Below are 251,457 nucleotides of genomic sequence, written 5' to 3' on the forward strand. Positions count from 1 at the left end.
TCATGTTGCCAGCCATAAAGTATGCTGTGGTGGGGTAGCTTTCAGGTGTTGGCCATTAGTGTTGGTCTGCTTCTGGGCAATTAACATGGACAGGGAAAAATGTAATGTTACCAATGTATGTGTGTTACAGGTTCCCCATTACTATTCATTGTACACACACAAATTACCTGTGAAATGCTGCCGGATCATCCGTGTACGAACCACATCCCCCCTCCGTGTACCTCGCACTACAACATCAGTAGTTTTAGCTTCCTGAACGACTGCTGCAGGGGCAACATCAACATAATTTGGTTGACCCAAAGCTATGTTATGCAGCATGCAGCAAGCCTGGACAACCAAAACCACTTTGGCAGGGTGGTATAGCAGTGTACCTGCTGACGTGTCCAAACACCGAAATCGGCTTTTCAGCACCCCAAAGGTGCGTTCCACTACATTGCGGGTAGCAATATGTGCAGCATTGTAGCGGTGCTGTGCAGGGCTTTGTGGGTTCCGCAGAGGTGTCATGAGCCACGATTAACACCCATATCCTGAGTCACCTAACATGTAAAGGGATTTGTGTGGTCACATATCATGTGGGTAATTGGTACATAATAGTAGCAGCCTATACTACATTGTTTGGGCTGGTATAAACAATTACAACAGAAATGACTCTTGATTAGAAGGTTCCACACATGGATGTTAAAGGTAAAGACATACGTAAGCAAACATCATGTAAACAGTGGTAAGTGACTTACCAAGTAGCCAGCCCTCTGGAATGGTGTTGTTGTGGAAACGGTCCCAGAGAGCTGAGTGCCGCAGGATATAGGCATCATGGCAGTTCCCGGGGTAGCCTGCAACCACACTGAGAATTCTGAGGTTGGCATCGCAGACCACCTGCACATTGAGGGAATGTCTGCCCCTGCGATTAACATAGACATGCTCCCTCACGTGCGGGGCCCGAATCCCAATGTGGGTGCAGTCTATGGCTCCCAGCACATTTGGAAATGCTGAGAGCCGATAGAATGCCACCTTCAGGTCCTGCCACTCGGACTCACAACGTGGGAATGTGATATATGTGCGCCACAGCTTCTTTAATGCATTTAACACTTGAGAAAAATGTTTAGAGAAAGTGGCTTGTGACACCCCCAAGGCCCATGAGCTCACAGACTGAGTGGGGCCTGTGGCAAACAAGTGGAGGGCGCACATTAATTTCTGCAGCCCAGACACTGCATAGTTGCCCCCCCCCCCCCACAAGGGTCCAAATCATCTCTCACCTGCTCATATAAGTTCAACAAGTTCTGTCGGTTCAACCTAAACATGTCCACCACCTGTTGATCAGAGGGAGTCCAGGTACACCCTAGCACGGTATCGACGAGAAGCACGGAGTGGTCGGGGTACCTGGATCTGGTGGGCAGCAGCAGCATCCCTCCTGCATAGCTCCTCCAAACGGCCCAGCTCACACACTAGCACCTCCAGTCCACTGTGCAAAATGTCCATCTCAAACAGCCTCACAGGTGTCCATAATCATGTGGGAGTATATGTAGGGGAGTTAGTAAGTGGTATGTGGGTCACCTGTGAGAGATTAAACCATTTCTACACTCAAACGGTGGCGATTTTTTGCAAACCGCCACGCTGGACTTGGTCTATTTTTTTTGGGCCAAAAATTGCACTTTGCTGTCGATTTCCAAATGCGGCAGACATTAAATTAGCGATTTGTATCTTTTTCAATGGGAAAACATCTGGATGCGATGTTGTAAATCGGCACTTCAGAAAGTGCGAATTAGCGGCAAAAAGTGTGATTTATGCCGCAAATCGCCACCCATTAAGTAGTCGATTTGGGGGAAAAAAACAAAAAACGGCCATTTTTGCGATATAAATCGCCAAAAACCCAACAACGATCTCTAATAAATGTCACCCAAAATCTCTTTTAATGCACCAGGAAGCGCCCTCTTCCTTCCCTCTGTTCCACATTATATATATATATATGGGGAACAGACTCTCGTTTCGCGCCACTGGTTTTTATGGTAACTGTGCTAGGGCTGCCGGACCCACACGGACCCCTGTTGGATGAAGACAAGAGGAATGTGAATGGCAGTCGTGGGTTGGCGCCCCTTGGTGAGATCTTCAATAATTAGATCTGTGTAGCCTTAAGTTGGAATTCCATACACATAAAAGTAAAGTCCAAAATTCATATAAATTTATTAAAATGTCTCTGGTTCCACACTACAATAGTGGTTAGATCAGATCATAAAAAGTTCAGTGGTACAGTTCATATCAGCACTATAGACGATCCCAACGCGTTTCGTCCCCACACGGGACTTCATCAGGGGTTCGCTATGAACATAAACATATATAAATTCATAATTTTACATCTTGTATAGTCATTTGTATATCATACAGTTTTTAATAACAATTTCTAAAAAATAGAAGGACTTTACTTTAAAAATCATTTTTACAGTTTTGTATGCAAACATTATCGACATGTGACATGTGATAATTATCATTTGACAAGAAAAATGAATGAATGAATGAATGAATGAGAAAAAAAGGCAGGTGATGAGAAGAAAAAACAAAGAGAGGAATGAGGAAAATAAAAATAATGGTTCCCAAGAAGTTTAGAGATAACTTGAAAAAAGATTTGGAGTATATTTATGGCTTTGACATACCAAAAGGCATAGGGACATTTCCACAGTATTTCTTGCTACGGATATCTCCGACTGTTTTTTTGTATAATTGGACCTTAAGAGTTCAAAGGTACCTAATAAAAAGACATTTCATTTTTTAGAGAATATTCTGATATTTGGAATACACTATGGGTAGAGGATTAAAGGAGGAAAGGATTCCTACTGTGTTGTCAATTACCTTGGGGATTTATTACCATAAAAATTCTATTAATCCAAAAGGTGCACTCTCTTTCTTAATTATGGGTTTGGTTTCCCGATATTTGACTCGGCACAATCAGGTCATAAATATGTGGATGATTGTATGGCTGTGGGTATATGCACAAAAAATAAAAATACATGATATTATTATGATTGCACCCTATACTCGGGATAAGATTCACTACTGAAATGAAGCTTTTACCTTGGGGTTTTGGGGTTCTAGGGTATTCAAACCGCTATACCGTCACAGACTCTGTTCACTTTTTTGGAGATGGTTCTGCTTTATAATGATTCAAAAGTAATTTCATTATAAAAAAGGTATGGGAACATGATAAATCACATTTTGCATGGGTTTGTATGGACATATACCTACAGGTATGGGATCCTTTTTAATCAACACTCGATAGATGGATTCAGACTGTGCCAATTAACCTTGTTAGGTAGACACTCTTACTCGGGGACCGTCCTGGATCTATGGGGAAATGAAATGCTCTGGATAAGCTGGTATTCAATATCATAGTGTCAGGATTTCAGAAATAGGTCCCTAGTGAACTTAAAGTGTTGCGTCTTAACCCTTTTAATTTGCTAACCCTTTCCTCTAATAGGTATGGTATTCAGATCACTGTTATTCTATTATACTTTACCCCCATGGGTGGCTTCCTGGAGGAACGTTTCCCATAATATTAGTTTTACTATAACGAGACAAATAGAAAAACAACAATGGGTTTGGCATACATACCAAGATATGTTCGAGAATAAGGTGTAGCCAATGTATAGTCAGAAACTGATCGGAAATAGGGTTATCACTGTCTGGTGAGAAAATATATATACATTCTTAGACCATTGTTGCATATACATATTCCATTTAGGCTGATCAGGTTACAAGATGTTACCACTTTAATAATTTTACTTTACTCCCATATAACTTTTTTTTTTTTTTTAAACATTATAAACATACAATATTGAAGTCAAAGTTCCTGCAAAGCATGGTTTAACAAATGCAAAATTTAGCACAAAATAAACTGGGAGTAGATGACTTACCCTTTTGGAGAAGTGTGCCAGTGTAAAGGTTCAGTGGGAATGAGAGGCTCTATCTCATAGCCCAGGTATATATAGTGACTGGACATGACATCACTTCCTGTTAGGGTTAATGGGAACTATTGTAATAATTTACAAACTACAAATGTTCCTATCTAATCTATATTACTGATCCAGTGACTATATGATGATTTAGAATATAAGTTAGTATTGAGGGTTTTGATTCTACTATGTAGAAGTGAAATTGTGGACTGGTCTACCCAGCCTGCATAGCGGCTGTCATGGCCTATATTATGGTCATAAATGACCTTTATATTGTTAGGCAAATGTTTATTAGCATTGGTGGTGCAGTGGGGGGATAGGAGATCCATCTCCGCTTGATGGATCATCCCCCTGTGTCTACCAAAACTGCGGCATTACAATCGCCGTCTTTTCGAATAGCACTTCCGGATTGCGTTCCACCGCAACCGGAAGTGCGTTCCAGATGGCTGGAAGTGCCAATGTATGGCGCTTCTGGTCTCTGCTCACTGTTATGGAGCCGCTAGGAACCTTTTTAAAGGTTCAGTGGGAATGAAAGGAGGAAAGGATTCCTACTGTGTTGTCAATTACCTTGGGGATTTATTACCATCAAAATTCTATTAATCCAAAAGGTGCAATATTAATTGTTTATTTATTCTAATTACTTTATTTACCTTATTATGTGAGTGACCCTATATTATTTCTAAGTGGCTCATATTTTAAAAAATTCAATAAATTCATCGATTAGGTGGAATTTGATTCCTATGTTTTAAATTAGGTGCTCATATTATATATATTTATATTTATTTATGTTTTAAATTTTAAATTAGGTGCTCATATTTGTTAGATCATCTTTTTATAATAATGAAGTGCTCATCTTTACTTATATGGTAGTGTTAAGTCATTCTAGGTCAAATAGGTGTAATTTCCTCCTTAACGGAGTTGGTGCATTGGCTCCTGGGAATTATTATTTATAACATATTATGGGATTCAAGCTGTTAACCGTTTAAAACTTTAGGAATTTTTAAGGGTTAGTTCAGGGGTGCTTATTGTATGGGGAATATTATAATGTAATTTAAATTCTTGTTGTCTACTAATAACATGAAGCGCTTTTTAGATAGGGATAATGAAATGTATATTGATGTTTCTGCCTGGTGTTGCCCACCTTATGGTGGCTATGGGGGAAATAAAGGTATTTGGAGGTGGACTCACTAGTATTATGGTGTGGACCTACTTATTGATTTATTGGGGTACGCCTATACAAGTCTGAACCCCAGTTTACATTCTTTCAGGTCAATTTACATCCGTCAAAGTCCCAAATTTTGCAGTTCTTATTATATATCCATGCTCGCACATATAATAGACAGCTTACAATATTAGCTTCAGGGTCGCCAGCCCAGTAATAAAGGTGAGGGACAGAGGATCCCTATTTAATCTGTCCCTAACTTTTTATGGAGGTGTTTTTTTAGAGAAACGAGACAATATCTATATTCTCGTTTAGGCCTATTGTGTATACACACACACAATAATCAATTATGCGCAAAGTCCTCACGAGGATAAAACTGTCCAATCCCAAATTTCTTGAAATTTCAAAGTATGTCCAGGTGCAGCTCGACTCCAAATGGGGTATGCCCGACCCCCACCAATTTCATGCAGGAAAGAACAAAAAAGAAGGAGCGCACAGATGAGCAGGTAATATAACAAAACTTTTACTAAAAGAAATAAGGCTCACATACAATTAAATTAGCACTTATCGGCGTGGGACACTTCACACAGCAACTGCAGCATGACCGGTCATCATACGTCAGCCAGATGGAATCAAGGCAGCAGCAGCGTCTCCACTATAGAAGCGATGGGATTCAGACACAGCACGTCAGAAAGAACACTCCAACGCGTTTCGTCATCTAGGACTTCGATGACGAAACGCATTGGGGTGTGTTCTTTCTGACGTGCTGTGTCTGAATCCCATCGCTTCTATCGTGGAGACGCTGCCGCTGCCTTGATTCCATCTGGCTGACGTATGATGACCGGTCATGCTGCAGTTGCTGTGTGAAGTGTCCCACGCCGATAAGTGCTAATTTAATTGTATGTGAGCCTTATTTCATGTAGTAAAAGTTTTGATATATTACCTGCTCATCTGTGCGCTCCTTCTTTTTTGTTCTTTCATATATATATATATATATATATATATATATATATATATATGTGTGTGTGTGTGTGTATATTTATATATATATATATATATGTATATATATAAATAAATATATATATATATATATATATATATATATATATATATATATATATATATATATATAGGGAAGACGGTCCGGCAGTCCCAGTAACAGTACCTCTCAGCGATCGGTGCCTTCACTGCAGGGACTTGCTGTGATATACAAACGAAGGTGCGGCACTCACGATCAGTCAAACAATAAATGATATGCTGCCACAGAGGTTCGATCAACGTTTCAAAACTTTATTGTTTTGTCATCAGGATAAAGATAACATGTAACACTGACCTTAATATAGCAGAGTATACACACCATGTGGAAAATGCTGTTTCCTGTGGGCGGGGCTGGGTACCCGCCCCTCAGTCCAGCCTGAATGACATCACTCACTAGGGACGCACTCAGATGACATCACCATCACCATAACAACATGAATACAAAACAAAACACGCGGGGAATGATCCAGCACTGTAAAGAACAAGAGATATATAATCAATAAGCAGCAAAAATGAACAAAAAATGCACAGAACATGATGACCAAACATGTTTAACGAAATATTCCAAGAGGTAGCATTTCATTTAACCCCCGAGGGGACATTGTGTCTAACTGGTGAATCCACCAGGACTCTTTGCGCAACAGTGCTCTCGCACGGTCGCCCTCCTCTTTTGGAAGCTGGAACACAATCTATGGCTCTATATTTGAGGCTGGACAGGGGATGTTTTTTAACAGCGAAATGCCTCGCAACCGGCTGATCGCTTTTCCTACTTGTCAGGGCACTGCGTATAGAGTGCCTGTGCATCGCCATGCGTTCTTTCAGTTTGCGTTCTGTTTTCCCCACATAATACATACTGCAGGGCAGGTGATAAGATACACAATGTGTGTAGAATTGCAGGTAAAGTGGTGTTTGATGACATATGTTTTACCCGAATATGGGTGATTAAAGGTGTCACCTGTCTGTAAAACTGGCAGGTGACACATGGGCATCTGAAATTACCTGTGCGGACGTTGTCAAGCCAGTTACTACTGGTGGCATCAGGTTTAAAATGTATGTCAGTTTTGACCAGGAGTTGTTTGAGATTTTTGCCCTTGGTGTAACAGGGCATAACTCTCAATTTGTCAAAAGGAAGGCTTTTATCGCTGGCCAAAATAGGCCAGTTCTTTTTTACGGTGGACACAATCAGAGGTGCTGCGGTGTTGAAGCGGGTGACCATGGGAAGAATCCCCTCCATATTTTTATTATCTACGGCTCTTTTTCTAGGAGTGACTTCCTGTCAAGATCAAGAACCTTGGCCCTTATTCTGATCGGTGCGTACTTTTCCGAATTCTTTCAGATGGCGTTTTTAGCCGCCTGCGCATGCGTGGAGAACGCGACGCGCATGTGCCACGCATGGTCTCCGTACTTGTTCTCACTAATACCGTACAGAAATGTGCACCGCAATCACTCGGGCAATATGGGTGTGTTATGGGCGTCATGCGGAATGACACAGGGGCGTAGTTTCAAAGTGGGCTAAACTGGGCGGAAACATGGGCGGACACGGGGAGTACACATATTTTGGTAGGCGTGCATTCGGACAGCACGCCGAATGCACGCAAACAAAAAGGGAAGAAATGTGCGGTGTCCAAAAGGTTACTCTTGCTTTGCGGACACCACTCGGTCATGCGCTAGGCAATCGGAACGCCTAATCAGGACGGACGCACCTCAACCAATGTCACCTGAACCCAATACAATCACATACTTTACCCATTACTTGTTAATTACACGCTTCTCACTGCTACAATTGGAAGCATTCCAGCTTAAAGGGAACATTACATGCTGCACTTGTCACACACTTTTACACTGCAAATAATGCACACAACTTAATATTAATAATACTAATACACATGCCACTTCTGCATGTATCAATTAATACAGACATTTGGGGGGCCAAAATAACATTTATTAAAGAAAGTTTGGCAAAAAATTTAAAAACATCACAAAACAAATGGTACCATAACAGGACAAAAAAGAAATAATAAGAATAAATAGCCACAGCAGAATCATTGGGAACACATCAGGTGGCTTTACAACAAAAGTACAGCACCAACACTTCAAGTACAGCACACAGTAATGGTAGCCGAAACAGGGCAACAGGGGAACCAAACATGACATTTGAACCGCGGGCAAAAGTGCTGACCCCTGGGCACGGATTTGGACAGAGGATGCTGACACACACAGCTCAATGGAAGATTTGGGAAGACATAACGGTGGAGATTAATGGGGACACAAGTTAATTTGCGGGCACGTTTGCCCCTGGCAGGCTCCTTGCCACGTGCAGCAGCTCTTCGGCCTCGTCAACGGCCAGAGTCAGATGGTGGCTCATGTGGAGCACATGCTGGTGAGGGGATGGATGTTCTTCCCCCTCTGGCAGCAGGGAGTGATGGTGTTGGTAATGCACCCGAAGCGGGTGACATTAGGGCCCTATTGCTGGTAACTAGCTCCACCATAAGTTCATTATGGCGGAGGAGGAGGTCATTTGCCGCAGGGCTTGATCAGCCAGCACCTGCAGGCTAGCAGCAATAGCTTGATGGCTGGTACTCATAGCTTGCTGGCTGGCACTCATAGCCTGCAGGCTCTCAGCAATACTCTGCTGGCTGGTGGTCAAACCCTGCAGCACCTCCTCGGCCCTACGCACCCGCTCGAATGCCGACTCTCCCTGCTACACAATACTATCCAGCACACGGCCCCACATGGACAATTCAGCCGCGGACAATCCCGGTGGCTGCTGCACGGGCCTGCTACTGGGGCCAGGTGGCACAGACTCCACAGCCTCCTCAAGAGAATCTGGACCAAGCGGTGGGGATGCTGTTGAACGAGAAATTACCAATTACCACACATTCCATGCCAAATGTTAAACATCTACTTATGGCCTGGCAAATAATTACCTTCAAGCGTAGAAGCCATCACTTCCGCTGGGGACTCGCTGTCTATAGTGCTCACCCCCCGGACCTCCTCCACTGCAATACAGCACTGGGCCATCTCTTCCAGGGGGGTGAGCTCCAGCTTGGATGGCATGGGGCCAGCCCCAGAGGTGTGGCTGTGTTCCCACCGCTGGGTCAATTTCTTCTTGAGGTTGCCTTTGAAGTCGTGCCACCTGCAATCAAAGTGTACATATTAATACATGTAACTCCTCATGTTTGCTGTAGCACCCATTGCAATCTGAAACATAATACAACATGTGCCTACTGACACCAAACTTACATTATATTCATTTTTCAAACCAACCCTTAGAAGATACAAAAACAGTCACCCTCCAATAACTATCAATTCAATGTCATGGCCAACATGTCTGTGCCTCCAAGCAACGTGAACAACCATTGCCCAACTCCATCTAATATTGAATGTAAACATTACTGGACTTGTACTACTCAAATGTAACACACATGTACTTGCCTCTTCTTAACATGCTCCGTCTGACGAACTTGTGGAGCCACTGCATTAATCTCCGCCGTTATCTCCTCCCAGATCTTCCATCTCCTTGTGTGTGTCAACTTCACCGCTGGGCACTCAATTAAATCACATCCCCGGGTCACCAGGATGTCAAGCTCCCGCGGTTCATATGCCATGTTTCTTGTTGTTGGTTCCTCTGTTGCCCCACTGCGGCCACGGGCACGGGCACTGCCACTGCCACGGCCACGGCCACCGGTTGCTGTACCTGAAGTGCTGGGCTGGCTACTCTGTTGGGAAGCCACCTGCTGTGTTCCCAATGATTCTGCTGATGCTGAGGATGGCCCAGCTGCTGATTGGCCTGATGTTGATGGGCCATCTGGGTGCTCTGGGTTGAGGGGGACATAGGTGGTGTTGGCCTCCATGCGGGACAAGAGATTCTGCACCACCTGGTCTTCCTCTGACTCTGAGCCTGGCATGTTTGCAACAAGTGTTTGCCTTTCTAGGACAACTTTAAATACTATTTCTGTAATTGGCGTTAATCAGCTGCAACCTGCGTTCCGTACGGCCGCGTCCCGTACGCCAGCGTCAACTGTGCGGCGCATACGGCCCGCCCCTTGGTGTAGAAAACTATTTCCAAAAAACCTGGCAAACTGAGTAAGTCTGATTTATTAGCTAAATGCAGATTCCCACACCAATGACCAAATAAAACTGAGGTCAGACATGAAATGTATATTTGAATGTACTTCTGTACTGTGCACTTGTTTGCTATGTAGTACAACTGACACTACCCATTCCATATGTCAATCCAGTCCACCACTTAGCCACAAGTAATCAGTGCTAGCATCCAAATCACATGTGAAAGCACTCCAAATTCAGCCAGGATTCTAGCTACTTTTCATTCCACCTCTGTAGTATGGGCCAGTAGAAGGTAAGTGTACACATGGCAGCATGGCCTAATTTTGGGAAAAGGTCTGCCACTATTTGCTATGTTTCTGTTGCATAGCTTTCATTATAAAATAGCTGTTTAGTGCCTTGTTGAGTTAGGTGTAAGTGTCTAGTGATGCAGACTATTTCACCTGGTGCTTATACCCATGTTTGGTGAATGTTATAGATTATATATAATGTGTTAACATCTTAGTTTAGACTGTGTGTTTAGGATGGGGGTGCGATGCAATGGGTTAGCCGTATGTTCGGGCGCATACACGCTGTTAGTGTAAAAATGAACAATAAAGTTAATACCAAATATCACTCTGACCAACCAATGACAGCACATGATTGTTTGATTTGTGCCATTCCTAAAATGGCTGCCTACCAGCGAGCACAACCATTCTCCACTGCGGAGCTGATGTCGCTGGTGGCAGTGATGGAACGGAGACTAGGGCAGGCAGGCCCCTTCATCTCTAATAGGGACAAGCGCCGGGCATATGTTGCGGCCCAGCGCCGCATATTCGCCCGCACTCATGTGCGGAGGACCATCGCCCAACTGGAGAGGCGATGGTCTGACCTGCGGAGGCGGGAGCCGGAGCGTCTGCAGGCTCTGAGGCAGCGTCTGCAACGCTGTAAGTATTTTGGGCAAATACATATAAATGACAGTGGCCAGGATTCGTTCTGCTTCAAAAGTGTTAAAATGGAGAGTAACAAACAGGCAGCCAATCAGCTCCTACCTGGCATTTTACAACTATAGTCTGTGACATGACAGGAAGGATCTGATTGGCTGCGTGTTTATCACTCTACATTGTATCACTTTTGAATGCTAGTGCATCTAGGCCAGTGAGTGTTTGCATTTTAACATTATTTAATATTAATATTACATGAGGTCAATTGGGTGTTTATGACATAGAAAAGCCATATACTATATGTGTGATATATAACACATATATAACGTGGTTATGAGATGTACTTGTTAGAGTAATTTCAATGTCAAATGACACTTACCCATTTTGTTTGTTTAACCCACAGCGCGGGAGAGAGCCAGACAGGCACGTCAGGAGGCCCAGGAGGTGGGCATTGAGGAGGCCAGACAGGAGGTGGCCAGTGAGGAGGCCTCCCAGGAGGTGGGCATTGAGGAGGCCAGACAGGAGGTGGCCATTGAGGAGGCCACACAGGCCCAGGATGTTGTGACAGAGGAGGACACAGAGGAGGCACAGGAGGTCGGCCAGGAGGTCGAAGTGGAGGAGGAGGAGGTGCCCCTACCCCTCCACGATGTGCCACCACCTCCCAATGTGGAGGATGACGACCTGGTGGAGCTGCCTGGCAGGGGTAAGTAGACATAATGCTTCATTACTGAGTTAGGTACAGTTTGTTATGTTGCACAGCTGATTACATTTTCCTATAATATAGTAAAGAGTAGTCCCAAAAAATGGGAAACAACAGACACACTTTGGTCTTATAGGGCCATGCTGCAAACGTGCAATCTGGATGCTCATGTAGGTGATGAGTGTTTATTTATGGAGGCTCTTTGTATAGAAGCAACAATAAAACATCAATGGAATATGGGCAGGCCTGATTTATACTGGAGTCCCAAGTGGGCAGTTTGCATGGGAACCCCTCTAGCCAGTGTGCCCGTGTTGTTGTCATGTATTTTTGTAAGGTATTATGTATGATGGATTGACCTTAGAAATTGTTTGGTGTATGGAAGCGGATTAGTGCTGCACTTTCACCTATCTGGCAAATGTGACAAGGAATCATGAAGTAATGGGAAGAGGGAGTAGCCTAGCATTTTCCTGTGGTATCTATTCTATCTATTCTATCTATTCTATCTATTCTATCTATCTATCATGCAGTTTAGCTATTAAGCAGTAACATGCAGGTATATATGTATGGGTCAATGTGGCATGTTGTAGTGGGTGTATGTTTTGAGTTGAGTGAGCAGTCTTTGGCCAGGACAACTGTGAGTGATCCTCAAGTGTGGTTGTGTTTTTGATATATAGATTGTGAAATGTATATGTCACACAAGTGTGTGTGTGTGGTGGCAGAATCATGATCATATATTTGATGACATTACATACAAGAGTGGATAAGGCTTTTTATGTATGTATGATTTCTCATGGTGTAGGTACTTAGGATTGACTGTACAAGGTGTACGTGAGTAGCATAATTAATGTTGTGCCCCCTTTCTCATGCACACAGATTACCAGGAGCATCCCCAGGGAGGGGCTCTCATGAGCTTAAGGGAGGACCTGAGGCGGATGACCGCTCATGTGGAGGACCTCTGTGTCCTGCTGCTGGACTGATGTTGGTCCATTTTTTTTTTTTTGTAATAAAAGTTTGCCGTTGTTTAAGAAGTTGTCTGTGTGTTATTTTAGTATTTAACATTAAAAGTATAAAAAGCATTTAAAACACAAACATGTGGATGTTTAGATATGTACACAGCAAAAGGGTAGATGACATTTTTATCGACATAGGGAATGTTAGGGTTAATGTATAGTGCTTGTAAGTGTTTAAGGATCAATTAGCTAAATAACAGATGACCAGGAGCAACAATCTGTTCTCAAAGTGGTTTGATAATTGCATAAGTGTGTCATGTGATCTATTTGGGAACTCAGATAACAGTAGTCTTGTTTTTTGCGGAAGTACACCGCATCTGTGCATAGTGGCCGGTTCGCGTCCGTTCTGATGCGGGAAGGCCGTGCATACGCGTGGTGTGTTACGACACCGCATGAGTGTTTCCCCCGCACACGCATGGTTTGTATGTCGTCCGTAAACACGCCCTGTTCTTAAAGAGTGAGTCCGTCCGAATGCGGAGGACACGTGGGCGTTTCTACGGACGAAGGCCGCACGCCGCCGAACAGCGTGGCGTGCGGACCGCACCGTAAGAATTCGGGAATATCCGCACCGATCAGAATAAGGGCCCTTGTCTTGACACTTTTTCAACCTCTGTCTGTTATAACCCCTTTGTTCGAGTTTTTCACAAAACTCGCTGATTTGTGTCTTGCAGGTTTCATGGTTGCTGTTAATGCGCTTATAACGCAACATCTGCGAATAAGGCAGACTTTCTACAAGTTTTCTCGGATGGCAACTTTGGGGTTGCAACATGGTGTTGCGGTCCGTACTTTTGACAAAAACTTTGGTCTCAAATGTCTCAGTGTTATACGTGATATCTAAATCCAGGAAATGTACCCTGGTGCAGTTTATATCAAACGTAAATTTTATAGGGCAGGAAGTATTATTGTGGCCATTAATGAGATCTGAGAGGGAAAGAGATGTACCCTTCCACAAAATAAACAGGTCATCAATAAAACGTTTAAACAAAAGACAATTGGATGAAAAAACGACATTTGAAAAAAAATACATCTGTTTCAATGGAAAACATAAAAATGTTTGCGAAAGAAGGGGCTACTGAGGACCCCATAGAAACACCACATAGCTGCAAATAAAACACATCATTGTACAGAAAAAAATTGTTTTTCAATAAAAATTCCATGGCACCCACAATAAATTCAATTTTGGTCCCATCAAAGTCACTCTGTGCGACCAGGAACCTATGTAGGGCCGTGAGTCCCATCTCATGTGGTATGGCCGTATACAATCGTTGCTAGGCAACCAATATCCTTGGATTTATAAAACGGTTCCAGGGACAGCAAAAAGTCTGTGGTATCCAGAATAAATGAGGGTTGCTTTTTGATGAGGGGTTGCAACCAATCATCAATTAGAGTTGCCAGCGGTTGTAGAAGAGACCCTTTCGCGGCCACAATGGGGCGCCCAGGTGGAGGGTCCAACCCCTTATGCACTTTGGGCAAAGTATAAAATATAGGCACCGTAGGGTGCACCGGTAACAAGATGTCTTTAATGTTATTAGTCAAAATGCCCTGTGTGACCCCCATTTCTAGAAGAGAAGCCAGTTGACTCCTACATATCTGGGTCGGATTGCTGGTCAGTCTTCGATAGGTGGCGGTGTCGACTTCTTTGTCGTAATCTGCGATGTCTTGCAGCACGATTGCGCCGCCTTTGTCCGCCGGGCGGATTATTAAGGCATCGTTGGATCGAAGTCTCTGCAATGCTTCTCTTTCTTGTGCTGATAAGTTGGGGTGAATAGGGGGTAGATGCGGGATGGAATCCTCAGTTTGCTGTTGGATGATTTGGGCAAATGTCCTGATGGAGGGATTAGTGGTATACGGCTCAAATGTCGATGGTGGTCGGTATTTCTTAATGGAATCAGGAATGATGTTAGGTGGGTCAGGGATATACCCGGGATTATTTTGAAAATGTTCTTTCAGTTTAATTTTCCGGAGGAGATCATGTTGTTCAATTCTCCATTGTAGGTCGTTGTAAGGGACAGTCGGGACATATGAAAGGCCATGATTTAGTAATTTGTACTCACTAGGAGAAAGTTCGTATGATGAGAGATTAAATATCAGGTTCTTGTCGATGGACGACCCATCCTTCTGCCGCCTCTCGTGTTGATTTCCCCTCCGGGTGTAGCGCCTCTTCCGCGTTCACCTCTTATCGGGGGTTGCCGGGGTCGTGGCCCTAAAGGGCCGGCATTGGCATTGCGTCTGTCATTGTCGCTATTAGAACTCTGTAGCTCCTGTGAGGAATCAGTCTCGAACTGGCTGTAGGTAGGTTTTCCACGTTGTCTGCGGCGGAAGAAGGGACGTTTTGGTCCCTCACCGGGATTCCCGGAGAGCCATTTGTAGACCGTGTGGCGTTCATAATCGCCTTGTACCTTAAACAATTTTTCTTGCTTGTACTGGATTAAGTCTCTTTTATATGAGGCAAGTTGGATTTTCAATCTGTCCAGCCAGTCTGTATCAAGGTCGGTCGACAACGTGGCCAGATGTTCATCCTCAAATTTAGTTATTTTTTCTTTAATGATTACCAGTTCTTTAGAGGACTGTTCCACAACTAGGACCATTAAGTCCAAAGAACAGCGGTTAAGGATGCCGACCCACCGCTTGCAAAACGATGGATCAAACCGGCCTATGGTGGGACAGTTCCTCACCCTGAAACCTCTAGGGATCATCTTTGCCTTAAAATAGTCACTTAGGGACACTGCATGCAGGTGGTAGTCCACCTCCTTCTTTTTGAGGCGCAAGAGGTCCCGGTATACAATGTCTGCCGACATGGTGCCCGCTTCTTCGGCCATACCGGATTTCAAAATGATGGACCCGATTTCCACATCCGAAAACGTATATGTATTATCCCTGGGGAAGTCAAACAGGTCTGGTACTTCATCTTCTGCCATTTTAGTGCTAAAGGAAGCACACTAGCTTTATGGCTGGTCGACACGCTGTGTAGACACCTCCGTGCAATCACCAAAAACAGAGAATTAAAATGGAGATTTGGATTAACCTCCGGGATGGTAGCCTGTGGTGTGACAAATTCTGTCAAATCGAATGCTGGGTGCCAAATAGGACTGGTGAGTCACATGGGGCGCATGAGACTCCCAAACATAGGGAAGACGGTCCGGCACTCCCAGTAACAGTACCTCTCAGCGATCGGTGCCTTCACTGCAGGGACTTGCTGTGATATACAAACGATGGTGCGGCACTCACGATCAGTCAAACAATAAACGATATGCTGCCACAGAGGTTCGTTCAACGTTTCAAAACTTTATTGTTTTGTCATCAGGATAAAGATAACATGTAACACTGACCTTAATATAGCAGAGTATACACACCATGTGGAAAATGCTGTTTCCTGTGGGCGGGGCTGGGTACCTGCCCCTCAGTCCAGCCTGAATGACATCACTCACTAGGGACGCACTCAGATGACATCACCATCACCATAACAACATGAATACAAAACAAACACGCGGGGAATGATCCAGCACTGTAAAGAACAAGAGATATAGGGGGACATTTACCAAAATGGATTCGTAGAAAAAAGGTGTATTCGTAGGGAGAAATACACCTTTTTTTTACGAATTTGTATTTTCGGGATTTACAATCCCAAAAATACAAAAATTCGTAGTCCTAAAGATGGAACATTCGTATTTGTATTTACAAATACGAATGTCTACACCATCGATAGAATACGACAGAAATCACCATTCAAAAGAATGGTGGTTTCTGATTTACTAAGCAGCCGTACTGATAATACGGCTGCTTAGTGGTGTAAAACACCCACGCAAATACGACAGGAAAATAGAACACCATTTTCATGTCGTATTTGCGTTTTAGCCTGCACGGATCAGTCAGATCCGTGCAGGCTTCAGTGTAAAAAAATAGAAAAAATAAATAAATAAAAAAAAAACCGGCGTGGGGTCCCCCCCACAGCCGAAACCAGCACCAGGCTGACAGAGCCTGGAGCCGGTAATTAAAAATCAGGGAACCCGACAAATAGGGGTTCCCCGATTTTTAACAACCAGCCCCAGGCTCCTGCTCTGGGGCTGGTTCCCAAAATACGGGGGACAAAATGACTAGGGGTCCCCCGTATTTTAAGAACCAGCCCCAGGCAAAACCAGCCAGCAGGCTAATGCCACAGCCGGGGGGAGACTTTTTATGCAAGTCCCCCCGGCCAAAGCATTAACACTACCGACCAGTCAGCCTGGCCAGGGGCCCTGGGGGAGTGGGGACCCCCCCAATAAAGGGGTCCCCCCCCTCCAGGACTTACCTGACCAGGCTGAAGCCTGGTGCTGTCCTCGATGCCCCTGGGCGGTGGGCATCGAGCTGATAGTTGTGTAAAAAATAGAAGAAACCATTGTTTTTTACTGTGGCACTACAAGTGCCAGCAAGCCTCCCCAGCAAGCTGGGACTTGGAGAACCACAAGTCCCAGCCTGCTGGGCATTAAAGGGCCCGCTGGGTCTTGTAGTGCCACAGTAAAAAAAATAGTTAAATAAAACACACTGACACACATTTTAAATAAAAGTTTAATACATACAAAACACACATACTGATACTTACCTAGCTTGATCTCGTTGGTAGGTCGCTGGCTCCGGTGTCGGCGGCTCCGTGTCGGCGGCTCCGTTGTCGGCGGCTCCGTGTCGGCGGCTCCGGGGTCGTCGGCGTCCTGTCCGAAGATAATCCATGTTGGACCTGTGGAAGGAAATCCTACTCACCCAGGTCCTGCATGGATGGTCTTCGTTCTTCATCCGTCGACATCCCGGTCTTCTGACAGCTGCTGGCGACTTCCAGCAGCTGTCGGCATCTTCCGCGACGCTCCCCGGCTTTCAGAGCCGGAGAGAGAACCTTCCTGGTCGGCGTCTGGGCTCAGAATGAATTCTGGCCAATCAGGAGCCGCCTAGCCGCCTAGCGGCCAATCAGGAAAGACCTTTCCTGATTGGCCGCTAGGCGGCTAGGCGGCTCCTGATTGGCCAGAATTCATTCTGAGCCCAGACGCCGACCAGGAAGGTTCTCTCTCCGGCTCTGAAAGCCGGGGAGCGTCGCGGAAGATGCCGACAGCTGCTGGAAGTCGCCAGCAGCTGTCAGAAGACCGGGATGTCGACGGATGAAGAACGAAGACCATCCATGCAGGACCTGGGTGAGTAGGATTTCCTTCCACAGGTCCAACATGGATTATCTTCGGACAGGACGCCGACGACCCCGGAGCCGCCGACACGGAGCCGCCGACAACGGAGCCGCCGACACGGAGCCGCCGACACCGGAGCCAGCGACCTACCAACGAGATCAAGCTAGGTAAGTATCAGTATGTGTGTTTTGTATGTATTAAACTTTTATTTAAAATGTGTGTCAGTGTGTTTTATTTAACTATTTTTTTTACTGTGGCACTACAAGACCCAGCGGGCCCTTTAATGCCCAGCAGGCTGGGACTTGTGGTTCTCCAAGTCCCAGCTTGCTGGGGAGGCTTGCTGGCACTTGTAGTGCCACAGTAAAAAACAATGGTTTCTTCTATTTTTTACACAACTATCAGCTCGATGCCCACCGCCCAGGGGCATCGAGGACAGCACCAGGCTTCAGCCTGGTCAGGTAAGTCCTGGAGGGGGGGGACCCCTTTATTGGGGGGGTCCCCACTCCCCCAGGGCCCCTGGCCAGGCTGACTGGTCGGTAGTGTTAATGCTTTGGCCGGGGGGACTTGCATAAAAAGTCTCCCCCCGGCTGTGGCATTAGCCTGCTGGCTGGTTTTGCCTGGGGCTGGTTCTTAAAATACGGGGGACCCCTAGTCATTTTGTCCCCCGTATTTTGGGAACCAGCCCCAGAGCAGGAGCCTGGGGCTGGTTGTTAAAAATCGGGGAACCCCTATTTGTCGGGTTCCCTGATTTTTAATTACCGGCTCCAGGCTCTGTCAGCCTGGTGCTGGTTTCGGCTGTGGGGGGGACCCCACGCCGTTTTTTTTTTTATTTATTTATTTTTCTATTTTTTTTTACACATTGCAGCCTGCACGGATCTAACTGATCCGTGCAGACTGCTAGAAATAATTCGTATTAGCGGCCGTATATACGGCCGCTAATACGAATTCCTACGACATCGGTGGGTTACAAAGCAGTCGTATATGACTGCTTTGTAAATCCCCCTCCGGAACACGACTTTGCATACGACTTAAACAGTCGTATGCAGTCGTAGGGAAAATACCAATACGAAAAACTAGGTTTTTCATATTGGTAAATTTCCCCCATATAATCAATAAGCAGCAAAAAATGAACAAAAAATGCACAGAACATGATGACCAAACATGTTTAACGAAATATTCCAAGAGGTAGCATTTCATTTAACCCCCGAGGGGACATCGTGTCTAACTGGTGAATCCACCAGGACTCTTTGCGCAACAGTGCTCTCGCACGGTCGCCTCCTCTTTTGGAAGCTGGAACACAATCTATGGCTCTATATTTGAGGCTGGACAGGGGATGTTTTTTAACAGTGAAATGCCTCGCAACCGGCTGATCGCTTTTCCCACTTGTCAGGGCACTGCGTATAGAGTGCCTGTGCATCGCCATGCGTTCTTTCAGTTTGCGTTCTGTTTTCCCCACATAATACATACTGCAGGGGCAGGTGATAAGATGCACAATGTGTGTAGAATTGCAGGTAAAGTGGTGTTTGATGACATATGTTTTACCCGAATATGGGTGATTAAAGGTGTCACCTGTCTGTAAAAACTGGCAAGTGACACATGGGCATCTGAAATTACCTGTGCGGACGTTGTCAAGCCAGTTACTACTGGTGGCATCAGGTTTAAAATGTATGTCAGTTTTGACCAGGAGTTGTTTGAGATTTTTGCCCTTGGTGTAACAGGGCATAACTCTCAATTTGTCAAAAGGAAGGCTTTTATCGCTGGCCAAAATAGGCTTCAACACCCGCTTCAACACCGCAGCACCTCTGATTGTGTCCACCGTAAAAAAGAACTGGCCTATTTTGGCCAGCGATAAAAGCCTTCCTTTTGACAAATTGAGAGTTATGCCCTGTTACACCAAGGGCAAAAATCTCAAACAACTCCTGGTCAAAACTGACATACATTTTAAACCTGATGCCACCAGTAGTAACTGGCTTGACAACGTCCGCACAGGTAATTTCAGATGCCCATGTGTCACCTGCCAGTTTTTACAGACAGGTGACACCTTTAATCACCCATATTCGGGTAAAACATATGTCATCAAACACCACTTTACCTGCAATTCTACACACATTGTGTATCTTATCACCTGCCCCTGCAGTATGTATTATGTGGGGAAAACAGAACGCAAACTGAAAGAACGCATGGCGATGCACAGGCACTCTATACGCAGTGCCCTGACAAGTAGGAAAAGCGATCAGCCGGTTGCGAGGCATTTCGCTGTTAAAAAACATCCCCTGTCCAGCCTCAAATATAGAGCCATAGATTGTGTTCCAGCTTCCAAAAGAGGAGGCGACCGTGCGAGAGCACTGTTGCGCAAAGAGTCCTGGTGGATTCACCAGTTAGACACAATGTCCCCTCGGGGGTTAAATGAAATGCTACCTCTTGGAATATTTCGTTAAACATGTTTGGTCATCATGTTCTGTGCATTTTTTGTTCATTTTTTGCTGCTTATTGATTATATATCTCTTGTTCTTTACAGTGCTGGATCATTCCCCGCGTGTTTGTTTTGTATTCATGTTGTTATGGTGATGGTGATGTCATCTGAGTGCGTCCCTAGTGAGTGATGTCATTCAGGCTGGACTGAGGGGCGGGTACCCAGCCCCGCCCACAGGAAACAGCATTTTCCACATGGTGTGTATACTCTGCTATATTAAGGTCAGTGTTACATGTTATCTTTATCCTGATGACAAAACAATAAAGTTTTGAAATGTTGATCGAACCTCTGTGGCAGCATATCGTTTATTGTTTGACTGATCGTGAGTGCCGCACCTTCGTTTGTATATATATATATATATATATATATATATATATGTGTGTGTCGATAAACTGGCACTCCCCCCTTGGCCTTGTGTTAATCCTTGCCCAGGTGCCTTTCAAGGATCTTGTCCACAGGCAATTCCCATATAGCATATATGGAGAGAAGTTGGCACTCTGAGACGTTATAAGAGACCTATATACACGGCAAAGCAGCGCGGCACAGGACCTGTGATGTCAGACGCTCAGTGAGAGCGGGTGGCGATGGAGCGGGGGGACGCTGGCAGCACGCCAGGTGTGCTGTGGAGGGGGGAAGCAGGAGGCGCAGTAAGTAGGTAAGATATTTAAACATTTGTTTTTGCACCTTTGTTCACTTGTTGTGGCTTGAGAAAGGGTCGCAGCCCCGAAATGTTGCCCATCTAATAAATCCATGAGTTCTGTTACCCACTTATAACGTCTCAGAGTGCCGGTTTATCGACTTTGTATGGCTGCTTGAGTTCCTGAATCTCCTGCATCAAACAAGGCACCCAAAGCCAACAGCTGCTGCCCGTCTTCTCACAGGGGCACAACAAGGATTGCACTTGCACATAGAGCACGAGCACTGTTTTCTGGCACGCTATATACTTTTCTCTGGCTGGCACAACCGTACCCATTGGAACACACAAGTGATGGTAACAAATCAACCGTCTGATAGCATTGGGCAGGGTTAATCATGGCGGAACATGAGGCAAATGACCCCCTGTCCTATATCCTCCAGTGCAACAATAGCGACACTTTCAGCTATTCGGACCTGGAGGCAGAAAGCAGAACCAGCGTTTGATAGTATTCTTTACAGCTCAAATGAGGAACTGTTTCATGAACTGTTAAAATTGAGCAAAGAGAGGTAAACTTTCTCTACCATAGTAGGACACTTTCTGATTATTATCGGGCTCGCCAAATCCCAAGGGGGTTCCACATTAACAATCTGCCTACAATTGGTTGTTATAATGCGGCTATTTGCAAAACCTGGATATCCATCCTTAATAAATGCTCCACAGACTTAATGCTCCTGGTGATTCAGGAAGCCAAACAGGAGCTAAAAATCACCAAGGAGAAGCTGAATAAATTCTCCACAGAATATGTGACAAAATTGGAGACTGACACCAGCGCTAAATGGCTTGAACAATTGAAAGAGCAGATTGAGAGTTACACAGCTAAACTCATCAAATTTAAAAAACAAAAGCTGTTAAAAGTTCAACAGGATTATGATACCCACAGGGTATATCCATGGCTGGGTACCGCAAAAAACCAAACCCACCCAAGGAGGATGTACACCAAGCACCAACCAAGGACCCCCAAGGATGAACAAGCCAGTACGTCAGCAAGTGAAACGGAGGAAAGACCGCATGGCTCTAAAAGGCAAAAGGAGTTTATCCCTTTAAGAACAGAGACTGGGACCCTGGTGGTAAGAAAACTATCCGCCGTGGCGGGCAAAACCAACGGCAGAAAAACAAAGGGTCGGAAGTAAACAGTGCGATATTTAACATCTTGTCCTGTCCCTTTAACAACTGCAAGAAACAGCCCTATTAAGCCGTGGGTTATTTTCCATCCCCACAAATTCCTATAAACAATTTCAGCACAAAATCGACAATTTCAAGTTACAGCGACAGCTAAAACTCAAAGAGCATTTTAACACAGCTGAACAGTCAGCGGACCAGTTACCACATCGCCTTCTAAAATTAGGCACACGCTCCACGTTTGAACCTACCGCTGTAAATGCATCTATAAAAACGTTCTATCGGGCACTGGAAGAGCAGCCCGCAGTGTCCAAGAATAAGCAACTAAAAAACTTACCACAAGAAGAATTCCAGGCTCTTCAAGCCCTCAGCAAACGTTCGTATATAATTATCCAAAACGCGGATAAAGGCGGTTCAATCGTGGTCATGGACACCATGCAATATAAACAGGAGTGTGAAAGGCTCCTACATGACCATGACACATACAAAGTGCTCCCAGGAGACCCCACAGCGCATTATAAGCGCAAACTGGACTCTCTACTAAAAAAAGCTTGCGAGGAGGGCATCATCTCCAATAACATACTGAGGAAATTATCCATGGAATTCCCAGTGGTTCCACTTTTTTAAATTATCCCCAAGGTGCACAAGAGCATTACCCAGCCATCGGGCAGACCCATAGTTTCTGCCAGGGGTTTACTGTGCGAACCTATTGCGATTTACATCAATCACTTTTTGCAACCGTGCATTCAGAACACGTTCACACACCTCAAAGATTCTTCCACGTTGCTCAGGAAATTACAAGAGATGGAGGGCATTCCTGCTAACACCACACTGGCAACGGCAGACATTGCCAGTTTATATACATGCATCCCGCATGAAGCAGGGGTCATGGCAGTACAACAGCTGTTAACAGGAAACGTCAACTACACGGGCCCAGACATCCAGTTTTTCCTAGACATTCTGATGTTCACGCTGCAGCACAACTATTTTTATTATGATGGAAGATACTACAGACAAAGAGTCGGCTGTGCGATGGGGTCGGCGGCCGCCCCGTCACTAGCAAACACATATATGTGGGGTGTGGAGAAGCAGTTGTTCTTTGAAAATGAGAGCATCGCATCCAGGCTACATCTTTATAACCGTTATATTGATGATCTCCTGTTTTTCCGGTCAGGGGACATCAAAGACCTCGTGGACATCATTGAGCAGCAGAACAGGTCTGTTAGCCCGATTAAATTAACAGTGGTCCATCATGAGAATGAAATACATTTCCTGGACATTAATATACAAATCCAGGAGGGGAAGATAAAGACGTTGCTTTTTACCAAAGAAACGGACAGAAACACAATGCTCCATCACCTTAGTTTCCACCCAAGTGTCACAGTACACGGGTTGCCATACTCACAATTCGTGAGAAAGGGATCCAGCAGAAAGGGAGTCACAATTGGACCTCATGACTGAAAAATTCAGGGATAGAAGTTACCCCATACAAGAATTGCAGGCAGCAAGACAAAAAGCCAGCAAGCACTCAAGGTAAAAGCTGTTGGAAGAACGCAAGAGAACAAGAACAACCAAAGTGATTCCATGGGTACAGTAGCACCATGAACACAATGAGAATCTGGTGCGCACAGGAAAAAGATACTGGCCAATGGTCACTTTGGATCCTGATCTAAAATCGCTGAAGAATCATCGGTTGATGCCCAGTTACAAAAGGGGCCGTAACCTGAAGAACTGGTTATTTAAAACAGATGTAACGGGTTTGCACACAGGCGGCACCAAAACACACTTTCTATCTAAAAAGAACTGGTGCCATAAATGCCTGGGCTGCACCACGTGTGGCTTTATGCTCACAGGGAATTATGTAGTCCACCCACCCACAGGCAACAAGATCCCTATTAATAAGATTCTCACATGCACGTCCAAATTTGATTGTATGCTCTGTATTGCCCATGTGGCTTATGTTACGTGGGCAAGACGGAGCATCAATTCAGAGAAAGAATGGCACAGCACCGGACAGCTATCCGGGCGGCCATCACAAGTGGCAATAGTGAACAGCCAGTGGCCCGCCACTTTGCCCTAAAACAACATGGGGTGGCATCCATGTGCCATAAAATTATTGATCAGGTGCCCATATCGCTACTGGGAGGCAACAGGGGCAAAGCCCTGTTTTAACTGGAAGCCAAATGAATCCACAGAATGGACACTGTACAGCCAAGGGATTGAATGAATCCCTGTGGCTAGGCTGTTTCCTTTAAATACTCCACTACACCACCCATATACCCCCAGGAATCCAATAGAGGGCTCATGACATACAGTTTACTCTCAGCGAGAGCAGTTAGGTTCCACGCTTAACAGCAATAGCGGTAACGCCAGCGTTCAGATTTAATCATTTAGCATTATATAATAGCACATGATGTCATGTATATAATAGGCTAGCACCACAGATTATAAATTTACACCAACCCAATGAGACAAACTTTAGTCCAGAGGGGCCAGTTTAACAGTGCACATTTTTTAAACTGTCACAAGGCAGAAGTATTATATTTTAGCACAGTCCCCAATATATAGAGGGGTCCGATTGTTTTAGCACATTTATATGTACTGTATTGTTGTATTTTAATCCATAATATATGTATTGTGTTAAGTGATTGTGTTCTTCTGTTGTAAAGCACTGGTCAGTGAGAGCAGGCGGTGATGGAGCAGGGGGACGCCAGCAGCACGCTGGGCGTGCCGTGGAGGGGGGGAGGAGGAGGCGCAGTAAGTAGGTAAGATATTTAAACATTTGTTTTTGCACCTTTGTTCACTTGTTGTGGCTTGAGAAAGGGGCGCAGCCCCGAAACGTTGCCCATCTAATAAATCCACGAGTTCTGTTACTCACTTATAACATCTCAGAGTGCGACCTTCTCTCCATATATGATATATATACATATCCAAAAGAAGGTTATTATCCAAAAAAGCGCAGATTAACAAGATACAGCAGCTTATGATAAACACCAAGTGTCCTGTCAAAGTAGACACTCAAAGGTTGTGACAATACGTGCAAAGAAAAAAACGGTGAGACCATAAAGCGCTACCCTTGTATGTTAAATAAAATCACATAACTTAGGTTGAAGTGATGATCCAAAGAATTTTTCACGGTTTCTCTGGGCACCTGAAATGATAGTAATGATATCCCCTGATCCCAATTGAATGGGATTTTTTTGGAGGTTTTGGGGTATATCACCAAAAACAGCTCATTGTGCAGTATCCAAAATAAACATAAATTTTTTATTTCTATACAGGAAACTCACAAGAATAATTGAAAAAAAGGCATATAATCACATCTTTATGGCACGGCTGCAGAAATATCCATCCAATCAGATCCAGGACTTAAGTTGTTCTGATCGAGGGTCCAGGCACCGGTATCCCCAGTCCTCAATAAGCCCAGAATCAATGGAGGGTCGCAGCTCTGCTACAGGATAATTTCAGCATGTATCACACTTAATGCATTTCGGACTCCTTTGTCCTTCGTCAGAAGTGTGAAGCATGCTGGTATAGGAAGTCCTTATATCCCCTGGCCAATTACAAAGGCACTCACCCCATTGGTGGTTCAGAATGGTTGCCATGTGTCCACAATCATCCAAAACAAACATAGTTCTTGCGGCGTCCTGGCCGCGATATCCGGAAGTAGCGGTACGCGTCACTTCCGCCCGCACCTCCGTGACTGTTATGATGACGCTGCCAGGTCCCGGCTTCTCCTTCAGCCGGAGGTGACGACAATGTTTGGCAGTCGTCATGGTGACCAGGGCTCTGTGCAACCACCTGGAAGCCAAGTCCCGGCTTCTACTTTCATTCTGCCGGAGGTGACACCAGCGTTTGTTGGTCACCATGGCGATCGGAATTCAGTGATGCTGCAAAGAGGCCATTCTTCCCTATTATATCCACCATTTTATTGGTGCCTCAATAGGTTATATTGAACTGTCCATGTCCATAATAAATATCTATAAATAATTTTGCAAAAAAAGTGCAATAATCAGGTATATGGGGATATAGAACAATAATATATTAATAAATACACTAATAAAAAACATGTTAAAAATTAATTAAGATCTGCAATGAGTGACAATTTATTCTAAAAAGCATTTGAGTTCAAACTCAGTATTAAGACCAGAAGGGGCTAAAGTTTTAAGTTTAAAAATCCATTCCATCTCAGTTTTGGAGAGTCTCTTTTCGATATCTCTGGTTCTAGACTTTGGAAGGATTTGTACAATGCCCCAAAAATTTTATAGATATTTATTATGGACATGGACAGTTCAATATAACCTATTGAGGCGCCAATAAAATGGTGGAAAAACCACATTTACACATTTACAATATCAGAAAAGGAGTTGAAACACATTCTGTTTCCTCCCATTTTAAACATACCCACAACAAGAATGAATGTTTTATTAAAAAATTTTGGGGCATTGTACAAATCCTTCCAAAGTCTAGAACCAGAGATATCGAAAAGAGACTCTCCAAAACTGAGATGGAATGGATTTTTAAACTTAAAACTTTAGCCCCTTCTGGTCTTAATACTGAGTTTGAACTCAAATGCTTTTTAGAATAAATTGTCACTCATTGCAGATCTTAATTAATTTTTAACATGTTTTTTATTAGTGTATTTATTGATATATTATTGTTCTATATCCCCATATACCTGATTATTGCACTTTTTTTGCAAAATTATTTATAGATATTTATTATGGACATGGACAGTTCAATATAACCTATTGAGGCGCCAATAAAATGGTGGATATAATAGGGAAGAATGGCCTCTTTGCAGCATCACTGAATTCCGGTCGCCATGGTGACCAACAAACGCTGGTGTCACCTCCGGCAGAATGAAAGTAGAAGCCGGGACTTGGCTTCCGGGTGGTTGCACAGAGCCCTGGTCACCATGACGACTGCCAAACATTGTCGTCACCTCCGGCTGAAGGAGAAGCCGGGACCTGGCAGCGTCATCATAACAGTCACGGAGGTGCGGGCGGAAGTGACGCGTACCGCTACTTCCGGATATCGCGGCCAGGACGCCGCAAGAACTATGTTTGTTTTGGATGATTGTGGACACATGGCAACCATTCTGAACCACCAATGGGGTGAGTGCCTTTGTAATTGGCCAGGGGATATAAGGACTTCCTATACCAGCATGCTTCACACTTCTGACGAAGGACAAAGGAGTCCGAAATGCATTAAGTGTGATACATGCTGAAATTATCCTGTAGCAGAGCTGCGACCCTCCATTGATTCTGGGCTTATTGAGGACTGGGGATACCGGTGCCTGGACCCTCGATCAGAACAACTTAAGTCCTGGATCTGATTGGATGGATGTTTCTGCAGCCGTGCCATAAAGATGTGATTATATGCCTTTTTTTCAATTATTCTTGTGAGTTTCCTGTATAGAAATAAAAAAATTATGTTTATTTTGGATACTGCACAATGAGCTGTTTTTGGTGATATACCCCAAAACCTCCAAAAAAATCCCATTCAATTGGGATCAGGGGATATCATTACTATCATTTCAGGTGCCCAGAGAAACCGTGAAAAATTCTTTGGATCATCACTTCAACCTAAGTTATGTGATTTTATTTAACATACAAGGGTAGCGCTTTATGGTCTCACCGTTTTTTTCTTTGCATGATATATATACAGGTCGAGTATCCCGTATCCGAATATCCGTTATCCGAATTATTCCGAAATACGGACATTCCAGAAAGTGAAAAAAAATTATTTTTTTTGCTAAAAACTCACTGGGGACATTTGTAACAGCATCACTGGGGACATGATATGTAACTGGCACTATATATGTGCAAGAAAATGATTGCTTGGCATTCAAATTCAGTGCTGAGATAGTACACACATTTTGTTTCACATTTTGAAACCTTGTTTTTTGAACAATTAAAATATATTTGTGTGTATTTTATGTGGTGATAAAATATATTTGTGTGTATATTATGTGTTTATACAGCATAAATGCAAGATACTTCAAAATACATAATTGAAATATTAAAATATTCCGAAATACGGAATAATCCGTTATCCAAAATCCTCCTGGTCCCGAGCATTTTGGATAAGGGACACTCAACCTGTATATGTATATATATATATATATATATATATATATATATATATATATATATATATATATATATATATATATATATGTACTGTAGATCCCTTTAGCCCTTGAATTTGAGCATAAGGAAATAAGGCGGCACTCCAAGGGTTTTGGTAAAACTTGAAAAAACTTTTATAAGAACATGGTGAAGAAATAGGACATCTACAACGACGTTTCAAGGCCTACCGGCCTTTTCATCAGGATGTCGTCCAAAGTGCAGTCTGTGCTGTGCAAAAACAAGTAACTGAGCTGCAGCTCTCTTATCTGCATATATGGCTTGTGCGTGTCCGTCTGCTTCCCCGGCGTCTGACGGAGCCGTGCTTCCGGGTGCATCAGCTACTCCCCCTTCGTGCGGTTGTTGCTTAGCAACCCTGGACGCTGCTGGTTCCGTTGCGCTTGAGGGAGATGGACAGAGCTCGTTAGTGTGTACGTGAATTGCTAAATCGGACCAACATAGAAAAAAGTTGGACATGTGAAAAAACAAATATAAAATGTGATTTAAACATAGTGCTAGCTGAGCCATATGTGAATAAAGTTACATGTGTGAAGAACGCACATTAGATACATGTTAGAGTGGAAAAAAAATGGGAATGTAGTATCTTATTTTTTCAGCAACATCTACCGCACTTTGTACTCCACATTACATATATCGCATATCACATATTATTGTAAGCAAATAACTGGAGAATCCGGTATTCCACATATAGAATGAAAAAGGTTAATAAAGATAAGAAGATGAAGAAATAAATGAAAACATGGAAAGCTGAAACAAGGTATATGGCCCTGACCCGTAGCCAAGGATAATCCAAGGGGTTTTGTCCACCTCTAATTGGATGAAACAGTTTTGTTTGTGCTGTAGTCCCTTAGATGAATGCGTTCCAGGCTATCATTTCATTGAGTCCCGCTGGTGCCATTGTCTTAAGCCTGTATATCCACTGAGCCTCTTTCTTTGTAAGTATTTTCTGTCTGTTACCGCCTCTGCTGAGTGTGGGGACGTGATCAATGATTTTGCATTTGAGATCTGCCAGAGTGTGTCCTTTTTCTTTAAAATGTCGGGCAACTGGTTATTGATGGTTTTGCCCTGGAGGCTTGCTGAGATGGCTGATCTATGTAATGCCATTCTGGATCTCAAATGCACTATAGTTTGCCCTACGTAGTATTTGTTACATGGGCATACTATAATGTAAATAATGAACGGAGTTTTGCAGGTCAAAATGTGTCGAATCTTATAGATCTTATCTTCATGTGGATGTTTGAATGTTGTTCCCGTTTCTAGATAGCTACAGGCTGTACAGGAAGGACATCTGTAACAGCCTGGTTTTTTCTCTTGGATATTGAAAAGAGTAGTTTTGGGTTTGCTTTCTATATTTGTTTTGACAAGCATGTCGCGTAGATTTTTTCCCCTGCGGTAACTGGGCATAATGTGTTTTTGGCTAAAAACTGGCAATTGTTTGTCACATTTTACAATAGGCCAAATGCCTTTGAGGGCTCTGGGTAGTACTCTAGTGGCAGGATTGTACGTGGTCACAAATGGGATTTTGTCGAATTTTTTATTCTCTTTAGTTGTAGATAACAGCTGTTGTCTGGGGATGATCTCAATTTGTTCCTTTTGTTTTCTCAATTCTGTCGGTTTGTATCCTCTTGCAACAAATTTGTTGGTCATAATGTTCAAGTCCTTTTTGCACTGTGTGGTGTCACTGTCGATTCTAGCCACTCGCAGTAGTTGAGACTTGGGAAGACTGCGTTTAAGTGCTTTGGGATGGTTGCTACTGTGTTGCAGGAGTGTGTTCCGATCTGTGTCTTTGTAGAAAACAGCTGTAGTGATTTGTTTGTTAATGATGCTGATGGTGACATCCAGATAGTTGACCTTTTCTGTATCCATATTAAACGTGAATTTAATTGGATTATTGTATGTATTGATGTTGTTTATCAGGTTGGTGAGCTCCTCTCCATGTCCTGACCAAATGAGAAACAGGTCGTCTATGTAGCGCGTATACATGACGATGTTCTGACTGATGTTGGTGTCTGAGAAGAAGAACTCATTCTCCTGTTCGAACATGTATACGTTGGCTAGGGACGGTGACACGTTCGACCCCATAGAACAACCTGTTAGTTGTAAAAAGTATTTCCCATTATGGATAAAGTAATTTTTGGTGAGGGTCAACTCTAACAGCGTCAGAAACAGTGTGATGTCGAGGGCATTGAACTTCACTCTGTGTAAGAACCTTTGCATAGCAGCTAATGCTCCGGGGTGTGGTATGACCGTGTAAAGGTTTTTTACGTCAAGTGTGCATAGTATGCAATTTTCAGGAAGAGCTTGTATTTGTTGTAATTTAAGAAGTAATTGGGTGGTATCCTTAAGGAATGTCCTTTGTGTAACCAGGTAAGGTTGGATGAGTGAATCCAAAAATTGGGAGACAGGTTGAAAAAGTGACCCCCGGGCAGAGATGATGGGTCTGCCCGGAGGATTTACAGGATCCTTATGTATTTTTGGTATACTGTAGATTACCGGGCTGATGGGAAAGTCTTGAGTTAGTGTTTTATATACCTTTTTGCTTATATGACCTGCTTGGTGCGCCTCTGTTAGGACCAAGTCTAGTTCTTTCTTAAACACTTTTGTTGGGTCCCCCGGTAATTTTATATAGGTGGCAGTATCCGCTAATATACCATCTAGGTCCTGGATATATTTGTCAGTGTCCTGCACCACTATACCCCCACCTTTGTCAGCGGGGCGTATAGTGATGCTGGCATTCTGTGACAAGTTTTTCAGAGCTTTGACCTCCTGTTGATCCATGTTCGTCCATTTTTTGGGGGCGTTGCTGTCAAATTTCTGTACTGATTCATCGATTATTTTGAGAAAAGTTTTTATTGACGGATTTTGTGAGGGGGGATCAAAGGAGGAATGTGCATGTTTCATGAGAAACGTATTGTGCCTGTCTTCTTGTGGTTTTGGAGCTTGTTGGAAAAACTCCTTTACCCTTAAGGATCTCCCAAATCGGTGCAAGTCCACCTGCCAATCGAACTCTTGGTGTGTATTAGAAGGAACGTAAGTGAGACCCCGATTAAGTACTTTTTCTTCTGCAGTGGATAAAACGTGTGAAGATAAGTTAAACACTACGGTTTCTTTTTGTTTGAAGGCGGCTTTCCGGATGCGGTTCGTCTGCCCACCTCGTCTGGTGTGTCGGGTAGTTTGCCTCCGGTTTTGGCCCGGGTTAGTCTGCCTAAAGGGAGCCCAGAATGAGGTGTTTGTTCATCAGAGTCCTCTAATGCAAAATCACTATCGCTAGTGTATCTGGGGTTATCTTTATATTTGCGATCTCTCCAGGATGTTCTATTGTTTGGGCGTCCCTTTTGCCTGGCTGGTTCTGAGCCATTGAGCCACCTGTAAACTCTTCCATCTTCATAGTCGACCTGGACCGCATCCCATTTTCTTTTTTTGAATTTTTCAAGATCTTTTTTATACTGGTTTAATTGAACTTCCAATTTTTCCCAGAGGGGATTATTTTTCTTGTCCAGGATTATTGGTTTATTATCCTCTCGTACTTGAGCTAGTTTGGCTTGGGTGGTTAGTAAAGTGCTACTGGACTCCTCAATCACCAGGATCATAAGATCCTGGCTACATTTATTGAGGATCGAAATCCAACGTAGGCAGAACTGGGGATTGTTTCTGCCTATTGTGGGTGTATTATTGATGCGAAATCCCCGCGGTATCCTTTGTGCTCGGTAATAATCCGAGAGTGTGGATCCATGTAATTGGAAGTCTATTTCCTTCTTTTGCAACTTGTATAATATATTGTATACATCTTCAGGGGATTGGGATGACTGTAGGGGGTTATGGTCTTCTTTGAAGAGGACAGATTGTACGTATTCTTGTGTGTAGGAGAAAGTTTCATGTAGATGCTGCTGGATTTCAACAAAAGTAAGTCCATCTTTAAGTTGGTTATCCATAGTGGCAAAACAATAAAGTTGCGTTCGTGCTGGTGGTGCAAGTGCTGGTGCTGTGCTGGTGAGAGTGCAGTTCCGATACTTGTCTAGCACTGAGGTAGAAACTTGGAAATAGATTTGTATCCAATGGGTATGGAGAAATGAAGAAGTTGATTCTGGTGCCTTAACACGTAGGGAGACTGGCAAGTATCCCAAATTTGTAGTAGGTTGGTGCGTTCGGCACTCCGGACGATATGGCAATTACCTTGGTGCCTTCCCTAGAAATTGTAGATAGGTACTGTAGATCCCTTTAGCCCTTGAATTTGAGCATAAGGAAATAAGGCGGCACTCCAAGGGTTTTGGTAAAACTTGAAAAAACTTTTATAAGAACATGGTGAAGAAATAGGACATCTACAACGACGTTTCAAGGCCTACCGGCCTTTTCATCAGGATGTCGTCCACGTGAATTGCTAAATCGGACCAACATAGAAAAAAGTTGGACATGTGAAAAAACAAATATAAAATGTGATTAAAACATAGTGCTAGCTGAGCCATATGTGAATAAAGTTACGTGTGTGAAGAACGCACATTAGATACATATGTATCTGTTTTACAAAACCACAAGAAGACAGGCACAATACGTTTCTCATGAAACATGCACATTCCTCCTTTGATCCCCCCTCACAAAATCCGTCAATAAAAACTTTTCTCAAAATAATCGATGAATCGGTACAGAAATTTAACAGCAACGCCCCCAAAAAATGGACAAACATGGATCAACAGGAGGTCAAAGCTCTGAAAAACTTGTCACAGAATGCCAGCATCACTATACGCCCCGCTGACAAAGGTGGGGGTATAGTGGTGCAGGACACTGACAAATATATCCAGGACCTAGATGGTATATTAGCGGATACTGCCACCTATAGAAAATTACCGGGGGACCCAACAAAAGTGTTTAAGAAAGAACTAGACTTGGTCCTAACAGAGGTGCACCAAGCAGGTCATATAAGCAAAAAGGTATATAAAACACTCAAGACTTTCCCATCAGCCCGGTAATCTACAGTATACCAAAAATACATAAGGATCCTGTAAATCCTCCGGGCAGACCCATCATCTCTGCCCGGGGGTCACTTTTTCAACCTGTCTCCCAATTTTTGGATTCACTCATCCAACCTTACCTGGCTACACAAAGGACATTCCTTAAGGATACCACCCAATTACTTCTTAAATTACAACAAATACAAGCTCTTCCTGAAAATTGCATACTATGCACACTTGACGTAAAAAACCTTTACACGGTCATACCACACCCCGGAGCATTAGCTGCTATGCAAAGGTTCTTACACAGAGTGAAGTTCAATGCCCTCGACATCACACTGTTTCTGACGCTGTTAGAGTTGACCCTCACCAAAAATTACTTTATCCATAATGGGAAATACTTTTTACAACTAACAGGTTGTTCTATGGGGTCGAACGTGTCACCGTCCCTAGCCAACGTATACATGTTCGAACAGGAGAATGAGTTCTTCTTCTCAGACACCAACATCAGTCAGAACATCGTCATGTATACGCGCTACATAGACGACCTGTTTCTCATTTGGTCAGGACATGGAGAGGAGCTCACCAACCTGATAAACAACATCAATACATACAATAATCCAATTAAATTCACGTTTAATATGGATACAGAAAAGGTCAACTATCTGGATGTCACCATCAGCATCATTAACAAACAAATCACTACAGCTGTTTTCTACAAAGACACAGATCGGAACACACTCCTGCAACACAGTAGCAACCATCCCAAAGCACTTAAACGCAGTCTTCCCAAGTCTCAACTACTGCGAGTGGCTAGAATCGACAGTGACACCACACAGTGCAAAAAGGACTTGAACATTATGACCAACAAATTTGTTGCAAGAGGATACAAACCGACAGAATTGAGAAAACAAAAGGAACAAATTGAGATCATCCCCAGACAACAGCTGTTATCTACAACTAAAGAGAATAAAAAATTCGACAAAATCCCGTCAAACAGACACAATTGCCATCACCTAAAGACTTACCACACTGTTTAGGCCCAATTCCAACTGCTTTTGGCAGCTAAACAGTGTTGAGCCTCTTTAGTAGTTTAATTTAAGACCCCCTTCTAATATCATGTCCTGTAGGTCTTTTTACATTACCAAAACATGATTTTTTTCAGTAAGCCAATACAGTTAGGAAACTTTTTTATTAGCTTACCTGGTGATAGAAGTAGAAGAGGGCAAAAAAGTGCCTGTATCTCACCTACAGCCATACCACATTGGATAGGCCCTATCTCGTCTGATGTTGGAAGCTAAGCAGTGTTGGGCCTGGTTAGTACTTGGGTGGGAGACCAAATGGGAACACCAGGTGCTGTAGGTTTTTTCACATAACTGGCAAATTGTTTTTATTCTCTAGCTATTTAAATTGGAAACGTTTTCTTTTTATTGCCAGTACAGACATTTGGAAGAGGTCAAACAGACACAATAGCCATCACCTAAAGACTTACCACACTGTTTAGGCCCAATTCCAACTGCTTTTGGCAGCTAAACAGTGTTGAGCCTCTTTAGTAGTTTAATATAAGACCCCCTGCTAATATCATGTCCTGTAGGTCTTTTTACATTACCAACACATGATTTTTTTCAGTAAGCCAATACAGTTAGGAAACTTTTGTATTAGCTTACCTGGTGATAGAAGTAGAAGAGGGCAAAAAATTGCCTGTATCTCACCTACAGCCATACCATATTGGATAGGCCCAATCTCGTCTGATCTTGGAAGCTAAGCAGTGTTGGGCTTGGTTAGTACTTGGGTGGGAGACCACATGGGAACACCAGGTGCTGTAGGTTTTTCCACATTACTGGCAAATTGTTTTTATTCTCTAGCTATTTAAATTGGAAACTTTTTATTTTTATTGCCAGTACAGACATTTGGAAGAGGTCAAACAGACACAATAGCCATCACCTAAAGACTTACCAGACTGTTTAGGCCCAATTCCAACTGCTTTTGGCAGCTAAACAGTGTTGAGCCTCTTTAGTAGTTTAATTTAAGACCCCCTTCTAATATCATGTCCTGTAGGTCTTTTTACATTACCAACACATGATTTTTTTCAGTAAGCCAATACAGTTAGGAAACTTTTGTATTAGCTTACCTGGTGATAGAAGTAGAAGAGGGCAAAAAAGTGCCTGTATCTCACCTACAACCATACCACATTGGATAGGCCCAATCTTGTCTGATTTTGGAAGCTAAGCAGTGTTGGACCTGGTTAGTACTTGGGTGGGAGACCACATGGGAACACCTGGTGCTGTAGGTTTTTTCACATTACTGGCAAATTGTTTTTATTCTCTAGCTATTTAAATTGGAAATTTTTTCTTTTTATTGCCAGTACAGACATTTGGAAGAGGTCAAACAGACACAATAGCCATCACCTAAAGACTTACCACACTGTTTAGGCCCAATTCCAACTGCTTTTGGCAGCTAAACAGTGTTGAGCCTCTTTAGTAGTTTAATTTAAGACCCCCTGCTAATATCATGTCCTGTAGGTCTTTTTACATTACCAACATATGATTTTTTTCAGTATGCCAATACAGTTAGGAAACTTTTTTATTAGCTTACCTGGTGATAGAAGTAGAAGAGGGCAAAAAAGTGCCTGTACCACCTACAGCCATACCACATTGGATAGGCCCAATCTCGTCTGAACTTGGAAGCTAAGCAGTGTTGGGCCTGGTTAGTAATTGGGTGGGAGTCCACATGGGAACATCAGGTGATGTAGGTTTTTTCACATTACTGGCAAATTGTTTTTATTCTCTAGCTATTTAAATTGGAAACTTTTTCTTTTTATTGCCAGTACAGACATTTGGAAGAGGTCAAACAGACACAATAGCCATCACCTAAAGACTTACCACACTGTTTAGGCCCAATTCCAACTGCTTTTGGCAGCTAAACAGTGTTGAGCCTCTTTAGTAGTTTAATTTAAGACCCCCTGCTAATATCATGTCCTGTAGGTCTTTTTACATTACCAACACATGACTTTTTTCAGTATGCCAATACAGTTAGGAAACTTTTTTATTAGCTTACCTGGTGATAGAAGTAGAAGAGGGCAAAAAAGTGCCTGTATCTCACCTACAGCCATACCACATTGGATAGGCCCAATCTCGTCTGATCTTGGAAGCTAAGCAGTGTTGGGCCTGGTTAGTACTTGGGTGGGAGACCACATGGGAACACCAGGTGCTGTAGGTTTTTTCACATAACTGGCAAATTGTTTTTATTCTCTAGCTATTTAAATTGGAAACTTTTTCTTTTTATTGCCAGTACAGACATTTGGAAGAGGTCAAACAGACACAATAACCATCACCTAAAGACTTACCACACTGTTTAGGCCCAATTCCAACTGCTTTTGGCAGCTAAACAGTGTTGAGCCTCTTTAGTAGTTTAATATAAGACCCCCTGCTAATATCATGTCCTGTAGGTCTTTTTACATTACCAACACATGATTTTTTTCAGTAAGCCAATACAGTTAGGAAACTTTTTTATTAGCTTACCTGGTGATAGAAGTAGAAGAGGGCAAAAAAGTTCCTGTATCTCACCTGCAGCCATACCACATTGGATAGGCCCAATCTCGTCTGATCTTGGAAGCTAAGCAGTGTTGGGCCTGGTTAGTACTTGGGTGGGAGACCACATTGAAACACCAGGTGCTGTAGGTTTTTCCACATTACTGGCAAATTGTTTTTATTCTCTAGCTATTTAAATTGGAAACTTTTTCTTTTTATTGCCAGTACAGACATTTGGAAGAGGAAAAACAGACACAATAGCCATCACCTAAAGACTTACCACACTGTTTAGGCCCAATTCCAACTGCTTTTGGCAGCTAAACAGTGTTGAGCCTCTTTAGTAGTTTAATTTAAGACCCCCTGCTAATATCATGTCCTGTAGGTCTTTTTACATTACCAACACATGATTTTTTTCAGTATGCCAATACAGTTAGGAAACTTTTTTATTAGCTTACCTGGTGATAGAAGTAGAAGAGGGCAAAAAAGTGCGTGTATCTCACCTGCAGCCATACCACATTGGATAGGCCCAATCTCGTCCGATCTTGGAAGCTAAGCAGTGTTGGGCCTGGTTAGTACTTGGGTGGGAGACCACATGGGAACACCAGGTGCTGTAGGTTTTTTCACATAACTGGCAAATTGTTTTTATTCTCTAGCTATTTAAATTGGAAACGTTTTCTTTTTATTGCCAGTACAGACATTTGGAAGAGGTCAAACAGACACAATAGCCATCACCTAAAGACTTACCACACTGTTTAGGCCCAATTCCAACTGCTTTTGGCAGCTAAACAGTGTTGAGCCTCTTTAGTAGTTTAATATAAGACCCCCTGCTAATATCATGTCCTGTAGGTCTTTTTACATTACCAACACATGATTTTTTTCAGTAAGCCAATACAGTTAGGAAACTTTTTTATTAGCTTACCTGGTGATAGAAGTAGAAGAGGGCAAAAAAGTGCCTGTATCTCACCTACAGTCATACCATATTGGATAGGCCCAATCTCGTCTGATCTTCGAAGCTAAGCAGTGTTGGGCCTGGTTAGTACTTGGGTGGGAGACCACATGGGAACACCAGGTGCTGTAGGTTTTTCCACATTACTGGCAAATTGTTTTTATTCTCTAGCTATTTAAATTGGAAACTTTTTCTTTTTATTGCCAGTACAGACATTTGGAAGAGGTCAAACAGACACAATAGCCATCACCTAAAGACTTACCACACTGTTTAGGCCCAATTCCAACTGCTTTTGGCAGCTCAACAGTGTTGAGCCTCTTTAGTAGTTTAATTTAAGACCCCCTGCTAATATCATGTCCTGTAGGTCTTTTTACATTACCAACACATGATTTTTTTCAGTATGCCAATACAGTTAGGAAACTTTTTTATTAGCTTACCTGGTGATAGAAGTAGAAGAGGGCAAAAAAGTGCCTGTATCTCACCTGCAGCCATACCACATTGGATAGGCCCAATCTCGTCTGATCTTAGAAGCTAAGCAGTGTTGGGCCTGGTTAGTACTTGGGTGGGAGACCACATTGGAACACCAGGTGCTGTAGGTTTTTTCACATTACTGGCAAATTGTTTTTATTCTCTAGCTATTTAAATTGGAAACTTTTTCTTTTTATTGCCAGTACAGACATTTGGAAGAGGTCAAACAGACACAATAGCCATCACCTAAAGACTTACCACACTGTTTAGGCCCAATTCCAACTGCTTTTGGCAGCTAAACAGTGTTGAGCCTCTTTAGTAGTTTAATTTAAGACCCCCTGCTAATATCATGTCCTGTAGGTCTTTTTACATTACCAACACATGATTTTTTTCAGTAAGCCAATACAGTTAGGAAACTTTTTTATTAGCTTACCTGGTGATAGAAGTAGAAGAGGGCAAAAAAGTGCCTGTATCTCACCTACAGCCATACCACATTGGATAGGCCCAATCTCGTCTGATGTTGGAAGCTAAGCAGTGTTGGGCCTGGTTAGTACTTGGGTGGGAGACCACATGGGAACACCAGGTGCCGTAGGTTTTTTTCACATTACTGGCAAATTGTTTTTATTCTCTAGCTATTTAAATTGGAAACGTTTTCTTTATATTGCCAGTACAGACGTTTGGAAGAGGTCAAACAGACACAATAGCCATCACCTAAAGACTTACCACACTGTTTAGGCCCAATTCCAACTGCTTTTGGCAGCTAAACAGTGTTGAGCCTCTTTAGTAGTTTAATATAAGACCCCCTGCTAATATCATGTCCTGTAGGTCTTTTTACATTACCAACACATGATTTTTTTCAGTAAGCCAATACAGTTAGGAAACTTTTTTATTAGCTTACCTGGTGATAGAAGTAGAAGAGGGCAAAAAAGTGCCTGTATCTCACCTACAGCCATACCGTATTGGAAAAGCCCAATCTCGTCTGATCTTGGAAGCTAAGCAGTGTTGGGCCTGGTTAGTACTTGGGTGGGAGACCACATGGGAACATCAGGTGATGTAGGTTTTTTCGCATTACTGGCAAATTGTTTTTTTTCTCTAGCTATTTAAATTGAAAACTTTTTCTTTTTATTGCCAGTACAGACATTTGGAAGAGGTCAAACAGACACAATAGCCATCACCTAAAGACTTACCACACTGTTTAGGCCCAATTCCAACTGCTTTTGGCAGCTAAACAGTGTTGAGCCTCTTTAGTAGTTTAATTTAAGACCCCCTGCTAATATCATGTCCTGTAGGTCTTTTTACATTACCAACACATGATTTTTTTCAGTAAGCCAATACAGTTAGGAAACTTTTGTATTAGCTTACCTGGTGATAGAAGTAGAAGAGGGCAAAAAAGTGCCTGTATCTCACCTACAACCATACCACATTGGATAGGCCTGATCTTGGAAGCTAAGCAGTGTTGGACTTGGTTAGTACTTGGGTGGGAGACCACATGGGAACACCAGGTGCTGTAGGTTTTTTCACATTACTGGCAAATTGTTTTTATTCTCTAGCTATTTAAATTGGAAACTTTTTCTTTTTATTGCCAGTACAGACATTTGGAAGAGGTCAAACAGACACAATAGCCATCACCTAAAGACTTACCACACTGTTTAGGCCCAATTCCAACTGCTTTTGGCAGCTAAACAGTGTTGAGCCTCTTTAGTAGTTTAATTTAAGACCCCCTGCTAATATCATGTCCTGTAGGTCTTTTTACATTACCAACACATGATTTTTTTCAGTATGCCAATACAGTTAGGAAACTTTTTTATTAGCTTACCTGGTGATAGAAGTAGAAGAGGGCAAAAAAGTGCCTGTATTTCACCTACAGCCATACCACATTGGATAGGCCCAATCTCGTCTGATATTTGAAGCTAAGCAGTGTTGGGCCTGGTTAGTACTTGGGTGGGAGACCACATGGGAACATCAGGTGATGTAGGTTTTTTCACATTACTGGCAAATTGTTTTTATTCTCTAGCTATTTAAATTGGAAACTTTTTCTTTTTATTGCCAGTACAGACATTTGGAAGAGGTCAAACAGACACAATAGCCATCACCTAAAGACTTACCACACTGTTTAGGCCCAATTCCAACTGATTTTGGCATCTAAACAGTGTTGAGCCTCTTTAGTAGTTTAATTTAAGACCCCCTGCTAATATCATGTCCTGTAGGTCTTTTTACATTACCAACACATGATTTTTTTCAGTATGCCAATACAGTTAGGAAACTTTTTTATTAGCTTACCTGGTGATAGAAGTAGAAGAGGGCAAAAAAGTGCCTGTGTCTCACCTACAGCTATACCACATTGGATAGGCCCAATCTCGTCTGATCTTGGAAGCTAAGCAGTGTTGGGCCTGGTTAGTACTTGGGTGGGAGACCACATGGGAACATCAGGTGATGTAGGTTTTTTCACATTACTGGCAAATTGTTTTTATTCTCTAGCTATTTAAATTGGAAACTTTTTCTTTTTATTGCCAGTACAGACATTTGGAAGAGGTCAAACAGACACAATAGCCATCACCTAAAGACTTACCACACTGTTTAGGCCCTATTCCAACTGCTTTTGTCAGCTAAACAGTGTTGAGCCTCTTTAGTAGTTTAATTTAAGACTCACTGCTAACATAATTTCCTGTAGGTCTTTTTACATTACCAACACATGATTTTTTTCAGTAAGCCAATACAGTTAGGAAACTTTTGTATTAGCTTACCTGGTGATAGAAGTAGAAGAGGGCAAAAAAGTGCTTGTATCTCACCTACAGCCATACCACATTGGATAGGCCCAATCTCGTCTGACCTTAGAAGCTACGCAGTGTTGGGCCCGTTTAGTACTTGGGTTGGAGTCCACATGGGAACACCAGGTGCTGTAGGTTTTTTCACATTACTGGCAAATTGTTTTTATTCTCTAGCTATTTAAATTGGAAACTTTTTCTTTTTATTGCCAGTACAGACATTTGGAAGAGGTCAAACAGACACAATAGCCATCACCTAAAGACTTACCACACTGTTTAGGCCCAATTCCAACTGCTTTTGGCAGCTAAACAGTGTTGAGCCTCTTTAGTAGTTTAATTTAAGACCCTCTGCTAATATCATGTCCTTTAGGTCTTTTTACATTACCAACACATGATTTTTTTCAGTAAGCCAATACAGTCAGGAAACTTTTTTATTAGCTTACCTGGTGATAGAAGTAGAAGAGGGAAAAAAAGTGCCGGTATCTCACCTACAGCCATACCACATTGGATAGGCCCAATCTCGTCTGATCTTGGAAGCTAAGCAGTGTTGGGCCTGGCTAGTACTTGGGTGGGAGACCACATTGGAACACCAGGTGCTGTAGGTTTTTTCACATTACTGGCAAATTGTTTTTATTCTCTAGCTATTTAAATTGGAAACTTTTTCTTTTTATTGCCAGTACAGACATTTGGAAGAGGTCAAACAGACACAATAGCCATCACCTAAAGACTTACCACACTGTTTAGGCCCAATTCCAACTGCTTTTGGCAGCTAAACAGTGTTGAGCCTCTTTAGTAGTTTAATTTAAGACCCCCTGCTAATATCATGTCCTGTAGGTCTTTTTACATTACCAACACATGATTTTTTTTCAGTAAGCCAATACAGTTAGGAAACTTTTTTATTAGCTTACATGGTGATAGAAGTAGAAGAGAGCAAAAAAGTGCCTGTATCTCACCTACAGCCATACCACATTGGATAGGTCCAATCTCATCTGATCTTGGAAGCTAAGCTGTGTTGGGCCTGGTTAGTACTTGGGTGGGAGACCACATGGGAACATCAGGTGCTGTAGGTTTTTCACATTACTGGCAAATTGTTTTTATTCTCTAGCTATTTAAATTGGAAACTTTATCTTTTTATTTCCAGCACAGACATTTGGAAGAGGTCAAACAGACACAATAGCCATCACCTAAAGACTTACCATACTGTTAAGGCCCAATTCCAACTGCTTTTGGCAGCTAAACAGTGTTGAGCCTCTTTAGTAGTTTAATTTAAGACCCCCTGCTAATAACATGTCCTGTAGGTCTTTTTACATTATCAACTCATGATTTATTTTTTGTAAGCCAATACAGTTAGGAAACTTTTTTATTAGCTTACCTGGTGACAGAAGTAGAAGAGGGCAAAAAAGTGCCTGTATCTCACCTACAGCCATACCACGTTGGATAGGCCCAATCTCGTCTGATCTTGGAAGCTAAGCAGTGTTGGGCCTGGTTAGTACTTGGGTGGGAGACCACATGGGAACACCATTTGCTGTAGGTTTTTTCACATTACTGGCAAATTGTTTTTATTCTCTAGCTATTTAAATTGGAAACTTTTTCTTTTTATTGCCAGCACTGACATTTGGAAGAGGTCAAACAGACACAATAGCCATCACCTAAAGACTTACCACACTGTTTAGGCCCAATTCCAACTGCTTTTGGCAGCTAAACAGTGTTGAGCCTCTTTAGTACTTTAATTTAAGACCCCCTGCTAATATCATGTCCTGTAGGTCTTTTTACATTACCAACACATGATTTTTTTCAGTAAGCCAATACAGTTAGGAAACTTTTGTATTAGCTTACCTGGTGATAGAAGTAGAAGAGGGCAAAAAAGTGCCTGTTTCTCACCTACAGCCATACCACATTGGATAGGCCCAATCTCGTCTGATCTTAGAAGCTAAGCAGTGTTGGGCCTGGTTAGTACTTGGGTGGGAGACCACATGGGAACATCAGGTGATGTAGGTTTTTTCACATTACTGGCAAATTGTTTTTATTCTCTAGCTATTTAAATTGGAAACTTTTTCTTTTTATTGCCAGTACAGACATTTGGAAGAGGTCAAACAGACACAATAGCCATCACCTAAAGACTTACCACACTGTTTAGGCCCAATGCCAACTGCTTTTGTCAGCTAAACAGTGTTGAGCCTCTTTAGTAGTTTAATTTAAGACCCCCTGCTAATAACATGTCCTGTAGGTCTTTTTACATTATCAACTCATGATTTTTTTTTTGTAAGCCAATACAGTTAGGAAACTTTTTTATTAGCTTACCTGGTGATAGAAGTAGAAGACGGCAAAAAAGTGCCTGTATCTCACCTACAGCTATACCACATTGGATAGGCCCAATCTCGTCTGATCTTGGAAGCTAAGCAGTGTTGGGCCTGGTTAGTACTTGGGTGGGAGACCACATGGGAACATCAGGTGATGTAGGTTTTTTCACATTACTGGCAAATTGTTTTTATTCTCTAGCTATTTAAATTGGAAACTTTTTCTTTTTATTGCCAGTACAGACATTTGGAAGAGGTCAAACAGACACAATAGCCATCACCTAAAGACTTACCACACTGTTTAGGCCCTATTCCAACTGCTTTTGTCAGCTAAACAGTGTTGAGCCTCTTTAGTAGTTTAATTTAAGACTCCCTGCTAATATAATTTCCTGTAGGTCTTTTTACATTACCAACACATGATTTTTTTCAGTAAGCCAATACAGTTAGGAAACTTTTGTATTAGCTTACCTGGTGATAGAAGTAGAAGAGGGCAAAAAAGTGCTTGTATCTCACCTACAGCCATACCACATTGGATAGGCCCAATCTCGTCTGACCTTAGAAGCTAAGCAGTGTTGGGCCCGTTTAGTACATGGGTTGGAGTCCACATGGGAACACCAGGTGCTGTAGGTTTTTTCACATTACTGGCAAATTGTTTTTATTCTCTAGCTATTTAAATTGGAAACTTTTTCTTTTTATTGCCAGTACAGACATTTGGAAGAGGTCAAACAGACACAATAGCCATCACCTAAAGACTTACCACACTGTTTAGGTCCAATTCCAACTGCTTTTGGCAGCTAAACAGTGTTGAGCCTCTTTAGTAGTTTAATTTAAGACCCCCTGCTAATATCATGTCCTTTAGGTCTTTTTACATTACCAACACATGATTTTTTTCAGTAAGCCAATACAGTCAGGAAACTTTTTTATTAGCTTACCTGGTGATAGAAGTAGAAGAGGGAAAAAAAGTGCCGGTATCTCACCTACAGCCATACCACATTGGATAGGCCCAATCTCGTCTGATCTTGGAAGCTAAGCAGTGTTGGGCCTCGTTAGTACTTGGGTGGGAGACCACATTGGAACACCAGGTGCTGTAGGTTTTTTCACATTACTGGCAAATTGTTTTTATTCTCTAGCTATTTAAATTGGAAACTTTTTCTTTTTATTGCCAGTACAGACATTTGGAAGAGGTCAAACAGACACAATAGCCATCACCTAAAGACTTACCACACTGTTTAGGCCCAATTCCAACTGCTTTTGGCAGCTAAACAGTGTTGAGCCTCTTTAGTAGTTTAATTTAAGACCCCCTGCTAATATCATGTCCTGTAGGTCTTTTTACATTACCAACACATGATTTTTTTTCAGTAAGCCAATACAGTTAGGAAACTTTTTTATTAGCTTACATGGTGATAGAAGTAGAAGAGAGCAAAAAAGTGCCTGTATCTCACCTACAGCCATACCACATTGGATAGGTCCAATCTCATCTGATCTTGGAAGCTAAGCTGTGTTGGGCCTGGTTAGTACTTGGGTGGGAGACCACATGGGAACATCAGGTGCTGTAGGTTTTTCACATTACTGGCAAATTGTTTTTATTCTCTAGCTATTTAAATTGGAAACTTTATCTTTTTATTGCCAGCACAGACATTTGGAAGAGGTCAAACAGACACAATAGCCATCACCTAAAGACTTACCATACTGTTAAGGCCCAATTCCAACTGCTTTTGGCAGCTAAACAGTGTTGAGCCTCTTTAGTAGTTTAATTTAAGACCCCCTGCTAATAACATGTCCTGTAGGTCTTTTTACATTATCAACTCATGATTTTTTTTTTGTAAGCCAATACAGTTAGGAAACTTTTTTATTAGCTTACCTGGTGACAGAAGTAGAAGAGGGCAAAAAAGTGCCTGTATCTCACCTACAGCCATACCACGTTGGATAGGCCCAATCTCGTCTGATCTTGGAAGCTAAGCAGTGTTGGGCCTGGTTAGTACTTGGGTGGGAGACCACATGGGAACACCATTTGCTGTAGGTTTTTTCACATTACTGGCAAATTGTTTTTATTCTCTAGCTATTTAAATTGGAAACTTTTTCTTTTTATTGCCAGCACTGACATTTGGAAGAGGTCAAACAGACACAATAGCCATCACCTAAAGACTTACCACACTGTTTAGGCCCAATTCCAACTGCTTTTGGCAGCTAAACAGTGTTGAGCCTCTTTAGTACTTTAATTTAAGACCCCCTGCTAATATCATGTCCTGTAGGTCTTTTTACATTACCAACACATGATTTTTTTCAGTAAGCCAATACAGTTAGGAAACTTTTGTATTAGCTTACCTGGTGATAGAAGTAGAAGAGGGCAAAAAAGTGCCTGTTTCTCACCTACAGCCATACCACATTGGATAGGCCCAATCTCGTCTGATCTTGGAAGCTAAGCAGTGTTGGGCCTGGTTAGTACTTGGGTGGGAGACCACATGGGAACATCAGGTGATGTAGGTTTTTTCACATTATTGGCAAATTGTTTTTATTCTCTAGCTATTTAAATTGGAAACTTTTTCTTTTTATTGCCAGTACAGACATTTGGAAGAGGTCAAACAGACACAATAGCCATCACCTAAAGACTTACCACACTGTTTAGGCCCAATTCCAACTGCTTTTGGCAGCTAAACAGTGTTGAGCCTCTTTAGTAGTTTAATTTAAGACCCCCTGCTAATATCATGTCCTGTAGGTCTTTTTACATTACCAACACATGATTTTTTTCAGTAAGCCAATACAGTTAGGAAACTTTTGTATTAGCTTACCTGGTGATAGAAGTAGAAGAGGGCAAAAAAGTGCCTGTATCTCACCTACAACCATACCACATTGGATAGGCCCAATCTCGTCTGATCTTGGAAGCTAAGCAGTGTTGGACCTGGTTAGTACTTGGGTGGGAGACCACATGGGAACACCAGGTGCTGTAGGTTTTTTCACATTACTGGCAAATTGTTTTTATTCTCTAGCTATTTAAATTGGAAACTTTTTCTTTTTATTGCCAGTACAGACATTTGGAAGAGGTCAAACAGACACAATAGCCATCACCTAAAGACTTACCACACTGTTTAGGCCCAATTCCAACTGCTTTTGGCAGCTAAACAGTGTTGAGCCTCTTTAGTAGTTTAATTTAAGACCCCCTGCTAATATCATGTCCTGTAGGTCTTTTTACATTACCAACACATGATTTTTTTTAGTAAGCCAATACAGTTAGGAAACTTTTTTATTAGCTTACATGGTGATAGAAGTAGAAGAGAGCAAAAAAGTGCCTGTATCTCACCTACAGCCATACCACATTGGATAGGTCCAATCTCATCTGATCTTGGAAGCTAAGCTGTGTTGGGCCTGGTTAGTACTTGGGTGGGAGACCACATGGGAACATCAGGTGCTGTAGGTTTTTCACATTACTGGCAAATTGTTTTTATTCTCTAGCTATTTAAATTGGAAACTTTATCTTTTTATTGCCAGCACAGACATTTGGAAGAGGTCAAACAGACACAATAGCCATCACCTAAAGACTTACCATACTGTTAAGGCCCAATTCCAACTGCTTTTGGCAGCTAAACAGTGTTGAGCCTCTTTAGTAGTTTAATTTAAGACCCCCTGCTAATAACATGTCCTGTAGGTCTTTTTACATTATCAACTCATGATTTTTTTTTTGTAAGCCAATACAGTTAGGAAACTTTTTTATTAGCTTACCTGGTGACAGAAGTAGAAGAGGGCAAAAAAGTGCCTGTATCTCACCTACAGCCATACCACGTTGGATAGGCCCAATCTCGTCTGATCTTGGAAGCTAAGCAGTGTTGGGCCTGGTTAGTACTTGGGTGGGAGACCACATGGGAACACCATTTGCTGTAGGTTTTTTCACATTACTGGCAAATTGTTTTTATTCTCTAGCTATTTAAATTGGAAACTTTTTCTTTTTATTGCCAGCACTGACATTTGGAAGAGGTCAAACAGACACAATAGCCATCACCTAAAGACTTACCACACTGTTTAGGCCCAATTCCAACTGCTTTTGGCAGCTAAACAGTGTTGAGCCTCTTTAGTACTTTAATTTAAGACCCCCTGCTAATATCATGTCCTGTAGGTCTTTTTACATTACCAACACATGATTTTTTTCAGTAAGCCAATACAGTTAGGAAACTTTTGTATTAGCTTACCTGGTGATAGAAGTAGAAGAGGGCAAAAAAGTGCCTGTTTCTCACCTACAGCCATACCACATTGGATAGGCCCAATCTCGTCTGATCTTGGAAGCTAAGCAGTGTTGGGCCTGGTTAGTACTTGGGTGGGAGACCACATGGGAACATCAGGTGATGTAGGTTTTTTCACATTATTGGCAAATTGTTTTTATTCTCTAGCTATTTAAATTGGAAACTTTTTCTTTTTATTGCCAGTACAGACATTTGGAAGAGGTCAAACAGACACAATAGCCATCACCTAAAGACTTACCACACTGTTTAGGCCCAATTCCAACTGCTTTTGGCAGCTAAACAGTGTTGAGCCTCTTTAGTAGTTTAATTTAAGACCCCCTGCTAATATCATGTCCTGTAGGTCTTTTTACATTACCAACACATGATTTTTTTCAGTAAGCCAATACAGTTAGGAAACTTTTGTATTAGCTTACCTGGTGATAGAAGTAGAAGAGGGCAAAAAAGTGCCTGTATCTCACCTACAACCATACCACATTGGATAGGCCCAATCTCGTCTGATCTTGGAAGCTAAGCAGTGTTGGACCTGGTTAGTACTTGGGTGGGAGACCACATGGGAACACCAGGTGCTGTAGGTTTTTTCACATTACTGGCAAATTGTTTTTATTCTCTAGCTATTTAAATTGGAAACTTTTTCTTTTTATTGCCAGTACAGACATTTGGAAGAGGTCAAACAGACACAATAGCCATCACCTAAAGACTTACCACACTGTTTAGGCCCAATTCCAACTGCTTTTGGCAGCTAAACAGTGTTGAGCCTCTTTAGTGGTTTAATTTAAGACCCCCTGCTAATATCATGTCCTGTAGGTCTTTTTACATTACCAACACATGATTTTTTTTAGTATGCCAATACACTTAGGAAACTTTTTTATTAGCTTACCTGGTGATAGAAGTAGAAGAGGGCAAAAAAGTGCCTGTATCTCACCTACAGCCATACCACATTGGATAGGCTCAATCTCGTCTGATCTTGGAAGCTAAGCAGTGTTGGGCCTGGTTAGTACTTGGGTGGGAGACCACATGGGAACATCAGGTGATGTAGGTTTTTTCACATTACTGGCAAATTGTTTTTATTCTCTAGCTATTTAAATTGGAAACTTTTTCTTTTTATTGCCAGTACAGACATTTGGAAGAGGTCAAACAGACACAATAGCCATCACCTAAAGACTTACCACACTGTTTAGGCCCAATTCCAACTGCTTTTGGCAGCTAAACAGTGTTGAGCCTCTTTAGTAGTTTAATTTAAGACCCCCTGCTAATATCATGTCCTGTAGGTCTTTTTACATTACCAACACATGATTTTTTTCAGCAAGCCAATACAGTTAGGAAACTTTTGTATTAGCTTACCTGGTGATAGAAGTAGAAGAGGGCAAAAAAGTGCCTGTATCTCACCTACAACCATACCACATTGGATAGGCCCAATCTTGTCTGATCTTGGAAGCTAAGCAGTGTTGGGCCTGGTTAGTACTTGGGTGGGAGACCACATGGGAACATCAGGTGATGTAGGTTTTTTCACATTACTGGCAAATTGTTTTTTTCTCTAGCTATTTAAATTGGAAACCTTTTCTTTTTATTGCCAGTACAGACATTTGGAAGAGGTCAAACAGACACAATAGCCATCACCTAAACACTTACCACACTGTTTAGGCCCAATTCCAACTGCTTTTGGCAGCTAAACAGTGTTGAGCCTCTTTAGTAGTTTAATTTAAGACCCCCTGCTAATATCATGTCCTGTAGGTCTTTTTACATTACCAACACATGATTTTTTTCAGTAAGCCAATACAGTTAGGAAACTTTTTTATTAGCTTACCTGGTGATAGAAGTAGAAGAGGGCAAAAAAGTGCCTGCATCTCACCTGCAGCCATACCACATTGGATAGGCCCAATCTCGTCTGATCTTGGAAGCTAAGCAGTGTTGGGCCTGGTTAGTACTTGGGTGGGAGACCACATGGGAACACCAGGTGCTGTAGGTTTTTTCACATTACTGGCAAATTGTTTTTATTCTCTAGCTATTTAAATTGGAAAATTTTTCTTTTTATTGCCAGTACAGACATTTGGAAGAGGTCAAACAGACTCAATAGCCATCACCTAAAGACTTACCACACTGTTTAGGCCCAATTCCAACTGCTTTTGGCAGCTAAACAGTGTTGAGCCTCTTTAGTAGTTTAATTTAAGACCCCCTGCTAATATCATGTCCTGTAGGTCTTTTTACATTACCAACACATGATTTTTTTCAGTATGCCAATACAGTTAGGAAACTTTTTTATTAGCTTACCTGGTGATAGAAGTAGAAGAGGGCAAAAAAGTGCCTGTATATCACCAACAGCCATACCACATTGGATAGGCCCAATCTCGTCTGATCTTGGAAGCTAAGCAGTGTTGGGCCTGGTTAGTACTTGGGTGGGAGACCACATGGGAACATCAGGTGATGTAGGTTTTTTCACATTACTGGCAAATTGTTTTTTTTCTCTAGCTATTTAAATTGGAAACTTTTTCTTTTTATTGCCAGTACAGACATTTGGAAGAGGTCAAACAGACACAATAGCCATCACCTAAAGACTTACCACACTGTTTAGGCCCAATTCCAACTGCTTTTGGCAGCTAAACAGTGTTGAGCCTCTTTAGTAGTTTAATTTAAGACCCCCTGCTAATATCATGTCCTGTAGGTCTTTTTACATTACCAACACATGATTTTTTTCAGTATGCCAATACAGTTAGGAAACTTTTTTATTAGCTTACCTGGTGATAGAAGTAGAAGAGGGTAAAAAAGTGCCTGTATCTCACATACAGCCATACCACATTGGATAGGCCCAATCTCGTCTGATCTTGGAAGCTAAGCAGTGTTGGGCCTGGTTAGTACTTGGGTGGGAGACCACATGGGAACATCAGGTGATGTAGGTTTTTTCACATTACTGGCAAATTGTTTTTATTCTCTAGCTATTTAAATTGGAAACTTTTTCTTTTTATTGCCAGTACAGACATTTGGAAGAGGTCAAACAGACACAATAGCCATCACCTAAAGACTTACCACACTGTTTAGGCCCAATTCCAACTGCTTTTGGCAGCTAAACAGTGTTGAGCCTCTTTAGTAGTTTAATTTAAGACCCCCTGCTAATATCATGTCCTGTAGGTCTTTTTACATTACCAACACATGATTTTTTTTCAGTATGCCAATACAGTTAGGAAACTTTTTTATTAGCTTACCTGGTGATAGAAGTAGAAGAGGGCAAAAAAGTGCCTGTATCTCACCTGCAGCCATACCACATTGGATAGGCCCAATCTCGTCTGATCTTGGAAGCTAAGCAGTGTTGGGCCTGGTTAGTACTTGGGTGGGAGACCACATGGGAACACCAGGTGCTGTAGGTTTTTTCACATTACTGGCAAATTGTTTTTATTCTCTAGCTATTTAAATTGGAAACTTTTTCTTTTTATTGCCAGTACAGACATTTGGAAGAGGTCAAACAGACACAATAGCCATCACCTAAAGACTTACCACACTGTTTAGGCCCAATTCCAACTGCTTTTGGCAGCTAAACAGTGTTGAGCCTCTTTAGTAGTTTAATTTAAGACCCCCTGCTAATATCATGTCCTGTAGGTCTTTTTACATTACCAACACATGATTTTTTTCAGTATGCCAATACAGTTAGGAAACTTTTTTATTAGCTTACCTGGTGATAGAAGTAGAAGAGGGCAAAAAAGTGCCTGTATCTCACCTACAGCCATACCACATTGGATAGGCCCAATCTCGTCTGATCTTGGAAGCTAAGCAGTGTTGGGCCTGGTTAGTACTTGGGTGGGAGACCACATGGGAACATCAGGTGATGTAGGTTTTTTCACATTACTGGCAAATTGTTTTTTTTCTCTAGCTATTTAAATTGGAAACTTTTTCTTTTTATTGCCAGTACAGACATTTGGAAGAGGTCAAACAGACACAATAGCCATCACCTAAAGACTTACCACACTGTTTAGGCCCAATTCCAACTGCTTTTGGCAGCTAAACAGTGTTGAGCCTCTTTAGTAGTTTAATTTAAGACCCCCTGCTAATATCATGTCCTGTAGGTCTTTTTACATTACCAACACATGATTTTTTTCAGTATGCCAATACAGTTAGGAAACTTTTTTATTAGCTTACCTGGTGATAGAAGTAGAAGAGGGCAAAAAAGTGCCTGTATCTCACCTACAGCCATACCACATTGGATAGGCCAAATCTCGTCTGATCTTGGAAGCTAAGCAGTGTTGGGCCTGGTTAGTACTTGGGTGGGAGACCACATGGGAACATCAGGTGATGTAGGTTTTTTCACATTACTGGCAAATTGTTTTTTTCTCTAGCTATTTAAATTGGAAACCTTTTCTTTTTATTGCCAGTACAGACATTTGGAAGAGGTCAAACAGACACAATAGCCATCACCTAAAGACTTACCACACTGTTTAGGCCCAATTCCAACTGCTTTTGGCATCTAAACAGTGTTGAGCCTCTTTAGTAGTTTAATTTAAGACCCCCTGCTAATATCATGTCCTGTAGGTCTTTTTACATTACCAACACATGATTTTTTTCAGTATGCCAATACAGTTAGGAAACTTTTTTATTAGCTTACCTGGTGATATAAGTAGAAGAGGGCAAAAAAGTGCCTGTATCTCACCTACAGCTATACCACATTGGATAGGCCCAATCTCGTCTGACCTTGGAAGCTAAGCAGTGTTGGGCCCGTTTAGTACTTGGGTTGGAGTCCACATGGGAACACCAGGTGCTGTAGGTTTTTTCACATTACTGGCAAATTGTTTTTATTCTCTAGCTATTTAAATTGGAAACTTTTTCTTTTTATTGCCAGTACAGACATTTGGAAGAGGTCAAACAGACACAATAGCCATCACCTAAAGACTGACCACACTGTTTAGGCCCAATTCCAACTGCTTTTGGCAGCTAAACAGTGTTGAGCCTCTTTAGTAGTTTAATTTAAGACCCCCTGCTAATATCATGTCCTTTAGGTCTTTTTACATTACCAACACATGATTTTTTTCAGTAAGCCAATACAGTCAGGAAACTTTTTTATTAGCTTACCTGGTGATAGAAGTAGAAGAGGGAAAAAAAGTGCTGGTATCTCACCTACAGCCATACCACATTGGATAGGCCCAATCTTGTCTGATCTTGGAAGCTAAGCAGTGTTGGGCCTGGTTAGTACTTGGGTGGGAGACCACATTGGAACACCAGGTGCTGTAGGTTTTTTCACATTACTGGCAAATTGTTTTTATTCTCTAGCTATTTAAATTGGAAACTTTTTCTTTTTATTGCCAGTACAGACATTTGGAAGAGGTCAAACAGACACAATAGCCATCACCTAAAGACTTACCACACTGTTTAGGCCCAATTCCAACTGCTTTTGGCAGCTAAACAGTGTTGAGCCTCTGTAGTAGTTTAATTTAAGACCCCCTGCTAATATCATGTCCTTTAGGTCTTTTTACATTACCAACACATGATTTTTTTCAGTAAGCCAATACAGTCAGGAAACTTTTTTATTAGCTTACCTGGTGATAGAAGTAGAAGAGGGAAAAAAAGTGCCGGTATCTCACCTACAGCCATACCACATTGGATAGGCCCAATCTTGTCTGATCTTGGAAGCTAAGCAGTGTTGGGCCTGGTTAGTACTTGGGTGGGAGACCACATTGGAACACCAGGTGCTGTAGGTTTTTTCACATTACTGGCAAATTGTTTTTATTCTCTAGCTATTTAAATTGGAAACTTTTTCTTTTTATTGCCAGTACAGACATTTGGAAGAGGTCAAACAGACACAATAGCCATCACCTAAAGACTTACCACACTGTTTAGGCCCAATTCCAACTGCTTTTGGCAGCTAAACAGTGTTGAGCCTCTGTAGTAGTTTAATTTAAGACCCCCTGCTAATATCATGTCCTGTAGGTCTTTTTACATTACCAACACATGATTTTTTTTCAGTAAGCCAATACAGTTAGGAAACTTTTTTATTAGCTTACATGGTGATAGAAGTAGAAGAGAGCAAAAAAGTGCATGTATCTCACCTACAGCCATACCACATTGGATAGGCCCAATCTCATCTGATCTTGGAAGCTAAGCTGTGTTGGGCCTGGTTAGTACTTGGGTGGGAGACCACATGGGAACATCAGGTGCTGTAGGTTTTTCACATTACTGGCAAATTGTTTTTATTCTCTAGCTATTTAAATTGGAAACGTTATCTTTTTATTGCCAGCACAGACATTTGGAAGAGGTCAAACAGACACAATAGCCATCACCTAAAGACTTACCATACTGTTAAGGCCCAATTCCAACTGCTTTTGGCAGCTAAACAGTGTTGAGCCTCTTTAGTAGTTTAATTTAAGACCCCCTGCTAATATCATGTCCTGTAGGTCTTTTTAAATTATCAACTCATGATTTTTTTTTAGTAAGCCAATACAGTTAGGAAACTTTTTTATTAGCTTACCTGGTGATAGAAGTAGAAGAGGGCAAAAAAGTGCCTGTATCTCACCTACAACCATACCACATTGGATAGGCCCAATCTCGTCTGATCTTGGAAGCTAAGCAGTGTTGGGCCTGGTTAGTACTTGGGTGGGAGACCACATGGGAACACCAGGTGCTGTAGGTTTTTTCACATTACTGGCAAATTGTTTTTATTCTCTAGCTATTTAAATTGGAAACTTTTTCTTTTTATTGCCAGTACAGACATTTGGAAGAGGTCAAACAGACACAATAGCCATCACCTAAAGACTTACCACACTGTTTAGGCCCTATTCCAACTGCTTTTGTCAGCTAAACAGTGTTGAGCCTCTTTAGTAGTTTAATTTAAGACTCCCTGCTAATATAATTTCCTGTAGGTCTTTTTACATTACCAACACATGATTTTTTTCAGTAAGCCAATACAGTTAGGAAACTTTTGTATTAGCTTACCTGGTGATAGAAGTAGAAGAGGGCAAAAAAGTGCTTGTATCTCACCTACAGCCATACCACATTGGATAGGCCCAATCTCGTCTGACCTTAGAAGCTAAGCAGTGTTGGGCCCGTTTAGTACTTGGGTTGGAGTCCACATGGGAACACCAGGTGCTGTAGGTTTTTTCACATTACTGGCAAATTGTTTTTATTCTCTAGCTATTTAAATTGGAAACTTTTTCTTTTTATTGCCAGTACAGACATTTGGAAGAGGTCAAACAGACACAATAGCCATCACCTAAAGACTTACCACACTGTTTAGGCCCAATTCCAACTGCTTTTGGCAGCTAAACAGTGTTGAGCCTCTTTAGTAGTTTAATTTAAGACCCCCTGCTAATATCATGTCCTTTAGGTCTTTTTACATTACCAACACATGATTTTTTTCAGTAAGCCAATACAGTCAGGAAACTTTTTTATTAGCTTACCTGGTGATAGAAGTAGAAGAGGGAAAAAAAGTGCCGGTATCTCACCTACAGCCATACCACATTGGATAGGCCCAATCTCGTCTGATCTTGGAAGCTAAGCAGTGTTGGGCCTGGTTAGTACTTGGGTGGGAGACCACATTGGAACACCAGGTGCTGTAGGTTTTTTCACATTACTGGCAAATTGTTTTTATTCTCTAGCTATTTAAATTGGAAACTTTTTCTTTTTATTGCCAGTACAGACATTTGGAAGAGGTCAAACAGACACAATAGCCATCACCTAAAGACTTACCACACTGTTTAGGCCCAATTCCAACTGCTTTTGGCAGCTAAACAGTGTTGAGCCTCTTTAGTAGTTTAATTTAAGACCCCCTGCTAATATCATGTCCTGTAGGTCTTTTTACATTACCAACACATGATTTTTTTCAGTAAGCCAATACAGTTAGGAAACTTTTTTATTAGCTTACCTGGTGATAGAAGTAGAAGAGGGCAAAAAAGTGTGTGTATCTCAACTACAGCTATACCAAATTGGATAGGCCCAATCTTGTCTGATCTTGGAAGCTAAGCTGTGTTGGGCCTGGTTAGTACTTGGGTGGGAGACCACATGGGAACATCAGGTGCTGTAGGTTTTTCACATTACTGGCAAATTGTTTTTATTCTCTAGCTATTTAAATTGGAAACGTTATCTTTTTATTGCCAGCACAGACATTTGGAAGAGGTCAAACAGACACAATAGCCATCACCTAAAGACTTACCATACTGTTAAGGCCCAATTCCAACTGCTTTTGGCAGCTAAACAGTGTTGAGCCTCTTTAGTAGTTTAATTTAAGACCCCCTGCTAATATCATGTCCTGTAGGTCTTTTTACATTATCAACTCATGATTTTTTTTTAGTAAGCCAATACAGTTAGGAAACTTTTTTATTAGCTTACCTGGTGATAGAAGTAGAAGAGGGCAAAAAAGTGCCTGTATCTCACCTACAACCATACCACATTGGATAGGCCCAATCTCGTCTGATCTTGGAAGCTAAGCAGTGTTGGGCCTGGTTAGTACTTGGGTGGGAGACCACATGGGAACACCAGGTGCTGTAGGTTTTTCCACATTACTGGCAAATTGTTTTTATTCTCTAGCTATTTAAATTGGAAACTTTTTCTTTTTATTGCCAGTACAGACATTTGGAAGAGGTCAAACAGACACAATAGCCATCACCTAAAGACTTACCACACTGTTTAGGCCCAATTCCAACTGCTTTTGGCAGCTAAACAGTGTTGAGCCTCTTTAGTAGTTTAATTTAAGACCCCCTGCTAATATCATGTCCTGTAGGTCTTTTTACATTACCAACACATGATTTTTTTCAGTATGCCAATACAGTAAGGAAACTTTTTTATTAGCTTACCTGGTGATAGAAGTAGAAGAGGGCAAAAAAGTGCCTGTATCTCACTTGCAGCCATACCACATTGGATAGGCCCAATCTCGTCTGATCTTGGAAGCTAAGCAGTGTTGGGTCTGGTTAGTACTTGGGTGGGAGACCACATTGGAACACCAGGTAATGTAGGTTTTTTCACATTACTGGCAAATTGTTTTTATTCTCTAGCTATTTAAATTGGAAACTTTTTCTTTTTATTGCCAGTACAGACATTTGGAAGAGGTCAAACAGACACAATAGCCATCACCTAAAGACTTACCACACTGTTTAGGCCCAATTCCAACTGCTTTTGGCAGCTAAACAGTGTTGAGCCTCTTTAGTAGTTTAATTTAAGACCCCCTGCTAATATCATGTCCTGTAGGTCTTTTTACATTACCAACACATGATATTTTTCAGTAAGCCAATACAGTTAGGAAACTTTTTTATTACCTTACCTGGTTATAGAAGTAGAAGAGGGCAAAAAAGTGCCTGTATCTCACCTACAGCCATACCACATTGGATAGGCCCAATCTCGTCTGATGTTGGAAGCTAAGCAGTGTTGGGCCTGGTTAGTACTTGGGTGGAAGACCACATGGGAACACCAGGTGCTGTAGGTTTTTTTACATAACTGGCAAATTGTTTTTATTCTCTAGCTATTTAAATTGGAAACGTTTTCTTTTTATTGCCAGTACAGACATTTGGAAGAGGTCAAACAGACACAATAGCCATCACCTAAAGACTTACCACACTGTTTAGGCTCAATTCCAACTGCTTTTGGCAGCTAAACAGTGTTGAGCCTCTTTAGTAGTTTAATATAAGACCCCCTGCTAATATCATGTCCTGTAGGTCTTTTTACATTACCAACACATGATTTTTTTCAGTAAGCCAATACAGTTAGGAAACTTTTTTATTAGCTTACCTGGTGATAGAAGTAGAAGAGGGCAAAAAAGTGCCTGTATCTCACCTACAGCCATACCACATTGGATAGGCCCAATCTCGCCTGATGTTGGAAGCTAAGCAGTGTTGGGCCTGGTTAGTACTTGGGTGGGAAACCACATGGGAACACCAGGTGCTGTAGGTTTTTTTCACATTACTGGCAAATTGTTTTTATTCTCTAGCTATTTAAATTGGAAACGTTTTCTTTTTATTGCCAGTACAGACATTTGGAAGAGGTCAAACAGACACAATAGCCATCACCTAAAGACTTACCACACTGTTTAGGCCCAATTCCAACTGCTTTTGGCAGCTAAACAGTGTTGAGCCTCTTTAGTAGTTTAATATAAGACCCCCTGCTAATATCATGTCCTGTAGGTCTTTTTACATTACCAACACATGTTTTTTTTCAGTAAGCCAATACAGTTAGGAAACTTTTTTATTAGCTTACCTGGTGATAGAAGTAGAAGAGGGCAAAAAAGTGCCTGTATCTCACCTACAGCCATACCGTATTGGATAGGCCCAATCTCGTCTGATCTTGGAAGCTAAGCAGTGTTGGGCCTGGTTAGTACTTGGGTGGGAGACCACATTGGAACATCAGGTGATGTAGGTTTTTTCACATTACTGGCAAATTGTTTTTATTCTCTAGCTATTTAAATTGGAAACTTTTTCTTTTTATTGCCAGTACAGACATTTGGAAGAGGTCAAACAGACACAATAGCCATCACCTAAAGACTTACCACACTGTTTAGGCCCAATTCCAACTGCTTTTGGCAGCTAAACAGTGTTGAGCCTCTTTAGTAGTTTAATTTAAGACCCCCTGCTAATAACATGTCCTGTAGGTCTTTTTACATTATCAACACATGATTTTTTTTTTGTAAGCCAATACAGTTAGGAAACTTTTTTATTAGCTTACCTGGTGATAGAAGTAGAAGACGGCAAAAAAGTGCCTGTATCTCACCTACAGCTATACCACATTGGATAGGCCCAATCTCGTCTGATCTTGGAAGCTAAGCAGTGTTGGGCCTGGTTAGTACTTGGGTGGGAGACCACATGGGAACATCAGGTGATGTAGGTTTTTTCACATTACTGGCAAATTGTTTTTATTCTCTAGCTATTTAAATTGGAAACTTTTTCTTTTTATTGCCAGTACAGACATTTGGAAGAGGTCAAACAGACACAATAGCCATCACCTAAAGACTTACCACACTGTTTAGGCCCTATTCCAACTGCTTTTGTCAGCTAAACAGTGTTGAGCCTCTTTAGTAGTTTAATTTAAGACTCCCTGCTAATATAATTTCCTGTAGGTCTTTTTACATTACCAACACATGATTTTTTTCAGTAAGCCAATACAGTTAGGAAACTTTTGTATTAGCTTACCTGGTGATAGAAGTAGAAGAGGGCAAAAAAGTGCTTGTATCTCACCTACAGCCATACCACATTGGATAGGCCCAATCTCGTCTGACCTTAGAAGCTAAGCAGTGTTGGGCCCGTTTAGTACTTGGGTTGGAGTCCACATGGGAACACCAGGTGCTGTAGGTTTTTTCACATTACTGGCAAATTGTTTTTATTCTCTAGCTATTTAAATTGGAAACTTTTTCTTTTTATTGCCAGTACAGACATTTGGAAGAGGTCAAACAGACACAATAGCCATCACCTAAAGACTTACCACACTGTTTAGGCCCAATTCCAACTGCTTTTGGCAGCTAAACAGTGTTGAGCCTCTTTAGTAGTTTAATTTAGGACCCCCTGCTAATATCATGTCCTTTAGGTCTTTTTACATTACCAACACATGATTTTTTTCAGTAAGCCAATACAGTCAGGAAACTTTTTTATTAGCTTACCTGGTGATAGAAGTAGAAGAGGGAAAAAAAGTGCCGGTATCTCACCTACAGCCATACCACATTGGATAGGCCCAATCTCGTCTGATCTTGGAAGCTAAGCAGTGTTGGGCCTGGTTAGTACTTGGGTGGGAGACCACATTGGAACACCAGGTGCTGTAGGTTTTTTCACATTACTGGCAAATTGTTTTTATTCTCTAGCTATTTAAATTGGAAACTTTTTCTTTTTATTGCCAGTACAGACATTTGGAAGAGGTCAAACAGACACAATAGCCATCACCTAAAGACTTACCACACTGTTTAGGCCCAATTCCAACTGCTTTTGGCAGCTAAACAGTGTTGAGCCTCTTTAGTAGTTTAATTTAAGACCCCCTGCTAATATCATGTCCTGTAGGTCTTTTTACATTACCAACACATGATTTTTTTTTCAGTAAGCCAATACAGTTAGGAAACTTTTTTATTAGCTTACATGGTGATAGAAGTAGAAGAGAGCAAAAAAGTGCCTGTATCTCACCTACAGCCATACCACATTGGATAGGTCCAATCTCATCTGATCTTGGAAGCTAAGCTGTGTTGGGCCTGGTTAGTACTTGGGTGGGAGACCACATGGGAACATCAGGTGCTGTAGGTTTTTCACATTACTGGCAAATTGTTTTTATTCTCTAGCTATTTAAATTGGAAACTTTATCTTTTTATTGCCAGCACAGACATTTGGAAGAGGTCAAACAGACACAATAGCCATCACCTAAAGACTTACCATACTGTTAAGGCCCAATTCCAACTGCTTTTGGCAGCTAAACAGTGTTGAGCCTCTTTAGTAGTTTAATTTAAGAACCCCTGCTAATAACATGTCCTGTAGGTCTTTTTACATTATCAACTCATGATTTTTTTTTTGTAAGCCAATACAGTTAGGAATCTTTTTTATTAGCTTACCTGGTGACAGAAGTAGAAGAGGGCAAAAAAGTGCCTGTAACTCACCTACAGCCATACCACGTTGGATAGGCCCAATCTCGTCTGATCTTGGAAGCTAAGCAGTGTTGGGTCTGGTTAGTACTTGGGTGGGAGACCACATGGGAACACCATTTGCTGTAGTTTTTTCACATTACTGGCAAATTGTTTTTATTCTCTAGCTATTTAAATTGGAAACTTTTTCTTTTTATTGCCAGCACTGACATTTGGAAGAGGTCAAACAGACACAATAGCCATCACCTAAAGACTTACCACACTGTTTAGGCCCAATTCCAACTGCTTTTGGCAGCTAAACAGTGTTGAGCCTCTTTAGTACTTTAATTTAAGACCCCCTGCTAATATCATGTCCTGTAGGTCTTTTTACATTACCAACACATGATTTTTTTCAGTAAGCCAATACAGTTAGGAAACTTTTGTATTAGCTTACCTGGTGATAGAAGTAGAAGAGGGCAAAAAAGTGCCTCTTTCTCACCTACAGCCATACCACATTGTATAGGCCCAATCTCGTCTGATCTTGGAAGCTAAGCAGTGTTGGGCCTGGTTAGTACTTGGGTGGGAGACCACATGGGAACATCAGGTGATGTAGGTTTTTTCACATTACTGGCAAATTGTTTTTATTCTCTAGCTATTTAAATTGGAAACTTTTTCTTTTTATTGCCAGTACAGACATTTGGAAGAGGTCAAACAGACACAATAGCCATCACCTAAAGACTTACCACACTGTTTAGGCCCAATTCCAACTGCTTTTGGCAGCTAAACAGTGTTGAGCCTCTTTAGTAGTTTAATTTAAGACCCCATGCTAATAACATGTCCTGTAGGTCTTTTTACATTATCAACTCATGATTTTTTTTTTGTAAGCCAATACAGTTAGGAAACTTTTTTATTAGCTTACCTGGTGACAGAAGTAGAAGAGGGCAAAAAAGTGCTTGTATCTCACCTACAGCCATACCACGTTGGATAGGCCCAATCTCGTCTGATCTTGGAAGCTAAGCAGTGTTGGGCCTGGTTAGTACTTGGGTGGGAGACCACATGGGAACACCATTTGCTGTAGGTTTTTTCACATTACTGGCAAATTGTTTTTATTCTCTAGCTATTTAAATTGGAAACTTTTTCTTTTTATTGCCAGCACTGACATTTGGAAGAGGTCAAACAGACACAATAGCCATCACCTAAAGACTTACCACACTGTTTAGGCCCAATTCCAACTGCTTTTGGCAGCTAAACAGTGTTGAGCCTCTTTAGTACTTTAATTTAAGACCCCCTGCTAATATCATGTCCTGTAGGTCTTTTTACATTACCAACACATGATTTTTTTCAGTAAGCCAATACAGTTAGGAAACTTTTGTATTAGCTTACCTGGTGATAGAAGTAGAAGAGGGCAAAAAAGTGCCTGTTTCTCACCTACAGCCATACCACATTGGATAGGCCCAATCTCGTCTGATCTTGGAAGCTAAGCAGTGTTGGGCCTGGTTAGTACTTGGGTGGGAGACCACATGGGAACATCAGGTGATGTAGGTTTTTTCACATTACTGGCAAATTGTTTTTATTCTCTAGCTATTTAAATTGGAAACTTTTTCTTTTTATTGCCAGTACAGACATTTGGAAGAGGTCAAACAGACACAATAGCCATCACCTAAAGACTTACCACACTGTTTAGGCCCAATTCCAACTGCTTTTGGCAGCTAAACAGTGTTGAGCCTCTTTAGTAGTTTAATTTAAGACCCCCTGCTAATATCATGTCCTGTAGGTCTTTTTACATTACCAACACATGATTTTTTTCAGTAAGCCAATACAGTTAGGAAACTTTTGTATTAGCTTACCTGGTGATAGAAGTAGAAGAGGGCAAAAAAGTGCCTGTATCTCACCTACAACCATACCACATTGGATAGGCCCAATCTCGTCTGATCTTGGAAGCTAAGCAGTGTTGGACCTGGTTAGTACTTGGGTGGGAGACCACATGGGAACACCAGGTGCTGTAGGTTTTTTCATATTACTGGCAAATTGTTTTTATTCTCTAGCTATTTAAATTGGAAACTTTTTCTTTTTATTGCCAGTACAGACATTTGGAAGAGGTCAAACAGACACAATAGCCATCACCTAAAGACTTACCACACTGTTTAGGCCCAATTCCAACTGCTTTTGGCAGCTAAACAGTGTTGAGCCTCTTTAGTAGTTTAATTTAAGACCCCCTGCTAATATCATGTCCTGTAGGTCTTTTTACATTACCAACACATGATTTTTTTTAGTATGCCAATACAGTTAGGAAACTTTTTTATTAGCTTACCTGGTGATAGAAGTAGAAGAGGGCAAAAAAGTGCCTGTATCTCACCTACAGCCATACCACATTGGATAGGCTCAATCTCGTCTGATCTTGGAAGCTAAGCAGTGTTGGGCCTGGTTAGTACTTGGGTGGGAGACCACATGGGAACATCAGGTGATGTAGGTTTTTTCACATTACTGGCAAATTGTTTTTATTCTCTAGCTATTTAAATTGGAAACTTTTTCTTTTTATTGCCAGTACAGACATTTGGAAGAGGTCAAACAGACACAATAGCCATCACCTAAAGACTTACCACACTGTTTAGGCCCAATTCCAACTGCTTTTGGCAGCTAAACAGTGTTGAGCCTCTTTAGTAGTTTAATTTAAGACCCCCTGCTAATATCATGTCCTGTAGGTCTTTTTACATTACCAACACATGATTTTTTTCAGCAAGCCAATACAGTTAGGAAACTTTTGTATTAGCTTACCTGGTGATAGAAGTAGAAGAGGGCAAAAAAGTGCCTGTATCTCACCTACAACCATACCACATTGGATAGGCCCAATCTTGTCTGATCTTGGAAGCTAAGCAGTGTTGGGCCTGGTTAGTACTTGGGTGGGAGACCACATGGGAACATCAGGTGATGTAGGTTTTTTCACATTACTGGCAAATTGTTTTTTTCTCTAGCTATTTAAATTGGAAACCTTTTCTTTTTATTGCCAGTACAGACATTTGGAAGAGGTCAAACAGACACAATAGCCATCACCTAAAGACTTACCACACTGTTTAGGCCCAATTCCAACTGCTTTTGGCATCTAAACAGTGTTGAGCCTCTTTAGTAGTTTAATTTAAGACCCCCTGCTAATATCATGTCCTGTAGGTCTTTTTACATTACCAACACATGATTTTTTTCAGTAAGCCAATACAGTTAGGAAACTTTTTTATTAGCTTACCTGGTGATAGAAGTAGAAGAGGGCAAAAAAGTGCCTGCATCTCACCTGCAGCCATACCACATTGGATAGGCCCAATCTCGTCTGATCTTGGAAGCTAAGCAGTGTTGGGCCTGGTTAGTACTTGGGTGGGAGACCACATGGGAACACCAGGTGCTGTAGGTTTTTTCACATTACTGGCAAATTGTTTTTATTCTCTAGCTATTTAAATTGGAAACTTTTTCTTTTTATTGCCAGTACAGACATTTGGAAGAGGTCAAACAGACTCAATAGCCATCACCTAAAGACTTACCACACTGTTTAGGCCCAATTCCAACTGCTTTTGGCAGCTAAACAGTGTTGAGCCTCTTTAGTAGTTTAATTTAAGACCCCCTGCTAATATCATGTCCTGTAGGTCTTTTTACATTACCAACACATGATTTTTTTCAGTATGCCAATACAGTTAGGAAACTTTTTTATTAGCTTACCTGGTGATAGAAGTAGAAGAGGGCAAAAAAGTGCCTGTATATCACCAACAGCCATACCACATTGGATAGGCCCAATCTCGTCTGATCTTGGAAGCTAAGCAGTGTTGGGCCTGGTTAGTACTTGGGTGGGAGACCACATAGGAACATCCGGTGATGTAGGTTTTTTCACATTACTGGCAAATTGTTTTTTTTCTCTAGCTATTTAAATTGGAAACTTTTTCTTTTTATTGCCAGTACAGACATTTGGAAGAGGTCAAACAGACACAATAGCCATCACCTAAAGACTTACCACACTGTTTAGGCCCAATTCCAACTGCTTTTGGCAGCTAAACAGTGTTGAGCCTCTTTAGTAGTTTAATTTAAGACCCCATGCTAATATCATGTCCTGTAGGTCTTTTTACATTACCAACACATGATTTTTTTCAGTATGCCAATACAGTTAGGAAACTTTTTTATTAGCTTACCTGGTGATAGAAGTAGAAGAGGGTAAAAAAGTGCCTGTATCTCACCTACAGCCATACCACATTGGATAGGCCCAATCTCGTCTGATCTTGGAAGCTAAGCAGTGTTGGGCCTGGTTAGTACTTGGGTGGGAGACCACATGGGAACATCAGGTGATGTAGGTTTTTTCACATTACTGGCAAATTGTTTTTATTCTCTAGCTATTTAAATTGGAAACTTTTTCTTTTTATTGCCAGTACAGACATTTGGAAGAGGTCAAACAGACACAATAGCCATCACCTAAAGACTTACCACACTGTTTAGGCCCAATTCCAACTGCTTTTGGCAGCTAAACAGTGCTGAGCCTCTGTAGTAGTTTAATTTAAGACCCCCTGCTAATATCATGTCCTTTAGGTCTTTTTACATTACCAACACATGATTTTTTTCAGTAAGCCAATACAGTCAGGAAACTTTTTTATTAGCTTACCTGGTGATAGAAGTAGAAGAGGGAAAAAAGTGCCGGTATCTCACCTACAGCCATACCACATTGGATAGGCCCAATCTTGTCTGATCTTGGAAGCTAAGCAGTGTTGGGCCTGGTTAGTACTTGGGTGGGAGACCACATTGGAACACCAGGTGCTGTAGGTTTTTTCACATTACTGGCAAATTGTTTTTATTCTCTAGCTATTTAAATTGGAAACTTTTTCTTTTTATTGCCAGTACAGACATTTGGAAGAGGTCAAACAGACACAATAGCCATCACCTAAAGACTTACCACACTGTTTAGGCCCAATTCCAACTGCTTTTGGCAGCTAAACAGTGTTGAGCCTCTGTAGTAGTTTAATTTAAGACCCCCTGCTAATATCATGTCCTGTAGGTCTTTTTACATTACCAACACATGATTTTTTTTCAGTAAGCCAATACAGTTAGGAAACTTTTTTATTAGCTTACATGGTGATAGAAGTAGAAGAGAGCAAAAAAGGGCATGTATCTCACCTACAGCCATACCACATTGGATAGGCCCAATCTCATCTGATCTTGGAAGCTAAGCTGTGTTGGGGCTGGTTAGTACTTGGGTGGGAGACCACATGGGAACATCAGGTGCTGTAGGTTTTTCACATTACTGGCAAATTGTTTTTATTCTCTAGCTATTTAAATTGGAAACGTTATTTTTTTATTGCCAGCACAGACATTTGGAAGAGGTCAAACAGACACAATAGCCATCACCTAAAGACTTACCATACTGTTAAGGCCCAATTCCAACTGCTTTTGGCAGCTAAACAGTGTTGAGCCTCTTTAGTAGTTTAATTTAAGACCCCCTGCTAATAACATGTCCTGTAGGTCTTTTTACATTATCAACTCATGATTTTTTTTTAGTAAGCCAATACAGTTAGGAAACTTTTTTATTAGCTTACCTGGTGACAGAAGTAGAAGAGGGCAAAAAAGTGCCTGTATCTCACCTACAGCCATACCACGTTGGATAGGCCCAATCTCGTCTGATCTTGGAAGCTAAGCAGTGTTGGTCCTGGTTAGTACTTGGGTGGGAGACCACATGGGAACACCAGGTGCTGTAGGTTTTTTCACATTACTGGCAAATTGTTTTTATTCTCTAGCTATTTAAATTGGAAACTTTTTCTTTTTATTGCCAGCACTGACATTTGGAAGAGGTCAAACAGACACAATAGCCATCACCTAAAGACTTACCACACTGTTTAGGCCCAATTCCAACTGCTTTTGGCAGCTAAACAGTGTTGAGCCTCTTTAGTAGTTTAATTTAAGACCCCCTGCTAATATCATGTCCTGTAGGTCTTTTTACATTACCAACACATGATTTTTTTCAGTAAGCCAATACAGTTAGGAAACTTTTGTATTAGCTTACCTGGTGATAGAAGTAGAAGAGGGCAAAAAAGTGCCTGTATCTCACCTACAACCATACCACATTGGATAGGCCCAATCTCGTCTGATCTTGAAAGCTAAGCAGTGTTGGGCCTGGTTAGTACTTGGGTGGGAGACCACATGGGAACACCAGGTGCTGTAGGTTTTTCCACATTACTGGCAAATTGTTTTTATTCTCTAGCTATTTAAATTGGAAACTTTTTCTTTTTATTGCCAGTACAGACATTTGGAAGAGGTCAAACAGACACAATAGCCATCACCTAAAGACTTACCACACTGTTTAGGCCCAATTCCAACTGCTTTTGGCAGCTAAACAGTGTTGAGCCTCTTTAGTAGTTTAATTTAAGACCCCCTGCTAATATCATGTCCTGTAGGTCTTTTTACATTACCAACACATGATTTTTTTCAGTATGCCAATACAGTAAGGAAACTTTTTTATTAGCTTACCTGGTGATAGAAGTAGAAGAGGGCAAAAAAGTGCCTGTATCTCACTTGCAGCCATACCACATTGGATAGGCCCAATCTCGTCCGATCTTGGAAGCTAAGCAGTGTTGGGCCTGGTTAGTACTTGGGTGGGAGACCACATGGGAACATCAGGTGATGTAGGTTTTTTCACATTACTGGCAAATTGTTTTTATTCTCTAGCTATTTAAATTGGAAACTTTTTCTTTTTATTGCCAGTACAGACATTTGGAAGAGGTCAAACAGACACAATAGCCATCACCTAAAGACTTACCACACTGTTTAGGCCCTATTCCAACTGCTTTTGTCAGCTAAACAGTGTTGAGCCTCTTTAGTAGTTTAATTTAAGACTCCCTGCTAATATAATTTCCTGTAGGTCTTTTTACATTACCAACACATGATTTTTTTCAGTAAGCCAATACAGTTAGGAAACTTTTGTATTAGCTTACCTGGTGATAGAAGTAGAAGAGGGCAAAAAAGTGCTTGTATCTCACCTACAGCCATACCACATTGGATAGGCCCAATCTCGTCTGACCTTAGAAGCTAAGCAGTGTTGGGCCCGTTTAGTACTTGGGTTGGAGTCCACATGGGAACACCAGGTGCTGTAGGTTTTTTCACATTACTGGCAAATTGTTTTTATTCTCTAGCTATTTAAATTGGAAACTTTTTCTTTTTATTGCCAGTACAGACATTTGGAAGAGGTCAAACAGACACAATAGCCATCACCTAAAGACTTACCACACTGTTTAGGCCCAATTCCAACTGCTTTTGGCAGCTAAACAGTGTTGAGCCTCTTTAGTAGTTTAATTTAAGACCCCCTGCTAATATCATGTCCTTTAGGTCTTTTTACATTACCAACACATGATTTTTTTCAGTAAGCCAATACAGTCAGGAAACTTTTTTATTAGCTTACCTGGTGATAGAAGTAGAAGAGGGAAAAAAAGTGCCGGTATCTCACCTACAGCCATACCACATTGGATAGGCCCAATCTCGTCTGATCTTGGAAGCTAAGCAGTGTTGGGCCTGGTTAGTACTTGGGTGGGAGACCACATTGGAACACCAGGTGCTGTAGGTTTTTTCACATTACTGGCAAATTGTTTTTATTCTCTAGCTATTTAAATTGGAAACTTTTTCTTTTTATTGCCAGTACAGACATTTGGAAGAGGTCAAACAGACACAATAGCCATCACCTAAAGACTTACCACACTGTTTAGGCCCAATTCCAACTGCTTTTGGCAGCTAAACAGTGTTGAGCCTCTTTAGTAGTTTAATTTAAGACCCCCTGCTAATATCATGTCCTGTAGGTCTTTTTACATTACCAACACATGATTTTTTTTCAGTAAGCCAATACAGTTAGGAAACTTTTTTATTAGCTTACATGGTGATAGAAGTAGAAGAGAGCAAAAAAGTGCCTGTATCTCACCTACAGCCATACCACATTGGATAGGTCCAATCTCATCTGATCTTGGAAGCTAAGCTGTGTTGGGCCTGGTTAGTACTTGGGTGGGAGACCACATGGGAAATTCAGGTGCTGTAGGTTTTTCACATTACTGGCAAATTGTTTTTATTCTCTAGCTATTTAAATTGGAAACTTTATCTTTTTATTGCCAGCACAGACATTTGGAAGAGGTCAAACAGACACAATAGCCATCACCTAAAGACTTACCATACTGTTAAGGCCCAATTCCAACTGCTTTTGGCAGCTAAACAGTGTTGAGCCTCTTTAGTAGTTTAATTTAAGACCCCCTGCTAATAACATGTCCTGTAGGTCTTTTTACATTATCAACTCATGATTTTTTTTTTGTAAGCCAATACAGTTAGGAAACTTTTTTATTAGCTTACCTGGTGACAGAAGTAGAAGAGGGCAAAAAAGTGCATGTATCTCACCTACAGCCATACCACGTTGGATAGGCCCAATCTCGTCTGATCTTGGAAGCTAAGCAGTGTTGGGCCTGGTTAGTACTTGGGTGGGAGACCACATGGGAACACCATTTGCTGTAGTTTTTTCACATTACTGGCAAATTGTTTTTATTCTCTAGCTATTTAAATTGGAAACTTTTTCTTTTTATTGCCAGCACTGACATTTGGAAGAGGTCAAACAGACACAATAGCCATCACCTAAAGACTTACCACACTGTTTAGGCCCAATTCCAACTGCTTTTGGCAGCTAAACAGTGTTGAGCCTCTTTAGTACTTTAATTTAAGACCCCCTGCTAATATCATGTCCTGTAGGTCTTTTTACATTACCAACACATGATTTTTTTCAGTATGCCAATACAGTTAGGAAACTTTTTTATTAGCTTACCTGGTGATAGAAGTAGAAGAGGGTAAAAAAGTGCCTGTATCTCACCTACAGCCATACCACATTGGATAGGCCCAATCTCGTCTGATCTTGGAAGCTAAGCAGTGTTGGGCCTGGTTAGTACTTGGGTGGGAGACCACATGGGAACATCAGGTGATGTAGGTTTTTTCACATTACTGGCAAATTGTTTTTATTCTCTAGCTATTTAAATTGGAAACTTTTTCTTTTTATTGCCAGTACAGACATTTGGAAGAGGTCAAACAGACACAATAGCCATCACCTAAAGACTTACCACACTGTTTAGGCCCAATTCCAACTGCTTTTGGCAGCTAAACAGTGCTGAGCCTCTGTAGTAGTTTAATTTAAGACCCCCTGCTAATATCATGTCCTTTAGGTCTTTTTACATTACCAACACATGATTTTTTTCAGTAAGCCAATACAGTCAGGAAACTTTTTTATTAGCTTACCTGGTGATAGAAGTAGAAGAGGGAAAAAAAGTGCCGGTATCTCACCTACAGCCATACCACATTGGATAGGCCCAATCTTGTCTGATCTTGGAAGCTAAGCAGTGTTGGGCCTGGTTAGTACTTGGGTGGGAGACCACATTGGAACACCAGGTGCTGTAGGTTTTTTCACATTACTGGCAAATTGTTTTTATTCTCTAGCTATTTAAATTGGAAACTTTTTCTTTTTATTGCCAGTACAGACATTTGGAAGAGGTCAAACAGACACAATAGCCATCACCTAAAGACTTACCACACTGTTTAGGCCCAATTCCAACTGCTTTTGGCAGCTAAACAGTGTTGAGCCTCTGTAGTAGTTTAATTTAAGACCCCCTGCTAATATCATGTCCTGTAGGTCTTTTTACATTACCAACACATGATTTTTTTTCAGTAAGCCAATACAGTTAGGAAACTTTTTTATTAGCTTACATGGTGATAGAAGTAGAAGAGAGCAAAAAAGTGCATGTATCTCACCTACAGCCATACCACATTGGATAGGCCCAATCTCATCTGATCTTGGAAGCTAAGCTGTGTTGGGCCTGGTTAGTACTTGGGTGGGAGACCACATGGGAACATCAGGTGCTGTAGGTTTTTCACATTACTGGCAAATTGTTTTTATTCTCTAGCTATTTAAATTGGAAACGTTATCTTTTTATTGCCAGCACAGACATTTGGAAGAGGTCAAACAGACACAATAGCCATCACCTAAAGACTTACCACACTGTTTAGGCCCAATTCCAACTGCTTTTGGCAGCTAAACAGTGTTGAGCCTCTTTAGTAGTTTAATTTAAGACCCCCTGCTAATATCATGTCCTGTAGGTCTTTTTACATTACCAACACATGATTTTTTTCAGTAAGCCAATACAGTTAGGAAACTTTTGTATTAGCTTACCTGGTGATAGAAGTAGAAGAGGGCAAAAAAGTGCCTGTATCTCACCTACAACCATACCACATTGGATAGGCCCAATCTCGTCTGATCTTGGAAGCTAAGCAGTGTTGGGCCTGGTTAGTACTTGGGTGGGAGACCACATGGGAACACCAGGTGCTGTAGGTTTTTCCACATTACTGGCAAATTGTTTTTATTCTCTAGCTATTTAAATTGGAAACTTTTTCTTTTTATTGCCAGTACAGACATTTGGAAGAGGTCAAACAGACACAATAGCCATCACCTAAAGACTTACCACACTGTTTAGGCCCAATTCCAACTGCTTTTGGCAGCTAAACAGTGTTGAGCCTCTTTAGTAGTTTAATTTAAGACCCCCTGCTAATATCATGTCCTGTAGGTCTTTTTACATTACCAACACATGATTTTTTTCAGTATGCCAATACAGTAAGGAAACTTTTTTATTAGCTTACCTGGTGATAGAAGTAGAAGAGGGCAAAAAAGTGCCTGTATCTCACTTGCAGCCATACCACATTAGATAGGCCCAATCTCGTCTGATCTTGGAAGCTAAGCAGTGTTGGGTCTGGTTAGTACTTGGGTGGGAGACCACATTGGAACACCAGGTGCTGTAGGTTTTTTCACATTACTGGCAAATTGTTTTTATTCTCTAGCTATTTAAATTGGAAACTTTTTCTTTTTATTGCCAGTACAGACATTTGGAAGAGGTCAAACAGACACAATAGCCATCACCTAAAGACTTACCACACTGTTTAGGCCCAATTCCAACTGCTTTTGGCAGCTAAACAGTGTTGAGCCTCTTTAGTAGTTTAATTTAAGACCCCCTGCTAATATCATGTCCTGTAGGTCTTTTTACATTACCAACACATGATATTTTTCAGTAAGCCAATACAGTTAGGAAACTTTTTTATTACCTTACCTGGTTATAGAAGTAGAAGAGGGCAAAAAAGTGCCTGTATCTCACCTACAGCCGTACCACATTGGATAGGCCCAATCTCGTCTGATGTTGGAAGCTAAGCAGTGTTGGGCCTGGTTAGTACTTGGGTGGAAGACCACATGGGAACACCAGGTACTGTAGGTTTTTTTACATAACTGGCAAATTGTTTTTATTCTCTAGCTATTTAAATTGGAAACGTTTTCTTTTTATTGCCAGTACAGACATTTGGAAGAGGTCAAACAGACACAATAGCCATCACCTAAAGACTTACCACACTGTTTAGGCTCAATTCCAACTGCTTTTGGCAGCTAAACAGTGTTGAGCCTCTTTAGTAGTTTAATATAAGACCCCCTGCTAATATCATGTCCTGTAGGTCTTTTTACATTACCAACACATGATTTTTTTCAGTAAGCCAATACAGTTAGGAAACTTTTTTATTAGCTTACCTGGTGATAGAAGTAGAAGAGGGCAAAAAAGTGCCTGTATCTCACCTACAGCCATACCACATTGGATAGGCCCAATCTCGCCTGATGTTGGAAGCTAAGCAGTGTTGGGCCTGGTTAGTACTTGGGTGGGAGACCACATGGGAACACCAGGTGCTGTAGGTTTTTTTCACATTACTGGCAAATTGTTTTTATTCTCTAGCTATTTAAATTGGAAACGTTTTCTTTTTATTGCCAGTACAGACATTTGGAAGAGGTCAAACAGACTCAATAGCCATCACCTAAAGACTTACCACACTGTTTAGGCCCAATTCCAACTGCTTTTGGCAGCTAAACAGTGTTGAGCCTCTTTAGTAGTTTAATTTAAGACCCCCTGCTAATATCATGTCCTGTAGGTCTTTTTACATTACCAACACATGATTTTTTTCAGTAAGCCAATACAGTTAGGAAACTTTTGTATTAGCTTACCTGGTGATAGAAGTAGAAGAGGGCAAAAAAGTGCCTGTATCTCACCTACAACCATACCACATTGGATAGGCCCAATCTCATCTGATCTTGGAAGCTAAGCAGTGTTGGACCTGGTTAGTACTTGGGTGGGAGACCACATGGGAACACCAGGTGCTGTAGGTTTTTTCACATTACTGGCAAATTGTTTTTATTCTCTAGCTATTTAAATTGGAAACTTTTTCTTTTTATTGCCAGTACAGACATTTGGAAGAGGTCAAACAGACACAATAGCCATCACCTAAAGACTTACCACACTGTTTAGGCCCAATTCCAACTGCTTTTGGCAGCTAAACAGTGTTGAGCCTCTTTAGTAGTTTAATTTAAGACCCCCTGCTAATATCATGTCCTGTAGGTCTTTTTACATTACCAACACATGATTTTTTTTAGTATGCCAATACAGTTAGGAAACTTTTTTATTAGCTTACCTGGTGATAGAAGTAGAAGAGGGCAAAAAAGTGCCTGTATCTCACCTACAGCCATACCACATTGGATAGGCTCAATCTCGTCTGATCTTGGAAGCTAAGCAGTGTTGGGCCTGGTTAGTACTTGGGTGGGAGACCACATGGGAACATCAGGTGATGTAGGTTTTTTCACATTACTGGCAAATTGTTTTTATTCTCTAGCTATTTAAATTGGAAACTTTTTCTTTTTATTGCCAGTACAGACATTTGGAAGAGGTCAAACAGACACAATAGCCATCACCTAAAGACTTACCACACTGTTTAGGCCCAATTCCAACTGCTTTTGGCAGCTAAACAGTGTTGAGCCTCTTTAGTAGTTTAATTTAAGACCCCCTGCTAATATCATGTCCTGTAGGTCTTTTTACATTACCAACACATGATTTTTTTCAGCAAGCCAATACAGTTAGGAAACTTTTGTATTAGCTTACCTGGTGATAGAAGTAGAAGAGGGCAAAAAAGTGCCTGTATCTCACCTACAACCATACCACATTGGATAGGCCCAATCTTGTCTGATCTTGGAAGCTAAGCAGTGTTGGGCCTGGTTAGTACTTGGGTGGGAGACCACATGGGAACATCAGGTGATGTAGGTTTTTTCACATTACTGGCAAATTGTTTTTTTCTCTAGCTATTTAAATTGGAAACCTTTTCTTTTTATTGCCAGTACAGACATTTGGAAGAGGTCAAACAGACACAATAGCCATCACCTAAAGACTTACCACACTGTTTAGGCCCAATTCCAACTGCTTTTGGCATCTAAACAGTGTTGAGCCTCTTTAGTAGTTTAATTTAAGACCCCCTGCTAATATCATGTCCTGTAGGTCTTTTTACATTACCAACACATGATTTTTTTCAGTATGCCAATACAGTTAGGAAACTTTTTTATTAGCTTACCTGGTGATAGAAGTAGAAGAGGGCAAAAAAGTGCCTGTATATCACCAACAGCCATACCACATTGGATAGGCCCAATCTCGTCTGATCTTGGAAGCTAAGCAGTGTTGGGCCTGGTTAGTCCTTGGGTGGGAGACCACATGGGAACATCAGGTGATGTAGGTTTTTTCACATTACTGGCAAATTGTTTTTTTTCTCTAGCTATTTAAATTGGAAACTTTTTCTTTTTATTGCCAGTACAGACATTTGGAAGAGGTCAAACAGACACAATAGCCATCACCTAAAGACTTACCACACTGTTTAGGCCCAATTCCAACTGCTTTTGGCAGCTAAACAGTGTTGAGCCTCTTTAGTAGTTTAATTTAAGACCCCCTGCTAATATCATGTCCTGTAGGTCTTTTTACATTACCAAAACATGATTTTTTTCAGTATGCCAATACAGTTAGGAAACTTTTTTATTAGCTTACCTGGTGATAGAAGTAGAAGAGGGTAAAAAAGTGCCTGTATCTCACCTACAGCCATACCACATTGGATAGGCCCAATCTCGTCTGATCTTGGAAGCTAAGCAGTGTTGGGCCTGGTTAGTACTTGGGTGGGAGACCACATGGGAACATCAGGTGATGTAGGTTTTTTCACATTACTGGCAAATTGTTTTTATTCTCTAGCTATTTAAATTGGAAACTTTTTCTTTTTATTGCCAGTACAGACATTTGGAAGAGGTCAAACAGACACAATAGCCATCACCTAAAGACTTACCACACTGTTTAGGCCCAATTCCAACTGCTTTTGGCAGCTAAACAGTGCTGAGCCTCTGTAGTAGTTTAATTTAAGACCCCCTGCTAATATCATGTCCTTTAGGTCTTTTTACATTACCAACACATGATTTTTTTCAGTAAGCCAATACAGTCAGGAAACTTTTTTATTAGCTTACCTGGTGATAGAAGTAGAAGAGGGAAAAAAAGTGCCGGTATCTCACCTACAGCCATACCACATTGGATAGGCCCAATCTTGTCTGATCTTGGAAGCTAAGCAGTGTTGGGCCTGGTTAGTACTTGGGTGGGAGACCACATTGGAACACCAGGTGCTGTAGGTTTTTTCACATTACTGGCAAATTGTTTTTATTCTCTAGCTATTTAAATTGGAAACTTTTTCTTTTTATTGCCAGTACAGACATTTGGAAGAGGTCAAACAGACACAATAGCCATCACCTAAAGACTTACCACACTGTTTAGGCCCAATTCCAACTGCTTTTGGCATCTAAACAGTGTTGAGCCTCTTTAGTAGTTTAATTTAAGACCCCCTGCTAATATCATGTCCTGTAGGTCTTTTTACATTACCAACACATGATTTTTTTCAGTATGCCAATACAGTTAGGAAACTTTTTTATTAGCTTACCTGGTGATAGAAGTAGAAGAGGGCAAAAAAGTGCCTGTATATCACCAACAGCCATACCACATTGGATAGGCCCAATCTCGTCTGATCTTGGAAGCTAAGCAGTGTTGGGCCTGGTTAGTCCTTGGGTGGGAGACCACATGGGAACATCAGGTGATGTAGGTTTTTTCACATTACTGGCAAATTGTTTTTTTTCTCTAGCTATTTAAATTGGAAACTTTTTCTTTTTATTGCCAGTACAGACATTTGGAAGAGGTCAAACAGACACAATAGCCATCACCTAAAGACTTACCACACTGTTTAGGCCCAATTCCAACTGCTTTTGGCAGCTAAACAGTGTTGAGCCTCTTTAGTAGTTTAATTTAAGACCCCCTGCTAATATCATGTCCTGTAGGTCTTTTTACATTACCAACACATGATTTTTTTCAGTATGCCAATACAGTTAGGAAACTTTTTTATTAGCTTACCTGGTGATAGAAGTAGAAGAGGGTAAAAAAGTGCCTGTATCTCACCTACAGCCATACCACATTGGATAGGCCCAATCTCGTCTGATCTTGGAAGCTAAGCAGTGTTGGGCCTGGTTAGTACTTGGGTGGGAGACCACATGGGAACATCAGGTGATGTAGGTTTTTTCACATTACTGGCAAATTGTTTTTATTCTCTAGCTATTTAAATTGGAAACTTTTTCTTTTTATTGCCAGTACAGACATTTGGAAGAGGTCAAACAGACACAATAGCCATCACCTAAAGACTTACCACACTGTTTAGGCCCAATTCCAACTGCTTTTGGCAGCTAAACAGTGCTGAGCCTCTGTAGTAGTTTAATTTAAGACCCCCTGCTAATATCATGTCCTTTAGGTCTTTTTACATTACCAACACATGATTTTTTTCAGTAAGCCAATACAGTCAGGAAACTTTTTTATTAGCTTACCTGGTGATAGAAGTAGAAGAGGGAAAAAAAGTGCCGGTATCTCACCTACAGCCATACCACATTGGATAGGCCCAATCTTGTCTGATCTTGGAAGCTAAGCAGTGTTGGGCCTGGTTAGTACTTGGGTGGGAGACCACATTGGAACACCAGGTGCTGTAGGTTTTTTCACATTACTGGCAAATTGTTTTTATTCTCTAGCTATTTAAATTGGAAACTTTTTCTTTTTATTGCCAGTACAGACATTTGGAAGAGGTCAAACAGACACAATAGCCATCACCTAAAGACTTACCACACTGTTTAGGCCCAATTCCAACTGCTTTTGGCAGCTAAACAGTGTTGAGCCTCTGTAGTAGTTTAATTTAAGACCCCCTGCTAATATCATGTCCTGTAGGTCTTTTTACATTACCAACACATGATTTTTTTTCAGTAAGCCAATACAGTTAGGAAACTTTTTTATTAGCTTACATGGTGATAGAAGTAGAAGAGAGCAAAAAAGTGCCTGTATCTCACCTACAGCCATACCACATTGGATAGGCCCAATCTCATCTGATCTTGGAAGCTAAGCTGTGTTGGGCCTGGTTAGTACTTGGGTGGGAGACCACATGGGAACATCAGGTGCTGTAGGTTTTTCACATTACTGGCAAATTGTTTTTATTCTCTAGCTATTTAAATTGGAAACGTTATCTTTTTATTGCCAGCACAGACATTTGGAAGAGGTCAAACAGACACAATAGCCATCACCTAAAGACTTACCATACTGTTAAGGCCCAATTCCAACTGCTTTTGGCAGCTAAACAGTGTTGAGCCTCTTTAGTAGTTTAATTTAAGACCCCCTGCTAATAACATGTCCTGTAGGTCTTTTTACATTATCAACTCATGATTTTTTTTTAGTAAGCCAATACAGTTAGGAAACTTTTTTATTAGCTTACCTGGTGACAGAAGTAGAAGAGGGCAAAAAAGTGCCTGTATCTCACCTACAGCCATACCACGTTAGATAGGCCCAATCTCGTCTGATCTTGGAAGCTAAGCAGTGTTGGTCCTGGTTAGTACTTGGGTGGGAGACCACATGGGAACACCAGGTGCTGTAGGTTTTTTCACATTACTGGCAAATTGTTTTTATTCTCTAGCTATTTAAATTGGAAACTTTTTCTTTTTATTGCCAGCACTGACATTTGGAAGAGGTCAAACAGACACAATAGCCATCACCTAAAGGCTTACCACACTGTTTAGGCCCAATTCCAACTGCTTTTGGCAGCTAAACAGTGTTGAGCCTCTTTAGTAGTTTAATTTAAGACCCCCTGCTAATATCATGTCCTGTAGGTCTTTTTACATTACCAACACATGATTTTTTTCAGTAAGCCAATACAGTTAGGAAACTTTTGTATTAGCTTACCTGGTGATAGAAGTAGAAGAGGGCAAAAAAGTGCCTGTATCTCACCTACAACCATACCACATTGGATAGGCCCAATCTCGTCTGATCTTGGAAGCTAAGCAGTGTTGGGCCTGGTTAGTACTTGGGTGGGAGACCACATGGGAACACCAGGTGCTGTAGGTTTTTCCACATTACTGGCAAATTGTTTTTATTCTCTAGCTATTTAAATTGGAAACTTTTTCTTTTTATTGCCAGTACAGACATTTGGAAGAGGTCAAACAGACACAATAGCCATCACCTAAAGACTTACCACACTGTTTAGGCCCAATTCCAACTGCTTTTGGCAGCTAAACAGTGTTGAGCCTCTTTAGTAGTTTAATTTAAGACCCCCTGCTAATATCATGTCCTGTAGGTCTTTTTACATTACCAACACATGATTTTTTTCAGTATGCCAATACAGTAAGGAAACTTTTTTATTAGCTTACCTGGTGATAGAAGTAGAAGAGGGCAAAAAAGTGCCTGTATCTCATTTGCAGCCATACCACATTGGATAGGCCCAATCTCGTCTGATCTTGGAAGCTAAGCAGTGTTGGGTCTGGTTAGTACTTGGGTGGGAGACCACATTGGAACACCAGGTGCTGTAGGTTTTTTCACATTACTGGCAAATTGTTTTTATTCTCTAGCTATTTAAATTGGAAACTTTTTCTTTTTATTGCCAGTACAGACATTTGGAAGAGGTCAAACAGACACAATAGCCATCACCTAAAGACTTACCACACTGTTTAGGCCCAATTCCAACTGCTTTTGGCAGCTAAACAGTGTTGAGCCTCTTTAGTAGTTTAATTTAAGACCCCCTGCTAATATCATGTCCTGTAGGTCTTTTTACATTACCAACACATGATATTTTTCAGTAAGCCAATACAGTTAGGAAACTTTTTTATTACCTTACCTGGTTATAGAAGTAGAAGAGGGCAAAAAAGTGCCTGTATCTCACCTACAGCCATACCACATTGGATAGGCCCAATCTCGTCTGATGTTGGAAGCTAAGCAGTGTTGGGCCTGGTTAGTACTTGGGTGGAAGACCACATGGGAACACCAGGTGCTGTAGGTTTTTTTACATAACTGGCCAATTGTTTTTATTCTCTAGCTATTTAAATTGGAAACGTTTTCTTTTTATTGCCAGTACAGACATTTGGAAGAGGTCAAACAGACACAATAGCCATCACCTAAAGACTTACCACACTGTTTAGGCCCAATTCCAACTGCTTTTGGCAGCTAAACAGTGTTGAGCCTCTTTAGTAGTTTAATATAAGACCCCCTGCTAATATCATGTCCTGTAGGTCTTTTTACATTACCAACACATGATTTTTTTCAGTAAGCCAATACAGTTAGGAAACTTTTTTATTAGCTTACCTGGTGATAGAAGTAGAAGAGGGCAAAAAAGTGCCTGTATCTCACCTACAGCCATACCACATTGGATAGGCCCAATCTCGCCTGATGTTGGAAGCTAAGCAGTGTTGGGCCTGGTTAGTACTTGGGTGGGAGACCACATGGGAACACCAGGTGCTGTAGGTTTTTTTCACATTACTGGCAAATTGTTTTTATTCTCTAGCTATTTAAATTGGAAACGTTTTCTTTTTATTGCCAGTACAGACATTTGGAAGAGGTCAAACAGACACAATAGCCATCACCTAAAGACTTACCACACTGTTTAGGCCCAATTCCAACTGCTTTTGGCAGCTAAACAGTGTTGAGCCTCTTTAGTAGTTTAATTTAAGACCCCCTGCTAATAACATGTCCTGTAGGTCTTTTTACATTACCAACACATGTTTTTTTTCAGTAAGCCAATACAGTTAGGAAACTTTTTTATTAGCTTACCTGGTGATAGAAGTAGAAGAGGGCAAAAAAGTGCCTGTATCTCACCTACAGCCATACCGTATTGGATAGGCCCAATCTCGTCTGATCTTGGAAGCTAAGCAGTGTTGGGCCTGGTTAGTACTTGGGTGGGAGACCACATTGGAACACCAGGTGCTGTAGGTTTTTTCACATTACTGGCAAATTGTTTTTATTCTCTAGCTATTTAAATTGGAAACTTTTTCTTTTTATTGCCAGTACAGACATTTGGAAGAGGTCAAACAGACACAATAGCCATCACCTAAAGACTTACCACACTGTTTAGGCCCAATTCCAACTGCTTTTGGCAGCTAAACAGTGTTGAGCCTCTTTAGTAGTTTAATTTAAGACCCCCTGCTAATATCATGTCCTGTAGGTCTTTTTACATTACCAACACATGATTTTTTTCAGTATGCCAATACAGTTAGGAAACTTTTTTATTAGCTTACCTGGTGATAGAAGTAAAAGAGGGCAAAAAAGTGCCTGTATCTCACCTACAGCAATACCTCATTGGATAGGCCCAATCTCGTCTGATCTTGGAAGCTAAGCAGTGTTGGGCCTTGTTAGTACTTAGGTGGGAGACCACATGGGAACATCACGTGATGTAGGTTTTTTCGCATTAATGGCAAATTGTTTTTATTCTCTAGCTATTTAAATTGGAAACTTTTTCTTTTTATTGCCAGTACAGACATTTGGAAGAGGTCAAACAGACACAATAGCCATCACCTAAAGACTAACCACACTGTTTAGGCCCTATTCCAACTGCTTTTGTCAGCTAAACAGTGTTGAGCCTCTTTAGTAGTTTAATTTAAGACTCCCTGCTAATATCATGTCCTATAGGTCTTTTTACATTACCAACACATGATTTTTTTCAGTAAGCCAATACAGTTAGGAAACTTTTGTATTAGCTTACCTGGTGATAGAAGTAGAAGAGGGCAAAAAAGTGTCTGTATCTCACCTACAACCATACCACATTGGATAGGCCTGATCTTGGAAGCTAAGCAGTGTTGGACCTGGTTAGTACTTGGGTGGGAGACCACATGGGAACACCAGGTGCTGTAGGTTTTTTCACATTACTGGCAAATTGTTTTTATTCTCTAGCTATTTAAATTGGAAACTTTTTCTTTTTATTGCCAGTACAGACATTTGGAAGAGGTCAAACAGACACAATAGCCATCACCTAAAGACTTACCACACTGTTTAGGCCCAATTCCAACTGCTTTTGGCAGCTAAACAGTGTTGAGCCTCTTTAGTAGTTTAATTTAAGACCCCCTGCTAATATCATGTCCTGTAGGTCTTTTTACATTACCAACACATGATTTTTTTCAGTATGCCAATACAGTTAGGAAACTTTTTTATTAGCTTACCTGGTGATAGAAGTAGAAGAGGGCAAAAAAGTGCCTGTATCTCACCTACAGCCATACCACATTGGATAGGCCCAATCTTGTCTGATCTTTGAAGCTAAGCAGTGTTGGGCCTGGTTAGTACTTGGGTGGGAGACCACATGGGAACATCAGGTGATGTAGGTTTTTTCACATTACTGGCAAATTGTTTTTATTCTCTACCTATTTAAATTGGAAACTTTTTCTTTTTATTGCCAGTACAGACATTTGGAAGAGGTCAAACAGACACAATAGCCATCACCTAAAGACTTACCACACTGTTTAGGCCCAATTCCAACTGCTTTTGGCATCTAAACAGTGTTGAGCCTCTTTAGTAGTTTAATTTAAGACCCCCTGCTAATATCATGTCCTGTAGGTCTTTTTACATTACCAACACATGATTTTTTTCAGTATGCCAATACAGTTAGGAAACTTTTTTATTAGCTTACCTGGTGATAGAAGTAGAAGAGGGCAAAAAAGTGCCTGTATCTCACCTACAGCTATACCACATTGGATAGGCCCAATCTCGTCTGATCTTGGAAGCTAAGCAGTGTTGGGCCTGGTTAGTACTTAGGTGGGAGACCACATGGGAACATCAGGTGATGTAGGTTTTTTCACATTACTGGCAAATTGTTTTTATTCTCTAGCTATTTAAATTGGAAACTTTTTCTTTTTATTGCCAGTACAGACATTTGGAAGAGGTCAAACAGACACAATAGCCATCACCTAAAGACTTACCACACTGTTTAGGCCCTATTCCAACTGCTTTTGTCAGCTAAACAGTGTTGAGCCTCTTTAGTAGTTTAATTTAAGACTCCCTGCTAATATAATTTCCTGTAGGTCTTTTTACATTACCAACACATGATTTTTTTCAGTAAGCCAATACAGTTAGGAAACTTTTGTATTAGCTTACCTGGTGATAGAAGTAGAAGAGGGCAAAAAAGTGCTTGTATCTCACCTACAGCCATACCACATTGGATAGGCCCAATCTCGTCTGACCTTAGAAGCTAAGCAGTGTTGGGACCGTTTAGTACTTGGGTTGGAGTCCACCTGGGAACACCAGGTGCTGTAGGTTTTTTCACATTACTGGCAAATTGTTTTTATTCTCTAGCTATTTAAATTGGAAACTTTTTCTTTTTATTGCCAGTACAGACATTTGGAAGAGGTCAAACAGACACAATAGCCATCACCTAAAGACTTACCACACTGTTTAGGCCCAATTCCAACTGCTTTTGGCAGCTAAACAGTGTTGAGCCTCTTTAGTAGTTTAATTTAAGACCCCCTGCTAATATCATGTCCTTTAGGTCTTTTTACATTACCAACACATGATTTTTTTCAGTAAGCCAATACAGTCAGGAAACTTTTTTATTAGCTTACCTGGTGATAGAAGTAGAAGAGGGAAAAAAAGTGCCGGTATCTCACCTACAGCCATACCACATTGGATAGGCCCAATCTCGTCTGATCTTGGAAGCTAAGCAGTGTTGGGCCTGGTTAGTACTTGGGTGGGAGACCACATTGGAACACCAGGTGCTGTAGGTTTTTTCACATTACTGGCAAATTGTTTTTATTCTCTAGCTATTTAAATTGGAAACTTTTTCTTTTTATTGCCAGTACAGACATTTGGAAGAGGTCAAACAGACACAATAGCCATCACCTAAAGACTTACCACACTGTTTAGGCCCAATTCCAACTGCTTTTGGCAGCTAAACAGTGTTGAGCCTCTTTAGTAGTTTAATTTAAGACCCCCTGCTAATATCATGTCCTGTAGGTCTTTTTACATTACCAACAAATGATTTTTTTTCAGTAAGCCAATACAGTTAGGAAACTTTTTTATTAGCTTACATGGTGATAGAAGTAGAAGAGAGCAAAAAAGTGCCTGTATCTCACCTACAGCCATACCTCATTGGATAGGTCCAATCTCATCTGATCTTGGAAGCTAAGCTGTGTTGGGCCTGGTTAGTACTTGGGTGGGAGACCACATGGGAACACCAGGTGCTGTAGGTTTTTTCACATTACTGGCAAATTGTTTTTATTCTCTAGCTATTTAAATTGGAAACTTTTTCTTTTTATTGCCAGTACAGACATTTGGAAGAGGTCAAACAGACACAATAGCCATCACCTAAAGACTTACCACACTGTTTAGGCCCAATTCCAACTGCTTTTGGCAGCTAAACAGTGTTGAGCCTCTTTAGTAGTTTAATTTAAGACCCCCTGCTAATAACATGTCCTGTAGGTCTTTTTACATTACCAACACAAGATTTTTTTCAGTAAGCCAATACAGTTAGGAAACTTTTGTATTAGCTTCCCTGTTGATAGAAGTAGAAGAGGGCAAAAAAGTGCCTGTATCTCACCTACAGCCATACCACATTGGATAGGCCCAATCTCGTCTGATCTTGGAAGCTAAGCAGTGTTGGGCCTGGTTAGTACTTGGGTGGGAGACCACATGGGAACACCAGGTGCTGTAGGTTTTTTCACATTACTGGCAAATTGTTTTTATTCTCTAGCTATTTAAATTGGAAAAAAAATCTTTTTATTGCCAGCACTGACATTTGGAAGAGGTCAAACAGACACAATAGCCATCACCTAAAGACTTACCATACTGTTTAGGCCCAATTCCAACTGCATTTGGCAGCTAAACAGTGTTGAGCCTCTTTAGTAGTTTAATTTAAGACCCCCTGCTAATAACATGTCCTGTAGGTCTTTTTACATTACCAACACAAGATTTTTTTCAGTAAGCCAATACAGTTAGGAAACTTTTGTATTAGCTTCCCTGTTGATAGAAGTAGAAGAGGGCAAAAAAGTGCCTGTATCTCACCTACAGCCATACCACATTGGATAGGCCCAATCTCGTCTGATCTTGGAAGCTAAGCAGTGTTGGGCCTGGTTAGTACTTGGGTGGGAGACCACATGGGAACACCAGGTGCTGTAGGTTTTTTCACATTACTGGCAAATTGTTTTTATTCTCTAGCTATTTAAATTGGAAAAAAAATCTTTTTATTGCCAGCACTGACATTTGGAAGAGGTCAAACAGACACAATAGCCATCACCTAAAGACTTACCATACTGTTTAGGCCCAATTCCAACTGCATTTGGCAGCTAAACAGTGTTGAGCCTCTTTAGTAGTTTAATTTAAGACCCCCTGCTAATAACATGTCCTGTAGGTCTTTTTACATTACCAACACATGATTTTTTTCAGTAAGCCAATACAGTTAGGAAACTTTTTTATTAGCTTACCTGGTGATAGAAGTAGAAGAGGGCAAAAAAGTGCCTGTATCTCACCTACAGCCATACCACATTGGATAGGCCCAATCTCGTCTGATCTTGAAAGCTAAGCAGTGTTGGGCCTGGTTAGTACTTGGGTGGGAGACCACATGGGAACACCAGGTGCTGTAGGTTTTTTCACATTACTGGCCAATTGTTTTTATTCTCTAGCTATTTAAATTGGAAACTTTTTCTTTTTATTGCCAGTACAGACATTTGGAAGAGGTCAAACAGACACAATAGCCATCACCTAAAGACTTACCACACTGTTTATGCCCAATTCCAACTGCTTTTGGCAGCTAAACAGTGTTGAGCCTCTTTAGTAGTTTAATTTAAGACCCCCTGCTAATATCATGTCCTGTAGGTCTTTTTACATTACCAACACATGATTTTTTTCAGTAAGCCAATACAGTTAGGAAACTTTTGTATTAGCTTACCTGGTGATAGAAGTAGAAGAGGGCAAAAAAGTGCCTGTATCTCACCTACAGCCATACCACATTGGATAGGCCCAATCTCGTCTGATCTTGGAAGCTAAGCAGTGTTGGGCCTGGTTAGTACTTGGGTGGGAGACCACATGGGAACACCAGGTGCTGTAGGTTTTTTCACATTACTGGCAAATTGTTTTTATTCTCTAGCTATTTAAATTGGAAACTTTTTCTTTTTATTGCTAGCACTGACATTTGGAAGAGGTCAAACAGACACAATAGCAATCACCTAAAGACTTACCACACTGTTTAGGCCCAATTCCAACTGCTTTTGGCAGCTAAACAGTGTAGAGCCTCTTTAGTAGTTTAATTTAAGACCCCCTGCTAATATCATGTCCTGTAGGTCTTTTTACATTACCAACACATGATTTTTTGCAGTAAGCCAATACAGTTAGGAAACTTTTTTATTAGCTTACCTGGTGATAGAAGTAGAAGAGAGCAAAAAAGTGCCTGTATCTAACCTACAGCCATACCACATTGGATAGGCCCAATCTCGTCTGATCTTGGAAGCTAAGCAGTGTTGGGCCTGGTTAGTACTTGGGTGGGAGACCACATGGGAACACCAGGTGCTGTAGGTTTTTTCACATTACTGGCAAATTGTTTTTATTCTCTAGCTATTTAAATTGGAAACTTTTTCTTTTTATTGCCAGTACAGACATTTGGAAGAGGTCAAACAGACACAATAGCCATCACCTAATGACTTACCACACTGTTTAGGCCCAATTCCAACTGCTTTTGGCAGCTAAACAGTGTTGAGCCTCTTTAGTAGTTTAATTTAAGACCCCCTGCTAATATCATGTCCTGTAGGTCTTTTTACATTACCAACACATGATTTTTTTCAGTAAGCCAATACAGTTAGGAAACTTTTGTATTAGCTTACCTGGTGATAGAAGTAGAAGAGGGCAAAAAAGTGCCTGTATCTCACCTACAGCCATACCACATTGGATAGGCCCAATCTCGTCTGATCTTGGAAGCTAAGCAGTGTTGGGCCTGGTTAGTACTTGGGTGGGAGACCACATGGGAACACCAGGTGCTGTAGGTTTTTTCACATTACTGGCAAATTGTTTTTATTCTCTAGCTATTTAAATTGGAAACTTTTTCTTTTTATTGCCAGTACAGACATTTGGAAGAGGTCAAACAGACACAATAGCCATCACCTAAAGACTTACCACACTGTTTAGGCCCAATTCCAACTGCTTTTGGCAGCTAAACAGTGTTGAGCCTCTTTAGTAGTTTAATTTAAGACCCCCTGCTAATATCATGTCCTGTAGGTCTTTTTACATTACCAACACATGATTTTTTGCAGTAAGTCAATACAGTTAGGAAACTTTTTTATTAGCTTACCTGGTGATAGAAGTAGAAGAGGGCAAAAAAGTGCCTGTATCTCACCTACAGCCATACCACACTGGATAGGCCCAATCTCATCTGATCTTGGAAGCTAAGCAGTGTTGGGACTGTTTAGTACTTGGGTGGGAGACCACATGGGAACACCAGGTGCTGTAGGTTTTTTCACATTACTGGCAAATTGTTTTTATTCTCTAGCTATTTAAATTGGAAAAAATGTCTTTTTATTGCCAGCACTGACATTTGGAAGAGGTCAAACAGACACAATAGCCATCACCTAAAGACTTACCATACTGTTTAGGTCCAATTCCAACTGCATTTGGCAGCTAAACAGTGTTGAGCCTCTTTAGTAGTTTAATTTAAGACCCCCTGCTAATATCATGTCCTGTAGGTCTTTTTACATTACCAACACATGATTTTTTTCAGTAAGCCAATACAGTTAGGAAACTTTTGTATTAGCTTACCTGGTGATAGAAGTAGAAGAGGGCAAAAAAGTGCCTGTATCGCACCTACAGCCATACCACATTGGATAGGCCCAATCTCGTCTGATCTTGGAAGCTAAGCAATGTTGGGCCTGGTTAGTACTTGGGTGGGAGACCACATGGGAACACCAGGTGCTGTAGGTTTTTTCACATTACTGGCAAATTGTTTTTATTCTCTAGCTATTTAAATTGGAAACTTTTTCTTTTTATTGCCAGTACAGACATTTGGAAGAGGTCAAACAGACACAATAGCCATCACCTAAAGACTTACCACACTGTTTAGGCCCAATTCCAACTGCTTTTGGCAGCTAAACAGTGTTGAGCCTCTTTAGTAGTTTAATTTAAGACCCCCTGCTAATATCATGTCCTGTAGGTCTTTTTACATTACCAACACATGATTTTTTTCAGTAAGCCAATACAGTTAGGAAACTTTTGTATTAGCTTACCTGGTGATAGAAGTAGAAGAGGGCAAAAAAGTGCCTGTATCTCACCTACAGCCATACCACATTTGATAGGCCCAATCTCGTCTGATCTTGGAAGCTAAGCAGTGTTGGGCCTGGTTAGTACTTGGGTGGGAGACCACATGGGAACACCAGGTGCTGTAGGTTTTTTCACATTACTGGCAAATTGTTTTTATTCTCTAGCTATTTAAATTGGAAAAAATTTATTTTTATTGCCAGCACTGACATTTGGAAGAGGTCAAACAGACACAATAGCCATCACCTAAAGACTTACCATACTGTTTAGGCCCAATTCCAACTGCATTTGGCAGCTAAACAGTGTTGAGCCTCTTTAGTAGTTTAATTTAAGACCCCCTGCTAATAACATGTCCTGTAGGTCTTTTTACATTACCAACACATGATTTTTTTCAGTAAGCCAATACAGTTAGGAAACTTTTTTATTAGCTTACCTGGTGATAGAAGTAGAAGAGGGCAAAAAAGTGCCTGTATCTCACCTACAGCCATACTACATTGGATAGGCCCAATCTCGTCTGATCTTGGAAGCTAAGCAGTGTTGGGCCTGGTTAGTACTTGGGTGGGAGATCACATGGGAACACCAGGTGCTGTAGGTTTTTTCACATTACTGGCCAATTGTTTTTATTCTCTAGCTATTTAAATTGGAAACTTTTTCTTTTTATTGCCAGTACAGACATTTGGAAGAGGTCAAACAGACACAATAGCCATCACCTAAAGACTTACCACACTGTTTATGCCCAATTCCAACTGCTTTTGGCAGCTAAACAGTGTTGAGCCTCTTTAGTAGTTTAATTTAAGACCCCCTGCTAATATCATGTCCTGTAGGTCTTTTTACATTACCAACACATGATTTTTTTCAGTAAGCCAATACAGTTAGGAAACTTTTGTATTAGCTTACCTGGTGATAGAAGTAGAAGAGGGCAAAAAAGTGCCTGTATCTCACCTACAGCCATACCACATTGGATAGGCCCAATCTCATCTGATCTTGGAAGCTAAGCAGTGTTGGGCCTGGTTAGTACTTGGGTGGGAGACCACATGGGAACACCAGGTGCTGTAGGTTTTTTCACATTACTGGCAAATTGTTTTTATTCTCTAGCTATTTAAATTGGAAACTTTTTCTTTTTATTGCTAGCACTGACATTTGGAAGAGGTCAAACAGACACAATAGCAATCACCTAAAGACTTACCACACTGTTTATGCCCAATTCCAACTGCTTTTGGCAGCTAAACAGTGTAGAGCCTCTTTAGTAGTTTAATTTAAGACCCCCTGCTAATATCATGTCCTGTAGGTCTTTTTACATTACCAACACATGATTTTTTGCAGTAAGCCAATACAGTTAGGAAACTTTTTTATTAGCTTACATGGTGATAGAAGTAGAAGAGAGCAAAAAAGTGCCTGTATCTAACCTACAGCCATACCACATTGGATAGGCCCAATCTCGTCTGATCTTGGAAGCAAAACAGTGTTGGGCCTGGTTAGTACTTGGGTGGGAGACCACATGGGAATACCAGGTGCTGTAGGTTTTTTCATATTACTGGCAAATTGTTTTTATTCTCTAGCTATTTAAATTGGAAACTTTTTCTTTTTATTGCCAGTACAGACATTTGGAAGAGGTCAAACAGACACAATAGCCATCACCTAATGACTTACCACACTGTTTAGGCCCAATTCCAACTGCTTTTGGCAGCTAAACAGTGTTGAGCCTCTTTAGTAGTTTAATTTAAGACCCCCTGCTAATATCATGTCCTGTAGGTCTTTTTACATTACCAACACATGATTTTTTTCAGTAAGCCAATACAGTTAGGAAACTTTTGTATTAGCTTACCTGGTGATAGAAGTAGAAGAGGGCAAAAAAGTGCCTGTATCTCACCTACAGCCATACCACATTGGATAGGCCCAATCTCGTCTGATCTTGGAAGCTAAGCAGTGTTGGGCCTGGTTAGTACTTGGGTGGGAGACCACATGGGAACACCAGGTGCTGTAGGTTTTTTCACATTACTGGCAAATTGTTTTTATTCTCTAGCTATTTAAATTGGAAAAAATTTATTTTTATTGCCAGCACTGACATTTGGAAGAGGTGAAACAGACACAATAGCCATCACCTAAAGACTTACCATACTGTTTAGGCCCAATTCCAACTGCATTTGGCAGCTAAACAGTGTTGAGCCTCTTTAGTAGTTTAATTTAAGACCCCCTGCTAATAACATGTCCTGTAGGTCTTTTTACATTACCAACACATGATTTTTTTCAGTAAGCCAATACAGTTAGGAAACTTTTTTATTAGCTTACCTGGTGATAGAAGTAGAAGAGGGCAAAAAAGTGCCTGTATCTCACCTACAGCCATACCACATTGGATAGGCCCAATCTCGTCTGATCTTGGAAGCTAAGCAGTGTTGGGCCTGGTTAGTACTTGGGTGGGAGACCACATGGGAACACCAGGTGCTGTAGGTTTTTTCACATTACTGGCCAATTGTTTTTATTCTCTAGCTATTTAAATTGGAAACTTTTTTCTTTTTATTGCCAGTACAGACATTTGGAAGAGGTCAAACAGACACAATAGCCATCACCTAAAGACTTACCACACTGTTTATGCCCAATTCCAACTGCTTTTGGCAGCTAAACAGTGTTGAGCCTCTTTAGTAGTTTAATTTAAGACCCCCCTGCTAATATCATGTCCTGTAGGTCTTTTTACATTACCAACACATGATTTTTTTCAGTAAGCCAATACAGTTAGGAAACTTTTGTATTAGCTTACCTGGTGATAGAAGTAGAAGAGGGCAAAAAAGTGCCTGTATCTCACCTACAGCCATACCACATTGGATAGGCCCAATCTCGTCTGATCTTGGAAGCTAAGCAGTGTTGGGCCTGGTTAGTACTTGGGTGGGAGACCACATGGGAACACCAGGTGCTGTAGGTTTTTTCACATTACTGGCAAATTGTTTTTATTCTCTAGCTATTTAAATTGGAAACTTTTTCTTTTTATTGCTAGCACTGACATTTGGAAGAGGTCAAACAGACACAATAGCAATCACCTAAAGACTTACCACACTGTTTAGGCCCAATTCCAACTGCTTTTGGCAGCTAAACAGTGTAGAGCCTCTTTAGTAGTTTAATTTAAGACCCCCTGCTAATATCATGTCCTGTAGGTCTTTTTACATTACCAACACATGATTTTTTGCAGTAAGCCAATACAGTTAGGAAACTTTTTTATTAGCTTACATGGTGATAGAAGTAGAAGAGAGCAAAAAAGTGCCTGTATCTAACCTACAGCCATACCACATTGGATAGGCCCAATCTCGTCTGATCTTGGAAGCTAAGCAGTGTTGGGCCTGGTTAGTACTTGGGTGGGAGACCACATGGGAACACCAGGTGCTGTAGTTTTTTCACATTACTGGCAAATTGTTTTTATTCTCTAGCTATTTAAATTGGAAACTTTTTCTTTTTATTGCCAGTACAGACATTTGGAAGAGGTCAAACAGACACAATAGCCATCACCTAATGACTTACCACACTGTTTAGGCCCAATTCCAACTGCTTTTGGCAGCTAAACAGTGTTGAGCCTCTTTAGTAGTTTAATTTAAGACCCCCTGCTAATATCATGTCCTGTAGGTCTTTTTACATTACCAACACATGATTTTTTTCAGTAAGCCAATATAGTTAGGAAACTTTTGTATTAGCCTACCTGGTGATAGAAGTAGAAGAGGGCAAAAAAGTGCCTGTATCTCACCTACAGCCATACCACTTTGGATAGGCCCAATCTCGTCTGATCTTGGAAGCTAAGCAGTGTTGAGCCTGGTTAGTACTTGGGTGGGAGACCACATGGGAACACCAGGTGCTGTAGGTTTTTTCACATTACTGGCAAATTGTTTTTATTCTCTAGCTATTTAAATTGGAAACTTTTTCTTTTTATTGCCAGTACAGACATTTGGAAGAGGTCAAACAGACACAATAGCCATCACCTAAAGACTTACCACACTGTTTAGGCCCAATTCCAACTGCTTTTGGCAGCTAAACAGTGTTGAGCCTCTTTAGTAGTTTAATTTAAGACCCCCTGCTAATAACATGTCCTGTAGGTCTTTTTACATTACCAACACATGATTTTTTTCAGTAAGCCAATACAGTTAGGAAACTTTTTTATTAGCTTACCTGGTGATAGAAGTAGAAGAGGGCAAAAAAGTGCCTGTATCTCACCTACAGCCATACCACATTGGATAGGCCCAATCTCATCTGATCTTGGAAGCTAAGCAGTGTTGGGCCTGTTTAGTACTTGGGTGGGAGACCACATGGGAACACCAGGTGCTGTAGGTTTTTTCACATTACTGGCAAATTGTTTTTATTCTCTAGCTATTTAAATTGGAAACTTTTTCTTTTTATTGCCATTACAGACATTTGGAAGAGGTCAAACAGACACAATAGCCATCACCTAAAGACTTACCACACTGTTTAGGCCCAATTCCAACTGCTTTTGGCAGCTAAACAGTGTTGAGCCTCTTTAGTAGTTTAATTTAAGACCCCCTGCTAATATCATGTCCTGTAGGTCTTTTTACATTACCAACACATGATTTTTTTCAGTAAGCCAATACAGTTAGGAAACTTTTGTATTAGCTGACCTGGTGATAGAAGTAGAAGAGGGCAAAAAAGTGCCTGTATCTCACCTACAGCCATACCACATTGGACAGGCCCAATCTCGTCTGATCTTGGAAGCTAAGCAGTGTTGGGCCTGGTTAGTACTTGGGTGGGAGACCACATGGGAACACCAGGTGCTGTAGGTTTTTTTCACATTACTGGCAAATTGTTTTTATTCTCTAGCTATTTAAATTGGAAAAAAATTCTTTTTATTGCCAGCACTGACATTTGGAAGAGGTCAAACAGACACAATAGCCATCACCTAAAGACTTACCATACTGTTTAGGCCCAATTCCAACTGCACTTGGCAGCTAAACAGTGTTGAGCCTCTTTAGAAGTTTAATTTAAGACCCCCTGCTAATAACATGTCCTGTAGGTCTTTTTACATTACCAACACATGATTTTTTTCAGTAAGCCAATACAGTTAGGAAACTTTTTTATTAGCTTACCTGGTGATAGAAGTAGAAGAGGGCAAAAAAGTGCCTGTATCTCACCTACAGCCATACCACATTGGATAGGCCCAATCTCGTCTGATCTTGGAAGCTAAGCAGTGTTGGGCCTGGTTAGTACTTGGGTGGGAGACCACATGGGAACACCAGGTGCTGTAGGTTTTTTCACATTACTGGCAAATTGTTTTTATTCTCTAGCTATTTAAATTGGAAACTTTTTCTTTTTATTGCCAGTACAGACATTTGGAAGAGGTCAAACAGACACAATAGCCATCACCTAAAGACTTACCACACTGTTTATGCCCAATTCCAACTGCTTTTGGCAGCTAAACAGTGTTGAGCCTCTTTAGTAGTTTAATTTAAGACCCCCTGCTAATATCATGTCCTGTAGGTCTTTTTACATTACCAACACATGATTTTTTTCAGTAAGCCAATACAGTTAGGAAACTTTTGTATTAGCTTACCTGGTGATAGAAGTAGAAGAGGGCAAAAAAGTGCCTGTATCTCACCTACAGCCATACCACATTGGATAGGCCCAATCTCGTCTGATCTTGGAAGCTAAGCAGTGTTGGGCCTGGTTAGTACTTGGGTGGGAGACCACATGGGAACACCAGGTGCTGTAGGTTTTTTCACATTACTGGCAAATTGTTTTTATTCTCTAGCTATTTAAATTGGAAACTTTTTCTTTTTATTGCTAGCACTGACATTTGGAAGAGGTCAAACAGACACAATAGCAATCACCTAAAGACTTACCACACTGTTTAGGCCCAATTCCAACTGCTTTTGGCAGCTAAACAGTGTTGAGCCTCTTTAGTAGTTTAATTTAAGACCCCCTGCTAATATCATGTCCTGTAGGTCTTTTTACATTACCAACACATGATTTTTTTCAGTAAGCCAATACAGTTAGGAAACTTTTGTATTAGCATACCTGGTGATAGAAGTAGAAGAGGGCAAAAAAGTGCCTGTATCTCACCTACAGCCATACCACATTGGATAGGCCCAATCTCGTCTGATCTTGGAAGCTAAGCAGTGTTGGGCCTGGTTAGTACTTGGGTGGGAGACCACATGGGAACACCAGGTGCTGTAGGTTTTTTCACATTACTGGCAAATTGTTTTTATTCTCTAGCTATTTAAATTGGAAAAAAATTCTTTTTATTGCCAGCACTGACATTTGGAAGAGGTCAAACAGACACAATAGCCATCACCTAAAGACTTACCATACTGTTTAGGCCCAATTCCAACTGCATTTGGCAGCTAAACAGTGTTGAGCCTCTTTAGTAGTTTAATTTAAGACCCCCTGCTAATAACATGTCCTGTAGGTCTTTTTACATTACCAACACATGATTTTTTTTCAGTAAGCCAATACAGTTAGGAAACTTTTGTATTAGCTTACCTGGTGATAGAAGTAGAAGAGGGCAAAAAAGTGCCTGTATCTCACCTACAGCCATACCACATTGGATAGGCCCAATCTCGTCTGATCTTGGAAGCTAAGCAGTGTTGGGCCTGGTTAGTACTTGGGTGGGAGACCACATGGGAACACCAGGTGCTGTAGGTTTTTTCACATTACTGGCCAATTGTTTTTATTCTCTAGCTATTTAAATTGGAAACTTTTTCTTTTTATTGCCAGTACAGACATTTGGAAGAGGTCAAACAGACACAATAGCCATCACCTAAAGACTTACCACACTGTTTATGCCCAATTCCAACTGCTTTTGGCAGCTAAACAGTGTTGAGCCTCTTTAGTAGTTTAATTAAAGACCCCCTGATAATATCATGTCCTGTAGGTCTTTTTACATTACCAACACATGATTTTTTTCAGTAAGCCAATACAGTTAGGAAACTTTTGTATTAGCTTACCTGGTGATAGAAGTAGAAGAGGGCAAAAAAGTGCCTGTATCTAACCTACAGCCATACCACATTGGATAGGCCCAATCTCGTCTGACCTTGGAAGCTAAGCAGTGTTTGTCCTGGTTAGTACTTGGGTGATAGACCACATGGGAACACCAGGTGCTGTAGGTTTTTTCACATTACTGGCAAATTGTTTTTATTCTCTAGCTATTTAAATTGGAAACTTTTTCTTTTTATTGCTAGCACTGACATTTGGAAGAGGTCAAACAGACACAATAGCAATCACCTAAAGACTTACCACACTGTTTAGGCCCAATTCCAACTGCTTTTGGCAGCTAAACAGTGTTGAGCCTCTTTAGTAGTTTAATTTAAGACCCCCTGATAATATTATGTCCTGTAGGTCTTTTTACATTACCAACACATGATTTTTTTCAGTAAGCCAATACAGTTAGGAAACTTTTGTATTAGCATACCTGGTGATAGAAGTAGAAGAGGGCAAAAAAGTGCCTGTATCTCACCTACAGCCATACCACATTGGATAGGCCCAATCTCGTCTGATCTTGGAAGCTAAGCAGTGTTGGGCCTGGTTAGTACTTGGGTGGGAGACCACATGGGAACACCAGGTGCTGTAGGTTTTTTCACATTACTGGCAAATTGTTTTTATTCTCTAGCTATTTAAATTGGAAAAAAATTATTTTTATTGCCAGCACTGACATTTGGAAGAGGTCAAACAGACACAATAGCCATCACCTAAAGACTTACCATACTGTTTAGGCCCAATTCCAACTGCATTTGGCAGCTAAACAGTGTTGAGCCTCTTTAGTAGTTTAATTTAAGACCCCTTGCTAATAACATGTCCTGTAGGTCTTTTTACATTACCAACACATGATTTTTTTTCAGTAAGCCAATACAGTTAGGAAACTTTTTTATTAGCTTACATGGTGATAGAAGTAGAAGTTGGCAAAAAAGTGCCTGTATCTCACCTACAGCCATACCACATTGGATAGGCCCAATCTCGTCTGATCTTGGAAGCTAAGCAGTGTTGGGCCTGGTTAGTACTTGGGTGGGAGACCACATGGGAACACCAGGTGCTGTAGGTTTTTTCACATTACTGGCCAATTGTTTTTATTCTCTAGCTATTTAAATTGGAAACTTTTTCTTTTTATTGCCAGTACAGACATTTGGAAGAGGTCAAACAGACACAATAGCCATCACCTAAAGACTTACCACACTGTTTAGGCCCAATTCCAACTGCTTTTGGCAGCTAAACAGTGTTGAGCCTCTTTAGTAGTTTAATTAAAGACCCCCTGATAATATCATGTCCTGTAGGTCTTTTTACATTACCAACACATGATTTTTTTCAGTAAGCCAATACAGTTAGGAAACTTTTGTATTAGCTTACCTGGTGATAGAAGTAGAAGAGGGCAAAAAAGTGCCTGTATCTAACCTACAGCCATACCACATTGGATAGGCCCAATCTCGTCTGACCTTGGAAGCTAAGCAGTGTTTGTCCTGGTTAGTACTTGGGTGATAGACCACATGGGAACACCAGGTGCTGTAGGTTTTTTCACATTACTGGCAAATTGTTTTTATTCTCTAGCTATTTAAATTGGAAACTTTTTCTTTTTATTGCTAGCACTGACATTTGGAAGAGGTCAAACAGACACAATAGCAATCACCTAAAGACTTACCACACTGTTTAGGCCCAATTCCAACTGCTTTTGGCAGCTAAACAGTGTAGAGCCTCTTTAGTAGTTTAATTTAAGACCCCCTGCTAATATCATGTCCTGTAGGTCTTTTTACATTACCAACACATGATTTTTTGCAGTAAGCCAATACAGTTAGGAAACTTTTTTATTAGCTTACACGGTGATAGAAGTAGAAGAGAGCAAAAAAGTGCCTGTATCTAACCTACAGCCATACCACATTGGATAGGCCCAATCTCGTCTGATCTTGGAAGCTAAGCAGTGTTGGGCCTGGTTAGTTCTTTGGTGGGAGACCACATGGGAACACCAGGTGCTGTAGGTTTTTTCACATTACTGGCAAATTGTTTTTATTCTCTAGCTATTTAAATTGGAAACTTTTTATTTTTATTGCCAGTACAGACATTTGGAAGAGGTCAAACAGACACAATAGCCATCACCTAATGACTTACCACACTGTTTAGGCCCAATTCCAACTGCTTTTGGCAGCTAAACAGTGTTGAGCCTCTTTAGTAGTTTAATTTAAGACCCCCTGCTAATATCATGTCCTGTAGGTCTTTTTACATTACCAACACATGATTTTTTTCAGTAAGCCAATACAGTTAGGAAACTTTTGTATTAGCTTACCTGGTGATAGAAGTAGAAGAGGGCAAAAAAGTGCCTGTATCTCACCTACAGCCATACCACATTGGATAGGCCCAATCTCGTCTGATCTTGGAAGCTAAGCAGTGTTGGGCCTGGTTAGTACTTGGGTGGGAGACCACATGGGAACACCAGGTGCTGTAGGTTTTTTCACATTACTGGCAAATTGTTTTTATTCTCTAGCTATTTAAATTGGAAAAAATTTCTTTTTATTGCCAGCACTGACATTTGGAAGAGGTCAAACAGACACAATAGCCATCACCTAAAGACTTACCATACTGTTTAGGCCCAATTCCAACTGCATTTGGCAGCTAAACAGTGTTGAGCCTCTTTAGTAGTTTAATTTAAGACCCCCTGCTAATAACATGTCCTGTAGGTCTTTTTACATTACCAACACATGATTTTTTTCAGTAAGCCAATACAGTTAGGAAACTTTTTTATTAGCTTACCTGGTGATAGAAGTAGAAGAGGGCAAAAAAGTGCCTGTATCTCACCTACAGCCATACCACATTGGATAGGCCCAATCTCGTCTGATCTTGGAAGCTAAGCAGTGTTGGGCCCGGTTAGTACTTGGGTGGGAGACCACATGGGAACACCAGGTGCTGTAGGTTTTTTCACATTACTGGCCAATTGTTTTTATTCTCTAGCTATTTAAATTGAAAACTTTTTTCTTTTTATTGCCAGTACAGACATTTGGAAGAGGTCAACAGACACAATAGCCATCACCTAAAGACTTACCACACTGTTTATGCCCAATTCCAACTGCTTTTGGCAGCTAAACAGTGTTGAGCCTCTTTAGTAGTTTAATTTAAGACCCCCTGCTAATATCATGTCCTGTAGGTCTTTTTACATTACCAACACATGATTTTTTTCAGTAAGCCAATACAGTTAGGAAACTTTTGTATTAGCTTACCTGGTGATAGAAGTAGAAGAGGGCAAAAAAGTGCCTGTATCTCACCTACAGCCATACCACATTGGATAGGCCCAATCTCGTCTGATCTTGGAAGCTAAGCAGTGTTGGGCCTGGTTAGTACTTGGGTGGGAGACCACATGGGAACACCAGGTGCTGTAGGTTTTTTCACATTACTGGCCAATTGTTTTTATTCTCTAGCTATTTAAATTGAAAACTTTTTTCTTTTTATTGCCAGTACAGACATTTGGAAGAGGTCAACAGACACAATAGCCATCACCTAAAGACTTACCACACTGTTTATGCCCAATTCCAACTGCTTTTGGCAGCTAAACAGTGTTGAGCCTCTTTAGTAGTTTAATTTAAGACCCCCTGCTAATATCATGTCCTGTAGGTCTTTTTACATTACCAACACATGATTTTTTTCAGTAAGCCAATACAGTTAGGAAACTTTTGTATTAGCTTACCTGGTGATAGAAGTAGAAGAGGGCAAAAAAGTGCCTGTATCTCACCTAGAACCATACCACATTGGATAGGCCCAATCTCGTCTGATCTTGGAAGCTAAGCAGTGTTGGGCCTGGTTAGTACTTGGGTGGGAGACCACATGGGAACACCAGGTGCTGTAGGTTTTTTCACATTACTGGCAAATTGTTTTTATTCTCTAGCTATTTAAATTGGAAACTTTTTCTTTTTATTGCTAGCACTGACATTTGGAAGAGGTCAAACAGACACAATAGCAATCACCTAAAGACTTACCACACTGTTTAGGCCCAATTCCAACTGCTTTTGGCAGCTAAACAGTGTAGAGCCTCTTTAGTAGTTTAATTTAAGACCCCCTGCTAATATCATGTCCTGTAGGTCTTTTTACATTACCAACACATGATTTTTTGCAGTAAGCCAATACAGTTAGGAAACTTTTTTATTAGCTTACACGGTGATAGAAGTAGAAGAGAGCAAAAAAGTGCCTGTATCTAACCTACAGCCATACCACATTGGATAGGCCCAATCTCGTCTGATCTTGGAAGCTAAGCAGTGTTGCGCCTGGTTAGTACTTTGGTGGGAGACCACATGGGAACACCAGGTGCTGTAGGTTTTTTCACATTACTGGCAAATTGTTTTTATTCTCTAGCTATTTAAATTGGAAACTTTTTCTTTTTATTGCCAGTACAGACATTTGGAAGAGGTCAAACAGACACAATAGCCATCACCTAATGACTTACCACACTGTTTAGGCCCAATTCCAACTGCTTTTGGCAGCTAAACAGTGTTGAGCCTCTTTAGTAGTTTAATTTAAGACCCCCTGCTAATATCATGTCCTGTAGGTCTTTTTACATTACCAACACATGATTTTTTTCAGTAAGCCAATACAGTTAGGAAACTTTTGTATTAGCCTACCTGGTGATAGAAGTAGAAGAGGGCAAAAAAGTGCCTGTATTTCACCTACAGCCATACCACATTGGATAGGCCCAATCTCGTCTGATCTTGGAAGCTAAGCAGTGTTGGGCCTGGTTAGTACTTGGGTGGGAGACCACATGGGAACACCAGGTGCTGTAGGTTTTTTCACATTACTGGCAAATTGTTTTTATTCTCTAGCTATTTAAATTGGAAACTTTTTCTTTTTATTGCCAGTACAGACATTTGGAAGAGGTCAAACAGACACAATAGCCATCACCTAAAGACTTACCACACTGTTTAGGCCCAATTCCAACTGCTTTTGGCAGCTAAACAGTGTTGAGCCTCTTTAGTAGTTTAATTTAAGACCCCCTGCTAATATCATGTCCTGTAGGTCTTTTTACATTACCAACACATGATTTTTTTCAGTAAGCCAATACAGTTAGGAAACTTTTGTATTAGCTTACCTGGTGATAGAAGTAGAAGAGGGCAAAAAAGTGCCTGTATCTCACCTACAGCCATACCACATTGGATAGGCCCAATCTCGTCTGATCTTGGAAGCTAAGCAGTGTTGGGCCTGGTTAGTACTTGGGTGGGAGACCACATGGGAACACCAGGTGCTGTAGGTTTTTTCACATTACTGGCAAATTGTTTTTATTCTCTAGCTATTTAAATTGGAAAAAATTTCTTTTTATTGCCAGCACTGACATTTGGAAGAGGTCAAACAGACACAATAGCCATCACCTAAAGACTTACCATACTGTTTAGGCCCAATTCCAACTGCATTTGGCAGCTAAACAGTGTTGAGCCTCTTTAGTAGTTTAATTTAAGACCCCCTGCTAATATCATGTCCTGTAGGTCTTTTTACATTACCAACACATGATTTTTTGCAGTAAGCCAATACAGTTAGGAATCTTTTTTATTAGCTTACATGGTGATAGAAGTAGAAGAGAGCAAAAAAGTGCCTGTATCTAACCTACAGCCATACCACATTGGATAGGCCTAATCTCGTCTGATCTTGGAAGTTAAGCAGTGTTGGGCCTGGTTAGTACTTGGGTGGGAGACCACATGGGAACACCAGGTGTTGTAGATTTTATCACATTACTGGCAAATTGTTTTTATTCTCTAGCTATTTAAATTGGAAACTTTTTCTTTTTATTGCCAGTACAGACATTTGGAAGAGGTCAAACAGACACAATAGCCATCACCTAATGACTTACCACACTGTTTAGGCCCAATTCCAACTGCTTTTGGCAGCTAAACAGTGTTGAGCCTCTTTAGTAGTTTAATTTAAGACCCCCTGCTAATATCATGTCCTGTAGGTCTTTTTACATTACCAACACATGATTTTTTTCAGTAAGCCAATACACTTAGGAAACTTTTGTATTAGCTTACCTGGTGATAGAAGTAGAAGAGGGCAAAAAAGTGCCTGTATCTCACCTACAGCCATACCACATTGGATAGGCCCAATCTCGTCTGATCTTGGAAGCTAAGCAGTGTTGGGCCTGGTTAGTACTTGGGTGGGAGACCACATGGGAACACCAGGTGCTGTAGGTTTTTTCACATTACTGGCAAATTGTTTTTATTCTCTAGCTATTTAAATTGGAAACTTTTTCTTTTTATTGCCAGTACAAACATTTGGAAGAGGTCAAACAGACACAATAGCCATCACCTAAAGACTAACCACACTGTTTAGGCCCAATTCCAACTGCTTTTGGCAGCTAAACAGTGTTGAGCCTCTTTAGTAGTTTAATTTAAGACCCCCTGCTAATATCATGTCCTGTAGGTCTTTTTACATTACCAACACATGATTTTTTTCAGTAAGCCAATACAGTTAGGAAACTTTTGTATTAGCTTACCTGGTGATAGAAGTAGAAGAGGGCAAAAAAGTGCCTGTATCTCACCTACAGCCATACCACATTGGATAGGCCCAATCTCGTCTGATCTTGGAAGCTAAGCAGTGTTGGGCCTGGTTAGTACTTGGGTGGGAGACACATGGGAACACCAGGTGCTGTAGGTTTTTTCACATTACTGGCAAATTGTTTTTATTCTCTAGCTATTTAAATTGGAAAAAAAATATTTTTATTGCCAGCACTGCCATTTGAAAGAGGTCAAACAGACACAATAGCCATCACCTAAAGACTTACCATACTGTTTAGGCCCAATTCCAACTGCATTTGGCAGCTAAACAGTGTTGAGCCTCTTTAGTAGTTTAATTTAAGACCCCCTGCTAATAACATGTCCTGTAGGTCTTTTTACATTACCAACACATGATTTTTTTTCAGTAAGCCAATACAGTTAGGAAACTTTTTTATTAGCTTACCTGGTGATAGAAGTAGAAGAGGGCAAAAAAGTGCCTGTATCTCACCTACAGCCATACCACATTGGATAGGCCCAATCTCGTCTGATCTTGGAAGCTAAGCAGTGTTGGGCCTGGTTAGTACTTGGGTGGGAGACCACATGGGAACACCAGGTGCTGTAGGTTTTTTCACATTACTGGCCAATTGTTTTTATTCTCTAGCTATTTAAATTGGAAACTTTTTCTTTTTATTGCCAGTACAGACATTTGGAAGAGGTCAAACAGACACAATAGCCATCACCTAAAGACTTACCACACTGTTTATGCCCAATTCCAACTGCTTTTGGCAGCTAAACAGTGTTGAGCCTCTTTAGTAGTTTAATTTAAGACCCCCTGCTAATATCATGTCCTGTAGGTCTTTTTACATTACCAACACATGATTTTTTTCAGTAAGCCAATACAGTTAGGAAACTTTTGTATTAGCTTACCTGGTGATAGAAGTAGAAGAGGGCAAAAAAGTGCCTGTATCTCACCTACAGCCATACCACATTGGATAGGCCCAATCTCGTCTGATCTTGGAAGCTAAGCAGTGTTTGGCCTGGTTAGTACTTGGGTGGGAGACCACATGGGAACACCAGGTGCTGTAGGTTTTTTCACATTACTGGCAAATTGTTTTTATTCTCTAGCTATTTAAATTGGAAACTTTTTCTTTTTATTGCCAGTACAGACATTTGGAAGAGGTCAAACAGACACAATAGCCATCACCTAATGACTTACCACACTGTTTAGGCCCAATTCCAACTGCTTTTGGCAGCTAAACAGTGTTGAGCCTCTTTAGTAGTTTAATTTAAGACCCCCTGCTAATATCATGTCCTGTAGGTCTTTTTACATTACCAACACATGATTTTTTTCAGTAAGCCAATACAGTTAGGAAACTTTTGTATTAGCCTACCTGGTGATAGAAGTAGAAGAGGGCAAAAAAGTGCCTGTATCTCACCTACAGCCATACCACTTTGAATAGGCCCAATCTCGTCTGATCTTGGAAGCTAAGCAGTGTTGAGCCTGGTAAGTACTTGGGTGGAAGACCACATGGGAACATCAGGTGCTGTAGGTTTTTTCACATTACTGGCAAATTGTTTTTATTCTCTAGCTATTAAAATTGGAAACTTTTTCTTTTTATTGCCAGTACAGACATTTGGAAGAGGTCAAACAGACACAATAGCCATCACCTAAAGACTTACCACACTGTTTAGGCCCAATTCCAACTGCTTTTGGCAGCTAAACAGTGTTGAGCCTCTTTAGTAGTTTAATTTAAGACCCCCTGCTAATAACATGTCCTGTAGGTCTTTTTACATTACCAACACATGATTTTTTTCAGTAAGCCAATACAGTTAGGAAACTTTTTTATTAGCTTACCTGGTGATAGAAGTAGAAGAGGGCAAAAAAGGGCCTATATCTCACCTACAGCCATACCACATTGGATAGGCCCAATCTTGTCTGATCTTGGAAGCTAAGCAGTGTTGGGCCTGTTTAGTACTTGGGTGGGAGACCACATGGGAACACCAGGTGCTGTAGGGTTTTTCACATTACTGGCAAATTGTTTTTATTCTCTAGCTATTTAAATTGGAAACTTTTTCTTTTTATTGCTAGTACAGACATTTGGAAGAGGTCAAACAGACACAATAGCCATCACCTAAAGACTTACCACACTGTTTAGGCCCAATTCCAACTGCTTTTGGCAGCTAAACAGTGTTGAGCCTCTTTAGTAGTTTAATTTAAGACCCCCTGCTAATATCATGTCCTGTAGGTCTTTTTACATTACCAACACATGATTTTTTTCAGTAAGCCAATACAGTTAGGAAACTTTTGTATTAGCTTACCTGGTGATAGAAGTAGAAGAGGGCAAAAAAGTGCCTGTATCTCACCTACAGCCATACCACATTGGACAGGCCCAATCTCGTCTGATCTTGGAAGCTAAGCAGTGTTGGGCCTGGTTAGTACTTGGGTGGGAGACCACATGGGAACACCAGGTGCTGTAGGTTTTTTCACATTACTGGCAAATTGTTTTTATTCTCTAGCTATTTAAATTGGAAAAAAATTCTTTTTATTGCCAGCACTGACATTTGGAAGAGGTCAAACAGACACAATAGCCATCACCTAAAGACTTACCATACTGTTTAGGCCCAATTCCAACTGCATTTGGCAGCTAAACAGTGTTGAGCCTCTTTAGTAGTTTAATTTAAGACCCCCTGCTAATAACATGTCCTGTAGGTCTTTTTACATTACCAACACATGATTTTTTTCAGTAAGCCAATACAGTTAGGAAACTTTTTTATTAGCTTACCTGGTGATAGAAGTAGAAGAGGGCAAAAAAGTGCCTGTATCTCACCTACAGCCATACCACATTGGATAGGCCCAATCTCGTCTGATCTTGGAAGCTAAGCAGTGTTGGGCCTGGTTAGTACTTGGGTGGGAGACCACATGGGAACACCAGGTGCTGTAGGTTTTTTCACATTACTGGCAAATTGTTTTTATTCTCTAGCTATTTAAATTGAAAACTTTTTCTTTTTATTGCCAGTACAGACATTTGGAAGAGGTCAAACAGACACAATAGCCATCACCTAAAGACTTACCACACTGTTTATGCCCAATTCCAACTGCTTTTGGCAGCTAAACAGTGTTGAGCCTCTTTAGTAGTTTAATTTAAGACCCCCTGCTAATATCATGTCCTGTAGGTCTTTTTACATTACCAACACATGATTTTTTTCAGTAAGCCAATACAGTTAGGAAACTTTTGTATTAGCTTACCTGGTGATAGAAGTAGAAGAGGGCAAAAAAGTGCCTGTATCTCACCTACAGCCATACCACATTGGATAGGCCCAATCTCGTCTGATCTTGGAAGCTAAGCAGTGTTGGGCCTGGTTAGTACTTGGGTGGGAGACCACATGGGAACACCAGGTGCTGTAGGTTTTTTCACATTACTGGCAAATTGTTTTTATTCTCTAGCTATTTAAATTGGAAACTTTTTCTTTTTATTGCTAGCACTGACATTTGGAAGAGGTCAAACAGACACAATAGCAATCACCTAAAGACTTACCACACTGTTTAGGCCCAATTCCAACTGCTTTTGGCAGCTAAACAGTGTAGAGCCTCTTTAGTAGTTTAATTTAAGACCCCCTGCTAATATCATGTCCTGTAGGTCTTTTTACATTACCAACACATGATTTTTTGCAGTAAGCCAATACAGTTAGGAATCTTTTTTATTAGCTTACATGGTGATAGAAGTAGAAGAGAGCAAAAAAGTGCCTGTATCTAACCTACAGCCATACCACATTGGATAGGCCTAATCTCGTCTGATCTTGGAAGCTAAGCAGTGTTGGGCCTGGTTAGTACTTGGGTGGGAGACCACATGGGAACACCAGGTGCTGTAGGTTTTTTCACATTACTGGCAAATTGTTTTTATTCTCTAGCTATTTAAATTGGAAACTTTTTCTTTTTATTGCCAGTACAGACATTTGGAAGAGGTCAAACAGACACAATAGCCATCACCTAATGACTTACCACACTGTTTAGGCCCAATTCCAACTGCTTTTGGCAGCTAAACAGTGTTGAGCCTCTTTAGTAGTTTAATTTAAGACCCCCTGCTAATATCATGTCCTGTAGGTCTTTTTACATTACCAACACATGATTTTTTTCAGTAAGCCAATACACTTAGGAAACTTTTGTATTAGCTTACCTGGTGATAGAAGTAGAAGAGGGCAAAAAAGTGCCCGTATCTCACCTACAGCCATACCACATTGGATAGGCCCAATCTCGTCTGATCTTGGAAGCTAAGCAGTGTTGGGCCTGGTTAGTACTTGGGTGGGAGACCACATGGGAACACCAGGTGCTGTAGGTTTTTTCACATTACTGGCAAATTGTTTTTATTCTCTAGCTATTTAAATTGGAAACTTTTTCTTTTTATTGCCAGTACAGACATTTGGAAGAGGTCAAACAGACACAATAGCCATCACCTAAAGACTTACCACACTGTTTAGGCCCAATTCCAACTGCTTTTGGCAGCTAAACAGTGTTGAGCCTCTTTAGTAGTTTAATTTAAGACCCCCTGCTAATATCATGTCCTGTAGGTCTTTTTACATTACCAACACATGATTTTTTTCAGTAAGCCAATACAGTTAGGAAACTTTTGTATTAGCTTACCTGGTGATAGAAGTAGAAGAGGGCAAAAAAGTGCCTGTATCTCCCCTACAGCCATACCACATTGGATAGGCCCAATCTCGTCTGATCTTGGAAGCTAAGCAGTGTTGGGCCTGGTTAGTACTTGGGTGGGAGACCACATGGGAACACCAGGTGCTGTAGGTTTTTTCACATTACTGGCAAATTGTTTTTATTCTCTAGCTATTTAAATTGGAAAAAAATTCTTTTTATTGACAGCACTGACATTTGGAAGAGGTCAAACAGACACAATAGCCATCACCTAAAGACTTACCATACTGTTTAGGCCCAATTCCAACTGCATTTGGCAGCTAAACAGTGTTGAGCCTCTTTAGTAGTTTAATTTAAGACCCCCTGCTAATATCATGTCCTGTAGGTCTTTTTACATTACCAACACATGATTTTTTTTCAGTAAGCCAATACAGTTAGGAAACTTTTTTATTAGCTTACATGGTGATAGAAGTAGAAGAGGGCAAAAAAGTGCCTGTATCTCACCTACAGCCATACCACATTGGATAGGCCCAATCTCGTCTGATCTTGGAAGCTAAGCAGTGTTGGGCCTGGTTAGTACTTGGGTGGGAGACCACATGGGAACACCAGGTGCTGTAGGTTTTTTCACATTACTGGCCAATTGTTTTTATTCTCTAGCTATTTAAATTGGAAACTTTTTCTTTTTATTGCCAGTACAGACATTTGGAAGAGGTCAAACAGACACAATAGCCATCACCTAAAGACTTACCACACTGTTTATGCCCAATTCCAACTGCTTTTGGCAGCTAAACAGTGTTGAGCCTCTTTAGTAGTTTAATTAAAGACCCCCTGATAATATCATGTCCTGTAGGTCTTTTTACATTACCAACACATGATTTTTTTCAGTAAGCCAATACAGTTAGGAAACTTTTGTATTAGCTTACCTGGTGATAGAAGTAGAAGAGGGCAAAAAAGTGCCTGTATCTCACCTACAGCCATACCACATTGGATAGGCCCAATCTCGTCTGACCTTGGAAGCTAAGCAGTGTTTGGCCTGGTTAGTACTTGGGTGATAGACCACATGGGAACACCAGGTGCTGTAGGTTTTTTCACATTACTGGCAAATTGTTTTTATTCTCTAGCTATTTAAATTGGAAACTTTTTCTTTTTATTGCTAGCACTGACATTTGGAAGAGGTCAAACAGACACAATAGCAATCACCTAAAGACTTACCACACTGTTTAGGCCCAATTCCGACTGCTTTTGGCAGCTAAACAGTGTAGAGCCTCTTTAGTAGTTTAATTTAAGACCCCCTGCTAATATCATGTCCTGTAGGTCTTTTCACATTACCAACACATGATTTTTTGCAGTAAGCCAATACAGTTAGGAAACTTTTTTATTAGCTTACACGGTGATAGAAGTAGAAGAGAGCAAAAAAGTGCCTGTATCTAACCTACAGCCATACCACATTGGATAGGCCCAATCTCGTCTGATCTTGGAAGCTAAGCAGTGTTGGGCCTGGTTAGTACTTTGGTGGGAGACCACATGGGAACACCAGGTGCTGTAGGTTTTTTCACATTACTGGCAAATTGTTTTTATTCTCTAGCTATTTAAATTGGAAACTTTTTCTTTTTATTGCCAGTACAGACATTTGGAAGAGGTCAAACAGACACAATAGCCATCACCTAATGACTTACCACACTGTTTAGGCCCAATTCCAACTGCTTTTGGCAGCTAAACAGTGTTGAGCCTCTTTAGTAGTTTAATTTAAGACCCCCTGCTAATATCATGTCCTGTAGGTCTTTTTACATTACCAACACATGATTTTTTTCAGTAAGCCAGTACAGTTAGGAAACTTTTGTATTAGCCTACCTGGTGATAGAAGTAGAAGAGGGCAAAAAAGTTCCTGTATTTCACCTACAGCCATACCACATTGGATAGGCCCAATCTCGTCTGATCTTGGAAGCTAAGCAGTGTTGGGCCTGGTTAGTACTTGGGTGGGAGACCACATGGGAACACCAGGTGCTGTAGGTTTTTTCACATTACTGGCAAATTGTTTTTATTCTCTAGCTATTTAAATTGGAAACTTTTTCTTTTTATTGCCAGTACAGACATTTGGAAGAGGTCAAACAGACACAATAGCCATCACCTAAAGACTTACCACACTGTTTAGGCCCAATTCCAACTGCTTTTGGCAGCTAAACAGTGTTGAGCCTCTTTAGTAGTTTAATTTAAGACCCCCTGCTAATATCATGTCCTGTAGGTCTTTTTACATTACCAACACATGATTTTTTTCAGTAAGCCAATACAGTTAGGAAACTTTTGTATTAGCTTACATGGTGATAGAAGTAGAAGAGGGCAAAAAAGTGCCTGTATCTCACCTACAGCCATACCACATTGGATAGGCCCAATCTCGTCTGATCTTGGAAGCTAAGCAGTGTTGGGCCTGGTTAGTACTTGGGTGGGAGACCACATGGGAACACCAGGTGCTGTAGGTTTTTTCACATTACTGGCAAATTGTTTTTATTCTCTAGCTATTTAAATTGGAAAAAATTTCTTTTTATTGCCAGCACTGACATTTGGAAGAGGTCAAACAGACACAATAGCCATCACCTAAAGACTTACCATACTGTTTAGGCCCAATTCCAACTGCATTTGGCAGCTAAACAGTGTTGAGCCTCTTTAGTAGTTTAATTTAAGACCCCCTGCTAATAACATGTCCTGTAGGTCTTTTTACATTACCAACACATGATTTTTTTCAGTAAGCCAATACAGTTAGGAAACTTTTTTATTAGCTTACCTGGTGATAGAAGTAGAAGAGGGCAAAAAAGTGCCTGTATCTCACCTACAGCCATACCACATTGGATAGGCCCAATCTCGTCTGATCTTGGAAGCTAAGCAGTGTTGGGCCCGGTTAGTACTTGGGTGGGAGACCACATGGGAACACCAGGTGCTGTAGGTTTTTTCACATTACTGGCCAATTGTTTTTATTCTCTAGCTATTTAAATTGAAAACTTTTTTCTTTTTATTGCCAGTACAGACATTTGGAAGAGGTCAAACAGACACAATAGCCATCACCTAAAGACTTACCACACTGTTTATGCCCAATTCCAACTGCTTTTGGCAGCTAAACAGTGTTGAGCCTCTTTAGTAGTTTAATTTAAGACCCCCTGCTAATATCATGTCCTGTAGGTCTTTTTACATTACCAACACATGATTTTTTTCAGTAAGCCAATACAGTTAGGAAACTTTTGTATTAGCTTACCTGGTGATAGAAGTAGAAGAGGGCAAAAAAGTGCCTGTATCTCACCTACAGCCATACCACATTGGATAGGCCCAATCTCGTCTGATCTTGGAAGCTAAGCAGTGTTGGGCCTGGTTAGTACTTGGGTGGGAGACCACATGGGAACACCAGGTGCTGTAGGTTTTTTCACATTACTGGCAAATTGTTTTTATTCTCTAGCTATTTAAATTGGAAACTTTTTCTTTTTATTGCTAGCACTGACATTTGGAAGAGGTCAAACAGACACAATAGCAATCACCTAAAGACTTACCACACTGTTTAGGCCCAATTCCAACTGCTTTTGGCAGCTAAACAGTGTAGAGCCTCTTTAGTAGTTTAATTTAAGACCCCCTGCTAATATCATGTCCTGTAGGTCTTTTTACATTACCAACACATGATTTTTTGCAGTAAGCCAATACAGTTAGGAAACTTTTTTATTAGCTTACACGGTGATAGAAGTAGAAGAGAGCAAAAAAGTGCCTGTATCTAACCTACAGCCATACCACATTGGATAGGCCCAATCTCGTCTGATCTTGGAAGCTAAGCAGTGTTGGGCCTGGTTAGTACTTTGGTGGGAGACCACATGGGAACACCAGGTGCTGTAGGTTTTTTCACATTACTGGCAAATTGTTTTTATTCTCTAGCTATTTAAATTGGAAACTTTTTCTTTTTATTGCCAGTACAGACATTTGGAAGAGGTCAAACAGACATAATAGCCATCACCTAATGACTTACCACACTGTTTAGGCCCAATTCCAACTGCTTTTGGCAGCTAAACAGTGTTGAGCCTCTTTAGTAGTTTAATTTAAGACCCCCTGCTAATATCATGTCCTGTAGGTCTTTTTACATTACCAACACATGATTTTTTTCAGTAAGCCAATACAGTTAGGAAACTTTTGTATTAGCCTACCTGGTGATAGAAGTAGAAGAGGGCAAAAAAGTGCCTGTATTTCACCTACAGCCATACCACATTGGATAGGCCCAATCTCGTCTGATCTTGGAAGCTAAGCAGTGTTGGGCCTGGTTAGTACTTGGGTGGGAGACCACATGGGAACACCAGGTGCTGTAGGTTTTTTCACATTACTGGCAAATTGTTTTTATTCTCTAGCTATTTAAATTGGAAACTTTTTCTTTTTATTGCCAGTACAGACATTTGGAAGAGGTCAAACAGACACAATAGCCATCACCTAAAGACTTACCACACTGTTTAGGCCCAATTCCAACTGCTTTTGGCAGCTAAACAGTGTTGAGCCTCTTTAGTAGTTTAATTTAAGACCCCCTGCTAATATCATGTCCTGTAGGTCTTTTTACATTACCAACACATGATTTTTTTCAGTAAGCCAATACAGTTAGGAAACTTTTGTATTAGCTTACCTGGTGATAGAAGTAGAAGAGGGCAAAAAAGTGCCTGTATCTCACCTACAGCCATACCACATTGGATAGGCCCAATCTCGTCTGATCTTGGAAGCTAAGCAGTGTTGGGCCTGGTTAGTACTTGGGTGGGAGACCACATGGGAACACCAGGTGCTGTAGGTTTTTTCACATTACTGGCAAATTGTTTTTATTCTCTAGCTATTTAAATTGGAAAAAAATTATTTTTATTGCCAGCACTGACATTTGGAAGAGGTCAAACAGACACAATAGCCATCACCTAAAGACTTACCATACTGTTTAGGCCCAATTCCAACTGCATTTGGCAGCTAAACAGTGTTGAGCCTCTTTAGTAGTTTAATTTAAGACCCCCTGCTAATAACTTGTCCTGTAGGTCTTTTTACATTACCAACACATGATTTTTTTCAGTAAGCCAATACAGTTAGGAAACTTTTTTATTAGCTTACCTGGTGATAGAAGTAGAAGAGGGCAAAAAAGTGCCTGTATCTCACCTACAGCCATACCACATTGGATAGGCCCAATCTCGTCTGATCTTGGAAGCTAAGCAGTGTTGGGCCCGGTTAGTACTTGGGTGGGAGACCACATGGGAACACCAGGTGCTGTAGGTTTTTTCACATTACTGGCCAATTGTTTTTATTCTCTAGCTATTTAAATTGAAAACTTTTTTCTTTTTATTGCCAGTACAGACATTTGGAAGAGGTCAAACAGACACAATAGCCATCACCTAAAGACTTACCACACTGTTTATGCCCAATTCCAACTGCTTTTGGCAGCTAAACAGTGTTGAGCCTCTTTAGTAGTTTAATTTAAGACCCCCTGCTAATATCATGTCCTGTAGGTCTTTTTACATTACCAACACATGATTTTTTTCAGTAAGCCAATACAGTTAGGAAACTTTTGTATTAGCTTACCTGGTGATAGAAGTAGAAGAGGGCAAAAAAGTGCCTGTATCTCACCTACAGCCATACCACATTGGATAGGCCCAATCTCGTCTGATCTTGGAAGCTAAGCAGTGTTGGGCCTGGTTAGTACTTGGGTGGGAGACCACATGGGAACACCAGGTGCTGTAGGTTTTTTCACATTACTGGCAAATTGTTTTTATTCTCTAGCTATTTAAATTGGAAACTTTTTCTTTTTATTGCTAGCACTGACATTTGGAAGAGGTCAAACAGACACAATAGCAATCACCTAAAGACTTACCACACTGTTTAGGCCCAATTCCAACTGCTTTTGGCAGCTAAACAGTGTAGAGCCTCTTTAGTAGTTTAATTTAAGACCCCCTGCTAATATCATGTCCTGTAGGTCTTTTTACATTACCAACACATGATTTTTTGCAGTAAGCCAATACAGTTAGGAATCTTTTTTATTAGCTTACATGGTGATAGAAGTAGAAGAGAGCAAAAAAGTGCCTGTATCTAACCTACAGCCATACCACATTGGATAGGCCTAATCTCGTCTGATCTTGGAAGCTAAGCAGTGTTGGGCCTGGTTAGTACTTGGGTGGGAGACCACATGGGAACACCAGGTGCTGTAGATTTTTTCACATTACTGGCAAATTGTTTTTATTCTCTAGCTATTTAAATTGGAAACTTTTTCTTTTTATTGCCAGTACAGACATTTGGAAGAGGTCAAACAGACACAATAGCCATCACCTAATGACTTACCACACTGTTTAGGCCCAATTCCAACTGCTTTTGGCAGCTAAACAGTGTTGAGCCTCTTTAGTAGTTTAATTTAAGACCCCCTGCTAATATCATGTCCTGTAGGTCTTTTTACATTACCAACACATGATTTTTTTCAGTAAGCCAATACACTTAGGAAACTTTTGTATTAGCTTACCTGGTGATAGAAGTAGAAGAGGGCAAAAAAGTGCCTGTATCTCACCTACAGCCATACCACATTGGATAGGCCCAATCTCGTCTGATCTTGGAAGCTAAGCAGTGTTGGGCCTGGTTAGTACTTGGGTGGGAGACCACATGGGAACACCAGGTGCTGTAGGTTTTTTCACATTACTGGCAAATTGTTTTTATTCTCTAGCTATTTAAATTGGAAAAAAATTCTTTTTATTGCCAGCACTGACATTTGGAAGAGGTCAAACAGACACAATAGCCATCACCTAAAGACTTACCATACTGTTTAGGCCCAATTCCAACTGCATTTGGCAGCTAAACAGTGTTGAGCCTCTTTAGTAGTTTAATTTAAGACCCCCTGCTAATAACATGTCCTGTAGGTCTTTTTACATTACCAACACATGATTTTTTTCAGTAAGCCAATACAGTTAGGAAACTTTTTTATTAGCTTACCTGGTGATAGAAGTAGAAGAGGGCAAAAAAGTGCCTGTATCTCACCTACAGCCATACCACATTGGATAGGCCCAATCTCGTCTGATCTTGGAAGCTAAGCAGTGTTGGGCCTGGTTAGTACTTGGGTGGGAGACCACATGGGAACACCAGGTGCTGTAGGTTTTTTCACATTACTGGCAAATTGTTTTTATTCTCTAGCTATTTAAATTGGAAACGTTTACTTTTTATTGCCAGTACAGACATTTGGAAGAAGTCAAACAGACACAATAGCCATCACCTAAAGACTTACCACACTGTTTAGGACCAATTCCAACTGCTTTTGGCAGCTAAACAGTGTTGAGCCTCTTTAGTAGTTTAATTTAAGACCCCCTGCTAATATCATGTCCTGTAGGTCTTTTTACATTACCAACACAGAATTTTTTTCAGTAAGCCAATACAGATAGGAAACTTTTTTATTAGCTTACCTGGTGATAGAAGTAGAAGAGGGCAAAAAAGTGCCTGTATCTCACCTACAGCCATACCACATTGGATAGGCCCAATCTTGTCTGATCTTGGAAGCTAAGCAGTGTTGGGCCTGGTTAGTACTTGGGTGTGAGACCACATGGGAACACCAGGTGCTGTAGGTTTTTTCACATTACTGGCAAATTGTTTTTATTCTCTAGCTATTTAAATTGGAAACTTTTTCTTTTTATTGCCAGTACAGACATTTGGAAGAGGTCAAACAGACACAATAGCCATCAACTAATGACTTACCACACTGTTTAGGCCCAATTCCAACTGCTTTTGGCAGCTAAACAGTGTTGAGCCTCTTTAGTAGTTTAATTTAAGACCCCCTGCTAATATCATGTCCTGTAGGTCTTTTTACATTACCAACACATGATTTTTTTCAGTAAGCCAATACAGTTAGGAAACTTTTGTATTAGCCTACCTGGTGATAGAAGTAGAAGAGGGCAAAAAAGTGCCTGTATTTCACCTACAGCCATACCACATTGGATAGGCCCAATCTCGTCTGATCTTGGAAACTAAGCAGTGTTGGGCCTGGTTAGTACTTGGGTGGGAGACCACATGGGAACACCAGGTGCTGTAGGTTTTTTCACATTACTGGCAAATTGTTTTTATTCTCTAGCTATTTAAATTGGAAACTTTTTCTTTTTATTGCCAGTACAGACATTTGGAAGAGGTCAAACAGACACAATAGCCATCACCTAAAGACTTACCACACTGTTTAGGCCCAATTCCAACTGCTTTTGGCAGCTAAACAGTGTTGAGCCTCTTTAGTAGTTTAATTTAAGACCCCCTGCTAATATCATGTCCTGTAGGTCTTTTTACATTACCAACACATGATTTTTTTCAGTAAGCCAATACAGTTAGGAAACTTTTGTATTAGCTTACCTGGTGATAGAAGTAGAAGAGGGCAAAAAAGTGCCTGTATCTCACCTACAGCCATACCACATTGGATAGGCCCAATCTCGTCTGATCTTGGAAGCTAAGCAGTGTTGGGCCTGGTTAGTACTTGGGTGGGAGACCACATGGGAACACCAGGTGCTGTAGGTTTTTTCACATTACTGGCAAATTGTTTTTATTCTCTAGCTATTTAAATTGGAAAAAATTTATTTTTATTGCCAGCACTGACATTTGGAAGAGGTCAAACAGACACAATAGCCATCACCTAAAGACTTACCATACTGTTTAGGCCCAATTCCAACTGCATTTGGCAGCTAAACAGTGTTGAGCCTCTTTAGTAGTTTAATTTAAGACCCCCTGCTAATAACTTGTCCTGTAGGTCTTTTTACATTACCAACACATGATTTTTTTCAGTAAGCCAATACAGTTAGGAAACTTTTTTATTAGCTTACCTGGTGATAGAAGTAGAAGAGGGCAAAAAAGTGCCTGTATCTCACCTACAGCCATACCACATTGGATAGGCCCAATCTCGTCTGATCTTGGAAGCTAAGCAGTGTTGGGCCCGGTTAGTACTTGGGTGGGAGACCACATGGGAACACCAGGTGCTGTAGGTTTTTTCACATTACTGGCCAATTGTTTTTATTCTCTAGCTATTTAAATTGAAAACTTTTTTCTTTTTATTGCCAGTACAGACATTTGGAAGAGGTCAAACAGACACAATAGCCATCACCTAAAGACTTACCACACTGTTTATGCCCAATTCCAACTGCTTTTGGCAGCTAAACAGTGTTGAGCCTCTTTAGTAGTTTAATTTAAGACCCCCTGCTAATATCATGTCCTGTAGGTCTTTTTACATTACCAACACATGATTTTTTTCAGTAAGCCAATACAGTTAGGAAACTTTTGTATTAGCTTACCTGGTGATAGAAGTAGAAGAGGGCAAAAAAGTGCCTGTATCTCACCTACAGCCATACCACATTGGATAGGCCCAATCTCGTCTGATCTTGGAAGCTAAGCAGTGTTGGGCCTGGTTAGTACTTGGGTGGGAGACCACATGGGAACACCAGGTGCTGTAGGTTTTTTCACATTACTGGCAAATTGTTTTTATTCTCTAGCTATTTAAATTGGAAACTTTTTCTTTTTATTGCTAGCACTGACATTTGGAAGAGGTCAAACAGACACAATAGCAATCACCTAAAGACTTACCACACTGTTTAGGCCCAATTCCAACTGCTTTTGGCAGCTAAACAGTGTAGAGCCTCTTTAGTAGTTTAATTTAAGACCCCCTGCTAATATCATGTCCTGTAGGTCTTTTTACATTACCAACACATGATTTTTTGCAGTAAGCCAATACAGTTAGGAATCTTTTTTATTAGCTTACATGGTGATAGAAGTAGAAGAGAGCAAAAAAGTGCCTGTATCTAACCTACAGCCATACCACATTGGATAGGCCTAATCTCGTCTGATCTTGGAAGCTAAGCAGTGTTGGGCCTGGTTAGTACTTGGGTGGGAGACCACATGGGAACACCAGGTGCTGTAGATTTTTTCACATTACTGGCAAATTGTTTTTATTCTCTAGCTATTTAAATTGGAAACTTTTTCTTTTTATTGCCAGCACTGACATTTGGAAGAGGTCAAACAGACACAATAGCCATCACCTAAAGACTTACCATACTGTTTAGGCCCAATTCCAACTGCATTTGGCAGCTAAACAGTGTTGAGCCTCTTTAGTAGTTTCATTTAAGACCCCCTGCTAATAACATGTCCTGTAGGTCTTTTTACATTACCAACACATGATTTTTTTCAGTAAGCCAATACAGTTAGGAAACTTTTTTATTAGCTTACCTGGTGATAGAAGTAGAAGAGGGCAAAAAAGTGCCTGTATCTCACCTACAGCCATACCACATTGGATAGGCCCAATCTCGTCTGATCTTGGAAGCTAAGCAGTGTTGGGCCTGGTTAGTACTTGGGTGGGAGACCACATGGGAACACCAGGTGCTGTAGGTTTTTTCACATTACTGGCAAATTGTTTTTATTCTCTAGCTATTTAAATTGGAAACGTTTACTTTTTATTGCCAGTACAGACATTTGGAAGAAGTCAAACAGACACAATAGCCATCACCTAAAGACTTACCACACTGTTTAGGACCAATTCCAACTGCTTTTGGCAGCTAAACAGTGTTGAGCCTCTTTAGTAGTTTAATTTAAGACCCCCTGCTAATATCATGTCCTGTAGGTCTTTTTACATTACCAACACAGAATTTTTTTCAGTAAGCCAATACAGTTAGGAAACTTTTTTATTAGCTTACCTGGTGATAGAAGTAGAAGAGGGCAAAAAAGTGCCTGTATCTCACCTACAGCCATACCACATTGGATAGGCCCAATCTTGTCTGATCTTGGAAGCTAAGCAGTGTTGGGCCTGGTTAGTACTTGGGTGGGAGACCACATGGGAACACCAGGTGCTGTAGGTTTTTTCACATTACTGGCAAATTGTTTTTATTCTCTAGCTATTTAAATTGGAAACTTTTTCTTTTTATTGCCAGTACAGACATTTGGAAGAGGTCAAAAAGACACAATTGCCATCACCTAAAGACTTACCACACTGTTTAGGCCCAATTCCAACTGCTTTTGGCAGCTAAACAGTCTTGAGCCTCTTTAGTAGTTTAATTTAAGACCCCCTGCTAATATCATGTCCTGTAGGTCTTTTTACATTACCAACACATGATTTTTTGCAGTAAGCCAATACAGTTAGGAAACTTTTTTATTAGCTTACATGGTGATAGAAGTAGAAGAGAGCAAAAAAGTGCCTGTATGTAACCTACAGCCATACCACATTGGATAGGCCCAATCTCGTCTGATCTTGGAAGCTAAGCAGTGTTGGGCCTGGTTAGTACTTGTGTGGGAGACCACATGGGAACACCAGGTGCTGTAGGTTTTTTCACATTACTGGCAAATTGTTTTTATTCTCTAGCTATTTAAATTGGAAACTTTTTCTTTTTATTGCCAGCACTGACATTTGGAAGAGGTCAAACAGACACAATAGCCATCACCTAAAGACTTACCACACTGTTTAGGCCCAATTCCAACTGCTTTTGGCAGCTAAACAGTGTTGAGCCTCTTTAGTAGTTTAATTTAAGACCCCCTGCTAATATCATGTCCTGTAGGTCTTTTTACATTACCAACACATGATTTTTTGCAGTAAGCCAATACAGTTAGGAAACTTTTTTATTAGCTTACATGGTGATAGAAGTAGAAGAGAGCAAAAAAGTGCCTGTATGTAACCTACAGCCATACCACATTGGATAGGCCCAATCTCGTCTGATCTTGGAAGCTAAGCAGTGTTGGGCCTGGTTAGTACTTGGGTGGGAGACCACATGGGAACACCAGGTGCTGTAGGTTTTTTCACATTACTGGCAAATTGTTTTTATTCTCTAGCTATTTAAATTGGAAACTTTTTCTTTTTATTGCTAGCACTGACATTTGGAAGAGGTCAAACAGACACAATAGCAATCACCTAAAGACTTACCACACTGTTTAGGCCCAATTCCAACTGCTTTTGGCAGCTAAACAGTGTAGAGCCTCTTTAGTAGTTTAATTTAAGACCCCCTGCTAATATCATGTCCTGTAGGTCTTTTTACATTACCAACACATGATTTTTTGCAGTAAGCCAATACAGTTAGGAATCTTTTTTATTAGCTTACATGGTGATAGAAGTAGAAGAGAGCAAAAAAGTGCCTGTATCTAACCTACAGCCATACCACATTGGATAGGCCTAATCTCGTCTGATCTTGGAAGCTAAGCAGTGTTGGGCCTGGTTAGTACTTGGGTGGGAGACCACATGGGAACACCAGGTGCTGTAGATTTTTTCACATTACTGGCAAATTGTTTTTATTCTCTAGCTATTTAAATTGGAAACTTTTTCTTTTTATTGCCAGCACTGACATTTGGAAGAGGTCAAACAGACACAATAGCCATCACCTAAAGACTTACCATACTGTTTAGGCCCAATTCCAACTGCATTTGGCAGCTAAACAGTGTTGAGCCTCTTTAGTAGTTTCATTTAAGACCCCCTGCTAATAACATGTCCTGTAGGTCTTTTTACATTACCAACACATGATTTTTTTCAGTAAGCCAATACAGTTAGGAAACTTTTTTATTAGCTTACCTGGTGATAGAAGTAGAAGAGGGCAAAAAAGTGCCTGTATCTCACCTACAGCCATACCACATTGGATAGGCCCAATCTCGTCTGATCTTGGAAGCTAAGCAGTGTTGGGCCTGGTTAGTACTTGGGTGGGAGACCACATGGGAACACCAGGTGCTGTAGGTTTTTTCACATTACTGGCAAATTGTTTTTATTCTCTAGCTATTTAAATTGGAAACGTTTACTTTTTATTGCCAGTACAGACATTTGGAAGAAGTCAAACAGACACAATAGCCATCACCTAAAGACTTACCACACTGTTTAGGACCAATTCCAACTGCTTTTGGCAGCTAAACAGTGTTGAGCCTCTTTAGTAGTTTAATTTAAGACCCCCTGCTAATATCATGTCCTGTAGGTCTTTTTACATTACCAACACAGAATTTTTTTCAGTAAGCCAATACAGTTAGGAAACTTTTTTATTAGCTTACCTGGTGATAGAAGTAGAAGAGGGCAAAAAAGTGCCTGTATCTCACCTACAGCCATACCACATTGGATAGGCCCAATCTTGTCTGATCTTGGAAGCTAAGCAGTGTTGGGCCTGGTTAGTACTTGGGTGGGAGACCACATGGGAACACCAGGTGCTGTAGGTTTTTTCACATTACTGGCAAATTGTTTTTATTCTCTAGCTATTTAAATTGGAAACTTTTTCTTTTTATTGCCAGTACAGACATTTGGAAGAGGTCAAAAAGACACAATTGCCATCACCTAAAGACTTACCACACTGTTTAGGCCCAATTCCAACTGCTTTTGGCAGCTAAACAGTCTTGAGCCTCTTTAGTAGTTTAATTTAAGACCCCCTGCTAATATCATGTCCTGTAGGTCTTTTTACATTACCAACACATGATTTTTTGCAGTAAGCCAATACAGTTAGGAAACTTTTTTATTAGCTTACATGGTGATAGAAGTAGAAGAGAGCAAAAAAGTGCCTGTATGTAACCTACAGCCATACCACATTGGATAGGCCCAATCTCGTCTGATCTTGGAAGCTAAGCAGTGTTGGGCCTGGTTAGTACTTGTGTGGGAGACCACATGGGAACACCAGGTGCTGTAGGTTTTTTCACATTACTGGCAAATTGTTTTTATTCTCTAGCTATTTAAATTGGAAACTTTTTCTTTTTATTGCCAGCACTGACATTTGGAAGAGGTCAAACAGACACAATAGCCATCACCTAAAGACTTACCACACTGTTTAGGCCCAATTCCAACTGCTTTTGGCAGCTAAACAGTGTTGAGCCTCTTTAGTAGTTTAATTTAAGACCCCCTGCTAATATCATGTCCTGTAGGTCTTTTTACATTACCAACACATGATTTTTTGCAGTAAGCCAATACAGTTAGGAAACTTTTTTATTAGCTTACATGGTGATAGAAGTAGAAGAGAGCAAAAAAGTGCCTGTATGTAACCTACAGCCATACCACATTGGATAGGCCCAATCTCGTCTGATCTTGGAAGCTAAGCAGTGTTGGGCCTGGTTAGTACTTGGGTGGGAGACCACATGGGAACACCAGGTGCTGTAGGTTTTTTCACATTACTGGCAAATTGTTTTTATTCTCTAGCTATTTAAATTGGAAACTTTTTCTTTTTATTGCCAGCACTGACATTTGGAAGAGGTCAAACAGACACAATAGCCATCACCTAAAGACTTACCACACTGTTTAGGCCCAATTCCAACTGCTTTTGGCAGCTAAACAGTGTTGAGCCTCTTTAGTAGTTTAATTTAAGACCTCCTGCTAATATCATGTCCTGTAGGTCTTTTTACATTACCAACACATGATTTTTTGCAGTAAGCCAATACAGTTAGGAAACTTTTTTATTAGCTTACATGGTGATAGAAGTAGAAGAGAGCAAAAAAGTGCCTGTATCTAACCTACAGCCATACCACATTGGATAGGCCCAATCTCGTCTGATCTTGGAATCTAAGCAGTGTTGGGCCTGGTTAGTACTTGGGTGGGAGACCACATGGGAACACCAGGTGCTGTAGGTTTTTTCACATTACTGGCAAATTGTTTTTATTCTCTAGCTATTTAAATTGGAAACGTTTACTTTTTATTGCCAGTACAGACATTTGGAAGAAGTCAAACAGACACAATAGCCATCACCTAAAGACTTACCACACTGTTTAGGCCCAATTCCAACTGCTTTTGGCAGCTAAACAGTGTTGATCCTCTTTAGTAGTTTAATTTAAGACCCCCTGCTAATATCATGTCCTGTAGGTCTTTTTACATTACCAACACATGATTTTTTTCAGTAAGCCAATACAGTTAGGAAACTTTTGTATTAGCTTACCTGGTGATAGAAGTAGAAGAGGGCAAAAAAGTGCCTGTATCTCACCTACAGCCATACCACATTGGATAGGCCCGATCTCGTCTGATCTTGGAAGCTAAGCAGTGTTGGGCCTGGTTAGTACTTGGGTGGGAGACCACATGGGAACACCAGGTGCTGTAGGTTTTTTCACATTACTGGCAAATTGTTTTTATTCTCTAGCTATTTAAATTGGAAAAAAATTCTTTTTATTGCCAGCACTGACATTTGGAAGAGGTCAAACAGACACAATAGCCATCACCTAAAGACTTACCATACTGTTTAGGCCCAATTCCAACTGCATTTGGCAGCTAAACAGTGTAGAGCCTCTTTAGTAGTTTAATTTAAGACCCCCTGCTAATATCATGTCCTGTAGGTCTTTTTACATTACCAACACATGATTTTTTTCAGTAAGCCAATACAGTTAGGAAACTTTTTTATTAGCTTACATGGTGATAGAAGTAGAAGAGAGCAAAAAAGTGCCTGTATGTAACCTACAGCCATACCACATTGGATAGGCCCAATCTCGTCTGATCTTGGAAGCTAAGCAGTGTTGGGCCTGGTTAGTACTTGGGTGGGAGACCACATGGGAACACCAGGTGCTGTAGGTTTTTTCACATTACTGGCAAATTGTTTTTATTCTCTAGCTATTTAAATTGGAAACTTTTTCTTTTTATTGCCAGCACTGACATTTGGAAGAGGTCAAACAGACACAATAGCCATCACCTAAAGACTTACCACACTGTTTAGGCCCAATTCCAACTGTTTTTATCAGCTAAACAGTGTTGAGCCTCTTTAGTAGTTTAATTTAAGACCTCCTGCTAATATCATGTCCTGTAGGTCTTTTTACATTACCAACACATGATTTTTTGCAGTAAGCCAATACAGTTAGGAAACTTTTTTATTAGCTTACATGGTGATAGAAGTAGAAGAGAGCAAAAAAGTGCCTGTATCTAACCTACAGCCATACCACATTGGATAGGCCCAATCTCGTCTGATCTTGGAAGCTAAGCAGTGTTGGGCCTGGTTAGTACTTGGGTGGGAGACCACATGGGAACACCAGGTGCTGTAGGTTTTTTCACATTACTGGCAAATTGTTTTTATTCTCTAGCTATTTAAATTGGAAACTTTTTCTTTTTATTGCTAGCACTGACATTTGGAAGAGGTCAAACAGACACAATAGCAATCACCTAAAGACTTACCACACTGTTTAGGCCCAATTCCAACTGCTTTTGGCAGCTAAACAGTGTAGAGCCTCTTTAGTAGTTTAATTTAAGACCCCCTGCTCATATCATGTCCTGTAGGTCTTTTTACATTACCAACACATGATTTTTTGCAGTAAGCCAATACAGTTAGGAATCTTTTTTATTAGCTTACATGGTGATAGAAGTAGAAGAGAGCAAAAAAGTGCCTGTATCTAACCTACAGCCATACCACATTGGATAGGCCTAATCTCGTCTGATCTTGGAAGCTAAGCAGTGTTGGGCCTGGTTAGTACTTGGGTGGGAGACCACATGGGAACACCAGGTGCTGTAGATTTTTTCACATTACTGGCAAATTGTTTTTATTCTCTAGCTATTTAAATTGGAAACTTTTTCTTTTTATTGCCAGTACAGACATTTGGAAGAGGTCAAACAGACACAATAGCCATCACCTAATGACTTACCACACTGTTTAGGCCCAATTCCAACTGCTTTTGGCAGCTAAACAGTGTTGAGCCTCTTTAGTAGTTTAATTTAAGACCCCCTGCTAATATCATGTCCTGTAGGTCTTTTTACATTACCAACACATGATTTTTTTCAGTAAGCCAATACACTTAGGAAACTTTTGTATTAGCTTACCTGGTGATAGAAGTAGAAGAGGGCAAAAAAGTGCCTGTATCTCACCTACAGCCATACCACATTGGATAGGCCCAATCTCGTCTGATCTTGGAAGCTAAGCAGTGTTGGGCCTGGTTAGTACTTGGGTGGGAGACCACATGGGAACACCAGGTGCTGTAGGTTTTTTCACATTACTGGCAAATTGTTTTTATTCTCTAGCTATTTAAATTGGAAAAAAATTCTTTTTATTGCCAGCACTGACATTTGGAAGAGGTCAAACAGACACAATAGCCATCACCTAAAGACTTACCATACTGTTTAGGCCCAATTCCAACTGCATTTGGCAGCTAAACAGTGTTGAGCCTCTTTAGTAGTTTAATTTAAGACCCCCTGCTAATAACATGTCCTGTAGGTCTTTTTACATTACCAACACATGATTTTTTTCAGTAAGCCAATACAGTTAGGAAACTTTTTTATTAGCTTACCTGGTGATAGAAGTAGAAGAGGGCAAAAAAGTGCCTGTATCTCACCTACAGCCATACCACATTGGATAGGCCCAATCTCGTCTGATCTTGGAAGCTAAGCAGTGTTGGGCCTGGTTAGTACTTGGGTGGGAGACCACATGGGAACACCAGGTGCTGTAGGTTTTTTCACATTACTGGCAAATTGTTTTTATTCTCTAGCTATTTAAATTGGAAACGTTTACTTTTTATTGCCAGTACAGACATTTGGAAGAAGTCAAACAGACACAATAGCCATCACCTAAAGACTTACCACACTGTTTAGGACCAATTCCAACTGCTTTTGGCAGCTAAACAGTGTTGAGCCTCTTTAGTAGTTTAATTTAAGACCCCCTGCTAATATCATGTCCTGTAGGTCTTTTTACATTACCAACACAGAATTTTTTTCAGTAAGCCAATACAGTTAGGAAACTTTTTTATTAGCTTACCTGGTGATAGAAGTAGAAGAGGGCAAAAAAGTGCCTGTATCTCACCTACAGCCATACCACATTGGATAGGCCCAATCTTGTCTGATCTTGGAAGCTAAGCAGTGTTGGGCCTGGTTAGTACTTGGGTGGGAGACCACATGGGAACACCAGGTGCTGTAGGTTTTTTCACATTACTGGCAAATTGTTTTTATTCTCTAGCTATTTAAATTGGAAACTTTTTCTTTTTATTGCCAGTACAGACATTTGGAAGAGGTCAAAAAGACACAATTGCCATCACCTAAAGACTTACCACACTGTTTAGGCCCAATTCCAACTGCTTTTGGCAGCTAAACAGTGTTGAGCCTCTTTAGTAGTTTAATTTAAGACCCCCTGCTAATATCATGTCCTGTAGGTCTTTTTACATTACCAACACATGATTTTTTGCAGTAAGCCAATACAGTTAGGAAACTTTTTTATTAGCTTACATGGTGATAGAAGTAGAAGAGAGCAAAAAAGTGCCTGTATGTAACCTACAGCCATACCACATTGGATAGGCCCAATCTCGTCTGATCTTGGAAGCTAAGCAGTGTTGGGCCTGGTTAGTACTTGTGTGGGAGACCACATGGGAACACCAGGTGCTGTAGGTTTTTTCACATTACTGGCAAATTGTTTTTATTCTCTAGCTATTTAAATTGGAAACTTTTTCTTTTTATTGCCAGCACTGACATTTGGAAGAGGTCAAACAGACACAATAGCCATCACCTAAAGACTTACCACACTGTTTAGGCCCAATTCCAACTGCTTTTGGCAGCTAAACAGTGTTGAGCCTCTTTAGTAGTTTAATTTAAGACCCCCTGCTAATATCATGTCCTGTAGGTCTTTTTACATTACCAACACATGATTTTTTGCAGTAAGCCAATACAGTTAGGAAACTTTTTTATTAGCTTACATGGTGATAGAAGTAGAAGAGAGCAAAAAAGTGCCTGTATGTAACCTACAGCCATACCACATTGGATAGGCCCAATCTCGTCTGATCTTGGAAGCTAAGCAGTGTTGGGCCTGGTTAGTACTTGGGTGGGAGACCACATGGGAACACCAGGTGCTGTAGGTTTTTTCACATTACTGGCAAATTGTTTTTATTCTCTAGCTATTTAAATTGGAAACTTTTTCTTTTTATTGCCAGCACTGACATTTGGAAGAGGTCAAACAGAAACAATAGCCATCACCTAAAGACTTACCACACTGTTTAGGCCCAATTCCAACTGCTTTTGGCAGCTAAACAGTGTTGAGCCTCTTTAGTAGTTTAATTTAAGACCTCCTGCTAATATCATGTCCTGTAGGTCTTTTTACATTACCAACACATGATTTTTTGCAGTAAGCCAATACAGTTAGGAAACTTTTTTATTAGCTTACATGGTGATAGAAGTAGAAGAGAGCAAAAAAGTGCCTGTATCTAACCTACAGCCATACCACATTGGATAGGCCCAATCTCGTCTGATCTTGGAATCTAAGCAGTGTTGGGCCTGGTTAGTACTTGGGTGGGAGACCACATGGGAACACCAGGTGCTGTAGGGTTTTTTCACATTACTGGCAAATTGTTTTTATTCTCTAGCTATTTAAATTGGAAACGTTTACTTTTTATTGCCAGTACAGACATTTGGAAGAAGTCAAACAGACACAATAGCCATCACCTAAAGACTTACCACACTGTTTAGGCCCAATTCCAACTGCTTTTGGCAGCTAAACAGTGTTGATCCTCTTTAGTAGTTTAATTTAAGACCCCCTGCTAATATCATGTCCTGTAGGTCTTTTTACATTACCAACACATGATTTTTTTCAGTAAGCCAATACAGTTAGGAAACTTTTGTATTAGCTTACCTGGTGATAGAAGTAGAAGAGGGCAAAAAAGTGCCTGTATCTCACCTACAGCCATACCACATTGGATAGGCCCGATCTCGTCTGATCTTGGAAGCTAAGCAGTGTTGGGCCTGGTTAGTACTTGGGTGGGAGACCACATGGGAACACCAGGTGCTGTAGGTTTTTTCACATTACTGGCAAATTGTTTTTATTCTCTAGCTATTTAAATTGGAAAAAAATTCTTTTTATTGCCAGCACTGACATTTGGAAGAGGTCAAACAGACACAATAGCCATCACCTAAAGACTTACCATACTGTTTAGGCCCAATTCCAACTGCATTTGGCAGCTAAACAGTGTAGAGCCTCTTTAGTAGTTTAATTTAAGACCCCCTGCTAATATCATGTCCTGTAGGTCTTTTTACATTACCAACACATGATTTTTTTCAGTAAGCCAATACAGTTAGGAAACTTTTTTATTAGCTTACATGGTGATAGAAGTAGAAGAGAGCAAAAAAGTGCCTGTATGTAACCTACAGCCATACCACATTGGATAGGCCCAATCTCGTCTGATCTTGGAAGCTAAGCAGTGTTGGGCCTGGTTAGTACTTGGGTGGGAGACCACATGGGAACACCAGGTGCTGTAGGTTTTTTCACATTACTGGCAAATTGTTTTTATTCTCTAGCTATTTAAATTGGAAACTTTTTCTTTTTATTGCCAGCACTGACATTTGGAAGAGGTCAAACAGACACAATAGCCATCACCTAAAGACTTACCACACTGTTTAGGCCCAATTCCAACTGTTTTTATCAGCTAAACAGTGTTGAGCCTCTTTAGTAGTTTAATTTAAGACCTCCTGCTAATATCATGTCCTGTAGGTCTTTTTACATTACCAACACATGATTTTTTGCAGTAAGCCAATACAGTTAGGAAACTTTTTTATTAGCTTACATGGTGATAGAAGTAGAAGAGAGCAAAAAAGTGCCTGTATCTAACCTACAGCCATACCACATTGGATAGGCCCAATCTCGTCTGATCTTGGAAGCTAAGCAGTGTTGGGCCTGGTTAGTACTTGGGTGGGAGACCACATGGGAACACCAGGTGCTGTAGGTTTTTTCACATTACTGGCAAATTGTTTTTATTCTCTAGCTATTTAAATTGGAAACTTTTTCTTTTTATTGCCAGCACTGACATTTGGAAGAGGTCAAACAGACACAATAGCCATCACCTAAAGACTTACCACACTGTTTAGGCCCAATTCCAACTGCTTTTGGCAGCTAAACAGTGTAGAGCCTCTTTAGTAGTTTAATTTAAGACCCCCTGCTAATATCATGTCCTGTAGGTCTTTTTACATTACCAACACATGATTTTTTGCAGTAAGCCAATACAGTTAGGAAACTTTTTTATTAGCTTACATGGTGATAGAAGTAGAAGAGAGCAAAAAAGTGCCTGTATCTAGCCTACAGCAATACCACATTGGATAGGCCCAATCTCGTCTGATCTTGGAAGCTAAGCAGTGTTGGGCCTGGTTAGTACTTGGGTGGGAGACCACATGGGAACACCAGGTGCTGTAGGTTTTTTCACATTACTGGCAAATTGTTTTTATTCTCTAGCTATTTAAATTGGAAACGTTTACTTTTTATTGCCAGTACAGACATTTGGAAGAAGTCAAACAGACAGAATAGCCATCACCTAAAGACTTACCACACTGTTTAGGCCCAATTCCAACTGCTTTTGGCAGCTAAACAGTGTTGATCCTCTTTAGTAGTTTAATTTAAGACCCCCTGCTAATATCATGTCCTGTAGGTCTTTTTACATTACCAACACATGATTTTTTTCAGTAAGCCAATACAGTTAGGAAACTTTTGTATTAGCTTACCTGGTGATAGAAGTAGAAGAGGGCAAAAAAGTGCCTGTATCTCACCTACAGCCATACCATATTGGATAGGCCCAATCTCGTCTGATCTTGGAAGCTAAGCAGTGTTGGGCCTGGTTAGTACTTGGGTGGGAGACCACATGGGAACACCAGGTGCTGTAGGTTTTTTCACATTACTGGCAAATTGTTTTTATTCTCTAGCTATTTAAATTGGAAACTTTTTCTTTTTATTGCCAGCACTGACATTTGGAAGAGGTCAAACAGACACAATAGCCATCACCTAAAGACTTACCACACTGTTTAGGCCCAATTCCAACTGCTTTTGGCAGCTAAACAGTGTAGAGCCTCTTTAGTAGTTTAATTTAAGACCCCCTGCTAATATCATGTCCTGTAGGTCTTTTTACATTACCAACACATGATTTTTTGCAGTAAGCCAATACAGTTAGGAAACTTTTTTATTAGCTTACATGGTGATAGAAGTAGAAGAGAGCAAAAAAGTGCCTGTATCTAACCTACAGCCATACCACATTGGATAGGCCCAATCTCGTCTGATTTTGGAAGCTAAGCAGTGTTGGGCCTGGTTAGTACTTGGGTGGGAGACCACATGGGAACACCAGGTGCTGTAGGTTTTTTCACATTACTGGCAAATTGTTTTTATTCTCTAGCTATTTAAATTGGAAACTTTTTCTTTTTATTGCCAGCACTGACATTTGGAAGAGGTCAAACAGACACAATAGCCATCACCTAAAGACTTACCACACTGTTTAGGCCCAATTCCAACTGCTTTTGGCAGCTAAACAGTGTAGAGCCTCTTTAGTAGTTTAATTTAAGACCCCCTGCTAATATCATGTCCTGTAGGTCTTTTTACATTACCAACACATGATTTTTTGCAGTAAGCCAATACAGTTAGGAAACTTTTTTATTAGCTTACATGGTGATAGAAGTAGAAGAGAGCAAAAAAGTGCCTGTATCTAACCTACAGCCATACCACATTGGATAGGCCCAATCTCGTCTGATTTTGGAAGCTAAGCAGTGTTGGGCCTGGTTAGTACTTGGGTGGGAGACCACATGGGAACACCAGGTGCTGTAGGTTTTTTCACATTACTGGCAAATTGTTTTTATTCTCTAGCTATTTAAATTGGAAACTTTTTCTTTTTATTGCCAGTACAGACATTTGGAAGAGGTCAAACAGACACAATAGCCATCACCTAATGACTTACCACACTGTTTAGGCCCAATTCCAACTGCTTTTGGCAGCTAAACAATGTTGAGCCTCTTTAGTAGTTTAATTTAAGACGCCCTGCTAATATCATGTCCTGTAGGTCTTTTTACATTACCAACACATGATTTTTTTCAGTAAGCCAATACAGTTAGGAAACTTTTTTATTAGCTTACCTGGTGATAGAAGTAGAAGAGGGCAAAAAAGTGCCTGCATCTTACTACAGCCATACCACATTGGATAGTCCCAATCTCGTCTGATCTTGGAAGCTAAGCAGTGTTGGGCCTGGTTAGTACTTGGGTGGGAGACCACATGGGAACACCAGGTGCTGTAGGTTTTTTCACATTACTGGCAAATTGTTTTTATTCTCTAGCTATTTAAATTGGAAACGTTTACTTTTTATTGCCAGTACAGACATTTGGAAGAAGTCAAACAGACACAATAGCCATCAACTAAAGACTTAACACACTGTTTAGGCCCAATTCCAACTGCTTTTGGCAGCTAAACAGTGTTGAGCCTCTTTAGTAGTTTAATTTAAGACCCCCTGCTAATATCATGTCCTGTAGGTCTTTTTACATTACCAACACATAATTTTTTTCAGTAAGCCAATACAGTTAGGAAACTTTTTTATTAGCTTACCTGGTGATAGAAGTAGAAGAGGGCAAAAAAGTGCCTGTATCTCACCTACAGCCATACCACATTGGATAGGCCCGATTTCGTCTGATCTTGGAAGCTAAGCAGCGTTGGACCTGTTTAGTACTTGGGTGGGAGACCACATGTGAACACCAGGTGTTGTAGGTTTTTTCACATTACTGGCAAATTGTTTTTATTCTCTAGCTATTTAAATTGGAAACTTTTTCTTTTTATTGCCTTTACAGACATTTGGAAGAGGTCAAACAGACACAATAGCCATCACCTAAAGACTTACCACACTGTTTAGGCCCAATTCCAACTGCTTTTGGCAGCTAAACAGTGTTGAGCCTCTTTAGTAGTTTAATTTAAGACCCCCTGCTAATATCATGTCCTGTAGGTCTTTTTACATTACCAACACATAATTTTTTTTAGTAAGCAAATACAGTTAGGAAACTTTTTTATTAGCTTACCTGGTGATAGAAGTAGAAGAGGGCAAAAGAGTGCCTGTATCTCACCTACAGCCATACCACATTGGATAGGCCCAATCTCGTCTGATCTTGGAAGCTAAGCAGTGTTGGGCCTGTTTAGTACTTGGGTGGGAGACCACATGGGAACACCAGATGCTGTAGGTTTTTTCACATTACTGGCAAATTGTTTTTATTCTCTAGCTATTTAAATTGGAAACTTTTTCTTTTTATTGCCAGTACAGACATTTGGAAGAGGTCAAACAGACACTATAGCCATCACCTAAAGACTTACCACACTGTTTAGGCCCAATTCCAACTGCTTTTGGCAGCTAAACAGTGTTGATCCTCTTTAGTAGTTTAATTTAAGACCCCCTGCTAATATCATGTCCTGTAGGTCTTTTTACATTACCAACACATGATTTTTTTTCAGTAAGCCAATACAGTTAGGAAACTTTTGTATTAGCTTACCTGGTGATAGAAGTAGAAGAGGGCAAAAAAGTGCCTGTATCTCACCTACAGCCATACCACATTGGATAGGCCCAATCTCGTCTGGTCTTGGAAGCTAAGCAGTGTTGGGCCTGGTTAATACTTGGGTGGGAGACCACATGGGAACACCAGGTGCTGTAGGTTTTTTCACATTACTGGCAAATTGTTTTTATTCTCTAGCTATTTAAATTGGAAAAAAATTCTTTTTATTGCCAGCACTGACATTTGGAAGAGGTCAAACAGACACAATAGCCATCACCTAAAGACTTACCATACTGTTTAGGCCCAATTCTAGCTGCATTTGGCAGCTAAACAGTGTAGAGCCTCTTTAGTAGTTTAATTTAAGACCCCCTGCTAATATCATGTCCTGTAGGTCTTTTTACATTACCAACACATGATTTTTTTCAGTAAGCCAATACAGTTAGGAAACTTTTGTATTAGCTTACCTGGTGATAGAAGTAGAAGAGGGCAAAAAAGTGCCTGTATCTCACCTACAGCCATACCACATTGGATAGGCCCAATCTCGTCTGATCTTGGAAGCTAAGCAGTGTTGGGCCTGGTTAGTACTTGGGTGGGAGACCACATGGGAACACCAGGTGCTGTAGGTTTTTTCACATTACTGGCAAATTGTTTTTATTCTCTAGCTATTTAAATTGGAAAAAAAATATTTTTATTGCCAGCACTGCCATTTGAAAGAGGTCAAACAGACACAATAGCCATCACCTAAAGACTTACCATACTGTTTAGGCCCAATTCCAACTGCATTTGGCAGCTAAACAGTGTTGAGCCTCTTTAGTAGTTTAATTTAAGACCCCCTGCTAATAACATGTCCTGTAGGTCTTTTTACATTACCAACACATGATTTTTTTTCAGTAAGCCAATACAGTTAGGAAACTTTTTTATTAGCTTACCTGGTGATAGAAGTAGAAGAGGGCAAAAAAGTGCCTGTATCTCACCTACAGCCATACCACATTGGATAGGCCCAATCTCGTCTGATCTTGGAAGCTAAGCAGTGTTGGGCCTGGTTAGTACTTGGGTGGGAGACCACATGGGAACACCAGGTGCTGTAGGTTTTTTCACATTACTAGCCAATTGTTTTTATTCTCTAGCTATTTAAATTGGAAACTTTTTCTTTTTATTGCCAGTACAGACATTTGGAAGAGGTCAAACAGACACAATAGCCATCACCTAAAGACTTACCACACTGTTTATGCCCAATTCCAACTGCTTTTGGCAGCTAAACAGTGTTGAGCCTCTTTAGTAGTTTAATTTAAGACCCCCTGATAATATCATGTCCTGTAGGTCTTTTTACATTACCAACACATGATTTTTTTCAGTAAGCCAATACAGTTAGGAAACTTTTGTATTAGCTTACCTGGTGATAGAAGTAGAAGAGGGCAAAAAAGTGCCTGTATCTCACCTACAGCCATACCACATTGGATAGGCCCAATCTCGTCTGATCTTGGAAGCTAAGCAGTGTTTGGCCTGGTTAGTACTTGGGTGGGAGACCACATGGGAACACCAGGTGCTGTAGGTTTTTTCACATTACTGGCAAATTGTTTTTATTCTCTAGCTATTTAAATTGGAAACTTTTTCTTTTTATTGCCAGTACAGACATTTGGAAGAGGTCAAACAGACACAATAGCCATCACCTAATGACTTACCACACTGTTTAGGCCCAATTCCAACTGCTTTTGGCAGCTAAACAGTGTTGAGCCTCTTTAGTAGTTTAATTTAAGACCCCCTGCTAATATCATGTCCTGTAGGTCTTTTTACATTACCAACACATGATTTTTTTCAGTAAGCCAATACAGTTAGGAAACTTTTGTATTAGCCTACCTGGTGATAGAAGTAGAAGAGGGCAAAAAAGTGCCTGTATCTCACCTACAGCCATACCACTTTGAATAGGCCCAATCTCGTCTGATCTTGGAAGCAAAGCAGTGTTGAGCCTGGTTAGTACTTGGGTGGAAGACCACATGGGAACATCAGGTGCTGTAGGTTTTTTCACATTACTGGCAAATTGTTTTTATTCTCTAGCTTTTAAAATTGGAAACTTTTTCTTTTTATTGCCAGTACAGACATTTGGAAGAGGTCAAACAGACACAATAGCCATCACCTAAAGACTTACCACACTGTTTAGGCCCAATTCCAACTGCTTTTGGCAGCTAAACAGTGTTGAGCCTCTTTAGTAGTTTAATTTAAGACCCCCTGCTAATAACATGTCCTGTAGGTCTTTTTACATTACCAACACATGATTTTTTTCAGTAAGCCAATACAGTTAGGAAACTTTTTTATTAGCTTACCTGGTGATAGAAGTAGAAGAGGGCAAAAAAGTGCCTATATCTCACCTACAGCCATACCACATTGGATAGGCCCAATCTCGTCTGATCTTGGAAGCTAAGCAGTGTTGGGCCTGTTTAGTACTTGGGTGGGAGACCACATGGGCACACCAGGTGCTGTAGGGTTTTTCACATTACTGGCAAATTGTTTTTATTCTCTAGCTATTTAAATTGGAAACTTTTTCTTTTTATTGCCAGTACAGACATTTGGAAGAGGTCAAACAGACACAATAGCCATCACCTAAAGACTTACCACACTGTTTAGGCCCAATTCCAACTGCTTTTGGCAGCTAAACAGTGTTGAGCCTCTTTAGTAGTTTAATTTAAGACCCCCTGCTAATATCATGTCCTGTAGGTCTTTTTACATTACCAACACATAATTTTTTTCAGTAAGCCAATACAGTTAGGAAACTTTTGTATTAGCTTACCTGGTGATAGAAGTAGAAGAGGGCAAAAAAGTGCCTGTATCTCACCTACAGCCATACCACATTGGACAGGCCCAATCTCGTCTGATCTTGGAAGCTAAGCAGTGTTGGGCCTGGTTAGTACTTGGGTGGGAGACCACATGGGAACACCAGGTGCTGTAGGTTTTTTCACATTACTGGCAAATTGTTTTTATTCTCTAGCTATTTAAATTGGAAAAAAATTCTTTTTATTGCCAGCACTGACATTTGGAAGAGGTCAAACAGACACAATAGCCATCACCTAAAGACTTACCATACTGTTTAGGCCCAATTCCAACTGCATTTGGCAGCTAAACAGTGTTGAGCCTCTTTAGTAGTTTAATTTAAGACCCCCTGCTAATAACATGTCCTGTAGGTCTTTTTACATTACCAACACATGATTTTTTTCAGTAAGCCAATACAGTTAGGAAACTTTTTTATTAGCTTACCTGGTGATAGAAGTAGAAGAGGGCAAAAAAGTGCCTGTATCTCGCCTACAGCCATACCACATTGGATAGGCCCAATCTTGTCTGATCTTGGAAGCTAAGCAGTGTTGGGCCTGGTTAGTACTTGGGTGGGAGACCACATGGGAACACCAGGTGCTGTAGGTTTTTTCACATTACTGGCAAATTGTTTTTATTCTCTAGCTATTTAAATTGGAAACGTTTACTTTTTATTGCCAGTACAGACATTTGGAAGAAGTCAAACAGACACAATAGCCATCACCTAAAGACTTACCACACTGTTTAGGACCAATTCCAACTGCTTTTGGCAGCTAAACAGTGTTGAGCCTCTTTAGTAGTTTAATTTAAGACCCCCTGCTAATATCATGTCCTGTAGGTCTTTTTACATTACCAACACAGAATTTTTTTCAGTAAGCCAATACAGTTAGGAAACTTTTTTATTAGCTTACCTGGTGATAGAAGTAGAAGAGGGCAAAAAAGTGCCTGTATCTCACCTACAGCCATACCACATTGGATAGGCCCAATCTTGTCTGATCTTGGAAGCTAAGCAGTGTTGGGCCTGGTTAGTACTTGGGTGGGAGACCACATGGGAACACCAGGTGCTGTAGGTTTTTTCACATTACTGGCAAATTGTTTTTATTCTCTAGCTATTTAAATTGGAAACTTTTTCTTTTTATTGCCAGTACAGACATTTGGAAGAGGTCAAAAAGACACAATTGCCATCACCTAAAGACTTACCACACTGTTTAGGCCCAATTCCAACTGCTTTTGGCAGCTAAACAGTGTTGAGCCTCTTTAGTAGTTTAATTTAAGACCCCCTGCTAATATCATGTCCTGTAGGTCTTTTTACATTACCAACACATGATTTTTTGCAGTAAGCCAATACAGTTAGGAAACTTTTTTATTAGCTTACATGGTGATAGAAGTAGAAGAGAGCAAAAAAGTGCCTGTATGTAACCTACAGCCATACCACATTGGATAGGCCCAATCTCGTCTGATCTTGGAAGCTAAGCAGTGTTGGGCCTGGTTAGTACTTGTGTGGGAGACCACATGGGAACACCAGGTGCTGTAGGTTTTTTCACATTACTGGCAAATTGTTTTTATTCTCTAGCTATTTAAATTGCAAACTTTTTCTTTTTATTGCCAGCACTGACATTTGGAAGAGGTCAAACAGACACAATAGCCATCACCTAAAGACTTACCACACTGTTTAGGCCCAATTCCAACTGCTTTTTGCAGCTAAACAGTGTTGAGCCTCTTTAGTAGTTTAATTTAAGACCTCCTGCTAATATCATGTCCTGTAGGTCTTTTTACATTACCAACACATGATTTTTTGCAGTAAGCCAATACAGTTAGGAAACTTTTTTATTAGCTTACATGGTGATAGAAGTAGAAGAGAGCAAAAAAGTGCCTGTATCTAACCTACAGCCATACCACATTGGATAGGCCCAATCTCGTCTGATCTTGGAATCTAAGCAGTGTTGGGCCTGGTTAGTACTTGGGTGGGAGACCACATGGGAACACCAGGTGCTGTAGGTTTTTTCACATTACTGGCAAATTGTTTTTATTCTCTAGCTATTTAAATTGGAAACGTTTACTTTTTATTGCCAGTACAGACATTTGGAAGAAGTCAAACAGACACAATAGCCATCACCTAAAGACTTACCACACTGTTTAGGCCCAATTCCAACTGCTTTTGGCAGCTAAACAGTGTTGATCCTCTTTAGTAGTTTAATTTAAGACCCCCTGCTAATATCATGTCCTGTAGGTCTTTTTACATTACCAACACATGATTTTTTTCAGTAAGCCAATACAGTTAGGAAACTTTTGTATTAGCTTACCTGGTGATAGAAGTAGAAGAGGGCAAAAAAGTGCCTGTATCTCACCTACAGCCATACCACATTGGATAGGCCCGATCTCGTCTGATCTTGGAAGCTAAGCAGTGTTGGGCCTGGTTAGTACTTGGGTGGGAGACCACATGGGAACACCAGGTGCTGTAGGTTTTTTCACATTACTGGCAAATTGTTTTTATTCTCTAGCTATTTAAATTGGAAAAAAATTATTTTTATTGCCAGCACTGACATTTGGAAGAGGTCAAACAGACACAATAGCCATCACCTAAAGACTTACCATACTGTTTAGGCCCAATTCCAACTGCATTTGGCAGCTAAACAGTGTAGAGCCTCTTTAGTAGTTTAATTTAAGACCCCCTGCTAATATCATGTCCTGTAGGTCTTTTTACATTACCAACACATGATTTTTTTCAGTAAGCCAATACAGTTAGGAAACTTTTTTATTAGCTTACATGGTGATAGAAGTAGAAGAGAGCAAAAAAGTGCCTGTATGTAACCTACAGCCATACCACATTGGATAGGCCCAATCTCGTCTGATCTTGGAAGCTAAACAGTGTTGGGCCTGGTTAGTACTTGGGTGGGAGACCACATGGGAACACCAGGTGCTGTAGGTTTTTTCACATTACTGGCAAATTGTTTTTATTCTCTAGCTATTTAAATTGGAAACTTTTTCTTTTTATTGCCAGCACTGACATTTGGAAGAGGTCAAACAGACACAATAGCCATCACCTAAAGACTTACCACACTGTTTAGGCCCAATTCCAACTGTTTTTATCAGCTAAACAGTGTTGAGCCTCTTTAGTAGTTTAATTTAAGACCTCCTGCTAATATCATGTCCTGTAGGTCTTTTTACATTACCAACACATGATTTTTTGCAGTAAGCCAATACAGTTAGGAAACTTTTTTATTAGCTTACATGGTGATAGAAGTAGAAGAGAGCAAAAAAGTGCCTGTATCTAACCTACAGCCATACCACATTGGATAGGCCCAATCTCGTCTGATCTTGGAAGCTAAGCAGTGTTGGGCCTGGTTAGTACTTGGGTGGGAGACCACATGGGAACACCAGGTGCTGTAGGTTTTTTCACATTACTGGCAAATTGTTTTTATTCTCTAGCTATTTAAATTGGAAACTTTTTCTTTTTATTGCCAGCACTGACATTTGGAAGAGGTCAAACAGACACAATAGCCATCACCTAAAGACTTACCACACTGTTTAGGCCCAATTCCAACTGCTTTTGGCAGCTAAACAGTGTAGAGCCTCTTTAGTAGTTTAATTTAAGACCCCCTGCTAATATCATGTCCTGTAGGTCTTTTTACATTACCAACACATGATTTTTTGCAGTAAGCCAATACAGTTAGGAAACTTTTTTATTAGCTTACATGGTGATAGAAGTAGAAGAGAGCAAAAAAGTGCCTGTATCTAACCTACAGCAATACCACATTGGATAGGCCCAATCTCGTCTGATCTTGGAAGCTAAGCAGTGTTGGGCCTGGTTAGTACTTGGGTGGGAGACCACATGGGAACACCAGGTGCTGTAGGTTTTTTCACATTACTGGCAAATTGTTTTTATTCTCTAGCTATTTAAATTGGAAACTTTTTCTTTTTATTGCCAGCACTGACATTTGGAAGAGGTCAAACAGACACAATAGCCATCACCTAAAGACTTACCACACTGTTTAGGCCCAATTCCAACTGCTTTTGGCAGCTAAACAGTGTTGAGCCTCTTTAGTAGTTTAATTTAAGACCCCCTGCTAATATCATGTCATGTAGGTCTTTTTACATTACCAACACATGATTTTTTGCAGTAAGCCAATACAGTTAGGAAACTTTTTTATTAGCTTACATGGTGATAGAAGTAGAAGAGAGCAAAAAAGTGCCTGTAGCTAACCTACAGCCGTACCACATTGGATAGGCCCAATCTCGTCTGATCTTGGAAGCTAAGCAGTGTTGGGCCTGTTTAGTACTTGGGTGGGAGACCACATGGGAACACCAGGTGCTGTAGGTTTTTTCACATTACTGGCAAATTGTTTTTATTCTCTAGCTATTTAAATTGGAAACGTTTACTTTTTATTGCCAGTACAGACATTTGGAAGAAGTCAAACAGACACAATAGCCATCAACTAAAGACTTAACACACTGTTTAGGCCCAATTCCAACTGCTTTTGGCAGCTAAACAGTGTTGAGCCTCTTTAGTAGTTTAATTTAAGACCCCCTGCTAATATCATGTCCTGTAGGTCTTTTTACATTACCAACACATAATTTTTTTCAGTAAGCCAATACAGTTAGGAAACTTTTTTATTAGCTTACCTGGTGATAGAAGTAGAAGAGGGCAAAAAAGTGCCTGTATCTCACCTACAGCCATACCACATTGGATAGGCCCAATCTCGTCTGATCTTGGAAGCTAAGCAGTGTTGGGCCTGTTTAGTACTTGGGTGGGAGACCACATGTGAACACCAGGTGCTGTAGGTTTTTTCACATTACTGGCAAATTGTTTTTATTCTCTAGCTATTTAAATTGGAAACTTTTTCTTTTTATTGCCAGTACAGACATTTGGAAGAGGTCAAACAGACACAATAGCCATCACCTAATGACTTACCACACTGTTTAGGCCCAATTCCAACTGCTTTTGGCAGCTAAACAATGTTGAGCCTCTTTAGTAGTTTAATTTAAGACGCCCTGCTAATATCATGTCCTGTAGGTCTTTTTACATTACCAACACATGATTTTTTTCAGTAAGCCAATACAGTTAGGAAACTTTTTTATTAGCTTACCTGGTGATAGAAGTAGAAGAGGGCAAAAAAGTGCCTGCATCTTACTACAGCCATACCACATTGGATAGTCCCAATCTCGTCTGATCTTGGAAGCTAAGCAGTGTTGGGACTGGTTAGTACTTGGGTGGGAGACCACATGGGAACACCAGGTGCTGTAGGTTTTTTCACATTACTGGCAAATTGTTTTTATTCTCTAGCTATTTAAATTGGAAACGTTTACTTTTTATTGCCAGTACAGACATTTGGAAGAAGTCAAACAGACACAATAGCCATCAACTAAAGACTTAACACACTGTTTAGGCCCAATTCCAACTGCTTTTGGCAGCTAAACAGTGTTGAGCCTCTTTAGTAGTTTAATTTAAGACCCCCTGCTAATATCATGTCCTGTAGGTCTTTTTACATTACCAACACATAATTTTTTTCAGTAAGCCAATACAGTTAGGAAACTTTTTTATTAGCTTACCTGGTGATAGAAGTAGAAGAGGGCAAAAAAGTGCCTGTATCTCACCTACAGCCATACCACATTGGATAGGCCCAATCTCGTCTGATCTTGGAAGCTAAGCAGCGTTGGACCTGTTTAGTACTTGGGTGGGAGACCACATGGGAACACCAGGTGTTGTAGGTTTTTTCACATTACTGGCAAATTGTTTTTATTCTCTAGCTATTTAAATTGGAAACTTTTTCTTTTTATTGCCAGTACAGACATTTGGAAGAGGTCAAACAGACACAATAGCCATCACCTAAAGACTTACCACACTGTTTAGGCCCAATTCCAACTGCTTTTGGCAGCTAAACAGTGTTGAGCCTCTTTAGTAGTTTAATTTAAGACCCCCTGCTAATATCATGTCCTGTAGGTCTTTTTACATTACCAACACATGATTTTTTTTCAGTAAGCCAATACAGTTAGGAAACTATCCTGGTGATAGAAGTAGAAGATGGCAAAAAAGTGCCTGTATCTCACCTACAGCCATAACACATTGGATAGGCCCAATCTCGTCTGATCTTGGAAGCTAAGCAGTGTTGGGCCTGGTTAGTACTTGGGTGGGAGACCACATGGGAACACCAGGTGCTGTAGGTTTTTTCACATTACTGGCAAATTGTTTTTATTCTCTAGCTATTTAAATTGGAAACGTTTACTTTTTATTGCCAGTACAGACATTTGGAAGAAGTCAAACAGACACAATAGCCATCACCTAAAGACTTACCACACTGTTTAGGCCCAATTCCAACTGCTTTTGGCAGCTAAACAGTCTTGAGCCTCTTTAGTAGTTTAATTTAAGACCCCCTGCTAATATCATGTCCTGTAGGTCTTTTTACATTACCAACACATAATTTTTTTTAGTAAGCAAATACAGTTAGGAAACTTTTTTATTAGCTTACCTGGTGATAGAAGTAGAAGAGGGCAAAAGAGTGCCTGTATCTCACCTACAGCCATACCACATTGGATAGGCCCAATCTTGTCTGATCTTGGAAGCTAAGCAGTGTTGGGCCTGTTTAGTACTTGGGTGGGAGACCACATGGGAACACCAGGTGCTGTAGGTTTTTTCACATTACTGGCAAATTGTTTTTATTCTCTAGCTATTTAAATTGGAAACTTTTTCTTTTTATTGCCAGTACAGACATTTGGAAGAGGTCAAACAGACACTATAGCCATCACCTAAAGACTTACCACACTGTTTAGGCCCAATTCCAACTGCTTTTGGCAGCTAAACAGTGTTGATCCTCTTTAGTAGTTTAATTTAAGACCCCCTGCTAATATCATGTCCTGTAGGTCTTTTTACATTACCAACACATGATTTTTTTCAGTAAGCCAATACAGTTAGGAAACTTTTGTATTAGCTTACCTGGTGATAGAAGTAGAAGAGGGCAAAAAAGTGCCTGTATCTCACCTACAGCCATACCACATTGGATAGGCCCAATCTCGTTTGATCTTGGAAGCTAAGCAGTGTTGGGCCTGGTTAGTACTTGGGTGGGAGACCACATGGGAACACCAGGTGCTGTAGGTTTTTTCACATTACTGGCAAATTGTTTTTATTCTCTAGCTATTTAAATTGGAAAATAATTCTTTTTATTGCCAGCACTGACATTTGGAAGAGGTCAAACAGACACAATAGCCATCACCTAAAGACTTACCATACTGTTTAGGCCCAATTCCAACTGCATTTGGCAGCTAAACAGTGTAGAGCCTCTTTAGTAGTTTAATTTAAGACCCCCTGCTAATATCATGTCCTGTAGGTCTTTTTACATTACCAACACATGATTTTTTTCAGTAAGCCAATACAGTTAGGAAACTTTTTTATTAGCTTACATGGTGATAGAAGTAGAAGAGAGCAAAAAAGTGCCTGTATCTAACCTACAGCCATACCACATTGGATAGGCCCAATCTCGTCTGATCTTGGAAGCTAAGCAGTGTTGGGCCTGGTTAGTACTTGGGTGGGAGACCACATGGGAACACCAGGTGCTGTAGGTTTTTTCACATTACTGGCAAATTGTTTTTATTCTCTAGCTATTTAAATTGGAAACTTTTTCTTTTTATTGCCAGCACTGACATTTGGAAGAGGTCAAACAGACACAATAGCCATCACCTAAAGACTTACCACACTGTTTAGGCCCAATTCCAACTGCTTTTGGCAGCTAAACAGTGTTGAGCCTCTTTAGTAGTTTAATTTAAGACCCCCTGCTAATATCATGTCCTGTAGGTCTTTTTACATTACCAACACATGATTTTTTGCAGTAAGCCAATACAGTTAGGAAACTTTTTTATTAGCTTACATGGTGATAGAAGTAGAAGAGAGCAAAAAAGTGCCTGTATCTAACCTACAGCCATACCACATTGGATAGGCCCAATCTCGTCTGATCTTGGAAGCTAAGCAGTGTTGGGCCTGGTTAGTACTTGGGTGGGAGTCCACATGGGAACACCAGGTGCTGTAGGTTTTTTCACATTACTGGCAAATTGTTTTTATTCTCTAGCTATTTAAATTGGAAACTTTTTCTTTTTATTGCCAGTACAGACATTTGGAAGAGGTCAAACAGACAAAATAGCCATCACCTAATGACTTACCACACTGTTTAGGCCCAATTCCAACTGCTTTTGGCAGCTAAACAATGTTGAGCCTCTTTAGTAGTTTAATTTAAGACGCCCTGCTAATATCATGTCCTGTAGGTCTTTTTACATTACCAACACATGATTTTTTTCAGTAAGCCAATACAGTTAGGAAACTTTTTTATTAGCTTACCTGGTGATAGAAGTAGAAGAGGGCAAAAAAGTGCCTGCATCTTACTACAGCCATACCACATTGGATAGTCCCAATCTCGTCTGATCTTGGAAGCTAAGCAGTGTTGGGCCTGGTTAGTACTTGGGTGGGAGACCACATGGGAACACCAGGTGCTGTAGGTTTTTTCACATTACTGGCAAATTGTTTTTATTCTCTAGCTATTTAAATTGGAAATGTTTACTTTTTATTGCCAGTACAGACATTTGGAAGAAGTCAAACAGACACAATAGCCATCAACTAAAGACTTAACACACTGTTTAGGCCCAATTCCAACTGCTTTTGGCAGCTAAACAGTGTTGATCCTCTTTAGTAGTTTAATTTAAGACCCCCTGCTAATATCATGTCCTGTAGGTCTTTTTACATTACCAACACATAATTTTTTTCAGTAAGCCAATACAGTTAGGAAACTTTTTTATTAGCTTACCTGGTGATAGAAGTAGAAGAGGGCAAAAAAGTGCCTGTATCTCACCTACAGCCATACCACATTGGATAGGCCCAATCTCGTCTGATCTTGGAAGCTAAGCAGCGTTGGACCTGTTTAGTACTTGGGTGGGAGACCACATGGGAACACCAGGTGTTGTAGGTTCTTTCACATTACTGGCAAATTGTTTTTATTCTCTAGCTATTTAAATTGGAAACTTTTTCTTTTTATTGCCAGTACAGACATTTGGAAGAGGTCAAACAGACACAATAGCCATCACCTAAAGACTTACCACACTGTTTAGGCCCAATTCCAACTGCTTTTGGCAGCTAAACAGTGTTGAGCCTCTTTAGTAGTTTAATTTAAGACCCCCTGCTAATATCATGTCCTGTAGGTCTTTTTACATTACCAACACATGATTTTTTTTCAGTAAGCCAATACAGTTAGGAAACTATCCTGGTGATAGAAGTAGAAGATGGCAAAAAAGTGCCTGTATCTCACCTACAGCCATACCACATTGGATAGGCCCAATCTCGTCTGATCTTGGAAGCTAAGCAGTGTTGGGCCTGGTTAGTACTTGGGTGGGAGACCACATGGGAACACCAGGTGCTGTAGGTTTTTTCACATTACTGGCAAATTGTTTTTATTCTCTAGCTATTTAAATTGGAAACGTTTACTTTTTATTGCCAGTACAGACATTTGGAAGAAGTCAAACAGACACAATAGCCATCACCTAAAGACTTACCACACTGTTTAGGCCCAATTCCAACTGCTTTTGGCAGCTAAACAGTGTTGAGCCTCTTTAGTAGTTTAATTTAAGACCCCCTGCTAATATCATGTCCTGTAGGTCTTTTTACATTACCAACACATAATTTTTTTTAGTAAGCAAATACAGTTAGGAAACTTTTTTATTAGCTTACCTGGTGATAGAAGTAGAAGAGGGCAAAAGAGTGCCTGTATCTCACCTACAGCCATACCATATTGGATAGGCCCAATCTCGTCTGATCTTGGAAGCTAAGCAGTGTTGGGCCTGTTTAGTACTTGGGTGGGAGACCACATGGGAACACCAGGTGCTGTAGGTTTTTTCACATTACTGGCAAATTGTTTTTATTCTCTAGCTATTTAAATTGGAAACTTTTTCTTTTTATTGCCAGTACAGACATTTGGAAGAGGTCAAACAGACACTATAGCCATCACCTAAAGACTTACCACACTGTTTAGGCCCAATTCCAACTGCTTTTGGCAGCTAAACAGTGTTGATCCTCTTTAGTAGTTTAATTTAAGACCCCCTGCTAATATCATGTCCTGTAGGTCTTTTTACATTAGCAACACATGATTTTTTTCAGTAAGCCAATACAGTTAGGAAACTTTTGTATTAGCTTACCTGGTGATAGAAGTAGAAGAGGGCAAAAAAGTGCATGTATCTCACCTACAGCCATACCACATTGGATAGGCCCAATCTCGTCTGATCTTGGAAGCTAAGCAGTGTTGGGCCTGGTTAGTACTTGGGTGGGAGACCACATGGGAACACCAGGTGCTGTAGGTTTTTTCACATTACTGGCAAATTGTTTTTATTCTCTAGCTATTTAAATTGGAAAAAAATTCTTTTTATTGCCAGCACTGACATTTGGAAGAGGTCAAACAGACACAATAGCCATCACCTAAAGACTTACCATACTGTTTAGGCCCAATTCCAACTGCATTTGGCAGCTAAACAGTGTAGAGCCTCTTTAGTAGTTTAATTTAAGACCCCCTGCTAATATCATGTCCTGTAGGTCTTTTTACATTACCAACACATGATTTTTTTCAGTAAGCCAATACAGTTAGGAAACTTTTTTATTAGCTTACATGGTGATAGAAGTAGAAGAGAGCAAAAAAGTGCCTGTATCTAACCTACAGCCATACCACATTGGATAGGCCCAATCTCGTCTGATCTTGGAAGCTAAGCAGTGTTGGGCCTGGTTAGTACTTGGGTGGGAGACCACATGGGAACACCAGGTGCTGTAGGTTTTTTCACATTACTGGCAAATTGTTTTTATTCTCTAGCTATTTAAATTGGAAACTTTTTCTTTTTATTGCCAGCACTGACATTTGGAAGAGGTCAAACAGACACAATAGCCATCACCTAAAGACTTACCACACTGTTTAGGCCCAATTCCAACTGCTTTTGGCAGCTAAACAGTGTAGAGCCTCTTTAGTAGTTTAATTTAAGACCCCCTGCTAATATCATGTCCTGTAGGTCTTTTTACATTACCAACACATGATTTTTTGCAGTAAGCCAATACAGTTAGGAAACTTTTTTATTAGCTTACATGGTGATAGAAGTAGAAGAGAGCAAAAAAGTGCCTGTATCTAACCTACAGCCATACCACATTGGATAGGCCCAATATCGTCTGATCTTGGAAGCTAAGCAGTGTTGGGCCTGGTTAGTACTTGGGTGGGAGACCACATGGGAACACCAGGTGCTGTAGGTTTTTTCACATTACTGGCAAATTGTTTTTATTCTCTAGCTATTTAAATTGGAAACTTTTTCTTTTTATTGCCAGCACTGACATTTGGAAGAGGTCAAACAGACACAATAGCCATCACCTAATGACTTACCACACTGTTTAGGCCCAATTCCAACTGCTTTTGGCAGCTAAACAATGTTGAGCCTCTTTAGTAGTTTAATTTAAGACGCCCTGCTAATATCATGTCCTGTAGGTCTTTTTACATTACCAACACATGATTTTTTTCAGTAAGCCAATACAGTTAGGAAACTTTTTTATTAGCTTACCTGGTGATAGAAGTAGAAGAGGGCAAAAAAGTGCCTGCATCTTATTACAGCCATACCACATTGGATAGTCCCAATCTTGTCTGATCTTGGAAGCTAAGCAGTGTTGGGCCTGGTTAGTACTTGGGTGGGAGACCACATGGGAACACCAGGTGCTGTAGGTTTTTTCACATTACTGGCAAATTGTTTTTATTCTCTAGCTATTTAAATTGGAAACGTTTACTTTTTATTGCCAGTACAGACATTTGGAAGAAGTCAAACAGACACAATAGCCATCAACTAAAGACTTAACACACTGTTTAGGCCCAATTCCAACTGCTTTTGGCAGCTAAACAGTGTTGAGCCTCTTTAGTAGTTTAATTTAAGACCCCCTGCTAATATAATGTCCTGTAGGTCTTTTTACATTACCAACACATGATTTTTTGCAGTAAGCCAATACAGTTAGGAAACATTTTTATTAGCTTACATGGTGATAGAAGTAGAAGAGAGCAAAAAAGTGCCTGTATCTAACCTACAGCCATACCACATTGGATAGGCCCAATCTCGTCTGATCTTGGAAGCTAAGCAGTGTTGGGCCTGGTTAGTACTTGGGTGGGAGTCCACATGGGAACACCAGGTGCTGTAGGTTTTTTCACATTACTGGCAAATTGTTTTTATTCTCTAGCTATTTAAATTGGAAACTTTTTCTTTTTATTGCCAGTACAGACATTTGGAAGAGGTCAAACAGACACAATAGCCATCACCTAATGACTTACCACACTGTTTAGGCCCAATTCCAACTGCTTTTGGCAGCTAAACAATGTTGAGCCTCTTTAGTAGTTTAATTTAAGACGCCCTGCTAATATCATGTCCTGTAGGTCTTTTTACATTACCAACACATGATTTTTTTCAGTAAGCCAATACAGTTAGGAAACTTTTTTATTAGCTTACCTGGTGATAGAAGTAGAAGAGGGCAAAAAAGTGCTTGTATCTTACTACAGCCATACCACATTGGATAGTCCCAATCTCGTCTGATCTTGGAAGCTAAGCAGTGTTGGGCCTGGTTAGTACTTGGGTGGGAGACCACATGGGAACACCAGGTGCTGTAGGTTTTTTCACATTACTGGCAAATTGTTTTTATTTTCTAGCTATTTAAATTGGAAACGTTTACTTTTTATTGCCAGTACAGACATTTGGAAGAAGTCAAACAGACACAATAGCCATCAACTAAAGACTTAACACACTGTTTAGGCCCAATTCCAACTGCTTTTGGCAGCTAAACAGTGTTGAGCCTCTTTAGTAGTTTAATTTAAGACCCCCTGCTAATATCATGTCCTGTAGGTCTTTTTACATTACCAACACATAATTTTTTTCAGTAAGCCAATACAGTTAGGAAACTTTTTTATTAGCTTACCTGGTGATAGAAGTAGAAGAGGGCAAAAAAGTGCCTGGATCTCACCTACAGCCATACCACATTGGATAGGCCCAATCTCGTCTGATCTTGGAAGCTAAGCAGCGTTGGACCTGTTTAGTACTTGGGTGGGAGACCACATGGGAACACCAGGTGTTGTAGGTTTTTTCACATTACTGGCAAATTGTTTTTATTCTCTAGCTATTTAAATTGGAAACTTTTTCTTTTTATTGCCAGTACAGACATTTGGAAGAGGTCAAACAGACACAATAGCCATCACCTAAAGACTTACCACACTGTTTAGGCCCAATTCCAACTGCTTTTGGCAGCTAAACAGTGTTGAGCCTCTTTAGTAGTTTAATTTAAGACCCCCTGCTAATATCATGTCCTGTAGGTCTTTTTACATTACCAACACATGATTTTTTTTCAGTAAGCCAATACAGTTAGGAAACTTTTTTATTAGCTTACCTGGTGATAGAAGTAGAAGAGGGCAAAAAAGTGCCTGCATCTTACTACAGCCATACCACATTGGATAGTCCCAATCTCGTCTGATGTTGGAAGCTAAGCAGTGTTGGGCCTGGTTAGTACTTGGTTGGGAGACCACATGGGAACACCAGGTGCTGTAGGTTTTTTCACATTACTGGCAAATTGTTTTTATTCTCTAGCTATTTAAATTGGAAACGTTTACTTTTTATTGCCAGTACAGACATTTGGAAGAAGTCAAACAGACACAATAGCCATCAACTAAAGACTTAACACACTGTTTAGGCCCAATTCCAACTGCTTTTGGCAGCTAAACAGTGTTGAGCCTCTTTAGTAGTTTAATTTAAGACCTCCTGCTAATATCATGTCCTGTAGGTCTTTTTACATTACCAACACATAATTTTTTTCAGTAAGCCAATACAGTTAGGAAACTTTTTTATTAGCTTACCTGGTGATAGAAGTAGAAGAGGGCAAAAAAGTGCCTGTATCTCACCTACGGCCATACCACATTGGATAGGCCCAATCTCGTCTGATCTTGGAAGCTAAGCAGCGGTGGACCTTTTTAGTACTTGGGTGGGAGACCACATGGGAACACCAGGTGTTGTAGGTTTTTTCACATTACTGGCAAATTGTTTTTATTCTCTAGCTATTTAAATTGGAAACTTTTTCTTTTTATTGCCAGTACAGACATTTGGAAGAGGTCAAACAGACACAATAGCCATCACCTAAAGACTTACCACACTGTTTAGGCCCAATTCCTACTGCTTTTGGCAGCTAAACAGTGTTGAGCCTCTTTAGTAGTTTAATTTAAGACCCCCTGCTAATATCATGTCCTGTAGGTCTTTTTACATTACCAACACATGATTTTTTTTCAGTAAGCCAATACAGTTAGGAAACTATCCTGGTGATAGAAGTAGAAGATGGCAAAAAAGTGCCTGTATCTCACCTACAGCCATACCACATTGGATAGGCCCAATCTCGTCTGATCTTGGAAGCTAAGCAGTGTTGGGCCTGGTTAGTACTTGGGTGGGAGACCACATGGGAACACCAGGTGCTGTAGGTTTTTTCACATTACTGGCAAATTGTTTTTATTCTCTAGCTATTTAAATTGGAAACTTTTTCTTTTTATTGCCAGTACAGACATTTGGAAGAGGTCAAACAGACACTATAGCCATCACCTAAAGACTTACCACACTGTTTAGGCCCGATTCCAACTGCTTTTGGCAGCTAAACAGTGTTGATCCTCTTTAGTAGTTTAATTTAAGACCCCCTGCTAATATCATGTCCTGTAGGTCTTTTTACATTACCAACACATGATTTTTTTCAGTAAGCCGATACAGTTAGGAAACTTTTGTATTAGCTTACCTGGTGATAGAAGTAGAGGAGGGCAAAAAAGTGCCTGTATCTCACCTACAGCCATACCACATTGGATAGGCCCAATCTCGTCTGATCTTGGAAGCTAAGCAGTGTTGGGCCTGGTTAGTACTTGGGTGGGAGACCACATGGGAACACAAGGTGCTGTAGGTTTTTTCACATTACTGGCAAATTGTTTTTATTCTCTAGCTATTTAAATTGGAAAAAATTTCTTTTTATTGCCAGCACTGACATTTGGAAGAGGTCAAACAGACACAATAGCCATCACCTAAAGACTTACCATACTGTTTAGGCCCAATTCCAACTGCATTTGGCAGCTAAACAGTGTAGAGCCTCTTTAGTAGTTTAATTTAAGACCCCCTGCTAATATCATGTCCTGTAGGTCTTTTTACATTACCAACACATGATTTTTTGCAGTAAGCCAATACAGTTAGGAAACTTTTTTATTAGCTTACATGGTGATAGAAGTAGAAGAGAGCAAAAAAGTGCCTGTATCTAACCTACAGCCATACCACATTGGATAGGCCCAATCTCGTCTGATCTTGGAAGCTAAGCAGTGTTGGGCCTGGTTAGTACTTGGGTGGGAGACCACATGGAAACACCAGGTGCTGTAGGTTTTTTCACATTACTGGCAAATTCTTTTTATTCTCTAGCTATTTAAATTGGAAACGTTTACTTTTTATTGCCAGTACAGACATTTGGAAGAAGTCAAACAGACACAATAGCCATCACCTAAAGACTTACCACACTGTTTAGGCCCAATTCCAACTGCTTTTGGCAGCTAAACAGTGTTGAGCCTCTTTAGTAGTTTAATTTAAGACCCCCTGCTAATATCATGTCCTGTAGGTCTTTTTACATTACCAACACATAATTTTTTTCAGTAAGCAAATACAGTTAGGAAACTTTTTTATTAGCTTACCTGGTGATAGAAGTAGAAGAGGGCAAAAAAGTGCCTGTATCTCACCTACAGCCATACCACATTGGATAGGCCCAATCTTGTCTGATCTTGGAAGCTAAGCAGTGTTGGGCCTGTTTAGTACTTGGGTGGGAGACCACTTGGGAACACCAGGTGCTGTAGGTTTTTTCACATTACTGGCAAATTGTTTTTATTCTCTAGCTATTTAAATTGGAAACTTTTTCTTTTTATTGCCAGTACAGACATTTGGAAGAGGTCAAACAGACACAATAGCCATCACCTAAAGACTTACCACACTGTTTAGGCCCAATTCCAACTGCTTTTGGCAGCTAAACAGTGTTGAGCCTCTTTAGTAGTTTAATTTAAGACCCCCTGCTAATATCATGTCCTGTAGGTCTTTTTACATTACCAACACATGATTTTTTTCAGTAAGCCAATACAGTTAGGAAACTTTTGTATTAGCTTACCTGGTGATAGAAGTAGAAGAGGGCAAAAAAGTGCCTGTATCTCACCTACAGCCATACCACATTGGATAGGCCCAATCTCGTCTGATCTTGGAAGCTAAGCAGTGTTGGGCCTGGTTAGTACTTGGGTGGGAGACCACATGGGAACACCAGGTGGTGTAGGTTTTTTCACATTACTGGCAAATTGTTTTTATTCTCTAGCTATTTAAATTGGAAAAAAATTCTTTTTATTGCCAGCACTGACATTTGGAAGAGGTCAAACAGACACAATAGCCATCACCTAAAGACTTACCATACTGTTTAGGCCCAATTCCAACTGCATTTGGCAGCTAAACAGTGTTGAGCCTCTTTAGTAGTTTAATTTAAGACCCCCTGCTAATAACATGTCCTGTAGGTCTTTTTACATTACCAACACATGATTTTTTTCAGTAAGCCAATACAGTTAGGAAACTTTTTTATCAGCTTACCTGGTGATAGAAGTAGAAGAGGGCAAAAAAGTGCCTGTATCTCACCTACAGCCATACCACATTGGATAGGCCCAATCTCGTCTGATCTTGGAAGCTAAGCAGTGTTGGGCCTGGTTAGTACTTGGGTGGGAGACCACATGGGAACACCAGGTGCTGTAGGTTTTTTCACATTACTGGCAAATTGTTTTTATTCTCTAGCTATTTAAATTGGAAACGTTTACTTTTTATTGCCAGTACAGACATTTGGAAGAAGTCAAACAGACACAATAGCCATCACCTAAAGACTTACCACACTGTTTAGGCCCAATTCCAACTGCTTTTGGCGGCTAAACAGTGTTGAGCCTCTTTAGTAGTTTAATTTAAGACCCCCTGCTAATATCATGTCCTGTAGGTCTTTTTACATTACCAACACATGATTTTTTTCAGTAAGCCAATACAGTTAGGAAACTTTTGTATTAGCTTACCTGGTGATAGAAGTAGAAGAGGGCAAAAAAGTGCCTGTATTTCACCTACAGCCATACCACATTGTATAGGCCCAATCTCGTCTGATCTTGGAAGCTAAGCAGTGTTGGGCCTGGTTAGTACTTGGGTGGGAGACCACATGGGAACACCAGGTGCTGTAGGTTTTTTCACATTACTGGCAAATTGTTTTTATTCTCTAGCTATTTAAATTGGAAACGTTTACTTTTTATTGCCAGTACAGACATTTGGAAGAAGTCAAACAGACACAATAGCCATCACCTAAAGACGTACCACACTGATTAGGCCCAATTCCAACTGCTTTTGGCAGCTAAACAGTGTTGAGCCTCTTTAGTAGTTTAATTTAAGACCCCCTGCTAATATCATGTCCTGTAGGTCTTTTTACATTACCAACACATGATTTTTTTCAGGAAGCCAATACAGTTAGGAAACTTTTGTATTAGCTTACCTGGTGATAGAAGTAGAAGAGGGCAAAAAAGTGCGTGTATCTCACCTACAGCCATACCACATTGGATAGGCCTGATCTCGTCTGATCTTGGAAGCTAAGCAGCGGTGGACCTGTTTAGTACTTGGGTGGAAGACCACATGGGAACACCAGGTGTTGTAGGTTTTTTCACATTACTGGCAAATTGTTTTTATTCTCTAGCTATTTAAATTGGAAACTTTTTCTTTTTATTGCCAGTACAGACATTTGGAAGAGGTCAAACAGACACAATAGCCATCACCTAAAGACTTACCACACTGTTTAGGCCCAATTCCTACTGCTTTTGGCAGCTAAACAGTGTTGAGCCTCTTTAGTAGTTTAATTTAAGACCCCCTGCTAATATCATGTCCTGTAGGTCTTTTTACATTACCAACACATGATTTTTTTTCAGTAAGCCAATACAGTTAGGAAACTATCCTGGTGATAGAAGTAGAAGATGGCAAAAAAGTGCCTGTATCTCACCTACAGCCATACCACATTGGATAGGTCCAATCTCGTCTGATCTTGGAAGCTAAGCAGTGTTGGGCCTGGTTAGTACTTGGGTGGGAGACCACATGGGAACACCAGGTGCTGTAGGTTTTTTCACATTACTGGCAAATTGTTTTTATTCTCTAGCTATTTAAATTGGAAACTTTTTCTTTTTATTGCCAGTACAGACATTTGGAAGAGGTCAAACAGACACTATAGCCATCACCTAAAGACTTACCACACTGTTTAGGCCCAATTCCAACTGCATTTGGCAGCTAAACAGTGTTGAGCCTCTTTAGTAGTTTAATTTTAGACCCCCTGCTAATATCATGTCCTGTAGATCTTTTTACATTACCAACACATGATTTTTTTCAGTAAGCCAATACAGTTAGGAAACTTTTGTATTAGCCTACCTGGTGATAGAAGTAGAAGAGGGCAAAAAAGTGCCTGTATCTCACCTACAGCCATACCACATTGGATAGGCCCAATCTCGTCTGATCTTGGAAGCTAAGCAGTGTTGGGCCTGGTTAGTACTTGGGTGGGAAACCACATGGGAACACCAGGTGCTGTAGGTTTTTTCACATTACTGGCAAATTGTTTTTATTCTCTAGCTATCTTAATTGGAAACGTTTACTTTTTATTGCCAGTACAGACATTTGGAAGAAGTAAAACAGACACAATAGCCATCACCTAAAGACTTACCACACTGTTTAGGCCCAATTCCAACTGCTTTTGGCAGCTAAACAGTGTTGAGCCTCTTTAGTAGTTTAATTTAAGACCCCCTGCTAATATCATGTCCTGTAGGTCTTTTTACATTACCAACACATAATTTTTTTCAGTAAGCAAATACAGTTAGGAAACTTTTTTATTAGCTTACATGGTGATAGAAGTAGAAGAGGGCAAAAAAGTGCCTGTATCTCACCTACAGCCATACCACATTGGATAGGCCCAATCTCGTCTGATCTTGGAAGCTAAGCAGTGTTGGGCCTGTTTAGTACTTGGGTGGGAGACCACATGGGAACGCCAGGTGCTGTAGGTTTTTTCACATTACTGGCAAATTGTTTTTATTCTCTAGCTATTTAAATTGGAAACTTTTTCTTTTTATTGCCAGTACAGACATTTGGAAGAGGTCAAACAGACACAATAGCCATCACCTAAAGACTTACCACACTGTTTAGGCCCAATTCCAACTGCTTTTGGCAGCTAAACAGTGTTGAGCCTCTTTAGTAGTTTAATTTAAGACCCCCTGCTAATATCATGTCCTGTAGGTCTTTTTACATTACCAACACATGATTTTTTTCAGTAAGCCAATACAGTTAGGAAACTTTTGTATTAGCTTACCTGGTGATAGAAGTAGAAGAGGGCAAAAAAGTGCCTGTATCTCACCTACAGCCATACCACATTGGATAGGCCCAATCTCGTCTGATCTTGGAAGCTAAGCAGTGTTGGGCCTGGTTAGTACTTGGGTGGGAGACCACATGGGAACACCAGGTGGTGTAGGTTTTTTCACATTACTGGCAAATTGTTTTTATTCTCTAGCTATTTAAATTGGAAAAAAAATCTTTTTATTGCCAGCACTGACATTTGGAAGTGGTCAAACAGACACAATAGCCATCACCTAAAGACTTACCATACTGTTTAGGCCCAATTCCAACTGCATTTGGCAGCTAAACAGTGTTGAGCCTCTTTAGTAGTTTAATTTAAGACCCCCTGCTAATAACATGTCCTGTAGGTCTTTTTACATTACCAACACATGATTTTTTTCAGTAAGCCAATACAGTTAGGAAACTTTTTTATCAGCTTACCTGGTGATAGAAGTAGAAGAGGGCAAAAAAGTGCCTGCATCTCACCTACAGCCATACCACATTGGATAGGCCCAATCTCGTCTGATCTTGGAAGCTAAGCAGTGTTGGGCCTGGTTAGTACTTGGGTGGGAGACCACATGGGAACACCAGGTGCTGTAGGTTTTTTCACATTACTGGCAAATTGTTTTTATTCTCTAGCTATTTAAATTGGAAACGTTTACTTTTTATTGCCAGTACAGACATTTGGAAGAAGTCAAACAGACACAATAGCCATCACCTAAAGACTTACCACACTGTTTAGGCCCAATTCCAACTGCTTTTGGCAGCTAAACAGTGTTGAGCCTCTTTAGTAGTTTAATTTAAGACCCCCTGCTAATATCATGTCCTGTAGGTCTTTTTACATTACCAACACATGATTTTTTTCAGTAAGCCAATACAGTTAGGAAACTTTTGTATTAGCTTACCTGGTGATAGAAGTAGAAGAGGGCAAAAAAGTGCCTGTATCTCACCTACAGCCATACCACATTGGATAGGCCCAATCTCGTCTGATCTTGGAAGCTAAGCAGTGTTGGGCCTGGTTAGTACTTGGGTGGGAGACCACATGGGAACACCAGGTGGTGTAGGTTTTTTCACATTACTGGCAAATTGTTTTTATTCTCTAGCTATTTAAATTGGAAAAAAAATCTTTTTATTGCCAGCACTGACATTTGGAAGTGGTCAAACAGACACAATAGCCATCACCTAAAGACTTACCATACTGTTTAGGCCCAATTCCAACTGCATTTGGCAGCTAAACAGTGTTGAGCCTCTTTAGTAGTTTAATTTAAGACCCCCTGCTAATAACATGTCCTGTAGGTCTTTTTACATTACCAACACATGATTTTTTTCAGTAAGCCAATACAGTTAGGAAACTTTTTTATCAGCTTACCTGGTGATAGAAGTAGAAGAGGGCAAAAAAGTGCCTGTATCTCACCTACAGCCATACCACATTGGATAGGCCCAATCTCGTCTGATCTTGGAAGCTAAGCAGTGTTGGGCCTGGTTAGTACTTGGGTGGGAGACCACATGGGAACACCAGGTGCTGTAGGTTTTTTCACATTACTGGCAAATTGTTTTTATTCTCTAGCTATTTAAATTGGAAACGTTTACTTTTTATTGCCAGTACAGACATTTGGAAGAAGTCAAACAGACACAATAGCCATCACCTAAAGACTTACCACACTGTTTAGGCCCAATTCCAACTGCTTTTGGCAGCTAAACAGTGTTGAGCCTCTTTAGTAGTTTAATTTAAGACCCCCTGCTAATATCATGTCCTGTAGGTCTTTTTACATTACCAACACATGATTTTTTTCAGTAAGCCAATACAGTTAGGAAACTTTTGTATTAGCTTACCTGGTGATAGAAGTAGAAGAGGGCAAAAAAGTGCGTGTATCTCACCTACAGCTATACCACATTGGATAGGCCTGATCTTGGGAGCTAAGCAGTGTTGGGCCTGGTTAGTACTTGGGTGGGAGACCACATGGGAACACCAGGTGCTGTAGGTTTTTTCACATTACTGGCAAATTGTTTTTATTCTCTAGCTATTTAAATTGGAAACGTTTACTTTTTATTGCCAGTACAGACATTTGGAAGAAGTCAAACAGACACAATAGCCATCACCTAAAGACTTACCACACTGATTAGGCCCAATTCCAACTGCTTTTGGCAGCTAAACAGTGTTGAGCCTCTTTAGTAGTTTAATTTAAGACCCCCTGCTAATATAATGTCCTGTAGGTCTTTTTACATTATCAACACATGATTTTTTTCAGTAAGCCAATACAGTTAGGAAACTTTTTTATTAGCTTACCTGGTGATAGAAGTAGAAGAGGGCAAAAAAGTGCCTGCATCTCACCTACAGCCATACCACATTGGATAGGCCCAATCTCGTCTGATCTTGGAAGCTTAGCAGTGTTGGGCCTGGTTAGTACTTGGGTGGGAGACCACATGGGAACACCAGGTGCTGTAAGTTTTTTCACATTAATGGCAATTTTTTTTTATTCTCTAGCTATTTAAATTGGAAACTTTTTCTTTTTATTGCCAGTACAGACATTTGGAAGAGGTCAAACAGACACAATAGCCATCACCTAATGACTTACCACACTGTTTAGGCCCAATTCCAACTGCTTTTGGCAGCTAAACAATCTTGAGCCTCTTTAGTAGTTTAATTTAAGACCCCCTGCTAATATCATGTCCTGTAGGTCTTTTTACATTACCAACACATGATTTTTTTCAGTAAGCCAATACAGTTAGGAAAATTTTTTATTAGCTTACCTGGTGATAGAAGTAGAAGAGGGCAAAAAAGTGCTTGTATCTTACTACAGCCATACCACATTGGATAGTCCCAATCTCGTCTGATCTTGGAAGCTAAGCAGTGTTGGGCCTGGTTAGTACTTGGGTGGGAGACCACATGGGAACACCAGGTGCTGTAGGTTTTTTCACATTACTGGCAAATTGTTTTTATTCTCTAGCTATTTAAATTGGAAACTTTTTCTTTTTATTGCCAGTACAGACATTTGGAAGAGGTCAAACAGACACAATAGCCATCACCTAAAGACTTACCACACTGTTTAGGCCCAATTCCAACTGCTTTTGGCAGCTAAACAGTGTTGAGCCTCTTTAGTAGTTTAATTTTAGACCCCCTGCTAATATCATGTCCTGTAGGTCTTTTTACATTACCAACACATGATTTTTTTCAGTAAGCCAATACAGTTAGGAAACTTTTGTATTAGCCTACCTGGTGATAGAAGTAGAAGAGGGCAAAAAAGTGCCTGTATCTCACCTACAGCCATACCACATTGGATAGGCCCAATCTCATCTGATCTTGGAAGCTAAGCAGTGTTGGGCCTGGTTAGTACTTGGGTGGGAGACCACATGGGAACACCAGGTGCTGTAGGTTTTTTCACATTACTGGCAAATTGTTTTTATTCTCTAGCTATTTAAATTGGAAACGTTTACTTTTTGTTGCCAGTACAGACATTTGGAAGAAGTCAAACAGACACAATAGCCATCACCTAAAGACTTACCACACTGTTTAGGCCCAATTCCAACTGCTTTTGGCAGCTAAACAGTGTTGAGCCTCTTTAGTAGTTTAATTTAAGACCCCCTGCTAATATCATGTCCTGTAGGTCTTTTTACATTACCAACACATAATTTTTTTCAGTAAGCAAATACAGTTAGGAAACTTTTTTATTAGCTTACCTGGTGATAGAAGTAGAAGAGGGCAAAAAAGTGCCTGTATCTCACCTACAGCCATACCACATTGGATAGGCCCAATCTCGTCTGATCTTGGAAGCTTAGCAGTATTGGGCCTGGTTAGTACTTGGGTGGGAGACCACATGGGAACACCAGGTGCTGTAAGTTTTTTCACATTAATGGCAAATTGTTTTTATTCTCTAGCTATTTAAATTGGAAACTTTTTCTTTTTATTGCCAGTACAGACATTTGGAAGAGGTCAAACAGACACAATAGCCATCACCTAATGACTTACCACACTGTTTAGGCCCAATTCCAACTGCTTTTGGCAGCTAAACAATCTTGAGCCTCTTTAGTAGTTTAATAAAAGACCCCCTGCTAATATCATGTCCTGTAGGTCTTTTTACATTACCAACACATGATTTTTTTCAGTAAGCCAATATAGTTAGGAAACTTTTTTATTAGCTTACCTGGTGATAGAAGTAGAAGAGGGCAAAAAAGTGCCTGTATCTTACTACAGCCATACCGCATTGGATAGTCCCAATCTCGTCTGATCTTGGAAGCTAAGCAGTGTTGGGCCTGGTTAGTACTTGGGTGGGAGACCACATGGGAACACCAGGTGCTGTAGGTTTTTTCACATTACTGGCAAATTATTTTTATTCTCTAGCTATTTAAATTGGAAACTTTTTCTTTTTATTGCCAGTACAGACATTTGGAAGAGGTCAAACAGACACAATAGCCATCACCTAATGACTTACCACACTGTTTAGGCCCAATTCCAACTGCTTTTGGCAGCTAAACAATCTTGAGCCTCTTTAGTAGTTTAATTTAAGACCCCCTGCTAATATCATGTCCTGTAGGTCTTTTTACATTACCAACACATGATTTTTTTTCAGTAAGCCAATATAGTTAGGAAACTTTTTTATTAGCTTACCTGGTGATAGAAGTAGAAGAGGGCAAAAAAGTGCCTGTATCTTACTACAGCCATACCACATTGGATAGTCCCAATCTCGTCTGATCTTGGAAGCTAAGCAGTGTTGGGCCTGGTTAGTACTTGGGTGGGAGACCACATGGGAACACCAGGTGCTGTAGGTTTTTTCACATTACTGGCAAATTGTTTTTATTCTCTAGCTATTTAAATTGGAAACGTTTACTTTTTATTGCCAGTACAGACATTTGGAAGAAGTCAAACAGACACAATAGCCATCACCTAAAGACTTACCACACTGTTTAGGCCCAATTCCAACTGCTTTTGGCAGCTAAACAGTGTTGAGCCTCTTTAGTAGTTTAATTTAAGACCCCCTGCTAATATCATGTCCTGTAGGTCTTTTTACATTACCAACACATAATTTTTTTCAGTAAGCCAATACAGTTAGGAAACTTTTTTATTAGCTTACCTGGTGATAGAAGTAGAAGAGGGCAAAAAAGTGCCTGTATCTCACCTACAGCCATACCACATTGGATAGGCCCAATCTCGTCTGATCTTGGAAGCTAAGCAGTGTTGGGCCTGTTTAGTACTTGGGTGGGAGACCACATGGGAACACCAGGTGCTGTAGGTTTTTTCACATTACTGGCAAATTGTTTTTAATCTCTAGCTATTTAAATTGGAAACTTTTTCTTTTTATTGCCAGTACAGACATTTGGAAGAGGTCAAACAGACACAATAGCCATCACCTAAAGACTTACCACACTGTTTAGGCCCAATTCCAACTGCTTTTGGCAGCTAAACAGTGTTGAGCCTCTTTAGTAGTTTAATTTAAGACCCCCTGCTAATATCATGTCCTGTAGGTCTTTTTACATTACCAACACATGATTTTTTTCAGTAAGCCAATACAGTTAGGAAACTTTTGTATTAGCTTACCTGGTGATAGAAGTAGAAGAGGGCAAAAAAGTGCCTGTATCTCACCTACAGCCATACCACATTGGATAGGCCCAATCTTGTCTGATCTTGGAAGCTAAGCAGTGTTGGGCCTGGTTAGTACTTGAATGGGAGACCACATGGGAACACCAGGTGCTGTAGGTTTTTTCACATTACTGGCAAATTGTTTTTATTCTCTAGCTATTTAAATTGGAAAAAAAATTATTTTTATTGCCAGCACTGACATTTGGAAGAGGTCAAACAGACACAATAGCCATCACCTAAAGACTTACCATACTGTTTAGGCCCAATTCCAACTGCATTTGGCAGCTAAACAGTGTTGAGCCTCTTTAGTAGTTTAATTTAAGACCCCCTGCTAATAACATGTCCTGTAGGTCTTTTTACATTACCAACACATGATTTTTTTCAGTAAGCCAATACAGTTAGGAAACTTTTTTATTAGCTTACCTGGTGATAGAAGTAGAAGAGGGCAAAAAAGTGCCTGTATCTCACCTACAGCCATACCACATTGGATAGGCTCAATCTCGTCTGATCTTGGAAGCTAAGCAGTGTTGGGCCTGGTTAGTACTTGGGTGGGAGACCACATGGGAACACCAGGTGCTGTAGGTTTTTTCACATTACTGGCAAATTGTTTTTATTCTCTAGCTATTTAAATTGGAAACGTTTACTTTTTATTGCCAGTACAGACATTTGGAAGAAGTCAAACCGACACAATAGCCATCACCTAAAGACTTACCACACTGTTTAGGCCCAATTCTAACTGCTTTGGCAGCTAAACAGTGTTGAGCCTCTTTAGTAGTTTAATTTAAGACCCCCTGCTAATATCATGTCCTGTAGGTCTTTTTACATTACCAACACATGATTTTTTTCAGTAAGCCAATACAGTTAGGAAACTTTTGTATTAGCTTACCTGGTGATAGAAGTAGAAGAGGGCAAAAAAGTGTGTGTGTCTCACCTACAGCCATACCACATTGGATAGGCCCAATCTTGTCTGATCTTGGGAGCTATGCAGTGTTGGGCCTGGTTAGTACTTGGGTGGGAGACCACATGGGAACACCAGGTGCTGTAGGTTTTTTCACATTACTGGCAAATTGTTTTTATTTTCTAGCTATTTAAATTGGAAACGTTTACTTTTTATTGCCAGTACAGACATTTGGAAGAAGTCAAACAGACACAATAGCCATCACCTAAAGACGTACCACACTGATTAGGCCCAATTCCAACTGCTTTTGGCAGCTAAACAGTGTTGAGCCTCTTTAGTAGTTTAATTTAAGACCCCCTGCTAATATAATGTCCTGTAGGTCTTTTTACATTACCAACACATGATTTTTTTCAGTAAGCCAATACAGTTAGGAAACTTTTTAATTAGCTTACCTGGTGATAGAAGTAGAAGAGGGCAAAAAAGTGCCTGCATCTCACCTACAGCCATACCACATTGGATAGGCCCAATCTCGTCTGATCTTGGAAGCTTAGCAGTGTTGGGCCTGGTTAGTACTTGGGTGGGAGACCACATGGGAACACCAGGTGCTGTAAGTTTTTTCACATTAATGGCAAATTGTTTTTATTCTCTAGCTATTTAAATTGGAAACTTTTTCTTTTTATTGCCAGTACAGACATTTGGAAGAGGTCAAACAGACACAATAGCCATCACCTAAAGACATACCACACTGTTTAGGCCCAATTCCAACTGCTTTTGGCAGCTAAACAATCTTGAGCCTCTTTAGTAGTTTAATTTAAGACCCCCTGCTAATATCATGTCCTGTAGGTCTTTTTACATTACCAACACATGATTTTTTTCAGTAAGCCAATACAGTTAGGAAACTTTTTTATTAGCTTACCTGGTGATAGAAGTAGAAGAGGGCAAAAAAGTGCCTGTATCTTACTACAGCCATACCACATTGGATAGTCCCAATCTCGTTTGATCTTGGAAGCTAAGCAGTGTTGGACCTGGTTAGTACTTGGGTGGGAGACCACATGGGAACACCAGGTGCTGTAGGTTTTTTCACATTACTGGCAAATTGTTTTTATTCTCTAGCAATTTAAATTGGAAACGTTTACTTTTTATTGCCAGTACAGACATTTGGAAGAAGTCAAACAGACACAATAGCCATCACCTAAAGACTTACCACACTGTTTAGGCCCAATTCCAACTGCTTTTGGCAGCTAAACAGTGTTGAGCCTCTTTAGTAGTTTAATTTAAGACCCCCTGCTAATATCATGTCCTGTAGGTCTTTTTACATTACCAACACATGATTTTTTTCAGTAAGCCAATACAGTTAGGAAACTTTTGTATTAGCCTACCTGGTGATAGAAGTAGAAGAGGGCAAAAAAGTGCCTGTATCTCACCTACAGCCATACCACATTGGATAGGCCCAATCTCGTCTGATCTTGGAAGCTAAGCAGTGTTGGGCCTGGTTAGTACTTGGGTGGGAGACCACATGGGAACACCAGGTGCTGTAGGTTTTTTCACATTACTGGCAAATTGTTTTTATTCTCTAGCTATTTAAATTGGAAACGTTTACTTTTTATTGCCAGTACAGACATTTGGAAGAAGTCAAACAGACACAATATCCATCACCTAAAGACTTACCACACTGTTTAGGCCCAATTCCAACTGCTTTTGGCAGCTAAACAGTGTTGAGCCTCTTTAGTAGTTTAATTTAAGACCCCCTGCTAATATCATGTCCTGTAGGTCTTTTTACATTACCAACACATAATTTTTTTCAGTAAGCAAATACAGTTAGGAAACTTTTTTATTAGCTTACCTGGTGATAGAAGTAGAAGAGGGCAAAAAAGTGCCTGTATCTCACCTACAGCCATACCACATTGGATAGGCCCAATCTCGTCTGATCTTGGAAGCTAAGCAGTGTTGGGCCTGTTTAGTACTTGGGTGGGAGACCACATGGGAACACCAGGTGCTGTATGTTTTTTCACATTACTGGCAAATTGTTTTTATTCTCTAGCTATTTAAATTGGAAACTTTTTCTTTTTATTGCCAGTACAGACATTTGGAAGAGGTCAAACAGACACAATAGCCATCACCTAAAGACTTACCACACTGTTTAGGCCCAATTCCAACTGCTTTTGGCAGCTAAACAGTGTTGAGCCTCTTTAGTAGTTTAATTTAAGACCCCCTGCTAATATCATGTCCTGTAGGTCTTTTTACATTACCAACACATGATTTTTTTCAGTAAGCCAATACAGTTAGGAAACTTTTGTTTTAGCTTACCTGGTGATAGAAGTAGAAGAGGGCAAAAAAGTGCCTGTATCTCACCTACAGCCATACCACTTTGGATAGTCCCAATCTCGTCTGATCTTGGAAGCTAAGCAGTGTTGGGCCTGGTTAGTACTTGGGTGGGAGACCACATGGGAACACCAGGTGCTGTAGGTTTTTTCACATTACTGGCAAATTGTTTTTATTCTCTAGCTATTTAAATTGGAAAAAAAAATTTTTTATTGCCAGCACTGACATTTGGAAGAGGTCAAACAGACACAATAGCCATCACCTAAAGACTTACCATACTGTTTAGGCCCAATTCCAACTGCATTTGGCAGCTAAAGAGTGTTGAGCCTCTTTAGTAGTTTAATTTAAGACCCCCTGCTAATAACATGTCCTGTAGGTCTTTTTACATTACCAACACATGATTTTTTTCAGTAAGCCAATACAGTTAGGAAACTTTTTTATTAGCTTACCTGGTGATAGAAGTAGAAGAGGGCAAAAAAGTGCCTGTATCTCACCTACAGCCATACCACATTGGATAGGCCCAATCTCGTCTGATCTTGGAAGCTAAGCAATGTTGGGCCTGGTTAGTACTTGGGTGGGAGACCACATGGGAACACCAGGTGCTGTAGGTTTTTTCACATTACTGGCAAATTGTTTTTATTCTCTAGCTATTTAAATTGGAAACGTTTACTTTTTATTGCCAGTACAGACATTTGGAAGAAGTCGAACAGACACAATAGCCATCACCTACAGACTTACTACACTGTTTAGGACCAATTCCAACTGCTTTTGGCAGCTAAACAGTTTTGAGCCTCTTTAGTAGTTTAATTTAAGACCCCCTGCTAATATCATGTCCTGTAGGTCTTTTTACATTACCAACACATAATTTTTTTCAGTAAGCCAATACAGTTAGGAAACTTTTGTATTAGCTTACCTGGTGATAGAAGTAGAAGAGGGCAAAAAAGTGCCTGTATCTCACCTACAGCCATACCACATTGGATAGGCCCAATCTCGTCTGATCTTGGAAGCTAAGCAGTGTTGGGCCTGGTTAGTACTTGGGTGGGAGACCACATGGGAACACCAGGTGGTGTAGGTTTTTTCACATTACTGGCAAATTGTTTTTATTCTCTAGCTATTTAAATTGGAAAAAAAATCTTTTTATTGCCAGCACTGACATTTGGAAGTGGTCAAACAGACACAATAGCCATCACCTAAAGACTTACCATACTGTTTAGGCCCAATTCCAACTGCATTTGGCAGCTAAACAGTGTTGAGCCTCTTTAGTAGTTTAATTTAAGACCCCCTGCTAATAACATGTCCTGTAGGTCTTTTTACATTACCAACACATGATTTTTTTCAGTAAGCCAATACAGTTAGGAAACTTTTTTATCAGCTTACCTGGTGATAGAAGTAGAAGAGGGCAAAAAAGTGCCTGTATCTCACCTACAGCCATACCACATTGGATAGGCCCAATCTCGTCTGATCTTGGAAGCTAAGCAGTGTTGGGCCTGGTTAGTACTTGGGTGGGAGACCACATGGGAACACCAGGTGCTGTAGGTTTTTTCACATTACTGGCAAATTGTTTTTATTCTCTAGCTATTTAAATTGGAAACGTTTACTTTTTATTGCCAGTACAGACATTTGGAAGAAGTCAAACAGACACAATAGCCATCACCTAAAGACTTACCACACTGTTTAGGCCCAATTCCAACTGCTTTTGGCAGCTAAACAGTGTTGAGCCTCTTTAGTAGTTTAATTTAAGACCCCCTGCTAATATCATGTCCTGTAGGTCTTTTTACATTACCAACACATGATTTTTTTCAGTAAGCCAATACAGTTAGGAAACTTTTGTATTAGCTTACCTGGTGATAGAAGTAGAAGAGGGCAAAAAAGTGCGTGTATCTCACCTACAGCCATACCACATTGGATAGGCCTGATCTTGGGAGCTAAGCAGTGTTGGGCCTGGTTAGTACTTGGGTGGGAGACCACATGGGAACACCAGGTGCTGTAGGTTTTTTCACATTACTGGCAAATTGTTTTTATTCTCTAGCTATTTAAATTGGAAACGTTTACTTTTTATTGCCAGTACAGACATTTGGAAGAAGTCAAACAGACACAATAGCCATCACCTAAAGACTTACCACACTGATTAGGCCCAATTCCAACTGCTTTTGGCAGCTAAACAGTGTTGAGCCTCTTTAGTAGTTTAATTTAAGACCCCCTGCTAATATAATGTCCTGTAGGTCTTTTTACATTACCAACACATGATTTTTTTCAGTAAGCCAATACAGTTAGGAAACTTTTTTATTAGCTTACCTGGTGATAGAAGTAGAAGAGGGCAAAAAAGTGCCTGCATCTCACCTACAGCCATACCACATTGGATAGGCCCAATCTCGTCTGATCTTGGAAGCTTAGCAGTGTTGGGCCTGGTTAGTACTTGGGTGGGAGACCACATGGGAACACCAGGTGCTGTAAGTTTTTTAACATTAATGGCAATTTTTTTTTATTCTCTAGCTATTTAAATTGGAAACTTTTTCTTTTTATTGCCAGTACAGACATTTGGAAGAGGTCAAACAGACACAAAAGCCATCACCTAATGACTTACCACACTGTTTAGGCCCAATTCCAACTGCTTTTGGCAGCTAAACAATCTTGAGCCTCTTTAGTAGTTTAATTTAAGACCCCCTGCTAATATCATGTCCTGTAGGTCTTTTTACATTACCAACACATGATTTTTTTCAGTAAGCCAATACAGTTAGGAAAAATTTTTATTAGCTTACCTGGTGATAGAAGTAGAAGAGGGCAAAAAAGTGCCTGTATCTTACTACAGCCATACCACATTGGATAGTCCCAATCTCGTCTGATCTTGGAAGCTAAGCAGTGTTGGGCCTGGTTAGTACTTGGGTGGGAGACCACATGGGAACACCAGGTGCTGTAGGTTTTTTCACATTACTGGCAAATTGTTTTTATTCTCTAGCTATTTAAATTGGAAACTTTTTCTTTTTATTGCCAGTACAGACATTTGGAAGAGGTCAAACAGACACAATAGCCATCACCTAAAGACTTACCACACTGTTTAGGCCCAATTCCAACTGCTTTTGGCAGCTAAACAGTGTTGAGCCTCTTTAGTAGTTTAATTTTAGACCCCCTGCTAATATCATGTCCTGTAGGTCTTTTTACATTACCAACACATGATTTTTTTCAGTAAGCCAATACAGTTAGGAAACTTTTGTATTAGCCTACCTGGTGATAGAAGTAGAAGAGGGCAAAAAAGTGCCTGTATCTCACCTACAGCCATACCACATTGGATAGGCCCAATCTCGTCTGATCTTGGAAGCTAAGCAGTGTTGGGCCTGGTTAGTACTTGGGTGGGAGACCACATGGGAACACCAGGTGCTGTAGGTTTTTTCACATTACTGGCAAATTGTTTTTATTCTCTAGCTATTTAAATTGGAAACTTTTTCTTTTTATTGCCAGTACAGACATTTGGAAGAGGTCAAACAGACACAATAGCCATCACCTAAAGACTTACCACACTGTTTAGGCCCAATTCCAACTGCTTTTGGCAGCTAAACAGTGTTGAGCCTCTTTAGTAGTTTAATTTTAGACCCCCTGCTAATATCATGTCCTGTAGGTCTTTTTACATTACCAACACATGATTTTTTTCAGTAAGCCAATACAGTTAGGAAACTTTTGTATTAGCCTACCTGGTGATAGAAGTAGAAGAGGGCAAAAAAGTGCCTGTATCTCACCTACAGCCATACCACATTGGATAGGCCCAATCTCGTCTGATCTTGGAAGCTAAGCAGTGTTGGGCCTGGTTAGTACTTGGGTGGGAGACCACATGGGAACACCAGGTGCTGTAGGTTTTTTCACATTACTGGCAAATTGTTTTTATTCTCTAGCTATTTAAATTGGAAACGTTTACTTTTTATTGCCAGTACAGACATTTGGAAGAAGTCAAACAGACACAATAGCCATCACCTAAAGACTTACCACACTGTTTAGGCCCAATTCCAACTGCTTTTGGCAGCTAAACAGTGTTGAGCCTCTTTAGTAGTTTAATTTAAGACCCCCTGCTAATATCATGTCCTGTAGGTCTTTTTACATTACCAACACATGATTTTTTTCAGTAAGCCAATATAGTTAGGAAACTTTTTTATTAGCTTACCTGGTGATAGAAGTAGAAGAGGGCAAAAAAGTGCCTGTATCTCACCTACAGCCATACCACATTGGATAGTCCCAATCTCATCTGATCTTGGAAGCTAAGCAGTGTTGGGCCTGGTTAGTACTTGGGTGGGAGACCACATGGGAACACCAGGTGCTGTAGGTTTTTTCACATTACTGGCAAATTATTTTTATTCTCTAGCTATTTAAATTGGAAACTTTTTCTTTTTATTGCCAGTACAGACATTTGGAAGAGGTCAAACAGACACAATAGCCATCACCTAATGACTTACCACACTGTTTAGGCCCAATTCCAACTGCTTTTGGCAGCTAAACAATCTTGAGCCTCTTTAGTAGTTTAATTTAAGACCCCCTGCTAATATCATGTCCTGTAGGTCTTTTTACATTACCAACACATGATTTTTTTCAGTAAGCCAATATAGTTAGGAAACTTTTTTATTAGCTTACCTGGTGATAGAAGTAGAAGAGGGCAAAAAAGTGCCTGTATCTTACTACAGCCATACCACATTGGATAGTCCCAATCTCGTCTGATCTTGGAAGCTAAGCAGTGTTGGGCCTGGTTAGTACTTGGGTGGGAGACCACATGGGAACACCAGGTGCTGTAGGTTTTTTCACATTACTGGCAAATTGTTTTTATTCTCTAGCTATTTAAATTGGAAACGTTTACTTTTTATTGCCAGTACAGACATTTGGAAGAAGTCAAACAGACACAATAGCCATCACCTAAAGACTTACCACACTGTTTAGGCCCAATTCCAACTGCTTTTGGCAGCTAAACAGTGTTGAGCCTCTTTAGTAGTTTAATTTAAGACCCCCTGCTAATATCATGTCCTGTAGGTCTTTTTACATTACCAACACATAATTTTTTTCAGTAAGCCAATACAGTTAGGAAACTTTTTTATTAGCTTACCTGGTGATAGAAGTAGAAGAGGGCAAAAAAGTGCCTGTATCTCACTTACAGCCATACCACATTGGATAGGCCCAATCTCGTCTGATCTTGGAAGCTAAGCAGTGTTGGGCCTGTTTAGTACTTGGGTGGGAGACCACATGGGAACACCAGGTGCTGTAGGTTTTTTCACATTACTGGCAAATTGTTTTTAATCTCTAGCTATTTAAATTGGAAACTTTTTCTTTTTATTGCCAGTACAGACATTTGGAAGAGGTCAAACAGACACAATAGCCATCACCTAAAGACTTACCACACTGTTTAGGCCCAATTCCAACTGCTTTTGGCAGCTAAACAGTGTTGAGCCTCTTTAGTAGTTTAATTTAAGACCCCCTGCTAATATCATGTCCTGTAGGTCTTTTTACATTACCAACACATGATTTTTTTCAGTAAGCCAATACAGTTAGGAAACTTTTGTATTAGCTTACCTGGTGATAGAAGTAGAAGAGGGCAAAAAAGTGCCTGTATCTCACCTACAGCCATACCACATTGGATAGGCCCAATCTTGTCTGATCTTGGAAGCTAAGCAGTGTTGGGCCTGGTTAGTACTTGAATGGGAGACCACATGGGAACACCAGGTGCTGTAGGTTTTTTCACATTACTGGCAAATTGTTTTTATTCTCTAGCTATTTAAATTGGAAAAAAAAATTATTTTTATTGCCAGCACTGACATTTGGAAGAGGTCAAACAGACACAATAGCCATCACCTAAAGACTTACCATACTGTTTAGGCCCAATTCCAACTGCATTTGGCAGCTAAACAGTGTTGAGCCTCTTTAGTAGTTTAATTTAAGACCCCCTGCTAATAACATGTCCTGTAGGTCTTTTTACATTACCAACACATGATTTTTTTCAGTAAGCCAATACAGTTAGGAAACTTTTTTATTAGCTTACCTGGTGATAGAAGTAGAAGAGGGCAAAAAAGTGCCTGTATCTCACCTACAGCCATACCACATTGGATAGGCTCAATCTCGTCTGATCTTGGAAGCTAAGCAGTGTTGGGCCTGGTTAGTACTTGGGTGGGAGACCACATGGGAACACCAGGTGCTGTAGGTTTTTTCACATTACTGGCAAATTGTTTTTATTCTCTAGCTATTTAAATTGGAAACGTTTACTTTTTATTGCCAGTACAGACATTTGGAAGAAGTCAAACAGACACAATAGCCATCACCTAAAGACTTACCACACTGTTTAGGCCCAATTCCAACTGCTTTTGGCAGCTAAACAGTGTTGAGCCTCTTTAGTAGTTTAATTTAAGACCCCCTGCTAATATCATGTCCTGTAGGTCTTTTTACATTACCAACACATGATTTTTTTCAGTAAGCCAATACAGTTAGGAAACTTTTGTATTAGCTTACCTGGTGATAGAAGTAGAAGAGGGCAAAAAAGTGTGTGTGTCTCACCTACAGCCATACCACATTGGATAGGCCCAATCTTGTCTGATCTTGGGAGCTAAGCAGTGTTGGGCCTGGTTAGTACTTGGGTGGGAGACCACATGGGAACACCAGGTGCTGTAGGTTTTTTCACATTACTGGCAAAATGTTTTTATTTTCTAGCTATTTAAATTGGAAACGTTTACTTTTTATTGCCAGTACAGACATTTGGAAGAAGTCAAACAGACACAATAGCCATCACCTAAAGACGTACCACACTGATTAGGCCCAATTCCAACTGCTTTTGGCAGCTAAACAGTGTTGAGCCTCTTTAGTAGTTTAATTTAAGACCCCCTGCTAATATAATGTCCTGTAGGTCTTTTTACATTACCAACACATGATTTTTTTCAGTAAGCCAATACAGTTAGGAAACTTTTTAATTAGCTTACCTGGTGATAGAAGTAGAAGAGGGCAAAAAAGTGCCTGCATCTCACCTACAGCCATACCACATTGGATAGGCCCAATCTCGTCTGATCTTGGAAGCTTAGCAGTGTTGGGCCTGGTTAGTACTTGGGTGGGAGACCACATGGGAACACCAGGTGCTGTAAGTTTTTTCACATTAATGGCAAATTGTTTTTATTCTCTAGCTATTTAAATTGGAAACTTTTTCTTTTTATTGCCAGTACAGACATTTGGAAGAGGTCAAACAGACACAATAGCCATCACCTAAAGACATACCACACTGTTTAGGCCCAATTCCAACTGCTTTTGGCAGCTAAACAATCTTGAGCCTCTTTAGTAGTTTAATTTAAGACCCCCTGCTAATATCATGTCCTGTAGGTCTTTTTACATTACCAACACATGATTTTTTTCAGTAAGCCAATACAGTTAGGAAACTTTTTTATTAGCTTACCTGGTGATAGAAGTAGAAGAGGGCAAAAAAGTGCCTGTATCTTACTACAGCCATACCACATTGGATAGTCCCAATCTCGTTTGATCTTGGAAGCTAAGCAGTGTTGGACCTGGTTAGTACTTGGGTGGGAGACCACATGGGAACACCAGGTGCTGTAGGTTTTTTCACATTACTGGCAAATTGTTTTTATTCTCTAGCAATTTAAATTGGAAACGTTTACTTTTTATTGCCAGTACAGACATTTGGAAGAAGTCAAACAGACACAATAGCCATCACCTAAAGACTTACCACACTGTTTAGGCCCAATTCCAACTGCTTTTGGCAGCTAAACAGTGTTGAGCCTCTTTAGTAGTTTAATTTAAGACCCCCTGCTAATATCATGTCCTGTAGGTCTTTTTACATTACCAACACATGATTTTTTTCAGTAAGCCAATACAGTTAGGAAACTTTTGTATTAGCCTACCTGGTGATAGAAGTAGAAGAGGGCAAAAAAGTGCCTGTATCTCACCTACAGCCATACCACATTGGATAGGCCCAATCTCGTCTGATCTTGGAAGCTAAGCAGTGTTGGGCCTGGTTAGTACTTGGGTGGGAGACCACATGGGAACACCAGGTGCTTTAGGTTTTTTCACATTACTGGCAAATTGTTTTTATTCTCTAGCTATTTAAATTGGAAACGTTTACTTTTTATTGCCAGTACAGACATTTGGAAGAAGTCAAACAGACACAATATCCATCACCTAAAGACTTACCACACTGTTTAGGCCCAATTCCAACTGCTTTTGGCAGCTAAACAGTGTTGAGCCTCTTTAGTAGTTTAATTTAAGACCCCCTGCTAATATCATGTCCTGTAGGTCTTTTTACATTACCAACACATAATTTTTTTCAGTAAGCAAATACAGTTAGGAAACTTTTTTATTAGCTTACCTGGTGATAGAAGTAGAAGAGGGCAAAAAAGTGCCTGTATCTCACCTACAGCCATACCACATTGGATAGGCCCAATCTCGTCTGATCTTGGAAGCTAAGCAGTGTTGGGCCTGTTTAGTACTTGGGTGGGAGACCACATGGGAACACCAGGTGCTGTATGTTTTTTCACATTACTGGCAAATTGTTTTTATTCTCTAGCTATTTAAATTGGAAACTTTTTCTTTTTATTGCCAGTACAGACATTTGGAAGAGGTCAAACAGACACAATAGCCATCACCTAAAGACTTACCACACTGTTTAGGCCCAATTCCAACTGCTTTTGGCAGCTAAACAGTGTTGAGCCTCTTTAGTAGTTTAATTTAAGACCCCCTGCTAATATCATGTCCTGTAGGTCTTTTTACATTACCAACACATGATTTTTTTCAGTAAGCCAATACAGTTAGGAAACTTTTGTTTTAGCTTACCTGGTGATAGAAGTAGAAGAGGGCAAAAAAGTGCCTGTATCTCACCTACAGCCATACCACTTTGGATAGGCCCAATCTCGTCTGATCTTGGAAGCTAAGCAGTGTTGGGCCTGGTTAGTACTTGGGTGGGAGACCACATGGGAACACCAGGTGCTGTAGGTTTTTTCACATTACTGGCAAATTGTTTTTATTCTCTAGCTATTTAAATTGGAAAAAAATTTTTTTTATTGCCAGCACTGACATTTGGAAGAGGTCAAACAGACACAATAGCCATCACCTAAAGACTTACCATACTGTTTAGGCCCAATTCCAACTGCATTTGGCAGCTAAAGAGTGTTGAGCCTCTTTAGTAGTTTAATTTAAGACCCCCTGCTAATAACATGTCCTGTAGGTCTTTTTACATTACCAACACATGATTTTTTTCAGTAAGCCAATACAGTTAGGAAACTTTTTTATTAGCTTACCTGGTGATAGAAGTAGAAGAGGGCAAAAAAGTGCCTGTATCTCACCTACAGCCATACCACATTGGATAGGCCCAATCTCGTCTGATCTTGGAAGCTAAGCAATGTTGGGCCTGGTTAGTACTTGGGTGGGAGACCACATGGGAACACCAGGTGCTGTAGGTTTTTTCACATTACTGGCAAATTGTTTTTATTCTCTAGCTATTTAAATTGGAAACGTTTACTTTTTATTGCCAGTACAGACATTTGGAAGAAGTCGAACAGACACAATAGCCATCACCTACAGACTTACTACACTGTTTAGGACCAATTCCAACTGCTTTTGGCAGCTAAACAGTGTTGAGCCTCTTTAGTAGTTTAATTTAAGACCCCCTGCTAATATCATGTCCTGTAGGTCTTTTTACATTACCAACACATAATTTTTTTCAGTAAGCCAATACAGTTAGGAAACTTTTTTATTAGCCTACCTGGTGATAGAAGTAGAAGAGGGCAAAAAAGTGCCTGTATCTCACCTACAGCCATACCACATTGGATAGGCCCAATCTCGTCTGATCTTGGAAGCTAAGCAGTGTTGGGCCTGGTTAGTACTTGGGTGGGAGACCACATGGGAACACCAGGTGCTGTAGGTTTTTTCACATTACTGGCAAATTGTTTTTATTCTCTAGCTATTTAAATTGGAAACGTTTACTTTTTATTGCCAGTACAGACATTTGGAAGAAGTCAAACAGACACAATATCCATCACCTAAAGACTTACCACACTGTTTAGGCCCAATTCCAACTGCTTTTGGCAGCTAAACAGTGTTGAGCCTCTTTAGTAGTTTAATTTAAGACCCCCTGCTAATATCATGTCCTGTAGGTCTTTTTACATTACCAACACATAATTTTTTTCAGTAAGCAAATACAGTTAGGAAACTTTTTTATTAGCTTACCTGGTGATAGAAGTAGAAGAGGGCAAAAAAGTGCCTGTATCTCACCTACAGCCATACCACATTGGATAGGCCCAATCTCGTCTGATCTTGGAAGCTAAGCAGTGTTGGGCCTGTTTAGTACTTGGGTGGGAGACCACATGGGAACACCAGGTGCTGTATGTTTTTTCACATTACTGGCAAATTGTTTTTATTCTCTAGCTATTTAAATTGGAAACTTTTTCTTTTTATTGCCAGTACAGACATTTGGAAGAGGTCAAACAGACACAATAGCCATCACCTAAAGACTTACCACACTGTTTAGGCCCAATTCCAACTGCTTTTGGCAGCTAAACAGTGTTGAGCCTCTTTAGTAGTTTAATTTAAGACCCCCTGCTAATATCATGTCCTGTAGGTCTTTTTACATTACCAACACATGATTTTTTTCAGTAAGCCAATACAGTTAGGAAACTTTTGTTTTAGCTTACCTGGTGATAGAAGTAGAAGAGGGCAAAAAAGTGCCTGTATCTCACCTACAGCCATACCACTTTGGATAGGCCCAATCTCGTCTGATCTTGGAAGCTAAGCAGTGTTGGGCCTGGTTAGTACTTGGGTGGGAGACCACATGGGAACACCAGGTGCTGTAGGTTTTTTCACATTACTGGCAAATTGTTTTTATTCTCTAGCTATTTAAATTGGAAACGTTTACTTTTTATTGCCAGTACAGACATTTGGAAGAAGTCAAACAGACACAATATCCATCACCTAAAGACTTACCACACTGTTTAGGCCCAATTCCAACTGCTTTTGGCAGCTAAACAGTGTTGAGCCTCTTTAGTAGTTTAATTTAAGACCCCCTGCTAATATCATGTCCTGTAGGTCTTTTTACATTACCAACACATAATTTTTTTCAGTAAGCAAATACAGTTAGGAAACTTTTTTATTAGCTTACCTGGTGATAGAAGTAGAAGAGGGCAAAAAAGTGCCTGTATCTCACCTACAGCCATACCACATTGGATAGGCCCAATCTCGTCTGATCTTGGAAGCTAAGCAGTGTTGGGCCTGTTTAGTACTTGGGTGGGAGACCACATGGGAACACCAGGTGCTGTATGTTTTTTCACATTACTGGCAAATTGTTTTTATTCTCTAGCTATTTAAATTGGAAACTTTTTCTTTTTATTGCCAGTACAGACATTTGGAAGAGGTCAAACAGACACAATAGCCATCACCTAAAGACTTACCACACTGTTTAGGCCCAATTCCAACTGCTTTTGGCAGCTAAACAGTGTTGAGCCTCTTTAGTAGTTTAATTTAAGACCCCCTGCTAATATCATGTCCTGTAGGTCTTTTTACATTACCAACACATGATTTTTTTCAGTAAGCCAATACAGTTAGGAAACTTTTGTTTTAGCTTACCTGGTGATAGAAGTAGAAGAGGGCAAAAAAGTGCCTGTATCTCACCTACAGCCATACCACTTTGGATAGGCCCAATCTCGTCTGATCTTGGAAGCTAAGCAGTGTTGGGCCTGGTTAGTACTTGGGTGGGAGACCACATGAGAACACCAGGTGCTGTAGGTTTTTTCACATTACTGGCAAATTGTTTTTATTCTCTAGCTATTTAAATTGGAAAAAAATTTTTTTTATTGCCAGCACTGACATTTGGAAGAGGTCAAACAGACACAATAGCCATCACCTAAAGACTTACCATACTGTTTAGGCCCAATTCCAACTGCATTTGGCAGCTAAAGAGTGTTGAGCCTCTTTAGTAGTTTAATTTAAGACCCCCTGCTAATAACATGTCCTGTAGGTCTTTTTACATTACCAACACATGATTTTTTTCAGTAAGCCAATACAGTTAGGAAACTTTTTTATTAGCTTACCTGGTGATAGAAGTAGAAGAGGGCAAAAAAGTGCCTGTATCTCACCTACAGCCATACCACATTGGATAGGCCCAATCTCGTCTGATCTTGGAAGCTAAGCAATGTTGGGCCTGGTTAGTACTTGGGTGGGAGACCACATGGGAACACCAGGTGCTGTAGGTTTTTTCACATTACTGGCAAATTGTTTTTATTCTCTAGCTATTTAAATTGGAAACGTTTACTTTTTATTGCCAGTACAGACATTTGGAAGAAGTCGAACAGACACAATAGCCATCACCTACAGACTTACTACACTGTTTAGGACCAATTCCAACTGCTTTTGGCAGCTAAACAGTGTTGAGCCTCTTTAGTAGTTTAATTTAAGACCCCCTGCTAATATCATGTCCTGTAGGTCTTTTTACATTACCAACACATAATTTTTTTCAGTAAGCCAATACAGTTAGGAAACTTTTTTATTAGCTTACCTGGTGATAGAAGTAGAAGAGGGCAAAAAAGTGCCTGTATCTCACCTACAGCCATACCACATTGGATAGGCCCAATCTTGTCTGATCTTGGAAGCTAAGCAGTGTTGGGCCTGTTTAGTACTTTGGTGGGAGACCACATGGGAACACCAGGTGCTGTAGGTTTTTTCACATTACTGGCAAATTGTTTTTATTCTCTAGTAGGTTAAATTGGAAACTTTTTCTTTTTATTGCCAGTACAGACATTTGGAAGAGGTCAAACAGACACAATAGCCATCACCTAAAGACTTACCACACTGTTTAGGCCCAATTCCAACTGCTTTTGGCAGCTAAACAGTGTTGAGCCTCTTTAGTAGTTTAATTTAAGACCCCCTGCTAATATCATGTCCTGTAGGTCTTTTTACATTACCAACACATGATTTTTTTCAGTAAGCCAATACAGTTAGGAAACTTTTGTATTAGCTTACCTGGTGATAGAAGTAGAAGAGGGCAAAAAAGTGCCTGTATCTGACCTACAGCCATAAAACATTGTATAGGCCCAATCTCGTCTGATCTTGGAAGCTAAGCAGTGTTGGGCCTGGTTAGTACTTGGGTGGGAGACCACATGGGAACACCAGGTGCTGTAGGTTTTTTCACATTACTGGCAAATTGTTTTTATTCTCTAGCTATTTAAATTGGAAACGTTTACTTTTTATTGCCAGTACAGACATTTGGAAGAAGTCAAACAGACACAATAGCACTCACCTAAAGTCGTACCACACTGATTAGGCCCAATTCCAACTGCTTTTGGCAGCTAAACAGTGTTGAGCCTCTTTAGTAGTTTAATTTAAGACCCCCTGCTAATATCATGTCCTGTAGGTCTTTTTACATTACCAACACATAATTTTTTTCAGTAAGCCAATACAGTTAGGAAACTTTTTTATTAGCTTACCTGGTGATAGAAGTAGAAGAGGGCAAAAAAGTGCCTGTATCTCACCTACAGCCATACCACATTGGATAGGCCCAATCTTGTCTGATCTTGGAAGCTAAGCAGTGTTGGGCCTGTTTAGTACTTTGGTGGGAGATCACATGGGAACACCAGGTGCTGTAGGTTTTTTCACATTACTGGCAAATTGTTTTTATTCTCTAGTAGGTTAAATTGGAAACTTTTTCTTTTTATTGCCAGTACAGACATTTGGAAGAGGTCAAACAGACACAATAGCCATCACCTAAAGACTTACCACACTGTTTAGGCCCAATTCTAACTGCTTTTGGCAGCTAAACAGTGTTGAGCCTCTTTAGTAGTTTAATTTAAGACCCCCTGCTAATATCATGTCCTGTAGGTCTTTTTACATTACCAACACATGATTTTTTTCAGTAAGCCAATACAGTTAGGAAACTTTTGTATTAGCTTACCTGGTGATAGAAGTAGAAGAGGGCAAAAAAGTGCCTGTATCTCACCTACAGCCATACCACATTGTATAGGCCTAATCTCGTCTGATCTTGGAAGCTAAGCAGTGTTGGGCCTGGTTAGTACTTGGGTGGGAGACCACATGGGAACACCAGGTGCTGTAGGTTTTTTCACATTACTGGCAAATTGTTTTTATTCTCTAGCTATTTAAATTGGAAACGTTTACTTTTTATTGCCAGTACAGACATTTGGAAGAAGTCAAACAGACACAATAGCCATCACCTAAAGTCGTACCACACTGATTAGGCCCAATTCCAACTGCTTTTGGCAGCTAAACAGTGTTGAGCCTCTTTAGTAGTTTAATTTAAGACCCCCTGCTAATATCATGTCCTGTAGGTCTTTTTACATTACCAACACATAATTTTTTTCAGTAAGCCAATACAGTTAGGAAACTTTTTTATTAGCTTACCTGGTGATAGAAGTAGAAGAGGGCAAAAAAGTGCCTGTATCTCACCTAAAGCCATACCACATTGGATAGACCCAATCTCGTCTGATCTTGGAAGCTAAGCAGTGTTGGGCTTGTTTAGTACTTGGGTGGGAGACCACATGGGAAAACCAGGTGCTGTAGGTTTTTTAACATTACTGGCAAATTGTTTTTATTCTCTAGCTATTTTAATTGGAAAAAAAAAATCTTTTTATTGCCAGCACTGACATTTGGAAGAGGTCTAACAAACACAATAGCCATCACCTAAAGACTTACCATACTGTTTAGGCCCAATTCCAACTGCATTTGGCAGCTAAACAGTGTTGAGCCTCTTTAGTAGTTTAATTTAAGACCCCCTGCTAATAACATGTCCTGTAGGTCTTTTTACATTACCAACACATGATTTTTTTCAGTAAGCCAATACAGTTAGGAAACTTTTTTATTAGCTTACCTGGTGATAGAAGTAGAAGAGGGCAAAAAAGTGCCTGTATTTCACCTACAGCCATACCACATTGGATAGGCCCAATCTCGTCTGATCTTGGAAGCTAAGCAGTGTTGGGCCTGGTTAGTACTTGGGTGGGAGACCACATGGGAACACCAGGTGCTGTAGGTTTTTTTCACATTACTGGCAAATTGTTTTTATTCTCTAGCTATTTAAATTGGAAACTTTTTCTTTTTATTGCCAGCACAGACATTTGGAAGAGGTCAAACAGACACAATAGCCATCACCTAAAGACTTACCAAACTGTTTAGGCTCAATTCCAACTGCTTTTGGCAGCTAAACAGTGTTGAGCCTCTTTAGTAGTTTAATTTAAGACCCCCTGCTAATATCATGTCCTGTAGGTCTTTTTACATTACCAACACATGATTTTTTTTCAGTAAGCCAATACAGTTAGGAAACTTTTTTATTAGCTTACCTGGTGATAGAAGTAGAAGAGGGCAACAAAGTGCTTGTATCTCACTTACAGCCATACCACATTGGATAGGCCCTGATCTTGGAAGCAGAGAAGTGTTGGGCCTGGTTAGTACTAGGATGGGAGGCCACATGGGAACACCAGGTGCTGTAGGTTTTTTCACATTACTAGCAAATTGTTTTTATTCTCTAGCTATTTAAATTGGAAACTTTTTATTTTTATTGCCAGCACAGACATTTGGAAGAGGTCAAAAAGACACAATAGCCATCACCTAAAGACTTACCACACTGTTTAGGCCCAATTCCAACTGCTTTTGGCAGCTAAACAGTGTTGAGCCTCTTTAGTAGTTTAATTTAAGACCCCCTGCAAATATCATGTCCTGTAGGTCTTTTTACATTACCAACACATGATTTTTTTTCAGGAAGCCAATACAGTTAGGAAACTTTTGTATTAGCTTACCTGGTGATAGAAGTAGAAAAGGGCAAAAAAGTGCCTGTTTCTCACCTACAGCCATACCACATTGGATAGGCCCAATCTCGTCTGATCTTGGAAGCTAAGCAGTGTTGGGGCTTTTTAGTACTTGGGTGGGAGACCACATGGGAACACCAGGTGCTGTAGGTTTTTTCATATTACTGGCAAATTGTTTTTATTCTCTAGCTATTTAAATTGGAAACTTTTTCTTTTTATTGCCAGCACAGACATTTGGAAGAGGTCAAACAGACACAATAGCCATCACCTAAAGACTTACCACACTGTTTAGGCCCAATTCCAACTGCTTTTGGCAGCTAAACAGTGTTGAGCCTCTTTAGTAGTTTAATTTAAGACCCCCTGCTAATATCATGTCCTGTACGTCTTTTTACATTACCAACACATGATTTTTTTCAGTAAGCCAATACAGTTAGGAAACTTTTGTATTAGCTTACCTGGTGATAGAAGTAGAAGAGGGCAAAAAAGTGCCTGTATCTCACCTACAGCCATACCATATTGGATAGGCCCAAACTTGTTTGATCTTGGGAGCTAAGCAGTGTTGGGCCTGGTTAGTACTTGGGTGGGAGACCAAATGGGAACACCAGGTGCTGTAGGTTTTTTCACATTACTGGCAAATTGTTTTTATTCTCTAGCTATTTAAATTGGAAACATTTTCTTTTTATTGCCAGCACTGACATTTGGAAGAGGTCAAACAGACACAATAGCCATCACCTAAAAACTTACCATACTGTTTAGGCCCAATTCCAACTGCATTTGGCAGCTAAACAGTGTTGAGCCTCTTTAGTAGTTTAATTTAAGACCCCCTGCTAATAACATGTCCTGTAGGTCTTTTTACATTACCAACACATGATTTTTTTCAGTAAGCCAATACAGTTAGGAAACTTTTTTATTAGCTTACCTGGTGATAGAAGTAGAAGAGGGCAAAAAAGTGCCTGTATCTCACCTACAGCCATACCACATTGGATAGGCCCAATCTCATCTGATCTTGGAAGCTAAGCAGTGTTGGGCCTGGATAGTACTTGGGTGGGAGACCACATGGGAACACCAGGTGCTGTAGGTTTTTTCGAATTACTGGCAAATTGTTTTTATTCTCTAGCTATTTAAATTGGAAACGTTTACTTTTTATTGCCAGTACAGACATTTGGAAGAAGTCAAACAGACACAATAGCCATCACCTAAAGACTTACCACACTGTTTAGGACCAATTTCAACTGCTTTTGGCAGCTAAACAGTTTTGATCCTCTTTAGTAGTTTAATTTAAGACCCCCTGCTAATATCATGTCCTGTAGGTCTTTTTACATTACCAACACATAATATTTTTCGGTACTTGTGAGTTATCTGGGCGCCCGATTTTTGGTCGTATACGCATCGCGTCGCATCGCATGGCATCGTATGTTAACCAAATGGCATGCGATGCGACGCGACGAGATGACCACCCGAACCCGATTTTACATCGGGTACTATGTAAAGTGATCACGTCGCATCGCATGTTAACCACATGGCATGCGATGCGATGCGATGCGATACCACCCGATTTTTGCAGTGTAAAACCCCCAAGAAAGTGTCCCAAAAAGTGACACAATGTCAGTCCCATCCCCATTGTTAACGCCACTCCACTATCAACGTGAACCCGAAGCGTGGCGAGCGCAGCGAGCCCGCGAGGGGCGTCGGTACGCGTCCTACGACCTTTTCATGCCCTACTATCCACTAGGGCGTGGAGTGAGAATATAATAGTGTGGCGAGCGCAGCGAGCCACCGAGCCCGAAGCGTGGCGAGCGCAGCGAGCCCCGCGAGGGGACACAGATACCTTCACAGGTAAGCGCGTCCCTTCGCGGGCTTCACAGGTGTCCATGGCGACATGGACACCTGTGAAGCCCGCGAAGGGACGCGCTTACCTGTGAAGGTATCCGTGTCCCCTCGCGGGGCTCGCTGCGCTCGCCACGCTTCGGGCTCGGTGGCTCGCTGCGCTCGCCACACTATTATATTCTCACTCCACGCCCTAGTGGATAGTAGGGCATTAAAAGGTCGTAGGACGCGTACCGCCGCCCCTCGCGGGCTCGCTGCGCTCGCCACGCTTCGGGTTCACGTTGATAGTGGAGTGGCTGTGAGCATCCAATATCATTCATCCATATCATGCATATCTGACACATTAAGGACAACTGAATTAAAAGTAATAACTGTGTAATTAACATAAGAATGAAATAAATTAGAATAACAAATAATCATAAAGCACACAATAATCAATCAACATCATGATTTATCAACTAACGTGAGCGCATGCAGAATACGCTCAAATGTGTTGTCTCTCGCCAGGCATTTTCGCCACACGAACTCCTGCATGTAGGAATCTAGATGATGGCGGGCTGTGCCCCGCTGGCGTTTGTTGCGCCATTTTGCACACCCCCATAGTCGCTCAATGTTCTGTGTGTGTGCACCAGTCTCTGGGTCGACGAAGTTGAAGCGGTGATTTACCCGCAAGTGGCTGTAACCAGCCCGCTCCAGTTCACTGGTTTGGTAGGCGCGCCAGCAATCACTTACGATGGTGCTGCCAGGTGCCACGTGCTGCACAATTGCACCAATGAGAGTGGGTGCATCTCGTTTGGGAACTGCAACCATAAAACAGTCCCCTGTCTCCCGGCACACTCCTCCGAACACCCACTGCTGTGGGAGTACACTGCCAACATTGGCCTTGCGTTTTACAAACAGGGTTTCATCAACCTCCACCATTTTCCCTGGGCCTCCAATCTGCTGCTGTGGCTGTGCCATTAAATCACATTGGCATGCCTCCCGCATCAAGGCGTTGTAAAAAATGGTGCTTTTATTGCAGAGTTTTAAATTCTTTGCACAGAATTCGATTGATGTCAGTTCATCACACCAGCACCAGATAAACCGCAGGATCGTCATGAATGGGAGCCTGCACCCAGGATAGAATAGGGAGGCCCGCAGACTCTGTTTTTTGCTGCAGCTTTTAATATAGCAGCGCCATTTGCGCTCTTTCAGGGACAGGCGCATAGGGTGGCCATTTGGGCATGTGGCAGTAAATGGGAGCAGCCCTTTCTCCTGCAGGAATGCGACTGTCTCTTCCTCTGTTTTTGGGAGGCTGAAGATGCCATCAACCACAGCCATTTTGGCAATAATAGTGTAAGGGGTGAAATGGGGCAGGTGTAAGGGGCCAAATGGGGCAATATTGGGGTAAATGTCCAATAATTCACCTCAGAAATATGCAACAACGCTGTAAATCAATATCTCTCTCACTCAAACACTTGCTCTCTCCTCTGGAAACTACCTCACACTGATTTTCTGCCAGATGTGCCAGAGGGCGGGTTTAAAAATGGGCGGGAAGTGTAAACATCGCGTCGCGTCGCATCGCATCCCATTGTATACCATACAATAAGCATACGATGCGACGAGATACGATGCGATGGAAAATCGCGTCGCATCGCGTCGTATCGTATGCTTATTATAATGGCATGCGATGACCACATCGGGCGCCCGGATAACTCACAAGTACCTATTTTTCAGTAAGCCAATACAGTTAGGAAACTTTTTTATTAGCTTACCTGGTGATAGAAGTAGAAGAGGGCAAAAAAGTGCCTGTATCTCACCTACAGCCATACCACATTGGATAGGCCCAATCTCATCTGATCTTGGAAACTAAGCAGTGTTGGGCATGTTTAGTACTTGGGTGGGAGATCACATGGGAACACCAGGTGCTGTAGGTTTTTTCACATTACTGGCAAATTGTTTTTATTCTCTAGCTATTTAAATTGGAAACTTTTTCTTTTTATTTCAGCACTGACATTTGGAAGAGGTCAAACAGACACAATAGCCATCACCTAAAGACTTACCACACTGTTTAGGCCCAATTCCAACTGCTTTTGGCAGCTAAACAGTGTTGAGCCTCTTTAGTAGTTTAATTTAAGACCCCCTGCTAATATCATGTCCTGTAGGTCTTTTTACATTACCAACACATGATTTTTTTCAGTAAGCCAATACAGTTAGGAAACTTTTGTATTAGCTTACCTGGTGATAGAAGTAGAAGAGGGCAAAAAAGTGCTTGCATCTCACCTGCAGCCATACCACATTGGATAGGCCCAATCTTGTCTGATCTTGGTAGCTATGCAGTGTTGGGCCTGGTTAGTATTTGGGTGGGAGACCACATGGGAACACCAGGTGCTGTAGGTTTTTTCACATTACTGGCAAATTATTTTTATTCTCTAGCTATTTAAATTGGAAACTTTTTCTTTTTATTGCCAGTACAGACATTTGGAAGAGGTCAAACAGACACAATATCCATCACCTAATGACATACCACACTGTTTAGGCCCAATTACAACTGCTTTTGGCAGCTAAACAGTGTTGAGCCTCTTTAGTAGTTTAATTTAAGACCCCCTGCTAATAACATGTCCGGTAGGTCTTTTTACATTACCAACACATGATTTTTTTCAGTAAGCCAATACAGTTAGGAAACTTTTTTTATTAGCTTACCTGGTGATAGAAGTAGAAGAGGGCAAAAAAGTGCCTGTATCTCACCTACAGCCATACCACATTGGATAGGCCCAATCTCTTCTGATCTTGGAAGCTAAGCAGTGTTGGGCCTGGTTAGTACTTGGGTGGGAGACCACTTGGGAACACCAGGTGCTGTAGGTTTTTTCACATTACTGGCAAATTGTTTTTATTCTCTAGCTATTTAAATTGGAAACTTTTTCTTTTTATTTCCAGCACAGACATTTGGAAGAGGTCAAACAGACACAATAGCCATCACCTAAAGACTTACCACACTGTTTAGGCTCAATTCCAACTGCTTTTGGCAGCTAAACAGTGTTGAGCCTCTTTAGTAGTTTAATTTAAGACCCCTGCTAATATCATGTCCTGTAGGTCTTTTTACATTACCAACACATGATTTTTTTTCAGTAAGCCAATACAGTTAGGAAACTTTTTTATTAGCTTATCTGGTGATAGAAGTAGAAGAGGGCAGCAAAGTGCTTGTATCTCACTTACAGCCATACCACATTGGATAGGCCCTGATCTTGGAAGCAGAGAAGTGTTGGGCCTGGTTAGTACTAGGATGGGAGACCACATGGGAACACCAGGTGCTGTAGGTTTTTTCACATTACTGGCAAATTGTTTTTATTCTCTAGCTATTTAAATTGGAAACTTTTTCTTTTTATTGCCAGCACAGACATTTGGAAGAGGTCAAACAGACACAATAGCCATCACCTAAAGACTTACCACACTGTTTAGGCTCAATTCCAACTGCTTTTGGCAGCTAAACAGTGTTAAGCCTCTTTAGTAGTTTAATTTAAGACCCCCTGCTAATATAATGTCCTGTAGGTCTTTTTACATTACCAATACATTATTTTTTTCAGTAAGCCAATACAGTTAGGAAACTTTTGTATTAGCTTACCTGGTGATAGAAGTAGAAGAGGGCAAAAAAGTGTGTGTATCTCACCTACAGCCATACCAGATTGGATAGGCTGAATCTGGTCTGATCTTGGAAGCTAAGCAGTGTTGGGCCTGGATAGTACTTTGGTGGGAGACCACATGGGAACACCAGGTGCTGTAGGTTTTTTCACATTACTGGCAAATTGTTTTTATTCTCTAGCTATTTAAATTGGAAACGTTTACTTTTTATTGCCAGTACAGACATTTGGAAGAAGTCAAACAGACACAATAGCCATCACCTAAAGTCTTACCACACTGTTTAGGACCAATTCCAACTGCTTTTGGCAGCTAAACAGTTTTGATCCTCTTTAGTAGTTTAATTTAAGACCCCCTGCTAATATCATGTCCTGTAGGTCTTTTTACATTACCAACACATAATTTTTTTCAGTAAGCCAATACAGTTAGAAAACTTTTTTATTAGCTTACCTGGTGATAGAAGTAGAAGAGGGCAAAAAAGTGCCTGTATCTCACCTACAGCCATACCACATTGGATAGGCCCAATCTCATCTGATCTTGGAAGCTAAGCAGTGTTGGGCATGTTTAGTACTTGGGTGGGAGATCACATGGGAACACCAGGTGCTGTAGGTTTTTTCACATTATTGGCAAATTGTTTTTATTCTCTAGCTATTTAAATTGGAAACTTTTTCTTTTTATTGCCAGCACTGACATTTGGAAGAGGTCAAACAGACACAATAGCCATCACCTAAAGACTTACCACACTGTTTAGGCCCAATTCCAACTGCTTTTGGCAGCTAAACAGTGTTGAGCCTCTTTAGTAGTTTAATTTAAGACCCCCTGCTAATATCATGTCCTGTAGGTCTTTTTACATTACCAACACATGATTTTTTTCAGTAAGCCAATACAGTTAGGAAACTTTTGTATTAGCTTACCTGGTGATAGAAGTAGAAGAGGGCAAAAAAGTGCCTGCATCTCACCTACAGCCATACCACATTGGATAGGCATGATCTTGGAAGCAGAGAAGTGTTGGGACTGGTTAGTACTTGGGTGGGAGACCACATGGGAACACCAGGTGCTGTAGGTTTTTTCACATTACTGGCAAATTGTTTTTATTCTCTAGCTATTTAAATTGGAAACTTTTTCTTTTTATTGCCAGCACTGACATTTGGAAGAGGTCAAACAGACACAATAGCCATCACCTAAAGACTTACCACACTGTTTAGGCCCAATTCCAACTGCTTTTGGCAGCTAAACAGTGTTGAGCCTCTTTAGTAGTTTAATTTAAGACCCCCTGCTAATATCATGTCCTGTAGGTCTTTTTACATTACCAACACATGATTTTTTTCAGTAAGCCAATACAGTTAGGAAACTTTTGTATTAGCTTACCTGGTGATAGAAGTAGAAGAGGGCAAAAAAGTGCCTGCATCTCACCTCCAGCCATACCACATTGGATAGGCCCAATCTTGTCTGATCTTGGTAGCTATGCAGTGTTGGGCCTGGTTAGTACTTGGGTGGGAGATCACATGGGAACACCAGGTGCTGTAGGTTTTTTCACATTACTGGCAAATTGTTTTTATTCTCTAGCTATTTAAATTGGAAACTTTTTCTTTTTATTGCCAGTACAGACATTTGGAAGAGGTCAAACAGACACAATTGCCATCACCTAAAGACTTACCACACTGTTTAGGCCCAATTCCAACTGCTTTTGGCAGCTAAACAGTGTTGAGCCTCTTTAGTAGTTTAATTTAAGACCCCCTGCTAATATCATGTCCTTTAGGTCTTTTTACATTACCAACACATGATTTTTTACAGTAAGCCAATACAGTTAGGAAACTTTTTTATTAGCTTACATGGTGATAGAAGTAGAAGAGAACAAAAAAGTGCCTGTATCTAACCTACAGCCATACCACATTGGATAGGCCCAATCTCGTCTGATCTTGGAAGCTAAGCAGTGTTGGGCCTGGTTAGTACTTGGGTGGGAGACCACATGGGAACACCAGGGGCTGTAGGTTTTTTCACATTACTGGCAAATTGTTTTTATTCTCTAGCTATTTAAATTGGAAACTTTTTCTTTTTATTGCCAGTACAGACATTTGGAAGAGGTCAAACAGACACAATATCCATCACCTAATGACTTACCACACTGTTTAGGCCCAATTCCAACTGCTTTTGGCAGCTAAACAGTGTTGAGCCTCCTTAGTAGTTTAATTTAAGACCCCCTGCTAATAACATGTCCGGTAGGTCTTTTTACATTACCAACACATGATTTTTTTCAGTAAGCCAATACAGTTAGGAAACTTTTTTTATTAGCTTACCTGGTGATAGAAGTAGAAGAGGGCAAAAAAGTGCCTGTATCTCACCTACAGCCATACCACATTGGATAGGCCCAATCTCGTCTGATCTTGGAAGCTAAGCAGTGTTGGGCCTGGTTAGTACTTGGGTGGGAGACCACATGGGAACACCAAGTGCTGTAGGTTTTTTCACATTACTGGCAAATTGTTTTTATTCTCTAGCTATTTAAATTGGAAACTTTTTCTTTTTATTGCCAGCACAGACATTTGGAAGAGGTCAAACAGACACAATAGCCATCACCTAAAGACTTACCACACTGTTTAGGCTCAATTCCAACTGCTTTTGGCAGCTAAACAGTGTTGAGCCTCTTTAGTAGTTTAATTTAAGACCCCCTGCTAATATAATGTCCTGTAGGTCTTTTTACATTACCAATACATGATTTTTTTCAGTAAGCCAATACAGTTAGGAAACTTTTGTATTAGCTTACCTGGTGATAGAAGTAGAAGAGGGCAAAAAAGTGTGTGTATCTCACCTACAGCCATACCAGATTGGATAGGCTGAATCTGGTCTGATTTTGGGAGCTAAGCAGTGTTGGGGCTGGTTAGTACTTGGGTGGGAGACCACATGGGAACACCAGGTGCTGTAGGTTTTTTTCACATTACTGGCAAATTGTTTTTATTCTCTAGCTATTTAAATTGGAAACTTTTTCTTTTTATTGCCAGCACTGACATTTGGAAGAGGTCAAACAGACACAATAGCCATCACCTAAAGACTTACCACACTGTTTAGGCCCAATTCCAACTGCTTTTGTCAGCTAAACAGTGTTGAGCCTCTTTAGTAGTTTAATTTAAGACCCCCTGCTAATATAATGTCCTGTAGGTCTTTTTACATTACCAACACATGATTTTTTTCAGTAAGCCAATACAGTTAGGAAACTTTTTTATTAGCTTACCTGGTGATAGAAGTAGAAGAGGGCAAAAAAAGGCCTGCATCTCAACTACAGCCATACCACATTGGATAGGCCCAATCTCGTCTGATCTTGTAAGCTAAGCAGTGTTGGGCCTGGTTAGTACTTGGGTGGGAGACCACATGGGAACACCAGGTGCTGTAGGTTTTTTCACATTACTGGCAAATTGCTTTTATTCTCTAGCTATTTAAATTGGAAACTTTTTCTTTTTATTGCCAGTACAGACATTTGGAAGAGGTCAAACAGACACAATAGCCATCACCTAATGACTTACCACACTGTTTAGGCCCAATTCCAACTGCTTTTGGCAGCTAAACAGTGTTGAGCCTCTTTAGTAGTTTAATTTAAGACCCCCTGCTAATATCATGTCCTGTAGGTCTTTTTACATTACCAACACATGATTTTTTTCAGTAAGCCAATACAGTTAGGAAACTTTTTTATTAGCTTACCTGGTGACAGAAGTAGAAGAGGGCAAAAAAGTGCCTGTATCTCACCTACAGCCATACCACATTGGATAGGCCCAATCTCGTCTAATCTTGGAAGCTAAGCAGTGTTGGGGCTGGTTAGTACTTGGGTGGGAGACCACATGGGAACTCCAGGTGCTGTAGGTTTTTTCATATTACTGGCAAATTGTTTTTATTCTCTAGCTATTTAAATTGGAAACTTTTTCTTTTTATTGCCAGCACAGACATTTGGAAGAGGTCAAACAGACACAATAGCCATCACCTAAAGACTTACCACACTGTTTAGGCCCAATTCCAACTGCTTTTGGCAGCTAAACAGTGTTGAGCCTCTTTAGTAGTTTAATTTAAGACCCCCTGCTAATATCATGTCCTGTAGGTCTTTTTACATTACCAACACATGATTTTTTTCAGTAAGCCAATACAGTTAGGAAACTTTTGTATTAGCTTACCTGGTGATAGAAGTAGAAGAGGGCAAAAAAGTGTGTGTATCTCACCTACAGCCATACCACATTGGAAAGGCCCAATCTCGTCTAATCTTGGAAGCTAAGCAGTGTTGGGGCTGGTTAGTACTTGGGTGGGAGACCACATGGGAACACCAGGTGCTGTAGGTTTTTTCATATTACTGGCAAATTGTTTTTATTCTCTAGCTATTTAAATTGGAAACTTTTTCTTTTTATTGCCAGCACAGACATTTGGAAGAGGTCAAACAGACACAATAGCCATCACCTAAAGACTTACCACACTGTTTAGGCCCAATTCCAACTGCTTTTGGCAGCTAAACAGTGTTGAGCCTCTTTAGTAGTTTAATTTAAGACCCCCTGCTAATAGCATGTCCTGTAGGTCTTTTTACATTACCAACACATGATTTTTTTCAGTAAGCCAATACAGTTAGGATACTTTTGTATTAGCTTACCTGGTGATAGAAGTAGAAGAGGGCAAAAAAGTGCGTGTATCTCACCTACAGCCATACCACATTGGATAGACCCAATCTCGTCTGATCTTGGAAGCTAAGCAGTGTTGGGCCTGGTTAGTACTTGGGTGGGAGACCACATGGGAACACCAGGTGCTGTAGGTTTTTTCACATTACTGGCAAATTGTTTTTATTCTCTAGCTATTTAAATTGGAAACTTTTTCTTTTTATTGCCAGTACAGACATTTGGAAGAGGTCAAACAGACACAATAGCCATCACCTAATGACTTACCACACTGTTTAGGCCCAATTCCAACTGCTTTTGGCAGCTAAACAGTGTTGAGCCTCTTTAGTAGTTTAATTTAAGACCCCCTGCTAATATAATGTCCTGTAGGTCTTTTTACATTACCAACACATGATTTTTTTCAGTAAGCCAATACAGTTAGGAAACTTTTTTATTAGCTTACCTGGTGATAGAAGTAGAAGAGGGCAAAAAAGTGCCTGTATCTCACCTACAGCCATACCACATTGGGTAGGCCCAATCTCGTCTGATCTTGGAAGCTAAGCAGTGTTGGGGCTGGTTAGTACTTGGGTGGGAGACCACATGGGAACACCAGGTGCTGTAGGTTTTTTTCATATTACTGGCAAATTGTTTTTATTCTCTAGCTATTTAAATTGGAAACTTTTTCTTTTTATTGCCAGCACAGACATTTGGAAGAGGTCAAACAGACACAAAAGCCATCACCTAAAGACTTACCACACTGTTTAGGCCCAATTCCAACTGCATTTGGCAGCTAAACAGTGTTGAGCCTCTTTAGTAGTTTAATTTAAGACCCCCTGCTAATAACATGTCCTGTAGGTCTTTTTACATTACCAACACATGATTTTTTTCAGTAAGCCAATACAGTTAGGAAACTTTTTTATTAGCTTACCTGGTGATAGAAGTAGAAGAGGGCAAAAAAGTGCCTGTATCTCACCTACAGCCATACCACATTGGATAGGCCCAATCTCATCTGATCTTGGAAGCTAAGCAGTGTTGGGCCTGGTTAGTACTTGGGTGGGAGACCACATGGGAACACCAGGTGCTGTAGGTTTTTTCACATTACTGGCAAATTGTTTTTATTCTCTAGCTATTTAAATTGGAAACGTTTACTTTTTATTGCCAGTACAGACATTTGGAAGAAGTCAAACAGACACAATAGCCATCACCTAAAGACTTACCACACTGTTTAGGACCAATTCCAACTGCTTTTGGCAGCTAAACAGTGTTGAGCCTCTTTAGTAGTTTAATTTAAGACCCCCCTGCTAATATCATGTCCTGTAGGTCTTTTTACATTACCAACACATATTTTTTTTCAGTAAGCCAATACAGTTAGGAAACTTTTTTATTAGCTTACCTGGTGATAGAATTAGAAGAGGTCAAAAAAGTGCCTGTATCTCACCTACAGCCATACCACATTGGATAGGCCCAATCTCATCTGATCTTGGAAGCTAAGCAGTGTTGGGCCTGGTTAGTACTTGGGTGGGAGACCACATGGGAACACCAGGTGCTGTAGGTTTTTTCACATTACTGGCAAATTGTTTTTATTCTCTAGCTATTTAAATTGGAAACGTTTACTTTTTATTGCCAGTACAGACATTTGGAAGAAGTCAAACAGACACAATAGCCATCACCTAAAGACTTACCACACTGTTTAGGACCAATTCCAACTGCTTTTGGCAGCTAAACAGTGTTGAGCCTCTTTAGTAGTTTAATTTAAGACCCCCCTGCTAATATCATGTCCTGTAGGTCTTTTTACATTACCAACACATATTTTTTTTCAGTAAGCCAATACAGTTAGGAAACTTTTTTATTAGCTTACCTGGTGATAGAATTAGAAGAGGTCAAAAAAGTGCCTGTATCTCACCTACAGCCATACCACATTGGATAGGCACAATCTCGTCTGATCTTGGAAGCTAAGCAGTGTTGGGCCTGTTTAGTACTTGGGTGGGAGACCACATGGGAACACCAGGTGCTGTAGGTTGTTTCACATTACTGGCAAATTGTTTTTATTCTCTAGCTATTTAAATTGGAAACTTTTTTCTATTTATTGCCAGTACAGACATTTGGAAGAGGTCAAAAAGACACAATAGCCATCACCTAAAGACTTACCACACTGTTTAGGCCCAATTCCAACTGCTTTTGGCAGCTAAACAGTGTTGAGCCTCTTTAGTAGTTTAATTTAAGACCCCCTGCTAATATCATGTCCTGTAGGTCTTTTTACATTACCAACACATGATTTTTTTCAGTAAGCCAATACAGTTAGGAAACTTTTTTATTAGCTTACCTGGTGATAGAAGTAGAAGAGGGCAAAAAAGTGCCTGCATCTCACCTACAGCCATACCACATTGGATAGGCCCAATCTCGTCTGATCTTGGAAGCTAAGCAGTGTTGGGCCTGGTTAGTACTTGGGTGGGAGACCACATGGGAACACCAGGTGCTGTAGGTTTTTTCACATTACTGGCAAATTGTTTTTATTCTCTAGCTATTTAAATTGGAAACTTTTTCTTTTTATTGCCAGCACAGACATTTGGAAGAGGTCAAACAGACACAATAGCCATCACCTAAAGACTTACCACACTGTTTAGGCTCAATTCCAACTGCTTTTGGCAGCTAAACAGTGTTGAGCCTCTTTAGTAGTTTAATTTAAGACCCCCTGCTAATATAATGTCCTGTAGGTCTTTTTACATTACCAATACATGATTTTTTTCAGTAAGCCAATACAGTTAGGAAACTTTTGTATTAGCTTACCTGGTGATAGAAGTATAAGAGGGCAAAAAAGTGTGTGTATCTCACCTACAGCAATACCAGATTGGATAGGCTGAATCTGGTCTGATTTTGGGAGCTAAGCAGTGTTGGGCCTGGTTAGTACTTGGGTGGGAGACCACATGGGAACACCAGGTGCTGTAGGTTTTTTTCACATTACTGGCAAATTGTTTTTATTCTCTAGCTATTTAAATTGGAAACTTTTTCTTTTTATTGCCAGCACTGACATTTGGAAGAGGTCAAACAGACACAATAGCCATCACCTAAAGACTTACCACACTGTTTAGGCCCAATTCCAACTGCTTTTGGCAGCTAAACAGTGTTGAGCCTCTTTAGTAGTTTAATTTAAGACCCCCTGCTAATATCATGTCCTGTAGGTCTTTTTACATTACCAACACATGATTTTTTTTCAGTAAGCCGATACAGTTAGGAAACTTTTTTATTAGCTTATCTGGTGATAGAAGTAGAAGAGGGCAACAAAGTGCTTGTATCTCACTTACAGCCATACCACATTGGATAGGCCCTGATCTTGGAAGCAGAGAAGTGTTGGGCCTGGTTAGTACTAGGATGGGAGACCACATGGGAACACCAGGTGCTGTAGGTTTTTTCACATTACTGGCAAATTGTTTTTATTCTCTAGCTATTTAAATTGGAAACTTTTTCTTTTTATTGCCAGCACAGACATTTGGAAGAGGTCAAACAGACACAATAGCCATCACCTAAAGACTTACCACACTGTTTAGGCTCAATTCCAACTGCTTTTGGCAGCTAAACAGTGTTGAGCCTCTTTAGTAGTTTAATTTAAGACCCCCTGCTAATATAATGTCCTGTAGGTCTTTTTACATTACCAATACATGATTTTTTTCAGTAAGCCAATACAGTTAGGAAACTTTTGTATTAGCTTACCTGGTGATAGAAGTAGAAGAGGGCAAAAAAGTGTGTGTATCTCACCTACAGCCATACCAGATTGGATAGGCTGAATCTGGTCTGATCTTGGAAGCTAAGCAGTGTTGGGCCTGGATAGTACTTGGGTGGGAGACCACATGGGAACACCAGGTGCTGTAGGTTTTTTCACATTACTGGCAAATTGTTTTTATTCTCTAGCTATTTAAATTGGAAACGTTTACTTTTTATTGCCAGTACAGACATTTGGAAGAAGTCAAACAGACACAATAGCCATCACCTAAAGTCTTACCACACTGTTTAGGACCAATTCCAACTGCTTTTGGCAGCTAAACAGTTTTGATCCTCTTTAGTAGTTTAATTTAAGACCCCCTGCTAATATCATGTCCTGTAGGTCTTTTTACATTACCAACACATAATTTTTTTCAGTAAGCCAATACAGTTAGGAAACTTTTTTATTAGCTTACCTGGTGATAGAAGTAGAAGAGGGCAAAAAAGTGCCTGTATCTCACCTACAGCCATACCACATTGGATAGGCCCAATCTCATCTGATCTTGGAAGCTAAGCAGTGTTGGGCATGTTTAGTACTTGGGTTGGAGATCACATGGGAACACCAGGTGCTGTAGGTTTTTTCACATTACTGGCAAATTGTTTTTATTCTCTAGCTATTTAAATTGGAAACTTTTTCTTTTTATTGCCAGCACTGACATTTGGAAGAGGTCAAACAGACACAATAGCCATCACCTAAAGACTTACCACACTGTTCAGGCCCAATTCCAACTGCTTTTGGCAGCTAAACAGTGTTGAGCCTCTTTAGTAGTTTAATTTAAGACCCCCTGCTAATATCATGTCCTGTAGGTCTTTTTACATTACCAACACATGATTTTTTTCAGTAAGCCAATACAGTTAGGAAACTTTTGTATTAGCTTACCTGGTGATAGAAGTAGAAGAGGGCAAAAAAGTGCCTGCATCTCACCTACAGCCATACCACATTGGATAGGCATAATCTTGGAAGCAGAGAAGTGTTGGGACTGGTTAGTACTTGGGTGGGAGACCACATGGGAACACCAGGTGCTGTAGGTTTTTTCACATTACTGGCAAATTGTTTTTATTCTCTAGCTATTTAAATTGGAAACTTTTTCTTTTTATTGCCAGCACTGACATTTGGAAGAGGTCAAACAGACACAATAGCCATCACCTAAAGACTTACCACACTGTTTAGGCCCAATTCCAACTGCTTTTGGCAGCTAAACAGTGTTGAGCCTCTTTAGTAGTTTAATTTAAGACCCCCTGCTAATATCATGTCCTGTAGGTCTTTTTACATTACCAACACATGATTTTTTTCAGTAAGCCAATACAGTTAGGAAACTTTTGTATTAGCTTACCTGGTGATAGAAGTAGAAGAGGGCAAAAAAGTGCCTGTATCTCACCTACAGCCATACCACATTGGATAGGCCCAATCTCATCTGATCTTGGAAGCTAAGCAGTGTTGGGCATGTTTAGTACTTGGGTGGGAGATCACATGGGAACACCAGGTGCTGTAGGTTTTTTCACATTATTGGCAAATTGTTTTTATTCTCTAGCTATTTAAATTGGAAACTTTTTCTTTTTATTGCCAGCACTGACATTTGGAAGAGGTCAAACAGACACAATAGCCATCACCTAAAGACTTACCACACTGTTTAGGCCCAATTCCAACTGCTTTTGGCAGCTAAACAGTGTTGAGCCTCTTTAGTAGTTTAATTTAAGACCCCCTGCTAATATCATGTCCTGTAGGTCTTTTTACATTACCAACACATGATTTTTTTCAGTAAGCCAATACAGTTAGGAAACTTTTGTATTAGCTTACCTGGTGATAGAAGTAGAAGAGGGCAAAAAAGTGCCTGCATCTCACCTACAGCCATACCACATTGGATAGGCATGATCTTGGAAGCAGAGAAGTGTTGGGACTGGTTAGTACTTGGGTGGGAGACCACATGGGAACACCAGGTGCTGTAGGTTTTTTCACATTACTGGCAAATTGTTTTTATTCTCTAGCTATTTAAATTGGAAACTTTTTCTTTTTATTGCCAGCACTGACATTTGGAAGAGGTCAAACAGACACAATAGCCATCACCTAAAGACTTACCACACTGTTTAGGCCCAATTCCAACTGCTTTTGGCAGCTAAACAGTGTTGAGCCTCTTTAGTAGTTTAATTTAAGACCCCCTGCTAATATCATGTCCTGTAGGTCTTTTTACATTACCAACACATGATTTTTTTCAGTAAGCCAATACAGTTAGGAAACTTTTGTATTAGCTTACCTGGTGATAGAAGTAGAAGAGGGCAAAAAAGTGCCTGCATCTCACCTCCAGCCATACCACATTGGATAGGCCCAATCTTGTCTGATCTTGGTAGCTATGCAGTGTTGGGCCTGGTTAGTACTTGGGTGGGAGATCACATGGGAACACCAGGTGCTGTAGGTTTTTTCACATTACTGGCAAATTGTTTTTATTCTCTAGCTATTTAAATTGGAAACTTTTTCTTTTTATTGCCAGTACAGACATTTGGAAGAGGTCAAACAGACACAATTGCCATCACCTAAAGACTTACCACACTGTTTAGGCCCAATTCCAACTGCTTTTGGCAGCTAAACAGTGTTGAGCCTCTTTAGTAGTTTAATTTAAGACCCCCTGCTAATATCATGTCCTGTAGGTCTTTTTACATTACCAACACATGATTTTTTACAGTAAGCCAATACAGTTAGGAAACTTTTTTATTAGCTTACATGGTGATAGAAGTAGAAGAGAACAAAAAAGTGCCTGTATCTAACCTACAGCCATACCACATTGGATAGGCCCAATCTCGTCTGATCTTGGAAGCTAAGCAGTGTTGGGCCTGGTTAGTACTTGGGTGGGAGACCACATGGGAACACCAGGGGCTGTAGGTTTTTTCACATTACTGGCAAATTGTTTTTATTCTCTAGCTATTTAAATTGGAAACTTTTTCTTTTTATTGCCAGTACAGACATTTGGAAGAGGTCAAACAGACACAATATCCATCACCTAATGACTTACCACACTGTTTAGGCCCAATTCCAACTGCTTTTGGCAGCTAAACAGTGTTGAGCCTCCTTAGTAGTTTAATTTAAGACCCCCTGCTAATAACATGTCCGGTAGGTCTTTTTACATTACCAACACATGATTTTTTTCAGTAAGCCAATACAGTTAGGAAACTTTTTTTATTAGCTTACCTGGTGATAGAAGTAGAAGAGGGCAAAAAAGTGCTTGTATCTCACCTACAGCCATACCACATTGGATAGGCCCAATCTCGTCTGATCTTGGAAGCTAAGCAGTGTTGGGCCTGGTTAGTACTTGGGTGGGAGACCACATGGGAACACCAGGTGCTGTAGGTTTTTTCACATTACTGGCAAATTGTTTTTATTCTCTAGCTATTTAAATTGGAAACTTTTTCTTTTTATTGCCAGCACAGACATTTGGAAGAGGTCAAACAGACACAATAGCCATCACCTAAAGACTTACCACACTGTTTAGGCTCAATTCCAACTGCTTTTGGCAGCTAAACAGTGTTGAGCCTCTTTAGTAGTTTAATTTAAGACCCCCTGCTAATATAATGTCCTGTAGGTCTTTTTACATTACCAATACATGATTTTTTTCAGTAAGCCAATACAGTTAGGAAACTTTTGTATTAGCTTACCTGGTGATAGAAGTAGAAGAGGGCAAAAAAGTGTGTGTATCTCACCTACAGCCATACCAGATTGGATAGGCTGAATCTGGTCTGATTTTGGGAGCTAAGCAGTGTTGGGGCTGGTTAGTACTTGGGTGGGAGACCACATGGGAACACCAGGTGCTGTAGGTTTTTTTCACATTACTGGCAAATTGTTTTTATTCTCTAGCTATTTAAATTGGAAACTTTTTCTTTTTATTGCCAGCACTGACATTTGGAAGAGGTCAAACAGACACAATAGCCATCACCTAAAGACTTACCACACTGTTTAGGCCCAATTCCAACTGCTTTTGTCAGCTAAACAGTGTTGAGCCTCTTTAGTAGTTTAATTTAAGACCCCCTGCTAATATAATGTCCTGTAGGTCTTTTTACATTACCAACACATGATTTTTTTCAGTAAGCCAATACAGTTAGGAAACTTTTTTATTAGCTTACCTGGTGATAGAAGTAGAAGAGGGCAAAAAAAGGCCTGCATCTCAACTACAGCCATACCACATTGGATAGGCCCAATCTCGTCTGATCTTGTAAGCTAAGCAGTGTTGGGCCTGGTTAGTACTTGGGTGGGAGACCACATGGGAACACCAGGTGCTGTAGGTTTTTTCACATTACTGGCAAATTGCTTTTATTCTCTAGCTATTTAAATTGGAAACTTTTTCTTTTTATTGCCAGTACAGACATTTGGAAGAGGTCAAACAGACACAATAGCCATCACCTAATGACTTACCACACTGTTTAGGCCCAATTCCAACTGCTTTTGGCAGCTAAACAGTGTTGAGCCTCTTTAGTAGTTTAATTTAAGACCCCCTGCTAATATCATGTCCTGTAGGTCTTTTTACATTACCAACACATGATTTTTTTCAGTAAGCCAATACAGTTAGGAAACTTTTTTATTAGCTTACCTGGTGACAGAAGTAGAAGAGGGCAAAAAAGTGCCTGTATCTCACCTACAGCCATACCACATTGGATAGGCCCAATCTCGTCTAATCTTGGAAGCTAAGCAGTGTTGGGGCTGGTTAGTACTTGGGTGGGAGACCACATGGGAACTCCAGGTGCTGTAGGTTTTTTCATATTACTGGCAAATTGTTTTTATTCTCTAGCTATTTAAATTGGAAACTTTTTCTTTTTATTGCCAGCACAGACATTTGGAAGAGGTCAAACAGACACAATAGCCATCACCTAAAGACTTACCACACTGTTTAGGCCCAATTCCAACTGCTTTTGGCAGCTAAACAGTGTTGAGCCTCTTTAGTAGTTTAATTTAAGACCCCCTGCTAATATCATGTCCTGTAGGTCTTTTTACATTACCAACACATGATTTTTTTCAGTAAGCCAATACAGTTAGGAAACTTTTGTATTAGCTTACCTGGTGATAGAAGTAGAAGAGGGCAAAAAAGTGTGTGTATCTCACCTACAGCCATACCACATTGGAAAGGCCCAATCTCGTCTAATCTTGGAAGCTAAGCAGTGTTGGGGCTGGTTAGTACTTGGGTGGGAGACCACATGGGAACACCAGGTGCTGTAGGTTTTTTCATATTACTGGCAAATTGTTTTTATTCTCTAGCTATTTAAATTGGAAACTTTTTCTTTTTATTGCCAGCACAGACATTTGGAAGAGGTCAAACAGACACAATAGCCATCACCTAAAGACTTACCACACTGTTTAGGCCCAATTCCAACTGCTTTTGGCAGCTAAACAGTGTTGAGCCTCTTTAGTAGTTTAATTTAAGACCCCCTGCTAATAGCATGTCCTGTAGGTCTTTTTACATTACCAACACATGATTTTTTTCAGTAAGCCAATACAGTTAGGAAACTTTTGTATTAGCTTACCTGGTGATAGAAGTAGAAGAGGGCAAAAAAGTGCGTGTATCTCACCTACAGCCATACCACATTGGATAGACCCAATCTCGTCTGATCTTGGAAGCTAAGCAGTGTTGGGCCTGGTTAGTACTTGGGTGGGAGACCACATGGGAACACCAGGTGCTGTAGGTTTTTTCACATTACTGGCAAATTGTTTTTATTCTCTAGCTATTTAAATTGGAAACTTTTTCTTTTTATTGCCAGTACAGACATTTGGAAGAGGTCAAACAGACACAATAGCCATCACCTAATGACTTACCACACTGTTTAGGCCCAATTCCAACTGCTTTTGGCAGCTAAACAGTGTTGAGCCTCTTTAGTAGTTTAATTTAAGACCCCCTGCTAATATAATGTCCTGTAGGTCTTTTTACATTACCAACACATGATTTTTTTCAGTAAGCCAATACAGTTAGGAAACTTTTTTATTAGCTTACCTGGTGATAGAAGTAGAAGAGGGCAAAAAAGTGCCTGTATCTCACCTACAGCCATACCACATTGGGTAGGCCCAATCTCGTCTGATCTTGGAAGCTAAGCAGTGTTGGGGCTGGTTAGTACTTGGGTGGGAGACCACATGGGAACACCAGGTGCTGTAGGTTTTTTTCATATTACTGGCAAATTGTTTTTATTCTCTAGCTATTTAAATTGGAAACTTTTTCTTTTTATTGCCAGCACAGACATTTGGAAGAGGTCAAACAGACACAAAAGCCATCACCTAAAGACTTACCACACTGTTTAGGCCCAATTCCAACTGCATTTGGCAGCTAAACAGTGTTGAGCCTCTTTAGTAGTTTAATTTAAGACCCCCTGCTAATAACATGTCCTGTAGGTCTTTTTACATTACCAACACATGATTTTTTTCAGTAAGCCAATACAGTTAGGAAACTTTTTTATTAGCTTACCTGGTGATAGAAGTAGAAGAGGGCAAAAAAGTGCCTGTATCTCACCTACAGCCATACCACATTGGATAGGCCCAATCTCATCTGATCTTGGAAGCTAAGCAGTGTTGGGCCTGGTTAGTACTTGGGTGGGAGACCACATGGGAACACCAGGTGCTGTAGGTTTTTTCACATTACTGGCAAATTGTTTTTATTCTCTAGCTATTTAAATTGGAAACGTTTACTTTTTATTGCCAGTACAGACATTTGGAAGAAGTCAAACAGACACAATAGCCATCACCTAAAGACTTACCACACTGTTTAGGACCAATTCCAACTGCTTTTGGCAGCTAAACAGTGTTGAGCCTCTTTAGTAGTTTAATTTAAGACCCCCCTGCTAATATCATGTCCTGTAGGTCTTTTTACATTACCAACACATATTTTTTTTCAGTAAGCCAATACAGTTAGGAAACTTTTTTATTAGCTTACCTGGTGATAGAATTAGAAGAGGTCAAAAAAGTGCCTGTATCTCACCTACAGCCATACCACATTGGATAGGCACAATCTCGTCTGATCTTGGAAGCTAAGCAGTGTTGGGCCTGTTTAGTACTTGGGTGGGAGACCACATGGGAACACCAGGTGCTGTAGGTTGTTTCACATTACTGGCAAATTGTTTTTATTCTCTAGCTATTTAAATTGGAAACTTTTTCTATTTATTGCCAGTACAGACATTTGGAAGAGGTCAAAAAGACACAATAGCCATCACCTAAAGACTTACCACACTGTTTAGGCCCAATTCCAACTGCTTTTGGCAGCTAAACAGTGTTGAGCCTCTTTAGTAGTTTAATTTAAGACCCCCTGCTAATATCATGTCCTGTAGGTCTTTTTACATTACCAACACATGATTTTTTTCAGTAAGCCAATACAGTTAGGAAACTTTTTTATTAGCTTACCTGGTGATAGAAGTAGAAGAGGGCAAAAAAGTGCCTGCATCTCACCTACAGCCATACCACATTGGATAGGCCCAATCTCGTCTGATCTTGGAAGCTAAGCAGTGTTGGGCCTGGTTAGTACTTGGGTGGGAGACCACATGGGAACACCAGGTGCTGTAGGTTTTTTCACATTACTGGCAAATTGTTTTTATTCTCTAGCTATTTAAATTGGAAACTTTTTCTTTTTATTGCCAGCACAGACATTTGGAAGAGGTCAAACAGACACAATAGCCATCACCTAAAGACTTACCACACTGTTTAGGCTCAATTCCAACTGCTTTTGGCAGCTAAACAGTGTTGAGCCTCTTTAGTAGTTTAATTTAAGACCCCCTGCTAATATAATGTCCTGTAGGTCTTTTTACATTACCAATACATGATTTTTTTCAGTAAGCCAATACAGTTAGGAAACTTTTGTATTAGCTTACCTGGTGATAGAAGTATAAGAGGGCAAAAAAGTGTGTGTATCTCACCTACAGCAATACCAGATTGGATAGGCTGAATCTGGTCTGATTTTGGGAGCTAAGCAGTGTTGGGCCTGGTTAGTACTTGGGTGGGAGACCACATGGGAACACCAGGTGCTGTAGGTTTTTTTCACATTACTGGCAAATTGTTTTTATTCTCTAGCTATTTAAATTGGAAACTTTTTCTTTTTATTGCCAGCACTGACATTTGGAAGAGGTCAAACAGACACAATAGCCATCACCTAAAGACTTACCACACTGTTTAGGCCCAATTCCAACTGCTTTTGGCAGCTAAACAGTGTTGAGCCTCTTTAGTAGTTTAATTTAAGACCCCCTGCTAATATCATGTCCTGTAGGTCTTTTTACATTACCAACACATGATTTTTTTTCAGTAAGCCGATACAGTTAGGAAACTTTTTTATTAGCTTATCTGGTGATAGAAGTAGAAGAGGGCAACAAAGTGCTTGTATCTCACTTACAGCCATACCACATTGGATAGGCCCTGATCTTGGAAGCAGAGAAGTGTTGGGCCTGGTTAGTACTAGGATGGGAGACCACATGGGAACACCAGGTGCTGTAGGTTTTTTCACATTACTGGCAAATTGTTTTTATTCTCTAGCTATTTAAATTGGAAACTTTTTCTTTTTATTGCCAGCACAGACATTTGGAAGAGGTCAAACAGACACAATAGCCATCACATAAAGACTTAACACACTGTTTAGGCTCAATTCCAACTGCTTTTGGCAGCTAAACAGTGTTGAGCCTCTTTAGTAGTTTAATTTAAGACCCCCTGCTAATATAATGTCCTGTAGGTCTTTTTACATTACCAATACATGATTTTTTTCAGTAAGCCAATACAGTTAGGAAACTTTTGTATTAGCTTACCTGGTGATAGAAGTAGAAGAGGGCAAAAAAGTGTGTGTATCTCACCTACAGCCATACCAGATTGGATAGGCTGAATCTGGTCTGATCTTGGAAGCTAAGCAGTGTTGGGCCTGGATAGTACTTGGGTGGGAGACCACATGGGAACACCAGGTGCTGTAGGTTTTTTCACATTACTGGCAAATTGTTTTTATTCTCTAGCTATTTAAATTGGAAACGTTTACTTTTTATTGCCAGTACAGACATTTGGAAGAAGTCAAACAGACACAATAGCCATCACCTAAAGTCTTACCACACTGTTTAGGACCAATTCCAACTGCTTTTGGCAGCTAAACAGTTTTGATCCTCTTTAGTAGTTTAATTTAAGACCCCCTGCTAATATCATGTCCTGTAGGTCTTTTTACATTACCAACACATAATTTTTTTCAGTAAGCCAATACAGTTAGGAAACTTTTTTATTAGCTTACCTGGTGATAGAAGTAGAAGAGGGCAAAAAAGTGCCTGTATCTCACCTACAGCCATACCACATTGGATAGGCCCAATCTCATCTGATCTTGGAAGCTAAGCAGTGTTGGGCATGTTTAGTACTTGGGTTGGAGATCACATGGGAACACCAGGTGCTGTAGGTTTTTTCACATTACTGGCAAATTGTTTTTATTCTCTAGCTATTTAAATTGGAAACTTTTTCTTTTTATTGCCAGCACTGACATTTGGAAGAGGTCAAACAGACACAATAGCCATCACCTAAAGACTTACCACACTGTTCAGGCCCAATTCCAACTGCTTTTGGCAGCTAAACAGTGTTGAGCCTCTTTAGTAGTTTAATTTAAGACCCCCTGCTAATATCATGTCCTGTAGGTCTTTTTACATTACCAACACATGATTTTTTTCAGTAAGCCAATACAGTTAGGAAACTTTTGTATTAGCTTACCTGGTGATAGAAGTAGAAGAGGGCAAAAAAGTGCCTGCATCTCACCTACAGCCATACCACATTGGATAGGCATAATCTTGGAAGCAGAGAAGTGTTGGGACTGGTTAGTACTTGGGTGGGAGACCACATGGGAACACCAGGTGCTGTAGGTTTTTTCACATTACTGGCAAATTGTTTTTATTCTCTAGCTATTTAAATTGGAAACTTTTTCTTTTTATTGCCAGCACTGACATTTGGAAGAGGTCAAACAGACACAATAGCCATCACCTAAAGACTTACCACACTGTTTAGGCCCAATTCCAACTGCTTTTGGCAGCTAAACAGTGTTGAGCCTCTTTAGTAGTTTAATTTAAGACCCCCTGCTAATATCATGTCCTGTAGGTCTTTTTACATTACCAACACATGATTTTTTTCAGTAAGCCAATACAGTTAGGAAACTTTTGTATTAGCTTACCTGGTGATAGAAGTAGAAGAGGGCAAAAAAGTGCCTGCATCTCACCTACAGCCATACCACATTGGATAGGCCCAATCTTGTCTGATCTTGGTAGCTATGCAGTGTTGGGCCTGGTTAGTACTTGGGTGGGAGATCACATGGGAACACCAGGTGCTGTAGGTTTTTTCACATTACTGGCAAATTGTTTTTATTCTCTAGCTATTTAAATTGGAAACTTTTTCTTTTTATTGCCAGTACAGACATTTGGAAGAGGTCAAACAGACACAATTGCCATCACCTAAAGACTTACCACACTGTTTAGGCCCAATTCCAACTGCTTTTGGCAGCTAAACAGTGTTGAGCCTCTTTAGTAGTTTAATTTAAGACCCCCTGCTAATATCATGTCCTGTAGGTCTTTTTACATTACCAACACATGATTTTTTACAGTAAGCCAATACAGTTAGGAAACTTTTTTATTAGCTTACATGGTGATAGAAGTAGAAGAGAACAAAAAAGTGCCTGTATCTAACCTACAGCCATACCACATTGGATAGGCCCAATCTCGTCTGATCTTGGAAGCTAAGCAGTGTTGGGCCTGGTTAGTACTTGGGTGGGAGACCACATGGGAACACCAGGTGCTGTAGGTTTTTTCACATTACTGGCAAATTGTTTTTATTCTCTAGCTATTTAAATTGGAAACTTTTTCTTTTTATTGCCAGCACAGACATTTGGAAGAGGTCAAACAGACACAATAGCCATCACCTAAAGACTTACCACACTGTTTAGGCTCAATTCCAACTGCTTTTGGCAGCTAAACAGTGTTGAGCCTCTTTAGTAGTTTAATTTAAGACCCCCTGCTAATATAATGTCCTGTAGGTCTTTTTACATTACCAATACATGATTTTTTTCAGTAAGCCAATACAGTTAGGAAACTTTTGTATTAGCTTACCTGGTGATAGAAGTAGAAGAGGGCAAAAAAGTGTGTGTATCTCACCTACAGCCATACCACATTGGATAGGCCCAATCTCGTCTGATCTTGTAAGCTAAGCAGTGTTGGGGCTGGTTACTACTTGGGTGGGAGACCACATGGGAACTCCAGGTGCTGTAGGTTTTTTCATATTACTGGCAAATTGTTTTTATTCTCTAGCTATTTAAATTGGAAACTTTTTCTTTTTATTGCCAGCACTGACATTTGGAAGAGGTCAAACAGACACAATAGCCATCACCTAAAGACTTACCACACTGTTTAGGCCCAATTCCAACTGCTTTTGGCAGCTAAACAGTGTTGAGCCTCTTTAGTAGTTTAATTTAAGACCCCCTGCTAATATCATGTCCTGTAGGTCTTTTTACATTACCAACACATGATTTTTTTCAGTAAGCCAATACAGTTAGGAAACTTTTGTATTAGCTTACCTGGTGATAGAAGTAGAAGAGGGCAAAAAAGTGCCTGCATCTCACCTACAGCCATACCACATTGGATAGGCCCAATCTTGTCTGATCTTGGTAGCTATGCAGTGTTGGGCCTGGTTAGTACTTGGGTGGGAGATCACATGGGAACACCAGGTGCTGTAGGTTTTTTCACATTACTGGCAAATTGTTTTTATTCTCTAGCTATTTAAATTGGAAACTTTTTCTTTTTATTGCCAGTACAGACATTTGGAAGAGGTCAAACAGACACAATTGCCATCACCTAAAGACTTACCACACTGTTTAGGCCCAATTCCAACTGCTTTTGGCAGCTAAACAGTGTTGAGCCTCTTTAGTAGTTTAATTTAAGACCCCCTGCTAATATCATGTCCTGTAGGTCTTTTTACATTACCAACACATGATTTTTTACAGTAAGCCAATACAGTTAGGAAACTTTTTTATTAGCTTACATGGTGATAGAAGTAGAAGAGAACAAAAAAGTGCCTGTATCTAACCTACAGCCATACCACATTGGATAGGCCCAATCTCGTCTGATCTTGGAAGCTAAGCAGTGTTGGGCCTGGTTAGTACTTGGGTGGGAGACCACATGGGAACACCAGGTGCTGTAGGTTTTTTCACATTACTGGCAAATTGTTTTTATTCTCTAGCTATTTAAATTGGAAACTTTTTCTTTTTATTGCCAGCACAGACATTTGGAAGAGGTCAAACAGACACAATAGCCATCACCTAAAGACTTACCACACTGTTTAGGCTCAATTCCAACTGCTTTTGGCAGCTAAACAGTGTTGAGCCTCTTTAGTAGTTTAATTTAAGACCCCCTGCTAATATAATGTCCTGTAGGTCTTTTTACATTACCAATACATGATTTTTTTCAGTAAGCCAATACAGTTAGGAAACTTTTGTATTAGCTTACCTGGTGATAGAAGTAGAAGAGGGCAAAAAAGTGTGTGTATCTCACCTACAGCCATACCACATTGGATAGGCCCAATCTCGTCTGATCTTGTAAGCTAAGCAGTGTTGGGGCTGGTTACTACTTGGGTGGGAGACCACATGGGAACTCCAGGTGCTGTAGGTTTTTTCATATTACTGGCAAATTGTTTTTATTCTCTAGCTATTTAAATTGGAAACTTTTTCTTTTTATTGCCAGCACAGACATTTGGAAGAGGTCAAACAGACACAATAGCCATCACCTAAAGACTTACCACACTGTTTAGGCCCAATTCCAACTGCTTTTGGCAGCTAAACAGTGTTGAGCCTCTTTAGTAGTTTAATTTAAGACCCCCTGCTAATATCATGTCCTGTAGGTCTTTTTACATTACCAACACATGATTTTTTTCAGTAAGCCAATACAGTTAGGAAACTTTTGTATTAGCTTACCTGGTGATAGAAGTAGAAGAGGGCAAAAAAGTGTGTGTATCTCACCTACAGCCATACCACATTGGAAAGGCCTAATCTTGGAAGCTAAGCAGTGTTGGGGCTGGTTAGTACTTGGGTGGGAGACCACATGGGAACACCAGGTGCTGTAGGTTTTTTCATATTACTGGCAAAATGTTTTTATTCTCTAGCTATTTAAATTGGAAACTTTTTCTTTTTATTGCCAGCACAGACATTTGGAAGAGGTCAAACAGACACAATAGCCATCACCTAAAGACTTACCACACTGTTTAGGCCCAATTCCAACTGCTTTTGGCAGCTAAACAGTGTTGAGCCTCTTTAGTAGTTTAATTTAAGACCCCCTGCTAATAGCATGTCCTGTAGGTCTTTTTACATTACCAACACATGATTTTTTTCAGTAAGCCAATACAGTTAGGAAACTTTTGTATTAGCTTACCTGGTGATAGAAGTAGAAGAGGGCAAAAAAGTGCGTGTATCTCACCTACAGCCATACCACATTGGATAGACCCAATCTCGTCTGATCTTGGAAGCTAAGCAGTGTTGGGCCTGGTTAGTACTTGGGTGGGAGACCACATGGGAACACCAGGTGCTGTAGGTTTTTTCACATTACTGGCAAATTGTTTTTATTCTCTAGCTATTTAAATTGGAAACTTTTTCTTTTTATTGCCAGTACAGACATTTGGAAGAGGTCAAACAGACACAATAGCCATCACCTAATGACTTACCACACTGTTTAGGCCCAATTCCAACTGCTTTTGGCAGCTAAACAGTGTTGAGCCTCTTTAGTAGTTTAATTTAAGACCCCCTGCTAATATAATGTCCTGTAGGTCTTTTTACATTACCAACACATGATTTTTTTTCAGTAAGCCAATACAGTCAGGAAACTTTTTTATTAGCTTACCTGGTGATAGAAGTAGAAGAGGGCAAAAAAGTGCCTGTATCTCACCTACAGCCATACCACATTGGGTAGGCCCAATCTCGTCTGATCTTGGAAGCTAAGCAGTGCTGGGGCTGGTTAGTACTTGGGTGGGAGACCACATGGGAACACCAGGTGCTGTAGGTTTTTTTCATATTACTGGCAAATTGTTTTTATTCTCTAGCTATTTAAATTGGAAACTTTTTCTTTTTATTGCCAGCACAGACATTTGGAAGAGGTCAAACAGACACAAAAGCCATCACCTAAAGACTTACCACACTGTTTAGGCCCAATTCCAACTGCATTTGGCAGCTAAACAGTGTTGAGCCTCTTTAGTAGTTTAATTTAAGACCCCCTGCTAATAACATGTCCTGTAGGTCTTTTTACATTACCAACACATGATTTTTTTCAGTAAGCCAATACAGTTAGGAAACTTTTTTATTAGCTTACCTGGTGATAGAAGTAGAAGAGGGCAAAAAAGTGCCTGTATCTCACCTACAGCCATACCACATTGGATAGGCCCAATCTCATCTGATCTTTGAAGCTAAGCAGTGTTGGGCCTGGTTATTACTTGGGTGGGAGACCACATGGGATCACCAGGTGCCGTAGGTTTTTTCACATTACTGGCAAATTGTTTTTATTCTCTAGCTATTTAAATTGGAAACGTTTACTTTTTATTGCCAGTACAGACATTTGGAAGAAGTCAAACAGACACAATAGCCATCACCTAAAGACTTACCACACTGTTTAGGACCAATTCCAACTGCTTTTGGCAGCTAAACAGTGTTGAGCCTCTTTAGTAGTTTAATTTAAGACCCCCTGCTAATATCATGTCCTGTAGGTCTTTTTACATTACCAACACATATTTTTTTTCAATAAGCCAATACAGTTAGGAAACTTTTTTATTAGCTTACCTGGTGATAGAATTAGAAGAGGTCAAAAAAGTGCCTGTATCTCACCTACAGCCATACCACATTGGATAGGCACAATCTCGTCTGATCTTGGAAGCTAAGCAGTGTTGGGCCTGTTTAGTACTTGGGTGGGAGACCACATGGGAACACCAGGTGCTGTAGGTTTTTTCACATTACTGGCAAATTGTTTTTATTCTCTAGCTATTTAAATTGGAAACTTTTTCTATTTATTGCCAGTACAGACATTTGGAAGAGGTCAAAAAGACACAATAGCCATCACCTAAAGACTTACCACACTGTTTAGGCCCAATTCCAACTGCTTTTGGCAGCTAAACAGTGTTGAGCCTCTTTAGTAGTTTAATTTAAGACCCCCTGCTAATATCATGTCCTGTAGGTCTTTTTACATTACCAACACATGATTTTTTTCAGTAAGCCAATACAGTTAGGAAACTTTTTTATTAGCTTACCTGGTGATAGAAGTAGAAGAGGGCAAAAAAGTGCCTGTATCTCACCTACAGCCATACCACATTGGATAGGCCCAATCTCCTCTGATCTTGGAAGCTAAGCAGTGTTGGGCCTGGTTAGTACTTGGGTGGGAGACCACATGGGAACACCAGGTGCTGTAGGTTTTTTCACATTACTGGCAAATTGTTTTTATTCTCTAGCTATTTAAATATGAAACGTTTACTTTTTATTGCCAGTACAGACATTTGGAAGAAGTCAAACAGACACAATAGCCATCACCTAAAGACTTACCACACTGTTTAGGCCCAATTCGAACTGCTTTTGGCAGCTAAACAGTGTTGAGCCTCTTTAGTAGTTTAATTTAAGACCCCCGGCTAATATCATGTCCTGTAGGTCTTTTTACATTACCAACACATGATTTTTTTCAGTAAGCCAATACAGTTAGGAAACTTTTGTATTAGCTTACCTGGTGATAGAAGTAGAAGAGGGCAAAAAAGTGTGTGTATCTCACCTACAGCCATACCAGATTGGATAGGCTGAATCTCGTCTGATTTTGGGAGCTAAGCAGTGTTGGGCCTGGTTAGTACTTGGGTGGGAGACCACATGGGAACACCAGGTGCTGTATGTTTTTTCACATTACTGGCAAATTGTTTTTATTCTCTAGCTATTTAAATTGGAAACTTTTTCTTTTTATTGCCAGTACAGACATTTGGAAGAGGTCAAACAGACACAATAGCCATCACCTAATGACTTACCACACTGTTTAGGCCCAATTCCAACTGCTTTTGGCAGCTAAACAGTGTTGAGCCTCTTTAGTAGTTTAATTTAAGACCCCCTGCTAATATCATGTCCTGTAGGTCTTTTTACATTACCAACACATGATTTTTTTCAGTAAGCCAATACAGTTAGGAAACTTTTTTATTAGCTTACCTGGTGATAGAAGTAGAAGAGGGCAAAAAAGTGCCTGTATCTCACCTACAGCCATACCACCTTGGATAGGCCCAATCTCGTCTAATCTTGGAAGCTAAGCAGTGTTGGGGCTGGTTAGTACTTGGGTGGGAGACCACATGGGAACACCAGGTGCTGTAGGTTTTTTCATATTACTGGCAAATTGTTTTTATTTTCTAGCTATTTAAATTGGAAACTTTTTCTTTTTATTGCCAGCACAGAGCAAATTAAGTACTTATGCAAATTAATTCAGAATTGAGACCATCTGATTGGGTGATGCAACTGTCATTCAAAATAAGCCATTCTGATTGGTTTATGCACTGTCAGTCAACAGTTTTCTATTTTACAACTTTTGCTGGGACCATCATGCAATAGTCTTCAACCGGCAAGACAATTGGTCAAGAATGCTCTTGTTAGCAACTATCTGTGGCTTGTTCTGCAGGTGTTCAAATAGACTTGGATGAGGAAGGACCTCAGTAAGTTATGGAGAGCAAATAAAGCCCTTATGCAAATTAGTTTAGAATTGAGATCATCTGATTGGTTGATGCAATTGTCATTCAAAATAAGCCATTCTGATTGGTTCATGTACTGTCAGTCAAAAGCTTTCTATTTTACAACTTTTGCTGGGACCATCATGCAATAGTCTTCAACCATCAAGACAATTGGTCAAGAATGCTCTTGTCATCAACTATTTGTGGCTGGTTCTGCAAGTGTTTTATTAAACTAGGGTTAGGAAGGACCTCCGTAAGTTATGGAGAGCAAATAAAGCCCTTATGCAAATTAGTTTAGAATTGAGCCAATCTGATTGGTTGATTCAATTGTAATTCAAAATAAGCCATTCAGATGGGTTTATGTACTGTCAGTCATCAGTTTTCTATTATACAACTTTTGCTGGGACCATCATGCAATAGTCTTCAACCAGCAAGACAAGTCTTCAAGAATGCTTTTGTTATCAACTATTTGTGGCTGGTTCTGCAAGTGTTTTATTAAACTAGGGTTAGGAAGGACCTCCGTAAGTTATGGAGAGCAAATAAAGCCCTTATGCAAATTAGTTTAGAATTGAGACCATCTGATTGGTTGATGCAATTGTCATTCAAAATAAGCCATTCTGATTGGTTTATGTACTGTCAGTCAACAGTTTTCTATTTTACAACTATTGCTGGGACCATCATGCAATAGTCTTCAACCAGCAAGACAATTGGTCAAGAATGCTCTTGTTATCAACTATTTGTGGCTGGTTCTGCAAGTGTTTTATTAAACTAGGGTTAGGAAGGACCTCCGTAAGTTATGGAGAGCAAATAAAGCCCTTATGCAAATTAGTTTAGAATTGAGACTATCTGATTGGTTGATTCAATTGTAATTCAAAATAAGCCATTCTGATTGGTTTATGTACTGTCAGTCAACAGTTTTCTATTATACAACTTTTGCTGGGACCATCAGGCAATAGTCTTCAACCAGCAAGACAAGTCTTCAAGAATGCTTTTGTTATCAACTATTTGTGGCTGGTTCTGCAAGTGTTTTATTAAACTAGGGTTAGGAAGGACCTCAGTAAGTTATGGAGAGCAAATAAAGCCATTATGCAAATTAGTTTAGAATTGAGATCATCTGATTGGTTGATGCAATTGTCATTCAAAATAAGCCATTCTGATTGGTTCATGTACTGTCAGTCAACAGTTTTCTATTTTACAACTTTTGCTGGGACCATCATGCAATAGTCTTCAACCAGCAAGACAATTGGTCAAGAATGCCCTTGTTATCAACTATCTGTGGCTGGTTTTGCAGGTGTTCAATTAGACTTGGATGAGGAAGGACCTCAGTAAGTTATGAAGAGCAAATTAAGTACTTATGCAAATTAGTTCAGAATTGAGACTATCTGATTGGGTGATGCAACTGTCATTCAAAATAAGCCATTTTGATTGGCTTATGTACTGTCAGTCAACAGTTTTCTATTTTACAACTTTTGCTGAGACCGTCATGCAATAGTCTTCAACCAGCAAGACAATTGGTCAAGAATGCTCTTGTTATCTACTATCTGTGGCTGGTTCTGCAGGTGTTCAATTAAACTAGGGTTAGGAAGGACCTCAGTAAGTTATGGAGAGCAAATAAAGCCTTTATGCAAATTAGTTTAGAATTGAGACCATCTGATTTGTTGTTGCAATTGTCATTCAAAATAAGCCATTCTAATTGGTTTATGTACTGTCAGTCAACAGTTTTCTATTTTACAACTTTTGCTGGGACCATCATGCAATAGTGTTCAACCAGCAAGACAATTCTTCAAGAATGCTCTTGTTATCAACTAATTGTGGCTATTTCTGCAAGTGTTTAATTAAACTAGGATTAGGAAGGACCTCAGTAAGTTATGGAGAGCAAATAAAGGCCTCATACAAATTAGTTTAGAATTGAGACCATCTGATTGGTTGATGCAATTGTCATTCAAAATAAGCCATTCTGATTGGTTTATGTACTGTCATTCAACAGTTTTCTATTTTACAACTTTTGCTGGAACCATCATGCAATAGTCTTCAACCAGCAAGACAATTGGTCAAGAATGTAGTCAACATTTTTCTATTTTACAACTTTTGCTGGCACCATCACGCAATAGCCTTCAACCAGCAAGACAATTGGTCAAGAATGTTCTTGTTATCAACTATCTGTGGCTTGTTCTGCAGGTGTTCAATTAGACTTGGATGAGGAAGGACCTCAGTAAGTTATAAAGAGCAAATAAAGCCCTTATGCAAATTAGTTCAGAATTGAGACCATCTGATTGGTTGATGCAATTGTCATTCAAAATAAGCCATTCTGTTTGGTTTATGTACTGTCAGTCAACAGTTTTCTATTTTACAACTTTTGCTGGAACCATCATGCAATAGTATTCAACCAGCAAGACAATTGTTCAAGAATGTAGTCAACATTTTTCTATTTTACAACTTTTGCTGGCACCATCCCGCAATAGCCTTCAACCAGCAAGACAATTGGTCAATAATGTTCTTGTTATCAACTATCTGTGGCTTGTTCTGCAGGTGTTCAATTAGACTTGGATGAGGAAGGACCTCAGTAAGTTATGAAGAGCAAATTAAGTACTTATGCAAATTAATTCAGAATTAAGACCATCTGATTGGGTGATGCAACCGTCATTCAAAATAAGCCATTCTGATTGGCTTATGTACTGTCAGTCAACAGTTTTCTATGTTACAACTTTTGCTGAGACCATCATGCAATAGTCTTCAACCAGCAAGACAATTGGTCAAGAATGCTCTTGTTATCAACTATCTGTGGCTGGTTCTGCAGGTGTTCAATTAAACTAGGGTTAGGAAGGACCTCAGTAAGTTATGGATAGCAAATGAAGCCATTATGCAAATTAGTTTAGAATTGAGATCATCTGATTGGTTGATGCAATTGTCATTCAAAATAAGCCATTCTGATTGGTTCATGTACTGTCAGTCAACAGTTTTCTATTTTACAACTTTTGCTGGGACCATCATGCAATAGTCTTCAACCATCAAGACAATTGGTCAAGAATGCTCTTGTTATCAACTATCTGTGGCTGGTTCTGCAAGTGTTCAATTAAACTAGGGTTAGGAAGGACCTCAGTAAGTTATAGAGAGCAAATTAAGCCCTTATGCAAATTAGTTTAGAATTGAGACCATCTGATTGGTTGATGCAATTGTCATTCAAAATAAGCCATTCTGATTGGTTTATGTACTGTCAGTCAACAGTTTTCTATTTTACAACTTTTGCTGGGACCATCATGCGATAGTCTTCAACCAGCAAGACATTTGGTCAAAAATGCCCTTGTTATCAACTATCTTTGGCTGTTTTTGCAGGTGTTCAATTAAACTAGGGTTAGGAAGGACCTCAGTAAGTTATGGAGAGCAAATAAAGTATTTATGCAAATTAGTTTAGAATTGAGACCAACTGATTGGTTTATGCAATTGTCATTCAAAATAAGCCATTCTGATTGGTTTATGTACTGTTAGTCAACAGTTTTCTATTTTACAACTTTTGCTGGGACCATCACGCAATAGCCTTCAACCAGCAAGACAATTGTTCAAGAATGTTCTTGTTATCAACTATCTGTGGCTTGTTCTGCAGGTGTTCAATTAGACTTGGATGAGGAAGGACCTCAGTAAGTTATGAAGAGCAAATTAAGTACTTATGCAAATTAGTTCAGAATTGAGACCATCTAATTGGGTGATGCAACTGTCATTCAAAATAAGCCATTCTGATTGGCTTATGTACTGTCAGTCAACAGTTTTCTATTTTACAACTTTTGCTGGGACCATCATGCAATAGTCTTCAACCAGCAAGACAGTTGGTCAAGAATACTCTTGTTATCAACTACCTGTGGCTGGTTCTGCAGGTGTTCAATTAAACAAGGGTTAGGAAGGACCTCAGTAAGTTATGGAGAGCAAATAAAGCCTTTATGCAAATTAGTTTAGAATTGAGACCATCTGATTGGTTGATGCAATTGTCATTCAAAATAAGCCATTTTGATTGGTTTATGTACTGTCAGTCAACAGTTTTTTATTTTACAACTTTTGCTGGGACCATCATGCAATAGTCTTCAACCAGCAAGACAATTCTTCAAGAATGCTCTTGTTATCAACTATTTGTGGCTATTTCTACAAGTGTTTAATTAAACTAGGGTTAGGATGGACCTCAGTAAGTTATGGAGAGCAAATAAAGCCCTTATGCAAATTAGTTTAGAATTGAGACCATCTGATTGGTTGATGCAATTGTCATTCAAAATAAGCCATTCTGATTGGTTTATGTACTGTCAGTCAACAGTTTTCTATTTTACAACTTTTGTTGGGATTATCATGCAATAGTCTTCAACCAGCAAGACAATTGGTCAAGAATGTAGTCAACATTTTTCTATTTTACAACTTTTGCTGGCACCATCACGCAATAGCCTTCAACCAGCAAGACAATTGGTCAAGAATGTTCTTGTTATCAACTATCTGTGGCTTGTTCTGCAGGTGTTCAATTAGACTTGGATGAGGAAGGACCTCAGTAAGTTATGAAGAGCAAATTAAGTACTTATGCAAATTAGTTCAGTATTGAAACCATCTGATTGCGTGATGCAACTGTCATTCAAAATAAGCCATTCTGATTGGCTTATGTACTGTCAGTCAACAGTTTTCTATTTTACAACTTTTGCTGGGACCATCATGCAATAGTCTTCAGCCAACAAGACACTTGGTCAAGAATGCTCTTGTTATCAACTATTTGTGGCTGGTTCTGCAAGTGTTCAATTAAACTAGGGTTAGGAAGGACCTCAGTAAGTTATGGAGAGCAAATAAAGCCCTTATGCAAATTAGTTTAGAATTGAGACCATCTGATTGGTTGATGCAATTGTCATTCAAAATAAGCCATTCTGATTGGTTTATGTACTGTTAGTCAACAGTTTTCTATTTTACAACTTTTGCTGGGACCATCACGCAATAGCCTTCAACCAGCAAGACAATTGTTCAAGAATGTTCTTGTTATCAACTATCTGTGGCTTGTTCTGCAGGTGTTCAATTAGACTTGGATGAGGAAGGACCTCAGTAAGTTATGAAGAGCAAATTAAGTACTTATGCAAATTAGTTCAGAATTGAGACCATCTGATTGGGTGATGCAACTGTCATTCAAAATAAGCCATTCTGATTGGCTTATGTACTGTCAGTCAACAGTTTTCTATTTTACAACTTTTGCTGGGACCATCATGCAATAGTCTTCAACCAGCAAGACAGTTGGTCAAGAATACTCTTGTTATCAACTACCTGTGGCTGGTTCTGCAGGTGTTCAATTAAACTAGGGTTAGGAAGGACCTCAGTAAGTTATGGAGAGCAAATAAAGCCTTTATGCAAATTAGTTTAGAATTGAGACCATCTGATTGGTTGATGCAATTGTCATTCAAAATAAGCCATTCTGATTGGTTTATGTACTGTCAGTCAACAGTTTTTTATTTTACAACTTTTGCTGGGACCATCATGCAATAGTCTTCAACCAGCAAGACAATTCTTCAAGAATGCTCTTGTTATCAACTATTTGTGGCTATTTCTGCAAGTGTTTCATTAAACTAGGGTTAGGATGGACCTCAGTAAGTTATGGAGAGCAAATAAAGCCCTTATGCAAATTAGTTTAGAATTGAGACCATCTGATTGGTTGATGCAATTGTCATTCAAAATAAGCCATTCTGATTGGTTTATGTACTGTCAGTCAACAGTTTTCTATTTTACAACTTTTGCTGGGATTATCATGCAATAGTCTTCAACCAGCAAGACAATTGGTCAAGAATGTAGTCAACATTTTTCTATTTTACAACTTTTGCTGGCACCATCACGCAATAGCCTTCAACCAGCAAGACAATTGGTCAAGAATGTTCTTGTTATCAACTATCTGTGGCTTGTTCTGCAGGTGTTCAATTAGACTTGGATGAGGAAGGACCTCAGTAAGTTATGAAGAGCAAATTAAGTACTTATGCAAATTAGTTCAGTAATGAAACCATCTGATTGCGTGATGCAACTGTCATTCAAAATAAGCCATTCTGATTGGCTTATGTACTGTCAGTCAACAGTTTTCTATTTTACAACTTTTGCTGGGACCATCATGCAATAGTCTTCAGCCAACAAGACACTTGGTCAAGAATGCTCTTGTTATCAACTATTTGTGGCTGGTTCTGCAAGTGTTCAATTAAACTAGGGTTAGGAAGGACCTCAGTAAGTTATGGAGAGCAAATAAAGCCCTTATGCAAATTAGTTTAGAATTGAGACCATCTGATTGGTTGATGCAATTGTCATTCAAAATAAGCCATTCTGATTGGTTTATGTACTGTCAGTCAACAGTTTTCTATTTTACAACTTTTGCTGGGATTATCATGCAATAGTCTTCAACCAGCAAGACAATTGGTCAAGAATGCCCTTGTTATCAACTATCTGTTGCTGGTTTTGCAGGTGTTCAATTAGACTTGGATGAGGAAGGACCTCAGTAAGTTATGAAGAGCAAATGAAGTGCTTATGCAAATTAGTTTAGAATTGAGACCATCTGATTGGTTGATGCAATTGTCATTCAAAATAAGCCATTCTGATTGGTTTATGTTCTGTCAGTCAACAGTTTTCTATTTTACAACTTTTGCTGGGACCATCATGCAATAGTCTTCAACCAGCAAGACAATTCTTCAAGAATGCTCTTGTTATCAACTATTTGTGGCTGGTTCTGCAAGTGTTTAATTAAACTAGGGTTAGGAAGGACCTCCGTAAGTTATGGAGAGCAAATAAAGACCTTATGCAAATTAGTTTCGAATTGAGACCATCTGATTGGTTGATGCAATTGTCATTCAAAATAAGCCATTCTGATTGGTTTATGTACTGTCAGTCAACAGTTTTCTATTTTACAACTTTTGCTGGGACCATCATGCAATAGTCTTCAACCAGCAAGACAATTGGTCAAGAATGTAGTCAACATTATTCTATTTTACAACTTTTGCTGGCACCATCACGCAATAGCCTTCAACCAGCAAGACAATTGGTCAAGAATGTTCTTGTTATCAACTATCTGTGGCTTGTTCTGCAGGTGTTCAATTAGACTTGGATGAGGAAGGACCTCAGTAAGTTATGAAGAGCAAATTAAGTACTTATGCAAATTAGTTCAGAATTGAGACCATCTGATTGGGTTATGCAACTGTCATTCAAAATAAGCCATTCTAATTGGCGTATGTACTGTCAGTCAACAGTTTTCTATTTAAATACTTTTGCTTTGACCATCATGCAATAGTCTTCAACCAGCAAGACAATTGGTCAAGAATGCTCTTGTTATCAACTATCTGTGGCTGGTTCTGCAAGTGATTAATTAAACTAGTGTTAGGATGGACCTCAGTAAGTTATGGAGAGCAAATAAAGCCCTTATGCAAATTAGTTTAGAATTGAGACCATCTGATTGGTTGATGCAATTGTCATTCAAAATAAGCCATTCTGATTGGTTTATGTACTGTCAGTCAACAGTTTTCTATTTTACAACTTTTGTTGGGATTATCATGCAATAGTCTTCAACCAGCAAGACAATTGGTCAAGAATGTAGTCAACATTTTTCTATTTTACAACTTTTGCTGGCACCATCACGCAATAGCCTTCAACCAGCAAGACAATTGGTCAAGAATGTTCTTGTTATCAACTATCTGTGGCTTGTTCTGCAGGTGTTCAATTAGACTTGGATGAGGAAGGACCTCAGTAAGTTATGAAGAGCAAATTAAGTACTTATGCAAATTAGTTCAGTATTGAAACCATCTGATTGCGTGATGCAACTGTCATTCAAAATAAGCCATTCTGATTGGCTTATGTACTGTCAGTCAACAGTTTTCTATTTTACAACTTTTGCTGGGACCATCATGCAATAGTCTTCAGCCAACAAGACACTTGGTCAAGAATGCTCTTGTTATCAACTATTTGTGGCTGGTTCTGCAAGTGTTCAATTAAACTAGGGTTAGGAAGGACCTCAGTAAGTTATGGAGAGCAAATAAAGCCCTTATGCAAATTAGTTTAGAATTGAGACCATCTGATTGGTTGATGCAATTGTCATTCAAAATAAGCCATTCTGATTGGTTTATGTACTGTTAGTCAACAGTTTTCTATTTTACAACTTTTGCTGGGACCATCACGCAATAGCCTTCAACCAGCAAGACAATTGTTCAAGAATGTTCTTGTTATCAACTATCTGTGGCTTGTTCTGCAGGTGTTCAATTAGACTTGGATGAGGAAGGACCTCAGTAAGTTATGAAGAGCAAATTAAGTACTTATGCAAATTAGTTCAGAATTGAGACCATCTGATTGGGTGATGCAACTGTCATTCAAAATAAGCCATTCTGATTGGCTTATGTACTGTCAGTCAACAGTTTTCTATTTTACAACTTTTGCTGGGACCATCATGCAATAGTCTTCAACCAGCAAGACAGTTGGTCAAGAATACTCTTGTTATCAACTACCTGTGGCTGGTTCTGCAGGTGTTCAATTAAACTAGGGTTAGGAAGGACCTCAGTAAGTTATGGAGAGCAAATAAAGCCTTTATGCAAATTAGTTTAGAATTGAGACCATCTGATTGGTTGATGCAATTGTCATTCAAAATAAGCCATTCTGATTGGTTTATGTACTGTCAGTCAACAGTTTTTTATTTTACAACTTTTGCTGGGACCATCATGCAATAGTCTTCAACCAGCAAGACAATTCTTCAAGAATGCTCTTGTTATCAACTATTTGTGGCTATTTCTGCAAGTGTTTCATTAAACTAGGGTTAGGATGGACCTCAGTAAGTTATGGAGAGCAAATAAAGCCCTTATGCAAATTAGTTTAGAATTGAGACCATCTGATTGGTTGATGCAATTGTCATTCAAAATAAGCCATTCTGATTGGTTTATGTACTGTCAGTCAACAGTTTTCTATTTTACAACTTTTGCTGGGATTATCATGCAATAGTCTTCAACCAGCAAGACAATTGGTCAAGAATGTAGTCAACATTTTTCTATTTTACAACTTTTGCTGGCACCATCACGCAATAGCCTTCAACCAGCAAGACAATTGGTCAAGAATGTTCTTGTTATCAACTATCTGTGGCTTGTTCTGCAGGTGTTCAATTAGACTTGGATGAGGAAGGACCTCAGTAAGTTATGAAGAGCAAATTAAGTACTTATGCAAATTAGTTCAGTAATGAAACCATCTGATTGCGTGATGCAACTGTCATTCAAAATAAGCCATTCTGATTGGCTTATGTACTGTCAGTCAACAGTTTTCTATTTTACAACTTTTGCTGGGACCATCATGCAATAGTCTTCAGCCAACAAGACACTTGGTCAAGAATGCTCTTGTTATCAACTATTTGTGGCTGGTTCTGCAAGTGTTCAATTAAACTAGGGTTAGGAAGGACCTCAGTAAGTTATGGAGAGCAAATAAAGCCCTTATGCAAATTAGTTTAGAATTGAGACCATCTGATTGGTTGATGCAATTGTCATTCAAAATAAGCCATTCTGATTGGTTTATGTACTGTCAGTCAACAGTTTTCTATTTTACAACTTTTGCTGGGATTATCATGCAATAGTCTTCAACCAGCAAGACAATTGGTCAAGAATGCCCTTGTTATCAACTATCTGTTGCTGGTTTTGCAGGTGTTCAATTAGACTTGGATGAGGAAGGACCTCAGTAAGTTATGAAGAGCAAATGAAGTGCTTATGCAAATTAGTTTAGAATTGAGACCATCTGATTGGTTGATGCAATTGTCATTCAAAATAAGCCATTCTGATTGGTTTATGTTCTGTCAGTCAACAGTTTTCTATTTTACAACTTTTGCTGGGACCATCATGCAATAGTCTTCAACCAGCAAGACAATTCTTCAAGAATGCTCTTGTTATCAACTATTTGTGGCTGGTTCTGCAAGTGTTTAATTAAACTAGGGTTAGGAAGGACCTCCGTAAGTTATGGAGAGCAAATAAAGACCTTATGCAAATTAGTTTCGAATTGAGACCATCTGATTGGTTGATGCAATTGTCATTCAAAATAAGCCATTCTGATTGGTTTATGTACTGTCAGTCAACAGTTTTCTATTTTACAACTTTTGCTGGGACCATCATGCAATAGTCTTCAACCAGCAAGACAATTGGTCAAGAATGTAGTCAACATTATTCTATTTTACAACTTTTGCTGGCACCATCACGCAATAGCCTTCAACCAGCAAGACAATTGGTCAAGAATGTTCTTGTTATCAACTATCTGTGGCTTGTTCTGCAGGTGTTCAATTAGACTTGGATGAGGAAGGACCTCAGTAAGTTATGAAGAGCAAATTAAGTACTTATGCAAATTAGTTCAGAATTGAGACCATCTGATTGGGTTATGCAACTGTCATTCAAAATAAGCCATTCTAATTGGCGTATGTACTGTCAGTCAACAGTTTTCTATTTAAATACTTTTGCTTTGACCATCATGCAATAGTCTTCAACCAGCAAGACAATTGGTCAAGAATGCTCTTGTTATCAACTATCTGTGGCTGGTTCTGCAAGTGATTAATTAAACTAGTGTTAGGAAGGACCTCAGTAAGTTATGGAGAGCAAATAAAGCCCTTATGCAAATTTGTTTAGAATTGAGACCAACTGATTGGTTGATGCAATTGTCATTCAAAATAAGCCATTCTGATTGGTTTATGTACTGTCAGTCAACAGTTTTCTGTTTTACAACTTTTGCTGGGACTATCATGCAATAGTCTTCAACCAGCAAGACAATTGGTCAAGAATTCTCTTGCTATCAACTATCTGTGGCTGGTTCTGCAGGTGTTCATTTAAACTAGAGTTAGGAAGGACCTATGTAAGTTATGGAGAGCAAATAAAGCCTTTATGCAAATTAGTTTAGAATTGAGACCATCTGATTGGTTGATGCAATTGTCATTCAAAATAAGCCATTCTGATTGGTTTATGTACTGTCAGCCAACAGTTTTCTATTATACAACTTTTGCTGGGACCATCATGCAATAGTCTTCAACCAGCAAGACAATTCTTCAAGAATGCTCTTGTTATCAACTATTTGTGGCTGGTTCTGCAAGTGTTTAATTATACTAGGGTTAGGAAGGAAATAGTAAGTTATGGAGAGCAAATAAAGCCCTTATGCAAATTAGTTTAGAATTGAGACCATCTGATTGGTTGATGCAATTGTCATTCAAAATAAGCCATTCTGATTGTTTTATGTACTGTCAGTCAACAGTTTTCTATTTTAAACTTTTGCTGGGACCATCATGCAATAGTCTTCAACCAGCAAGACAATTGGTCAAGAATGTAGTCAACATTTTTCTATTTTACAACTTTTGCTGGGACCATCATGCAAAAGTCTTCAACCGACAAGACAATTGGTGAAGAATGCGCTTGTTATCAACTATCTGTGGCTGGTTCTGCAGGTGTTCAATTAAACTAGGGTTAGGAAGGACCTCAGTAAGTTATGGATAGCAAATAAAGCCATTATGCAAATTAGTTTAGAATTGAGATAATCTGATTGGTTGATGCAATTGTCATTCAAAATAAGCCATTCTGATTGGTTCATGTACTGTCAGTCAACAGTTTTCTATTTTACAACTTTTGCTGGGACCATCATGCAATAGTCTTCAACCATCAAGACAATTGGTCAAGAATGCTCTTGTTATCAACTATCTGTGGCTGGTTCTGCAAGTGTTCAATTAAATTAGGGTTAGGAAGGACCTCAGTAAGTTATGAAGAGCAAATAAAGCCTTTATGCAAATTAGTTTAGAATTGAGACCATCTGATTGGTTGATGCAATTGTCATTCAAAATAAGCCATTCTGATTGGTTCATGTACTGTCAGTCAACAGTTTTCTATTTTACAACTTTTGCTGGGACCATCATGCAATAGTCTTCAACCAGCAAGACAATTGGTCAAAAATGCTCTTGTTATCAACTATCTGTGGCTGGTTTTGCAGGTGTTCAATTAAACTAGGGTTAGGAAGGACCTCAGTAAGTTATGGAGAGCAAATAAAGTATTTATGCAATTTAGTTTAGAATTGAGACCAACTGATTGGTTTATGCAATTGTCATTCAAAATAAGCCATTCTGATTGGTTTATGTACTGTCTGTCAACAGTTATCTATTTTACAACTTTTGCTGGGACCATCACGCAATAGCCTTCAACCAGCAAGACAATTGGTCAAGAATGTAGTCAACATTATTCTATTTTACAACTTTTGCTGGCACCATCACGCAATAGCCTTCAACCAGCAAGACAATTGGTCAAGAATGTTCTTGTTATCAACTATCTGTGGCTTGTTCTGCAGGTGTTCAATTAGACTTGGATGAGGAAGGACCTCCGTAAGTTATGAAGAGCAAATTAAGTACTTATGCAAATGAGTTTTGAATTGAGACCATCTGATTGGGTTATGCAACTGTCATTCAAAATAAGCCATTCTGATTGGCGTATGTACTGTCAGTCAACAGTTTTCTATTTTAATACTTTTGCTGGCACCATCACGCAATAGCCTTCAACCAGCAAGACAATTGGTCAAAAATGTTCTTGTTATCAACTATCTGTGGCTTGTTCTGCAGGTGTTCAATTAGACTTGGATGAGGAAGGACCTCAGTAAGTTATGGAGAGCAAATTAAGCCCTTATGCAAATTAGTTTAGAATTGAGACCATCTGATTGGTTGATGCAATTGTCATTCAAAATAAGCCATTCTGATTGGTTTATGTAATGTCAGTCAACAGTTTTCTATTATACAACTTTTGCTGGGACCATCATGCAATAGTCTTCAACCAGCAAGACAATTGGTCAAGAATGCTCTTGTTATCAACTATTTGTGGCTGGATCTGCAAGTGTTTAATTAAACTAGGGTTAGGAAGGAAATAGTAAGTTATGGAGAGCAAATAAAGCCCTTATGCAAATTAGTTTAGAAATGAGACCATCTGATTGGTTGATGCAATTGTCATTCAAAATAAGCCATTCTGATTGGTGTATGTACTGTCAGTCAACAGTTTTCTATTTTAATACTTTTGCTGGGACCATCATGCAATAGTCTTCAACCAGCAAGACAATTGGTCAAGAATTCTCTTGCTATCCACTATCTGTGGCTGATTTTTGCAGGTGTTCAATTAAACTAGGGTTAGGAAGGACCTATGTAAGTTATGGAGAGCAAATAAAGCCCTTATGCAAATTAGTTTAGAATTCAGACCAGCAAGACAATTGGTCAAGAATGTAGTCAACAGTTTTCTATTTTACAACTTTTGCTGGGACCATCATGCAATAGTCTTCAACCAGCAAGACAATTGGTCAAGAATGCTCTTGTTATCAACTATCTGTGGCTGGTTCTGCAGGTGTTCAATTAGACTTGGATGAGGAAGGACCTCAGTAAGTTATAAAGAGCAAATAAAGCCCTTATGCAAATTAGTTCAGAATTGAGACCATCTGATTGGTTGATGCAATTGTCATTCAAAATAAGCCATTCTGATTGGTTTATGTACTGTCAGTCAACAGTTTTCTATTTTACAACTTTTGCTGGGACCATCATGAAATAGTCTTCAGCCAGCAAGACAATTGGTCAAGAATGTAGTCAACATTTTTCTATTTTACAACTTTTGCTGGCACCATCACGCAATAGCCTTCAACCAGCAAGACAATTGGTCAAGAATGTTCTTGTTATCAACTATCTGTGGCTTGTTCTGCAGGTGTTCAATTAGACTTGGATGAGGAAGGACCTCAGTAAGTTATGAAGAGCAAATTAAGTACTTATGCAAATTAGTTCAGTATTGAGACCATCTGATTGGGTGATGCAACTGTCATTCAAAATAAGCCATTTTGATTGGCTTATGTACTGTAAGTCAACAGTTTTCTATTTTACAACTTTTGCTGAGACCATCATGCAATAGTCTTCAACCAGCAAGACAATTGGTCAAGAATACTCTTGTTATCAACTATTTGTGGCTGATTCTGCAGGTGTTCAATTAAACTAGGGTTAGGAAGGACCTCAGTAAGTTATGGAGAGCAAATAAAGCACTTATGCAAATTAGTTCAGAATTGAGACCATCTGATTGGTTGATGCAATTGTCATTCAAAATAAGCCATTCTGATTGGTTTATGTACTGTCAGTCAACAGTTTTCTATTATACAACTTTTGCTGGGACCATCATGCAATAGTCTTCAACCAGCAAAACAATTCTTCAAGAATACTCTTGTTATCAACTATTTGTGGCTGGTTCTGCAAGTGTTTAATTAAACTAGGGTTAGGAAGGAAATAGTAAGTTATGGAGAGCAAATAAAGCCCTTATGCAAATTAGTTTAGAATTGAGACCATCTGATTGGTTGATGCAATTGTCATTCAAAATAAGACATTCTGATTGGTTTATGTACTGTCAGTCAACAGTTTTCTATTTTAAACTTTTGCTGGGACCATCATGCAATAGTCTTCAACCAGCAAGACAATTGGTCAAGAATATAGTCAACATTTTTCTATTTTACAACTTTTGCTGGGACCATCATGCAATAGTCTTCAACCAGCAAGACAATTCTTCAAGAATGCTCTTGTTATCAACTATTTGTGGCTATTTCTGCAAGTGTTTAATTAAACTAGGGTTAGGAAGGACCTCAGTAAGTTATGGAGAGCAAATAAAGCCCTTATACAAATTAGTTTAGAATTGAGACCATCTGATTGGTTGATGCAATTGTCATTCAAAATAAGCCATTCTGATTGGTTTATGTACTGTCAGTCAACAGTTTTCTATTTTACAACTTTTGCTGGGACCATCATGCAATAGTCTTCAACCAGCAAGACAATTGGTCAAGAATGTAGTCAACATTTTTCTATTTTACAACTTTTGCTGGCACCATCACGCAATAGCCTTCAACTAGCAAGACAATTGGTCAAGAATGCTCTTGTTATCAACTATCTGTGGCTTGTTCTGCAGGTGTTCAATTAGACTTGGATGAGTAAAGGACCTCAGTAAGTTATGGAGAGCAAATAAAGCACTTATGCAAATTAGTTCAGAATTGAGACCATCTGATTGGTTGATGCAATTGTCATTCAAAATAAGCCATTCTGATTGGTTTATGTACTGTCAGTCAACAGTTTTCTATGTTACAACTTTTGCTGGGACCATCATGCAATAGTCTTCAACCAGCAAGACAATTGGTCAAGAATGCTCTTGTTATCAACTATCTGTGGCTGGTTCTGCAGGTGTTCAATTAAACTAGGGTTAGGAAGGACCTCAGTAAGTTATAAGGAGCAAATAAAGACTTTATGCAAATTAGTTTAGAATTGAGACCATCTGATTGGTTGATGCAATTGTCATTCAAAATAAGCCATTCTGATTGGTTTATGTACTGTCAGTCAACAGTTTTCTATTTTACAACTTTTGCTGGGACCATCATGCAATAGTCTTCAACCAGCAAGACAATTGGTCAAGAATAATCTTGTTATCAACTATTTGTGGCTGATTCTGCAGGTGTTCAATTAAACTAGGGTTAGGAAGGACCTCAGTAAGTTATGGAGAGCAAATAAAGCACTTATGCAAATTAGATCAGAATTGAGACCATCTGATTGGTTGATGCAATTGTCATTCAAAATAAGCCATTCTGATTGGTTTATGTACTGTCAGTCAACAGTTTTCTATGTTACAACTTTTGCTGGGACCATCATGCAATAGTCTTCAACCAGCAAGACAATTGGTCAAGAATGCCCTTGTTATCAACTATCTGTGGCTGGTTTTGCAGGTGTTCAACTAAACTAGGGTTAGGAAGGACCTCAGTAAGTTATGGAGAGCAAATAAAGCATTTATGCAAATTAGTTTAGAATTGAGACCAACTGATTGGTTGATGCAACTGTCATTCAAAATAAGCCATTCTGATTGGTTTATGTACTATCAGTCAACAGTTTTCTATATTACAACTTTTGCTAGGACCATCATGCAATAGTCTTCAACCAGCAAGACAATTCTTCAAGAATGCTCTTGTTATGAACTATTTGTCGCTGGTTCTGCAAGTGTTTAATTAAACTAGGGTTAGGAAGGACCTCAGTAAGTTATGGAGAGCAAATAAAGCCCTTATACAAATTAGTTTAGAATTGAGACCATCTGATTGGTTGATGCAATTGTCATTCAAAATAAGCCATTCTAATTGGTTTATGTACTGTCAGTCAACAGTTTTCTATTTTACAACTTTTGCTGGGACCATCATGCAATAGTCTTCAACCAGCAAGACAATTGGTCAAGAATGTAGTCAACATTTTTTCTATTTAACAACTTTTGCTGGCACCATCACGCAATAGCCTTCAACCAGCAAGACAATTGGTCAATAATGTTCTTGTTATCAACTATCTGTGGCTTGTTCTGCAGGTGTTCAATTAGACTTGGATGAGGAAGGACCTCAGTAAGTTATGGAGAGCAAATAAAGCCTTTATGCAAATTAGTTTAGAATTGAGACCATCTGATTGGTTGATGCAATTGTCATTCAAAATAAGCCATTCTGATTGTTTTTTTTGTACTGTCAGTCAACAGTTTTCTATTATACAACTTTTGCTGGGACCATCATGCAATAGTCTTCAACCAGCAAGACAATTCTTCAAGAATGCTCTTGTTATCAACTATTTGTGGCTGGTTCTGCAAGTGTTTAATTAAACTAGGGTTAGGAAGGAAATAGTAAGTTATGGAGAGCAAATAAAGCCCTTATGCAAATTAGTTTAGAATTAAGACCATCTGATTGGTTGATGCAAGTGTCATTTAAAATAAGCCATTCTGATTGGTTTATGTACTGTCAGTCAACAGTTTTCTATTTTAAACTTTTGCTGGGACCATCATGCAATACTCTTCAACCAGCAAGACAATTGGTCAAGAATGTAATCAACATATTTTTATTTCACAACTTTTGCTGGGACCATCATGCAATAGTCTTCAACCGACAAGACAATTGGTGAAGAATGCTCTTGTTATCAACTATCTGTGGCTGGTTCTGTAGGTGTTCATTTAAACTAGGGTTAGGATGGACCTCAGTAAGTTATGGAGAGCAAATAAAGCCATTATGCAAATTAGTTTAGAATTGAGATCATCTGATTGGTTACTGCAATTGTCATTCAAAATAAGCCACTCTGATTGGTTCATGTACTGTCAGTCAACAATTTTCTATTTTACAACTTTTGCTGGGACCATCATGCAATAGTTTTCAACCCGCAAGACAATTGGTCAAGAATGCTTTTGTTATCAACTATTTGTCGCTAGTTCTGCAAGTGTTCAATTAAACTAGGGTTAGGAAGGACCTCACTAAGTTATGGAGAGCAAATAAAGCCCTTATGCAAATTAGTTTAAAATTGAGACCATCTGATTGGTTGATGCAATTGTCATTCAAAATAAGCCATTCTGATTGGTTTATGTACTGTCAGTCAACAGTTTTCTATTTTACAACTTTTGCTGGGACCATCATGCAATAGTCTTCAACCAGCAAGACAATTGGTCAAGAATGTAGTCAATATTTTTCTATTTTACAACTTTTGCTGGCACCATCACGCAATAGCCTTCAACCAGCAGGACAATTGGTCAAGAATGTTCTTGTTATCAACTATCTGTGGCTTGTTCTGCAGGTGTTCAATTAGACTTGGATGAGGAAGGACCTCAGTAAGTTATGAAGAGCAAATTAAGTACTTATGCAAATTAGTTCAGAATTGAGACCATCTGATTGGTTGATGCAATTGTCATTCAAAATAAGCCATTCTGATTGGTTTATGTACTGTCAGTCAACAGTTTTCTATTTTAAACTTTTGCTGGGACCATCATGCAATAGTCTTCAACCAGCAAGACAATTGGTCAAGAATGTAGTCAACATTTTTCTATTTTACAACTTTTGCTGGGACCATCATGCAATAGTCTTCAACCATCAAGACAATTGGTCAAGAATGCTCTTGTTATCAACTATCTGTGGCTGGTTCTGCAAGTGTTCAATTAAACTAGGGTTAGGAAGGACCTCAGTAAGTTATGGAGAGCAAATAAAGCCCTTATGCAAATTAGTTTAGAATTGAGACCATCTGATTGGTTGATGCAATTGTCATTCAAAATAAGCCATTCTGATTGGTTTATGTACTGTCAGTCAACAGTTTTCTATTTTACAACTTTTGCTGGGACCATCATGCAATAGTCTTCAACCAGCAAGACAATTGGTCAAGAATGCCCTTGTTATCAACTATCTGTGGCTGGTTTTGCAGGTGTTCAATTAAACTAGGGTTAGGAAGGACCTCAGTAAGTTATGGAGAACAAATAAAGCATTTATGCAAATTAGTTTAGAATTGAGACCAACTGATTGGTTGATGCAATTGTCATTCAAAATAAGCCATTCTGATTGGTTTATGTACTGTCAGTCAACAGTTTTCTATTTTACAACTTTTGCTGGGACCATCATGCAATAGTCTTCAACCAGCAAGACAATTGGTCAAGAATGTAGTCAACATTTTTCTATTTTACAACTTTTGCTGGCACCATCACGCAATAGCCTTCAACCAGCAAGACAATTGGTCAAGAATGTTCTTGTTATCAACTATCTGTGGCTTGTTCTGCAGGTGTTCAATTAGACTTGGATGAGGAAGGACCTCAGTAAGTTATGAAGAGCAAATTAAGTACTTATGCAAATTAGTTCAGTATTGAGACCATCTGATTGGGTGATGCAACTGTCATTCAAAATAAGCCATTTTGATTGGCTTATGTACTGTCAGTCAACAGTTTTCTATTTTACAACTTTTGCTGAGACCATCATGCAATAGTCTTCAACCAGCAAGACAATTGGTCAAGAATGCTCTTGTTATCAACTATCTGTGGCTGGTTCTGCAGGTGTTCAATTAAACTAGGGTTAGGAAGGACCTCAGTAAGTTATGAAGAGCAAATAAAGCCTTTATGCAAATTAGTTTAGAATTGAGACCATCTGATTGGTTGATGCAATTGTCATTCAAAATAAGCCATTCTTATTGGTTTATGTACTGTTAGTCAACAGTTTTCTATTTTACAACTTTTGCTGGGACCATCATGCAATAGTCTTCAACCAGCAAGACAATTGGTCAAGAATGCTTTTGTTATCAAATATTTGTCGCTGGTTCTGCAAGTGTTTAATTAAACTAGGGTTAGGAAGGACCTCCGTAAGTTATGGAGAGCAAATAAAGCCCTTATACAAATTAGTTTAGAATTGAGACCATCTGATTGGTTGATGCAATTGTCATTAAAAATAAGCCATTCTGATTGGTTTATGTACTGTCAGTCAACAGTTTTCTATTTTACAACTTTTGCTGGGACCATCATGCAATAGTCTTCAACCAGCAAGACAGTTGGTCAAGAATGCTCTTGTTATCAACTACCTGTGGCTGGTTCTGCAGGTGTTCAATTAAACTAGGGTTAGGAAGGAAATAGTAAGTTATGGAGAGCAAATAAAGCCTTTATGCAAATTAGTTTAGAATTGAGACCATCTGATTGGTTGATGCAATTGTCATTCAAAATAAGCCATTCTGATTGGTTTATGTACTGTCAGTCAACAGTTTTCTATTTTACAACTTTTGCTGGGACCATCATGCAATAGTCTTCAACCAGCAAGACAATTGGTCAGGAATGCTTTTGTTATCAAATATTTGTCGCTGGTTCTGCAAGTGTTTAATTAAACTAGGGTTAGGAAGGAATTCAGTAAGTTATGGAGAGCAAATAAAGCCCTTATACAAATTAGTTTAGAATTGAGACCATCTGATTGGTTGATGCAATTGTCATTCAAAATAAGCCATTCTTATTGGTTTATGTACTGTCAGTCAACAGTTTTCCATTTTACAACTTTTGCTGGGACCATCATGCAATAGTCTTCAACCAGCAAGACAATTGGTCAAGAATGTAGTCAACATTTTTCTATTTTACAACTTTTGCTGGCACCATCACGCAATAGCCTTTAACTAGCAAGACAATTGGTCAAGAATGTTCTTGTTATCAACTATCTGTGGCTTGTTCTGCAGGCGTTCAATTAGACTTCGATGAGGAAGGACCTCAGTAAATTATGAAGAGCAAATTAAGTACTTATGCAAATTAGTTCAGTATTGAGACCATCTGATTGGGTGATGCAACTGTCATTCAAAATAAGCCATTTTGATTGGCTTATGTACTGTCAGTCAACAGTTTTCTATTTTACAACTTTTGCTGAGACCATCATGCAATAGTCTTCAACCAGCAAGACAATTGGTCAAGAATGCTCTTGTTATCAACTATCTGTGGCTGGTTCTGCAGGTGTTCAATTAAACTAGGGTTAGGAAGGACCTCAGTAAGTTATGAAGAGCAAATAAAGCCTTTATGCAAATTGGTTTAGAATTGAGACCATCTGATTGGTTGATGCAATTGTCATTCAAAATAAGCCATTCTGATTGGTTTATGTACTGTCAGTCAACAGTTTTCTATTTTACAACTTTTGCTGGGACCATCATGCAATAGTCTTCAACCAGCAAGACAATTGGTCAAGAATGTAGTCAACATTTTTCTATTTTACAACTTTTGCTGGCACCATCACGCAATAGCCTTCAACTAGCAAGACAATTGGTCAAGAATGTTCTTGTTATCAACTATCTGTGGCTTGTTCTGCAGGTGTTCAATTAGACTTGGATGAGGAAGGACCTCAGTAAGTTATGAAGAGCAAATTAAGTACTTATGCAAATTAGTTCAGTATTGAGACCATCTGATTGGGTGATGCAACTGTCATTCAAAATAAGCCATTTTTATTGGCTTATGTACTGTCAGTCAACAGTTTTCTATTTTACAACTTTTGCTGAGACCATCATGCAATAGTCTTCAACCAGCAAGACAATTGGTCAAGAATGCTCTTGTTATCAACTATCTGTGGCTGGTTCTGCAGGTGTTCAATTAAACTAGGGTTAGGAAGGACCTCAGTAAGTTATGAAGAGCAAATAAAGCCTTTATGCAAATTAGTTTAGAATTGAGACCAACTGATTGGTTGATGCAATTGTCATTCAAAATAAGCCATTCTGATTGGTTTATGTACTATCAGTAAACAGTTTTCTATTTTACAACTTTTGCTAGGACCATCATGCAATAGTCTTCAACCAGCAAGACAATTCTTTAAGAATGCTTTTGTTATCAACTATGTGTGGCTATTTCTGCAAGTGTTTAATTAAACTAGGGTTAGGAAGGACCTCAGTAAGTTATGAAGAGCAAATTAAGTACTTATGCAAATTAGTTCAGTATTGAGACCATCTGATTGGTTGATGCAATTGTCATTCAAAATAAGCCATTCTGATTGGTTTATGTACTGTCAGTCAACAGTTTTCTATTTTACAACTTTTGCTGGGACCATCATGCAATAGTCTTCAACCAGCAAGACAATTGGTCAAGAATGTAGTCAACATTTTTCTATTTTACAACTTTTGCTGGCACCATCACGCAATAGCCTTCAACCAGCAAGACAATTGGTCAAGAATGTTCTTGTTATCAACTATCTGTGGCTTGTTCTGCAGTTGTTCAATTAGACTTGGATGAGGAAGGACCTCAGTAAGTTATGAAGAGCAAATTAAGTACTTATGCAAATTAGTTCAGTATTGAGACCATCTGATTGGGTGATGCAACTGTCATTCAAAATAAGCCATTTTGATTGGCTTATGTACTGTCAGTCAACAGTTTTCTATTTTACAACTTTTGCTGAGACCATCATGCAATAGTATTCAACCAGCAAGACAATTGGTCAAGAATGCTCTTGTTATCAAATAGCTGTGGCTGGTTCTGCAGGTGTTCAATTAAACTAGGGTTAGGAAGGACCTCAGTAAGTTATGGAGAGCAAATAAAGCCCTTATGCAAATTAGTTTAGAATTGAGACCATCTGATTGGTTGATGCAATTGTCTTTCAAAATACGCCATTCTGATTGGTTTATGTACTGTCAGTCAACAGTTTTCTATTTTACAACTTTTGCTGGGACCATCATGCAATAGTCTTCAACCGACAAGACAATTGGTGAAGAATTCTCTTGTTATCAACTATCTGTGGCTGGTTCTGCAAGTGTTCAATTAACCTAGGGTTAGGAAGGACCTCAGTAAGTTATCGAGAGCAAATAAATCCCTTATGCAAATTAGTTTAGAATTGAGACCATCTGATTGGTTGATGCAATTGTCGTTCAAAATAAGCCATTCTGATTGGTTTATGTACTGTCAGTCAACAGTTTTCTATGTTACAACTTTTGCTGGGACCATCATGCAATAGTCTTCAACCAGCAAGACAATTGGTCAAGAATGCCCTTGTTATCAACTATCTGTGGCTGGTTTTGCAGGTGTTCAATTAAACTAGGGTTAGGAAGGACCTCAGTAAGTTATGGAGAGCAAATAAAGCATTTATGCAAATTAGTTTAGAATTGAGACCAACTGATTGGTTGATGCAACTGTCATGCAAAATAAGCCATTCTGATTGGTTTATGTACTATCAGTCAACAGTTTTCTATTTTACAACTTTTGCTAGGACCATCATGCAAAAGTCTTCAACCAGCAAGACAATTGGTCAAGAATGTTCTTGTTATCAACTATATGTGGCTTGTTCTGCAGGTGTTCAATTAGACTTGGATGAGGAAGGACCTCAGTAAGTTATGAAGAGCAAATTAAGTAATTATGCAAATTAGTTCAGAATTGAGACCATCTGATTGGGTGATGCAACTGTCATTTAGAATAAGCCATTCTGAATTGGTTTATGTACTGTCAGTCAACAGTTTTCTATTTTACAACTTTTGCTGGGACCATCATGCAATAGTCTTCAACCAGCAAGACATTTGGTCAAGAATGCTCTTGTTATCAACTATTTGTGGCTGGTTCTGCAGGTGTTCAATTAAACTAGGGTTAGGAAGGACCTCAGTAAGTTATGGAGAGCAAATAAAGCCTTTATGCAAATTAGTTTAGAATTGAGACCATCTGATTGGTTGATGCAATTGTCATTCAAAATAAGCCATTCTGATTGGTTTATGTACTGTCAGTCAACAGTTTTCTATTTTACAACTTTTGCTGGGACCATCATGCAATAGTCTTCAACCAGCAAGACAATTGGTCAAGAATGTAGTCAACATTTTTCTATTTTACAACTTTTGCTGGCACCATCATGCAATAATCTTCAGCCAGCAAGACAATTGGTCAAGAATGCTCTTGTTATCAATTATTTGTGGCTGGTTCTGCAAGTGTTCAATTAAACTAGGGTTAGGAAGGACCTCAGTAAGTTAATGAGAGCAAATAAAGCCCTTATGCAAATTAGTTTAAAATTGAGACCATCTGATTGGTTGATGCAATTGTCATTCAAAATAAGCCATTCTGATTGGTTTATGTACTGTCAGTCAACAGTTTTCTATTTTACAACTTTTGCTGGGACCATCATGCAATAGTCTTCAACCAGCAAGACAATTGGTCAAGAATGTAGTCAACATTTTTCTATTTTACAACTTTTGCTGGCACCATCACGCAATGGCCTTGAACCAGCAAGACAATTGGTCAATAATGTTCTTGTTATCAACTATCTGTGGCTTGTTCTGCAGGTGTTCAATTAGACTTGGATGAGGAAGGACCTCAGTAAGTTATGGAGAGCAAATAAAGCCTTTATGCAAATTAGTTTAGAATTGAGACCATCAGATTGGTTGATACAATTGTCATTCAAAATAAGCCATTCTGATTGTTTTATGTACTGTCAGTCAACAGTTTTCTATTATACAACTTTTGCTGGGACCATCATGCAATAGTCTTCAACCAGCAAGACAATTCTTCAAGAATGCTCTTGTTAGCAACTATTTGTGGCTGGTTCTGCAAGTGTTTAATTAAACTAGGGTTAGGAAGGAAATAGTAAGTTATGGGGAGCAAATAAAGCCCTTATGCAAATTAGTTTAGAATTAAGACCATCTGATTGGTTGATGCAAGTGTCATTTAAAATAAGCCATTCTGATTGTTTTATGTACTGTCAGTCAACAGTTTTCTATTATACAACTTTTGCTAGGACCATCATGCAATAGTCTTCAACCAGCAAGACAATTCTTCAAGAATGCTCTTGTTATCAACTATTTGTGGCTATTTCTGCAAGTGTTTAATTAAACTAGGGTTAGGAAGGACCTCAGTAAGTTATGGAGAGCAAATAAAGCCCTTATGCAAATTAGTTTAGAATTGAGACCATCTGATTGGTTGATGCAATTGTCATTCAAAATAAGCCATTCTGATTGGTTTATGTACTGTCAGTCAACAGTTTTCTATTTTAAACTTTTGCTGGGACCATCATGCAATACTCTTCAACCAGCAAGACAATTGGTCAAGAATGTAGTCAACATTTTTCTATTTTACAACTTTTGCTGGGACCATCATGCAATAGTCTTCAACCGACAAGACAATTGGTGAAGAATGCTCTTGTTATCAACTATCTGTGGCTGGTTCTGTAGGTGTTCAATTAAACTAGGGTTAGGAAGGACCTCAGTAAGTTATGGAGAGCAAATAAAGCCATTATGCAAATTAGTTTAGAATTGAGATCATCTGATTGGTTAATGCAATTGTCATTCAAAATAAGCCATTCTGATTGGTTCATGTACTGTCAGTCAACAATTTTCTATTTTACAACTTTTGCTGGGACCATCATGCAATAGCCTTCAACCAGCAAGACAATTGGTCAAGAATGTTCTTGTTATCAACTATCTGTGGCTTGTTCTGCAGGTGTTCAATTAGACTTGGATGAGGAAGGACCTCAGTAAGTTATGAAGAGCAAATTAATTACTTATGCAAATTAGTTCAGAATTGAGACCATCTGATTGGGTGATGCAACTGTCATTCAAAATAAGCCATTCTGATTGGCTTATGTACAGTCAGTCAACAGTTTTCTATTTTACAACTTTTGCTGGGACCATCATGCAATAGTCTTCAACCAGCAAGACAGTTGGTCAAGAATGCTCTTATTATCAACTACCTGTGGCTGGTTCTGCAGGTGTTCAATTAAACTAGGGTTAGAAAGGAAATAGTAAGTTATGGAGAGCAAATAAAGCCCTTATGCAAATTAGTTTAGAATTGAGACCATCTGATTGGTTGATGCAATTGTCATTCAAAATAAGCCATTCTGATTGGTTTATGTACTGTCAGTCAACAGTTTTCTATTTTAAACTTTTGCTGGGACCATCATGCAATAGTCTTCAACCAGCAAGACAATTGGTCAAGAATGTAGTCAACATTTTTCTATTTTACAACTTTTGCTGGGACCATCATGCAATAGTCTTCAACCATCAAGCCAATTGGTCAAGAATGCTCTTGTTATCAACTATCTGTGGCTGGTTCTGCAAGTGTTCAATTAAACTAGGGTTAGGAAGGACCTCAGTAAGTTATGGAGAGCAAATAAAGCCCTTATGCAAATTAGTTTAGAATTGAGACCATCTGATTGGTTGATGCAATTGTCATTCAAAATAAGCCATTCTGATTGGTTTATGTACTGTCAGTCAACAGTTTTCTATTTTACAACTTTTGCTAGGACCATCATGCAATAGTCTTCAACCAGCAAGACAATTGGTCAAGAATGCTTTTGTTATCAACTATTTGTCGCTGGTTCTGCAAGTGTTTAATTAAACTAGGGTTAGGAAGGACCTCAGTAAGTTATGGAGAGCAAATAAAGCCCTTATGCAAATTAGTTTAGAATTGAGACCATCTGATTGGTTGATGCAATTGTCATTCAAAATAAGCCATTCTGATTGGTTTATGTACTGTCAGTCAACAGTTTTCTATTTTACAACTTTTGCTGGGACAATCATGCAATAGTCTTCAACCAGCAAGACAATTGGTCAAGAATGTAGTCAACATTTTTCTATTTTACAACTTTTGCTGGCACCATCACGCAATAGCCTTCAACCAGCAAGACAATTGGTCAAGAATGTTCTTGTTATCAACTATCTGTGGCTTGTTCTGCAGGTGTTCAATTAGACTTGGATGAGGAAGGACCTCAGTAAGTTATGGAGAGCAAATTAAGTACTTATGCAAATTAGTTCAGTATTGAGACCATCTGATTGGGTGATGCAACTGTCATTCAAAATAAGCCATTTTGATTGGCTTATGTACTGTCAGTCAACAATTTTCTATTTTACAACTTTTGCTCAGACCATCATGCAATAGTCTTCAACCAGCAAGACAAGTGGTCAAGAATGCTCTTGTTATCAACTATCTGTGGCTGGTTCTGCAGGTGTTCAATTAAACTAGGGTTAGGAAGGACCTCAGTAAGTTATGAAGAGCAAATAAAGCCTTTATGCAAATTAGTTTAGAATTGAGACCATCTGATTGGTTGATGCAATTGTCATTCAAACTAAGCCATTCTGATTGGTTTATGTACTGTCAGTCAACAGTTTTCTATTTTACAACTTTTGCTGGGACCATCATGCAATAGTCTTCAACCATCAAGACAATTGGTCAAGAATGCTCTTGTTATCAACTATCTGTGGCTGGTTCTGCAAGTGTTCAATTAAACTAGGGTTAGGAAGGACCTCAGTAAGTTATGGAGAGCAAATAAAGCCCTTATGCAAATTAGTTTAGAATTGAGACCATCTGATTGGTTGATGCAATTGTCTTTCAAAATAAGCAATTCTGATTGGTTTATGTACTGTCAGTCAACAGTTTTCTATTTTACAACTTTTGCTGGGACCATCATGCAATAGTCTTCAACCAGCAAGACAATTCTTCAAGAATGCTTTTGTTATCAACTATATGTCGCTGGTTCTGCAAGTGTTTAATTAAACTAGGGTTAGGAAGGACCTCAGTAAGTTATGGAGAGCAAATAAAGCCCTTATGCAAATTAGTTTAGAATTGAGACCATCTGATTGGTTGATGCAATTGTCATTCAAAATAAGCCATTCTGATTGGTTTATGTACTGTCAGTCAACAGTTTTCTATTTTACAACTTTTGCTGGGACCATCATGCAATAGTCTTCAACCAGCAAGACAATTGGTCAAGAATGTAGTCAACATTTTTCTATTTTACAACTTTTGCTGGCACCATCACGCAATAGCCTTCAACCAGCAAGACAATTGGTCAAGAATGTTCTTGTTATCAACTATCTGTGGCTTGTTCTGCAGGTGTTCAATTAGACTTGGATGAGGAAGGACCTCAGTAAGTTATGAAGAGCAAATTAAGTACTTATGCAAATTAGTTCAGTATTGAGACCATCTGATTGGGTGATGCAACTGTCATTCAAAATAAGCCATTTTGATTGGCTTATGTACTGTCAGTCAACAATTTTCTATTTTACAACTTTTGCTCAGACCATCAAGCAATAGTCTTCAACCAGCAAGACAATTGGTCAAGAATGCTCTTGTTATCAACTATCTGTGGCTGGTTTTGCAGGTGTTCAATTAAACTAGGGTTGGGAAGGACCTAAGTAAGTTATGGAGAGCAAATAAAGCATTTATGCAAATTAGTTTAGAATTGAGACCAACTGATTGGTTGATGCAATTGTCATTCAAAATAAGCCATTCTGATTGGTTTATGTACTATCAGTAAACAGTTTTCTATTTTACAACTTTTGCTAGGACCATCATGCAATAGTCTTTAACCAGCAAGACAATTCTTCAAGAATGCTTTTGTTATCAAATATTTGTCGCTGGTTCTGCAAGTGTTTAATTAAACTAGGGTTAGGAAGGACCTCAGTAAGTTATGGAGAGCAAATAAAGCCCTTATACAAATTAGTTTAGAATTGTGACCATCTGATTGGTTGATGCAATTGTCATTCAAAATAAGCCATTCTGATTGGTTTATGTACTGTCAGTCAACAGTTTTCTATTTTACAACTTTTGCTGGGACCATCATGCAATAGTCTTCAACCAGCAAGACAATTGGTCAAGAATGTAGTCAACATTTTTCTATTTTACAACTTTTGCTGGCACCATCACGCAATAGCCTTCAACCAGCAAGACAATTGGTCAAGAATGTTCTTGTTATCAACTATCTGTGGCTTGTTCTGCAGGTGTTCAATTAGACTTGGATGAGGAAGGACCTCAGTAAGTTATGAAGAGCAAATTAAGTACTTATGCAAAATAGTTCAGTATTGAGACCATCTGATTGGGTGATGCAACTGTCATTCAAAATAAGCCATTTTGATTGGCTTATGTACTGTCAGTCAACAGTTTTCTATTTTACAACTTTTGCTGAGACCATCATGCAATAGTCTTCAACCATCAAGACAATTGGTCAAGAATGCTTTTGTTATCAACTATCTGTGGCTGGTTCTGCAGGTGTTCAATTAAACTAGGGTTAGGAAGGACCTCAGTAAGTTATGAAGAGCAAATTAAGTACTTATGCAAATTAGTTCAGTATTGAGACCATCTGATTGGGTGATGCAACTGTCATTCAAAATAAGCCATTTTGATTGGCTTATGTACTGTCAGTCAACAGTTTTCTATTTTACAACTTTTGCTGAGACCATCATGCAATAGTCTTCAACCAGCAAGACAATTGGTCAAGAATGCTCTTGTTATCAACTATCTGTGGCTGGTTCTGCAGGTGTTCAATTAAACTAGGGATAGGAAGGACCTCAGTAAGTTATGAAGAGCAAATAAAGCCTTTATGCAAATTAGTTTAGAATTGAGACCATCTGATTGGTTGATGCAATTGTCATTCAAAATAAGCCATTCTGATTGGTTTATGTACTGTCAGTCAACAGTTTTCTATTTTACAACTTTTGCTGGGACCATCATGCAATAGTCTTCAACCATCAAGACAATTGGTCAAGAATGCTCTTGTTATCAACTATCTGTGGCTGGTTTTACAGGTGTTCAATTAAACTAGGGTTAGGAAGGACCTAAGTAAGTTATGGAGAGCAAATAAAGCATTTATGCAAATTAGTTTAGAATTGAGACCAACTGATTGGTTGATGCAATTGTCATTCAAAATAAGCCATTCTGATTGGTTTATGTACTATCAGTAAACAGTTTTCTATTTTACAACTTTTGCTAGGACCATCATGCAATAGTCTTTAACCAGCAAGACAATTCTTCAAGAATGCTTTTGTTATCAAATATTTGTCGCTGGTTCTGCAAGTGTTTAATTAAACTAGGGTTAGGAAGGACCTCAGTAAGTTATGGAGAGCAAATAAAGACCTTATACAAATTAGTTTAGAATTGTGACCATCTGATTGGTTGATGCAATTGTCATTCAAAATAAGCCATTCTGATTGGTTTTTGTACTGTCAGTCAACAGTTTTCTATTTTAAACTTTTGCTGGGACCATCATGCAATAGTCTTCAACCAGCAAGACAATTGGTCAAGAACGTAGTCAACATTTTTCTATTTTACAACTTTTGCTGGGACCATAATGCAATAGTCTTCAACCATCAAGACAATTGGTCAAGAATGCTTTTGTTATTAACTATCTGTGGCTGGTTCTGCAGGTGTTCAATTAAACTAGGGTTAGGAAGGACCTTAGTAAGTTATGAAGAGCAAATTAAGTACTTATTCAAATTAGTTCAGTATTAAGACCATCTGATTGGGTGATGCAATTGTCATTCAAAATAAGCCATTTTGATTGGCTTATGTACTGTCAGTCAACAGTTTTCTATTTTACAACTTTTGCTGAGACCATCATGCAATAGTCTTCAACCAGCAAGACAATTGGTCAAGAATGCTCTTGTTATCAACTATCTGTGGCTGGTTCTGCAGGTGTTCAATTAAACTAGGGTTAGGAAGGACCTCAGTAAGTTATGAAGAGCAAATAAAGCCTTTATGCAAATTAGTTTAGAATTGAGACCATCTGATTGGTTGATGCAATTGTCATTCAAAATAAGCCATTCTGATTGGTTTATGTACTGTCAGTCAACAGTTTTCTATTTTACAACTTTTGCTGGGACCATCACGCAATAGTCTTCAACCATCAAGACAATTGGTCAAGAATGCTCTTGTTATCAACTATCTGTAGCTGGTTTTGCAGGTGTTCAATTAAACTAGGGTTAGGAAGGACCTAAGTAAGTTATGGAGAGCAAATAAAGCATTTATGCAAATTAGTTTAGAATTGAGACCAACTGATTGGTTGATGCAATTGTCATTCAAAATAAGCCATTCTGATTGGTTTATGTACTATCAGTAAACAGTTTTCTATTTTACAACTTTTGCTAGGACCATCATGCAATAGTCTTTAACCAGCAAGACAAATCCTCAAGGATGCTTTTGTTATCAAATATTTGTCGCTGGTTCTGCAAGTGTTTAATTAAACTAGGGTTAGGAAGGACCTCAGTAAGTTATGGAGAGCAAATAAAGCCCTTACACAAATTAGTTTAGAATTGTGACCATCTGATTGGTTGATGCAATTGTCATTCAAAATAAGCCATTCTGATTGGTTTATGTACTGTCAGTCAACAGTTTTCTATTTTACAACTTTTGCTGGGACCATCATGCAATAGTCTTCAACCAGCAAGACAATTGGTCAAGAATGTAGTCAACATTTTTCTATTTTACAACTTTTGCTGGCACCATCACGCAATAGCCTTCAACCAGCAAGACAATTGGTCAAGAATGTTCTTGTTATCAACTATCTGTGGCTTGTTCTGCAGGTGTTCAATTAGACTTGGATGAGGAAGGACCTTAGTAAGTTATGAAGTGCAAATTAAGTACTTATGCAAATTAGTTCAGTATTGAGACCATCTGATTGGGTGATGCAACTGTCATTCAAAATAAGCCATTTTGATTGGCTTATGTGCTGTCAGTCAACAGTTTTCAATTTTACAACTTTTGCTGAGACCATCATGCAATAGTCTTCAACCATCAAGACAATTGGTCAAGAATGCTCTTGTTATCAACTATCTGTAGCTGGTTTTGCAGGTGTTCAATTAAACTAGGGTTAGGAAGGACCTAAGTAAGTTATGGAGAGCAAATCAAGCATTTATGCAAATTAGTTTAGAATTGAGACCAACTGATTGGTTGATGCAATTGTCATTCAAAATAATCCATTCTGATTGGTTTATGTACTATCAGTAAACAGTTTTCTACTTTACAACTTTTGCTAGGACCATCATGCAATAGTCTTTAACCAGCAAGACAAATCCTCAAGGATGCTTTTGTTATCAAATATTTGTCGCTGGTTCTGCAAGTGTTTAATTAAACTAGGGTTAGGAAGGACCTCAGTAAGTTATGGAGAGCAAATAAAGCCCTTATACAAATTAGTTTAGAATTGTGACCATCTGATTGGTTGATGCAATTGTCATTCAAAATAAGCCATTCTGATTGGTTTATGTACTGTCAGTCAACAGTTTTCTATTTTACAACTTTTGCTGGGACCATCATGCAATAGTCTTCAACCATCAAGACAATTGGTCAAGAATGCTCTTGTTATCAACTATCTGTGGCTGGTTTTGCAGGTGTTCAATTAAACTAGGGTTAGGAAGGACCTAAGTAAGTTATGGAGAGCAAATAAAGCATTTATGCAAATTAGTTTAGAATTGAGACCAACTGATTGGTTGATGCAATTGTCATTAAAAATAAGCCATTCTGATTGGTTTATGTACTATCAGTAAACAGTTTTCTATTTTACAACTTTTGCTAGGACCATCATGCAATAGTCTTTAACCAGCAAGACAATTCCTCAAGAATGCTTTTGTTATCAAATATTTGTCGCTGGTTCTGCAAGTGTTTAATTAAACTAGGGTTAGGAAGGAACTCAGTAAGTTATGGAGAGCAAATAAAGCCCTTATACAAATTAGTTTAGAATTGTGACCATCTGATTGGTTGATGCAATTGTCATTCAAAATAAGCCATTCTGATTGGTTTATGTACTGTCAGTCAACAGTTTTCTATTTTACAACTTTTGCTGGGACCATCATGCAATAGTCTTCAACCAGCAAGACAATTGGTCAAGAATGTAGTCAACATTTTTCTATTTTACAACTTTTGCTGGCACCATCACGCAATAGCCTTCAACCTGCAAGACAATTGGTCAAGAATGTTCTTGTTATCAACTATCTGTGGATTGTTCTGCAGGTGTTCAATTAGACTTGGATGAGGAAGGACCTCAGTAAGTTATGAAGAGCAAATTAAGTACTTATGCAAATTAGTTCAGTATTGAGACCATCTGATTGGGTGATGCAACTGTCATTCAAAATAAGCCATTTTGATTGGCTTATGTGCTGTCAGTCAACAGTTTTCTATTTTACAACTTTTGCTGAGACCATCATGCAATAGTCTTCAACCAGCAAGACAATTGGTCAAGAATGCTCTTGTTATCAACTATCTGTGGCTGGTTCTGCAGGTGTTCAATTAAACTAGGGTTAGGAAGGACCTCAGTAAGTTATGAAGAGCAAATAAAGCCTTTATGCAAATTAGTTTAGAATTGAGACCATCTGATTGGTTGATGCAATTGTCATTCAAAATAAGCCACTCTGATTGGTTTATGTACTGTCAGTCAACAGTTTTCTATTTTACAACTTTTGCTGGGACCATCATGCAATAGTCTTCAACCAGCAAGACAATTGGTCAAGAATGCCCTTGTTATCAACTATCTGTGGCTGGTTTTGCAGGTGTTCAATTAAACTAGGGTTAGGAAGGACCTCAGTAAGTTATGAAGAGCAAATAAAGCCTTTATGCAAATTAGTTTAGAATTGAGACCATCTGATTGGTTGATGCAATTGTCATTCAAAATAAGCCATTTTGATTGGTTTATGTACTGTCAGTCAACAGTTTTCTATTTTACAACTTTTGCTGGGACCATCATGCAATAGCCTTCAACCAGCAAGACAATTGGTCAAGAATGTAGTCAACATTTTTCTATTTTACAACTTTTGCTGGGACCATCATGCAATAGTCTTCAACCATCAAGACAATTGGTCAAGAATGCTCTTGTTATCAACTATCTGTGGCTGGTTCTGCAAGTGTTCAATTAAACTAGGGTTAGGAAGGACCTCAGTAAGTTATGGAGAGCAAATAAAGCCCTTATGCAAATTAGTTTAGAATTGAGACCATCTGATTGGTTGATGCAATTGTCATTCAAAATAAGCCATTCTGATTGGTTTATGTACTGTCAGTCAACAGTTTTCTATTTTACAACTTTTGCTGGGACCATCATGCAATAGTCTTTAACCAGCAAGACAATTGGTCAAGAATGCCCTTGTTATCAACTATCTGTGGCTGGTTTTGCAGGTGTTCAATTAAACTAGGGTTAGGAAGGACCTCAGTAAGTTATGGAGAGCAAATAAAGCATTTATGCAAATTAGTTTAGAATTGAGACCAACTGATTGGTTGATGCAATTGTCATTCAAAAATAGCCATTCTGATTGGTTTATGTACTATCAGTAAACAGTTTTCTATTTTACAACTTTTGCTAGGACCATCATGCAATAGTCTTCAACCTGCAAGACAATTCTTCAAGAATGCTTTTGTTATCAACTATTTGTCTCTGGTTCTGCAAGTGTTTAATTAAACTAGGGTTAGGAAGGACCTCAGTAAGTTATGGAGAGCAAATAAAGCCCTTATGCAAATTAGTTTAGAATTGAGACCATCTGATTGGTTGATGCAATTGTCATTCAAAATAAGCCATTCTGATTGGTTTATGTACTGTCAGTCAACAGTTTTCTATTTTACAACTTTTGCTGGGACCATCATGCAATAGTCTTCAACCAGCAAGACAATTGGTCAAGAATGTAGTCAACATTTTTCTATTTTACAACTTTTGCTGGCACCATCACGCAATAGCCTTCAACCAGCAAGACAATTGGTCAAGAATGTTCTTGTTATCAACTATCTGTGGCTTGTTCTGCAGTTGTTCAATTAGACTTGGATGAGGAAGGACCTCAGTAAGTTATGAAGAGCAAATTAAGTACTTATGCAAATTAGTTCAGTATTGAGACCATCTGATTGGGTGATGCAACTGTCATTCAAAATAAGCCATTTTGATTGGCTTATGTACTGTCAGTCAACAGTTTTCTATTTTACAACTTTTGCTGAGACCATCATGCAATAGTCTTCAACCAGCAAGACAATTGGTCAAGAATGCTCTTGTTATCAACTATCTGTGGCTGGTTCTGCAGGTGTTCAATTAAACTAGGGTTAGGAAGGACCTCAGTAAGTTATGAAGAGCAAATAAAGCCTTTATGCAAATTAGTTTAGAATTGAGACCATCTGATTGGTTGATGCAATTGTCATTCAAAATAAGCCATTCTGATTGGTTTATGTACTGTCAGTCAACAGTTTTCTATTTTACAACTTTTGCTGGGACCATCATGCAATAGTCTTCAACCATCAAGACAATTAGTCAAGAATGCTCTTGTTATCAACTATCTGTGGCTGGTTTTGCAGGTGTTCAAATAAACTAGGGTTAGGAAGGACCTAAGTAAGTTATGGAGAGCAAATAAAGCATTTATGCAAATTAGTTTAGAATTGAGACCAACTGATTGGTTGATGCAATTGTCATTCAAAATAAGCCATTCTGATTGGTTTATGTACTGTCAGTCAACAGTTTTCTATTTTACAACTTTTGCTGGGACCATCATGCAATAGTCTTCAACCAGCAAGACAATTCTTCAAGAATGCTCTTGTTATCAACTATTTGCGGCTATTTCTGCAAGTGTTTAATTAAACTAGGGTTAGGAAGGACCTCAGTAAGTTATGAAGAGCAAATAAAGCCCTTATGCAAATTAGTTTAGAATTGAGACCATCTGATTGGTTGATGCAATTTTCATTCAAAATAAGCCATTCTGATTTGTTTATGTACTGTCAGTCAACAGTTTTCTATTTTAAACTTTTGCTGGGACCATCATGCAATAGCCTTCAACCAGCAAGACAATTGGTCAAGAATGTAGTCAACATTTTTCTATTTTACAACTTTTGCTGGGACCATCATGCAATAGTCTTCAACCATCAAGACAATTGGTCAAGAATGCTCTTGTTATCAACTATCTGTGGCTGGTTCTGCAAGTGTTCAATTAAACTAGGGTTAGGAAGGACCTCAGTAAGTTATGGAGAGCAAATAAAGCCCTTATGCAAATTAGTTTAGAATTGAGACCATCTGATTGGTTGATGCAATTGTCATTCAAAATAAGCCATTCTGATTGGTTTATGTACTGTCAGTCAACAGTTTTCTATTTTGCAACTTTTGCTGGGACCATCATGCAATAGTCTTCAACCAGCAAGACAATTGGTCAAGAATGCCCTTGTTATCAACTATCTGTGGCTGGTTTTGCAGGTGTTCAATTAAACTAGGGTTAGGAAGGACCTCAGTAAGTTATGGAGAGCAAATAAAGCCCTTATGCAAATTAGTTTAGAATTGAGACCATCTGATTGGTTGATGCAATTGTCATTCAAAATAAGCCATTCTGATTGGTTTATGTACTGTCAGTCAACAGTTTTCTATTTTACAACTTTTGCTGGGACCATCATGCAATAGTCTTCAACCAGCAAGACAATTGGTCAAGAATGTAGTCAACATTTTTCTATTTTACAACTTTTGCTGGCACCATCACGCAATAGCCTTCAACCAGCAAGACAATTGGTCAAGAATGTTCTTGTTATCAACTATCTGTGGCTTGTTCTGCAGTTGTTCAATTAGACTTGGATGAGGAAGGACCTCAGTAAGTTATGAAGAGCAAATTAAGTACTTATGCAAATTAGTTCAGTATTGAGACCATCTGATTGGGTGATGCAACTGTCATTCAAAATAAGCCATTTTGATTGGCTTATGTACTGTCAGTCAACAGTTTTCTATTTTACAACTTTTGCTGAGACCATCATGCAATAGTCTTCAACCAGCAAGACAATTGGTCAAGAATGCTCTTGTTATCAACTATCTGTGGCTGGTTCTGCAGGTGTTCAATTAAACTAGGGTTAGGAAGGACCTCAGTAAGTTATGAAGAGCAAATAAAGCCTTTATGCAAATTAGTTTAGAATTGAGACCATCTGATTGGTTGATGCAATTGTCATTCAAAATAAGCCATTCTGATTGGTTTATGTACTGTCAGTCAACAGTTTTCTATTTTACAACTTTTGCTGGGACCATCATGCAATAGTCTTCAACCATCAAGACAATTAGTCAAGAATGCTCTTGTTATCAACTATCTGTGGCTGGTTTTGCAGGTGTTCAATTAAACTAGGGTTAGGAAGGACCTAAGTAAGTTATGGAGAGCAAATAAAGCATTTATGCAAATTAGTTTAGAATTGAGACCAACTGATTGGTTGATGCAATTGTCATTCAAAATAAGCCATTCTGATTGGTTTACGTACTATCAGTAAACAGTTTTCTATTTTACAACTTTTGCTAGGACCATCATGCAATACACTGCAACCAGCAAGACAATTCTTCAAGAATGCTTTTGTTATCAAATATTTGTCGCTGGTTCTGCAAGTGTTTAATTAAACTAGGGTTAGGAAGGACCTCAGTAAGTTATGGAGAGCAAATAAAGCCCTTGTACAAATTAGTTTAGAATTGTGACCATCTGATTGGTTGATGCAATTGTCATTCAAAATAAGCCATTCTGATTAGTTTATGTACTGTCAGTCAACAATTTTCTATTTTACAGCTTTTGCTGGGACCATCATGCAATAGTCTTTAACCAGCAAGACAGTTGGTCAAGAATGCTCTTTTTATCAACTACCTGTGGCTGGTTCTTCAGGTGTTCAATTAAACTAGGGTTAGGGAGGACCTCAGTAAGTTATGGAGAGCAAATAAATCCTTTATGCAAATTAGTTTAGAATTGAGACCATCTGATTGGTTGATGCAATTGTCATTCAAAATAAGCCATTCTGATTGGTTTATGTACTGTCAGTCAACAGTTTTCTATTTTACAACTTTTGCTGGCACCATCATGCAATAGTCTTCAACCAGCAAGACAATTCTTCAAGAATGCTCTTGTTATCAACTATTTGTGGCTATTTCTGCAAGTGTTTAATTAAACTAGGGTTAGGAAGGACCTCAGTAAGTTATGGAGAGCAAATAAAGCCCTTATGCAAATTAGTTTAGAATTGAGACCATCTGATTGGTTGATGCAATTGTCATTCAAAATAAGCCATTCTGATTGGTTTATGTACTGTCAGTCAACAGTTTTCTATTTTAAACTTTTGCTGGGACCATCATGCAATAGCCTTCAACCAGCAAGACAATTGGTCAAGAATGTAGTCAACATTTTTCTATTTTACAACTTTTGCTGGGACCATCATGCAATAGTCTTCAACCATCAAGACAATTGGTCAAGAATGCTCTTGTTATCAACTATCTGTGGCTGGTTCTGCAAGTGTTCAATTAAACTAGGGTTAGGAAGGACCTCAGTAAGTTATGGAGAGCAAATAAAGCCCTTATGCAAATTAGTTTAGAATTGAGACCATCTGATTGGTTGATGCAATTGTCATTCAAAATAAGCCATTCTGATTGGTTTATGTACTGTCAGTCAACAGTTTTCTATTTTACAACTTTTGCTGGGACCATCATGCAATAGTCTTCAACCAGCAAGACAATTGGTCAAGAATGTAGTCAACATTTTTCTATTTTACAACTTTTGCTGGCACCATCACGCAATAGCCTTCAACCAGCAAGACAATTGGTCAAGAATGTTCTTGTTATCAACTATCTGTGGCTTGTTCTGCAGGTGTTCAATTAGACTTGGATGAGGAAGGACCTCAGTAAGTTATGAAGAGCAAATTAAGTACTTATGCAAATTAGTTCAGTATTGAGACCATCTGATTGGGTGATGCAACTGTCATTCAAAATAAGCCATTTTGATTGGCTTATGTACTGTCAGTCAACAGTTTTCTATTTTACTACTTTTGCTGAGACCATCATGCAATAGTCTTCAACCAGCAAGACAATTGGTCAAGAATGCTCTTGTTATCAACTATCTGTGGCTGGTTCTGCAGGTGTTCAATCAAACTAGGGTTAGGAAGGACCTCAGTAAGTTATGAAGAGCAAATAAAGCCTTTATGCAAATTAGTTTAGAATTGAGACCATCTGATTGGTTGATGCAATTGTCATTCAAAATAAGCCATTCTGATTGGTTTATGTACTGTCAGTCAACAGTTATCTATTTTACAACTTTTGCTGGGACCATCACGCAATAGCCTTCAACCATCAAGACAATTGGTCAAGAATACTCTTGTTATCAACTATCTGTGGCTGGTTCTGCATGTGTTCAATTATACTAGGGTTAGGAAGGACCTCAGTAAGTTATGGAGAGCAAATAAAGCACTTATGCAAATTAGTTCAGAATTGAGACCATCTGATTGGGTGATGCAACTGTCATTCAAAATAAGCCATTTTGATTGGCTTATGTACTGTCAGTCAACAGTTTTCTATTTTACAACTTTTGCTGAGACCATCATGCAATAGTCTTCAACCAGCAAGACAATTGGTCAAGAATGCTCTTGTTATCAACTATCTGTGGCTGGTTTTGCAGGTGTTCAATTAAACTAGGGTTAGGAAGGACCTAAGTAAGTTATGGAGAGCAAATAAAGCATTTATGCAAATTAGTTTAGAATTGAGACCAACTGATTGGTTGATGCAATTGTCATTCAAAATAAGCCATTCTGATTGGTTTATGTACTATCAGTAAACAGTTTTCTATTTTACAACTTTTGCTAGGACCATCATGCAATAGTCTTTAACCAGCAAGACAATTCTTCAAGAATGCTTTTGTTATCAAATATTTGTCGCTGGTTCTGCAAGTGTTTAATTAAACTAGGGTTAGGAAGGACCTCAGTAAGTTATGGAGAGCAAATAAAGACCTTATACAAATTAGTTTAGAATTGTGACCATCTGATTGGTTGATGCAATTGTCATTCAAAATAAGCCATTCTGATTGGTTTTTGTACTGTCAGTCAACAGTTTTCTATTTTAAACTTTTGCTGGGACCATCATGCAATAGTCTTCAACCAGCAAGACAATTGGTCAAGAACGTAGTCAACATTTTTCCATTTTACAACTTTTGCTGGGACCATAATGCAATAGTCTTCAACCATCAAGACAATTGGTCAAGAATGCTTTTGTTATCAACTATCTGTGGCTGGTTCTGCAGGTGTTCAATTAAACTAGGGTTAGGAAGGACCTTAGTAAGTTATGAAGAGCAAATTAAGTACTTATTCAAATTAGTTCAGTATTAAGACCATCTGATTGGGTGATGCAATTGTCATTAAAAATAAGCCATTTTGATTGGCTTATGTACTGTCAGTCAACAGTTTTCTATTTTACAACTTTTGCTGAGACCATCATGCAATAGTCTTCAACCAGCAAGACAATTGGTCAAGAATGCTCTTGTTATCAACTATCTGTAGCTGGTTTTGCAGGTGTTCAATTAAACTAGGGTTAGGAAGGACCTAAGTAAGTTATGGAGAGCAAATCAAGCATTTATGCAAATTAGTTTAGAATTGAGACCAACTGATTGGTTGATGCAATTGTCATTCAAAATAAGCCATTCTGATTGGTTTATGTACTATCAGTAAACAGTTTTCTATTTTACAACTTTTGCTAGGACCATCATGCAATAGTCTTTAACCAGCAAGACAAATCCTCAAGGATGCTTTTGTTATCAAATATTTGTCGCTGGTTCTGCAAGTGTTTAATTAAACTAGGGTTAGGAAGGACCTCAGTAAGTTATGGAGAGCAAATAAAGCCCTTATACAAATTAGTTTAGAATTGTGACCATCTGATTGGTTGATGCAATTGTCATTCAAAATAAGCCATTCTGATTGGTTTATGTACTGTCAGTCAACAGTTTTCTATTTTACAACTTTTGCTGGGACCATCATGCAATAGTCTTCAACCAGCAAGACAATTGGTCAAGAATGCTCTTGTTATCAACTATCTGTGGCTGGTTCTGCAGGTGTTCAATTAAACTAGGGTTAGGAAGGACCTCAGTAAGTTATGAAGAGCAAATAAAGCCTTTATGCAAATTAGTTTAGAATTGAGACCATCTGATTGGTTGATGCAATTGTCATTCAAAATAAGCCATTCTGATTGGTTTATGTACTGTCAGTCAACAGTTTTCTATTTTACAACTTTTGCTGGGACCATCATGCAATAGTCTTCAACCATCAAGACAATTGGTCAAGAATGCTCTTGTTATCAACTATCTGTAGCTGGTTTTGCAGGTGTTCAATTAAACTAGGGTTAGGAAGGACCTAAGTAAGTTATGGAGAGCAAATAAAGCATTTATGCAAATTAGTTTAGAATTGAGACCAACTGATTGGTTGATGCAATTGTCATTCAAAATAAGCCATTCTGATTGGTTTATGTACTATCAGTAAACAGTTTTCTATTTTACAACTTTTGCTAGGACCATCATGCAATAGTCTTCAACCAGCAAGACAATTCTTCAAGAATGCTTTTGTTATCAACTATTTGTCGCTGGTTCTGCAAGTGTTTAATTAAACTAGGGTTAGGAAGGACCTCAGTAAGTTATGGAGAGCAAATAAAGCCCTTATGCAAATTAGTTTAGAATTGAGACCATCTGATTGGTTGATGCAATTGTCATTCAAAATAAGCCATTCTGATTGGTTTATGTACTGTCAGTCAACAGTTTTCTATTTTACAACTTTTGCTGGGACCATCATGCAATAGTCTTCAACCATCAAGACAATTGGTCAAGAATGTAGTCAACATTTTTCTATTTTACAACTTTTCCTGGCACCATCACGCAATAGCCTTCAACCAGCAAGACAATTGGTCAAGAATGTTCTTGTTATCAACTATCTGTGGCTTGTTCTGCAGGTATTCAATTAGACTTGGATGAGGAAGGACCTCAGTAAGTTATGAAGAGCAAATTAAGTACTTATGCAAATTAGTTCAGTATTGAGACCATCTGATTGGGTGATGCAACTGTCATTCAAAATAAGCCATTTTGATTGGCTTATGTACTGTCAGTCAACAGTTTTCTATTTTACTACTTTTGCTGAGACCATCATGCAATAGTCTTCAACCAGCAAGACAATTGGTCAAGAATGCTCTTGTTATCAACTATCTGTGGCTGGTTCTGCAGGTGTTCAATCAAACTAGGGTTAGGAAGGACCTCAGTAAGTTATGAAGAGCAAATAAAGCCTTTATGCAAATTAGTTTAGAATTGAGACCATCTGATTGGGTGATGCAACTGTCATTCAAAATAAGCCATTTTGATTGGTTTATGTACTGTCAGTCAACAGTTATCTATTTTACAACTTTTGCTGGGACCATCACGCAATAGCCTTCAACCATCAAGACAATTGGTCAAGAATACTCTTGTTATCAACTATCTGTGGCTGGTTCTGCATGTGTTCAATTATACTAGGGTTAGGAAGGACCTCAGTAAGTTATGGAGAGCAAATAAAGCACTTATGCAAATTAGTTCAGAATTGAGACCATCTGATTGGGTGATGCAACTGTCATTCAAAATAAGCCATTTTGATTGGCTTATGTACTGTCAGTCAACAGTTTTCTATTTTACAACTTTTGCTGAGACCATCATGCAATAGTCTTCAACCAGCAAGACAATTGGTCAAGAATGCTCTTGTTATCAACTATCTGTGGCTGGTTTTGCAGGTGTTCAATTAAACTAGGGTTAGGAAGGACCTCAGTAAGTTATGAAGAGCAAATAAAGCCTTTATGCAAATTAGTTTAATTTTTCTATTTTACAACTTTTCCTGGCACCATCACGCAATAGCCTTCAACCATCAAGACAATTGGTCAAGAATGCTCTTGTTATCAACTATCTGTGGCTGGTTCTGCAAGTGTTCAATTAAACTAGGGTTAGGAAGGACCTCAGTAAGTTATGGAGAGCAAATAAAGCCCTTATGCAAATTAGTTTAGAATTGAGACCATCTGATTGGTTGATGCAATTGTCATTCAAAATAAGCCATTCTGATTGGTTTATGTACTGTCAGTCAACAGTTTTCTATTTTACAACTTTTGCTGGGACCATCATGCAATAGTCTTCAACCAGCAAGACAATTGGTCAAGAATGTAGTCAACATTTTTCTATTTTACAACTTTTGCTGGCACCATCACGCAATAGCCTTCAACCAGCAAGACAATTGGTCAAGAATGTTCTTGTTATCAACTATCTGTGGCTTGTTCTGCAGGTGTTCAATTAGACTTGGATGAGGAAGGACCTCAGTAAGTTATGAAGAGCAAATTAAGTACTTATGCAAATTAGTTCAGTATTGAGACCATCTGATTGGGTGATGCAACTGTCATTCAAAATAAGCCATTTTGATTGGCTTATGTACTGTCAGTCAACAGTTTTCTATTTTACTACTTTTGCTGAGACCATCATGCAATAGTCTTCAACCAGCAAGACAATTGGTCAAGAATGCTCTTGTTATCAACTATCTGTGGCTGGTTCTGCAGGTGTTCAATCAAACTAGGGTTAGGAAGGACCTCAGTAAGTTATGAAGAGCAAATAAAGCCTTTATGCAAATTAGTTTAGAATTGAGACCATCTGATTGGTTGATGCAATTGTCATTCAAAATAAGCCATTCTGATTGGTTTATGTACTGTCAGTCAACAGTTATCTATTTTACAACTTTTGCTGGGACCATCACGCAATAGCCTTCAACCATCAAGACAATTGGTCAAGAATACTCTTGTTATCAACTATCTGTGGCTGGTTCTGCATGTGTTCAATTATACTAGGGTTAGGAAGGACCTCAGTAAGTTATGGAGAGCAAATAAAGCACTTATGCAAATTAGTTCAGAATTGAGACCATCTGATTGGGTGATGCAACTGTCATTCAAAATAAGCCATTTTGATTGGCTTATGTACTGTCAGTCAACAGTTTTCTATTTTACAACTTTTGCTGAGACCATCATGCAATAGTCTTCAACCAGCAAGACAATTGGTCAAGAATGCTCTTGTTATCAACTATCTGTGGCTGGTTTTGCAGGTGTTCAATTAAACTAGGGTTAGGAAGGACCTAAGTAAGTTATGGAGAGCAAATAAAGCATTTATGCAAATTAGTTTAGAATTGAGACCAACTGATTGGTTGATGCAATTGTCATTCAAAATAAGCCATTCTGATTGGTTTATGTACTATCAGTAAACAGTTTTCTATTTTACAACTTTTGCTAGGACCATCATGCAATAGTCTTTAACCAGCAAGACAATTCTTCAAGAATGCTTTTGTTATCAAATATTTGTCGCTGGTTCTGCAAGTGTTTAATTAAACTAGGGTTAGGAAGGACCTCAGTAAGTTATGGAGAGCAAATAAAGACCTTATACAAATTAGTTTAGAATTGTGACCATCTGATTGGTTGATGCAATTGTCATTCAAAATAAGCCATTCTGATTGGTTTTTGTACTGTCAGTCAACAGTTTTCTATTTTAAACTTTTGCTGGGACCATCATGCAATAGTCTTCAACCAGCAAGACAATTGGTCAAGAACGTAGTCAACATTTTTCCATTTTACAACTTTTGCTGGGACCATAATGCAATAGTCTTCAACCATCAAGACAATTGGTCAAGAATGCTTTTGTTATCAACTATCTGTGGCTGGTTCTGCAGGTGTTCAATTAAACTAGGGTTAGGAAGGACCTTAGTAAGTTATGAAGAGCAAATTAAGTACTTATTCAAATTAGTTCAGTATTAAGACCATCTGATTGGGTGATGCAATTGTCATTAAAAATAAGCCATTTTGATTGGCTTATGTACTGTCAGTCAACAGTTTTCTATTTTACAACTTTTGCTGAGACCATCATGCAATAGTCTTCAACCAGCAAGACAATTGGTCAAGAATGCTCTTGTTATCAACTATCTGTAGCTGGTTTTGCAGGTGTTCAATTAAACTAGGGTTAGGAAGGACCTAAGTAAGTTATGGAGAGCAAATCAAGCATTTATGCAAATTAGTTTAGAATTGAGACCAACTGATTGGTTGATGCAATTGTCATTCAAAATAAGCCATTCTGATTGGTTTATGTACTATCAGTAAACAGTTTTCTATTTTACAACTTTTGCTAGGACCATCATGCAATAGTCTTTAACCAGCAAGACAAATCCTCAAGGATGCTTTTGTTATCAAATATTTGTCGCTGGTTCTGCAAGTGTTTAATTAAACTAGGGTTAGGAAGGACCTCAGTAAGTTATGGAGAGCAAATAAAGCCCTTATACAAATTAGTTTAGAATTGTGACCATCTGATTGGTTGATGCAATTGTCATTCAAAATAAGCCATTCTGATTGGTTTATGTACTGTCAGTCAACAGTTTTCTATTTTACAACTTTTGCTGGGACCATCATGCAATAGTCTTCAACCAGCAAGACAATTGGTCAAGAATGCTCTTGTTATCAACTATCTGTGGCTGGTTCTGCAGGTGTTCAATTAAACTAGGGTTAGGAAGGACCTCAGTAAGTTATGAAGAGCAAATAAAGCCTTTATGCAAATTAGTTTAGAATTGAGACCATCTGATTGGTTGATGCAATTGTCATTCAAAATAAGCCATTCTGATTGGTTTATGTACTGTCAGTCAACAGTTTTCTATTTTACAACTTTTGCTGGGACCATCATGCAATAGTCTTCAACCATCAAGACAATTGGTCAAGAATGCTCTTGTTATCAACTATCTGTAGCTGGTTTTGCAGGTGTTCAATTAAACTAGGGTTAGGAAGGACCTAAGTAAGTTATGGAGAGCAAATAAAGCATTTATGCAAATTAGTTTAGAATTGAGACCAACTGATTGGTTGATGCAATTGTCATTCAAAATAAGCCATTCTGATTGGTTTATGTACTATCAGTAAACAGTTTTCTATTTTACAACTTTTGCTAAGACCATCATGCAATAGTCTTCAACCAGCAAGACAATTCTTCAAGAATGCTTTTGTTATCAACTATTTGTCGCTGGTTCTGCAAGTGTTTAATTAAACTAGGGTTAGGAAGGACCTCAGTAAGTTATGGAGAGCAAATAAAGCCCTTATGCAAATTAGTTTAGAATTGAGACCATCTGATTGGTTGATGCAATTGTCATTCAAAATAAGCCATTCTGATTGGTTTATGTACTGTCAGTCAACAGTTTTCTATTTTACAACTTTTGCTGGGACCATCATGCAATAGTCTTCAACCATCAAGACAATTGGTCAAGAATGTAGTCAACATTTTTCTATTTTACAACTTTTCCTGGCACCATCACGCAATAGCCTTCAACCAGCAAGACAATTGGTCAAGAATGTTCTTGTTATCAACTATCTGTGGCTTGTTCTGCAGGTATTCAATTAGACTTGGATGAGGAAGGACCTCAGTAAGTTATGAAGAGCAAATTAAGTACTTATGCAAATTAGTTCAGTATTGAGACCATCTGATTGGGTGATGCAACTGTCATTCAAAATAAGCCATTTTGATTGGCTTATGTACTGTCAGTCAACAGTTTTCTATTTTACTACTTTTGCTGAGACCATCATGCAATAGTCTTCAACCAGCAAGACAATTGGTCAAGAATGCTCTTGTTATCAACTATCTGTGGCTGGTTCTGCAGGTGTTCAATCAAACTAGGGTTAGGAAGGACCTCAGTA

At 39.7% G+C, this 251,457-nt stretch overlaps 1 long non-coding RNA gene, 244 other non-coding genes and 113 pseudogenes across 245 annotated transcripts in view; 357 read left to right on the top strand and 1 right to left on the bottom strand.

Annotated features, from left to right (window-relative positions):
* Window positions 1-233, bottom strand: part of LOC146041875 (uncharacterized) — a 1,633-nt gene extending 1,400 nt beyond the window's left edge. Inside the window, exon 1 of the long non-coding RNA XR_014463643.1 lies at window positions 1-233. This exon is cut by the window's left edge and continues 21 nt beyond it. This is a non-coding gene — a long non-coding RNA (uncharacterized LOC146041875).
* Window positions 234-34,616: 34,383 nt separating this feature from the next.
* LOC146044006 (5S ribosomal RNA) lies at window positions 34,617-34,735 on the top strand (annotated as a pseudogene).
* Window positions 34,736-35,080: 345 nt separating this feature from the next.
* Window positions 35,081-35,199, top strand: LOC146043304 (5S ribosomal RNA). Its single transcript, XR_014464297.1, has one exon. It is a non-coding gene; the product is annotated as a 5S ribosomal RNA (ribosomal RNA).
* A 345-nt stretch (window positions 35,200-35,544) lies between these two features.
* LOC146044155 (5S ribosomal RNA) lies at window positions 35,545-35,663 on the top strand (annotated as a pseudogene).
* A 343-nt stretch (window positions 35,664-36,006) lies between these two features.
* Window positions 36,007-36,125, top strand: LOC146044081 (5S ribosomal RNA; annotated as a pseudogene).
* Window positions 36,126-36,470: 345 nt separating this feature from the next.
* On the top strand, window positions 36,471-36,589 carry LOC146044342 (5S ribosomal RNA). The gene has a single exon (XR_014464871.1). It is a non-coding gene; the product is annotated as a 5S ribosomal RNA (ribosomal RNA).
* A 345-nt stretch (window positions 36,590-36,934) lies between these two features.
* LOC146043801 (5S ribosomal RNA) lies at window positions 36,935-37,053 on the top strand (annotated as a pseudogene).
* Window positions 37,054-37,398: 345 nt separating this feature from the next.
* LOC146044652 (5S ribosomal RNA) lies at window positions 37,399-37,517 on the top strand. The gene has a single exon (XR_014465089.1). It is a non-coding gene; the product is annotated as a 5S ribosomal RNA (ribosomal RNA).
* A 345-nt stretch (window positions 37,518-37,862) lies between these two features.
* LOC146043794 (5S ribosomal RNA) lies at window positions 37,863-37,981 on the top strand (annotated as a pseudogene).
* Window positions 37,982-38,326: 345 nt separating this feature from the next.
* LOC146043859 (5S ribosomal RNA) lies at window positions 38,327-38,445 on the top strand (annotated as a pseudogene).
* Window positions 38,446-38,790: 345 nt separating this feature from the next.
* LOC146043808 (5S ribosomal RNA) lies at window positions 38,791-38,909 on the top strand (annotated as a pseudogene).
* A 346-nt stretch (window positions 38,910-39,255) lies between these two features.
* Window positions 39,256-39,374, top strand: LOC146043610 (5S ribosomal RNA). Its single transcript, XR_014464602.1, has one exon. It is a non-coding gene; the product is annotated as a 5S ribosomal RNA (ribosomal RNA).
* A 345-nt stretch (window positions 39,375-39,719) lies between these two features.
* LOC146044359 (5S ribosomal RNA) lies at window positions 39,720-39,828 on the top strand (annotated as a pseudogene).
* Window positions 39,829-40,173: 345 nt separating this feature from the next.
* Window positions 40,174-40,292, top strand: LOC146044204 (5S ribosomal RNA; annotated as a pseudogene).
* A 345-nt stretch (window positions 40,293-40,637) lies between these two features.
* Window positions 40,638-40,756, top strand: LOC146043720 (5S ribosomal RNA). Its single transcript, XR_014464712.1, has one exon. It is a non-coding gene; the product is annotated as a 5S ribosomal RNA (ribosomal RNA).
* Window positions 40,757-41,101: 345 nt separating this feature from the next.
* LOC146044314 (5S ribosomal RNA) lies at window positions 41,102-41,220 on the top strand (annotated as a pseudogene).
* A 345-nt stretch (window positions 41,221-41,565) lies between these two features.
* On the top strand, window positions 41,566-41,684 carry LOC146043206 (5S ribosomal RNA). The gene has a single exon (XR_014464199.1). It is a non-coding gene; the product is annotated as a 5S ribosomal RNA (ribosomal RNA).
* Window positions 41,685-42,030: 346 nt separating this feature from the next.
* LOC146043639 (5S ribosomal RNA) lies at window positions 42,031-42,149 on the top strand. The gene has a single exon (XR_014464630.1). It is a non-coding gene; the product is annotated as a 5S ribosomal RNA (ribosomal RNA).
* A 345-nt stretch (window positions 42,150-42,494) lies between these two features.
* On the top strand, window positions 42,495-42,613 carry LOC146044087 (5S ribosomal RNA; annotated as a pseudogene).
* A 345-nt stretch (window positions 42,614-42,958) lies between these two features.
* LOC146043977 (5S ribosomal RNA) lies at window positions 42,959-43,077 on the top strand (annotated as a pseudogene).
* Window positions 43,078-43,423: 346 nt separating this feature from the next.
* On the top strand, window positions 43,424-43,542 carry LOC146043721 (5S ribosomal RNA). The gene has a single exon (XR_014464713.1). It is a non-coding gene; the product is annotated as a 5S ribosomal RNA (ribosomal RNA).
* A 345-nt stretch (window positions 43,543-43,887) lies between these two features.
* Window positions 43,888-44,006, top strand: LOC146044297 (5S ribosomal RNA; annotated as a pseudogene).
* A 345-nt stretch (window positions 44,007-44,351) lies between these two features.
* Window positions 44,352-44,470, top strand: LOC146043888 (5S ribosomal RNA; annotated as a pseudogene).
* Window positions 44,471-44,816: 346 nt separating this feature from the next.
* Window positions 44,817-44,935, top strand: LOC146043640 (5S ribosomal RNA). The gene has a single exon (XR_014464632.1). It is a non-coding gene; the product is annotated as a 5S ribosomal RNA (ribosomal RNA).
* A 345-nt stretch (window positions 44,936-45,280) lies between these two features.
* On the top strand, window positions 45,281-45,399 carry LOC146044088 (5S ribosomal RNA; annotated as a pseudogene).
* A 345-nt stretch (window positions 45,400-45,744) lies between these two features.
* Window positions 45,745-45,863, top strand: LOC146043514 (5S ribosomal RNA). Its single transcript, XR_014464506.1, has one exon. It is a non-coding gene; the product is annotated as a 5S ribosomal RNA (ribosomal RNA).
* Window positions 45,864-46,208: 345 nt separating this feature from the next.
* LOC146043470 (5S ribosomal RNA) lies at window positions 46,209-46,327 on the top strand. The gene has a single exon (XR_014464462.1). It is a non-coding gene; the product is annotated as a 5S ribosomal RNA (ribosomal RNA).
* A 345-nt stretch (window positions 46,328-46,672) lies between these two features.
* On the top strand, window positions 46,673-46,791 carry LOC146043641 (5S ribosomal RNA). The gene has a single exon (XR_014464633.1). It is a non-coding gene; the product is annotated as a 5S ribosomal RNA (ribosomal RNA).
* Window positions 46,792-47,136: 345 nt separating this feature from the next.
* Window positions 47,137-47,255, top strand: LOC146044089 (5S ribosomal RNA; annotated as a pseudogene).
* Window positions 47,256-47,600: 345 nt separating this feature from the next.
* Window positions 47,601-47,719, top strand: LOC146043515 (5S ribosomal RNA). The gene has a single exon (XR_014464507.1). It is a non-coding gene; the product is annotated as a 5S ribosomal RNA (ribosomal RNA).
* A 345-nt stretch (window positions 47,720-48,064) lies between these two features.
* On the top strand, window positions 48,065-48,183 carry LOC146043471 (5S ribosomal RNA). Its single transcript, XR_014464463.1, has one exon. It is a non-coding gene; the product is annotated as a 5S ribosomal RNA (ribosomal RNA).
* A 345-nt stretch (window positions 48,184-48,528) lies between these two features.
* LOC146043758 (5S ribosomal RNA) lies at window positions 48,529-48,647 on the top strand. Its single transcript, XR_014464749.1, has one exon. It is a non-coding gene; the product is annotated as a 5S ribosomal RNA (ribosomal RNA).
* A 345-nt stretch (window positions 48,648-48,992) lies between these two features.
* Window positions 48,993-49,111, top strand: LOC146043929 (5S ribosomal RNA; annotated as a pseudogene).
* Window positions 49,112-49,455: 344 nt separating this feature from the next.
* Window positions 49,456-49,574, top strand: LOC146044751 (5S ribosomal RNA). Its single transcript, XR_014465188.1, has one exon. It is a non-coding gene; the product is annotated as a 5S ribosomal RNA (ribosomal RNA).
* Window positions 49,575-49,919: 345 nt separating this feature from the next.
* LOC146043797 (5S ribosomal RNA) lies at window positions 49,920-50,038 on the top strand (annotated as a pseudogene).
* A 345-nt stretch (window positions 50,039-50,383) lies between these two features.
* Window positions 50,384-50,502, top strand: LOC146043886 (5S ribosomal RNA; annotated as a pseudogene).
* Window positions 50,503-50,848: 346 nt separating this feature from the next.
* LOC146044752 (5S ribosomal RNA) lies at window positions 50,849-50,967 on the top strand. Its single transcript, XR_014465189.1, has one exon. It is a non-coding gene; the product is annotated as a 5S ribosomal RNA (ribosomal RNA).
* Window positions 50,968-51,312: 345 nt separating this feature from the next.
* Window positions 51,313-51,431, top strand: LOC146043516 (5S ribosomal RNA). The gene has a single exon (XR_014464508.1). It is a non-coding gene; the product is annotated as a 5S ribosomal RNA (ribosomal RNA).
* Window positions 51,432-51,776: 345 nt separating this feature from the next.
* LOC146043970 (5S ribosomal RNA) lies at window positions 51,777-51,895 on the top strand (annotated as a pseudogene).
* A 344-nt stretch (window positions 51,896-52,239) lies between these two features.
* Window positions 52,240-52,358, top strand: LOC146044194 (5S ribosomal RNA; annotated as a pseudogene).
* Window positions 52,359-52,703: 345 nt separating this feature from the next.
* Window positions 52,704-52,822, top strand: LOC146043653 (5S ribosomal RNA). The gene has a single exon (XR_014464645.1). It is a non-coding gene; the product is annotated as a 5S ribosomal RNA (ribosomal RNA).
* Window positions 52,823-53,167: 345 nt separating this feature from the next.
* On the top strand, window positions 53,168-53,286 carry LOC146043654 (5S ribosomal RNA). Its single transcript, XR_014464646.1, has one exon. It is a non-coding gene; the product is annotated as a 5S ribosomal RNA (ribosomal RNA).
* Window positions 53,287-53,632: 346 nt separating this feature from the next.
* LOC146043176 (5S ribosomal RNA) lies at window positions 53,633-53,751 on the top strand. Its single transcript, XR_014464170.1, has one exon. It is a non-coding gene; the product is annotated as a 5S ribosomal RNA (ribosomal RNA).
* Window positions 53,752-54,096: 345 nt separating this feature from the next.
* On the top strand, window positions 54,097-54,215 carry LOC146043184 (5S ribosomal RNA). The gene has a single exon (XR_014464177.1). It is a non-coding gene; the product is annotated as a 5S ribosomal RNA (ribosomal RNA).
* A 345-nt stretch (window positions 54,216-54,560) lies between these two features.
* On the top strand, window positions 54,561-54,679 carry LOC146044247 (5S ribosomal RNA; annotated as a pseudogene).
* A 345-nt stretch (window positions 54,680-55,024) lies between these two features.
* LOC146044882 (5S ribosomal RNA) lies at window positions 55,025-55,143 on the top strand. Its single transcript, XR_014465318.1, has one exon. It is a non-coding gene; the product is annotated as a 5S ribosomal RNA (ribosomal RNA).
* A 345-nt stretch (window positions 55,144-55,488) lies between these two features.
* On the top strand, window positions 55,489-55,607 carry LOC146044260 (5S ribosomal RNA; annotated as a pseudogene).
* A 345-nt stretch (window positions 55,608-55,952) lies between these two features.
* LOC146043185 (5S ribosomal RNA) lies at window positions 55,953-56,071 on the top strand. Its single transcript, XR_014464178.1, has one exon. It is a non-coding gene; the product is annotated as a 5S ribosomal RNA (ribosomal RNA).
* Window positions 56,072-56,416: 345 nt separating this feature from the next.
* Window positions 56,417-56,535, top strand: LOC146044241 (5S ribosomal RNA; annotated as a pseudogene).
* Window positions 56,536-56,880: 345 nt separating this feature from the next.
* Window positions 56,881-56,999, top strand: LOC146043775 (5S ribosomal RNA; annotated as a pseudogene).
* Window positions 57,000-57,344: 345 nt separating this feature from the next.
* Window positions 57,345-57,463, top strand: LOC146044004 (5S ribosomal RNA; annotated as a pseudogene).
* Window positions 57,464-57,809: 346 nt separating this feature from the next.
* On the top strand, window positions 57,810-57,928 carry LOC146044040 (5S ribosomal RNA; annotated as a pseudogene).
* Window positions 57,929-58,274: 346 nt separating this feature from the next.
* On the top strand, window positions 58,275-58,393 carry LOC146043723 (5S ribosomal RNA). The gene has a single exon (XR_014464714.1). It is a non-coding gene; the product is annotated as a 5S ribosomal RNA (ribosomal RNA).
* Window positions 58,394-58,738: 345 nt separating this feature from the next.
* LOC146044248 (5S ribosomal RNA) lies at window positions 58,739-58,857 on the top strand (annotated as a pseudogene).
* Window positions 58,858-59,202: 345 nt separating this feature from the next.
* LOC146044883 (5S ribosomal RNA) lies at window positions 59,203-59,321 on the top strand. Its single transcript, XR_014465320.1, has one exon. It is a non-coding gene; the product is annotated as a 5S ribosomal RNA (ribosomal RNA).
* Window positions 59,322-59,668: 347 nt separating this feature from the next.
* Window positions 59,669-59,787, top strand: LOC146043642 (5S ribosomal RNA). The gene has a single exon (XR_014464634.1). It is a non-coding gene; the product is annotated as a 5S ribosomal RNA (ribosomal RNA).
* A 345-nt stretch (window positions 59,788-60,132) lies between these two features.
* Window positions 60,133-60,251, top strand: LOC146044165 (5S ribosomal RNA; annotated as a pseudogene).
* A 344-nt stretch (window positions 60,252-60,595) lies between these two features.
* On the top strand, window positions 60,596-60,714 carry LOC146043684 (5S ribosomal RNA). The gene has a single exon (XR_014464676.1). It is a non-coding gene; the product is annotated as a 5S ribosomal RNA (ribosomal RNA).
* A 346-nt stretch (window positions 60,715-61,060) lies between these two features.
* Window positions 61,061-61,179, top strand: LOC146044090 (5S ribosomal RNA; annotated as a pseudogene).
* Window positions 61,180-61,524: 345 nt separating this feature from the next.
* Window positions 61,525-61,643, top strand: LOC146043517 (5S ribosomal RNA). The gene has a single exon (XR_014464509.1). It is a non-coding gene; the product is annotated as a 5S ribosomal RNA (ribosomal RNA).
* A 345-nt stretch (window positions 61,644-61,988) lies between these two features.
* Window positions 61,989-62,107, top strand: LOC146043472 (5S ribosomal RNA). Its single transcript, XR_014464464.1, has one exon. It is a non-coding gene; the product is annotated as a 5S ribosomal RNA (ribosomal RNA).
* Window positions 62,108-62,452: 345 nt separating this feature from the next.
* LOC146043759 (5S ribosomal RNA) lies at window positions 62,453-62,571 on the top strand. The gene has a single exon (XR_014464750.1). It is a non-coding gene; the product is annotated as a 5S ribosomal RNA (ribosomal RNA).
* A 345-nt stretch (window positions 62,572-62,916) lies between these two features.
* Window positions 62,917-63,035, top strand: LOC146043930 (5S ribosomal RNA; annotated as a pseudogene).
* Window positions 63,036-63,379: 344 nt separating this feature from the next.
* On the top strand, window positions 63,380-63,498 carry LOC146044753 (5S ribosomal RNA). The gene has a single exon (XR_014465190.1). It is a non-coding gene; the product is annotated as a 5S ribosomal RNA (ribosomal RNA).
* Window positions 63,499-63,843: 345 nt separating this feature from the next.
* Window positions 63,844-63,962, top strand: LOC146044076 (5S ribosomal RNA; annotated as a pseudogene).
* A 345-nt stretch (window positions 63,963-64,307) lies between these two features.
* Window positions 64,308-64,426, top strand: LOC146043518 (5S ribosomal RNA). The gene has a single exon (XR_014464511.1). It is a non-coding gene; the product is annotated as a 5S ribosomal RNA (ribosomal RNA).
* Window positions 64,427-64,770: 344 nt separating this feature from the next.
* Window positions 64,771-64,889, top strand: LOC146043655 (5S ribosomal RNA). The gene has a single exon (XR_014464647.1). It is a non-coding gene; the product is annotated as a 5S ribosomal RNA (ribosomal RNA).
* Window positions 64,890-65,235: 346 nt separating this feature from the next.
* Window positions 65,236-65,354, top strand: LOC146043949 (5S ribosomal RNA; annotated as a pseudogene).
* Window positions 65,355-65,699: 345 nt separating this feature from the next.
* On the top strand, window positions 65,700-65,818 carry LOC146043401 (5S ribosomal RNA). The gene has a single exon (XR_014464394.1). It is a non-coding gene; the product is annotated as a 5S ribosomal RNA (ribosomal RNA).
* Window positions 65,819-66,163: 345 nt separating this feature from the next.
* LOC146043602 (5S ribosomal RNA) lies at window positions 66,164-66,282 on the top strand. Its single transcript, XR_014464593.1, has one exon. It is a non-coding gene; the product is annotated as a 5S ribosomal RNA (ribosomal RNA).
* A 345-nt stretch (window positions 66,283-66,627) lies between these two features.
* On the top strand, window positions 66,628-66,746 carry LOC146043830 (5S ribosomal RNA; annotated as a pseudogene).
* A 345-nt stretch (window positions 66,747-67,091) lies between these two features.
* LOC146044249 (5S ribosomal RNA) lies at window positions 67,092-67,210 on the top strand (annotated as a pseudogene).
* Window positions 67,211-67,555: 345 nt separating this feature from the next.
* LOC146044884 (5S ribosomal RNA) lies at window positions 67,556-67,674 on the top strand. The gene has a single exon (XR_014465321.1). It is a non-coding gene; the product is annotated as a 5S ribosomal RNA (ribosomal RNA).
* A 346-nt stretch (window positions 67,675-68,020) lies between these two features.
* Window positions 68,021-68,139, top strand: LOC146043649 (5S ribosomal RNA). The gene has a single exon (XR_014464640.1). It is a non-coding gene; the product is annotated as a 5S ribosomal RNA (ribosomal RNA).
* Window positions 68,140-68,484: 345 nt separating this feature from the next.
* On the top strand, window positions 68,485-68,603 carry LOC146044198 (5S ribosomal RNA; annotated as a pseudogene).
* Window positions 68,604-68,947: 344 nt separating this feature from the next.
* On the top strand, window positions 68,948-69,066 carry LOC146043519 (5S ribosomal RNA). The gene has a single exon (XR_014464512.1). It is a non-coding gene; the product is annotated as a 5S ribosomal RNA (ribosomal RNA).
* Window positions 69,067-69,411: 345 nt separating this feature from the next.
* On the top strand, window positions 69,412-69,530 carry LOC146043657 (5S ribosomal RNA). Its single transcript, XR_014464648.1, has one exon. It is a non-coding gene; the product is annotated as a 5S ribosomal RNA (ribosomal RNA).
* A 346-nt stretch (window positions 69,531-69,876) lies between these two features.
* Window positions 69,877-69,995, top strand: LOC146043177 (5S ribosomal RNA). The gene has a single exon (XR_014464171.1). It is a non-coding gene; the product is annotated as a 5S ribosomal RNA (ribosomal RNA).
* Window positions 69,996-70,339: 344 nt separating this feature from the next.
* Window positions 70,340-70,458, top strand: LOC146043186 (5S ribosomal RNA). Its single transcript, XR_014464179.1, has one exon. It is a non-coding gene; the product is annotated as a 5S ribosomal RNA (ribosomal RNA).
* Window positions 70,459-70,803: 345 nt separating this feature from the next.
* On the top strand, window positions 70,804-70,922 carry LOC146044152 (5S ribosomal RNA; annotated as a pseudogene).
* Window positions 70,923-71,267: 345 nt separating this feature from the next.
* Window positions 71,268-71,386, top strand: LOC146044181 (5S ribosomal RNA; annotated as a pseudogene).
* A 345-nt stretch (window positions 71,387-71,731) lies between these two features.
* On the top strand, window positions 71,732-71,850 carry LOC146043860 (5S ribosomal RNA; annotated as a pseudogene).
* A 346-nt stretch (window positions 71,851-72,196) lies between these two features.
* Window positions 72,197-72,315, top strand: LOC146043322 (5S ribosomal RNA). The gene has a single exon (XR_014464316.1). It is a non-coding gene; the product is annotated as a 5S ribosomal RNA (ribosomal RNA).
* Window positions 72,316-72,660: 345 nt separating this feature from the next.
* LOC146043760 (5S ribosomal RNA) lies at window positions 72,661-72,779 on the top strand. Its single transcript, XR_014464751.1, has one exon. It is a non-coding gene; the product is annotated as a 5S ribosomal RNA (ribosomal RNA).
* Window positions 72,780-73,124: 345 nt separating this feature from the next.
* On the top strand, window positions 73,125-73,243 carry LOC146043932 (5S ribosomal RNA; annotated as a pseudogene).
* A 344-nt stretch (window positions 73,244-73,587) lies between these two features.
* Window positions 73,588-73,706, top strand: LOC146044141 (5S ribosomal RNA; annotated as a pseudogene).
* Window positions 73,707-74,051: 345 nt separating this feature from the next.
* On the top strand, window positions 74,052-74,170 carry LOC146043520 (5S ribosomal RNA). Its single transcript, XR_014464513.1, has one exon. It is a non-coding gene; the product is annotated as a 5S ribosomal RNA (ribosomal RNA).
* Window positions 74,171-74,515: 345 nt separating this feature from the next.
* On the top strand, window positions 74,516-74,634 carry LOC146043659 (5S ribosomal RNA). Its single transcript, XR_014464650.1, has one exon. It is a non-coding gene; the product is annotated as a 5S ribosomal RNA (ribosomal RNA).
* A 345-nt stretch (window positions 74,635-74,979) lies between these two features.
* Window positions 74,980-75,098, top strand: LOC146044142 (5S ribosomal RNA; annotated as a pseudogene).
* Window positions 75,099-75,443: 345 nt separating this feature from the next.
* On the top strand, window positions 75,444-75,562 carry LOC146043521 (5S ribosomal RNA). The gene has a single exon (XR_014464514.1). It is a non-coding gene; the product is annotated as a 5S ribosomal RNA (ribosomal RNA).
* Window positions 75,563-75,907: 345 nt separating this feature from the next.
* Window positions 75,908-76,026, top strand: LOC146043660 (5S ribosomal RNA). Its single transcript, XR_014464651.1, has one exon. It is a non-coding gene; the product is annotated as a 5S ribosomal RNA (ribosomal RNA).
* A 346-nt stretch (window positions 76,027-76,372) lies between these two features.
* On the top strand, window positions 76,373-76,491 carry LOC146043178 (5S ribosomal RNA). Its single transcript, XR_014464172.1, has one exon. It is a non-coding gene; the product is annotated as a 5S ribosomal RNA (ribosomal RNA).
* Window positions 76,492-76,836: 345 nt separating this feature from the next.
* Window positions 76,837-76,955, top strand: LOC146043856 (5S ribosomal RNA; annotated as a pseudogene).
* A 345-nt stretch (window positions 76,956-77,300) lies between these two features.
* On the top strand, window positions 77,301-77,419 carry LOC146043187 (5S ribosomal RNA). The gene has a single exon (XR_014464181.1). It is a non-coding gene; the product is annotated as a 5S ribosomal RNA (ribosomal RNA).
* Window positions 77,420-77,764: 345 nt separating this feature from the next.
* On the top strand, window positions 77,765-77,883 carry LOC146044005 (5S ribosomal RNA; annotated as a pseudogene).
* A 345-nt stretch (window positions 77,884-78,228) lies between these two features.
* Window positions 78,229-78,347, top strand: LOC146043776 (5S ribosomal RNA; annotated as a pseudogene).
* A 345-nt stretch (window positions 78,348-78,692) lies between these two features.
* Window positions 78,693-78,811, top strand: LOC146043861 (5S ribosomal RNA; annotated as a pseudogene).
* A 346-nt stretch (window positions 78,812-79,157) lies between these two features.
* Window positions 79,158-79,276, top strand: LOC146043403 (5S ribosomal RNA). The gene has a single exon (XR_014464395.1). It is a non-coding gene; the product is annotated as a 5S ribosomal RNA (ribosomal RNA).
* A 345-nt stretch (window positions 79,277-79,621) lies between these two features.
* LOC146044300 (5S ribosomal RNA) lies at window positions 79,622-79,740 on the top strand (annotated as a pseudogene).
* Window positions 79,741-80,085: 345 nt separating this feature from the next.
* On the top strand, window positions 80,086-80,194 carry LOC146044340 (5S ribosomal RNA; annotated as a pseudogene).
* Window positions 80,195-80,539: 345 nt separating this feature from the next.
* LOC146044201 (5S ribosomal RNA) lies at window positions 80,540-80,658 on the top strand (annotated as a pseudogene).
* A 345-nt stretch (window positions 80,659-81,003) lies between these two features.
* On the top strand, window positions 81,004-81,122 carry LOC146043836 (5S ribosomal RNA; annotated as a pseudogene).
* Window positions 81,123-81,467: 345 nt separating this feature from the next.
* LOC146044317 (5S ribosomal RNA) lies at window positions 81,468-81,586 on the top strand (annotated as a pseudogene).
* Window positions 81,587-81,931: 345 nt separating this feature from the next.
* Window positions 81,932-82,050, top strand: LOC146044885 (5S ribosomal RNA). Its single transcript, XR_014465322.1, has one exon. It is a non-coding gene; the product is annotated as a 5S ribosomal RNA (ribosomal RNA).
* A 346-nt stretch (window positions 82,051-82,396) lies between these two features.
* On the top strand, window positions 82,397-82,515 carry LOC146043502 (5S ribosomal RNA). The gene has a single exon (XR_014464494.1). It is a non-coding gene; the product is annotated as a 5S ribosomal RNA (ribosomal RNA).
* Window positions 82,516-82,860: 345 nt separating this feature from the next.
* LOC146044354 (5S ribosomal RNA) lies at window positions 82,861-82,979 on the top strand. Its single transcript, XR_014464873.1, has one exon. It is a non-coding gene; the product is annotated as a 5S ribosomal RNA (ribosomal RNA).
* Window positions 82,980-83,324: 345 nt separating this feature from the next.
* On the top strand, window positions 83,325-83,443 carry LOC146044366 (5S ribosomal RNA). Its single transcript, XR_014464876.1, has one exon. It is a non-coding gene; the product is annotated as a 5S ribosomal RNA (ribosomal RNA).
* Window positions 83,444-83,788: 345 nt separating this feature from the next.
* Window positions 83,789-83,907, top strand: LOC146044900 (5S ribosomal RNA). The gene has a single exon (XR_014465336.1). It is a non-coding gene; the product is annotated as a 5S ribosomal RNA (ribosomal RNA).
* A 345-nt stretch (window positions 83,908-84,252) lies between these two features.
* On the top strand, window positions 84,253-84,371 carry LOC146044379 (5S ribosomal RNA). Its single transcript, XR_014464879.1, has one exon. It is a non-coding gene; the product is annotated as a 5S ribosomal RNA (ribosomal RNA).
* Window positions 84,372-84,716: 345 nt separating this feature from the next.
* LOC146044391 (5S ribosomal RNA) lies at window positions 84,717-84,835 on the top strand. Its single transcript, XR_014464881.1, has one exon. It is a non-coding gene; the product is annotated as a 5S ribosomal RNA (ribosomal RNA).
* Window positions 84,836-85,180: 345 nt separating this feature from the next.
* On the top strand, window positions 85,181-85,299 carry LOC146044392 (5S ribosomal RNA). Its single transcript, XR_014464882.1, has one exon. It is a non-coding gene; the product is annotated as a 5S ribosomal RNA (ribosomal RNA).
* A 345-nt stretch (window positions 85,300-85,644) lies between these two features.
* Window positions 85,645-85,763, top strand: LOC146043444 (5S ribosomal RNA). Its single transcript, XR_014464437.1, has one exon. It is a non-coding gene; the product is annotated as a 5S ribosomal RNA (ribosomal RNA).
* A 345-nt stretch (window positions 85,764-86,108) lies between these two features.
* Window positions 86,109-86,227, top strand: LOC146043578 (5S ribosomal RNA). Its single transcript, XR_014464570.1, has one exon. It is a non-coding gene; the product is annotated as a 5S ribosomal RNA (ribosomal RNA).
* Window positions 86,228-86,572: 345 nt separating this feature from the next.
* Window positions 86,573-86,691, top strand: LOC146044772 (5S ribosomal RNA). The gene has a single exon (XR_014465208.1). It is a non-coding gene; the product is annotated as a 5S ribosomal RNA (ribosomal RNA).
* A 345-nt stretch (window positions 86,692-87,036) lies between these two features.
* On the top strand, window positions 87,037-87,155 carry LOC146043447 (5S ribosomal RNA). The gene has a single exon (XR_014464439.1). It is a non-coding gene; the product is annotated as a 5S ribosomal RNA (ribosomal RNA).
* Window positions 87,156-87,500: 345 nt separating this feature from the next.
* On the top strand, window positions 87,501-87,619 carry LOC146044648 (5S ribosomal RNA). The gene has a single exon (XR_014465084.1). It is a non-coding gene; the product is annotated as a 5S ribosomal RNA (ribosomal RNA).
* A 345-nt stretch (window positions 87,620-87,964) lies between these two features.
* On the top strand, window positions 87,965-88,083 carry LOC146043175 (5S ribosomal RNA). The gene has a single exon (XR_014464168.1). It is a non-coding gene; the product is annotated as a 5S ribosomal RNA (ribosomal RNA).
* Window positions 88,084-88,428: 345 nt separating this feature from the next.
* On the top strand, window positions 88,429-88,547 carry LOC146044394 (5S ribosomal RNA). Its single transcript, XR_014464883.1, has one exon. It is a non-coding gene; the product is annotated as a 5S ribosomal RNA (ribosomal RNA).
* Window positions 88,548-88,892: 345 nt separating this feature from the next.
* On the top strand, window positions 88,893-89,011 carry LOC146044395 (5S ribosomal RNA). Its single transcript, XR_014464884.1, has one exon. It is a non-coding gene; the product is annotated as a 5S ribosomal RNA (ribosomal RNA).
* A 347-nt stretch (window positions 89,012-89,358) lies between these two features.
* Window positions 89,359-89,477, top strand: LOC146044397 (5S ribosomal RNA). The gene has a single exon (XR_014464886.1). It is a non-coding gene; the product is annotated as a 5S ribosomal RNA (ribosomal RNA).
* Window positions 89,478-89,822: 345 nt separating this feature from the next.
* LOC146044793 (5S ribosomal RNA) lies at window positions 89,823-89,941 on the top strand. Its single transcript, XR_014465229.1, has one exon. It is a non-coding gene; the product is annotated as a 5S ribosomal RNA (ribosomal RNA).
* Window positions 89,942-90,285: 344 nt separating this feature from the next.
* Window positions 90,286-90,404, top strand: LOC146043638 (5S ribosomal RNA). The gene has a single exon (XR_014464629.1). It is a non-coding gene; the product is annotated as a 5S ribosomal RNA (ribosomal RNA).
* Window positions 90,405-90,749: 345 nt separating this feature from the next.
* LOC146044666 (5S ribosomal RNA) lies at window positions 90,750-90,868 on the top strand. Its single transcript, XR_014465103.1, has one exon. It is a non-coding gene; the product is annotated as a 5S ribosomal RNA (ribosomal RNA).
* Window positions 90,869-91,213: 345 nt separating this feature from the next.
* LOC146044600 (5S ribosomal RNA) lies at window positions 91,214-91,332 on the top strand. Its single transcript, XR_014465037.1, has one exon. It is a non-coding gene; the product is annotated as a 5S ribosomal RNA (ribosomal RNA).
* Window positions 91,333-91,678: 346 nt separating this feature from the next.
* LOC146044398 (5S ribosomal RNA) lies at window positions 91,679-91,797 on the top strand. The gene has a single exon (XR_014464887.1). It is a non-coding gene; the product is annotated as a 5S ribosomal RNA (ribosomal RNA).
* Window positions 91,798-92,142: 345 nt separating this feature from the next.
* Window positions 92,143-92,261, top strand: LOC146044399 (5S ribosomal RNA). The gene has a single exon (XR_014464889.1). It is a non-coding gene; the product is annotated as a 5S ribosomal RNA (ribosomal RNA).
* A 345-nt stretch (window positions 92,262-92,606) lies between these two features.
* LOC146044400 (5S ribosomal RNA) lies at window positions 92,607-92,725 on the top strand. Its single transcript, XR_014464890.1, has one exon. It is a non-coding gene; the product is annotated as a 5S ribosomal RNA (ribosomal RNA).
* Window positions 92,726-93,071: 346 nt separating this feature from the next.
* Window positions 93,072-93,190, top strand: LOC146044401 (5S ribosomal RNA). Its single transcript, XR_014464891.1, has one exon. It is a non-coding gene; the product is annotated as a 5S ribosomal RNA (ribosomal RNA).
* Window positions 93,191-93,535: 345 nt separating this feature from the next.
* Window positions 93,536-93,654, top strand: LOC146044273 (5S ribosomal RNA; annotated as a pseudogene).
* Window positions 93,655-93,999: 345 nt separating this feature from the next.
* On the top strand, window positions 94,000-94,118 carry LOC146044402 (5S ribosomal RNA). The gene has a single exon (XR_014464892.1). It is a non-coding gene; the product is annotated as a 5S ribosomal RNA (ribosomal RNA).
* A 346-nt stretch (window positions 94,119-94,464) lies between these two features.
* On the top strand, window positions 94,465-94,583 carry LOC146044403 (5S ribosomal RNA). Its single transcript, XR_014464893.1, has one exon. It is a non-coding gene; the product is annotated as a 5S ribosomal RNA (ribosomal RNA).
* A 345-nt stretch (window positions 94,584-94,928) lies between these two features.
* LOC146044274 (5S ribosomal RNA) lies at window positions 94,929-95,047 on the top strand (annotated as a pseudogene).
* Window positions 95,048-95,392: 345 nt separating this feature from the next.
* LOC146043379 (5S ribosomal RNA) lies at window positions 95,393-95,511 on the top strand. The gene has a single exon (XR_014464372.1). It is a non-coding gene; the product is annotated as a 5S ribosomal RNA (ribosomal RNA).
* Window positions 95,512-95,856: 345 nt separating this feature from the next.
* On the top strand, window positions 95,857-95,975 carry LOC146044405 (5S ribosomal RNA). Its single transcript, XR_014464894.1, has one exon. It is a non-coding gene; the product is annotated as a 5S ribosomal RNA (ribosomal RNA).
* Window positions 95,976-96,320: 345 nt separating this feature from the next.
* Window positions 96,321-96,439, top strand: LOC146044618 (5S ribosomal RNA). Its single transcript, XR_014465054.1, has one exon. It is a non-coding gene; the product is annotated as a 5S ribosomal RNA (ribosomal RNA).
* A 345-nt stretch (window positions 96,440-96,784) lies between these two features.
* Window positions 96,785-96,903, top strand: LOC146044406 (5S ribosomal RNA). The gene has a single exon (XR_014464895.1). It is a non-coding gene; the product is annotated as a 5S ribosomal RNA (ribosomal RNA).
* Window positions 96,904-97,248: 345 nt separating this feature from the next.
* LOC146043664 (5S ribosomal RNA) lies at window positions 97,249-97,367 on the top strand. The gene has a single exon (XR_014464656.1). It is a non-coding gene; the product is annotated as a 5S ribosomal RNA (ribosomal RNA).
* Window positions 97,368-97,712: 345 nt separating this feature from the next.
* Window positions 97,713-97,831, top strand: LOC146043675 (5S ribosomal RNA). Its single transcript, XR_014464667.1, has one exon. It is a non-coding gene; the product is annotated as a 5S ribosomal RNA (ribosomal RNA).
* Window positions 97,832-98,176: 345 nt separating this feature from the next.
* On the top strand, window positions 98,177-98,295 carry LOC146044407 (5S ribosomal RNA). The gene has a single exon (XR_014464896.1). It is a non-coding gene; the product is annotated as a 5S ribosomal RNA (ribosomal RNA).
* A 345-nt stretch (window positions 98,296-98,640) lies between these two features.
* On the top strand, window positions 98,641-98,759 carry LOC146044409 (5S ribosomal RNA). Its single transcript, XR_014464898.1, has one exon. It is a non-coding gene; the product is annotated as a 5S ribosomal RNA (ribosomal RNA).
* A 345-nt stretch (window positions 98,760-99,104) lies between these two features.
* LOC146043540 (5S ribosomal RNA) lies at window positions 99,105-99,223 on the top strand. Its single transcript, XR_014464531.1, has one exon. It is a non-coding gene; the product is annotated as a 5S ribosomal RNA (ribosomal RNA).
* A 345-nt stretch (window positions 99,224-99,568) lies between these two features.
* LOC146044410 (5S ribosomal RNA) lies at window positions 99,569-99,687 on the top strand. The gene has a single exon (XR_014464900.1). It is a non-coding gene; the product is annotated as a 5S ribosomal RNA (ribosomal RNA).
* A 345-nt stretch (window positions 99,688-100,032) lies between these two features.
* Window positions 100,033-100,150, top strand: LOC146043838 (5S ribosomal RNA; annotated as a pseudogene).
* Window positions 100,151-100,496: 346 nt separating this feature from the next.
* Window positions 100,497-100,615, top strand: LOC146044411 (5S ribosomal RNA). The gene has a single exon (XR_014464901.1). It is a non-coding gene; the product is annotated as a 5S ribosomal RNA (ribosomal RNA).
* Window positions 100,616-100,960: 345 nt separating this feature from the next.
* LOC146043414 (5S ribosomal RNA) lies at window positions 100,961-101,079 on the top strand. Its single transcript, XR_014464406.1, has one exon. It is a non-coding gene; the product is annotated as a 5S ribosomal RNA (ribosomal RNA).
* A 345-nt stretch (window positions 101,080-101,424) lies between these two features.
* LOC146044106 (5S ribosomal RNA) lies at window positions 101,425-101,543 on the top strand (annotated as a pseudogene).
* A 345-nt stretch (window positions 101,544-101,888) lies between these two features.
* LOC146043885 (5S ribosomal RNA) lies at window positions 101,889-102,007 on the top strand (annotated as a pseudogene).
* A 345-nt stretch (window positions 102,008-102,352) lies between these two features.
* Window positions 102,353-102,471, top strand: LOC146044601 (5S ribosomal RNA). The gene has a single exon (XR_014465038.1). It is a non-coding gene; the product is annotated as a 5S ribosomal RNA (ribosomal RNA).
* A 345-nt stretch (window positions 102,472-102,816) lies between these two features.
* LOC146044412 (5S ribosomal RNA) lies at window positions 102,817-102,935 on the top strand. The gene has a single exon (XR_014464902.1). It is a non-coding gene; the product is annotated as a 5S ribosomal RNA (ribosomal RNA).
* A 345-nt stretch (window positions 102,936-103,280) lies between these two features.
* LOC146044413 (5S ribosomal RNA) lies at window positions 103,281-103,399 on the top strand. Its single transcript, XR_014464903.1, has one exon. It is a non-coding gene; the product is annotated as a 5S ribosomal RNA (ribosomal RNA).
* Window positions 103,400-103,744: 345 nt separating this feature from the next.
* Window positions 103,745-103,863, top strand: LOC146044845 (5S ribosomal RNA). The gene has a single exon (XR_014465281.1). It is a non-coding gene; the product is annotated as a 5S ribosomal RNA (ribosomal RNA).
* Window positions 103,864-104,208: 345 nt separating this feature from the next.
* On the top strand, window positions 104,209-104,327 carry LOC146044414 (5S ribosomal RNA). The gene has a single exon (XR_014464904.1). It is a non-coding gene; the product is annotated as a 5S ribosomal RNA (ribosomal RNA).
* A 345-nt stretch (window positions 104,328-104,672) lies between these two features.
* On the top strand, window positions 104,673-104,791 carry LOC146043153 (5S ribosomal RNA). The gene has a single exon (XR_014464146.1). It is a non-coding gene; the product is annotated as a 5S ribosomal RNA (ribosomal RNA).
* Window positions 104,792-105,137: 346 nt separating this feature from the next.
* LOC146044416 (5S ribosomal RNA) lies at window positions 105,138-105,256 on the top strand. The gene has a single exon (XR_014464905.1). It is a non-coding gene; the product is annotated as a 5S ribosomal RNA (ribosomal RNA).
* A 345-nt stretch (window positions 105,257-105,601) lies between these two features.
* LOC146044199 (5S ribosomal RNA) lies at window positions 105,602-105,720 on the top strand (annotated as a pseudogene).
* A 345-nt stretch (window positions 105,721-106,065) lies between these two features.
* On the top strand, window positions 106,066-106,184 carry LOC146044625 (5S ribosomal RNA). The gene has a single exon (XR_014465061.1). It is a non-coding gene; the product is annotated as a 5S ribosomal RNA (ribosomal RNA).
* A 345-nt stretch (window positions 106,185-106,529) lies between these two features.
* On the top strand, window positions 106,530-106,648 carry LOC146044417 (5S ribosomal RNA). Its single transcript, XR_014464906.1, has one exon. It is a non-coding gene; the product is annotated as a 5S ribosomal RNA (ribosomal RNA).
* Window positions 106,649-106,993: 345 nt separating this feature from the next.
* On the top strand, window positions 106,994-107,112 carry LOC146044418 (5S ribosomal RNA). Its single transcript, XR_014464907.1, has one exon. It is a non-coding gene; the product is annotated as a 5S ribosomal RNA (ribosomal RNA).
* Window positions 107,113-107,457: 345 nt separating this feature from the next.
* LOC146044619 (5S ribosomal RNA) lies at window positions 107,458-107,576 on the top strand. Its single transcript, XR_014465056.1, has one exon. It is a non-coding gene; the product is annotated as a 5S ribosomal RNA (ribosomal RNA).
* Window positions 107,577-107,922: 346 nt separating this feature from the next.
* LOC146044419 (5S ribosomal RNA) lies at window positions 107,923-108,041 on the top strand. The gene has a single exon (XR_014464908.1). It is a non-coding gene; the product is annotated as a 5S ribosomal RNA (ribosomal RNA).
* A 345-nt stretch (window positions 108,042-108,386) lies between these two features.
* On the top strand, window positions 108,387-108,505 carry LOC146044626 (5S ribosomal RNA). Its single transcript, XR_014465062.1, has one exon. It is a non-coding gene; the product is annotated as a 5S ribosomal RNA (ribosomal RNA).
* Window positions 108,506-108,850: 345 nt separating this feature from the next.
* On the top strand, window positions 108,851-108,969 carry LOC146044421 (5S ribosomal RNA). Its single transcript, XR_014464911.1, has one exon. It is a non-coding gene; the product is annotated as a 5S ribosomal RNA (ribosomal RNA).
* A 345-nt stretch (window positions 108,970-109,314) lies between these two features.
* Window positions 109,315-109,433, top strand: LOC146044422 (5S ribosomal RNA). The gene has a single exon (XR_014464912.1). It is a non-coding gene; the product is annotated as a 5S ribosomal RNA (ribosomal RNA).
* Window positions 109,434-109,778: 345 nt separating this feature from the next.
* Window positions 109,779-109,897, top strand: LOC146044620 (5S ribosomal RNA). Its single transcript, XR_014465057.1, has one exon. It is a non-coding gene; the product is annotated as a 5S ribosomal RNA (ribosomal RNA).
* A 346-nt stretch (window positions 109,898-110,243) lies between these two features.
* Window positions 110,244-110,362, top strand: LOC146044423 (5S ribosomal RNA). The gene has a single exon (XR_014464913.1). It is a non-coding gene; the product is annotated as a 5S ribosomal RNA (ribosomal RNA).
* A 345-nt stretch (window positions 110,363-110,707) lies between these two features.
* LOC146043448 (5S ribosomal RNA) lies at window positions 110,708-110,826 on the top strand. The gene has a single exon (XR_014464440.1). It is a non-coding gene; the product is annotated as a 5S ribosomal RNA (ribosomal RNA).
* Window positions 110,827-111,171: 345 nt separating this feature from the next.
* LOC146044424 (5S ribosomal RNA) lies at window positions 111,172-111,290 on the top strand. The gene has a single exon (XR_014464914.1). It is a non-coding gene; the product is annotated as a 5S ribosomal RNA (ribosomal RNA).
* A 345-nt stretch (window positions 111,291-111,635) lies between these two features.
* Window positions 111,636-111,754, top strand: LOC146044432 (5S ribosomal RNA). Its single transcript, XR_014464917.1, has one exon. It is a non-coding gene; the product is annotated as a 5S ribosomal RNA (ribosomal RNA).
* Window positions 111,755-112,099: 345 nt separating this feature from the next.
* On the top strand, window positions 112,100-112,218 carry LOC146043928 (5S ribosomal RNA; annotated as a pseudogene).
* A 345-nt stretch (window positions 112,219-112,563) lies between these two features.
* On the top strand, window positions 112,564-112,682 carry LOC146043253 (5S ribosomal RNA). Its single transcript, XR_014464247.1, has one exon. It is a non-coding gene; the product is annotated as a 5S ribosomal RNA (ribosomal RNA).
* Window positions 112,683-113,027: 345 nt separating this feature from the next.
* LOC146044444 (5S ribosomal RNA) lies at window positions 113,028-113,146 on the top strand. Its single transcript, XR_014464919.1, has one exon. It is a non-coding gene; the product is annotated as a 5S ribosomal RNA (ribosomal RNA).
* Window positions 113,147-113,491: 345 nt separating this feature from the next.
* On the top strand, window positions 113,492-113,610 carry LOC146044621 (5S ribosomal RNA). Its single transcript, XR_014465058.1, has one exon. It is a non-coding gene; the product is annotated as a 5S ribosomal RNA (ribosomal RNA).
* Window positions 113,611-113,956: 346 nt separating this feature from the next.
* LOC146044456 (5S ribosomal RNA) lies at window positions 113,957-114,075 on the top strand. The gene has a single exon (XR_014464921.1). It is a non-coding gene; the product is annotated as a 5S ribosomal RNA (ribosomal RNA).
* Window positions 114,076-114,420: 345 nt separating this feature from the next.
* Window positions 114,421-114,539, top strand: LOC146043450 (5S ribosomal RNA). The gene has a single exon (XR_014464442.1). It is a non-coding gene; the product is annotated as a 5S ribosomal RNA (ribosomal RNA).
* A 345-nt stretch (window positions 114,540-114,884) lies between these two features.
* LOC146044468 (5S ribosomal RNA) lies at window positions 114,885-115,003 on the top strand. The gene has a single exon (XR_014464923.1). It is a non-coding gene; the product is annotated as a 5S ribosomal RNA (ribosomal RNA).
* Window positions 115,004-115,348: 345 nt separating this feature from the next.
* On the top strand, window positions 115,349-115,467 carry LOC146043260 (5S ribosomal RNA). Its single transcript, XR_014464253.1, has one exon. It is a non-coding gene; the product is annotated as a 5S ribosomal RNA (ribosomal RNA).
* Window positions 115,468-115,812: 345 nt separating this feature from the next.
* Window positions 115,813-115,931, top strand: LOC146044861 (5S ribosomal RNA). Its single transcript, XR_014465298.1, has one exon. It is a non-coding gene; the product is annotated as a 5S ribosomal RNA (ribosomal RNA).
* A 345-nt stretch (window positions 115,932-116,276) lies between these two features.
* LOC146044480 (5S ribosomal RNA) lies at window positions 116,277-116,395 on the top strand. Its single transcript, XR_014464925.1, has one exon. It is a non-coding gene; the product is annotated as a 5S ribosomal RNA (ribosomal RNA).
* A 345-nt stretch (window positions 116,396-116,740) lies between these two features.
* LOC146043451 (5S ribosomal RNA) lies at window positions 116,741-116,859 on the top strand. The gene has a single exon (XR_014464443.1). It is a non-coding gene; the product is annotated as a 5S ribosomal RNA (ribosomal RNA).
* Window positions 116,860-117,204: 345 nt separating this feature from the next.
* LOC146044493 (5S ribosomal RNA) lies at window positions 117,205-117,323 on the top strand. Its single transcript, XR_014464929.1, has one exon. It is a non-coding gene; the product is annotated as a 5S ribosomal RNA (ribosomal RNA).
* Window positions 117,324-117,668: 345 nt separating this feature from the next.
* Window positions 117,669-117,787, top strand: LOC146043261 (5S ribosomal RNA). Its single transcript, XR_014464254.1, has one exon. It is a non-coding gene; the product is annotated as a 5S ribosomal RNA (ribosomal RNA).
* A 345-nt stretch (window positions 117,788-118,132) lies between these two features.
* LOC146044862 (5S ribosomal RNA) lies at window positions 118,133-118,251 on the top strand. The gene has a single exon (XR_014465299.1). It is a non-coding gene; the product is annotated as a 5S ribosomal RNA (ribosomal RNA).
* Window positions 118,252-118,596: 345 nt separating this feature from the next.
* On the top strand, window positions 118,597-118,715 carry LOC146044506 (5S ribosomal RNA). Its single transcript, XR_014464942.1, has one exon. It is a non-coding gene; the product is annotated as a 5S ribosomal RNA (ribosomal RNA).
* Window positions 118,716-119,060: 345 nt separating this feature from the next.
* On the top strand, window positions 119,061-119,179 carry LOC146043332 (5S ribosomal RNA). The gene has a single exon (XR_014464326.1). It is a non-coding gene; the product is annotated as a 5S ribosomal RNA (ribosomal RNA).
* Window positions 119,180-119,524: 345 nt separating this feature from the next.
* Window positions 119,525-119,643, top strand: LOC146044663 (5S ribosomal RNA). The gene has a single exon (XR_014465100.1). It is a non-coding gene; the product is annotated as a 5S ribosomal RNA (ribosomal RNA).
* A 345-nt stretch (window positions 119,644-119,988) lies between these two features.
* LOC146044518 (5S ribosomal RNA) lies at window positions 119,989-120,107 on the top strand. Its single transcript, XR_014464954.1, has one exon. It is a non-coding gene; the product is annotated as a 5S ribosomal RNA (ribosomal RNA).
* Window positions 120,108-120,452: 345 nt separating this feature from the next.
* LOC146044529 (5S ribosomal RNA) lies at window positions 120,453-120,571 on the top strand. The gene has a single exon (XR_014464964.1). It is a non-coding gene; the product is annotated as a 5S ribosomal RNA (ribosomal RNA).
* A 345-nt stretch (window positions 120,572-120,916) lies between these two features.
* On the top strand, window positions 120,917-121,035 carry LOC146043452 (5S ribosomal RNA). The gene has a single exon (XR_014464445.1). It is a non-coding gene; the product is annotated as a 5S ribosomal RNA (ribosomal RNA).
* A 345-nt stretch (window positions 121,036-121,380) lies between these two features.
* Window positions 121,381-121,499, top strand: LOC146044530 (5S ribosomal RNA). Its single transcript, XR_014464965.1, has one exon. It is a non-coding gene; the product is annotated as a 5S ribosomal RNA (ribosomal RNA).
* Window positions 121,500-121,844: 345 nt separating this feature from the next.
* LOC146044531 (5S ribosomal RNA) lies at window positions 121,845-121,963 on the top strand. Its single transcript, XR_014464967.1, has one exon. It is a non-coding gene; the product is annotated as a 5S ribosomal RNA (ribosomal RNA).
* Window positions 121,964-122,308: 345 nt separating this feature from the next.
* LOC146043262 (5S ribosomal RNA) lies at window positions 122,309-122,427 on the top strand. Its single transcript, XR_014464255.1, has one exon. It is a non-coding gene; the product is annotated as a 5S ribosomal RNA (ribosomal RNA).
* Window positions 122,428-122,772: 345 nt separating this feature from the next.
* LOC146044863 (5S ribosomal RNA) lies at window positions 122,773-122,891 on the top strand. The gene has a single exon (XR_014465300.1). It is a non-coding gene; the product is annotated as a 5S ribosomal RNA (ribosomal RNA).
* A 345-nt stretch (window positions 122,892-123,236) lies between these two features.
* Window positions 123,237-123,355, top strand: LOC146044532 (5S ribosomal RNA). Its single transcript, XR_014464968.1, has one exon. It is a non-coding gene; the product is annotated as a 5S ribosomal RNA (ribosomal RNA).
* A 345-nt stretch (window positions 123,356-123,700) lies between these two features.
* LOC146044677 (5S ribosomal RNA) lies at window positions 123,701-123,819 on the top strand. Its single transcript, XR_014465114.1, has one exon. It is a non-coding gene; the product is annotated as a 5S ribosomal RNA (ribosomal RNA).
* Window positions 123,820-124,165: 346 nt separating this feature from the next.
* On the top strand, window positions 124,166-124,284 carry LOC146044664 (5S ribosomal RNA). Its single transcript, XR_014465101.1, has one exon. It is a non-coding gene; the product is annotated as a 5S ribosomal RNA (ribosomal RNA).
* A 345-nt stretch (window positions 124,285-124,629) lies between these two features.
* LOC146044533 (5S ribosomal RNA) lies at window positions 124,630-124,748 on the top strand. Its single transcript, XR_014464969.1, has one exon. It is a non-coding gene; the product is annotated as a 5S ribosomal RNA (ribosomal RNA).
* Window positions 124,749-125,093: 345 nt separating this feature from the next.
* Window positions 125,094-125,212, top strand: LOC146044534 (5S ribosomal RNA). The gene has a single exon (XR_014464970.1). It is a non-coding gene; the product is annotated as a 5S ribosomal RNA (ribosomal RNA).
* A 345-nt stretch (window positions 125,213-125,557) lies between these two features.
* On the top strand, window positions 125,558-125,676 carry LOC146043207 (5S ribosomal RNA). Its single transcript, XR_014464200.1, has one exon. It is a non-coding gene; the product is annotated as a 5S ribosomal RNA (ribosomal RNA).
* A 345-nt stretch (window positions 125,677-126,021) lies between these two features.
* On the top strand, window positions 126,022-126,140 carry LOC146044781 (5S ribosomal RNA). Its single transcript, XR_014465217.1, has one exon. It is a non-coding gene; the product is annotated as a 5S ribosomal RNA (ribosomal RNA).
* A 345-nt stretch (window positions 126,141-126,485) lies between these two features.
* LOC146043188 (5S ribosomal RNA) lies at window positions 126,486-126,604 on the top strand. Its single transcript, XR_014464182.1, has one exon. It is a non-coding gene; the product is annotated as a 5S ribosomal RNA (ribosomal RNA).
* A 345-nt stretch (window positions 126,605-126,949) lies between these two features.
* Window positions 126,950-127,068, top strand: LOC146043189 (5S ribosomal RNA). The gene has a single exon (XR_014464183.1). It is a non-coding gene; the product is annotated as a 5S ribosomal RNA (ribosomal RNA).
* Window positions 127,069-127,412: 344 nt separating this feature from the next.
* Window positions 127,413-127,531, top strand: LOC146043385 (5S ribosomal RNA). Its single transcript, XR_014464377.1, has one exon. It is a non-coding gene; the product is annotated as a 5S ribosomal RNA (ribosomal RNA).
* Window positions 127,532-127,876: 345 nt separating this feature from the next.
* On the top strand, window positions 127,877-127,995 carry LOC146044233 (5S ribosomal RNA; annotated as a pseudogene).
* Window positions 127,996-128,340: 345 nt separating this feature from the next.
* On the top strand, window positions 128,341-128,459 carry LOC146043699 (5S ribosomal RNA). The gene has a single exon (XR_014464691.1). It is a non-coding gene; the product is annotated as a 5S ribosomal RNA (ribosomal RNA).
* Window positions 128,460-128,805: 346 nt separating this feature from the next.
* On the top strand, window positions 128,806-128,924 carry LOC146043636 (5S ribosomal RNA). The gene has a single exon (XR_014464627.1). It is a non-coding gene; the product is annotated as a 5S ribosomal RNA (ribosomal RNA).
* Window positions 128,925-129,269: 345 nt separating this feature from the next.
* On the top strand, window positions 129,270-129,388 carry LOC146044535 (5S ribosomal RNA). The gene has a single exon (XR_014464971.1). It is a non-coding gene; the product is annotated as a 5S ribosomal RNA (ribosomal RNA).
* Window positions 129,389-129,734: 346 nt separating this feature from the next.
* Window positions 129,735-129,853, top strand: LOC146044537 (5S ribosomal RNA). The gene has a single exon (XR_014464972.1). It is a non-coding gene; the product is annotated as a 5S ribosomal RNA (ribosomal RNA).
* Window positions 129,854-130,198: 345 nt separating this feature from the next.
* LOC146043415 (5S ribosomal RNA) lies at window positions 130,199-130,317 on the top strand. The gene has a single exon (XR_014464407.1). It is a non-coding gene; the product is annotated as a 5S ribosomal RNA (ribosomal RNA).
* Window positions 130,318-130,662: 345 nt separating this feature from the next.
* On the top strand, window positions 130,663-130,781 carry LOC146044177 (5S ribosomal RNA; annotated as a pseudogene).
* A 345-nt stretch (window positions 130,782-131,126) lies between these two features.
* Window positions 131,127-131,245, top strand: LOC146043936 (5S ribosomal RNA; annotated as a pseudogene).
* A 345-nt stretch (window positions 131,246-131,590) lies between these two features.
* LOC146044603 (5S ribosomal RNA) lies at window positions 131,591-131,709 on the top strand. The gene has a single exon (XR_014465039.1). It is a non-coding gene; the product is annotated as a 5S ribosomal RNA (ribosomal RNA).
* Window positions 131,710-132,054: 345 nt separating this feature from the next.
* LOC146043428 (5S ribosomal RNA) lies at window positions 132,055-132,173 on the top strand. The gene has a single exon (XR_014464420.1). It is a non-coding gene; the product is annotated as a 5S ribosomal RNA (ribosomal RNA).
* A 345-nt stretch (window positions 132,174-132,518) lies between these two features.
* LOC146043263 (5S ribosomal RNA) lies at window positions 132,519-132,637 on the top strand. Its single transcript, XR_014464256.1, has one exon. It is a non-coding gene; the product is annotated as a 5S ribosomal RNA (ribosomal RNA).
* A 345-nt stretch (window positions 132,638-132,982) lies between these two features.
* On the top strand, window positions 132,983-133,101 carry LOC146044864 (5S ribosomal RNA). The gene has a single exon (XR_014465301.1). It is a non-coding gene; the product is annotated as a 5S ribosomal RNA (ribosomal RNA).
* A 345-nt stretch (window positions 133,102-133,446) lies between these two features.
* Window positions 133,447-133,565, top strand: LOC146043455 (5S ribosomal RNA). The gene has a single exon (XR_014464448.1). It is a non-coding gene; the product is annotated as a 5S ribosomal RNA (ribosomal RNA).
* Window positions 133,566-133,910: 345 nt separating this feature from the next.
* LOC146044665 (5S ribosomal RNA) lies at window positions 133,911-134,029 on the top strand. The gene has a single exon (XR_014465102.1). It is a non-coding gene; the product is annotated as a 5S ribosomal RNA (ribosomal RNA).
* A 345-nt stretch (window positions 134,030-134,374) lies between these two features.
* Window positions 134,375-134,493, top strand: LOC146044710 (5S ribosomal RNA). Its single transcript, XR_014465147.1, has one exon. It is a non-coding gene; the product is annotated as a 5S ribosomal RNA (ribosomal RNA).
* Window positions 134,494-134,838: 345 nt separating this feature from the next.
* LOC146044539 (5S ribosomal RNA) lies at window positions 134,839-134,957 on the top strand. Its single transcript, XR_014464974.1, has one exon. It is a non-coding gene; the product is annotated as a 5S ribosomal RNA (ribosomal RNA).
* A 345-nt stretch (window positions 134,958-135,302) lies between these two features.
* On the top strand, window positions 135,303-135,421 carry LOC146044787 (5S ribosomal RNA). Its single transcript, XR_014465224.1, has one exon. It is a non-coding gene; the product is annotated as a 5S ribosomal RNA (ribosomal RNA).
* A 345-nt stretch (window positions 135,422-135,766) lies between these two features.
* On the top strand, window positions 135,767-135,885 carry LOC146043399 (5S ribosomal RNA). The gene has a single exon (XR_014464392.1). It is a non-coding gene; the product is annotated as a 5S ribosomal RNA (ribosomal RNA).
* A 345-nt stretch (window positions 135,886-136,230) lies between these two features.
* LOC146043336 (5S ribosomal RNA) lies at window positions 136,231-136,349 on the top strand. Its single transcript, XR_014464329.1, has one exon. It is a non-coding gene; the product is annotated as a 5S ribosomal RNA (ribosomal RNA).
* Window positions 136,350-136,693: 344 nt separating this feature from the next.
* On the top strand, window positions 136,694-136,812 carry LOC146044023 (5S ribosomal RNA; annotated as a pseudogene).
* Window positions 136,813-137,157: 345 nt separating this feature from the next.
* Window positions 137,158-137,276, top strand: LOC146043933 (5S ribosomal RNA; annotated as a pseudogene).
* A 334-nt stretch (window positions 137,277-137,610) lies between these two features.
* Window positions 137,611-137,729, top strand: LOC146043431 (5S ribosomal RNA). Its single transcript, XR_014464424.1, has one exon. It is a non-coding gene; the product is annotated as a 5S ribosomal RNA (ribosomal RNA).
* A 345-nt stretch (window positions 137,730-138,074) lies between these two features.
* LOC146043559 (5S ribosomal RNA) lies at window positions 138,075-138,193 on the top strand. The gene has a single exon (XR_014464550.1). It is a non-coding gene; the product is annotated as a 5S ribosomal RNA (ribosomal RNA).
* A 345-nt stretch (window positions 138,194-138,538) lies between these two features.
* LOC146044651 (5S ribosomal RNA) lies at window positions 138,539-138,657 on the top strand. Its single transcript, XR_014465087.1, has one exon. It is a non-coding gene; the product is annotated as a 5S ribosomal RNA (ribosomal RNA).
* Window positions 138,658-139,002: 345 nt separating this feature from the next.
* LOC146044540 (5S ribosomal RNA) lies at window positions 139,003-139,121 on the top strand. The gene has a single exon (XR_014464975.1). It is a non-coding gene; the product is annotated as a 5S ribosomal RNA (ribosomal RNA).
* A 345-nt stretch (window positions 139,122-139,466) lies between these two features.
* On the top strand, window positions 139,467-139,585 carry LOC146044795 (5S ribosomal RNA). Its single transcript, XR_014465232.1, has one exon. It is a non-coding gene; the product is annotated as a 5S ribosomal RNA (ribosomal RNA).
* Window positions 139,586-139,929: 344 nt separating this feature from the next.
* LOC146043386 (5S ribosomal RNA) lies at window positions 139,930-140,048 on the top strand. Its single transcript, XR_014464379.1, has one exon. It is a non-coding gene; the product is annotated as a 5S ribosomal RNA (ribosomal RNA).
* A 345-nt stretch (window positions 140,049-140,393) lies between these two features.
* LOC146043934 (5S ribosomal RNA) lies at window positions 140,394-140,512 on the top strand (annotated as a pseudogene).
* Window positions 140,513-140,846: 334 nt separating this feature from the next.
* Window positions 140,847-140,965, top strand: LOC146044541 (5S ribosomal RNA). Its single transcript, XR_014464976.1, has one exon. It is a non-coding gene; the product is annotated as a 5S ribosomal RNA (ribosomal RNA).
* Window positions 140,966-141,310: 345 nt separating this feature from the next.
* LOC146043325 (5S ribosomal RNA) lies at window positions 141,311-141,429 on the top strand. Its single transcript, XR_014464318.1, has one exon. It is a non-coding gene; the product is annotated as a 5S ribosomal RNA (ribosomal RNA).
* A 345-nt stretch (window positions 141,430-141,774) lies between these two features.
* On the top strand, window positions 141,775-141,893 carry LOC146044542 (5S ribosomal RNA). The gene has a single exon (XR_014464978.1). It is a non-coding gene; the product is annotated as a 5S ribosomal RNA (ribosomal RNA).
* Window positions 141,894-142,238: 345 nt separating this feature from the next.
* On the top strand, window positions 142,239-142,357 carry LOC146044543 (5S ribosomal RNA). Its single transcript, XR_014464979.1, has one exon. It is a non-coding gene; the product is annotated as a 5S ribosomal RNA (ribosomal RNA).
* Window positions 142,358-142,702: 345 nt separating this feature from the next.
* On the top strand, window positions 142,703-142,821 carry LOC146043541 (5S ribosomal RNA). The gene has a single exon (XR_014464533.1). It is a non-coding gene; the product is annotated as a 5S ribosomal RNA (ribosomal RNA).
* A 344-nt stretch (window positions 142,822-143,165) lies between these two features.
* Window positions 143,166-143,284, top strand: LOC146043999 (5S ribosomal RNA; annotated as a pseudogene).
* A 345-nt stretch (window positions 143,285-143,629) lies between these two features.
* LOC146044796 (5S ribosomal RNA) lies at window positions 143,630-143,748 on the top strand. Its single transcript, XR_014465233.1, has one exon. It is a non-coding gene; the product is annotated as a 5S ribosomal RNA (ribosomal RNA).
* A 344-nt stretch (window positions 143,749-144,092) lies between these two features.
* Window positions 144,093-144,211, top strand: LOC146043387 (5S ribosomal RNA). The gene has a single exon (XR_014464380.1). It is a non-coding gene; the product is annotated as a 5S ribosomal RNA (ribosomal RNA).
* Window positions 144,212-144,556: 345 nt separating this feature from the next.
* LOC146043935 (5S ribosomal RNA) lies at window positions 144,557-144,675 on the top strand (annotated as a pseudogene).
* Window positions 144,676-145,020: 345 nt separating this feature from the next.
* On the top strand, window positions 145,021-145,139 carry LOC146044051 (5S ribosomal RNA; annotated as a pseudogene).
* A 345-nt stretch (window positions 145,140-145,484) lies between these two features.
* LOC146044258 (5S ribosomal RNA) lies at window positions 145,485-145,603 on the top strand (annotated as a pseudogene).
* A 334-nt stretch (window positions 145,604-145,937) lies between these two features.
* LOC146044544 (5S ribosomal RNA) lies at window positions 145,938-146,056 on the top strand. Its single transcript, XR_014464980.1, has one exon. It is a non-coding gene; the product is annotated as a 5S ribosomal RNA (ribosomal RNA).
* Window positions 146,057-146,401: 345 nt separating this feature from the next.
* LOC146043466 (5S ribosomal RNA) lies at window positions 146,402-146,520 on the top strand. Its single transcript, XR_014464459.1, has one exon. It is a non-coding gene; the product is annotated as a 5S ribosomal RNA (ribosomal RNA).
* Window positions 146,521-146,865: 345 nt separating this feature from the next.
* LOC146043250 (5S ribosomal RNA) lies at window positions 146,866-146,984 on the top strand. Its single transcript, XR_014464243.1, has one exon. It is a non-coding gene; the product is annotated as a 5S ribosomal RNA (ribosomal RNA).
* A 345-nt stretch (window positions 146,985-147,329) lies between these two features.
* Window positions 147,330-147,448, top strand: LOC146043600 (5S ribosomal RNA). The gene has a single exon (XR_014464592.1). It is a non-coding gene; the product is annotated as a 5S ribosomal RNA (ribosomal RNA).
* A 345-nt stretch (window positions 147,449-147,793) lies between these two features.
* On the top strand, window positions 147,794-147,912 carry LOC146043356 (5S ribosomal RNA). Its single transcript, XR_014464350.1, has one exon. It is a non-coding gene; the product is annotated as a 5S ribosomal RNA (ribosomal RNA).
* Window positions 147,913-148,257: 345 nt separating this feature from the next.
* On the top strand, window positions 148,258-148,376 carry LOC146044545 (5S ribosomal RNA). The gene has a single exon (XR_014464981.1). It is a non-coding gene; the product is annotated as a 5S ribosomal RNA (ribosomal RNA).
* Window positions 148,377-148,721: 345 nt separating this feature from the next.
* Window positions 148,722-148,840, top strand: LOC146044650 (5S ribosomal RNA). Its single transcript, XR_014465086.1, has one exon. It is a non-coding gene; the product is annotated as a 5S ribosomal RNA (ribosomal RNA).
* A 345-nt stretch (window positions 148,841-149,185) lies between these two features.
* LOC146044285 (5S ribosomal RNA) lies at window positions 149,186-149,304 on the top strand (annotated as a pseudogene).
* Window positions 149,305-149,638: 334 nt separating this feature from the next.
* On the top strand, window positions 149,639-149,757 carry LOC146043168 (5S ribosomal RNA). Its single transcript, XR_014464162.1, has one exon. It is a non-coding gene; the product is annotated as a 5S ribosomal RNA (ribosomal RNA).
* Window positions 149,758-150,102: 345 nt separating this feature from the next.
* Window positions 150,103-150,221, top strand: LOC146044761 (5S ribosomal RNA). Its single transcript, XR_014465197.1, has one exon. It is a non-coding gene; the product is annotated as a 5S ribosomal RNA (ribosomal RNA).
* Window positions 150,222-150,566: 345 nt separating this feature from the next.
* LOC146043264 (5S ribosomal RNA) lies at window positions 150,567-150,685 on the top strand. The gene has a single exon (XR_014464258.1). It is a non-coding gene; the product is annotated as a 5S ribosomal RNA (ribosomal RNA).
* Window positions 150,686-151,030: 345 nt separating this feature from the next.
* LOC146043359 (5S ribosomal RNA) lies at window positions 151,031-151,149 on the top strand. Its single transcript, XR_014464351.1, has one exon. It is a non-coding gene; the product is annotated as a 5S ribosomal RNA (ribosomal RNA).
* Window positions 151,150-151,494: 345 nt separating this feature from the next.
* LOC146044546 (5S ribosomal RNA) lies at window positions 151,495-151,613 on the top strand. Its single transcript, XR_014464982.1, has one exon. It is a non-coding gene; the product is annotated as a 5S ribosomal RNA (ribosomal RNA).
* Window positions 151,614-151,958: 345 nt separating this feature from the next.
* Window positions 151,959-152,077, top strand: LOC146043360 (5S ribosomal RNA). Its single transcript, XR_014464352.1, has one exon. It is a non-coding gene; the product is annotated as a 5S ribosomal RNA (ribosomal RNA).
* A 345-nt stretch (window positions 152,078-152,422) lies between these two features.
* On the top strand, window positions 152,423-152,541 carry LOC146044548 (5S ribosomal RNA). Its single transcript, XR_014464983.1, has one exon. It is a non-coding gene; the product is annotated as a 5S ribosomal RNA (ribosomal RNA).
* Window positions 152,542-152,886: 345 nt separating this feature from the next.
* Window positions 152,887-152,995, top strand: LOC146044329 (5S ribosomal RNA; annotated as a pseudogene).
* A 345-nt stretch (window positions 152,996-153,340) lies between these two features.
* LOC146043787 (5S ribosomal RNA) lies at window positions 153,341-153,459 on the top strand (annotated as a pseudogene).
* Window positions 153,460-153,803: 344 nt separating this feature from the next.
* LOC146043389 (5S ribosomal RNA) lies at window positions 153,804-153,922 on the top strand. The gene has a single exon (XR_014464382.1). It is a non-coding gene; the product is annotated as a 5S ribosomal RNA (ribosomal RNA).
* A 345-nt stretch (window positions 153,923-154,267) lies between these two features.
* On the top strand, window positions 154,268-154,386 carry LOC146044660 (5S ribosomal RNA). Its single transcript, XR_014465096.1, has one exon. It is a non-coding gene; the product is annotated as a 5S ribosomal RNA (ribosomal RNA).
* Window positions 154,387-154,731: 345 nt separating this feature from the next.
* Window positions 154,732-154,850, top strand: LOC146044104 (5S ribosomal RNA; annotated as a pseudogene).
* A 344-nt stretch (window positions 154,851-155,194) lies between these two features.
* LOC146043453 (5S ribosomal RNA) lies at window positions 155,195-155,313 on the top strand. The gene has a single exon (XR_014464446.1). It is a non-coding gene; the product is annotated as a 5S ribosomal RNA (ribosomal RNA).
* Window positions 155,314-155,658: 345 nt separating this feature from the next.
* Window positions 155,659-155,777, top strand: LOC146043390 (5S ribosomal RNA). Its single transcript, XR_014464383.1, has one exon. It is a non-coding gene; the product is annotated as a 5S ribosomal RNA (ribosomal RNA).
* Window positions 155,778-156,122: 345 nt separating this feature from the next.
* On the top strand, window positions 156,123-156,241 carry LOC146044837 (5S ribosomal RNA). The gene has a single exon (XR_014465273.1). It is a non-coding gene; the product is annotated as a 5S ribosomal RNA (ribosomal RNA).
* A 345-nt stretch (window positions 156,242-156,586) lies between these two features.
* LOC146043375 (5S ribosomal RNA) lies at window positions 156,587-156,705 on the top strand. The gene has a single exon (XR_014464368.1). It is a non-coding gene; the product is annotated as a 5S ribosomal RNA (ribosomal RNA).
* Window positions 156,706-157,051: 346 nt separating this feature from the next.
* LOC146044775 (5S ribosomal RNA) lies at window positions 157,052-157,170 on the top strand. Its single transcript, XR_014465212.1, has one exon. It is a non-coding gene; the product is annotated as a 5S ribosomal RNA (ribosomal RNA).
* Window positions 157,171-157,514: 344 nt separating this feature from the next.
* LOC146044065 (5S ribosomal RNA) lies at window positions 157,515-157,633 on the top strand (annotated as a pseudogene).
* A 345-nt stretch (window positions 157,634-157,978) lies between these two features.
* On the top strand, window positions 157,979-158,097 carry LOC146043789 (5S ribosomal RNA; annotated as a pseudogene).
* A 344-nt stretch (window positions 158,098-158,441) lies between these two features.
* LOC146043798 (5S ribosomal RNA) lies at window positions 158,442-158,560 on the top strand (annotated as a pseudogene).
* A 345-nt stretch (window positions 158,561-158,905) lies between these two features.
* On the top strand, window positions 158,906-159,024 carry LOC146044549 (5S ribosomal RNA). The gene has a single exon (XR_014464984.1). It is a non-coding gene; the product is annotated as a 5S ribosomal RNA (ribosomal RNA).
* A 345-nt stretch (window positions 159,025-159,369) lies between these two features.
* On the top strand, window positions 159,370-159,488 carry LOC146043440 (5S ribosomal RNA). Its single transcript, XR_014464432.1, has one exon. It is a non-coding gene; the product is annotated as a 5S ribosomal RNA (ribosomal RNA).
* Window positions 159,489-159,833: 345 nt separating this feature from the next.
* Window positions 159,834-159,952, top strand: LOC146044771 (5S ribosomal RNA). Its single transcript, XR_014465207.1, has one exon. It is a non-coding gene; the product is annotated as a 5S ribosomal RNA (ribosomal RNA).
* A 345-nt stretch (window positions 159,953-160,297) lies between these two features.
* On the top strand, window positions 160,298-160,416 carry LOC146043701 (5S ribosomal RNA). Its single transcript, XR_014464692.1, has one exon. It is a non-coding gene; the product is annotated as a 5S ribosomal RNA (ribosomal RNA).
* Window positions 160,417-160,761: 345 nt separating this feature from the next.
* LOC146043361 (5S ribosomal RNA) lies at window positions 160,762-160,880 on the top strand. Its single transcript, XR_014464353.1, has one exon. It is a non-coding gene; the product is annotated as a 5S ribosomal RNA (ribosomal RNA).
* Window positions 160,881-161,225: 345 nt separating this feature from the next.
* Window positions 161,226-161,344, top strand: LOC146044551 (5S ribosomal RNA). Its single transcript, XR_014464986.1, has one exon. It is a non-coding gene; the product is annotated as a 5S ribosomal RNA (ribosomal RNA).
* Window positions 161,345-161,689: 345 nt separating this feature from the next.
* Window positions 161,690-161,798, top strand: LOC146044313 (5S ribosomal RNA; annotated as a pseudogene).
* Window positions 161,799-162,143: 345 nt separating this feature from the next.
* On the top strand, window positions 162,144-162,262 carry LOC146043790 (5S ribosomal RNA; annotated as a pseudogene).
* Window positions 162,263-162,606: 344 nt separating this feature from the next.
* Window positions 162,607-162,725, top strand: LOC146043392 (5S ribosomal RNA). Its single transcript, XR_014464384.1, has one exon. It is a non-coding gene; the product is annotated as a 5S ribosomal RNA (ribosomal RNA).
* Window positions 162,726-163,070: 345 nt separating this feature from the next.
* Window positions 163,071-163,189, top strand: LOC146044552 (5S ribosomal RNA). The gene has a single exon (XR_014464987.1). It is a non-coding gene; the product is annotated as a 5S ribosomal RNA (ribosomal RNA).
* A 345-nt stretch (window positions 163,190-163,534) lies between these two features.
* Window positions 163,535-163,653, top strand: LOC146044553 (5S ribosomal RNA). Its single transcript, XR_014464989.1, has one exon. It is a non-coding gene; the product is annotated as a 5S ribosomal RNA (ribosomal RNA).
* Window positions 163,654-163,998: 345 nt separating this feature from the next.
* On the top strand, window positions 163,999-164,117 carry LOC146044708 (5S ribosomal RNA). The gene has a single exon (XR_014465145.1). It is a non-coding gene; the product is annotated as a 5S ribosomal RNA (ribosomal RNA).
* Window positions 164,118-164,461: 344 nt separating this feature from the next.
* LOC146043393 (5S ribosomal RNA) lies at window positions 164,462-164,580 on the top strand. The gene has a single exon (XR_014464385.1). It is a non-coding gene; the product is annotated as a 5S ribosomal RNA (ribosomal RNA).
* A 345-nt stretch (window positions 164,581-164,925) lies between these two features.
* LOC146043268 (5S ribosomal RNA) lies at window positions 164,926-165,044 on the top strand. Its single transcript, XR_014464262.1, has one exon. It is a non-coding gene; the product is annotated as a 5S ribosomal RNA (ribosomal RNA).
* A 345-nt stretch (window positions 165,045-165,389) lies between these two features.
* Window positions 165,390-165,508, top strand: LOC146043377 (5S ribosomal RNA). The gene has a single exon (XR_014464370.1). It is a non-coding gene; the product is annotated as a 5S ribosomal RNA (ribosomal RNA).
* Window positions 165,509-165,855: 347 nt separating this feature from the next.
* Window positions 165,856-165,974, top strand: LOC146044776 (5S ribosomal RNA). Its single transcript, XR_014465213.1, has one exon. It is a non-coding gene; the product is annotated as a 5S ribosomal RNA (ribosomal RNA).
* Window positions 165,975-166,319: 345 nt separating this feature from the next.
* LOC146043644 (5S ribosomal RNA) lies at window positions 166,320-166,438 on the top strand. The gene has a single exon (XR_014464636.1). It is a non-coding gene; the product is annotated as a 5S ribosomal RNA (ribosomal RNA).
* Window positions 166,439-166,783: 345 nt separating this feature from the next.
* Window positions 166,784-166,902, top strand: LOC146043791 (5S ribosomal RNA; annotated as a pseudogene).
* Window positions 166,903-167,246: 344 nt separating this feature from the next.
* On the top strand, window positions 167,247-167,365 carry LOC146043800 (5S ribosomal RNA; annotated as a pseudogene).
* Window positions 167,366-167,710: 345 nt separating this feature from the next.
* Window positions 167,711-167,829, top strand: LOC146043410 (5S ribosomal RNA). The gene has a single exon (XR_014464403.1). It is a non-coding gene; the product is annotated as a 5S ribosomal RNA (ribosomal RNA).
* Window positions 167,830-168,174: 345 nt separating this feature from the next.
* On the top strand, window positions 168,175-168,293 carry LOC146043441 (5S ribosomal RNA). The gene has a single exon (XR_014464434.1). It is a non-coding gene; the product is annotated as a 5S ribosomal RNA (ribosomal RNA).
* A 345-nt stretch (window positions 168,294-168,638) lies between these two features.
* On the top strand, window positions 168,639-168,757 carry LOC146044764 (5S ribosomal RNA). The gene has a single exon (XR_014465201.1). It is a non-coding gene; the product is annotated as a 5S ribosomal RNA (ribosomal RNA).
* Window positions 168,758-169,102: 345 nt separating this feature from the next.
* Window positions 169,103-169,221, top strand: LOC146043823 (5S ribosomal RNA). Its single transcript, XR_014464776.1, has one exon. It is a non-coding gene; the product is annotated as a 5S ribosomal RNA (ribosomal RNA).
* Window positions 169,222-169,566: 345 nt separating this feature from the next.
* LOC146044554 (5S ribosomal RNA) lies at window positions 169,567-169,685 on the top strand. The gene has a single exon (XR_014464990.1). It is a non-coding gene; the product is annotated as a 5S ribosomal RNA (ribosomal RNA).
* Window positions 169,686-170,030: 345 nt separating this feature from the next.
* LOC146043442 (5S ribosomal RNA) lies at window positions 170,031-170,149 on the top strand. The gene has a single exon (XR_014464435.1). It is a non-coding gene; the product is annotated as a 5S ribosomal RNA (ribosomal RNA).
* Window positions 170,150-170,494: 345 nt separating this feature from the next.
* LOC146044765 (5S ribosomal RNA) lies at window positions 170,495-170,613 on the top strand. The gene has a single exon (XR_014465202.1). It is a non-coding gene; the product is annotated as a 5S ribosomal RNA (ribosomal RNA).
* Window positions 170,614-170,958: 345 nt separating this feature from the next.
* Window positions 170,959-171,077, top strand: LOC146043443 (5S ribosomal RNA). Its single transcript, XR_014464436.1, has one exon. It is a non-coding gene; the product is annotated as a 5S ribosomal RNA (ribosomal RNA).
* Window positions 171,078-171,422: 345 nt separating this feature from the next.
* On the top strand, window positions 171,423-171,541 carry LOC146044865 (5S ribosomal RNA). Its single transcript, XR_014465302.1, has one exon. It is a non-coding gene; the product is annotated as a 5S ribosomal RNA (ribosomal RNA).
* Window positions 171,542-171,886: 345 nt separating this feature from the next.
* On the top strand, window positions 171,887-172,005 carry LOC146043945 (5S ribosomal RNA). Its single transcript, XR_014464798.1, has one exon. It is a non-coding gene; the product is annotated as a 5S ribosomal RNA (ribosomal RNA).
* A 345-nt stretch (window positions 172,006-172,350) lies between these two features.
* Window positions 172,351-172,469, top strand: LOC146043693 (5S ribosomal RNA). The gene has a single exon (XR_014464684.1). It is a non-coding gene; the product is annotated as a 5S ribosomal RNA (ribosomal RNA).
* A 345-nt stretch (window positions 172,470-172,814) lies between these two features.
* Window positions 172,815-172,933, top strand: LOC146044082 (5S ribosomal RNA; annotated as a pseudogene).
* Window positions 172,934-173,278: 345 nt separating this feature from the next.
* On the top strand, window positions 173,279-173,397 carry LOC146043956 (5S ribosomal RNA; annotated as a pseudogene).
* A 345-nt stretch (window positions 173,398-173,742) lies between these two features.
* LOC146043180 (5S ribosomal RNA) lies at window positions 173,743-173,861 on the top strand. The gene has a single exon (XR_014464174.1). It is a non-coding gene; the product is annotated as a 5S ribosomal RNA (ribosomal RNA).
* A 345-nt stretch (window positions 173,862-174,206) lies between these two features.
* On the top strand, window positions 174,207-174,325 carry LOC146043729 (5S ribosomal RNA). Its single transcript, XR_014464721.1, has one exon. It is a non-coding gene; the product is annotated as a 5S ribosomal RNA (ribosomal RNA).
* Window positions 174,326-174,672: 347 nt separating this feature from the next.
* On the top strand, window positions 174,673-174,791 carry LOC146044555 (5S ribosomal RNA). The gene has a single exon (XR_014464991.1). It is a non-coding gene; the product is annotated as a 5S ribosomal RNA (ribosomal RNA).
* An 803-nt stretch (window positions 174,792-175,594) lies between these two features.
* LOC146044197 (5S ribosomal RNA) lies at window positions 175,595-175,713 on the top strand (annotated as a pseudogene).
* A 345-nt stretch (window positions 175,714-176,058) lies between these two features.
* On the top strand, window positions 176,059-176,177 carry LOC146044213 (5S ribosomal RNA; annotated as a pseudogene).
* Window positions 176,178-176,522: 345 nt separating this feature from the next.
* On the top strand, window positions 176,523-176,641 carry LOC146044770 (5S ribosomal RNA). The gene has a single exon (XR_014465206.1). It is a non-coding gene; the product is annotated as a 5S ribosomal RNA (ribosomal RNA).
* A 2,543-nt stretch (window positions 176,642-179,184) lies between these two features.
* On the top strand, window positions 179,185-179,303 carry LOC146043842 (5S ribosomal RNA; annotated as a pseudogene).
* A 344-nt stretch (window positions 179,304-179,647) lies between these two features.
* On the top strand, window positions 179,648-179,766 carry LOC146044224 (5S ribosomal RNA; annotated as a pseudogene).
* Window positions 179,767-180,112: 346 nt separating this feature from the next.
* LOC146044741 (5S ribosomal RNA) lies at window positions 180,113-180,231 on the top strand. Its single transcript, XR_014465178.1, has one exon. It is a non-coding gene; the product is annotated as a 5S ribosomal RNA (ribosomal RNA).
* Window positions 180,232-181,031: 800 nt separating this feature from the next.
* LOC146044264 (5S ribosomal RNA) lies at window positions 181,032-181,150 on the top strand (annotated as a pseudogene).
* A 345-nt stretch (window positions 181,151-181,495) lies between these two features.
* Window positions 181,496-181,614, top strand: LOC146043844 (5S ribosomal RNA; annotated as a pseudogene).
* Window positions 181,615-182,413: 799 nt separating this feature from the next.
* On the top strand, window positions 182,414-182,532 carry LOC146044282 (5S ribosomal RNA; annotated as a pseudogene).
* Window positions 182,533-182,877: 345 nt separating this feature from the next.
* LOC146044896 (5S ribosomal RNA) lies at window positions 182,878-182,996 on the top strand. The gene has a single exon (XR_014465333.1). It is a non-coding gene; the product is annotated as a 5S ribosomal RNA (ribosomal RNA).
* Window positions 182,997-183,342: 346 nt separating this feature from the next.
* Window positions 183,343-183,461, top strand: LOC146043305 (5S ribosomal RNA). Its single transcript, XR_014464298.1, has one exon. It is a non-coding gene; the product is annotated as a 5S ribosomal RNA (ribosomal RNA).
* A 345-nt stretch (window positions 183,462-183,806) lies between these two features.
* On the top strand, window positions 183,807-183,925 carry LOC146044380 (5S ribosomal RNA; annotated as a pseudogene).
* Window positions 183,926-184,271: 346 nt separating this feature from the next.
* Window positions 184,272-184,390, top strand: LOC146043717 (5S ribosomal RNA). Its single transcript, XR_014464709.1, has one exon. It is a non-coding gene; the product is annotated as a 5S ribosomal RNA (ribosomal RNA).
* Window positions 184,391-184,735: 345 nt separating this feature from the next.
* LOC146044072 (5S ribosomal RNA) lies at window positions 184,736-184,854 on the top strand (annotated as a pseudogene).
* A 345-nt stretch (window positions 184,855-185,199) lies between these two features.
* Window positions 185,200-185,318, top strand: LOC146043993 (5S ribosomal RNA; annotated as a pseudogene).
* A 345-nt stretch (window positions 185,319-185,663) lies between these two features.
* Window positions 185,664-185,782, top strand: LOC146044727 (5S ribosomal RNA). The gene has a single exon (XR_014465163.1). It is a non-coding gene; the product is annotated as a 5S ribosomal RNA (ribosomal RNA).
* A 345-nt stretch (window positions 185,783-186,127) lies between these two features.
* On the top strand, window positions 186,128-186,246 carry LOC146043839 (5S ribosomal RNA; annotated as a pseudogene).
* Window positions 186,247-186,592: 346 nt separating this feature from the next.
* LOC146044672 (5S ribosomal RNA) lies at window positions 186,593-186,711 on the top strand. The gene has a single exon (XR_014465108.1). It is a non-coding gene; the product is annotated as a 5S ribosomal RNA (ribosomal RNA).
* Window positions 186,712-187,057: 346 nt separating this feature from the next.
* Window positions 187,058-187,176, top strand: LOC146044684 (5S ribosomal RNA). Its single transcript, XR_014465120.1, has one exon. It is a non-coding gene; the product is annotated as a 5S ribosomal RNA (ribosomal RNA).
* A 346-nt stretch (window positions 187,177-187,522) lies between these two features.
* Window positions 187,523-187,641, top strand: LOC146043630 (5S ribosomal RNA). The gene has a single exon (XR_014464622.1). It is a non-coding gene; the product is annotated as a 5S ribosomal RNA (ribosomal RNA).
* Window positions 187,642-187,987: 346 nt separating this feature from the next.
* LOC146044556 (5S ribosomal RNA) lies at window positions 187,988-188,106 on the top strand. The gene has a single exon (XR_014464992.1). It is a non-coding gene; the product is annotated as a 5S ribosomal RNA (ribosomal RNA).
* A 345-nt stretch (window positions 188,107-188,451) lies between these two features.
* Window positions 188,452-188,570, top strand: LOC146044343 (5S ribosomal RNA; annotated as a pseudogene).
* Window positions 188,571-189,372: 802 nt separating this feature from the next.
* LOC146044251 (5S ribosomal RNA) lies at window positions 189,373-189,491 on the top strand (annotated as a pseudogene).
* A 345-nt stretch (window positions 189,492-189,836) lies between these two features.
* Window positions 189,837-189,955, top strand: LOC146044202 (5S ribosomal RNA; annotated as a pseudogene).
* A 799-nt stretch (window positions 189,956-190,754) lies between these two features.
* On the top strand, window positions 190,755-190,873 carry LOC146043845 (5S ribosomal RNA; annotated as a pseudogene).
* A 799-nt stretch (window positions 190,874-191,672) lies between these two features.
* LOC146044284 (5S ribosomal RNA) lies at window positions 191,673-191,791 on the top strand (annotated as a pseudogene).
* A 345-nt stretch (window positions 191,792-192,136) lies between these two features.
* Window positions 192,137-192,255, top strand: LOC146044897 (5S ribosomal RNA). The gene has a single exon (XR_014465334.1). It is a non-coding gene; the product is annotated as a 5S ribosomal RNA (ribosomal RNA).
* Window positions 192,256-192,601: 346 nt separating this feature from the next.
* LOC146044557 (5S ribosomal RNA) lies at window positions 192,602-192,720 on the top strand. Its single transcript, XR_014464993.1, has one exon. It is a non-coding gene; the product is annotated as a 5S ribosomal RNA (ribosomal RNA).
* Window positions 192,721-193,065: 345 nt separating this feature from the next.
* On the top strand, window positions 193,066-193,184 carry LOC146044381 (5S ribosomal RNA; annotated as a pseudogene).
* Window positions 193,185-193,530: 346 nt separating this feature from the next.
* On the top strand, window positions 193,531-193,649 carry LOC146043718 (5S ribosomal RNA). Its single transcript, XR_014464710.1, has one exon. It is a non-coding gene; the product is annotated as a 5S ribosomal RNA (ribosomal RNA).
* A 345-nt stretch (window positions 193,650-193,994) lies between these two features.
* Window positions 193,995-194,113, top strand: LOC146044075 (5S ribosomal RNA; annotated as a pseudogene).
* Window positions 194,114-194,458: 345 nt separating this feature from the next.
* LOC146043994 (5S ribosomal RNA) lies at window positions 194,459-194,577 on the top strand (annotated as a pseudogene).
* A 345-nt stretch (window positions 194,578-194,922) lies between these two features.
* Window positions 194,923-195,041, top strand: LOC146044849 (5S ribosomal RNA). The gene has a single exon (XR_014465285.1). It is a non-coding gene; the product is annotated as a 5S ribosomal RNA (ribosomal RNA).
* A 345-nt stretch (window positions 195,042-195,386) lies between these two features.
* Window positions 195,387-195,505, top strand: LOC146043840 (5S ribosomal RNA; annotated as a pseudogene).
* Window positions 195,506-195,851: 346 nt separating this feature from the next.
* On the top strand, window positions 195,852-195,970 carry LOC146044696 (5S ribosomal RNA). Its single transcript, XR_014465133.1, has one exon. It is a non-coding gene; the product is annotated as a 5S ribosomal RNA (ribosomal RNA).
* Window positions 195,971-196,316: 346 nt separating this feature from the next.
* On the top strand, window positions 196,317-196,435 carry LOC146043631 (5S ribosomal RNA). Its single transcript, XR_014464623.1, has one exon. It is a non-coding gene; the product is annotated as a 5S ribosomal RNA (ribosomal RNA).
* A 345-nt stretch (window positions 196,436-196,780) lies between these two features.
* Window positions 196,781-196,899, top strand: LOC146044559 (5S ribosomal RNA). The gene has a single exon (XR_014464994.1). It is a non-coding gene; the product is annotated as a 5S ribosomal RNA (ribosomal RNA).
* Window positions 196,900-197,244: 345 nt separating this feature from the next.
* LOC146044344 (5S ribosomal RNA) lies at window positions 197,245-197,363 on the top strand (annotated as a pseudogene).
* Window positions 197,364-198,165: 802 nt separating this feature from the next.
* LOC146044252 (5S ribosomal RNA) lies at window positions 198,166-198,284 on the top strand (annotated as a pseudogene).
* A 345-nt stretch (window positions 198,285-198,629) lies between these two features.
* On the top strand, window positions 198,630-198,748 carry LOC146044203 (5S ribosomal RNA; annotated as a pseudogene).
* A 799-nt stretch (window positions 198,749-199,547) lies between these two features.
* Window positions 199,548-199,666, top strand: LOC146044179 (5S ribosomal RNA; annotated as a pseudogene).
* Window positions 199,667-200,011: 345 nt separating this feature from the next.
* Window positions 200,012-200,130, top strand: LOC146044560 (5S ribosomal RNA). Its single transcript, XR_014464995.1, has one exon. It is a non-coding gene; the product is annotated as a 5S ribosomal RNA (ribosomal RNA).
* A 345-nt stretch (window positions 200,131-200,475) lies between these two features.
* On the top strand, window positions 200,476-200,594 carry LOC146044227 (5S ribosomal RNA; annotated as a pseudogene).
* A 345-nt stretch (window positions 200,595-200,939) lies between these two features.
* LOC146044180 (5S ribosomal RNA) lies at window positions 200,940-201,058 on the top strand (annotated as a pseudogene).
* Window positions 201,059-201,403: 345 nt separating this feature from the next.
* LOC146044561 (5S ribosomal RNA) lies at window positions 201,404-201,522 on the top strand. Its single transcript, XR_014464996.1, has one exon. It is a non-coding gene; the product is annotated as a 5S ribosomal RNA (ribosomal RNA).
* A 345-nt stretch (window positions 201,523-201,867) lies between these two features.
* On the top strand, window positions 201,868-201,986 carry LOC146044229 (5S ribosomal RNA; annotated as a pseudogene).
* Window positions 201,987-202,331: 345 nt separating this feature from the next.
* LOC146044331 (5S ribosomal RNA) lies at window positions 202,332-202,440 on the top strand (annotated as a pseudogene).
* Window positions 202,441-202,785: 345 nt separating this feature from the next.
* On the top strand, window positions 202,786-202,904 carry LOC146043210 (5S ribosomal RNA). The gene has a single exon (XR_014464204.1). It is a non-coding gene; the product is annotated as a 5S ribosomal RNA (ribosomal RNA).
* Window positions 202,905-203,250: 346 nt separating this feature from the next.
* On the top strand, window positions 203,251-203,369 carry LOC146043916 (5S ribosomal RNA; annotated as a pseudogene).
* Window positions 203,370-203,715: 346 nt separating this feature from the next.
* On the top strand, window positions 203,716-203,834 carry LOC146044242 (5S ribosomal RNA; annotated as a pseudogene).
* Window positions 203,835-204,179: 345 nt separating this feature from the next.
* LOC146043632 (5S ribosomal RNA) lies at window positions 204,180-204,298 on the top strand. Its single transcript, XR_014464624.1, has one exon. It is a non-coding gene; the product is annotated as a 5S ribosomal RNA (ribosomal RNA).
* A 345-nt stretch (window positions 204,299-204,643) lies between these two features.
* LOC146044788 (5S ribosomal RNA) lies at window positions 204,644-204,762 on the top strand. The gene has a single exon (XR_014465225.1). It is a non-coding gene; the product is annotated as a 5S ribosomal RNA (ribosomal RNA).
* A 345-nt stretch (window positions 204,763-205,107) lies between these two features.
* Window positions 205,108-205,226, top strand: LOC146044301 (5S ribosomal RNA; annotated as a pseudogene).
* Window positions 205,227-205,571: 345 nt separating this feature from the next.
* On the top strand, window positions 205,572-205,690 carry LOC146044207 (5S ribosomal RNA; annotated as a pseudogene).
* The last annotated feature ends 45,767 nt before the right edge of the window (window positions 205,691-251,457 follow it).

Source organism: Crinia signifera, chromosome 19 (genome assembly GCF_055691185.1).
Source record: "Crinia signifera chromosome 19, ASM5569118v1, whole genome shotgun sequence".
Lineage (NCBI taxonomy): Eukaryota > Metazoa > Chordata > Amphibia > Anura > Myobatrachidae > Crinia > Crinia signifera.